The 254,630-nt window shown below is 29.9% G+C and overlaps 28 protein-coding genes, 2 long non-coding RNA genes and 2 other non-coding genes across 46 annotated transcripts; 16 read left to right on the top strand and 16 right to left on the bottom strand.

Annotated features, from left to right (window-relative positions):
• Positions 1–2,417: 2,417 nt before the first annotated feature.
• Positions 2,418–9,757, bottom strand: LOC114193908. Its single transcript, XM_028083895.1, has 8 exons — positions 9,550–9,757; positions 9,365–9,461; positions 7,146–9,220; positions 5,310–6,652; positions 5,000–5,130; positions 4,132–4,877; positions 3,675–3,787; positions 2,418–2,949 (listed from the first exon to the last, which is right to left on the bottom strand). The coding sequence occupies exons 1-8, from the start codon at positions 9,613–9,615 to the stop codon at positions 2,655–2,657; spliced, it is 4,866 nt and encodes a 1,621-aa protein (XP_027939696.1). The 5' UTR covers positions 9,616–9,757; the 3' UTR covers positions 2,418–2,654.
• A 935-nt stretch (positions 9,758–10,692) lies between these two features.
• LOC114193698 (pentatricopeptide repeat-containing protein At5g16860) lies at positions 10,693–13,552 on the top strand. The gene has a single exon (XM_028083588.1). The coding sequence runs from the start codon at positions 10,716–10,718 to the stop codon at positions 13,281–13,283; it is 2,568 nt and encodes an 855-aa protein (XP_027939389.1). The 5' UTR covers positions 10,693–10,715; the 3' UTR covers positions 13,284–13,552.
• Positions 13,553–14,246: 694 nt separating this feature from the next.
• On the bottom strand, positions 14,247–24,053 carry LOC114195167. Its single transcript, XM_028085557.1, has 7 exons — positions 21,698–24,053; positions 20,880–20,969; positions 20,681–20,738; positions 20,038–20,206; positions 15,966–18,438; positions 15,142–15,711; positions 14,247–14,692 (listed from the first exon to the last, which is right to left on the bottom strand). The coding sequence occupies exons 1-5, from the start codon at positions 23,882–23,884 to the stop codon at positions 16,083–16,085; spliced, it is 4,860 nt and encodes a 1,619-aa protein (XP_027941358.1). The 5' UTR covers positions 23,885–24,053; the 3' UTR covers positions 14,247–14,692; positions 15,142–15,711; positions 15,966–16,082.
• Positions 24,054–25,113: 1,060 nt separating this feature from the next.
• LOC114193879 (auxin response factor 6-like) lies at positions 25,114–33,421 on the bottom strand. Its single transcript, XM_028083848.1, has 14 exons — positions 32,889–33,421; positions 32,152–32,264; positions 31,168–31,266; positions 31,011–31,067; positions 30,773–30,931; positions 30,603–30,687; positions 29,867–29,957; positions 29,351–29,515; positions 29,152–29,274; positions 28,144–28,219; positions 27,849–27,996; positions 26,586–27,709; positions 26,001–26,197; positions 25,114–25,575 (listed from the first exon to the last, which is right to left on the bottom strand). Exons 1-14 carry the CDS (start codon positions 32,932–32,934, stop codon positions 25,374–25,376), a joined length of 2,685 nt encoding a protein of 894 aa, XP_027939649.1. The 5' UTR covers positions 32,935–33,421; the 3' UTR covers positions 25,114–25,373.
• A 5,966-nt stretch (positions 33,422–39,387) lies between these two features.
• Positions 39,388–40,003, bottom strand: LOC114193079 (non-specific lipid-transfer protein A-like). The gene is made up of 2 exons (XM_028082776.1): positions 39,643–40,003; positions 39,388–39,546 (listed from the first exon to the last, which is right to left on the bottom strand). The coding sequence occupies exons 1-2, from the start codon at positions 39,960–39,962 to the stop codon at positions 39,537–39,539; spliced, it is 330 nt and encodes a 109-aa protein (XP_027938577.1). The 5' UTR covers positions 39,963–40,003; the 3' UTR covers positions 39,388–39,536.
• A 10,159-nt stretch (positions 40,004–50,162) lies between these two features.
• Positions 50,163–50,810, bottom strand: LOC114195495. Its single transcript, XR_003606502.1, has 2 exons — positions 50,422–50,810; positions 50,163–50,322 (listed from the first exon to the last, which is right to left on the bottom strand). It is a non-coding gene; the product is annotated as an uncharacterized LOC114195495 (long non-coding RNA).
• A 4,176-nt stretch (positions 50,811–54,986) lies between these two features.
• Positions 54,987–55,637, bottom strand: LOC114195501 (non-specific lipid-transfer protein A-like). Its single transcript, XM_028085992.1, has 2 exons — positions 55,230–55,637; positions 54,987–55,134 (listed from the first exon to the last, which is right to left on the bottom strand). Exons 1-2 carry the CDS (start codon positions 55,574–55,576, stop codon positions 55,128–55,130), a joined length of 354 nt encoding a protein of 117 aa, XP_027941793.1. The 5' UTR covers positions 55,577–55,637; the 3' UTR covers positions 54,987–55,127.
• Positions 55,638–58,248: 2,611 nt separating this feature from the next.
• LOC114195551 (non-specific lipid-transfer protein A-like) lies at positions 58,249–58,906 on the top strand. Its single transcript, XM_028086059.1, has 2 exons — positions 58,249–58,663; positions 58,759–58,906. The coding sequence occupies exons 1-2, from the start codon at positions 58,314–58,316 to the stop codon at positions 58,763–58,765; spliced, it is 357 nt and encodes a 118-aa protein (XP_027941860.1). The 5' UTR covers positions 58,249–58,313; the 3' UTR covers positions 58,766–58,906.
• Positions 58,907–61,508: 2,602 nt separating this feature from the next.
• On the bottom strand, positions 61,509–62,115 carry LOC114193180 (non-specific lipid-transfer protein A-like). Its single transcript, XM_028082893.1, has 2 exons — positions 61,730–62,115; positions 61,509–61,641 (listed from the first exon to the last, which is right to left on the bottom strand). Exons 1-2 carry the CDS (start codon positions 62,077–62,079, stop codon positions 61,629–61,631), a joined length of 363 nt encoding a protein of 120 aa, XP_027938694.1. The 5' UTR covers positions 62,080–62,115; the 3' UTR covers positions 61,509–61,628.
• A 1,667-nt stretch (positions 62,116–63,782) lies between these two features.
• On the bottom strand, positions 63,783–64,273 carry LOC114195166 (non-specific lipid-transfer protein A-like). Its single transcript, XM_028085556.1, has 2 exons — positions 63,924–64,273; positions 63,783–63,813 (listed from the first exon to the last, which is right to left on the bottom strand). Exons 1-2 carry the CDS (start codon positions 64,271–64,273, stop codon positions 63,783–63,785), a joined length of 381 nt encoding a protein of 126 aa, XP_027941357.1.
• A 3,962-nt stretch (positions 64,274–68,235) lies between these two features.
• On the bottom strand, positions 68,236–68,589 carry LOC114195165 (non-specific lipid-transfer protein A-like). The gene has a single exon (XM_028085555.1). The coding sequence runs from the start codon at positions 68,587–68,589 to the stop codon at positions 68,236–68,238; it is 354 nt and encodes a 117-aa protein (XP_027941356.1).
• A 4,478-nt stretch (positions 68,590–73,067) lies between these two features.
• LOC114195164 (non-specific lipid-transfer protein 1-like) lies at positions 73,068–83,470 on the bottom strand. Its single transcript, XM_028085554.1, has 2 exons — positions 83,191–83,470; positions 73,068–73,366 (listed from the first exon to the last, which is right to left on the bottom strand). Exons 1-2 carry the CDS (start codon positions 83,468–83,470, stop codon positions 73,068–73,070), a joined length of 579 nt encoding a protein of 192 aa, XP_027941355.1.
• On the top strand, positions 83,469–85,655 carry LOC114195163. Its single transcript, XM_028085552.1, has 4 exons — positions 83,469–83,480; positions 83,797–83,988; positions 84,102–84,164; positions 85,343–85,655. The coding sequence occupies exons 1-4, from the start codon at positions 83,469–83,471 to the stop codon at positions 85,433–85,435; spliced, it is 360 nt and encodes a 119-aa protein (XP_027941353.1). The 3' UTR covers positions 85,436–85,655.
• A 6,962-nt stretch (positions 85,656–92,617) lies between these two features.
• LOC114195528 (proline-rich receptor-like protein kinase PERK8) lies at positions 92,618–93,369 on the top strand. The gene is made up of 2 exons (XM_028086031.1): positions 92,618–92,809; positions 92,924–93,369. Exons 1-2 carry the CDS (start codon positions 92,650–92,652, stop codon positions 93,196–93,198), a joined length of 435 nt encoding a protein of 144 aa, XP_027941832.1. The 5' UTR covers positions 92,618–92,649; the 3' UTR covers positions 93,199–93,369.
• Positions 93,370–102,399: 9,030 nt separating this feature from the next.
• Positions 102,400–107,101, top strand: LOC114193380 (probable polygalacturonase). The gene is made up of 5 exons (XM_028083146.1): positions 102,400–103,030; positions 103,805–103,925; positions 105,301–105,475; positions 105,682–105,752; positions 106,292–107,101. The coding sequence occupies exons 1-5, from the start codon at positions 102,707–102,709 to the stop codon at positions 106,927–106,929; spliced, it is 1,329 nt and encodes a 442-aa protein (XP_027938947.1). The 5' UTR covers positions 102,400–102,706; the 3' UTR covers positions 106,930–107,101.
• A 967-nt stretch (positions 107,102–108,068) lies between these two features.
• Positions 108,069–114,725, top strand: LOC114194492 (uncharacterized protein At3g49140). 3 transcript variants are annotated; one of them, XM_028084752.1, is made up of 12 exons: positions 108,069–108,306; positions 109,049–109,142; positions 109,874–110,099; positions 110,256–110,358; positions 110,511–110,575; positions 111,186–111,314; positions 111,429–111,527; positions 111,665–111,821; positions 112,487–112,587; positions 112,862–113,002; positions 113,380–113,475; positions 114,264–114,725. In XM_028084752.1, the coding sequence occupies exons 1-12, from the start codon at positions 108,261–108,263 to the stop codon at positions 114,366–114,368; spliced, it is 1,362 nt and encodes a 453-aa protein (XP_027940553.1). In that variant the 5' UTR covers positions 108,069–108,260; the 3' UTR covers positions 114,369–114,725. The 3 variants fall into 3 exon arrangements, with proteins under 3 accessions (XP_027940553.1, XP_027940554.1, XP_027940555.1); XM_028084753.1 differs by having other exon boundaries at positions 109,858–110,099; XM_028084754.1 differs by lacking the exons at positions 110,256–110,358; positions 110,511–110,575.
• A 3,658-nt stretch (positions 114,726–118,383) lies between these two features.
• On the top strand, positions 118,384–123,163 carry LOC114194676 (N-acetyl-D-glucosamine kinase). The gene is made up of 7 exons (XM_028085039.1): positions 118,384–119,145; positions 119,958–120,105; positions 120,789–120,980; positions 121,285–121,413; positions 121,681–121,850; positions 122,320–122,453; positions 122,737–123,163. Exons 1-7 carry the CDS (start codon positions 118,866–118,868, stop codon positions 122,836–122,838), a joined length of 1,155 nt encoding a protein of 384 aa, XP_027940840.1. The 5' UTR covers positions 118,384–118,865; the 3' UTR covers positions 122,839–123,163.
• Positions 123,164–124,243: 1,080 nt separating this feature from the next.
• On the bottom strand, positions 124,244–128,528 carry LOC114194459 (DEAD-box ATP-dependent RNA helicase 9-like). Its single transcript, XM_028084687.1, has 7 exons — positions 128,078–128,528; positions 127,805–127,932; positions 127,217–127,628; positions 126,859–126,957; positions 126,149–126,373; positions 125,584–125,745; positions 124,244–125,232 (listed from the first exon to the last, which is right to left on the bottom strand). The coding sequence occupies exons 1-7, from the start codon at positions 128,393–128,395 to the stop codon at positions 124,738–124,740; spliced, it is 1,839 nt and encodes a 612-aa protein (XP_027940488.1). The 5' UTR covers positions 128,396–128,528; the 3' UTR covers positions 124,244–124,737.
• Positions 128,529–136,041: 7,513 nt separating this feature from the next.
• On the top strand, positions 136,042–140,714 carry LOC114195381 (leucine-rich repeat receptor-like serine/threonine-protein kinase BAM3). The gene is made up of 2 exons (XM_028085825.1): positions 136,042–138,908; positions 139,985–140,714. The coding sequence occupies exons 1-2, from the start codon at positions 136,298–136,300 to the stop codon at positions 140,320–140,322; spliced, it is 2,949 nt and encodes a 982-aa protein (XP_027941626.1). The 5' UTR covers positions 136,042–136,297; the 3' UTR covers positions 140,323–140,714.
• A 4,161-nt stretch (positions 140,715–144,875) lies between these two features.
• Positions 144,876–147,882, top strand: LOC114195382 (phosphoribosylglycinamide formyltransferase, chloroplastic-like). The gene is made up of 6 exons (XM_028085826.1): positions 144,876–145,118; positions 145,690–146,248; positions 146,521–146,632; positions 146,861–147,037; positions 147,135–147,261; positions 147,552–147,882. Exons 2-6 carry the CDS (start codon positions 145,843–145,845, stop codon positions 147,663–147,665), a joined length of 936 nt encoding a protein of 311 aa, XP_027941627.1. The 5' UTR covers positions 144,876–145,118; positions 145,690–145,842; the 3' UTR covers positions 147,666–147,882.
• A 4,276-nt stretch (positions 147,883–152,158) lies between these two features.
• On the top strand, positions 152,159–171,649 carry LOC114194593 (protein CHROMATIN REMODELING 5). 2 transcript variants are annotated; one of them, XM_028084927.1, is made up of 31 exons: positions 152,159–152,549; positions 153,445–154,315; positions 154,437–154,495; positions 154,642–155,079; positions 156,826–157,050; positions 157,258–157,341; positions 157,517–157,576; positions 157,662–157,765; positions 157,974–158,025; positions 159,525–159,588; positions 160,440–160,533; positions 160,611–160,698; positions 160,775–160,909; positions 162,892–163,083; positions 163,174–163,241; positions 163,772–163,865; positions 163,962–164,086; positions 164,186–164,249; positions 164,710–164,922; positions 165,842–166,084; positions 166,157–166,267; positions 166,487–166,576; positions 166,787–166,969; positions 167,118–167,198; positions 167,326–167,562; positions 168,461–168,616; positions 168,723–168,882; positions 168,986–169,167; positions 169,949–170,290; positions 170,369–170,462; positions 170,599–171,649. In XM_028084927.1, the coding sequence occupies exons 2-31, from the start codon at positions 153,568–153,570 to the stop codon at positions 171,072–171,074; spliced, it is 5,262 nt and encodes a 1,753-aa protein (XP_027940728.1). In that variant the 5' UTR covers positions 152,159–152,549; positions 153,445–153,567; the 3' UTR covers positions 171,075–171,649. The 2 variants fall into 2 exon arrangements, with proteins under 2 accessions (XP_027940728.1, XP_027940727.1); XM_028084926.1 differs by having other exon boundaries at positions 152,160–152,549; positions 168,723–168,900.
• A 1,756-nt stretch (positions 171,650–173,405) lies between these two features.
• Positions 173,406–178,489, top strand: LOC114193406 (probable magnesium transporter NIPA6). Of its 2 annotated transcripts, XM_028083184.1 has the most exons (9): positions 173,406–173,683; positions 173,785–173,841; positions 174,197–174,287; positions 174,393–174,553; positions 174,632–174,759; positions 175,047–175,184; positions 177,469–177,561; positions 177,668–177,788; positions 177,890–178,489. In XM_028083184.1, the coding sequence occupies exons 1-9, from the start codon at positions 173,554–173,556 to the stop codon at positions 178,018–178,020; spliced, it is 1,050 nt and encodes a 349-aa protein (XP_027938985.1). In that variant the 5' UTR covers positions 173,406–173,553; the 3' UTR covers positions 178,021–178,489. The 2 variants fall into 2 exon arrangements, with proteins under 2 accessions (XP_027938985.1, XP_027938986.1); XM_028083185.1 differs by lacking the exon at positions 173,406–173,683 and having other exon boundaries at positions 174,168–174,287; positions 177,890–178,122.
• A 593-nt stretch (positions 178,490–179,082) lies between these two features.
• On the top strand, positions 179,083–180,869 carry LOC114193407 (mitochondrial fission 1 protein A-like). The gene is made up of 5 exons (XM_028083186.1): positions 179,083–179,352; positions 179,480–179,618; positions 179,723–179,844; positions 180,363–180,426; positions 180,559–180,869. Exons 1-5 carry the CDS (start codon positions 179,251–179,253, stop codon positions 180,642–180,644), a joined length of 513 nt encoding a protein of 170 aa, XP_027938987.1. The 5' UTR covers positions 179,083–179,250; the 3' UTR covers positions 180,645–180,869.
• A 1,612-nt stretch (positions 180,870–182,481) lies between these two features.
• LOC114193791 (protein PATRONUS 2-like) lies at positions 182,482–185,577 on the bottom strand. Of its 4 annotated transcripts, none has more exons than XM_028083727.1 (5): positions 185,515–185,577; positions 184,323–184,436; positions 183,853–184,104; positions 183,015–183,043; positions 182,482–182,831 (listed from the first exon to the last, which is right to left on the bottom strand). In XM_028083727.1, the coding sequence occupies exons 2-5, from the start codon at positions 184,387–184,389 to the stop codon at positions 182,634–182,636; spliced, it is 546 nt and encodes a 181-aa protein (XP_027939528.1). In that variant the 5' UTR covers positions 184,390–184,436; positions 185,515–185,577; the 3' UTR covers positions 182,482–182,633. The 4 variants fall into 4 exon arrangements, with proteins under 4 accessions (XP_027939528.1, XP_027939532.1, XP_027939531.1 ...); XM_028083731.1 differs by having other exon boundaries at positions 185,555–185,575; XM_028083730.1 differs by having other exon boundaries at positions 184,323–184,448; positions 185,515–185,571.
• Positions 185,578–185,836: 259 nt separating this feature from the next.
• On the top strand, positions 185,837–190,365 carry LOC114195249 (GTP-binding protein At3g49725, chloroplastic). Its single transcript, XM_028085651.1, has 12 exons — positions 185,837–186,280; positions 186,354–186,416; positions 186,501–186,590; positions 186,684–186,796; positions 187,575–187,643; positions 188,009–188,153; positions 188,235–188,290; positions 188,398–188,448; positions 188,573–188,627; positions 188,758–188,814; positions 189,291–189,410; positions 189,485–190,365. The coding sequence occupies exons 1-12, from the start codon at positions 185,921–185,923 to the stop codon at positions 189,926–189,928; spliced, it is 1,623 nt and encodes a 540-aa protein (XP_027941452.1). The 5' UTR covers positions 185,837–185,920; the 3' UTR covers positions 189,929–190,365.
• Positions 190,366–190,636: 271 nt separating this feature from the next.
• TRNAE-UUC lies at positions 190,637–190,708 on the bottom strand. The gene has a single exon. It is a non-coding gene; the product is annotated as a tRNA-Glu (tRNA).
• Positions 190,709–191,434: 726 nt separating this feature from the next.
• LOC114195712 lies at positions 191,435–191,595 on the bottom strand. The gene has a single exon (XR_003606545.1). It is a non-coding gene; the product is annotated as a U1 spliceosomal RNA (small nuclear RNA).
• A 1,447-nt stretch (positions 191,596–193,042) lies between these two features.
• On the bottom strand, positions 193,043–201,211 carry LOC114193506 (PH, RCC1 and FYVE domains-containing protein 1-like). Of its 2 annotated transcripts, XM_028083333.1 has the most exons (11): positions 201,134–201,211; positions 200,686–201,010; positions 200,497–200,548; positions 199,532–199,618; positions 198,687–198,776; positions 198,140–198,220; positions 197,804–197,998; positions 195,581–197,713; positions 194,717–194,863; positions 193,934–194,322; positions 193,043–193,604 (listed from the first exon to the last, which is right to left on the bottom strand). In XM_028083333.1, the coding sequence occupies exons 2-11, from the start codon at positions 200,697–200,699 to the stop codon at positions 193,472–193,474; spliced, it is 3,321 nt and encodes a 1,106-aa protein (XP_027939134.1). In that variant the 5' UTR covers positions 200,700–201,010; positions 201,134–201,211; the 3' UTR covers positions 193,043–193,471. The 2 variants fall into 2 exon arrangements, with proteins under 2 accessions (XP_027939134.1, XP_027939135.1); XM_028083334.1 differs by lacking the exons at positions 200,686–201,010; positions 201,134–201,211 and having other exon boundaries at positions 198,140–198,294.
• Positions 201,212–210,946: 9,735 nt separating this feature from the next.
• LOC114194686 (homeobox-DDT domain protein RLT1-like) lies at positions 210,947–216,035 on the bottom strand. Of its 7 annotated transcripts, none has more exons than XR_003606415.1 (9): positions 215,723–216,035; positions 214,728–214,835; positions 213,979–214,638; positions 213,371–213,447; positions 212,106–212,588; positions 211,935–212,012; positions 211,728–211,816; positions 211,428–211,545; positions 210,947–211,296 (listed from the first exon to the last, which is right to left on the bottom strand). XR_003606415.1 is itself a non-coding variant. In XM_028085051.1 (9 exons), the coding sequence occupies exons 1-8, from the start codon at positions 215,727–215,729 to the stop codon at positions 211,539–211,541; spliced, it is 1,509 nt and encodes a 502-aa protein (XP_027940852.1). In that variant the 5' UTR covers positions 215,730–216,035; the 3' UTR covers positions 210,947–211,296; positions 211,523–211,538. The 7 variants fall into 7 exon arrangements, 4 of the variants coding, with proteins under 4 accessions (XP_027940852.1, XP_027940853.1, XP_027940851.1 ...); XR_003606414.1 differs by having other exon boundaries at positions 211,469–211,545; XR_003606416.1 differs by having other exon boundaries at positions 211,469–211,542.
• Positions 216,036–219,474: 3,439 nt separating this feature from the next.
• LOC114193198 (pentatricopeptide repeat-containing protein At5g01110) lies at positions 219,475–221,449 on the top strand. The gene has a single exon (XM_028082917.1). It carries the CDS (start codon positions 219,479–219,481, stop codon positions 221,414–221,416), a length of 1,938 nt encoding a protein of 645 aa, XP_027938718.1. The 5' UTR covers positions 219,475–219,478; the 3' UTR covers positions 221,417–221,449.
• Positions 221,450–221,455: 6 nt separating this feature from the next.
• Positions 221,456–223,341, top strand: LOC114193199. The gene is made up of 3 exons (XR_003606236.1): positions 221,456–221,614; positions 221,786–222,206; positions 223,020–223,341. It is a non-coding gene; the product is annotated as an uncharacterized LOC114193199 (long non-coding RNA).
• Positions 223,342–234,907: 11,566 nt separating this feature from the next.
• Positions 234,908–235,811, top strand: LOC114193869. Its single transcript, XM_028083836.1, has one exon. It carries the CDS (start codon positions 234,972–234,974, stop codon positions 235,605–235,607), a length of 636 nt encoding a protein of 211 aa, XP_027939637.1. The 5' UTR covers positions 234,908–234,971; the 3' UTR covers positions 235,608–235,811.
• The last annotated feature ends 18,819 nt before the right edge of the window (positions 235,812–254,630 follow it).

Here is a 254,630-nt window from a genome sequence, read left to right as displayed (position 1 = left end):
TAATATAAATTAATAAAAACTTAAATTATTTATGGGTCTGAAAATATATTTCAAATTATATAATTTGAAATTATTATTTTTAAAAAATATTTTGTATGGTATAACTTAAAAATATTCTAAATTACACCATCTAAAATGTATTTCAAAAATTAATATATTTTGAATCCTACAGTTCGAAATATACTTCTAAATCTGAGAATATATTTCTTATTTACATGATTCCTGAAGTCAAAGCTCATCTTGAGTTATGTGAACACAATTAAGTTAACAAGATCTTCTAAGAAATGAAACCTAACATTTATATGTTTACTTCTTCCATGAAAGAAAGGATTCTCAGATAGTTGAATAACTATATTATCACACAAAATCATAATATGCTTCTATTCTTTAAAACCTATGGTCTCCAATATTTTCTTGATCTAGATACATCAACATGCACATGATGTTGTAGTTTTGTACTATGCTTATGTTGTAAATAGTGTTATCGCTGGCTGTTTCTTGAAAGACCATGAAATTGCCCCAGATCCTAATGAAAAAACAAATCCAGACATGCTTTTCCAATCATATATTTCTCTGGCAAAATCATTATTTGTATAAGCCACCAATGTTGTGTTTTCTCCTTTCTTGTAAAAAATGTTGAGATCAGTTGTCCCATTTAAGTACCTTAAAATTCTCATGGCTATAAACCAGCGAGTTTCCATGGGATTGGCCATGAATTGGCTAATTAGACTAACTCCATATATTAAGTATGGTCTGGTTGCATTAAGTAAATAAGACTCCCAACCATTTGTTTGAATATAGTAGCATCCATTTTAGGCCATGAATCATTTCTAGACAGCTATGTTTTTGGAACAATTAAATTCTTGAGTGCATTACAATCCATGATGTCAAACTGAGATAAAACCTCCTGAGCATGTTTTCTTTGACACATAAAAATTTCATGTGCATTCTGCAAAGTTTCACCTCCAAGAAAATACCTATCTTTCCAAAATGAGTCTTATATCATGGAGGTTTTAAAGTCATCATACACGATCTCATCATTTCTAGTGTATATTAAATCATTTACATATAGACTCAATCAAAATTTTACCTCTCTCTATTGACTTTGTGAATAATGTATGCTCACAAAAATATCTTTCAAAATCACGTCGCTAGAAATATCCTTCTATTTTGTTGTACCAAGCTCTTGGTTGTTGTACATATATTATTTTCTTAAACTCTCCATAAAGAAATGTGCTTTTCACATCTAGTTGAAATATGACCTAGCCAAACTTACAGCCATTGAAAGTATGACGTGTATGGTTTCCAATTTAGCAATTGGTGAAATAACTTCAATGTAGTCCACCTCATAGTATTGTGCATACCCTTTTTCTATTGGTCTCTTTAAATTTGTCAATTTCTCCATTTTCCTTTGAGTTTAGTTTTGAAAATCCATTGAACTCCAATTGGCTTTACTCCTTTGGGCACATCAATCAATTCCCACGTTTGATTTTTTTCAATTGCCTCCATTTCGTTTACCATTGCATCTATCCACTTTTTGCTTTTTAATCGCTTCTTCAAATGTCACTGATCAATTTTAGTCACTCACATTGCACTTGTAACTGATAAGCTTTCTCTTTCTTCATACTCTGACATCCACACTGGTTTTCTTTCAACTGGAATCTCAAGTCCTGGGATATGAGATTCATTTGTCTCCGATGATATCACTTTTCCTGAAAGTGTTCTCCTTTGGCCGCTTTCTCCTCCTTGCCTTCTGTTTCTAAGAAAATCAAGACGCTTTTGTTTGGACATGATGATGAAACTATTAGTGGGGTGAACAAAAGAATAAGAGAAAACAAAGGTTGCAGGAAGTAATGGCCAAAAACTTGTATTAAGTAGAAACTTAATTGTTATAAAGATTAAATGGGCTTCTAATCTATAACAATATAAGAAAAACAATGTCCACTAAAATGACCAACCACTCTTATTTATCATTTTGACACCTGTCTGTTTCATTTTAAGTTTTTCGTTTTTTTTTTCCGAAATAAATGTGTAAACCTTTTTCTCTTATTCTTTGATGCTTTAATAGTGTGTAAAATTCTTTGAAAACTTTTTTGTTAATTATAAATTTAAACTTTCTCCAATGCAATCTTACACTTTCCAAACAAGACAGAAATGGAATAAAATGTGTAATTAATTTAAATGACTTGCTCTTTTCTATATGAGCCATGAAACCTACAGTCAAAAGAATAAATTATCATCAGATAAAATACTTCATTTAAAGAAAAAACATTAAATTTAATAAATTTAAATTGTTTTATCCAGCAAAACATTGAAGAAAAAAATAATTTAAAATAAAACCATCTAAGGATCATTGTATTTGAATATCCACATAAAATTTCCTGTCCTTACATAAGATAAATCCATTCCGTTCTATGTTTAACATAAGAATCATCAAATTTATAAGATTCATGCTTGCAAGAGGCCAACCAGTTTCACTATAAATATAATGACAAGAAATTTACAAGTTTACAGCTAAAAAGAGAAATTATGTACAACATTTCAGAAACAAGCAGAACGACGACATACAAGCCAAGTTGAAGGCTCTCAAAAATATTGAATCAATTGGCTCGGAAATCCTATTTCAATTCATGTCAAAACTGCTGATAAAATTTTTACTTGTTATATACATCAAATAGCAATTTCTGTTGATCTTTACCCAGCCCAGAGAACCACTTCCTCAGAGTTTCAGCGTTGTCACAAACAGATTTAGAATAAGCTGAAAGATTGATGTTGGCATGAAAAAGGGTTTCAAAATCAAGAGGAAGAAGGCCAAACAGAGCACTGGCAGTGGCAAATTGAAGAGAAAGGTCTGCTTTCATGGAAGAGGCGCGACAAAAATAAGTAAACAAATAACATCTCAAGTTCTTAACACCTTCATCTTCAAATCCACCAACATCAACTCCAGTCCTGAAATTTATAACATTTATCACTTTGTTAAAACACAAACAATAATTATGTGAAAGCACCCTTCTTTGTTAAAGCAAATACGATCAAATAATATTTTAATGTTCAATATCAAGAGAAATCAATTAATTTGTAGCTTAAAGCCTAACATTGTGTATGGACAAGGGATTTTTAAAATTTCAAGAAATTGAAATGCATGCCAATTGAATTCCTTCTGATTGAATTATCTTAGTTTTCTAAATCTTTTGTTTATATAGAGTAATTAAATATCTAGCATTACAATTTCTTTTATTTGGATAAAGTAATTAAAATTTTCTTTTAAGATAAAATTCCATTCAAAAATACTCTCTAAAAATTCCTAAATTTCAATTTTATTTTAATTTCCTATATTACTCCAATGAAATAACAGATTTTACTCCAATGAATTTTAAATTCACCAAATAATGTACATTTACTCTCTTAAATTACTTCATCCAAAACACAATAAGCTGATACCCAGAAAGTGGGATTTAGTGTTCAACAATAAAAAATCATTATTTCGTTTAGACAACTCTAAATTATCTTATTTGTAAGAGGCTCTGTTTAACTTGATAAGCCATGCATATATCCTCTCAATTTCTCACTCTTATGAAACATACATATATCCTCTATTCATACAAAATATGTATCACATTATGCATGAATGATTAGTCACAATAATAATATCAGAGCAAAATTGATCAATTTACCTTCCAAGCTGACCTAGAAGAACAATTATACGAATAGCGAAGTTCTCATCTACACATGAGTCGAGTATATTCAGCAACTGAGGAACAAGTTTCATGTCAGCCCAGTGCCAGCTCTGTATTAGGAAAAGAAACATGAAATCAGGGGGATTGATAATGATGAAATCACCTAAATAATAATATGAGAAGTCGAGAACAGTATAGCTCTCCACCACGCAAAAAATTAGGCCTTGGCAACAAGTCACTTATTTCAGCAAATGATAGTGAATAACATGAGTTACATCACATTCATGAAACATTTTCATGGTCAATTTCACATTGTATAATTCTATTAATTTCAGTATGGCATCAATTCTAAAAGAAGAGATTGTCACTAATTTCAGGAAGGTGAATTTCTCCATAAATTTAGAACTTGATGAAAAAGAATTTATAGATCAAGGGTCAATAATGAGAATAATACCATTTTATTTGCTACCAATTCCACCAGTGAAAGAACATCACTCAGGCAACAACAGTCGACAGTTTTAAGGGTATCAGGTTGAGGTGCAGAAATCAGGCATTTTTCCGAACAGGGCTTGTCAATTGCACATTGAACCGACATGAATCTAGATTCGGACGAATGTACTCGTTTTATCTCTTCCAAGAGCAAGCTTGCAACTGCATCAATGGATTCGGCACCTTCCAAGAATGGGCATTTAGCATCCATACACAATTCAGCATGCAGCTGATTTATTGAAGGAAGACAGGCAGTAGCAACAGATAGGCTCCCATCCTCAAGAAACATAATTAGAGACTTCAAAACAGTCACCATTAAACCAAAATTATTTTTGTTAAAAACCTTCTCTCCACCCAGATAAGAAAAAATATGGAGAATGGTCAACACCATCAGAGAATCCAACTTGCCCGATCGAAGAATATGATAAGAAGCATCACAGATAAATCCAACATAATCAGTTGCAGCACATACTGATGATAATATAATACTTGCTGCCACCAATTGTTCACTTGAAGCTGCATCAGATGATACCTCCTCATTAACACAACTCAGAAAATCAGTGGTTCTCAAATCAGAAGACAGAGTTTCAGCATCTACTCTATTGTTTACTATAACTTTTCCCTCTATAAGAAAATCTTCAATGAGGTGAAGCAGCTCATACAAAGAATAATTCTCTACAAATAGGATTCTTGTCTCTGCATCATTCATAACTGAGGAAAAAGACGTGAACTTCGTCAAATTAAATTCAAGTTTAATGAAGCGCAAATAACATGATATTAATTAATATATTAAAAGATTATTTTAATGTTGATCATAAAATAGATTAGAAAACCTGTGTAAATATGTTCAGAATATGATCGCAAGCACTGGACTGATTTCCCATCCCAGAGTCTCCCAAATGTCTTTGTTGTCGTTGTGGAAAAATTGAACAGCATAAGTGTTAACAGCACTGAAACCCTCTCCCTGAGAAATTAAAAAGTAATAATAAAATTAATATCAACACAACCATTTGTCTACAGTTAAATACTATCATGAACTGATTTTTTTGTCTCAACAAGGAAAGCAAAATAGTGAAACAAAAACTATAGAAGGTGTTCAACAGCATTGACCTCATACTATCAAAAAGAGAACGAGACACTTACTTCTGTGAGAGCTTTTCTTCCATTTTAAGTGCAGTTAATATGTTACTAACCGCCCAGCCTGTTTGAGTAGACAAATTGCACTGAGCTATACAATTTTTTGTAGCAGTAAGTATCCTTGATATGATATTATTGTCCATAACATTTGAAAAGACAACACAAAATTCAGGAAGCTTATTGTTTAAAGATCCAATTCCATCCTCCACCGGAAAAGCAGTCCTTGAATTTTCTGTGGTGAGCACATGTGAATTACAAGTAACTCCACAATCATCATATTTTTGTGCACTAGAAATTAATTCAACATTAATTACATCAGAGGAAGGTGAAATGAACAGGTCTGTTCTTGAACTCAACACGTTCTCTGGAAGAGATTTATATTGAGAGGGAATCATCAAATTATCCTCGTCAAATATTTCATGAAATTCAATTTCAGGAAGGGATGGAGACAAGGGAAAATCCATTGCTTTTCTATAGCATTCTTCACTGAAAGCATTTTCTAATTCTAATAATTTCATATAATTTTCATCAGGCACCTTATCAATATTAATTATGGAATCAAAATTATTTGCAACATCACATATTCTTTCCCCACATGCTTGAGTGGTTTCTAAAGTACGTGGAGGAGGGCAGGAAGTGTGTCTACAGACATTTGCATCATCATAGACCTCACTGTTGGTCTCTGCTATTGTTTTTTTCTCATCACTCTTAATCCAAGGTATCATGTCCACTTTTTCCCTTCGAGATTTCTTTCTCTTCTTGTGGGCCCTTTTATTCTCTTCCTGTACATTATTAGGATTCTGAAGCGCTGCTTTTCTTCCTAAGCATTCACCATGTTTTCTATACAACAAACCATGAAAATCAGCGAGTCTCTCAGAAGACAAATTTGCAATATATTCAACTGTATCATGCATTCTTTTTCTCTTCTTGTGGTGCACATCAATAGATTTATCAGATGGGTTGCACATGTTTTGTTTAGTATTAAAGATCTCCTGAGTCAACTGTCCTGAGGCAATAACCGGAAAAATGCTTGCATCCTGTGAGCCCATCAACTGTCCATCAGAAAAAGATTCTGTACTGGAATTTACAGCAGAACTCTGTAACTTTGTTTGGTTGGATCCTCTAACAAGAGACTCCAATTTAAAACCAATACCTGTGATAGATTCGGAGCAATTTCCACCAGGAGTGAGGCGTGGAGTGCTATTCTTCCTCAATGGATCACTTACATCCACCGTTGTGCAGCAAGGCTCCAGAACCTCACTATCAAATTGGCTACGCATCTCAGACAAATTTTGCTTGCCAATTTGTCTAATGACATTTGAATTCTGCTTGTCTAGTATATTTTCATGCTGCAAAAGTGATATCCAACAAAGATAAAAATAGTTAAGACGGGCATATACAAAAGAAGAAATAGAGTAAAAAAGGGAGCCGACAAAAGAAATTTAAAACAAATACCTAATTATATGAATTCAGACATGTAACCAAGTACCATCCATAACAACTACACAACTATTATCGCTTATATAATATAACAACTCAAATAATTATGTATACTGAAAACCCCCATTTCCCAAAGTTAACCAGTCTGTTAGTGCTACTGTTATATGATCATAAAATCAAAGATTGCAAAATTTAGGGGACAACCAACCAATAAGTTCATAACCAATTGTCCATAACATAAGTAGTCCCACACTTTAATCTGCATATGAGAGTATCCAGTATGAGATCATTGGCTTCAAAAGTGTGCATGATTTCAACCAGTAGATGAGATAAAAATTTGGCAGAAAACAAAAATACTCAAACATTATACATAACCGTAAACAGTTTGTCACTGAAACCAACCTTTGTTTGTTCGCGCCTAGATCCAGCAACAGGTGAAAAGGATGCATCAAGCATATCAACACGATGTAGAAATTGAATGAAATCAATCTTTAGACGGCCTAATTCATTCCGTAAAATGTCATACCGACTTGCTTCTAACTTGTATTTTTGCTTGGTATGCTTTGCTCGTAGCATTTCAAGCTTTAGTTTGTTTTTCAAAAGCTTCATTTTTGTACTTTCAGCTTTAACCTTGTGAGTAGCCATTTCAACAGGCTTTGTCAAGGATGAGAGTTCATGGATCTTCTGTTTGAAATCCTCAATTGTCTTCTTATTCTCTTCTAACTGCTGAGACATCTGATCAGCAAGACATTTCTCTTTCATGAACTTGTTCCAGTTATCCTCAGCAAGTGCCTTCTGCTCCTCCAGTTTAACCATCTCTGCATCTGCACGCCTTTTTTCCTCGTCAACCTTTTGTTTTTCTACCTCTAATATTTCATTTGCTCTTGCCAATGCTGAATCAGCCTTTCTTTTTTCTGCTAATAGTTTGCTCTTATCAGCTTCAAACTTTTTGGTTGCCTCTTTAAACATAGATATCTCAGACACCAACTTTGTTTTTGCGTCATTAACCTGTTTCTCCAATTGTCCAATTTGAGTCCTATACTTCTCCGCCTCAACTCGGGCAATCTCCCCCTTTTCAGCAGCCTTCTTCTTTACTTCTTCTAGTAACTTGCAAGCTGCAGAAGCTTTCTTCTTATCAGAATCAGCCCTTCTCTTCTTCTCCTCTACAAGCTCCTTCAATCTACAGATTTCCTTTTCCATTTCAGCAGTCTTATTTTTCTCTTCTCCAAGTAGCTTGCAAACTTCATTGTCTTTCTTCCTTTCAAAATCATCCCTTCTCTTCTCTGCCTCCATAAACTCCTTCAATTTACCTATTTCCTTTTCCTTTTCAGCAACCTTATTCCTTTCTTCTCCAAGCATCTTGCAAAGTTCATTGTCTTTCTTCCTCGCAGAATCATCCTTTCTCTTCTCTGCCTCGATAAACTCCTTCAATCCACTAATCTCCTTTTCCTTTTCAGCAACCTTATTCTTCTCTTCTCCAAGTAAGTTGCAAACTTCATTGACTTTCTTCCTCTCAGAATCAGCCCTTCTCTCCTTCTCCTCTACAAGCTCCTTCAATCTACAGATTTCCTTTTCCATTTCAGCAATCTTATTTTTCTCTTCTCCAAGTAGCTTGCAAACTTCATTGTCTTTCTTCCTTTCAGAATCGTCCCTTCTCTTCTCTACCTCGATAAACTCCTTCAATTTACCTATTTCCTTTTCCTTTTCAGCAACCTTATTCCTTTCTTCTCCAAGCATCTTGCAAAGTTCATTGTCTTGCTTCCTCGCAGAATCATCCTTTCTCTTCTCTGCCTCAATAAACTCCTTCAATCCACTAATCTCCTTTTCCTTTTCAGCAACCTTATTCTTCTCTTCTTCAAGTAAGTTGCAAACTTCATTGACTTTCTTCCTCTCAGAATCATCCCTTCTCTTCTCTGCCTCAATAAACTCCTTCAATCTACCTATTTCCTTTTCGTTTTCAGCAACCTTATTTGTTTTTTCTTCAAGTAACTTGGAAAGTTCATTTAATTTCTTCCTCTCAGACTCATCCCTTCTCTTCTCTGCCTCGATAAACTCCTTAAATCTACTAATCTCCTTTTCCTTTTCAGAAACCTTATTCTTCTCTTCAGCAGCTTTCTTACTCTCAGAATCAGCCCTTCTCTTCTCCACATCTAAAAGCCCTTTCAACCTACCGATTTCCTTGTCCTTTTCAGCAGCCTTATTCTTTTCATCTTCCAGCAATTTGCAAGCTTCGGCAGCTTTCTTCTTCTCCGAATCAGCCCTTCGCTTTTCCTCCTCTAGCAGCTCCTTCAATCTACCAATTTCCTTTTCCCTATCAGTTTGTAAGATCCCGCTCTCATCCCCACGGCCACTGCACCCCTGCTGTGTTGTGGGAGTATCAATCTGAGGCTCAAAACTGGAAGTTTCACTCCCTAAGGGTACCTTAGCAGGAGTAAATTCCCCCAATTTATCCTCTCTTTCCACTTTGACCCCACATGCTGCAGAGAATAACATCACATCACATTAATACCATATTCAACATTCACTCAAACAAACTAAGCCAATTGCTTATGCATACTAAGCCAATAATAACCAGATAATGCCTGATACCCCAAATCTTAGAAATTTAAAATATTAGTTACCATTGGTACTGCGGGACTGGATTTCCTTTTGCAGAATCTCGACGGCTTGTCGCAGAGCCTTACGCGCTTCTACCCCCTTCAAGTATTTCTCCTTCAACTGCGTATAAAGAGGGAAAGAAAACGTATGGTTAAAATCGAAAGTGTAGCGCTAAAAATTGGACATGCGTTAAAGGAAGAGGTACTACCTTGTAACAACAGGGATTTGTGCAACCAGATTTCAGCGTCTCATCTCGATTCATTGACAATGTCATATTCGCAATGCAGTGAAATGCAATGAACCACGTTAAGAGTCGGTGACGGCGGTGACGGTTGTGACGGTGGTGAAGTAAACCCTAAACCCCATAGCCGAGAGTGTTATACTGCTTCAATATTGAATCTGCAGAGTTGAACTATTCACCCTTATTAATGTGAATTTTTGGGTTTCAATTAAAAATACAAGAAAAAACAAAAAAACAGAGAAATTTACGTTTAAATTTAAATCTTAATAAAGAAAAACAAAAATATTCATTCAGTTTGGGCATTGAACAAAAAATGAATAAAAAAAGCATGTTCAAGAAAATAAATTACAAAATCGATAATTTTAATTCTTCTTTTCTGTTGAACAGGTCTTACTATTTTGTAAGTCTAATAAAATGTGTTTAATATGTTGATTTTAATTTATTTTTTAAAATGTTATCATAATATTAATTTTTGTCATCTATAGAAATTCAACTCACGACTGATCATAAATATCTTTATAATAACTCACTTTATTTTTTTTCAATTAAGTGAATTATTGTCTAATTAATAAATTAGATATTTAAAATTTATCCAATGAAATGGTTGTGACTAAATAAAAAATCATATTTATAATACGATAACAACGAAATTATATTCTTTGTTTGATACTTGTATTGATTATAATGATTAAAAGTTGTGAAAGTTACACCAAATATGATGCATTTGAATAAAATATTAATCGTGCAATTTTGCAGGAAAGGTGAAAAAGAAATATCAAATTTAAACTGAAATAAAATTAAATAATTTTGGGGGATGGAAGATGGTTAAAAAGGAACATTTAAATTCAGAATAGCTTTTATAATTAATTTACTAGAGGATGATTTTTTTTTTTGAGTATGATGTTATGTATATAAAGTAAAATTAAGTATATGATAAGTCATTTCATCTAAATTGTAATTGAAATTGGTAAATAAAAATTTGGTAAAAGATTTCTTATCATTTTTTTGATAATTTTATTTTATATTAATAAATAATTTATCAAAATGAAAAACTTGAATGGTTATTCATATAATACACATGATTCTATGTTTTGTTGGATCTTAGGTTGAGAAGTTTGTGTCGTGAGAGATTCATGTGTAAGCAACCATTGAAGACGAAGGTGTTGCTGTCACTGTCACTGTCACCATTCTCCAACAGCACTCGCTTCTTCTCTTCTGCGGCTTCTTCAACTGCAACCATCACAATCATACCTTCAATCTTGAAACAATGCAACTCCTTAACCCACGCCAAAGTGTGGCATCAGCAGAGCATCGTGCAGGGTCTTCTGCATTTGGTGACGGACCTAATCGGAGCATACATGGCCTGCAATTCCCCTGCCGCCGCCATTCAGCTTCTACAGCGCCTCCCTCCGTCGCCGTCTTCCGTTTTCTGGTGGAACCAACTCATAAGGCGCGCCCTTCATCTCGGAACCCCTCGCCAAGTTTTCGCTCTTTTCCGTCGGATGAAGTCACTGGGGTGGACCCCTGACCACTATACCTTCCCTTTTGTCTTCAAAGCTTGTCCCTTTCTCTCCCTCGGTGCTTCCCTCCATGCTACCGTCGCACGATCTGGCTTTGCCTCCAATGTGTTCGTTTGCAATGCGCTGGTCTCAATGTATGGCAAGTGCGGCGCCGTCACCCACGCACAGCACGTGTTCGATGATTTGTGTCAGCGGGGTGTTCAGGACTTGGTGTCGTGGAATTCTATTGTGTCTGCTTATATGGGGGCGTCCGATTCAAAGACTTCACTTTTGTTGTTTCGTAAAATGACTAGACTGAATTTGATGTCCCCAGACGTGATCAGCCTCGTTAACGTACTTCCTGCTTGTGCTTCCCTGGCTGCCTTGCTGCATGGTAGAGAGGTTCATGGGTTTGCTATCAGAAGCGGGTTGGTGGATGATGTTTTTGTGGGAAATGCTGTGGTTGATATGTATGCTAAGTGTGGGGAGGTGGAGGAGGCCAATAAGGTTTTCCAGAGGATGGTGTTTAAAGATGTTGTTTCTTGGAACGCCATGGTGACTGGGTATTCTCAAGCTGGCAGATTGGAACATGCTCTTTCTTTGTTTGAGAGGATGCGGGAGGAAGACATTGAGCTAGATGTTGTGACATGGACGGCTGTTATCACAGGTTATGCTCAGCGAGGACAGGGTTGTGAAGCTTTGGATGTGTTTAGGCAGATGTGCAGTTGTGGTTCTCGTCCGAATGCGGTCACTCTAGTCTCCTTACTTTCAGCTTGTGCCTCTGTTGGGGCATTGCTCCATGGGAAAGAAACTCATTGTTATGCAATCAAATTTATTCTGGGCTTAGATGGACATGATACTGGGGACGATGATTTGAAGGTGTTTAATGGTCTCATTGACATGTATGCTAAATGCCAAAACACAGAGGTGGCTAGAAAAATGTTTGATTCCGTGTCTTCAAAAGATAGAGATGTGGTTACCTGGACTGTGATGATTGGTGGGTATGCCCAACATGGTGATGCCAATCATGCTCTACAGCTTTTCTCCGAGATGTTTTATGAGTATATAAAGCCTAATGATTTCACTTTATCATGTGGCCTTGTGGCCTGTGCTCGTTTGGCAGCATTGAGGTTTGGAAGGCAAATCCATGCTTATGTGTTGCGCAATTGCTGTGGTTCTGTTATGCTGTTTGTGGCTAATTGTCTTATAGACATGTATTCCAAATGTGGAGATGTGGATACCGCTCAGATGGTTTTTGACAACATGGCACATAGAAATGCTGTCTCTTGGACGTCTTTAATGACTGGATACGGCATGCATGGGCGTGGTGATGATGCTGTCCGGGTTTTTGATGAGATGAGGAAAGTGTCTCTAGTGCCTGACGGCATAACCTTTCTTGTTTTGCTTTATGCTTGTAGTCATTCGGGAATGGTGGATCAGGGTATTGATTTCTTTAATAGAATGAGGAAGGAATTTGGGGTAGAACCTGGACCAGAGCATTATGCTTGCATGGTTGATCTCTGGGGTCGCGCTGGTCGGTTAGGAGAAGCTATGAAGCTCATTGATGAAATGCCAATGGAACCAACCCCAGTAGTGTGGGTGGCCTTGCTCAGTGCCTGTCGGTTACATTCAAATGTGGAAGTTGGGGAACTTGCGGCAAAGCGTTTGTCAGAATTGGAATCAGGGAATGATGGATCATACACGTTGCTTTCAAACATATACGCCAATGCCAGTCGCTGGAAAGACGTAGCTAGGATTAGATATATGATGAAACGAAGTGGAATCAAGAAAAGACCTGGTTGCAGCTGGGTGCAAGGAAGGAAAGGCGTTGCAACCTTTTTTGTGGGAGACAGATCTCACTCACAGTCTCAACAGATATATGAAACACTTGCAGACTTGATTCACCGCATTAAAGCCATTGGGTATGTTCCTCAGACAAGTTTTGCTCTCCATGATGTTGATGATGAAGAAAAGGGTGACCTGCTTTTTGAACATAGTGAGAAGTTGGCTCTTGCCTATGCCGTTCTAACGTTACCACCAGCTGCACCCATTCGAATAACCAAGAATTTACGCATCTGTGGTGATTGCCACACTGCCATAACCTACATATCCAAGATTATTGAAAATGAGATCATACTGAGAGATTCAAGTCGCTTCCATCATTTCAGAAACGGATCCTGCTCATGTAAAGGCTACTGGTGACAACGCAATCAACCCACTCCGTTTTAGTTTATGACATTTTTGCTATGAGAGGTAATTATATTATTTTACTACACTAATGAGAAATGTACAATGATCCGTTATGTAATTAGAATGAAACTATTAGAATCAGTCTAACAGTAGAAAATTTAGTAATTTATATGAATTCTTACATTGTAATTTTATCGTCGCCATTACACACAAAAATCTTTGTATTTCGAGCTTCTTTCCAAGATAAATAACATTAGCCTTTGTGATTTGGATTTTTTGTTTAATACAAGATGTCAGGGTTGTGTATTGAGATGGAAAATTTGATGTAAAGTGAAATATAAGAATATTAAAAAAATCAAAGAAACTAATTTTGTTACAAGATGAATTCAAGAAAGATTGATATAAAGAGAGAAATTAAAATATATAAGGATAAATGTAGAAACACAAAATCAGGAGTGATTTCTGTATTGTAAATGCAATCTGTAAGATTTTCATTCCAATAAATATTGCAACTCATTGTCTGGAATTGATAGTGCGTATATTAACGTGAGAAATAATGGATTTTGTGTTTTTACGGAGGCATTGCCTCTTAAACCCGACCAGCTATCATTATATTGTGTTCCATGAAAAGACTTGTCAGGTGAGTTGAAAAACAAAGAAAACACAAGTAAATGGGGAAAATACAAAAATTAAAATAAATACTCAAACTAAAAAACTATGCGTAGTGAGGTAAAAAAGTACTGCATCTTATATTTGACAACTAAAATAAAATCATTGGAAACGTCCTTTATTACAATAATAAATATCAATGAAATTATTTGGCCATAAGAAATATATTAAAAAATTATTGTTTATCGTTTAGAACTCAAGTTGACGAAAACTTCCCGTTGCCCAGTCTGTCATACGATGGAAATGACTCTGGTGCGGCGTGCGTATACAAGAAAATGGAGCACCAACTAAGCTCCCAAATATGGATTGCAAGAACTAAATAAGAGATGATAATTAATACTTGCTATAAGCAACAAACCATTACAGAAACAAAGTCACCTATTATAATTTACAGTCATTTGCTGTTGATCTATATAAAGACCTTGCAAAATCACTATATCTCAACCATTAATGTGAAGTACAAGATTGCTGGACAAATTCATACACAATAAACTTTGTAGCATAGAATTCTACCACCACAATTTTTCAACTAACATTCCTTACACGGGAGAATGTCCTAGTAGTGAAAAGACTCCATTGATGCCATGCCATTTCTAGAACTTCTCAACTCTTGTTGACTCACATAATTATCACAAGAGTTGCCAGAGGTAGAAAGTTTGTGACCTGGGACAGAAGTAGAAGGACCAACACCTTTCCCAATTTGCACTTCTAGTGGAAATAGTATTTTATGTGCCACACATTGTTCACAACCCCTGCAAAATTATCAAATGTAAATGCTACTGTGCAGAATCAGGAATCAGATAAATCTAAATTGAAGTATTAAACTTTTTAGTCAGGAATCAACTCATTCATTGGCTAAATGTTGATCGAAGTGAAAACATTTCAGTAACAATTTATGCAATTTTCGTTTGCTATAAACAATGTCAAACGTCATACGGATAAGGATCTTCAGGAAGAGTAGAAGAGCCAGAGAGGATAATTTGTATAAAGAAACCTATGCCCTGCTGCCAATGCTACTCCTCCAATTAATGCTTTGCATGATATAAAGAAAGATCACAGATTTGAGTAAGTCGAATATGCAAGACCATCATCAGAGCAGTGTTTCTTTACCAGTAACTATGTGCAACAGCATAAAGTGGACGTAAAAATGTAGATACAGGGACCATCAACATTTTATATTGAAAACTTCACATCAACGAACCTTGAAATATGTGCAAATTTCCATTCATTATCATGAACATCTCTGGCTATTAGTTCTCGAGCAGGAGGCTGCTGTGAGTAATCCTGAGAAACAAATTAAAGAAACATATAACAGACAATATCACTAAGTTAATATGACTTACATAAGGAGGGGAAGACTTTTTCAGAAGCTCTTCGAGGAAAATGCTTTGCATGAGTATCGGTTGGTTGTTTGCCGGGATTGCTCAATTCGGCATGCAGAAACCTTTTGCTCTTGCTACAAAATCAATAATGTCAACATATGCTACAAAAATTAAAAATAAAAATAGATCAAGGTGGCAAATAATAGAAAAGTACAGGACTTAGAGGTTGCAGTCACTTGCACATATACTTCTGCTTCAGCATTAAGATGCATGATTTAAAGGTTCGGAGTGCAAGTCCATAAAAATGTTCCAGATGTAGATTTAATCTGAAGTTCTGAACTATTTATTTTATCCACTGCCACTTATTCAAGCAAACAGATAAGTTGCCGTGGTAAGTTAGAGTAATTAGGAATATGTGCATCTACTTCCCTGTTGGTTGAAGCGGCAACCTGCAAAATCAACATCTACATTTGTCAAATGATTAAAAAAACAAATATAAATGAAATACACGAGAAGCAATCAGTTATTTGGAAATTTTAAATGCAACAATAGTTTAGAAAAGACAACTATTAGGCTGGAATCCCCTCCTCCTCCGCGGGGGAAAAAATATAAACTAAAACTAATCATGAGATGATACACCAGAGTTCTGTCTGTTTGTCACGTTAACTTTTAGCATAGCAACTATACTGGAAGCTCTAAATACCTTTGCAAGTTAGAACTGAGCAGAGGGTCATGAATGATTACTTCCCAAAGATATTATCCATGGGCAGAGTCATGAATGATTACTTTCAAAAGATATTATCTTCAAATCAACAGCTGGTCACCTGGCCCCTTGATGAAGAGAATTCGCAGTTTTGAGTCTTTTCTTGGGTATCTTTTTATCTCTAATACCATCATAGAGTAGTTCGTAAGTGTGATAAGTTATGTGACCCTTTTTCAACAAATCTTCTACAAGAATCTTAGGCGCCGCTACCACCTTTTTATCAGCTTCAAAAATTGTATTTACAGTATTTGGAATGATGCCCTTTTGTAACATACAGTGGATGATACTAACTGCTTCTGGAACCTTGTCCTCTGCACACAGACAATTTAAAACCCGTCCAAATGTTGTCAATGACGGTATAAACCCCTTTTCAATATTTTCCAAAAGAAAATTGTATCCTAGAGAAATATTTCCCATTTTGCAAAAGCCATCTATGATAACCCGATAGGTATAGTTGTCTGGGTCACAGCCATTGCCCTTCATCTTAGAGAAGAGCTTCATGGCCATATTCATGTTGAGTTGTTCAGAAAATGCACTGACTATGATGTTATATGTTGCTGTTGTATGGCAAACATCGTATTGTTTCTCCATCCTTCTAAATAACCTGTAAGCACCATCTAGATCCCCAATCTTACAGAACCCAGTGATCAATGTGCCAAAACTAACAACATCAGGTTTCAAACCCTTGCTTTTCATTTCCCCAAGCAAATCTACAGCTTCAAATACTTTCTTAGCTTTACAAAGGCTCTCTACAATAATGTTATACGTAACTATGTTAGGAGCACATCCCTTCTCCTCCATAGCTTTGAAAATCTCCATTACTTCTTCAGATTTTCCAGCCTTGCAAAGCCCATTCAGCAAAGTGTTGTATGTGATAACATCGGGAGTCATGCCCAGACTCCACATTCTATTTACTACCTCAGTTGCATTGTCTAACTTCATCTGTTTACAATAGCCATCGATCAAAGTATTATAGGTAAATATGTCCGGGAGGCACCCTTTGGCAATAGCATCATCTACAAGATGATTAGCATCAGACACACAACCCATCTTGCACAAGCCATTTATAACTAAATTATAAGTCCATATATTGGGTTGACAACCATTTTCCGACATCTCATTCATCAATTGCAAAGCTGGCAAAATAAGACCCTGCTGAGACAACCCTTTAATCAAGGTATTGTAAACAACAACGCTCGGCCTCAAACCTTTTCCCAGTCCATCCTTAAAGACCGCCATGGCTTGATCAGGATCATCGTCCCGGCAAAACCCATTAATTAGGGAACAATAAGTAAACTCATCAGGTTTAAAACCCCTAAAAATTGCATCCTTCAGTACCCTATTCGCACATTGCACCATCCCCTTCTTGCAGTACCCATCAATAATACTATTATAAGTAAAAGCATCAGGCTCAAATCCATCATTCACCATTTTCCGCAAGTAACCCTCTGCCTCCACAACCCACGAATTCCTACACAGACCACATATCAATATATTATAAGTGACGACATCAAGACTCAATCCCTCCCTCAACACACTATCCAACAACCTAACAGCACGGTCAACAGCCCCTTCCCTACAAAGCCCTTGAACAAAAATATTAAAGGTGAACAAATTAGGACAAACTCCCCTCTTCAAAGCCTTGCCGAGAAGCTGCTCACTTTCAGAAACAAGACCCTTTTTACAAAGCACATGCAAAAGCTTATTAAACGTGACAACATCGGGACACAAACACCGCGCAAGCATTTCATCAAACAGAACACGCGCATGAGCATGGTCACCAGAATCATACAGCCCAGCAACGACAGTGCAGTAGGCGACAGCATTGGAATCACACCCAAGTTCAGGCATGTTACGAAGGAGTCTGAGAGCAGCGTGAGGCCTGGAAGTTCTGCAGAAGGACTTGATCCTTACGGTGTAGGTGTACACATCAGATTCCACCCCTCTGTCCCTCATCCTCATGTACACTTTGTGGGCTTGCTCATGGTAACCGTACTCCACCAGAATGTTCATGATGGCGTTGTAGGAGTGAACGGAGGGGTCGCAGTTGTAGAAGTCCATGCGTTCGAAGGTGTCCACTGCTTCCTGAACCTTCCCCTTCCTACCGTAGTTTTTCATGGCCTCGATGTACGCGCCTTCCAGAAGCGCGTTGTTGACGCACTCTCTCATTTCCGAAAGCACCTTCTCCATCTTCTCGAACTCGCCGTGATGGCCCAGCTTCTGTACCATGCACTTGTACGTTAGCAGCGTGTGCTTGAAGCCAGACTCCTTTTTCGCCGAGTTGAACATTTCCAGCGCTTTCAGAGGGTCCTTTTGGGCTTTCACCACCGCCGCAACGTGCTTCGGAAGCAGTGCACGATTCATCTCAAAATCAAGAAGAAGAAGAAGAAGAAGGGTGCTTCTCACATGGATTCAGGATAATCGATGTTTTCAATGTCTATACAGAGAGAGGGTTTGGTTCTACCATTAAAAGTGGAAAAACTTTATGCCTCTTTGGTTTTCTGTCTATTCTGGCTTTGGCTGTGAGAATGGTACGAGAAAGATGATGAATAAAATATATGGTTTTTAATTGTAAAATAAAAATAATTAATTAAGTTAAAATAAACTTTTGATTAGAGTCAAATCTACTCATAATTAAATTTTTATAGATAAAATAATTAAGTGCCAGTATTAAAATTACTATTATTACTCTTGAATTATTTTCTAAGTGCTTAAATAGGCTTTAAAGTTTCAGTTTAAAAAACTAAGAAATAAGAAGATATTACATTAAAAGAGGAAAAAGTAAAAAAAAAAACGATAAAAAAGTTTATAATTATTTTGTTCCATGTGATAAAATAAAAAAATAAATTAATTGAATAATATAATAAGTTATAAAAATACCTTTTATTAAAATTTAACATATATAAGTTTGAATTAAAATTGAAATATGTTTGATTCTAAAGTAATTACTTTATAAAATTAAAAAAATATTATTAAAGTTTAATTTTAATTTCTTTAAATAATTAATTATAAAGCACGTAACAGAATTTCACATATCAATTTTAAAAAGGTTAAAGTATAATAAAATATTTGTAAACAGAAATGAAAACTTTGATCGATACAAAAGTAAAATAATTTTTTTTACCTAATTACAATCTAATAATAATATATTTACAGGCAATACTTGACAACTTTCATTGTAAATAACTAAAATGAAATAATGACCATAAAGACATTTAATTTTTATTTCCAATTTTAGATAAGGATTAAAAACAAGTATTATATGTGTATTGTGATATATTTATTCATATTTCTTACTTTTTTTTATTACTTAGATCAATGAAATTGACATACTTACCTTTTTATACATTTTAAAAATTGGTAGATATACATTAATTTTGTACTCATATTCAATTAAATATTATGTAAATTATGTTTTTCTTTTTAATAAAGTTCAAGTTGTTTTTAAACATTACTTATAATGGACTTAAATATACTCCAATTGGAGGGTAGATTACTTTATATTTATCTGTCTAGTGTATAGTTCCCATTTTCCTTTTTCAATTTTTTTTTAAATTGGTAGGTGGAAAAATATTTGTCCATGATTCGTAATTAATTATTTACATAAATTAAATTTCAATTGTTAAATAATTTTTTAATATTACTTTTAATTTTATTAAGAAAAATACTCCATAATTAATTATCTTTCAATTTTAATTTATACTTATCCTTATTAAATTTTAATAAGTGTATTTTACTCTTTTGTTCTTTTATTCAACTAATTTAATTTTTTTATTATCACATTAATCAAGTTAACCAACTACAAACTTTTATCTACTTTCTTTCACTTTTGAGTCTCTTCTCCTTAATCTTACTAACCTTACTTTCTACACTTTTTCTCTTCCTCTCTTTCCATTTTCACTCCCTTCTCAAACTAAACAATGTGTAAAATGTTACATCAATCCATATATAAGAAACCTGCAATATGCAACAGAAAATTCTGCCGCCATAACTTTTCATCAAAATTCCTTACAAGGAAGAATGTCCTACTATTGAAAAATCCCCCATTGATGCCATGCTATTTCTGGAACTTCCCAACTCTTCTTGGCTCACATAATTATCGCAGGAATTGCCAGATGTAGAAAGTCTGTGACCACATATTGCTCTCAAACTCCCTGTAAAATTGTCAAATGTAAATGTTTCTGCGCAGAATCAGGAATCAGTTAAGTATATAGCTAGAAGGCACTCCTCTTTAGATTATATATATATATATATATATATATATATATATATATATATATATATATATATATATATATATATATATATATATATATAATTTCTTTGTTGAACATGACATACTTGTTAGGATAAAATTTCTTTGTTGAACATGGCATGCTTGTTTGTAAAGATAAAAGCAATGAGTTCTTTCAAAGAGAAACTAAGATACTGACAGACAAAAGATAAGGAGATACAGAGGAACTCACAGAGTGGTCCTTCTACCGAGCCCTGATGACTGGGTTGATAGCAACTTTTACTTCCTTTATGTCACGGAGCTAACCTTCATCAGTATAAAATCAAACTAATTGTTGATATAATGGTGTGATGTATTGTTACATGGAAGTCTATGTGCTTCATTGTGGAATGTTGTCTTTGTTTTAATCAAAACACCTCACCTTCAACATCTGTTGGTGCTTCATTCTCCTCTGGAAAATCAAATGTCCCAAACTCAAACTTTTGGTAACAGATTATAAGATTTTTCAGCACTCTGACCAAACACCAACCAGTCAGTTGATTTCTTCTTAAGTGAAAGCTTAGTTAAAAATTTCATTTCTTTCAAAAGTCCAACTAAGAGCCTGTGACTGTTCCTTCTACCGCGCCACTTCCCTTGTCCCTATAATTCAAGCTAGTCCATGGGAACAACCAACCACCAACCCTGAAATTCACCCCCACCAGGAAGTGTTCCTACAAGAAAAACACCAATGCTCAAACCAGTTCACTACAACAAGATCTACTAGCCATAGCACAAACTAGAAACAAAAAACACCACTAACCCAAAACCACTGTTAAATCTAAAAGCTAAGTTTCACAATCATATCAATTCAACCAAGTAATCAGAGAAAGGATAAATAAGTTAAATTCGAATAATCAAAGGACAGACAACAAACAGGTCTAGTTTTTTAAAGCAAAAAATATCATATCAATCAATCTGAGGGGAGATAGTTAGACATGTGACAGGGTGTCATGGAAACAATTGGATACTATTGAAAGAATTGCTTGTAATCAGTACACGCACAAGTGTGTCTCTGTTTATAATGAAAAATACATACGATAATAAGAAACACAATCAATAATTAATGAGAAATATCTGCTAACATATTTTCCTATTTGATGTAAAAAGCAAATCATATCTTTAACATATACCTCTTAACCAGCGGAGGAACCAGCCAACTATCTCTCTTTCTACTGATACTTCATAAAAAGTGAATGTTTATGCTTCAGCTACAGAAAACTTCGATATGTTTGATGAGATAACTCAAAATAGTCTTTCCCCATTCTGCACTTGTGCAAACTCAAAAATGCTGGACTCCCAATTTCCCATGAGAGTAGAAAATGGACCAAAATTAAGAGACATCAGAATGCCAAAAGACAAATCAAATGAGATCAATACTCGATACAATATGTTGGCTTCAAGAAGAAGAAGCTCCAAATTCTACCATGTAATCCTTAGAAAGTCTTGCTCCCCGTGGTATTTTTTTTACAAAATAGTTTATCAGTATTGACCAAGTGATTTCATTGGGAATGAACCCATTATCTACACCTCTATATAAAAGCAGACACGCCTCATTAAACATATCCTCATGACAGTGTCTACTGATAAGTGTGTTATATGTAATATCATCAGGACAAATTCCTTCACCTTGTAACCTATTAAAAATGTTTAGTGCCTCTTGAACATGACCCATCTTACAAAGACCATTGATCAGGCAGTTATAACTGACTATATTTGGCGTCAAACCACGATGAATCATATCCCGAAGAAATTTAAGAGCATCATTTACTTTTCCAGTTTTACACAAGGCACTGATCAAAATATTGCAAGTTATAATGGTTGGAAAAATTCCTTTCCCAAGCATTTCTTCAAACAATCCCAATCCTTTTTCAACTGACCCAGTTTTACAGAGAACTTTAATAAGGCCATTATACGTAATACTGTCTAGAGGACACCCTCTAAATAGCATTTCATCAACAAGCTTAAATGCTTGTTGAACTGAATCTCTCATAAGAAGAGCACTAATCAACGTATTGTACGTTACTGTGTTAGCAATGACACCCTCCAAGAACATGTCATGATACAAACTCAAGGCCTGTTCCATCTTATCATTCATGCACAGTCCATGTATTAAAGAATTAAATGTATAAATGTCAGGTTTACATCCTTTGGTTGACATTTCGCAAAACAGTTGCAAAGCTTCTTTAATCTTCCCATCCTTTGACAGTGCACAGATCAAGCAATTGTACCCTACTGTAGTCAGACTCAGACCCTTGGCAGACATGCTATTCAAAATTTCAGCCACTTCCTCTAATCTGCCTTGCTTGCAGAAACCATTTATCAATATGGTGTACGTGATCACATTGGGCTCAAAGCCTTTTGCTACCACCTCAGATAAAAATTCAAGGGCCGAAACCAAATACCCTTTCTTGCATAGTCCATCTATCATTATGTTAAACGTGTAAGCATCAGGTTCATAACCCGCAGTTACCATGCTATTGTACAGAACATCCTTGGCTTCTTCAAACCTTCCACTAGAAACATATCCATTGATTAATGTATTATAGAGCACAGTGTTGGGACTGGGAATTTTGTTCAGTAAGGTCCTTGCTTCATCAACTTGCCCCATTCTGCACAACCCATGCATTAAATATCCATAAGTGAGAGCATCGGCGCCGAAACCTCGAAGAAGCATTCGATCAAGCAACTTTGCTGCCTCGTGAATCCGACCAGCCCTGCAAAGGCCACGGATGACATCATTGAAGGTCTGAACATCAGGCTCACAGCACATCAGAAACATGTCCTCCAAAAGCCGCATCGCTTCACTCACTCTATTGTTTTCACAAAGAGCATGAATCAGGGTCTGATAAATGACCGAATTTGGAACACACCCGTGCTTCGCCATGTCCCTGAGAAGCGAGCAAGCCGAATCAACTTCATTAACCACACACAAGGCTTTCATGACCAAACCAAAGGTATGCACGGTGGGAGAAACACCTCTACTCAACATGTCATAAAAAACATTAGGTGCCACCCTAGGACAATTCCCATCAACAAGAATCTGCAACACAACATTATAGGACTTAAAAGTGGGGTCACAGGAATAAACACCCCACATGTCCAACAAAAGCCTAGTTGCCTGGCCAGGCAACCCTGCCTTCCCATAATGCTTCATGATCAAAATAAAGAGTGATTCCTTAAACACAACTCCTTCATCTTTCATTTGCTTCAACAAGTTTTCAACAATTTTGAAGTCCCCAACAGCCCCAAGCTTATCAATTAAGAGATAGTAGGCATCAAAGGTGTGGCAATACCCCTTTTGGGCACCAGCCCTTTGAAACAGCTCCATTGAAGTGGGAATGTCAAGAGGAAGCACCAGCAATTTACAAAGCTGAAAAGGGCTAATTGGGGCGAGTGACCTTCTAAGCTGTTTGAGGTCAAAGGGTTTGAGCAATCTCTCCCATTCTGTCTCAGCATCACTACTCTCACATTCATTATCATTCAAATTGCTGCCCGGGGCAGTTGTGCAAAGTGGGAAAAAAGGGATTTTGAAGCGAATTAGCGTGACCCTACTCACATTGGTTGGGGATTTGAATGTTTTCAACATGAAGGTGAGAGATTGAAGGGAAGAAACTAACCCCAATGGAGCCACCGCGACGTATAACGATTCTGATGATGCAGCGTTTGTTACGAATCACGGTGAGAGAGATACCGAGAGACAGGGTTTAGTTCCACGTTTAGAAGCAGAAAACGTAACCCTCGCGAATTCAAAAGTTTTTTTCTTTTTTTTATCAATTTGTTTTGAAATTTACAATCGATTACATATATTATATTACTCATTTTTTTTAAAATTATTCATATGAACACAAAAACTAAAATTAAATTTAGGCATAAATTATAAAAAGTAAACAAAAAATAATTGATTTAGAAAATCAATTACATAGGTAAAGATAAAAAAATATGTTGATTTAAGATAGTTGACAAAGAAAACTATAGTTAAAATAATTTTATAAAAATAATTATAAATAAAGTAATTTTAAAATTAAAATTAGTTATTTTATTAGAATAGAAAGTAAAATTAATTGATTAATGTATAAGATTGAGATCAAACATGTGATTATATTAAAATATGAATAACTTCTAAATATGCATTTACTAGCTAATAATTCCTAAAAGCATTTTTTTATTTTTTAAATAATTCTTAATTTTTTATCAAAATAAAAAATTCACATTATAACATAAAAAACTTCTTATATATTTTATTCTTCCAAATATATACTATTAATTTTTTAACAAGCATGAGAAGCTCAGTTTTCTACTTGACGACTTTCTTGTGACTGAAATCCTCTAAAACCATAACCATATCCTTAAAATCGAGTTATCACCCATTCGCTCAAATAAATAGTATTGTGAATTAAAAATTATATTTTCTGAAAAACGTAATCATAGGAAAAAATTAGAATCCATTTTACTTTAAAAAAGTGAATAGAGGGTATAATACACTTAAACAATATTTAAATATTACTTGTAAAAGGAAAAATAAAAAAATTAAAAAACTCCCACAAACAAACATCTAACCGTAAGTTTTACTTTTCAACTAGAAAACATATTGCAGTTAAAATCAACCTTTTACGATAAGCATTGCAAATTATTAGTTAACTTAACTTCAACTGCAAAACCTACGACGAATTGTATCCGACAACTCCAAAAAAAATCATTTTAAATGTTCTTGATTGCATCAATTAATATTGCTTCAATGAAAATATTTCTTCATCAAAATAATTTATCAGAAAATTTTGAAACTCACTTCACAAAATGTTGTCAGAATGTAAAATGAGTGGAAATGACACTATTTCGATTGCAATAACTAAATTAATACTTGCTATAAGCAACTAACCATTACAGAAACAAGGTCACCTATTATAATTTACAGTCATTTGCTGTTGATCTATATAAAAGACCTTGCAAAATCACTACATCTCAACCATTAATGTGAAGTATAAGAATGCTGGACCAATCCATACATAAGAAACTCTGTAACATAGAATTCTGCCACCATAATTTTTGAACTAACATTTCTTACACGGGAGAATGTGCTAGTAGTGAAAAGACCCCATTGATGCCATGCCATTTCTGGAACTTCTCAACTCCTGTTGACTTGCATAATTATCACAAGAGTTGCCAGAGGTAGAAAGTTTGTGACCTGGGGCAGAAGTAGAAGGACTACCACCTTTGCCCATTTGCTGCACTTCTAGTGGAGATAGGATTTTTATGTACCACACATTGTTCACAAACTCCCTGCAAAATTATCAAATGTAAATGTTTCTGTGCAGAATCAGGAATCAACTAAGTCTAAAAATGAAGTGCTTAAGTATTCAACTTTTAATCAACACATTTCTTCTAACGTCCTGCTATTAGGGATTACATGCAAGTAACGAAACACGAATACAATTGTAGTAGTCTCAGAGCATAAACCATGTCCTCAAAGTTAATGATAATAAAAAATTATTACAAGGAACAAGAAAAAATACAGAAAAAGATTATTCAGATCCACAAAAATTAACTTTGCTAATCGTCAACATGTTGAAGTGTCAAATACACAAGAAACATCGCTAACTATACCTATAGCACCTACGGCATTAGCATCAATGAAGGACGTAGCAATTCATAAGATAATATACTATAACTTGAACATAAGTAACAACTGGCATAAAGCAACTTACTGCCAAGGATCATCACCAAGAAGAAGAACATCATTCTCCCGGTCAACAAATACAAGCTGCCAGCCTGATCTCTGAGTCTTAGGGTCCCCTAGTTGGCCTTCAAGGCCAAACATGCGAGCAAGCTCACTACGCAGCTCGTCATAGCTGCTGAACTTAGAAATGTCCAGTGACCTGCCAAAGGACCCTGACTTGTGAACCTGTAAGTTACACCGCATCCACCATAAATAAATTTAGAGTAATATTAGTCCTTGCCAATTGATAACATCCACATACTAATTGTAGAAAATAGAAGTCTTAAAAAACAAGAGGAAACAAAAATAAAAATAGAGCTGCAATATGAAACATTTCTAACAAAACCACAGACTACTGTTTGCATATATAGGGTCCCAATATCACTGTAGAGTAGATCCAATTCAACATTGATCATAAATACATTATATAAATATATTTAACTTGTAATTTGAACCAATACTTCAACTGATAAACTGTTGCTTAATTTTGGTAAATTATAATAAAAAATGGCTGCATATAAAATATATAAACGAAGGCATACCATCTACAAACAAAAAATACATTAGCTATTACCTTAACAAAGGTTCCAGTTGGTGTGTTTGCTTGGTCTACATTTTCAGAAGACTGCAAGAAGCCTGATTCATCCACACAACTTGAAGTTGTCATGTTTGAACTTAAGGGAAAATCAGTGCCTGTGGTACCACCACAATTTGAAGCAGAAAATGGCAATGATAATGCATCATTCACATTGCCCATATTTCTCAGGTTTGACATGCCATTTTGCAGCATAAGAGAAGAGGGATCAATGTTAATCCCAAATAATAGATTGCTCTGAGGATCAGCAGCACCATGGTATGCAGAATGTTCTCTTCCAGGAAAGGGAGGCAAAGCAGCAAGCTCAGACACATTTGATTGTGATGTTCCCAAGTTTTCCACCTGAGGCAACACGCACTGAGCAGCAGCAGAGGGAAGCTGAGGTTCAACTGTCATTTGCTTGGGTAGGATGGATGAAGATATAACGGAATTGGATCCACTCAAGTTAAGTAACTGGGATGCTCCATCCTGGGAGAACGTTCCAAGTAGACTCTGGATAGGGGAAACATCAGAACCAGATATATGATTCCTGATAGGTTCAAGAAAACTCTGCTGCTGGCAATGCGTAGCAAGAGCTTGCATGGGAGGAGATTGAGACTGGGTACCTGATGCAAAATTAGACAAGGGAGATATGACATTTGGTAACTGCTGCTGAACAGGCAAATTTTTAAGTTGCTGCTGCTGTTGCCGCTGATCACCATATGGATGGTAGCGATGCAACTGCTGTTGCAGAAGTTGTGACTGAGCAGGCACTTGGTTTTCTTGAAAATTCTGTAGAAGGGTGCTTTGAGGCTGAGACTGTGGTAATACTTGCCTCTGTACCTCAGAGGTATGAGCACTGGGAACATTTGCAGTCTGCTGAAACTGCAACAGAGATTGGGAAGATTTTGAAGGATCCATTGTCCTCATTTCCTGGAATGCAGAAGAAGCCATTGCTTGGTATAACTCTGGTTGGAGACCTGGCATAGAAGAGTCCAGTTTAGGTTGCATCCATGGTGTAACACCAAGCCCCTGGAAATTTAAAGATTGCATTCCTTGATCCCCAAGTCCACCTTGGAGCCACATGAACGGAGAACCAATGCCCATGTCTCCATCTTTGAGACCTGACTTACACAAATGGAAGACAGAAATAAATTAAAATGAAGATGCTGTGTACATCACAAGACAATAAGATAAAGCATATAGGCAACAGACCCCTGAGAATTACATGAGACAAATTTTATTAACAGAACCACCACATACCATACAAAGAAGGTAGGCCCGTTGGCCAAGGACGCCTCAACCTTAAGGGGAATGGAGATGGATACATGGGGAATGTAGTCAAAGGTTCAATCTCCCACAAGGAAACTCTTGGTTGCCTCTCCCCTGCGGTGGACTCATCCCAGCCAACCTACACCAGTAAACAAAAGTTAAGAAAACAAATTATACTTCATCCGGTTCATCTGTAAACACAATCTCAGATATTTCTATAATAGTGCTAAATTATATCATGACAACAACATATAGTTGCTATATGAATCAAACAATCATGACAAACCTTCACAGAACGCCAGTGTGAATTTGGCCAGCGGACAGGATCTAAATCACTAATACCAGTTATGGTACCCATGTATCTGGACAATAACATGTTACAGTAAGTATAGGTTCAAATGTTTAAGAAAAAAAAACTTAGAAAAGACTGTTGTTCTGAAGAAAAGCAAATATTGTTGTGGCTAATCATTCAAAGCTTTTGTCTTTTGGAAGGATACATGCATATATTGCCACGGCTAATCACTCAACAAAAATTTTGATCTTTATCATATATAGAAGCACATAATAATGCGTCAACAGTCAGGAACAGGAGTGCAGAGCACAGTGTGGCAAGCATCAAATGACATACAGAAAACTACTATTGCAAGAATAATGTCTACAAATCAACAAATCAGTAACATAAAAAGGCAAGATCCGAAATCAAGGAAAGTTAAAGAGAAAAGTGGGCAGTGTTTAATAGGATCAAAAATCCACAGCACATTTGCAACTGACACAATTGTTGAAGTCAAAGTCCCACATAACGGGGTCCAGCTAATAATTTCACTGTTAAAAATGGGGTGGAATCATGTGCAGTTACCTGCAAGGCTGATTGGGAAACTACAGTATTCTGTGAATAGCAGTATATTTGTTCTTTATTCATTACACAGGAGACTGCACACGATCGTAGATGAACCACAAAAAAAGAACATAAATAAAATCGGGAAAGTAAAATTTTAGGCTAAATTACATCATTGGATTCTTATACTTCCTGAGAGAATTCAGATATCCCCTATAGTTTGAAAAAAATAGTCCCGTAATCCACCACCCTACCATTAGAGGGTTATATGAACCATTTTAAAAATTAAACTTTAATTTCAAACTATCAGAGAAAATTTTGAATTTGTCCATAAAGTACATGGACCCAAGAAGTAATTTAGCCAAATAAACTCTCTCGCTTAAGTAGAAAGACAAAAACATAATGTGAACACTATTTTTCACACCGGAGAGGGGAAAATATAAGACAAGAAATACCTACCGACGAACACTTGATTCTTCCGTCTCAAACAGCATCCTAAATCGCATGCCAACAGAAACTCGTGTATGATATACTGCTTTAACATACTTGGCCAAAGGAATGACAAACTCAGATGGGCTTGCCCTATTAACAAAAGAAAAGCAAGTTCAGTATGATTTTTAGGGTAATAATTCTTATCATTTGAATTAAAGTTACATACCTAGGATTATAGAATATAGTAAAGCGGCTGTTTGTAGCAGCTGCGTGAGCTGCAGCAGCAAGAAGACCAATGTGCATGCTATCACTTGACAGAACTGATGACGGCATGATAGTCTGTGGACGATTCGCTCGCCGTATGCCCAAGAGTAATTGATTTTTTTCATTCCTGATAAAAAGTACAGGAAGAATGGTTACAATAATATCTTAATAATTCCTTGTAATAGATTTTGGTCATGTACCCATGATCTATATAAATGCAACTACTGGTGATATTGTTCTACGAGCAGGCTAACAAGATAAACAAATTTACCAGATTATAAAGCTCCCAAAGACGGACATAATTTTAAAATAATGAGGAAAGAATACAAATAAGCATGATTTCTAGTCTAATCTCTCTAATAATTTCCTTTCAGTTTAGAATACATCTATAACTAAAACTGTATTCAAGATGGAGGGAGAGAAGACAAGACGAACCTCCAATTGGATCAGTCATTGGAAATATTAGAATTATACTTACCAGATGAAAAGGACTGAATCACCCGCAACAAGTCTCTTGGCACTGACAAAGACACTCCAACCAGTAGTAAGAAGATGTCGTTTGGGCTGACCTGAAAGTGAAGATATAAAGTAGTTAGAAGTGAAAACATTTAAGAAACAATTTAAGTAATGTTTATGAGCTAATCTTGCCTTGGTTTCACATACACAATTGTCAATTTTGACAAGGAAAAGGATGTTCAGGAGAAGTGGAAGAGCCAGAGAAGATAAGTTGTATATGATCAAGGACTATACACTCAACATTTATAATGATCCTTAACAAACAAAGCCTTCATACTGTTCTTGATAAATACAAAATTAGACTGACCAAGGTTGAGTTAAATTTTAATATTACAAAAAGCAATGTTATTTACAAGTTGTAATGCTAAGCTTAAGACAAGAAACAAATTGGACCAGCAAGCCAAGCAGCCAACCAAATAAGGATGGAATGAGTATGCAATACGACAGAAATAGAAATAGTACAGCTAATTTAGTCATATCATATGCAAATAGATTACTCCTTAGAAACCTATGTCCTGCTTCCAATGCTACTCAAACTATGTTTTTCATAATAAAAAGTAAGATCGCAGATTTGAGTACATTGAATATGCAAGTACATAAGAGCTGTTTACTACCAGTAGTGGAACAGCATAAAGTGGACAGAAAAAAGTAGATCTGGAGACCACATAATTTTATACCAAAAGCTTAAAAAAGTAAACCTCGAAATATGTGTCTAAACTTCCATTCATTATCATGAAGATCTCTGGCAATTAGTTCTTGAGCAGGAGGCTGCTGTGAGTAATCCTGTTCAAGAAACATGATAGTCAGATCAAGAACTGACAAACTAACTACTGAGAATCAAGTATATCACAAAGTTAATATGACTTACAAGAGGAGGGAAGACTTTTTCAGCTGCTCTTCGAGGAACAGAAAATCCTCCATGAGTGCTGGTATCACTTGCAGTTAATGTTTTGCAGAAGTAGTTGGTTGGTTGCTTGCTAGGAGTGCCCAATTCAGCAGGCATAAGATACACCTCCTTTTGCTCTTGCTACAAAATTAATAATGTCAAGATTTGCTATCAAAATATACATACAAAAAAAAAAAGGTAGAAAATAAGAGAAAAGTACTGGACTTAGAGGTTGCAGAGTCATTTGTGCATATACTTCATCTGTTTCAGCATCCGCCTGCAAGATGCATGCTTAAAAGGTTCAGAGTGCAAGCCGATAAATATGCATTCTGAAGTATATTTAACCTGAAGTTCAGAACTATAAATGTTATCCTTACATGCATCGTTACATTGTGAAGCTGACAGATAAGTTGCGGTGGCAAGTTAGGGTAATTAGGAATATGTGCATCTACTTCCCTATTGGTTGAAGCAGCAACCTGTTATATCAACATCTATATTTGTCAAATGACTAAAGAAACAGATATAAATGAAATACATGAACGGCAATCAGTTTTTTGGAAATTTTAAATGCAACAATAGTTTAGAAAAGACAACCTTTTGGCTGGAACCCCTTCCACCTCAGGAAAAAATATAAACTGAAATTAATCATGATGGTACACCAAAGATTTCTCTATCTGTCGGTCACTCATTTTTAGCATAGCAATTATAGAAGAGATTCATACCATAATATTCAGGATAACCAACGTTCAGACTATTCCAGAACTGAAACCATAAATTCAACAAAGCGTTGTTCATTTCAAGAATAAAGAAATATAACATATGTTACGAGGGACTTTGCTTATAAGCTAGAGTGGTAGAAACAACTGAAAGCATGAAATCAAAGGATTAATGAAGGATCTTTTTATTTTCTCATCACTGAATTAGCCCGTCCTCCTCCTTCCAGGCACAATGACTTAAACACTAATCCGTGAAGTCTGATAACATGTAATTCACAGCTTACAGCACTTCATACTTTCACAGTATTACTGAAAAGTTGAGTCCCCAGTCCTATCAGATCAAATACCAATTTTATCTTATTTTAATGTCACAAGCTTGAACCGGCACAAACATAACTGATTTTACCATTCATACACAATAAACAATAAGTTGAAGTCTACTCCACTGACCTCAGAAGATAGATGAAATATTACAACTGCCCTGCTCACTGAGATAGTAAGGACATACTAAGTGAGGTTCTAATTTTCTATACAACTTTATGTACTTTACACGAGCAAAGCAGCTTCACCAAATATTCACAAAATGTAAAATATTGAAGGATAGTTCAATAAATCCAACAAACAGATAGAAGCAGCATTACTGACCTGCTCACTGTGACCTTGGGGAAAGTAGACTACACGACTTCCAACAGGAGGCAGAGAAACCAGAGGGCCAGCACATGCATGCCAAAGCTCAGAATTCAAACATTTTTTCTCCCCTGCAATATCAGGCTAACATGATTACACATGAAGTAAATCATTTCACACGAGTCAGAAAGGACCTATAGTCCAGTCTACAAGTGGCATGTCAGTAATCAACACATTAAGTCCACTGCATATTTACCAAAAAAAAAAAACAACATACCACAATCCAAACTCCAACCGCACAAACAAACAGGCAAACAGAATAACCACACATAAATAGTAACAAAACACAACCTTGTCACCTCAAACTTAAAATCATAAACTGCACACACCAGCAGACTAAGCACCACCGACACTTAAGAGTCGAAACAAATAAACACAAATCAAATCGACATGACACTAAGAAGTTGACCCTGACCTGTACATAAATATTAAAAACAAACAAAAACAGACCACGGCAACTTGTTAAACCTCACTCGATGCCATGTAATAATGACAAACAAAACCTACAAGTAGTGTACTTCTAGTGCATCCCTGTCCTCTCCCTCCAAACCCATGCAAAGACAAAAAGAACCACCCACACAAAAAACACAAAACAAACGTCAAGACAAGAGAAATTCTCAAAAAGTGGTGGACAGCGCAGAACACATACAAAGCAATTTGCACAAAAACGAAAGAATTAAAGAAGCTACCACTACCTTCTTCTTCCCCCGGTTGATTAAATCCAGAAGAAGAAAGCTTCATGCTTGGAGCTATAACAACAGGTGAGGTTCCGAAAACTACTAAAAACCCAAGCACCCCAAGTTGAACAAAATCATCATTATTGTTGTTATTATTATGCACGCAAATTTTGCATGTCCCTGTGAATAAAAAATGGTCCTAAGTCATAGTCCACCCACCCACCCACCAAAAATTAACAGCACCCACAGAACCCCATCACCCGAAGCCACTTCCAATGCAACACCCGAACCTCCTGGTTCTCATAACACGCCCAAATCCAACCCTAATTTGGAAGCTGAAGCTGAAACCCTAGCTTGGCAGATCTCACAAAAAGGAATGTGAACAGTGGAATTAGAGAGAGTGAAGGAGAGAGGCGAGTGAAGTGAGAGTGACATTCATGTGGATTTCAGTAGAAGAAGCAGAGAATGCGATTTGTGTGTGTGAGAGAGAGAGAGAGAGAAAGAGAAAGAGAAACGAGTAATGGCTATGTTGTTACTCAACAACAATAATGCACAGTGACTGGTAATAATTGATCCATGGCTACTATACGAAATGGTAACGACGACGGAAAATACGGAACTTTTCTACGATACGTAGATAGATACTCATTGGATACTACTATCAACCCAGAACTTCCCAAATTTGGTTTTACTTGCAGTTGCCAACACCAACTTCTGTTTTTTACTACCAAAACATGCTTCATTAATTTTTATATTGTTCAGAATTTTTTTAATAAATATTTTTCTTTAATATTATAAAGAAATGTCAGAAGATTATGTTAAACAAATGTTTTAAACTTGAAACGTTTATTAAAATCATGGTTAAATATATTTTGTATCTTAAATTTCCAGTGAATTTTTGAATTAATTTATTTTTAAAATTTTAAACTAGTTTAATTTTTATTTTTTGAAATATGTGTATTTAATCTTTTTTAATTAAATTTTGTTAAGTTTATTGTGTTTTATAATAATATTTGACTTAATATTAAAATAAAAACGTGTCAAATGGTATAAACAACTCAAATACAATCCTGAAATGTGTGTACGAAATATCAAATAAATCTAACAAAATTTGATTAAAAAAACTAAATTCACATATTTCGAAAAATGAGAAATCAAATTGTCAAATTAGTATAAAGTTTCAAAATAGACTAATTTCAAAATTTACTGAAAATTAAGACAAAAAACATATTTATTCTTAAAATTAGATAAAATCTGAATCTTGAAAAAAAAACTTTTGAGAAGTAGTATAATATTTTCAAAACAAAAGTATTATGAGGTTTTGCAAAAGGATAGTCTCGTGATTAAAAAAGTTAAAAATATTTATGTTTTCATGAATTTCAATTTTTTTCTGTGTATTTTTGTAATTTTTATTTTTTTGTTATTATCAATGTTATCAAATGTACTATTCTTTTTCTTACAATTTTTATTCACGGTTGAATATTTTTACTGTCTCTCACTGATTTTGAGTTCTAATAAAAAAATCAGTGTATTTGGCAGAAAAATATAACTAAAAGTTCAGTGTTTTATAAATGGAAGTGAAAAATCATTCAAATTCAATCATAGTGACTTGTACAACTCAGCAATTATGTATTTTTTCTACATAAAATTTGCAAATATGGTTATCTTATTATATTCAATTATGTCTATATATTCATTAATACTTATTTAGCATTTTCTTTTGGAAATAAAGCTTTAAATGAAGATAAACAGTTTTTGTTAATTACAACATTCCTTCAATTTCATCTTCAAAATATTTATAGCACCTTAGTTTTTAAATAGAAAACCAAATCAATAAATGGCATTTCAACAAAGAGAGAAGGACAAAGTTAAGAAACTGAAATCTACTTAAGATTAAATTAAACACACACACACACACACACACACACACACACATATATATATATATATATATATATATATATATATACACATTTATGTGTCAAGAAAAAACTAGGACTCGAATTAAATTTAATTGTTTAAAAAAATTAAAACATTGAATGTAACACATTAAAAATTAAAAATAGTATGTTAACTGTGTTATTAACATAAAAACACATTAAAAATTGTTGGCCTGTTATTAACATGAATGTAACACAATTAAAAATTAAAAATAGTGCGTTAATGAAAACACATAACATTTCACAAATTTATCTTCCATATCTCATATACTTTAAAATCCGACCACCCCTTATTGTAATTGAGGAAGTAGAGAAGATCTTTATCTGATCAAATTTTTAAATAAACTAAGCTTTTATTTATTTTATATATTCTTTCTTATCTTTTGTATAATTTTGTCATCAATCTTAGTAGATAAATTGAAAAAAAAATTATTTTCTCAATTTGTTTTAACAAATACTAAATTTATATTATGTTTGGATGTTTTATTCTAAATCCCTAAGTTGTGAGTAAGTGACTTTATCACTGGATTTTAGTTTATATGCAAGATTGTGATTAATCGAGAAGTTGTTTGAACTTAAATATTATTGAGTTTGTCTGATAAATTATTATTTAAGATGTAATGAATTAAATACTCTTATCAATTGACTATATTATACAGGTGAATTATAAAATTTCTTTGAATTGAGTTTTGCATATGATGTGTGTTACAATGGTATTAACTACTAATTTTATTTTAAATTAAATTCATTTATTGCAAAAGAAAAAATGTTTCAATTATTTATTTTTATTATTTTTAATGGTATGATATGATAATAGAAGAATGAGTTAAAAATAAATAAATAATAATAATTCAAAATATCATTATAATCGAAACAATCATTCTAAAAACTAACCGGAATGACCAATCGAGTAAATATGGTTATGTTCTAGAATGACAATTCGGTGAAATGATTACACATATTTTAAAATCAAAATAATAAAAGAGAAAATGGGATATTATGTAAAGTTTGGGGGTGCAGAAAGAAAAAGACGTGTGGGATGTCGGAAGAACATCAAATGGTGATATAAATTTGGATTAATAAAGTGGATACATGATTCAAAATTAAATTAAATATTATACATATAAATTAGAAAAGAAAATTAATAACTGAAAATAAATAAATTAACACAAATATAAATTAACAGAACCGTAACTGAAAATAAAATAAACTAAATAAGATACATATAAATTAATAAATGAATTAGTATATCACCATAATAAATTAAATAATAAAAAAGTTAAAAGAAAAGAGAATTAAAATAATATGTGGTCCAATATAAATATAAGATTAATAAAATACGTTAAGATTAATATTAATGTAAGTATAAGTTTATTATGACTAATGCAAAAAGTATTGAATTGTATACTCTCTCTTATCCTGGAGAGTGACACACTACAATTAAAATATTTTCTTTAAAGGTTACAAAATTTTCAATTATTTACTTCGATTTTTTTTCTCAGGAACATTAATTGATTTTTATCTCTTCTTATTCCTTTTTATATCTTACATAAAAGAAAAAATTAAAAATATCTTTTAGTTAAATTTGTTAATAATCAATATACATACACACACACACACATATATATATATATATATATATATATATATATTAATATATTTAATTTTTAATTTTTTTAATTATTCTTTTGAATTTGTTTTTTTCTTCTTCTTATTTATTATTATTATTATTATTTTCATTTTACTTTATCATAATCCTTCTTGAAAATTATTTAATTCATATTTGTAATGTTCACGCTCCATTTAGATAAAACACAAAAATATTTTTAAAATATGAATTTAACAAGAAAAGTTAAAACATAATATTTTTCAAGTAAAAGTAGAATAATCTTTTTCATCACCCATATCAATGTTGACCATATAATAACGTAATTTGATCTAACGAATAAACTTTAAAAATAGGTTATTTTACACTCATGCTTATATCAATAAAAAAATTACAAAAATATGTTAATTGATTGTTTAAGAAATTTAAAATGCTTAACGTTTACGGTTTTCTTAAACAACAAATATGAGAAGTTAAAATGCACCATACATGTGATTATACCATATGAATTTGAATGAAATATACAGATAATTTATTTTAACATATATGATGTATCTTCCGGTATATCTAATAAATCTCATATCGATATGAGAGTCGAGATTAAACATATATATATATATATATATATATATGTCAAAACGGGTTGGTTCACCACGAGTTCGGTTGAAAATGAGTGAATCTAACTCGGCTCACTTTATGGTGAGCCAGAAATTTTGTAATCCGGCTCAACCTACCATGGGTTGGTGAGTTAAGTGGGTAACCCACATAAAAAATATATATATTTTTTTTAATATTCAAATATTTAAATAAATTTTTAAGTAATCCATGCGATGACAATTATAATAAAATTAAGAATCAATGTCTTGATCATGCTCACAGCCAATATATGATGAATTATTTCTTATAAAATATCCATATAGTCTAAGAAAACATGACTAATATTACACATTTTCTGTCATGTTATTCAACAAAATATAAATAAATAAATATATATATATATATATATATATATATATATATATATTTTTGTCATGCTAATTTATAAAAAAAAATAAATTATAAGAGGGTTGCTTGAATAATTTACTATAAAGATTATAGTTAAAGATTAAAGTATCAACATATATAATTTGACAATCAAATTAATTAAACATTCAAACTATTTAAATATTATTGAGCAACATTATAACATTTAAAAATATGAAATTGTGAACATATATAATAGGAGTAGTAAATAATTATTAAAAAAATTAAAAAAATGTTAGTGGGTTAAGTGAGCCAACTCACCTTCAACCCGGCTCGAACCCGTGGGTTAAGTAAGCCGGGTTGAGTTCAACCCATCTTTGAAAAAATTAAATTTTTCTCAACCCAACCTGATTTGAACCCGTGATGAGCCGAATTGACTCATGACTTGAAACCTATTTTGACATCTCTAAGCATAGATATCATATTACATAAGAGTTGATATTAAACTCAGTTTAAATATTCATTATTTTTTTCCTCTTTGAGACACCTTCTAGAAATAAAACCGTATATATATATAATAAAAAAAATAGAAATCAACTAATTAATTCACTTATTTCTATTAGAATAGGCATGGACCCGCCCTGAGGAACCCCACCACCTATTAGTTTCGATATCTTTGTTTTGCTTTTATGAATGCGTTAGAATTTAGGTTTGCTTCAAGGATTTAATGATAGTTTGGTGATAATAAATTATATTAAAATAATTATATGTCTTCAAAGCAGACACCTAAGAAATATAAAATAAAACGGTTGTGACATCTATTATTTTTCCGATTTTCATTTTTCATCACATTAAATATATATACATAGGGAAAATAAAAGTTTAATCAATAGAAGAACAATCAATATTTTTCATCTCATTTATTTATATATACATTTTAATTAATTAAATTGTAAAGAATATAAAAAATATACGTCATTAATAAAAAGGATTTTTCTCTTTGATATATAATTTTTTTTCAATTTTATTCTTTAAATAATTACTTTTTAAAAGAATTATCCATAATAAAATTATAAAAAGTATTTAATTTCATAATTATTTGTTTATAAAAATAGTTTTATAGAGTTGATAAAGAATTATTCTCTTGATATTTTTATTTTCAATTTTAATCACTTTTTCAAATTCAAATAGCTACCGTAAGAAAAAAAAATCAGTTACACACTAAAAAAATCCATAATAAACAAATTATTCTCTTAACTATTTTTTTAGTTCTTTACAAATATTTTTATAACAAATATATATATATATATATATATATATATATATATATATATATAACATCTATAATTATATATAGAAGAGATTTTTTATTTCGGTGTTTTAGTTTTTCCATTTTACTCTTAATTTTTTTTTTTAAATTAAAATAACTATTTTACTAATTTTATTTACCAAAATTATCCAGACACAATAGTTAAAGAAATAAAAACGATATTAAGTTTATTTTACATAATGAAATAATAATTTTCCGATTGTGTGGCATGATTTTATCTTCAAAACTTGTTCAAGTTTTGAATGTGTACTTATTTTAGTCTTCTCATTTTTTAATGAGAATCGATTCTGTTTGTATTTTGACCAATTTGTCCTAAGAAAATTAGAGTTTTAATTGAAGTTTTCTTCGCTTATCATGTAAAATATTTTAAATGATTTTGATCCGATTCGATCTAAGTCGTCCGATAACATTTAAAATGTGTAAATTTCTATCATGTTTTTGTTCTGAAAGGATATTTAAGAAGATGGAGGAAAAAAAAATATTTAAACGTTTAACATCGATTTTTAAATAATGTGAGACTTTTTTAATGTTCCGAATCATGTTTCATATATAAAATGCTAGGTTGTTTTCATTGGATTTATTTTAGAATAGGCTCATGAGTGACGAACATTAAACAGAAAGGATTCATTATAGTCGGAAATAAATTCTATAGAAGAAATGAGTAGAAGATACCAGCAACATATATAAACCATATTTATTAATCATCACTTCCAACATAAATGTTTGTTCACGGAAGTTCAACAAACAATCTTATTTTTTATAAAAATAGCAAATTTGAAGCATAATCCACCATTTCCATCACCTTAATTTCTGCTCAAGCCTCTACCTTAAACAACTCTGAAACAAAAAAAAGAAAGGAAAATCAATGTGAAGAAAAGCAAATGAATGAAAACTATTAATATGAATCGTACATGTAGAAAAAAGAAATCTTACAAATCGCAATCAAAGCCATTGAGTTTACAATCTTTGGGAAGATTATTGGCTCTGTCTTTGTCTAGGTTAGGAATATGAGAGGCTGCTTCCTTAAGGCACTTACATGCAGCTTGTTTTTCTTCCTTTGTAGGTGTCGAAGTTATGATTTTGTTCAATCCTTGGCAACAAAGAGGTGAAGGGGCAATAGTTTTCTTTGTCACAAACTCTAAGCATGGTGCCACTAAGGATTGTTCTTGCTCACAGGTTAATGCCTCTGTGGCAACAACTGTGACGACTAACACTGCTACAATAGTGAAGAATGATACGAACCGAGTCTTCATTTTGACACAATGTTTTATTTTAGTGATTCACTATTGTGTGTTTTTGATTTTGGATGGATGAAACACTGAGGGAGATGTTACATTTATAGCCACATGATACTAGGTTTACAGAGGAGAAGGTTCACCAAAGAGATACAATAGTAATGAGATGTGAGTTCAACCACATAAAACATTAACATTATTCTCAACCCAAAATCTTAAGACAATAATTTTATAAATCTTTATCCTTATATGATGTTATATTTATTTATTTTTATCCGATATGGGTCTTATTTCTGTATCGTGTGCATTCTGAGCTTTCGTCGACCATTGTTTATAATAAGGAAAATGATTTTTTGACTACTAAATTTTGACAACTTTCTCTTACAACCTTAGGTGTCATCTACCAAGTGGTTTTCCATTTTTTCTTTTTTCTCATTCTTAATATTCAAAAATCACTTAGAAGATGACACATCATGTTGTAAGAGAAAGTTGTCAAAATTTAATAGTCAAAATATCATTGGACTTATAATAAATAATAATTTTATTATTTACCTTAAAGTGCATGTCTACAAAATAGAATAATGAAGGATGAGTTACATTTTGTTCATTTTTTTACTTGTTTCAACCGTTTTCATGTGTAATGATTTTATTGGGGATATTTAACTTTTTTTTTCTTGGAAGGTGGACCAGATGCTCTCACAAAACAAGATAAACATGGATGTATGTGTGCTTTTTTTTTATCTCATTTTGGTTTTATAATTTATGGTTGTTTTAGTTTTTTAACTTTCCACAGTTATTTTTTAATAAATTTGTAAACGTTATAATAATGAAGTAAAGTGCAATAATAATAGGAAAATATTTAAATTAAAAAAATTTATTAATATGAATATTAACCATTTCTATTAACAGTTAGTTTGGATATGTAACGATCTTGTTGCGAATATTTAATGACTTATTTTTTTCTTTGAGGGTGGTCTAGATGCTTTAACAAAACAATATGAAGTATGAATGTATGTTGCTGTATCTTATTTTGTTTTTTTAAGTTAAAATGTATGGTTGTTTTAATTATTTAACTTCTCATGTTTGGAAAATTTGCCAACGTTGAGCATGGAAAATTTTTTGTTTTTATTTCTAAAACAATAAATTAATGAGTTTTTTTTATAACATTTAATTAAGTTTTAATTTTTTAATAGATATTAGAACTTTCGATTAAGTTATGATTTATTAAATACTCAATGTTAAAAATTGAACTTTATATTTAATTTAATCTATAAATCCAAATTTTAAATTGAGGTTTCAATCCATTTATATATATATATATATATATATATATATATATATATATATATATTTTTTTTTTTCTCTAGTTAATGCGGGATGTTTAACACACAAATTTCCCTGAGTGTCAAACCAAACATTGATGAAATATGCAATAATAATGATAATGAGAGGATAAACCCAATAAACAAATTTTTATAAGTTTAATTATACATATAAAAATAATCTAAAATACATGATTATAACCCCACCCCAATTCGTTTCCATATATCTTTATTTTGCTTTTGTGATTCTGTAACGGTTTGAATTTACTTTAATTTTAAAAGTATTTATTAATCGTTTGATAATATAATAGTTAAAGATATATTAGGAAAATGATTTTTAACAATTAAATAATTAAATTTTGACAATTTTCTCTTATAATCTCATGTGACATTTTTTTAAATGACTTTTCTTTTTTTATTTTCTCATTCTTTATATTCTAAAACCACTTAAAAGATATTATTTCTTCCAGATTGTAAGAAAAAATTGTTAAAATTTAGTTGTCAAAATATTACTATCTATTAAAAAAAAATAATGTCTTAGAGTAGACACCTAAACATGTACACATATATTTAAATTAATTCAGTTATAACGAAAAATAATAATATAAATAATAAAATAATAATCAATATTTTTCATCTTATCTATGATTCACCAATACTTCAACTTGGTTACGTATCCGTGTCCGACACGTATCGTATACGATACTTTAGAATATTTTAACAATGTATACTTATCAATGAAGTATTCAATTTATAAAGTCGTTACAATAAAATCTTTGAATAATGACAATTATAGTGACAAAAAATAATTAGTCACTATATAGTGATCAAATTAACAACTAAAATAGTTCAAAAAATTTATAATTGGTCTCTAAATTGATAATTAAACTAGTTTCAATTATGAATTGATTTTTAAATTCATCACTAATATTAACTACTAGGTTTTGACTACCAAACTAATTAGGAAATTTGGATTCACACATTAACAATCATATATTTATTATGTTTGTAAGAATTATTGTACACTTTTCAATATTCATATATTGTATCTCTATCACATATCGTATCATATTATTTTGAGATTAAATCAACATATCTACGTATCGTATCGGCAGATGGGTGTCGTATCCGATACATGTATCATATATGTGCATCATAACATCTCATTAAATATACATATACATACATTTAAATTAAATAAAATTCAGTTACGTTAGTACTATTAATTTTAAAAAACATTATATATATATATATATATATATATATATATTTATTATATTTACATTTCTCTTGAAATAATTTTTCAAAATAGTTATTCCCCTTTCTTTATAAGAAATTTGAATATCTATATCATTAATAAAAAAGATTTGTCATTTTTGATATATACAATTTTTTTATTTTATTCTTTAAATAATTATTATTTAAAAGAAAATTATTCATAATAAAACTATAAAAAATATTTAATTTTATAATTAATTTTAATAAAAATACTTTTATAAAGTTAATAAAGGCATCATTGTTTTAATTTTATGAATAATTTTTGGATGGTGTGGCATGATTTTATCTCAAAAAGTTATTTAAGTTTTGAGTATGTCTACTTATTTTACTCTTCTCGTTTTTTAACACGTTTGAGAATTGAGTCTACCTGTGTTTTTACCAATTTCCTCTAAGAAAATTAGAGTTTTAATTGAAGTTTTCTTCGATACATAACATAAAAAAGCCTAATTGGTTTCACAGAATGATAGCTTATTTCCATTGGATTTATTTTGGATTATGCTCATGAATCTCCAACATTAAACAAAAATTATTCATGATAATGAAAAAGAAAGAAAAAAAAAATGAATGGAAGATACCAACAACATATATAAAGCATATTCATTAATCATCAATTCCAACATAAATGTTCGTTGAGCGAAGTACACCGAACAATCTTATTCTTTCACAAAAGTAGCAAATTCAATGCATAATCCATCGCTTCTAAAACCACATATCATGCTGAAGCCTCTAGCTTAAACAAACCTGAAAGAAGAAAAGAAAGGAAAAGTAATGTGAAGAAAAGCAAAGGAATGAAAACTATTAACATGAATTGTGTTCCGATCTCAACCCAAGTTCGTTCAGTAATCATAGTTAGAAACAATTATCGTTTTTCTGAGGTATTGTCCGTTTTGGAACGTCCAGCTCCGTCAAAATGTATTTATTAGATGTACCAAAACAAATTGAATATGTAAAAAAAAAAAACCTTACTTTTCGCAATCCAAGTCATTGGAGGGAGAATCGTCATGGGTTTTACAAGTTTTGCTAAGATTATTGGCTCTGTCTTTGTCGAGGTTAGGAATCTGAGAAGCTGCATCCTTAAGGCACTTACATGCAGCATTTTTTTCTTCCTTTTTAGGTGACGATTTTATGATTTTGTGCAATCCTTGGCTGCAAGGAATTGAAGGGGCATTAGATTTTTTGGTGAGAAAATCTAAGCGGGGTGCCACTAAGGTTTTTTCTGGCTTTTTTTTTTTGTATTTTTGGGTCATTTTGACCATAAATTTGTAAAATGAGGTTCGTTGAATTTTTTTTTTTAAATTTGGGTTAAGTCGTCATCGGGAGAGACAACAATAAAAGTGAAATCGTCCTTCCCCAGCCAAATTTTTATTTTTATTTTTATAAAAATAATATCGTCAGGACGGACCACGGTTTCTTCACATATGAAAGTGAAATCGTCGTTTCATATAACGACTTTCACTTTTACTTTGTTTTTTTTTTTTTAATGTTTGTTGCTGTTTTATTTTATTTTTCCAAAATTTTCACTTTTCAATTTTTTTGGTTTGAATCTCCACAGTGGGGCTGAACGTTTTGTTCTCCACCGCGCCCTTTCTCCTCAACTTATCATCCAGTGCAAGCTTTGTCACTGCCTTCATCTGCACCAAGCCCTGCTGCTCCACCACGAATCCAGCCACCTTCGACGACCCCAGACTCAAGTTCCCATCATCGCCCCCGATAGGTCCACCTTGCTCTGCCCGAAGTGCCATGACATCTTCCCCCGGCCAAAAAGTGAAGTTGTCTTTTGGAAAGACAACTTCATTATTCACATGAATAAAAACCGGTCTTATCTATAGCGACTTCGTTTTTTGAAAAAACAATATATGAAATCGGTTAGATGAGGACGACTTTATTTTTAATGTCTACGACTTGATTTTGTTTTACACAAAAAAAATTAGACAGACTTTTTTTACAAATTAGAGTTTAAATCGACCCCCACAACAAAAAAGCCGTTTTTCCTTGCTCACAGGTTAATGGCTGTGCAGCAACAACTGTGACGGCTAACACAACTACAATGGCGAAGAATGATGCAAACACAGTCTTCATTTTGAGACAATGGTTTATCGTAGTGATTCACTCTTCTGTTTTTGATTTTGGATGGATGAAACACCGAGGAGGAAGATGTTACATTTATAGCCGCATACATGGTGCATTCTGAGCTTTCATCACGTGACCATTATATGACTACTAATTATTTTTTGTTGTTTTCCTTTGTCTTGCAGTCTACAAAATAATACAATGAAGTATGAATTACATTTTGTTCACTTGTTCGGACTTGTTAACCGGTCAAAAGATAATTAATATGTATTAAATTTTATAAAAGTTTATATTTAATTGTGATGTTAAAAAAATTTAACATAATAACCATTGATGTAATTTTATTTTATTATATAATTGTGCTTAATATTTTTTTAATATTTATTAATCAAAGTTGAAAAATAATGAAATAATCGTATTGCAATGTTGCTAAAAACTAAAATATAATTAAACATAAAAAAATTTAAATTAGTAGAAAAATCAAGAAAAATAGTGTTAAATATTTAAAAAGTTAAAAAAAAGTAAAATATCAATTTGAAACTTCATTGAATTTTTTTTCTCTAACTTCTCGGTAATCTTTTGTAACATTCCTCTTAACTCGATAAAATCTTTGTGTTAAAGAAATAGACAATATTTCAATATCTAAAATTATTAATTATAAATACATAAACTAGCAATATGTTAAAGAAATATTTTTTATTACTTTATAGTAGAGACCTTAAAAATTTCAAAAAACTTATTTTGCATGATAAAATTATTGTTTACAAATTTTAAAAGATATTTTTGTGTTTATAAAATCTGTTATATATAGCATTTCCATTATTTTAACGAGCGTACACACAGTTGTGTCGTGCCTGTGTGTACGTATTTTTTAAATATGCATGATATTAATAGGTGATGATAAATAGACTGTTATTAAGTTAATATATAGAATGAAATTATATTTATTAAAAATATAGTGAAATATATAAGAAAAAATGAGAGAATAATTATTGATAAATAGAGAAAATTTTTTTGTAAAAATAATGATCAATTTTTAAAAATTTAATAAATAATTATATTTTAAAAAATAAAATTAGTATTTTGAAATGTGAACATAAAAGAAAGAATCCTCTTCATATACTGTTTTATTTATATATATATATATATATATATATATATATATATATATATATATTAAAGTAGTTAATTATTTCAACTTTTGATATGAAAATAATAAAACCAATATATATTAATTATTCTTTTAACAGGTAACCTGTGACATTGAATAACATTCTCCTTTATTTTGATTTGTTTGGACGGTTTTCATATGTTATAATTTTATTGGAAATATATAATGATTTTTTCTTATGTTTCTTGAAAGGTGGTCCAGAGATGCTCCCACAAAATATATAAATATGAATGTATTTTTTTATCTCATTTTGCTTTTATGCTGTTATAATTTATCGTTGTTTTAGTTTTTTAACTTCTCGCATTTATTTGTAATAAATTTGTAAACGTTACCATATAGATATAGTATAAAATTAATAAAACTGTTTTAATTTTAAATTATTGATATATAATAAAATTATAGATATTGAATATATATGACATATGCTATTAATTTATATATATATATATATATATATATATATATATATATATATATGTGTGTGTGTGTGTGTGTGTCTGTGTGAGAGGGAGTTAATAATTTATTAGTAGATGAAAAATTCACCGATTTTTGTGGGATTGAGTTAGATTTAAAGTTTCCCACCTAACATGGTATTAGATTCATGAGTTAAAGTCTATCATAACAAGTTTTGTTGTTTGTTGAGCCTATTATGTTAATCGTTTATTAGGAAATTTGTTGTTCGTTTGGAATAATGTTTCATCCGCTATCGAGTCACTATCAAACCATCCTATAATGTCTAGTCTCACGCACAAGATATGTACATCTCGAAATGAGAAGGTGTATTGGAAGTTTAACATCAACTAGAGATAAGATGAGTTAACATCCTACAAGTAAGTTTTTTTGTGTTGAGTTAGGTGTAAAGTCTTTTTAAAATGGTATCTTAGCCCTTTTTAGAGTATATTCTTGCGAGATTAATTAGACATATTATTTCACCCACTATCGGACCACCTGGTCATGTCTAGTTCAATGCACGAGATGTATATACCACAAAGTGTATGTTGGTAGTCTCACATCAACTAAAAATAATGCAAGTTTATATTATATAAGTGGATGTAAACCGCATAATATAAATTTCTACATTAATAAACACTTTATCCTAAATTTCTTCCCTACTTCATCCTTTTATGCCATTCCATGATGAAAACACCACTTCAAAGTCAAATGTAAATCAATATACACAGTGTTCTAAGGTAGAAGAATAAAGGGTGTGAATGCACATTTATTTGTGGTAGCTCTTAACCAAAGATGAAATTGAAGCATAAAAAATATTGAATTATTTAAATTTATATTATCTTCTTTATTAATTTATATTTATATTATCTAATTTATCTATAATTGATGTATTATTTTAATTTATATTTATACAATTTAATTTAGTTTCAATTATACAGTGACCCTCTCTATTAATCTATACTCATGTCATCATGTAAAAAAGCTTAGTTGATTGGTTTCGTACATAGACTCAGCTTATTTTCATTGGATTTATTTTGGATTAGACTAACGAAGAGTCTAGAATTTTTATTGGTTTTTTTGATATTATCTTCTGTTGAGCATTAAAAATATACTGTATTGGTATTTTAAAACGTCAAAATTAGTGATAATCAATATAGTATAAAAACATGATAGAGAAACAACACAGAAAAATCAGCAGAGAATCCAAATTTATTAATGAATCTGGATCATTAAATGAAAAATTATTCATGATGATGGAGAAAATTTGCAATCTAAGTCATCATCGGAGTTGGGATGATGAACGTTGAATTTACAATCTTTGGAAAGACTGTTGGCTCTGTTCATGTCTAGGTTAGGAACATAAGAGAATGCTTTATTAAGGCAGGTGCATGCAGCTTGTTGTTCTTCCTTTGTAGGTGTCCATAATATGATTTCGTACAATCCTTGGCAACAATAACGTGAAGGATGATCGGTTACCTTGGTCAGAAATTTCAAGCATGGTGACACTAAGAATTGTTCCTGCACACAGGTTAATGCCTGTGTGGGAACAACTGTGACGAGTAACACACTTAGAATACTCAAGAATGATACAAACACACTCTTCATTTCTGACACAATGGTTTATCTTAGTGATTCACTTTTTGTGTTTTTGATTTTCGATTGATGAAAGATCGAGGGAGATATTATATTTATAGCCACATTCATTGTGCATTTTGAGCTTTCATCATGTGACTATTGTTTATGACCATTAATATTTTTTTGTTATTTTCCTTTTTCTAAGAGTATTATGATTCACAAGATAATATGATGAAGTATGAGTTACATTTTGTTTTTTTTTTTTATTTGTTTCAACGGTTTTCATATGTGATGATCTTATCGGAAATATGTAAAGACTTTTTTTGTCTTGGAAAGTGGTCCATATGATCATACCTAATAAGGTAAATATAAATGTATTTCTTTTTATTTTTCTTCGTTACAAGAATTCTTTTAATAATTATCAATTTTAGTAAAAAAATAATTAATTACTACTAATTATAAATGTATTTATAATTAATAATTTCATAAATAAATATGTCTATTTCTTTAATACAAGAAAGAGAAAGAAATTCAATTAAGTCTCAAATTCATATTTTAATTTTTTTTAAACTTTTTAAATGTTTAATATTATTTTTTGTTTAATTTTTTATTAAATTTTTTTATATTTAATTATATTTTAATGTTATTTAGCAACATTAGAATATAATTATTTTATTATTTAAATATTTTTTAAATTTTATTGGTGAACATTAAATAAAATAATAAATACAATTATATAACATTTAAATATTTTTGTTCTTTAATTAAAATAAAACTGCACCAATGATAATTATATCAAATTTCATTTAATATTACAATTAATTATGAAATTTTACTAGATTCAATCCATAATAATTATTCTTTAAGTAGTTTCCTAAGATAAGAGCCAAAGAAAAAAAAAATAATAGTAATTTAGAAAAAGATACATCAAGATATATAAACCATATTCATTGATCATCATTTCCAACATAAATGTCTCAAGACGGAAATTAATTTAGAAAAAGATGATGAAAAAATAAAAAGAAATCGTAAAAGTCTGTGAAAAAATTCATTAATGTGCATGACAAAAACATATAGTAATGAAATATTTAATTAAAATACTTTATTTTTTATTATTTTAATATTTTTATTTGATTAATAAAATAAAAATATACTATAAATATTAATTATATAATTATTTCAATTTATAAATGTATTTACTAATTTATATTTGTAACCAGAGGTATTAAAATCATAATTGATTATAGCTTTTCTATAATTGATTAATATTTATGTTTATATAGATTACAAAAAAATATAATTGAATTACATATCTTTCTTCACGAATTTGCTCGATATAGTGTGGAAAGTATTTTGTATAAAACTAACCTCGTTTTCCATGTGTTTTGATTTCGTTTTTTTTTTTTTTTTGTATTTCTTACATATATGTGTGCTTCAGTAGTATTTCAAAAGATACAAACACAACTTTTTAACGTTTGCAATCATAACTTAAAAATAAAATAGAACAAATTTGACTTGTAAATAAATTTAATTTAAAAAATTGTGAGAAAAAAATGAAGAAAATGTAAGATACAAAGATTATAGAAAATTTTAATTTTCCAAAAGCACGCTTTATTTATAGCATGTCAATCCAATAAGTAAATTAAGAGGAAGTAAAGATAAACAACTCTTATATTAATATTAATAGACATACATTTTATACTTTTAATAGAATTATATATTTTTCATTAATACTTTATTCATTTTGACCCACGTATCGTTCTATTTTGATTATTTTAAAATTCAGATTTTTATACAATATAAATGTGTAATTATGAACCTCTTTATTAATCTATATTATCAAATTTATCAGTCATTAATGTATTATTTTAATTTATATTTCAATAATTTAATTTAATTTCAATTAATTAGTGACTTTTTTTATTAATTTATGTTAATGTCATTGTTAGGAACAACTACTATGTTTACGAGGTATCGTCCGTTTTGGAGTTTGAAATTCTATTATGATTTTGTTTTTAAAATATATTTGAAAGATTAAAAGGAGAAAAAAATATTTAAATTGTATTTGAACTCGATTTCTCAATGATGTAAAATTTATTGGATGTGACGGAACAAACACTCTAACAAAAAATGAGAGGAGTTGTGATTCCCACATATGCCTGCACTATTCCGATCCGATCCAAATCCGTATATCAGGATCCTTAGGAAGAGTTTCATATGTAGAACGATGACTTATTTCCATTGGATTGATTTTGGATTACGCGATGAGTCTCGAACATATTAAACACAGATGACTCATAATTAGATGGAAAGAAATTCTATAAAAGAAAAAAAAAAATACCAACAACATATATAAAACATATTTATTAATCATCAATTCGAACATAATAATGTCCGTTGAGCGAAGGACACGGAACAATCTTATTATTTTACAAAAGTACCAAATTCAATGCATAATCCATCGCTTCTAAAACCACGTATCCCGCTCAAGCCTCCAGATTAATGAAGTCTGAGAAAAAAAGAAAACAGAAAAGAAAAACAGTGTGAAGAAAAGCAAATGAATGAAAACATTATCATGAATTATGAGAAAGAAAAAAAAAAGTGTTACTTTTGGCAACCCAAGTCCGTTGAGCTTTTGCACGTTTGGCAGATATGATTGGCTCTGTCTTTGTCTATGTTAGGAAGAAATTTAGAGGCTGCGTCCTTAAGGCACGAGCATGCAGCTTGTTTTTCTTCCTTTGTGGATGCTGAAGATATGATTTGTTTCAAGCCTTGGCAGCAAGAAGTTGCAGGTGCATCAGTTTTCTTGGTCAGAAAATCAAAGCATGGTGCGAATAAGGATTTTTCCTGGTCACAGGTTAAGCCATTTGATGACTCTTGAGCCGCAGCAAACACAACTAGTAGAGTGAAGAATGTTACAAACACAATCTTCATTTTCATACACAGCTTTATCTCACTGATTCACTCTTGTGTTCTGATTTTGGATGGATGGAACACTGAGGGAGATGTTATATTTATAGTCAGATGCATGCTGCGTTTGGAGGTTTCATCATGTCACCGTTATTTATGACTATTAATCACTTTTTGTTGTTTTCCTTTTTTTTTTCCTTTCTTGGATAATTGCTCATAATATAATACGATGAAGTATGAGTTACTTTTATGTATCTTGCTAACTAATATATTTATGTCACTCATTAAGGATAATTAATATACATTAAATTTTATAAGAAGACATAGTTAACTGTGATATTAAATAAAATATGACCTAATAATCATTAATACAAAAATACTTATAAGTGTGGTATAGTATGTAATATTTTATTGAATGCTCATTAATAAAAATTAAAAAAACAGTTAAATAATAAAATAACTATATTTTAATGTTGCTAAAAATTAAATATAATTAAAGATAATAAAGTTTAAATTAATAGAAAAATCAACAAAAGTATAAGGGTTAAATATGTTTTTGGTCCCTCAAGTTTCAGTGAATTTTAGAATTAGTCCCTCATCAAAACTTTATACCAATTTAGTCATTCATCTTTCAAAATGCGTGAATTTAGTCCTTTTAACCAAATTTTGTTAAGTTTATCTGACGTTTCAAACACATTTCATGATAGTATTTAAGTTAACATTGAAGCAAAAATGTGTCAAACAATGTATAAATAATTTAAATATTATCATGAAATGCGCTTGAAACTTTAGATAAACTTAACAAAATTTGGTTAAAATGACTAAATTCATGCATTTTGAAAGATGAAGGACTAAATTGGTCAAAAATTTTGATGAGGGACTAATTCCAAAATTCGCTGAAACTTGAGGGACCAAAAACATATTTAACTCAAAGTATAATGTTGAACATCTAAAAAAAAATACCAATACAAAAAAACAACTAAAGTATAGATTTTAAAAATTTCAAAGTCCTTGTTTTATATCAAAAAATTATTGTCTAAATTTTTAAAAGGGTATTTTTGTCTTTATAAAATATGTTATATGCATTTATAATATTTTAATTAATGTACTTAATTATTTCAACTTTTAATGTAAAAATGATGAAACTCATGCATATTAATTATTTTTTAGGACATCGATTAACATTCTTTTTTTTATTTGTTTTTTGTTTTTCTTTTTGTTTTCTTAGAAGGTTCTAGATGCTAAGATAAAGTATGAATGTATTATGTTTGTATCTCATTTTGCTTTCTTGATGTTTGAATCTGTGGTTTGTTTTATAATTTATTACTCAAGACTGACCGAAAGGTAAAGCAAATAAAGTTTTCGTTTTAGGTCTTATAAAATTATGTTAAAAAAAACTTCAAATTTTGTCAGTACTTCATTAAATTAGTTATAAAATTATATTTAAAAAAGTCTCAAAAATTATTTTATTACTAGTATAGCTTTATTAAATTAATTATACATTTATGTTTTAAATAAAATTTAATTAAATTATTATTAATGTTTATTAATATTTATTGATATTAAAAATGATAATTAATAATTAATATCTTATTTATTAAATCATAATTTTCTTTACAAAGAAATAATAATTAATTATCTTTATTCGCTTATAATTAATATATTTAAATTCTATTTTCTTCTTTATCTATGTGTAACTTCTCTTATCTGTCATTACTTTCTTCTTTCTCAAAATCAGTTTTTGTTAGGATTTTTACATATTACATTCATTTAATCTTATGTTGTCTGAATATAACACTTTTTTCATCATAGTATGTCTTGTCTTTATATTTGTGTTGTTGTTATTTTTATTCTGCTTTTGATTTGTATTAAAATTAGAATTGCATATCTTTTTCCAGTTTTGTTTTTCGATATATTTTTATTTACGAGTTTATAAATTTTTTTTTTGCATATATATTGACGAGGAATAAAAAATTTTCTACAAAACTATTAATTATATTGTGATTTAATAGATGAGCATGATTTAAAGTTAAATTTTTGTGTAGAAAAATAATTAAAGTTTAGGAAAAAAAAACTTACCCTCGAATTGAAATGAACAATATATATTTTTTAATTATTATTGAGAAGAACAACAATTTTTTACTATTATTAACGATTAATCTTAAAATATACTTTACAGTTTGTTTGTAATAAAGTTGAGACGGGAGACTTTAAAATAAACCAAGTTATATTATTTCAATTCAATCGTTTTATATATATATATATATATATATATATATATATATATATATATATATATATTCTTAATAGTGTTTTATATATTATAATTTTTTATTTCATATAAAAATATGTAGATATGTTAACTAGAAAAACTGAATTAGTTTATTCAAAAATTCAAAACAAAAAAATAACCAATGCTTTAATTGCATCACAAGAAAGAGTTATGAATAAATTTATGAAAGTAGAGAAGAAATTATTTAGAATTAATTATTTGTTGTATATTGTAGATAAAACAATTATCACACATATTTTAGTGTTTTAATTCATTAGTTTAATATAATTATTTTTAGTAGTGTTTTAAATATTACAATTTTTTATTTAAAATAAATAAATATATATATATATATATATATATATATATGTCAACTAGAAAATTTGAATTAGTGTATACAAAAATTTGAATTAATTGTATCACAAAAAAGAGTTATAAATAAAATTATAAAAATAGAGAAAAAAATTATTTAGAATTGATTATTTTTTGTATATTGTAGATAAAACAATTGTCACACTTCAAAGTAGATTTGAATAATTTAAAATATATGAATATATTTTTAGTTTTTTATTTAGTTTAAAAAAATTAAAGTCACTAAATTGTATATTTCTGAAACAAAAATGTTTAAACCTTGAAAAATATTTAAAACATGAGAACGTGTTGGATATTAATGGATCTGATTTATTTTTAGACTTAAATATCTTAAGAAAAAGGATAGGTTTGAAAAATGATAAAGTAATTGACATTCTTAAATATTATTTTCTAGATGTATATATAGTTTATAGAACAACGTTAACCATTCTTGTGGTTTGATTTTGGATGAATGGTACTCTGAGGGAGATGTTACATTTATAGCCACGAGCATGGTGCATTTGGAGCTTTAATCATGTTACCATTATTTATGACTATTAATCACTTCTTGTTGTTTTCCTTTTCTTGGAGTATGGTCCACAAAATAATATGATGAAGTATGAGTTATATTTTCTTCATTTTCTAGGAAAATTATACTATGAATTCCCTTTTTTGACTCTCATTTTTTATTCTCTGACCTGATTTAGTGTGGATTATTGATTATTTCAAAAGAAAATATAGTGGTATATTAATCAATGACCCACACTAAGTCCCATCAAAGAATAAGATATAAGAGTCAAAAAATGAAAGTCATAATATCATTAGTTTTTTTATTTGTTTCAACTTTTTTTTGTTTGTTTTCTTGGAAGGTGTTCTAGATGCTAAGATAAAACAAGATAAAGTATGAGTTACATTTCCTTCATTTTTTTATTTGTTTCAACTTTTTTTTCTGTTTGTTTTCTTGGAAGGTGTTCTAGATGCTAAGATAAAACAAGATAAACAAGGAAAATGATTTTTTGACTACTAAATTTTAACAACTTTCTCTTACAACATAAGGTGACATCTTCTAAGTGATACACAGATTATAGAAAATTTTAATTTTTCAAAAGCACGCTTTATTTGTAGCATGTCAATCCAATAAGTAATTTAAGAGGAAGTAAAGTTAAACATTTCTTATATTAATCTTAATTGACATATATTTTATAATCTTAATAGAATTATAAATTTTTCATTAATACTTTATTCATTTTGACCCACGCATTCTTCTATTTTGATGCCTTCAAAATTCAGTTTATTATACAATATATATTTACATAATAAACTAAATTTAATTCTAAACCTATTTATTAATCTATATTTAAATTATCTAATTTATCAGTGATTAATGTATTATTTTAATTTATATTCCAATAATTTAATTTATTTTCAATTACTTAGTTACCTTACCTTTTTGATTAATTTATACTAATGTCATAATGTAGTAAAGCCTAATTGGTTTCATATATAGAATGATAGCTTATTTCAATTGGATTAATTTTGGATTAGGCTCGTGAATCTCAAATATTAAACACAAATGGTTCATCACAATTAAATGGAAAGAAATTATATATAAAAAAAATGAATAGAAGATACCAAGAACATATATAAAAAGCATATTTATTAATCATCAATTCCAACATAAATGTTTGTTGACAGAAGTTCAACAAACAATCTTATTATTCTGCTACAAAACTAGAAAAATCGAAGCATAATCCACCGTTTCTACCATTGAATGTTGTGGCTTAAAGTCTGAAAGAAGAAAAGAAAGGAAAAGCAATGTGAAGAAAAGCAAATGAATGAAAATATTAAGATGAATTATGTATAGGTGAAAAAAGAAGTCTTACTTTTCGCACTCAAAGTTCTTGGAGAAGAGAAAATCGACAGTGATTTTACAAGTTTTGCAAAGATTATTGGCTCTGTCTTTGTCTAGGTTAGGAACCTGAGATGCTGCTTCCTTAAGGCACTTACATGCAGCTTTTTTCTCTTTCTTTGTAGGTGACGATTCTATGATTTTCTTCAACCCTTCACAGCAAGGAGTTGCAGGGGTATCAGTTTTCTTGGTCAGAAAATCTACGCATGGCGCCACTAAGGTTTTCTCCTGGTCACAGGTTAAGCCCTTCGATGGCTCTTTCGCTGCAACTGTGAAGACTAACACAAGTAAAGTGAAGAATGATACAAACACAGGCTTCATTTTGATACACAGGTTTATCTCACTGATTCACTCTTGTGTTAATGGTTTTGGATGGATGGAACAGTGAGGGAGATGTTACATTTATAGCCACATGCATGGTGCATTTGGAGCTTTCATCACGTCACCTATTTATGACTATTAATCACGTTTTGTTCTTTTCTTTTTCTTGGAGTATGGTCCACAGATGAAGTATGAGTTACGCTTGATCCAAAATTCTTATTTTTTGACTTTTATTTTTTATGTTCTGATGTGATTTAGTGTAAGTCATTGATTAATGTTCGTATTATGATATTTTAACCCCACTTTTTTGACTCATTTTTAACTCACTACTTCAATCACTATTAGATCATCTATTTTGATTATTTGTAATGATGTGATATGATGACCTAATGGTGAGTTAAAAATGAATAAAAAAAATGAATTAAAGTATTATTGTCCTTAATGTATTACTACCATTTTCTTCAAAGAAATCAATGATCCATACTATATTACATCAGAGAATAAAAAATGAGAGTTAAATTATAATTCTCTCTTTTTTATGTTTCAAACTTTTTTGTTTGTTTTCTTGGAAGGAGTTCTAGATGTTCAAAACAAGACAAGACAAGATAATGAATGAATGTATTATGTTTGTATCTCATTTTGCTTTCATGAGGTTAGAATTATTTGTGGTTTTTTATTTTTATTTTTAATTTCTAACATTTATTGTTAATTTATAAAGTGAAAAGAATAACAAAGAAAAGAAATAAATTTTTAAAATATAATTAACAATACAAATATTTATTATTTCTTAATATAAGTATTAAAATTTTAACTAAAAGAATTTTCTAATTTTATCTTCTATGTAAGAGATTTTAAAAATTAAGATATGAGAGAAAACATTTTATTTAGCTTGTTGTAGGATGAATTGAAGAGAGTAAAAATGAGCGGAGAAAGTATGGTTATTTGGATGGAAGGAAAGATGAAGAGAAATAAGAAAATTTTTTGAAAATTTGTAAATGATTTCTTTGACATGATAAAATAAAGTTGTTTTAAAAATTATAAAATTTATTATAAAAAAAGTTATTTTCAAAATAAAAATATATTAAAATTAATTAATTTACAAAATATAATAATTTAATATGATTTTATTATATTTATTATTTTATTGATTTTTAATTATTTATCTTGTTTTGTGGGTACTTCTAGAAGGAGTAGGTGTGGACCACAATCCCCTCAAACTTTGTAAATTATAAATGTTTAATGTTAGTAAATAAACAAAATCAAATATAATAAAGAAAAATATTATTAAGATATTTTTTATTTTCTCTTTTATTATCTTTTAAGTTTTTTACATTTTGTATTCATCTTTCACGTTTAGACACGTGTTTTTGTTACTTTGTTATTGAAAAAAAGAAAAGTTAGACCAAAACTCATTATTTTTTATTCTCATTTTTTATATATTCTTAAAGAAAACAAAAGTAACTCTCTTGTCTCACTTGATAGTGAAATATTTTTTTAATATTTAACATTATTTTTTATCTCATGACCCTTTTTATATTCATTTCTTATGAATATAGAAGAACAAGTAATGTATTATGTGATTTTTTGTAACTGGTTTTTAGTTATAACTTGATTATCATAGTTTTTTTAGTAATTATTTCTATCAATTTTTGATTAGATTATGATAAATTCTTTTTTAAATAGGTATATTGATGAAAAACAAGTGAATAAATTTATTTTTTAAAAATGATAAAAGAGAAATTACCGGTGAAAATGAAAACAAGACAATATGATTGCTCATCGTATAACAATGAAACAAAAGCTTGTGAGAGCTTTTTGAATCTATCTATGCACATTAATAAAAATGGAAGATGAATATGTTGCAGATAATATGGTTATTTACATTGAAAAGAATATAACTGAAAAATTTAATTATGATTCAATTATTAATGAGTTCAAGAATATGAAAAAACGATGTGCAATCCTTTATATATGTGTAATTTCTTTCATAATTATAGTTTACTAAATTATATATTCATTTTTATTAAATTAGTAACAATAATATTAAATATATAAATTTTGAATGTATTATTTTGACTCTTCTATAAATCTTGACGAAGATCCGCCATTGATCTTTACCACATCCAGAGAAAACAAAAGAAAAAGTTAATGACAACAAAATTATTACATGTCAAAACCATTGAAACAAATAAAAAAATTAATAAAATGTCAATAAGTGTAAAATTGATCTTTTAGTTTAATTTTTGTCTCAATTTGATCATGATTTTTTAAAAGTGATTCTATTTGGGTATTGCCATTAGTTGTTCATAAACTATGTTAAAGTCAGTATCACATGTCAATTTGTGATTTTTTAGAATTTAATACCGTTTATGGAAAACTAACCGAAAAAGATCAAATTAAATTTAAAAAATTGAAACCAAATTGAGACAAAAATCAATTGGAGGACCCATTTCATATTTCTTAACAAAATCAAGGACCAAAGTAATACTTTAACCATAAAACAAGTAACAAAACGTAACTCATACTTTGTCATATTATTTTGTGATTTTGTGGACCATATTCCAAGAACAAGAAAGGAAAAGAACAAGAAGTGATTAATAGTCATAAACAATGGTCACGTGATAAAAGCTCAAAATGTACCATGTATGTGACTATAAATATGCAACATCTCCCTCAACGTTTCATCCATCCAAAATCAAAACACGAGTGAATCATTAAGATAATCCTTTGTGTCAAAATGAAGTCTGTGTTTGTATCATTCTTCACTCTACTAGTTGTGTTAGTTTTCACAGTTGCGGCCAAAGAGGCATCGAAGGGCTTAACCTGTGACCAGGAAAAATCCTTAGTGGCGCCATGCTTAGATTTTCTGACCAAGAAAACTGATACTCCTTCAACTCCTTGCTGCCAAGGATTGACCAAACTCATAGAATCGACACCAACAAAGGAAGAAAAAAAAGCTGCATGTAAGTGCCTTAAGGAAGGAGCATCTCAGGTTCCTAACCTAGACAAAGACAGAGTCAATAATCTTTGCAAAACTTGTAAAATCAGTGTCCATTTTCTCTTCTCCAAGGACTTGGAGTGCGAAAAGTAAGACTTCTTTTTTCACCTATACATAGTTCATCTTAATATTTTCATTCATTTGCTTTTCTTCACATTGCTTTTCCTTTCTTTTCTTCTTTCAGACTTTAAGCCACAACATTCAATGGTAGCAACGGTGGATTATGCTTCGATTTTTCTATTTTTGTAACAGAATAATTAGATTGTTTGTTGAACTTCTCTCAACAAACATTTATGTTGGAATTGGTGATTAATAAATGTGCTTTTTATATATGTTCTTGGTATTTTTTATTCAGTTTTTTTATATAATTTATTTCCATTTAATTATGTGAACCATTTCTATTTAATATTCGAGATTCATGTTACAAGTAAGTTTTAAGTATAATTCAATCCCACAAAACTGGTCTTATTTCTAGTCGACTTCCAACACACCCCCCATACGCTAAGGTATATTCATCTCGTGGCGTGAACAAAAAATTAGTGGGTGGTCCATTAGTGGCCCGATATCGGATGAAACAAAATATCCAACAAAACTCGTTATAATAGACTCTAATTTAACTCTAATACCATAATAGAAATAACTTTTAAGTCTAAGTAAGTTAGGCTTAAAACTTACTTCTAATAATTCATGAGCCTAATCCAAATAAATCCAATCTAAATAAACTGTCATTTTATTGATGACTAGTTGGGCTTTATTACATGATTACATTAGTATATATTAATAATACTTTCCACGATATGTCGAGCATATTTGTGAAGAAAAATATGTAATTCAACTATATATTTCTTTTACAATCGATTAAAAAAACATAAATTAATCAATTATATAAAAATCTATAATCAATTATGATTTTTTAATACCTATGGTTACAAATATAAAATGTAAAAAACATTTAATAATTTTAAATTATTATATCACTAATATTTTATTAGTATGTTTTTATATTTTAATAAAATAAAAATATGAAAATAATGAATAAAATCAAGTATTTTAATTTAATATTTCATTATTATATGTTTTCTATTACATAAATAAATAATTAAAATTAAAATACAAAAAGGACAAGTAAATTCATCATATAATCCAAACACAAAACATTTTCTCGTTATCTTAATTTTTCTCATCTCTTACATAAAAGGTAAAATCAGAAAAATCTTTTAGTGAAACTTTTTAACACTTATATTAACAAATAATTAATATTTATATTTTTAATTATTTTTTTCAAAATTATTTACTTTTTTGTTATTATTTTCACTTTACTTCGTCTTCACCACGTTTACAAATTTAATAACAATAAATGTGAGAAGTTAAAAAATTAAAACAATCATAAATTCTAACATTAAAAAAGAAAAATGGGGTTCCTTAATTATAAACAAGTTAGATAATATAAATGTAGATAAATAAAGAAGATCATAAAAATTAACACACACAAAAACACACACACACACATCATATATATATATATATATATATATATATATATATATATGTAATATTTTTTAATTAATTACTTTCTCGTTTTTTAAGCATTTGTGGATATCAAACATTTATTTATTTATTCAAAAAAAAAAGTTGATATAGCTTCACTAATTATATTATTGGTATAAAATATATTAAGTTTTATACTTATAGAGTCATACAACAAAAAGAAAAATACAATTTTTTTTACAAATAAGAAATGAACCGAGTATCCAGTGAGGCTAGGATTAACGACCGACTATTGTACTTTCTATTAATAATTTTGGAAATCCCATATATATTTTGACTTAAATTAGATCGATTTTTTTTAATCTTTATCTCTCCAATTCCATTGACACCCGAGAATATTCTTCTAATTTTTTGTATAAAATTTTATATCCAATCTGAAGTTCTTTTATCTTCTTGTATATTCTCAAAGTATATTGTTGGTTGTAGAAACCAAATAGAATCATGACTTTGAGTTATACTAAGTTTAAAACCAAGCGAATTTATTTTTTGTCCTATAATTTTCCTACATAACATCACAAAGTTCATTGCAAGTAAGTCAACATGTAGCATGTTAAAGCTCTGAGACTAGTGTAATGTACAAGTCCAAGTTATTCTCGACCATGACAACAAGGGACCTTTCCCTAGTCGAATACATGTCAGACTACTAAGCCAACATGAACCCACTCTCTACCTATTCAACCAAGATGACATCGCACTAAATATATTAGTCACAATGATCCATAATCAATTATGATAATTCAAGATTAACAGGAAATTAGGTCACGTGACCTAAACCCATTTAGGTAAGGACCTATGAACAAGAATATAATTAACACATTTTACGAGATATGTTAATTAGTTTATTAATTATCGTACTTACTATTTACTGACGTACTTGACTAACTTTAGCATCAAAATATCTTTTGTAGACACAACTTTTATTTGATTAAGAAAGGACGAATATCCTTGAAGTTGAAGGCTTTGAGTGTTGTAAGTTCTTTTGAAAGTCTTTGTAGGATATAATTCGGTTATTTAAGAATAATTTTTTTAGATCAAAATAACCGATAATCTTTAGTGAAGTTTTTCTTATTAAATTAATTATTTGTATATGAATATTAATGACTTCTTATTTTTCTATTGGAGTGTGGTCCACATATACGTTGCATTTTGTTTTCGGTGGTCTATCTATCAAAGCGGTTAAAAGAATAAAAAGTGGAATTACATCTTTCCGTTGGACTCGTTTTTTATTACCGTTGAAAATCGTTTCGCTTATTTATCTATTAACTAATTTGTCTTAAAAAAATATCAAAACATTAAAATCATACATCATAATTAAATTCAAAGAGACTGGGAAGAAATGGATACCACCAACAACATATATAAATGTATTCAATAATCATTACTTTCAATACAAATGTCTCTTCCACACAAGTTGAGTAAATAATCTTATTTTTTTCATGAAAATAAAAGGAAGTTCCAAGCATAATCCACCATATTCAATGTCTCATTTCATCCTCAAACTCTTACTCAGAGAGAGATGCTGAGAAAAAAAATGTCAGTAAAAACAAATGAATTATGTTGGTGAGTATGTATAAATTAAGAAAATATATAAAAAAAGATATTCTTACTTGGTACAATTGATGTCTTTGGAGATGGGAAAATCCACATTAACTTTACATAGTTTTGGAAGTTGAATGGCTTTATCTTTGTCTAGGTTAGGAATTTCATCAGACGATGCCTTGAGACACTCACATGCCTCACGAAGTTCAGGTTTCGTAGGTGCTGAAACTTTTACATTGCTCACCGCATTACAACAAGCAGTTGAAGGGCTATTTTCATTCAAGGTGAGAAAAGGTAAGCATGTTATCAGTGAGAGTTTTGCCTTCAAACAGCTAAAGCCATTTACTGGCTTCATGGCTCCAACTATGAGAAGTAACACAACTGTCAAACAAAAAACTGATGCAGATACCCTCTTCATTTTCACACTCTGCTTTACCTCTATGATTCACTTCTATTTTTGATTTTGATTTGGATGGATGTAATGCTCTCCAAGATGTTACATTTATAGTAATTTGTGACCTATGTTTACGTTAATAACTGAATTAAATATATATATATATATATATATATATATAATTAATAAATTTATAATTAAAAATAATATTAAAATTAATAAATTATATAAGATTAAATGACTTATGATTCCAAATTTGTTATTAGTATTTCAACTCTTAACTCATGTTCGGATACATCTACTTTAGAAACTTATCATATATATTATCTAAGAGATATTATAAGATGACATTTTTCTTCCTCTAGAATAAGATGATGACTTTTCAACCAAAATCAAACAAATTTTTAAGTAAACTTTATTTAAAATACAATTAATAAAAATAATTGTTTGAAAAAGCTAATTTGTTGAAATTATTTACCAACAAAACTAAGGATGTGTTTTTCAAATCAATAAGATCAATTTATATATTAATTTCTGTAAAAGTTAAAATTTAGATAACTAATATTAGAGACTAAATTAAAATCTAATTCACACAATAATTATATTTGTTTATACATAATACAAACAACTTTAGATATTAATAATTTTTATTTTATAAATTAGTATTTATAATGATCGATTATTTGTAATATCAAAAGTTAGTTGTTATTTAATGTTTTTCTCGTTGATTAGGGTAACACACCAACAATACATTAGATAATTAAAATTTCTTAGAACCTTCCTCTAAATTTTCTTTTGCTCTTTCTCTTTCTCTTACATTTTTTTTCTTTCTCTCTCCCCCTCTCCATCTTTCTCTCTTATTAATTAATTAATTAGTTAATTAATGAATAAGTTAATTAACTAATTAGTTAATTAATAAATAAGTTAATTAATTAATTAGTTAATTAATGAATAAGTTAATTAATTAATTAGTATAGTTATGATTACACTCATTAATTGCAATTTTATCTTATCTGATTTTTTTTTCTTCTTATCTTCAGAAGATACCTTAAAAATACATTTTTTAATATATATATATATATATATTAATATTAGTATTTTTTTAGTCAATTAACTTTTTTGATTAATATATCCTTTTTTAAATTTTGTTTTCTTCTTATTTATGTTTATCATTATTTAATTTTACTTATTCACAATATTTCTTAAAAATTACTCTATTTGCTTTTCAATATTAAGACTTTATCTAGACAAAATACAAAACATTTATTTTGATATATGAATTTAATCACAAAGTTAAAGTCTAATATTTTCTAACTCTTGTTTTGATGAGGTATAGGTAAAATAATATAATTATTTAAAAATAAAAATGTTAGAATTAAAGTTCACTCCTTAAAATAGTATCAAAGTTTCTACAAAATCTATCGAAATTTGTTGTTTGAATAACGTATAAGACCATTGATTAATATTATAGACTTATGCTCAAGATGTATATCATACAACAAATTAGTAAATGTGTTGGAGATATCAAGTGGTAAAACCATAGATCATAATTAAATACCAAGAGACTCTATGAAGAAATGAATACCAACAAAATAAATATCTATTCAATAATCATTTACTTTCGATACAAATGCATCTGTGGAACAAGTTAAGTAAACATTCTTATTTTTTTCCATGAGAAAGAAAGGAAGTTCCAAGCATAAATCCAACATTTTCAATGTCCCATTTCATCCTGAAATTCTTGCTAAAGAAGAGATCCTGAAAAAAGATATAAACAAATATTTATAAATGAATGAGGGCTATGAGTTTGTATAAATTAATAAATAAATATATATATATATATATATATATATATAAAGAATTCTTACTTGCTACAATCAATGTCTTTGGAGATGGAAAAACCCACATCAACGTTACATAATTTAGGAAGTTGAACAGCTTTGTCTTTGTTTAGATTAGGAGTTTCATTGGCGGTTGCCTTAAGACAGTCACATGCCTCACGAAGTTCAGGTTTTGTAGATGCGGAAGCTCTCACATTCCTCACCGCATTACAACAAACACTTGATGGACTTTCTTGATTCGTGGTAAGAAAAGGTAAGCATGTCAGCAATGAGAGTTTTGCCTGCACACAGCTGAACCCACTCACTGGTTTCATGGCTGCAATTGTGACGAGTAGCACAACTGCCAAACCTAAAACTGATGTAGATACTCTCTTCATTTTCACACTCTGTTTTTTTCTCAATGATTCACTGTTGTTTTTGATTTGGAATTGGATGATGAAACACAAGGGAAGATGTTATATTTATAGTGTTGTGAACTCTGTTTACATTACCATTATTCACTCAAATAAATGATTCTCTTAAAAAAAATTATTACTTATAAATTTTTTTAATTAGAAATAATACCCAAATCTCTTATATTCAAGTGACAAGTGATTTCAAATTTATTATTAGTGTCCCAACTCTTACCTCACTCATTCATCCGAATATATCTACTTAACAAACTTACCATATATATTATCTGGGAGATATTATAAGAAAACATTTTCCATAAAAGATGGTTTCTTTAAAATAAAATTACGATTTTTCAAGTGAAATTAATTAGATTTTTAAGTAAAATTTATTTAAAAAATAATTGAACAAAAATAAGCTAATCTTTCGAAATTATTTATCAACAAAACTCAGGATGTATTTTTAAAATATGATATGATATTATGAAATTATAGGACAACCATTTTTTTAAAGATGGTTTCTTTAAAATAAAATTACGATAACAAAATTTATAGATAACATACCAGCAATATTTTAGATAATTAAAATTTCATAAAACCCTTCTTCCAAATTTAGATAAGAATCTTACATTAACGACTGAATTAAACATATAAAGAAACAAAATTAATAAATGATTTTTTTAACATTGTTTAATGAGAGAAATAATTTTTTTAAAAGAAAATTAATTATTTAAAGAAAAAACTCAATAAATTTATTACTTTTAAAAAAAATTAATTAAAAATAATACCAAAATCTCTTATACGAGTGACCTATGATTTAAAATTTATTATTGAAATCTCGACTCTTATCTCATAGGTCATTATACATCACTTTAATAAAATATCTCATTAATAACCCATTTTAGTAATCAAAAGTTGTTACTTACTATAGTGACAAATTTAGATACCAATTTATAAAATTAAAATTATTGGTTATTAAAATAGTTAATATTATAAATAAAAAATTATAATTGGTCACTAAATTAGTCACTAATTAATTAGAGACTAATTTAGTAACTAAGTCATTTTGTTAGCCAAAACCTAGGTAGCTAATGTTTATTAACCAATTTCCTTTAGTAACTAAAACCATGGTAACTAATTTTAAAAACCAATTTAGTGATCGATTATAATATTTATTCATAATAGTAACTATTTTAGTAATCAATAATTTTTACTTTGTAAATTGGTATCTAAATTAGTCATTATAGTAACTGACAACTTTTGGTCACTTAAATTGATTACTAATGAGACATTTTCTTGTAGTACATCTTCTTGAGAAACTTATCATATATATATATATATATATATATATATATATATATATATATATATATATATATGAATTAGAATGTGATAAACCAATATAATAATAAAATATAAATTTAAAGAAAAGATTTGTGCATAGCTTGAGATAAATGAAATAAAATATAAATTTAAAGAAAGGATATGTGCATAAGTAAATGAAATCAAAGAAATAAATAAGTTATATGTAATTAGAGATAAATTAAAGTACTAGTAATTAAAGATAAATTAGTTTTTACTCCTTAAACTTTTATACGAAATTGAAATTCATCTTTATTCATAACTTTCATATATTTTAATTCATAAATTTAAAAGATGAACAAAATACCCCAAGAGTACATAGCCTGAAAGCTAGTGGGATTACACCACTAAGGTACCCCTTAACATACACAACCCATTTGAGTACATGTGAACCCATTAGGATGACACATGCTGATATCATACTAGTACGCCAAGTTAGTATAACCATCATTCAAAAAAAGTAAATCCAAAATTAATTAACTCATTCCAATTAGCAGGTAATTAGGTAAACTGAACCAAAGTCCAACTAGATAAGACCCATGAATCTTAATATAAATAATACACTTTAAGAAATACATGTTACATTTTTTCTTTCTAACATTGATTCTTAATATCTCGGACTCAGTTTGGGATGAGACACTTCCCCTCTTTTATTCTCTTACCTTAATTATTAATATTTAGTTATTTGTAATAAATATCAAAATGACCTACAACATATGTACATGAATACAAAATTAAATAAAGATAAAATAAAAAAAATAGTTAAAAAAAACAAATAAACATAATTATATTTTTAACTAATCAACTAATGTCAGATTGTGTTTGATTAGAATACTTAGCAATGAAACCCCCAGGTGTTAACGGGGTTTCTGAAACACCCAAATCATATTAGGGTTTTGTAAATCCCAAATAAACTGCGCTAGTTCCAAAGTTGTTAGAAATCTCAAATAATATGTTAACCACGATGATTATTTTAGGAAAATTCTTAGGTAAAGTTATTTCTCAGAGTTAAAATTATCAGAAATGCTAAAAATAACTCCGATTAAAAATAATTATGTTTTTTTAGTGTAATTTAGTCGCAACATCAGATTTTAAACATTTACTTTTATGAACTAAGACCGCTTAATCTCTACAATTACATAATTAAATTTAGGAAGTATCGTTTCTAATTCCACAATCATAATCACTTTTTTTTTTTTTAATAAATGACACTTTTTATTTAACTGCTAAAATATATTACAAAACTATACAACAAACTACCTAGTCAAAATTAGTACATATTTTTCACTATTTCTTAACACGAACGAGGAGGTAGCAACGGAACAACATTGAAGTTACACTAGGAAACATTGGATTCTTTCTGATAATATGCACACGATTCACATAAACTCCTGTTATAAAATAATTGTTTGTATAACACATATTTTAAGAAGGACTTTAGCTTTTACAAATAGCATTTACTTTACAAAATCCATGAATTACATCATACTATCAATTTATTCGTCACATCATTAATAACAATCACACTTATTATAAAAGGTTCATATATATATATATATATATATATATATATATATATATATATATATATATATATATATATATATATATATATATATATATATTGTAAAACTCCTTTTAAAATTAAAACAGAATCCCCTCCTCTTGTACACATGCTCAAAACTCTTTTTCCTTGTTCCGGTTCATCTAAATCTCCTTCTTCCAATCTCACCTCTATTTTCATCTCTTATTTGATTAGAGTAAACCTTTGGAGTCATCTCGAAAAGCTATTCCATTCTATCCGATGAACTTCATGAGTAGAGCAAGTTTCCATTCTACCTCTTTTTTCAAGAATTACAACTTGAAAATGGTATTCTTGTAGGTGTAATTAGGTTTTGTAGGAATACGTGGGAAGGTGTGAAAGAACTTTTTTCTTTAAAGTGATGAGAGCTAATTTTAGCTATTTTATGTTGATTTTTGTTTTTAATTTTTGGTTGTGTAATAAATTTGTGTTTTTGAACCTCAAATTGCATTGTTTCTTTAAGTTGAGTGGCTAAGTTGTATAAAACATGTTAATAGTAAAATTTGATAAATTGGTACATTGGGATGACTTGAAATTTGTGAATTTTTCAACTCTGAGTCATCTCGAAAACATTTGAATTCCTGCTTCATTAATCGTTAGATCAAGTTGAAAGTTTTACCGCAGGTCCTCAATATATAATGCATTGTTATTACCGTTATGATCTTTTTTTGAAAGTTGATAAGCCAACTAATTTTGATTATTTTGTTTAGATGGATGAATCTCAAACATTAAAATAATAAGGAATACCAACAAAAGAAATATCTATTCAATAATCATTGCTTTCGATACAAATGCCTTTGTGGAACAAGTTCAGTAAATAATCTTATTTTTCTCATGAAAAAGAAAGTAAGTTCTAAACATAATCCAACATTTTCAATGTCCCATGTCATCCTCAAACTCTTGCTCAAAGAGAGATCCTAAAAAAAATGTGAACAAATATATATATAAATGAATAAGCGATATGAGTATGTATAAATTAAGAAAAAAATATATAAAAAAAGAATTCTTACGTGTTAAAGTCGATGTCCTTGGAAATGGGAAAACCCACATCAACGTTACATAATTTAGGAAGTTGAACAACTTTGTCTTTGTTTAGGTTAGGAGTTTTATTGGCGGTTGCCTTAAGACACTCACATGCCTCACGAAGTTCAGGTTTTGTACGTGCTGAAGCTCTCACAACACTCACCCCATTACAACAAGCACTTGATGGGCTCTGCTGATTCGTGGTGAGAAAAGGTAAGCATGTTAGCAATGAGAGCTTTGCCTGCACACAGCTAAACCCATTCACTGGTTTCATGGCTGCAACTGTCATGAGTAACATAATTGCCAAACCAAAAACTGATGTAGACACTCTCTTCATTGTCACAATGTGTTTTATCTCAATGATTCACTGTTATTTTTGATTTGGATGATGGAACACTTTGAAAGATGTTATATTTATAGTGTTGTGAGCTTTATTCATGATAGTATTGTTCACTAATATAAATTATTCTCTTAAAGAAAAATTAAATATGTAAAGAAACAAATTAATACATTTTTATTTTTTAAAATCTTTAATTAAAAATAATACCAAAATCTCTTATATACAGGTAATTTTTGATTTCAAATTTATTATTAGTATCTCAGCTCTTAACTTATTGGTCGAGTAGATATACTTGAGAAGCTTATCATATATTATCAAAGAGATATTATAAGACAACTTTTTTTCATAAAAATGGTTCCTTTAAAATAAAATTACGATTTTTCAAGTAAAACTAAATAAATTTTAAGTAAAACTTATTTATATTACAATTAAATAAAAAGAATATAAAAAGCTAATTTTTAGAAATTATTTATCAATAAAAGTCAGGATGTATTTTTAAATATGATATTATGAAATTATAAGACAACTATTTTTTTTAAAAAATGATTCTTTAAAATAAAATTACGATAACAAAAATTTATAGATAAAATACCAGCAATACTTTAGATAATTAAAATTTCATAGAACCCTCTACCAAATTTAGATAAGAATCTTACATTAATGACTAAGAATCTTACATTAATGACCGGGTTAAAATATAAAGAAAAAAATTAATAAATGATTTTTTTAACATTGTCATATGAGAGAAATAATTTTTTAAAGAAAAAGCTTAACTACTTTATTACTTTTAAAATATTTTAATTGAAAAGAATACAAAAATCTCTGATATATATATATATATATATATATATATATATATATATATATATATATATATATATATATATATATATATATATATATATATTATCTAAGAGATATTATAAGACAATGTTTTCATAAAAGATGGTTCTTTACAATAAAATTACGATTTTTCAAGTAAAATTAAACAAAATTTTAAGTAAAATTTATTTAAAATATAAATTAAATAAAACCAATATAAAAAAGCTATTTTTTAAAAATTATTTGCCAACAAAACTGAGATGTGTTTTTCAATGATAATTTATATACCACCCAAACAAATATAAAGAGTATAAAATAATACTAAAAAATTAATTTTACTTTATTTTTTTATATTTTATATTTATTTGGATTATAAAAGGACGATGTTAAAAAAAATCAGAGCAAGAATTTTAAAATGATCATATATGAATTAGAATGTTATAATTCAATATAATAATAAAAAGGATTAAATATGTTTTTGTTCCCTTAACTTTTAGTTAATTTTGGAATTAGTTTATTTCGAAACTTTGAACCAATGTAGTCCTTCATTTTTTGAAATACGTGAATTTAGTCATTTTAATCAAATTTTGTTAAGTTTATTTGACATTTCAAGCGCGTTTCAATATAGTATTTGACTTAACATTAAAACAAAAATGTGTCAAACAGTATAAACAACTCAAATACAATCCTGAAATGCGTACGAAACATCAAATAAATATAATGAAATTTGATTAAAAGGACTAAATTTACATATTTCGAAAGATGAAGGACTAAATTGGTCCATAGTTTCGAAATTGACAAATTCCAAAATCCACTGAAAGTTAAGGGACCAAAAACATATTTAGCCCTAATAAAAATGTAAATATCAAGAAAGATTCGTGCGTGCGTGATAAATGAAATAAAATAAATAAATATGAGTTATATTTAATTGGAGATAAATTAAAGTACTATCGAGTAATTTGAGATAAATTATATGAAATAAATAATTACGATGAGTGTGAAAGTAGAGATAAATTGAGTAGGGTTATAAATGTTTTTATTCTTTTAACTTTTGTATGAAATTGAAATTCATTCTTATCCAAAATTTCATATATTTTAATTTCTAAACTTTAAAAATAAATAGATATACACAGACAAATATCCCAAGAGTACACATCTTGAGGGCTAGTGGGGTTACACGACCAAGGTATCCTTTAATATACACAGCCCAACCGAATACATGTCGACCCTGAAGGATGGCACGTATTCGGATCATATCTATATGTCAAGTCAGTATAATCATCATCCCAAAAAAGATAAATTCAAGGTTAATTAACTCAGTCTGATGAGTAGGTAATTAGGTCAATTGAACCAAAGCCCAACTAAGTTAGGCTCATGAACTCTAATATAAAGGACACACTTTATTTACAAATGACACATTACATTCTTTCTGACATTAATTCATAATACCTCATATTGACTTTGGTATTGAAGTGTCTTTTGAAGACATCTTCCCCCTCTTTTGTTCATGACCACCAGACTACTTTGACCTCATAAGAACAATTCTTAAACTTAAAAATAAGAGATATAATTCTTTTAACTCAATTATTAATATTCTTTTATAACAATTCTAAGTGTTATTAATGATGTGATAAATAAATTGATAGTATGATGTAATTGATGGATTTTGTGATGGTCTTTTATAACAAAGTTCAATATCACAAATATTTTTATCAAAGTTTGATCATTGACACCATAAATTTGAAATAGTAGTATTCTAAATTTTCAATGATCAAAGAGAATTAACCCTGAAAATGTCTAAAAACATGTTAGTGAACCAAGAAGGAGTCATAATTAATGAGTTGGGATGATGTTAACATAAAGGTGTTGTGTATGAGAATAGGCAATATTTGGGTTTAAAGTGGCACTCTTAGTTTTCGGTGGTTTATCTATCACAATGGTGTATTCTAGTTAAGAATGATTAATATGCATCGAATTTTATAAAATTATATATTTAAGTGTAATATTAAATAAAATCTGACCTAATAATCATTCATTCATTCAATTTTATTTTATTTTATTTAAAAGAAAAAATGTCCATAAATATTTTACAGTGTGTTTAATGTTTTATTTAATACTCACCAATAAAAATTAAAAAAATAATTAAATAATAAAATAACTATATTTTAATGTTGCTAAAAATTAAATATAATTAAACATAATAAAATTTTAATTAAAAGAAAAATCAGTAAAACAATAGCGTTAAACATCTAAAAATTTACATAAAAAAATAACTAAAGTAGATATATATTTTTTATTTTTTAGTAAAGACCTTAAAAATTTTAAAGTCATTATTTTGTGTCATAAAATTATTGTCTAAAAATTTAAGTATTTTAGTCTTTATAAATTTTGTTATATGTATTTATACTATTTTAATTAATATATTTAATTATTTTCACTTTCAATATAAAAAAAAAATTAAAACACATTAGTTATTCCTTAACCAATATATTAAGGACACCCGTGAGCATTCTCCAAACTAAAATCGGATGTTACCGAGTTAAGTTAAGTTTTGAAGTTATTATTATTTTACGGGTGTACTCACTTTTTATCGGTGTTCTAACTAATTTGTTTTAAGAAAATTAAACCTCTTGATTTTTCTTTCATGATCATTTGTAACCTAATAACATCTTGATAAGCTGATTTCACTTTACCATATATTTATTTAGTTTTTTTTTTTATAATAGATACGTTTCTTTATATTTCATAAAATATATTTTTTATCGGGAATTTGGAATGATTTTAATACTTTGAATTTTTTATATTTTAATCAGTTTTTAAATAATAACAATGATTAATGAATTTTAAACTATTAGCATAGATATTCAAATTCATAATAATAAGTGTGCATTCTCGGCTCAACTTGCATATATTATCACTTGCATACAATAATACACAATTCTTACCGATTTTGAGTGTTTAAGAGTTTGGTATGATTTTTTATATTTTTATTTTTAATGAACTTTAAATTTAAAGCATAATTATTACAATTTATAATAATATTTAATATATACTTAAGTGTAAATAGTTTAATTTCGATTATTTTATTTAGGGGACGAATCTCAAACAACAAAACAGTAAAGAATACTAACAAAAACAATATGTATTCAATAATCATTTACTTTTGATACAAATACCTGTTCCACACAAGTTTAGTAAACAATCTTCCATAAAATATAATTTATATCATGAATTTAGTGTTATTTTTTATATTTTATATTTTTAACCTTACATTTTAAACATAATTATCAAAATCTATAATAATACCTATCATAAACTTAACTGCAAATAGTTTAATTTTGATTGTTTTATTTAGGCGGGGGAATCTCAGACATTAAAACAATGAAGAATACCAACAAAACAAATATCTATTCAATAATCCTTGGTTTCAATACAAAATGCCTGTGTGGAACAAGTTGAGTAAACAATCTTATTTTTTTATGAGAAAAAAAGGAAGTTTCAAGCATAATCCAGCATTTTTAATGTCCCATTTCATCCTCAAACTCTTGCTCAAAGGGAGATCCTGAAAAAAAAAAAGTGCACAAATATATATAAATGAAGGAGGGCTAGGAATATGTATAAATTAACAAAAATATATATGTAAAAAAGAATTCTTACGTGCTACAATCAATGTCCGTGGAGATGGGAAAACCAACATCAACGTTACATAATTTAGAAAGTTGAGCAACTTTATCTTTGTTTAGGTTAGGAATTTCATTGGCAGTTGCCTTAAGACACTCACATGCCTCACGAAGTTCAGGTTTTGTAGGTGCTGAAGCTCTCACATTGCTCACTGCATTACAACAAGTACTTGATGGACTCTCTTGATTCGTGGTGAGAAAAGGTAAGCATGTGAGCAATGAGAGCTTTGCCTGCACACAGCTGAACCCATTCACTGGTTTCATGGCTGCAACTGTGAGGAGTAACACAATTGCCAAACAAAAAACTGATGTAGACACTCTTTTCATCTTCACACTCTGTTTTATCTCAATGATTCGCTGATATTATGATTTGGATGGATAGAACACGTTCAAAGATATTGTATTTATAGTGTTGGAGGCTCTGTTTACATTAGCATTGCTCACTTAGATAAATGATTCTTTTAAAGAAAATTTAAATATACAGAAAAAAAAATTAAGAAATTTATTACATTTTAAAAATTTTAATTTGAAACAATATCCAAATCTCTTATATGCAATTGACAAATGATTTCAAATTTATTATTAGTGTCCCAACTCTTACCTCATTTGTCCGGATATATCTACCTTACAAACTTACCATATATATTATTTGGGAGATATTATAAGAAAACATTTTCCATAAAAAATGGTTTCTTTAAAATAAAATTACGGTTTTTCAAGTAAAATTAATCAGATTTTTAAGAAAAAGTTATATAAAAATAATTGAAAAAAATATATAAAAAAGCTAATTTTTCCAAAATATTTGTCAACAAAACTCAGGATGTATTTTTAAAAAATGATATGATATTATGAACGCATAAGACAACTTTTTTTTTTTTTATTAAAGATGATTTCTTTAAAATAAAATTACGATAACAAAAGTTTATAGATAACATACCAGCAATACTTTAGATAATTAAAATTTCATAGAATCCTTCTTCCAAATTTGGATAAGAATCTTACATTAATGACTGAATTAAATATATAAAGAAAAAAAATTAATAAATGGTTTTTTCAACATTGTCTTATGAGATAAATGATCTTTTCAAAAGAAAAGAAATATATAAAGAAATAACTTAATAAATTTATTACTTTTTAAAAATTTTAATTAAAAATAATTTCAAGATCTATTATTATATAAGTGACTTATGATTTTAAATTTATTATTAGGATCTCAACAATTAACTCGTAGGTTCGGATACATCTACTTGAGGAACTTATTATATATATTATCTTAGAGATATTATAAGGCAATCTTTTTCCATAAAAGTTGGTTCCTTTAAAATAAATTTTTTATTTCTCAAATAAAATTAAATATTTTTGCAAGTAATATTTGTTTAAAACGTAATTAAATAAAGATATATAAAAAAGCTAATTCTTTAAAATTATTTACACATAAAACTGAGGATGTATTTTTCGAGAATCACAAAAATGTGATAACTATCCATACATGTGATTTTTCCTATACAAATAATCTATACACCTCCCAAAGAAATATAAAAATTATAAAATAACAATATAATATATAGTTGACTTTCTTTTATCAAGTCACCCAAAAAAATTACTTTTACTTTACTTCTGTTATTTTTTATATATTTCTTTGAATTATTAAAGAACGATGTTAAAAATAATATAATAAAATAGATGAAAGTAAGAATTTTAAATAAAAAATTAGATTGAATCAGAATGTATATAGATAAATTAAAATATTAATGCGTAATTAAAGATGAATTAAATAAAATAAATCTTCGAGATGTTTGTGGAACTAGAGATAAATTGAATATAGGATTAAATATCTTTTATGTCCTAAAATTTGACATGAAATTGATATTCGATTGTGCATAAAGTTTCATATATTTTGATCTCTACACTTAACAATGAATGAATATAGTTCTCTACACTTTAACAATGAATGAATATAGTTCTTTTAATTCCCTAATAAATATGTATAGTATAATGAGTAGTCAATAAATTTAAGTTTGTTAATTGAATGTCGGTTGTTAACTTCTTTTGATAGATCAATGATGTGATTGTTAAGTAACTGACATGGTTATTATCTTATCATATCAACTTGCTCAATTGTTGTCACATATAATTGTTATTTTAAAATTTTATAAATTATAGTTTATAATTTATTATTTATAATTTTAAAATTTTATATGATTTTATAAAAATATAACGATATGACGATATAACGATATGACGATATAATAATATAAAAATATGACAATATAACAATCAATATGACAATATAATGATATAACAATATGACGATATAATGATATGACATTATAACGATATGACAACATGATTATATAACAATATGATAAAATATCGTTGTGATGATATGACAATATGATATTATGACAATATAATAATATGACGATAACAATATAACAATATGATTAAGGATGACAATAGGACAGGACATGGACCAGTTTCATTATCCTATACTCATCCTCAGAAAAAAAAATCATCTTTATTCTCAAACCCAATGAGTATCAAATTTTTGTCTCATCCTCATCATCACCGAAAAACAGCTATATGTCCGTACTCGTACCCATACTCACTTTCTTATTGTTTCAATATCAATTAATTAATTTTTATAAAATAATAAAGATTACGGTAAAAGAAACATAATATTATTAATATTCAATATTAAAAGAAATGTTTTATTTTAAATATCAAATATTTAGAAACAAATTATAATATAATTATATATATTTCAAATTAGAAAACCAAATTTTTTTTATCAGAATCAAAAAAAATTATTAAAGTTGCAAACATTAATGAAACCTATTTGATAAAATATACAAATATTTTTTAAAAATATAAAAGGAAAGTTAAAATTAAAATTAAAAATTATTTTAAATGTTTATTACTTCAATTTGTTAAATTCTAAAAAAATCACTCTTTTCATACACAAATAAAAATTATATTACATCACTTTATCAAAATCACACAAAAAAGAAGAAGATTGAACTGATAATAATAAAATTTTAACATAAATCTTTCATCTTTTGAATTTTAATATGTGTTGGATGGTGATAAAAAAACTCATGGCGTTTACATTAAATTATTATAATATAATAAATTAAATTTATTTATACAATTATAGTGATAAAATAACACATATGATAATGAGTAGAAAATAAAGTTAATTATATAAAAAATATCAAAATAATATTCTACATTATAAAAATTAACAACAAATAAAAATATTAAAAAAAATGATCAAATGTGTGTTTGAAAAACCATTTGAGAGACCATTGAATGAAACCGCACAAAGGAAAATAATTGTATAATTAAGGGTATACCTTAGAGATCTAAGAAAAATTTTCATATATCAATTTAGTCAATGATTGATTGGTAACGAAATTTGTTTTAACGAAATAAAAAGAGTGTTCCAACTGAAATAACAATTAATAATAATAGAATAAATAAGATAAATGTTCTATATTACCTAGTAAATGAAGGGTTTATGCTATTGAAATCTTAAATTGACAATTTTAAACATTCTTATGTGAAAAAAAAAATATAAAATAAATAAAAATATTAAAAATGAGTAAAAATATTCAAATGTGAGACAAAAAATATTTAATTGACATACATCATTTGAATTGTATACAAGTTGAGATAAGACAGAAAATATGTTGGAGATGCGGATAAATTTCATGACAAATCAAATAATAAGAAGAAATAAAAATTAAAAAGTGTGTAGTAGTAGTAGTAGATATATATGTATATCCCCATCCCTGTACCCAATTGAAAACGCCAGACATTTGTCGTACCTATACTTAGTTAATGCGAGTTTTCCCAATCAAAACGGAAACGGATTTGGACAATACTTACGAGAACGAATTTATTTGTCATCTTTATATATGACGATATAATGATAAAATTGTAAAGTTATAAAATTAAAACAATGAAGAATACCAACACAAGGTATATTTATTCAACAATCATCACTTTCAATACAAATGCCTGTGTGAAATAAGTTGAGTAAACAATCTAAGTTTTTTAAGAAAAAGAAAGAAAGTTTCAAGCATAATCCAGCATTTTCAATGTCTCATTTCATCTTCAAATTCTTGCTCAAAGAGAGATCCTGAAAAAAAAATGTGAACAAATATATATATATATAAATGAAGGAGGGCTATGAGTATGTATAAATTAATAAAAATATAAATGTAAAAAAGAATTCTTACGTATCAATGTCCTTCGAGATGGGAAAACCAACATCAACGTTACATAATTTAGGAAGTTGAACAGCTTTGTCTTTGTTTAGGTTAGGATTTTCATTTGCGGTTGCCTTAAGACATTCACATGCCTCACGAAGTTCAGGTTTTGTAGGTGCTAGCTCTCACAGCACTCACCCCATTACAACAAGCACTTGATGGGCTTTGTTAATTCGTGGTGAGAAAAGGTAAGCATGTTAGCAATGAGAGCTTTGTTTGCACACAACTGAACCCATTCACTGGTTTCATGGTTGGAACTGTAACAAGTAACACAATTGCCAAACCAAAAACTAATGTAGACACTCTCTTCATTTTCACACTCTGTTTTATCTCAATGACTCGCTCCTCTTCTTGATTTGGAGTTGGATGATAGAACACACTAGAAGATGTTATATTTATAGTGTTGTGAGTTTTGTTTACATGAACGTTGTTCACTTAGATAAATTATTCTTTTAAAAAAATTAAATATACAAAGAAAAAAATTAAGGAATTTATTACATTTAAAAAAATTTAATTTGAAAGAATACCCAAATCTCTTATATGCTAGTGACAAATGATTTCATATTTATTATTAGTGTCCCAACTCTTACCTCATTCGTCCGATCTATCTACTTAACAAACTTACCATATATATTATCCGGGAGATATTATAAGAAAACATTTTCCATGAAATATGGTTTCTTTAAAATAAAATTACAAATTTTCAAGTAAAATTAAACAAAATTTTAAGCTAAATTTATTTGAAATTAATTAAATAAAATGAATATAAAATAACTAATTTTTTGAAATTATTTACCAACAAAACTCAGAATGTGTTTTTCAAAAATGATATGATATTATGAATTTATAAGACAATTTTTTTTATAAAAGATGGTTCCTTTAAAATAAAATCACGATAACAAAAGTTTAGAGGGTAACGCAATACTTTAGATAATTAAAATATCATACAATCCTTCTTCCAAATTTCGATAACAATCTTACATTAATGACTAAATTAAACATATAAAGAAAAAATAAATAAATGATTGTTTTTAACCTTGTCTTATGAGATAAATGAGTTTTTTTGAAAAAAAATTAAATATATAAAGAAAAAAAATTATTAATTTTAAAATTTGTTAATTAAAAATAATACCAAGATCTCTTATATTTAAGTGACTTCTGATTTCAAAATTATTAGTATCTCAACTCTTAACATATATAGGTTGCGTAGATCTACTTTGAGAAACTTATCATATATATTTTGAAAAAGAGATCCTAAGACAATCAGTGACGGAACTTGACCAAAAATTCTAGGAGACCCAAATTATATTTGTTATATATAAATTATTTTTTTAATTAAAAAAATAATTTCTTTTAATTAAAAAAATCAATTTCTTTTAATTAAAAAAATCAATTTCTTTACATCATTTTTTTATTCAAAATAAGCACTCATCACAATAGAATCTAAACAATATAACAATGAATAATTTTCTAGACGCATTTGATATGAACCCCATTTTAGATAAGTCATTTGTACATCATCAATTAAATTTGGTGGGTATTGCCAAATTTGAAGACGCTTTCCCGGATCACGTTCTAAAGTATTTTCAAATTCATTATATGTAACTTTAGGAACCTTAGAGAGTTGTTTTTCGTTTTCTTCAATATTTGGATTCTCATGAAGTTTCTCAATTTTAGATGACGTAGATGCATTTTTTTTCATCTTCATCACAACCATTCCTCTTGAAAAAGAATCAATTCTTTTACTCTTTATCATATTTTTTTTAATATAAATTTTTTACCTCTCACCTATTTACAAAAAGATAAAATTATGAATACTCCAAATTAAATCTTAAAAGCAAGACTCAATATTTTAAGAAAACTAATAACTTCTAAATGATTAGCTTCCCTTATCTTAGAGTGGATTCCTAATATTGTTCTTCCCTTACACAACTTCAAAGCCTAAAATAGCTCTATCTACATAAAGAAGAGTTTGATCAACAATTAAAGCATGATTTTATAATCTCTAACAGATAGAGATATGTCTAGAGCGTAGAAAAGTCACATACAATAGAGAAACATATTGCTTCAAAAATAAAAAGGAAAAGATGAACTTACTCAAAAGAAGAAATTGTTCGGTCCAAAATGTTCCTTAACTCTTCAATTTTGTTGTAGTGCAATTTGATTTTGAAAATAATAAAGAATTGATGGTGAAAATTCAAATGAAAATAAAACGGGAGAAAGAGATGAAGGCACGGAAGAGAGAAACTAAATAAAAAAGTTTAAAAAATTATATTAGAAAAAAAACATAATTTTTAAATTTTAAAAAAGATTTTTCAAACTAAATTAATATATAAATAAGTAATAATATATAAATAAAGTAATAATATATAAATAAAGTAATAATATATAAATATATTTTTAAAATATATAAAAATAAAATAAAATAAAAAACAATTAATATAAATAAAATAAAAATTTATAAAAAATATTTTTTAAATACATAGAAAATAAAATTAAAAAAAAATGGTTGGGGGAGCCACGGCTCCCCCCCGTCCCTTCATACTTCCGCCAATGAAGACAACCATTTTTGTTGGAAGTCCCACATCGACTAGAGATAAGGTCAATTCACAATATATAAGTGAGATGCAAACCTCACTTTACAAGTCGGTTTGCTAAGGTTGAGTTAGACTTAAAGCCTACTTCTAACATGGTAGACTTTTGTGGGATTAAGTTAAGCTTAAAATCCACTTCTAACAATTTTGCATAAAAGATGGTTCTTTTAGAATAAAATTACGATTTTTGGAGTAAAATTTATTTAAAATATAATTAAATAAAAAGAATATAAGAAAGTTAATTTTTTTGAAATAATTTACCAACAAAATTGAGGATGTGATTTTCAATAATCATAAAATGTGATGATTATAAATACATGTGATTTTCTTTTATTAATAATTTATACACCACCAAAACAAATATGAAGCTTATAAAATAATAATAGAATATATAGTCAAATTTCTTTTAATTAAGTTCACCGAATAAAAAAAATTACATTTACTTTACTTTTGTTATTTTTTATGTATTTTTTGAATTATAAGAGAACAATGTTTAAAATAAATAAATAAATTAGAGTGAGAACCTTAAATAAAAATTAGGTATGATTAGAATGTCATCGACCAATACAATAATAAAAATATAAATTCAAAGAAAGGACTTCGTGGATAACTAAAGATATATAAAATGAAATAAGAGAATAAAATTTGTGTGCAATTAGAGATAAATTAATTGAAATAAATAATTAGGATGAGTGTGGAACTAAAAATAAAGTGAATAGGGTTAACTATCTTTATACTCCATGAACTTTGATATGGAATCGAAATTTGTCTGCTTTCGAAATTTTGATATGTTTTTAATGTTCAAACTTTAAATTTTAAAAAATAAGTGGATATAGTTTTTTTAACCTAATTATATTACATTTTAATGTCCTTGCTAACATTTGAGTTATTTACATCATTTTTTGCTTCAATATCAATTTAAACGATTACATTCATTCATTTTTAAAATTTAAAAAATAAAACATATCAAAATTTAATGAATTTCAAATTCACGTTAAAATCTAAATAATAAAAAGATACTTAACCCAATCGAGTAATATAAGTGTAAATAAATAAAAAGATAACAATTGATATATATATATATATATATATATATATATATATATATATATATATATATATATATATATATATATATATATATATATATATATATATATATATATATATATATATATAGTACTCGGCAAATTTTAACCTTGACATGAACTGTTTTTATTTAAACTTGTAATTTTGCTTTCATAAGTTTTAATTGTCACTTCTACAATTTGTGTTTGTTTCATGCATTCAAAATAAGCTTATATCGTTATCAACTTTTGCATCTCTATCATGTTATGTTCTTTATCATTACATGAAATTTTATTAATATATATATATATATATATATATATATATATATATATATATATATATAATCAAGTTAAATTAGAAGATTAAGTAAAATAATAATCATTACTTAAAAAGTTAGCTATTCAAATTATTATGTTATTTATCTGAATTATGATACACTTTATAGATCAAATTCATCTTTAAGTAGTGATAACAAAGTATTATATGGAATAAGGAGTAAATACATTGACAAAATTATTTTATATCGTCTTGCTAATAATTTTATCCATTAGATAAAAAAAATAGAAAATGTTTTTTGAAGTTTCCAAAGACCTTATTTGCATTTAGATTTTTTTTTTCATAAAACATTAGAAAACCACAAATAATTATATCTGTGTAATATAACATAACAAGATATAAATCTACCATTTACGTTTATAAAATTTAGATTGAACCGAGAGATTTCTCCTTTTTTTTTTCTTTATCTATTTAGTAGTGAAATTCATAAAAACAAAATTACACTTTACAAAATATAAATAAGCTATATCAATTATTAAAAAAAATCTAAATAAATATATAGAAGTGAAATGAATTTTCATTTCATGAAAATGTTAGGTTAAACTATTTATAAGTCTTATTCTTTTTAAATATACTAGCTTACTATATATTTATTAAAAAAAATTTAAATGTTTATCTTACTTCGTTTTATTTTATATTATTTTAAACACTCTTCTTTTTATAATTTAAAGAAATACATATAAAATAATAAAAACAATAAAGAGAGAAGTAAAAGTAAATATATTTTTAATTCAATAAATTTGGTTAAAATAAAGTTATTCATAAGAAGTATTATTATTTTTATATATGTTTAGATCGGATGTATAAATTATTAAAACAGAACTAAATTGTTTTTAGATTTTCAAAAAAAATAATTTTAAATTTTATTAAAAGTTAAAAAACTAAAAACATATTTAATTCTTACAATAAAAAAATTTAATCCATGAAAATTTCTGAAAACATGTTAATGGAAACGATAGAGCCATAATTAATGAGATCACGTTAACATAAATGTGTTATGAATGAGAAGTAGGCTATATCCGGGTTTAAAGTAGCACTCTAACTTTATCATCACAATGATTAAAAGAATAAAAAGTAAAATTACATATATCCAAGTTAAGTTTTCAATGTATTCTTATTTTGCGGGTATACTCATTTTTTTGTTATTGTTCAAAATCGCCTATCACATTTATTTACTAACTAATTTGTTTTAAGATTTTTTTTTTCTTTCATAATCATGTAACCTAATAACATCTTCATCAGCTGATTTCACATCTTCCCTATATTTCATAATATATAAGTTTCATTATATTTCATAAAATATATATTTTATCATAAGTTTTGTATCATACTTTGAATTTTTATATTTTAATAAAATTTCAAATAATAACTAATGAATAATGAATTTTAAGCTTTCGGCTTAGCTATTAAAACTCACAGTAATACTTAACAAAAACTTATTTAATAAATTTATTGCATATAGTTTTTATTATTTTGTTTGGAATATCTCAAACATTAAAACAACGAAGACTACCATCAATCGATATATTTATTCAGTAATAATTACTTTCAATACAAAAGTCTATTCCACACGAATTGAATAAACAATCTTTTTTTTTTCATGAAAAAGAAAGGAATTTCCAAGCATAATCAACCATTTTCAATGTCCCATTTCATCCTTAAACTTTAGCTCAAAGAGAGATCCTGAAAAAAATAATGTGAACAAATATATATAAATGAAGGAGGGCTATGAGTATGTATAAATTAATATATATATATATATATATATATATATATATATATATATATATATATATATATAAATAAATTCTTACGTGTTACAATCAATGTCTTTGGAGATGGGAAAACCAACATCAACGTTGCATAATTTAGGAAGTTGAACAGCTTTGTCTTTGTTTAGGTTAGGAGTTTCATTGACAGTTGCCTTAAGACACTTACATGCCTCACGGAGTTCAGGTTTTGTAGGTGCTGAAGCTCTCACATTCCTCACCCCATTACAACAAGCACTTGATGGGCTCTCTTGATTCGTAGTGAGAAAAGGTAAGCATGGGAGCAATGAGAGTTTTGCCCGCACACAGCTGAACCCATTCACTGGTTTCATGGCTGCAACTGTGAGGAGTAACACAATTACCAAACCAAAAACTGATGTAGACACTCTCTTCATTTTCACACTTTGTTTTATCTCAATGATTTATTGATATTTTGATTTGGATGGATAAAACACACTAAAAATGTTATATTTATAGTGTTTTTCACTTAGATAATTGATTCTTTTAAAGAAAAATTAAATATACAAAGAAAAAATAATAATAAATTTATTACTTTTTAAAATTTTAAATAGAAATAATACCAAAATCTCTTATATGCAAGTAACTTGTGATTTTAAATTTATTATTAGTTACTGTAAGCCCCTTTTTCAGTATATAGAGTTTGGGCCTGGCCTTTTCGGAGGCCCAAGGCCAGCCCTTCAGTAGGACACCCTACCCTAACAGCCCCTCACAGTTTCACTTCATCTCTGTTTCCGAAAGGCAGCCTTCCCCTCTCAACTTCTCTAAGAAAAGCAGGAGCTCTGCTAGGGCAAAGTCCGTTTCCCCTCAAAGTGAATCGAACCGCTTCCTTGTAAGTACAGATCGAAACTCAAGCTCTTTCGTTGTCCCTTTTAATGCACTAAGTTGGTCTTAAGTTGGTTCTGCCCCTAATCTCGTCCTACGTTTGATCTACGATGTTTACAGTTCCTTATAGCTACTCCGTTCTCTCTTTGTGTGCCCTTTTTCCCTCAGCTCCGTTTACTCGAGGTAAGGGAAGCTAGGTTCTTTTCGCGTTTTTGAAATATGTGGTTTGTTTTCGTTTATGTTTTATGCTTAAATGATTGGAAAATGTTAGTTTTGGTATATTTCTGAGTTAGGGGTTCAAATATTCATGAAACTGTGATGTTTGACGTCTTTTTCGTATTCTGATGCGTCGCACAGTCGCTGGGCGAGTTCCTTGACTCGCTGGGCGACTGGGTATTTTTCTGATATGCGCAGTTTTAGTAAAATTGAATTTTCTGACTCATTAACCGTTGGATTGAGCTCAAATTTTGACATTTGGTTCACAACATGCTATTTTATGGTTTGACCGGTTGGATCGTCAATTAGATATCTGTAGCTTGAGAAATGTGTCACGCATTACTGCAATGATTTTGGTTTTATGATAATAAATTTTCTTTGGAATTTTGGTGTAAGAGTTATGGTTGTGGATTATGCTTGATTGTATGGAATTGCAGGTACTTAAATTTTGGCACACATTTATTTGGGATGAATACTATTTTGTGATATATGTATGTCTTGGTATGCATTTATAAAGTATGAGATGAATGATAGCATGAGTAATGTATGAAGTTGTGTTTGGATGGTTGATAATGAGCATGAGAAATAAATGTTGAGGTTGCAAGTGGTGGTTATGTGATATGAGCCATGAGGTTGGTGTGAAATAGGCATAATTCCATGAGTCTCGTGGGGAGACTTTATGGTGGCGTGTAGTGTATATATTAAGATAAGGATTCAAGTAAGGATTGCATCCCGAAACTCTAAAGGGTCAGTGAGTCTCAAGTAGAGCAAACTGACCCAAGTGGTGAGAGTAGCGGGAGACCCTAGTCTTTGGCAGGATAATGGCCTTAGACGTTTAAAGGCTAACCTTGTGTGTGGTAGGGTGAAACCCATTGGCAATGGCTCTGCAGAGCAGTAGAGGCCACCACAAGTGCAAGCGTCCAGTGAATCCGATCTTAGTATATGTATCCGGATAATAGAGTCATAGTGTCTTGCTTGTTTGCCATAACATGACTTGTATGTCTCTGTGTTGTATGCCTGTGAATGTTTATGCACTTATCCCTTTACAATATGATAAGTTTCAAGTTACACTAGCTTACCCTTGCACTTTATGTATGTTTCCGTTGTGTCTTCTCTTTTGCGATGATCACCGTTGGTGGGAGCAGATGGGAATACTTCTGGAGGTAGGCCTGATGGTGGTAGCAGTGCAGCCTAGTGGGCCCGTTGAGGTGGCTTTCGAAGAAGTTCCATGGCCCTAGTGCCTTGTAATACCATGCTCTTAGAGCATTTCTTTTGCCCAACTGTTAAACTTTAGATTTGTTTCTGTTTATGGTATGGTGGCATGCCTAAATCCGTTTTCGCAGTATTTTTTGGATGACTGTAATAGTTATCTCCCCTACATTGTATGTTCATCTGAATGCTTCTCGTTATTATAACTGTGTGATATTTTATTTAGTAGTTTAATCTATTAAAATGGGACGTCACAGTTACTCAATTCTTAACTCATGAAAACATTTTCTATAAAAAATGGTTTCTTTAAAATAAAATTACGATATAAAAAATTTATAGATAACATACCAGCTCAATACTTTAGATAATTAAAATTCCATAGAACCCTTCTTCCAAATTTAGATAGAATTTTACATTAATGACTGAATTAAACATATAAAGAAAAAATTAATAAATGGTTTTTTTAACATTGTCTTATGAGATGAATGATTTTTTTAAAAGAAAAATAAATTTTAAAGGAAAAACTTAATAAATGTATTACTTTTTAAAATTGTTAACTAAAAATAGATCTATTATATAAGTGACTTATGATTATAAATTTATTATTAGGATCTCAACAATTAACTCATAGGTTCTCAAAAGATGGTAAAAAAAGTTTTACACTTATGGTATGAAATGTGTGAATTAGGAGATTCATTCTATTTTGGACGAGTTTACAAACTGTGGTCAAACTCAACCTATTTTGCAAATATATTAATGTACAAACACATATAATATAACTGAATAATAACTACAATTAGTCTATGGACATTAAATTGTGCAATTAATATACCAATGATTGCTATATATTTTTTTTAAAACTATTTTTCATATTATATACATATCAATTAAAACAATTATTAGTAAAATTAAAAAAAAAACAATATGTAAATAAATTACTAAAATCATTTATTAATAATGTTATAAATATAATTTAAATATTTTAAAATTTAATAAAATAATATTAATAATAGGAAAAAACGTGCGTACGCACAATTTCAAAACCAATTCTTACTAAAATTAATGATTTCAAAATATTAATTCTTACTAAAATAATTTTATTGGATAATTAAGAATCTTACATTAATGACTAAATTAAATATATCAAGAAAGAAATTAATAGATTTATTACTTTCTAAAATTTTAATTAACAATAATACAACTGTTAACAGATAGGTCCGGTTATATTTACTTAATAAACTTGCCATATATATTATATATCGAAGAGATATTATAAAAGACAGTTCTTGTTATGCATTTAGAGATAAATTGAATAATAGAAGTATAAATAAATAAAAAATAAAATTAAACATAAATTAATTGAAAGTAAAAAAATAATATATATTTTAAAATAAAAAACTTTAATAAAACACATACAAATTTATTAAAATTAATATTAGAAGAGTTTAATCTCATTCTCAATTACCTGGTTGATTACTGTAAGATACCCACAATACTTTAGATAAAATTTCTTGGAACCATTCCTCCAAATTTTCTTTCTCTCTTTCTCTTTTTTTTTTCTTTCTTTCTCTCTCCCTTTCTCTATGTTATTAATTAATTAATTAATTATCTTTTAAGTCATGATTAAATTCCTTAAATCAATCTTATCTTATTCTATCTTTTTTTTCTTATCTTCAGAGTATTTTTCAAAAAGAAAAATTAATATATCTATATATAATATATATAATAACCAATATTTTTTTAATTAATATAAGTTTTTTATAATTATTTTTATTTTACTTAATCACAATATTCCATAAATATTACTCGTTTTGTTTTCCAATGTTGAGACTGTATCGAGATAGAATACAAAACATTTCTTTTGATAAATGAATTTGATCATGGAGTTAAATTCTAAGTTTCTTTAAGTCTTAATTTTGTTTAGACAAGAATAAAATAAATAATATAGTTATTTAAAAGTAAAGATTTTATGGTTAGGTCTTCAATATAGTATAAGATTCAAAGTCTATTATAATGATATTTGTCATTTAAAAGACCTATCGGATCATCTATTAATGTTTAATGTTTAATACCACAATCACACTTGAGATGTGTATGTTTTAGCATTAGAAGATGTGTTAGAAATCCAACATCAACTAAAAAAATGAATTTAAAGTATATAAATTAATGTAAATTTTACTTTACAAGTAAATTTTATAAGGTTAAAGTTACATTCAAAGTTCACTATTTAAAAATTAGTAGAATAAATTTTTTTAGCTCTTAATATTTTGTTTCCCACATGCAATTAATGTGTGCGGAGAATATGTAATGATTAAGGTATATAAAATATTTAATAGTTGTTATTTGTAACATCAAACGTTTATTTCATATATATCGCGAAGAATTTAACTATCAAAACATCATTGTTTAGTAATTTATTTCCCTCTTTGCCTTAGCAAGAATTTGTAATCGTAACCTACAAAAATCTTGAATTAGGTGTTTATGAGCTTGTAATGGTTTTAGTTGGTGGATTTGAAGCTACAACAAACCTAGGAGAACCTGAATTTGTAACGGTTTTAGTTGGTGGATTTGAAGCTACAACAAACCTTGGAGAACCTAAACTTGTTACGATTTTAGTTGGTGGATTTGAAGCTACAACAAACCTTGGAGAATCTGAGCTTGTAACGGTTTTAATTGGTGGATTTGAAGCTACAACAAACATTGGAGAACCTGAGTTTGTAATAGTTTTAGTTGGTGGATTTGAAGCTACAACAAACATTGGAGAACCTGAGCTTGTAACGGTTTTAGTTGGTGGATTTGAAGCCACAACAAACCTTGGAGAACCTGAGCTTGTAACAGTTTTAGTTGGTGGATTTGAAGCCACAACAAACCTTGGAGAACCTGAGTTTGTAACGGTTTTAGTTGGTGGATTTGAAGCCACAACAAACCTTGGAGAACCTGAGCTTGTAACGGTTTTAGTTGGTGGATTTGAAGCTACAAAAAACTTTGGAGAACCTGAGCTTGTAACAGTTTTAGTTGGTGGATTTGAAGCTACAACAAACCGTGGAGAACCTGAACTTGTAACAGGTTTAGTTGGTGGATTTGAAGTTATTACTATTGACTTTGGTGGTTTTGAAATTGTATCATCACCCAAGGGTGGCGCTGGCTCGGAAGTTGTAGTTGTAAGGACTAGAAAAATTAAAAGAGCTGCAAAAGCTACAATGACCTTCATTTTTTAAAACTAGTTTTATCTCGAAAGGCTTTTTAGAATGGAAGTGTGTTTTGAGTGTGATAAATGGAACAAAGGTATAAGCTATATATAGTGATAGTTTTGGACCAATTTCAACCTTGATCACATGAATTCTTTTTATTTTAGAGTCATGCTAAACAGTATACTAAGGACATGTGTTAAAGATAATTAATACGCATTGAATTTTTCAAAGTTCATAAATAACTGTGATATTAAATAAAATATGACATAATAACCATTAATGTAGTTTTATTTTTTATTTAAGAGACATAAGTGTCCATAAGTGTTGTACAATTGTGTTTAATATTTTATTTAATACTCACCAATCAAAGTTAAAAAATAATTAAATAATAAAATAACTATATTTTAATATTGCTAAAAATTAAAATATAATTAATTATAAAAAAGTTTAAATTAACATAAAAACCAACAAAAATAGTGTTAAACATCTAAAAAATAAAAATAAAAACAACAATTAAATTATCAATTAAAACAACAATTAAACAATAATTGGTCACTAAATTGGTCTTTAATTAATTATTTAGAGACCAATATAGAAATCAATTCCTTTGGTAACGAAAACCTAGGTAGCCAATGGTAGTGACCAATTTAGAGACCATTTTATAATAGAAACTATTTTATTTACCAATTTAGAAACCAATTATAATTTTTTGAAACTAGTTTAGTTACCAGTAATTTTTAATTTATAAATTAGTATCTAAATTTGTCAGTATAGTGACTAATTATTTTTTGCCATTAATTTTGGTCATTATTTAACGTTTTTCTTGTTGAGAATTTTATTTTGCCATCCACTTGATACATATTTCAGATAAATAAGATTATAATTTGAATATCTAATTTTTTTAATTAATGATTATTACTCTACTTAATCCTCTAAATCTCACATTACATTTATGTATTTTTATTTTTTTTCTTTTAATAAATTTTCATATGATCGACAAATGATTAATGAGTTATGGAATATTGATACAATTGAGATGTCAAATTTTATAATAATACACATGGTAAGTTTTGGAATATTAATATTGTTGAGATGTCAAAATTTATAATAATATTTACGAGTTTGTTTAAAAATAAATGTTACGAAACAAATACAATTGTAATATTGACAATTAACACCTATTCAATGCTTTACCATTTTTTGTGGCAATGAGGAACGCATCCCTAGTAAATTTAAATAAAGAAATATACTAACCAGCTCCATTCGTTAAGAAATAATTAATACATATTAAATTCATTATTTTTAATTGAAAACTGGAATAATTAACGTCATTAATTAAAATAATATAAATGCATATAACAGATTTTATAAAGATAAAAATATCTTTTAAAATTTCTAAATAATAACTCTGATATATAATAAGCATTTTAAAACTTATAAGGTCTGTACTAAAAATTAAGAAAAAATATCTCTCTAATATATAATAAGCATTTTAGAACTTATAAGGTCTCTACTAAAAATTAAGAAAAAATATCTCTCTAACATATTGCTAGTTTTATGTATAATACAAAAGATTTTATTAAACTAAAAGAAATGTTGCAAATGGTTATAGATAAGTCAAAAAAAGGAAACTTAATGAAGTTTCATTGATACTTTAATTGTTGTTGTTTTTCCTTTGGTAAACGTTTTAGATATTTAACATTATTTTTTATTGGTTTTCTATTATTTTAAATTTTTTAAATTTAATTATATTTTAATTTTTAACAAAATTAAAATATAGTTATTTTATTATTTAATTAGTTTTTAACTTTAATTGGTGAACATTAAATAAAATATCAAACATAATTGTATAACACTTATGAGCATTTTTGTCATTGAAATAAAACATAATTGCATTAATGATTATTATGTCAAATTTCATTTAATATCACAATTAATAACTTTAATTGGTGAACATTAAATAAAATATTAAACATAACTGTACAACACTTATGAGCATTTTTGTCATTGAAATAAAATATAATTGCATTAATGGTTATTATGTCAAATTTCATTTAATATCACAATTAATATGTATTATTCAATGACAAAAAGACTCATAAGTGTTGTACAATTGTATTTAATATTTTATTTAATGCTCACCAATAAAATTTAAAAATAATTAAATAATTAAAATAACTATATTTCAATGTTGTTAAAAAAATTGAAAGAGTTTTGCTAACCAGTCTCCTATGGGTACTGGTTAAGGATAATTAATATACATTGGATCCTACAAAAGTACATATGTAAGTGTGATATTAAATAAAATTTGACATAATAATCATTAATGCAACTTTATTTTCTTTAGAGGACAAAAAATGTTCATAAATATTGTACATGTGTATTTAATATTTTATTTAATGTTCATAAATTAAAGTTAAAAATTAATTAAATAATAAAATAACTATATTTTAATGTTGCTAAAATTATATATAGTTAAATATAAGAAAATTTAAATTAACAGAAAAACCAACCAAAAAATAGTGTTAAACATCTAAAAATTCAAAAAAAAAACATAAGAAAGTATAAATTAACAGAAAAACCAACAAAAAAAATTAATGTTAAACATCTAAAAATGTTAAAAAATTAGAGATCTTAAAACTTTTAAAGTCCTTGTTTCGTAATAGTAAGTTATTATCTAAAAATTTAAAAGGATATTTTTATCTTTATAAAATTTATTATGTGCATTTATACTATTTTAATTAATATATTTAATCATTTCAATTTTCAATGTAAAAATAATGATACCAAAGCACATTTATTATTCCTTAACCAGTGGACACTGGTTAGCATTCTCCAAATTGAAATATAATTAATCATAAAAAAATTTAAATTAACATAAAAACCAACAAAAAATAGTGTTAAACATCTAAAAAATTTATAAAAAAAATAATAATTAAAGTATCAATTTGAGACATCATTGAATTTCCTTTCTCTAACTTATTGATAACTTTTTGCAACATTCATGCTAGCTTAACAAAATCCCTTGTATTAAAAAAATAGACAATATTTCAATATTTGAAATTATTAATTGTAAATACATAAATCTAGCAATATAAAAAATGGAATTACTTAAACTTTTAAGTGAAACACTGGATTTAAATTAGCATCTCCAAAAGCATTTTTCATTTTAGTATAGACTTTAGAAATTCCAAAGTACTTATTTTTAATCAAGAGAGCTATTGCTTAGAAATTTTAAAGGAAATTTTTGTCTTTAAAAAAATCTGTTGTATGCATTTATGTTATTTTAATTAATAAAATTAATTATTTCAACTTTCAATATAAACATGATGGAACCAATGTATATTAATTATTTCTTAATCAGTGTCCTAAGGGCACCGATTAGCATCCTCCTACAAATAAAATTGCATTAATGATTATTAGGTCATATTTTATTTAATATCACAATTAACTATGAACTTTTGTAAAATTTAATGTGTATTAATTATCTTTAATCAGTGCCCTTAGGGTACTTGTTAGCAGGACCCTTAAATAAAAAGGGTTAAATATGTGTTTGGTCCCTCAAATTTTAGTAAATTTTGAAACAATCCCTCTTCGAAACTTTATACTCATTTAATACTTCATCTTTAGAAATGCGTGAATTTAGTCCTTCTTACCAAATTTTGTTAAATTTATTTGACATTTTAAACGCATTTTATGATAATATTTGAGTTAACATTGAAGCGAAGATGTGTAAAACGGTGTAAATAATTCAAATACTATAATGAAATGTGCTTGAAATGTCAGATAAACTAAACAAAATTTGGTTAAAATGACTAAATTCATGTATTTTTAGAGATGAAGGACTAAATTGGTTGAAAGTTTTGAAGAGAAACTAATTCCAATTTTCACTGAAACTTGAGGGACCAAAAACATATTTAACCCAAATAAAAACAACTCATGTGATTAAGGTTGAAATTGGTCCAAAACTATCACTATATATAGCTCATACCTTTGTTCCATTTATCATTATCACTCTAAAAAGCCTTTTGAGATAGAACTAGTATTAGAGAATGAAGGTGTTTGTAGCTTTCGCAACTCTCCTAGTTTTTCTGGTCCTTAAACCTACAGCTTCCGAGCCTGCGCCACCCTCAGGTGATGATACAATTTCGAAACCACCAAAGCCAATAGGTATAGCTTCAAATCCACCAACCAAAACCGATACAAGCTTAGGTTCTCCAAGGTTTGTTGTAGCTTCAAATCCACCAACTAAAACTGTTACAACTTCAGGTTCTCCAAGGTTTGTTGTAGCTTCAAATCCACCAACCAAAACCGATACAAGCTCAGGTTCTCCAAGGTTTGTTGTAGCTTCAAATCCACCAACTAAAACTGTTACTCCAAGATTTGTTGTAGCTTCAAATCCACCAACTAAAACTGATACAAGCTCAGGTTCTCCAAGGTTTGTTGTAGTTTCAAATCCACCAACTAAAACTGTTACAAGCTCAGGTTCTTCAAGGTTTGTTGTAGCTTCAAATCCACCAACTAAAACTGTTACAAGCTCAGGTTCTCCAAGATTTGTTGTAGCTTCAAATCCACCAACTAAAACTGTTACAAGCTCATAAACACCTAAATCAAGATTATTTTTGTAGGTTCTGATTACAATTTCTTGTTAAGGCAAAGAGGGAAATAAATTAGTAAACAATGATATTTTGACAGTTAATTTCTTCAAAAATAACTTGTTGACAATATATATGAAATAAACGTTTGATGTTGCAAATAACAACTATTAAATATTTTATGTGCCTTAATCCATACATATTCTCTGTATACATTAATTGCATGTAGAAAAAAAATTATTAAGAGCTAAATTTTTTTATTTCCTCCTAATGTGAGTATGATATTAAATATTAATGGACGATCAAATATGTCCTTCATACAACAAATATCGTTATAATACTTTAACTCTAATATTAATATTAAGGATTGAACTTAACGACAATATGCTTACTTTTAAATAAATATATTTTTTATTTTATTCTTACCTAAAAAATCTTAGATTTTAATTATGTGATTAAATTTATATATAAAAAAATGTTTTGTATTCTATCCAGATAAATTCTAAACATTGGAAAACAAATCGATTAATATTTATGAAATATTGTGATTAAGAAAATAAGTATAAAAAATAAATAAAAGAAAAAACAAATAAAAACATGTATTAATTAAAAAGAATATTGGTTGTTATAGATTATATATAGATATATTGTTTTTCAAGATACGCTACGAAGATAAGAAAAAAGAAAGATAGAATAAGATAACATTTATTTAAGGAATGTAATCATGACTTTAAAGATAATTAATTAATTAATAACATAAAGAAAGGGAGAGAGAAAAAAAGAAGTAGAGAAAGAGAGAAAGAAAATTTGGAGGAATGGTTCCAAGAAATTTTAATTGTCTAAAGTATTGTGGGTATCTTACACTAATCAACCAGATAATAGAGAATGAGATTAAACTCTTTAATATTAATTTTAATAAATTTGTATGTGTTTTATTAATTTTTTTAAATATATATTTTTATTTTTACTTTCAATTAATTTATGTTTAATTTTATTTTTTAATTTATTTATACTTATACTATTCAATTTCTCTCTAAATGCATAACAATAACTGTTTTTTATAATATCTCTTAGATAGATAACATATATGATAAGTTTATTAAGTAAATATAACCGGACCTATTAGTTATAAATTTATTTTTTCTTTCTTGATATATTTAATTTAGTCATTAATGTAAGATTCTTAATTAATCATCGAATAAAATTATTTCTTCGTAACCTTTAAAAAACAACCACCAAGAATATTATAAAAAAGGAAAATCATGTATCTCATGGAACAATGCTTCCGTGGGACAAAGGTCTCAACACTATAAATGTAACATTTTAGAGAGTGTTTCATCTATCCAAATTTAAAACAAAATATCAGTGAATCTTTGAGATAAAGTAAAGTGTGAAAATGAAGAAAGTGTCTACATCAATTTTTAGTTTGGCAATTGTGTTACTCGTCATAGTTGCAGCTATGAAACCAGTGAATGGATTCAGCTGTGTGCAGGCAAAGCTCCAATTGCTTACATGTTTATCTTTTCTCACCACGAATCAAAAGAGCCCATCAAGTGCTTGTTGTAATGGGGTGAGAAATGTGAGAGCTTCAGCACCTACAAAACCTGAACTTCGTGAGGCATGTGTCTGTCTTAAGTCAACCGCCAATGAAACTCTTAACCTAAACAAAAACAAAGCTGTTCAGCTTCCTAAATTATGTAATGTCGATATTGGTTTTCCCATCTCCAAGGACATTGATTGTAACACGTAAGAATTGTTTTTTATATATCTTTTTCTTAATTTATACATACTCATAGCCCTCATATTAATTTATATACATTTGTTCACATTTTTTTTCTTCAGGATCTCTCTTTGAGCAAGAATTTGATGATGAAATGGGACATTGAAAATGTTGGATTATGCTTGAAACTTCTTTTCTTTTTGATGAAAAAATAAGAATGAAAGTAATGAACTTGTTCCACAAAGACATTTGTATTGAAAGTAATGATTATTCAATAGATATATATGTTGTTAGTAACCATTTCTTCACATAGTCTATTCGTATTTAATTATGATGTATAGTTTTAATGTTTGAGATTCATCGGCCTAAACAAAATAATTAAAATTAAACTTAGGTTACATGATTATTAAAAGAAAACTCTAAATATTTAATTTTCTCAAGACAAATTAATTAGTAGATATACAAAACGATTTTCAACGGTAATAGTAAATGAGCATAGTTGGAAAATAAAGAATCCATTCAAAACTTAACTTGGATATAAGTAATTCCACTTTTTTACTTCTTGACCTGTTGTGATACATAAACCACTGAAAACAAAACGTAACGTATATATATGGACCACATTCCAATAAAGACAAGTAAGAAGCCATTAATATTCAAAACAAATCATTAATTTTATTAAGAATTAGTTTTGGAATCGTGCCTACGCACGTTTTTTTTTTTCTGTTATTTATACTATTTTATCAAATTTAAAAATATTTAAATTATATTTATAACATTATTAATAAATGATTTTAATAATTTATTTTACATATTATTTTTTAAATTTTTAATTGATATTTATATAATATGAAAAATAGTTTATATATATATATACCTATGATATATATATATATATATATATATCATAGGTATATTAATTGTACAATTTAATATACATAGACTAATTATTATACAATTATATATATATCTTACTATTAATTGTACATTAATATATATTAATTGTACATTAATATAGGAGTGACAGTTCAAAATGGGATGATTTCAACCGATAACCATTTTGGATCGACCTGTCTTGTTCATCAATTTGATTCGCATAAATAAATGTTTGTACCCTTACAAAAATTGAAAAGTTATTTACATATTTAACTTGACTTTTTCTAAAAATACCAGTACATGAAGTAAAACTAGCACAACCCTTGACTATACTACCAATATTCACCTTAATTCAATTAGCATATTAAATTTTTCATATTACATCCATAAATGGAATCACCTTACTCTCCTTAGTTTGAATATTGAAAAATTTCAACACCAATAAAACAAAGACAATATCATATGCTTCTTAGATTTTTTCTCGACCATATGTCTCTTGAACAATCTTTTTTATTTTATTGGTTCATCATATAAGTGGAATGAAAACTTCTTGATCTTTAGAGTTTTAGTTAAAACATATTAGAATCACGGTCAAATATTTGATCGGTTATAAAACTTGAATTAATTTCTAAATAATTTTTATAATATTACACGTCTTTAAAATATTTTAAAGTGTATATCAACCTTAAAATATGTTATATTAATTATAACTTTTTTTTACTTAATTTTTATTACATATAACGTAACAAAAAGGTTAGAGTCCAACCCAATTTGTTTGATCGGACCAACCTAACCTAATTTGAGTTTGGTCCAATCCCACATTGTCCAATGTTGGTCTAACATTGATGACCATTTTTTCAGCCTAAATTATTATGGCATGATATGAAACTTAATTTGAACATAGATAGGCTCGACTTAACTCAATGTGTCACAACTCGACTTTATCAAAGGTAAGCTCGGGATAACTTAAAAGAGGAAGGACTCAACTTGACTCAACCAAAGATGAATCCACCTGACCTAATCCAAGATGGATCCAAATCAACTTAACCATAGGTGGATCTCATCTAACTTGATCGAAAGTTAACCTAACTTAAGATGAGACGAGATTAATCGAACTTTTGACTCGACTAATATGAATCTTAGTAATAATAGTTATTATTTGTAACATTGAATATTTATTTCATATATATATATATATATATATATTATCAATAAGCTTTTTTATTTTTGGAAGAAATTAACATTCAAACATCATTCTTCACTACATTATTGCTTTAGCAAGAAGTTGTAATCCGGGCCTACAAAACCCTAGAAGTTCTCCCGATTGATTTCTTTGGAGGACGTAAAGGTGAAGTTCTATCTGTTCCTGAATTTAAAATTGTAATTGATGGCTTCGGAGATCCTGAAGCCTTTGGTGGACATGCAGTTTCACCAGATGCTCCAGAAGCCTTTGGTGTTATTGGCTCCGAACCTGTAACTGTGAAGACCAGAACTAGCAGAGCAACAAAAGCTACCAACACCTTCATCTTTCTCAAAACTAGAGTTTTTTTCTTTATCTTTATAATGGAGATGTGTTTTGATGATGATAAATGGAACAAAGATATAAGCTATTTATAGTGATTCTCGTGGACAAATTTCAACCTTCATGACTTAGTTATTTTTACTTCAAGTTACTTCTAATGCGTCACTCATTTTGTCATTTTGCTTCAATAAGTTTGAATTGTTGTCACTATTACAATTTGTGTTTGCTTCATGCATTCACATGTATTTCGTGATGATGAATGTAGTTTTTGTAAAGTGAGATTAGAGGATTAAGTAAAAGAATTATCATTAATTAAAAAATTAGCTATTATTATTATTTATCTGAAACATGATGGACTTTATATCAAATTCTTCTATAAGTAGTGATAACAAAGTATTACATGAAAGAAAATAAAATTATATCATTAAAGTCATAAAAAAGTATACATTTTATATATGGAGTGTGTTCTAAATATTTAGAATTTACGATTTATATATATTTTTAATTAAGTTTCAAAGTTTACGATAAATTTGAATATTCTTAATTGACTTTCTATTAAAAAAAATATTTATTAAATATTTAAAAATTATATATTTTTTTATTAATTTTTTTATCAAATAAGTGTGACATGTTAAAGAGAGTGATGTTATATAATTAATATAATAATAACATTGTGGTTAATATAAAATTATTTATAACTTTTACTGTTTTAATTAAAAATATATTAAACAATGAGATGATCATATTCATCTAACTTTCACATCATCACCTATATTAACTTCAGCAACAGAGCCTACATCTTTTAGCACATAAAAGTAATTATGCACAGGAAAATGTTAATGTGTCTTAAATGTACTATTTAAAATATAATTAACAATAATTAATTTTACTGCATTTATCTTAAAAATTTAAAATAATTAATTTCACTAATTAAAATAATATAAATTTAAAAGTATTGTACAACTGATTTTAATTGATGAAATCTATTTAATTTTTTAAAATGTATAATAGAAACTAGGCTTAAATACTTTTTTGGTCCTCATTTCCGCAGGGTTTGTTGCGAATGGTTCTCATCTTGACAGAATGTTTAAAATGGTCATCATTTATACCGAATGTTTAAAATGGTTCTCATTTTCACAATTAGTGTTTTATTTGGTCATTTTCTGTAACGCCGTTTAAATCATTAAAGGAACATTGTACAGGTGGCACGGTTTGTATTAGGGTGTGTTACGTGTACTGTACATGTGTGGTAATTAGATATTTGGGGTTAAACAAGTGAGCTAGGGTTTTGATAAGGAATGTTTGGGCAGTTGGTGAGTTTTGGCAATCTTGTTCCTCCATTCTCAATTGGTGTTGCTGCAATCTTCTTCTTCATGCAATCCCATTATATAGGTATGTTACGGTTCCAATTTTCTTCCTTTACATCTGGTTGTAATCGTTGGAGGCAACCGTGTTGTATCACTTCGTGCACTGCACTGTTGGTGGTTCAACGAGAGATGGATTAACCCCAATTTGTAGCTGCGGAGAGATGACAACTTTAAGGATGACAAGAACTCCAAATAATATTGGTAGAAAATTTTGGGTACAATCTATTTTTTATTTTTGTGTTAATAATAAATTGGTTTTAATTTTTGATTTATTGATTTATAGAGTGGTGGTTCCAATAAGGTGGGCTGCAACTTTTTCAAATGGTGGTGTTGATGAAAAGATGTCATCATCATGACACAAATGAGACAGATTAATGATTTTAAAGTACAATCTGTTTTGTACTATTGTTAAATGAAGAAATGAATTAGTTTGATTATGTTGATATTAGTCCCAACATGTTCGTTCAAAATGACATATTAATCTGAGCATTGAAGTAAGTGATATTGATCTAAGCTTGGGAAAAATTAAATTGATCTAAGTCTGGAAGAAGTTAAATTCATAACATTAATTCATCATCATCATCAAAATGCACTACATCAATGTTTGTCAAAAGTGAAATTGAACGAATACAATGTTTAACTCTCAACTTCATTCCGAGCTCAAGAAAGACGAAGATAAAGAAATTTTCCTAATTGCAAAATTTACCCTAAATTAAAAAATTAACGTTAATTAGCCACCTGTACAGTACACGTAACAAACCCTGATATAAATTGTGCCACCTGTACAATTCTCCGTTAATGATTTAAACGGCGTTACAGAAAAGGATCAAATAAAACACAAATTACGAGAATGAGGACCATTTTAAACATTCGGTCAAAATGAGGACGATTTTAAACATTCTGGTCAAAATGAAGATCATCCACAACAAACACTACGAAAGTGAGACAAAAAAGTATTTAAGCCTGGAAACTATCATAAAATATGGTCAACGATAACTTTCATTTTGGTCATATCTCTTTATTTGAATGGCGTTGATTGTAAATTTTGGTCATATCTCTTTATTTGAATGGCGTTTATTGTAATGACTGTACTATTTATTATCATTTATGTCTGTTTTAAGTATTTAATTTCTCACATTTATTACGAGAAACATTTGCAGATATCACGAAACTGTTATTTTCGTTTTCAAAACATAAAAAATTACAATAATTTTTTATAACTTTAATGTTGAAATCAAGAATCTATCAAATTTACTGATAATAATAAAATATCGAGAAATTAGACCGCTGATTAATTTTATTTATTAATTAATGTTTTATACTTGTTAATTTGTAAGTTATTCAAACACAGTAATCAAAATTATATAATTTATTATAATCTTTTAACTAAAATAAGTTATATAATTTATTTATTTATCAATTAAGTTATACATGTAATGATCAAATTAATTCAGTTATAATATTAATAGATGGTAATGTGATTCTGTCCATCTTGTTTATATTTCACAGGCATAAATACGTATCTGTATACGATTTTTTAAATATATAAAATAAAATTATATTTGTTAAAATTAAAGTAAAATATATAAAAAGTGAAAAAATTAATAATCAATAAATAAGAAAAAAAAATAGAGATAGACAATTTTATAAAAGATTTACAAAAATAACGGTCAATTTTTAAAAATTTAATAAATAATTATATTTTAAAAAGCAAAATTAAAAATTTAACAAACAAACACGAAAAAAAAAATCTATTTATATATTTTTATAGATTTATTCTGCATTTTGCCAAAAAAAAAAGGTAAACTAATTCCTAGAATCTGCATTGTATAATGTATGATTTACGACTTTGCGAGTAGTATAAGAACCTTAATAATTTTATTTTTATTTAATTAAATTAGTAAAACTAATAATTTTATAAATCTATTTCTTAATAACTTTACTTTTATTTAATTAAATTAGTAAAAATCTTAATTTCTATTAGTCATAGTTAAAGTTATAACTTTAAAATTTGAATCTTATAAGATCGATGCATTTAAAATATGTTAATATGACAATAAATTTAAGATATATAATGTATCATAAATCAGACTTCGGGTTAAAAAAATACAACTTTTCTTTTAAACAATATTTCGTAATAATAAATATTTTTAAGTTAAAATATAATAATATAATTAAACTTTCATTAAAAAAGTAAATAGTAAAAATGATGCGATGTAATAAAATCAACGGTAGGTAAATTAAAAGAAAAATGTTATATATTATAACTCTTATAATAAAAGTGCTTCTAATAACAAACTTCAGTTGGCACCTACTTAAAATTTACAAAGTATTAAAAAGTGACTGACATTTAAAAACTCTCTTTGTATCTGAACATGCACATGAATAAAGCTGATTCTTAGATCAAATGTACCAAGAAATTTATCTTTTCAGTTAACAGACAGCTAATATTCGTAAATATTTATATAAAAACCAACATTTAAATCTCATAGATTAAAATAAACTTGTACATGGATATTTTCTTACAAACAACCTCATAGTTTTTTAAAATATTTTAAGGTTTAATTACACTGAATATTCCTGTTTTTGTTACAAAATTTTAATTAGTTTTTTAACTTCAAAATTATCCCAATTGAATCATATTTTTGAAAATTTATTTTAATTTAGTCCTTTTTGTTAGGACATATTTGATGATGTTAACTGTGTGTCACGCGTCAACTCGTAGTTTATTTTATTTTTTTTGGTTCTTTTTTGTTTTTTTTTAATTTTTTTACTTTTTTTAAAAAATTAGCTGATACATCAAATTAGGATTTTGTCACGTGTTAGCTTGTAATTTTTTAAATTAAAAAAAATTGCCACATGTTAATTATTTTTGTGAAAAATCTCAATTTGGTATCTGTATTTGTCATTTTGTCTCAATTTAGTTATAATTCCTTTTTAAAGTGGAGTGAGTAATTTCGTCCTTTCAAATTGAGACCAGTTTATCTTTTATATTAATATTATAATTATATTTTTATTATAATAGATATTTTTTAACTAAATTAAGTTTATTTAAATTTAAATTTTGTATTGAATTTTGTAACTTATATAAAACTATTTTAAAATTTTACATTTGAATTTATAAAATTGTTTAGAAATTATTAAAAATATTTTTTAAATAAATTTTAATGTAAAATTTAAATTTAAATAAAATTAATTTGGTTAAAAATATCATTATAACATTAATATAAAAATTTGGTCTCAATTTGCACCGGATGAAATTACTTCAGTTGACAAAGGAATTAAGATTAAATTGAGACAAAATAACAAATACAAGACCAAATTAAAATTTTTCAAATAAATAAATGACATGTGACAGAATCATATTTTAACCCGTGATAGTTTCTATTTTTTAAAACTTAAAAATTAAAAAAATCACAAACTCATACGTGCCAAAACTCTAATTTAACACGTGTCAACTGTTTTTTTTAAATAAAAAAATTACGAGACATGTGACACATAGTTAATTTATCAATGATATCTTAACAGAAATGAGCAAATTAAAATAAATTTTCAAAAAATAGAACATTATTGAAATAACTTTAAAATTAAGGACCAATTAAAATTAAGTAAAAAAAATAAGAATCTTCAGTTCCGTGTGATTAAACCATATTTTAATTTAACAAAATAATTCCAACTTAAAAGCAAAGAAAAATACCATATGCAAGTTTGAACTTCTCCTTCAAACCATTAGACAAGTTTTGGCAAAAGAAGAATAATAAGAAGGGAAAGGGAAAGAGAAATGCAATAGGATTTTGAAGGGTTCTGCATCCAATTTCAATTATCACACGCACGAAACATTTACAGCAGAGTAAGAATGGCAGTGATTCTGTGTGTGTGTGTGAGGACAACAGAACCAAACAATTACTTCCACTTTTAATGCTTTCACCAACTACGCACACATAGCAGAACCCATTGTCCTTAACTGCAGAGAGAGCCCTTTTCGTTTCGCTCGTTCTTCGTTTCTCCTCCGAATCTGATCCAGCAAAAATGCGCCTCCGCTTCTTCACTTTGGTGTGTTTGTGTTGTTGTTGGTTCGTCTCGAGCGAGGGCGAAACGGTGTCGTGTTCGAAAATAGTGCCGTTGGGGTTCCGCAGCGGCAACATTTCCATAACGGAATTCGGCGGCGTGGGTGACGGGCGCACCCTCAACACCAAGGCCTTCAGGGAGGCCATATACAGGATTCAGCACTTGCCACGTGTTGGAGGCACGCTCCTTTACGTCCCTCCCGGGGTCTACTTAACGGAACCCTTCAACCTCACCAGCCACATGACGCTCTTCCTCGCTGCCGGTGCCGTTATCATGGCCACGCAGGTACACTACACTACACAATCAAACCATTTTTATTTCTTATGTTTGTGTATTAGTTTTAATTATCAGTTATTAATTTTGTCAATTTTAATATACATTTTACACGATCTTTTTTTTCTGTTAATTTAGACATTTTAAATTTTCCATAAACATGATTGTGTATGCTGCGAAACAATGTGGGGTAGGTCCACCGACTAGGAGGAGAATGCGGAAAGAAAATAAGAGAAGGGAACGTGAAATTGTACATACGATGTGACAATTTAGAAGCATTTCACGTGCATAAAAAAAAAGATGTGAAATACTAATGAAAAGGGTATAGTTATAGTGGATTCAGTCCATAGATGTCGTTGTTTATTCGTATGGTGGGTGGTATGGAGTCCATAGATCGTAATGGAAGGTGGGAAACATTCAATCTCCATGATCATGGTGGGTCCCATATTGAGAGGATAGAAACTAGTGAGTGGTCTCGTCTTCATCAATGCATGCCACTATGTGCATCATCACGTTGTAGCTTTAGCAGCTGGGATTTCTGACAATTACTGTGTCTTCTTTCCTAATCAAGTGGCGGTGGGGTAGAGACTTGTTCTGCTGTTGCCACATGCTTGTGTAATTCCTGTGTTTTAATTAAACATCAATCTGAGACGGTGATTAGTGTAGATTTGTATACTAATTTCATCTGTTATGAATGCACTATGATCTAGCTACATACAAAATTACAATAAACACCTTTCGGCATTTTTTCCTTCCTTACACAGTATTCATTGCTTGATTCATTAGGATTCATCGAATTGGCCTTTGATTGCACCCTTGCCTTCTTATGGAAGAGGAAGGGAGCTGCCTGGAGGAAGGTATATGAGTTTTATGCATGGAAATGGAGTTCAGGATGTGGTAATCACTGGTGGGTATCCAACATTAACTGTTTTTTAGTCCACATAATACCTAAACTATGATCACACTATGATAACACTTAAAAAATATAATTACTTTTTATTTATCTAAATTTTCTTACACATTTTAAATCAATAAGAAATAGTTATTAATATAATGGTAAAGTAATTATTATAAGAATTAAAACTTTTATGTTAATTTGAAAAAAAAGGAACTAGCTACTGCATAGCAGAGTTTTGTATGAGCTTATAGAACACACTTGTATTACTTAATTAATACCCATCCATGGATACTAATATCTGTTTAAGTATTTAACTCCTCCACTTAACCATTTTAGTTTTAAGGTATACTTGACCTCTCTCGTACTTACTTTGTGAATACATGTAAATGTATAATATCTTTGTGATATATTTCGATATAGAATTTTAAGAGTAATTTATTTTTATAAAATACTTAAAATATTTTATAATAAAATATGTTGTTTGGTTAATTTTTTTTTTTAATATTAGAGTTTTCTAAAAGTAATTTCATTATTTAAAATTATAGAATTTCAAATTCTATACCTAAAGTACAGATATTCTTGAATTCATATATTCTCTCTTTATATTCTTTCCTCAACTTAATCATGGTAGGGACACTTTCATTAAGATTATTCTATTTAGGAGGATTATTTTAATTGATGTTGACTAACATTTTTTCATCGATAATGATATGTTAGCACTTTCTTTTAGACTATTATTATTTCTCATTCAATATTAGATAGAGTTTTTTTTTTTTATTAATGCTGGAGATTATTTGTTCTCAGTGATTATTTTTTCTTTCATCATTGCATATATTATTCTTGTCAATAGTGGTTGAAATTTAACTTTTAACTAATACTAATTAAGATTTCTTTGTGAATACAGTAAGTTTTTGTGAATGTCAATTTAAATAATTGTGATCAAATATCAACTTAAAATAATATTGATCTATCGTAATTCAAAAAAATGTTGTCTATATTATAAGTTGAATTTCCTTTTTATAAATTTTGATAGAAAAATAACATCAATAAAAATCAACTAAATAGATCATCTACACTGATATTTTTTAATTATTAAGTATTATTTAATATTTCAATAAATTTTTTTACAAATTCAAATATTTTACTCATATTAAAAATTAAAAATTTAAATTATTTTATTTAAACAAGTATTTAAAAATAAAATAATTTAAAATTAGATGAATTGAAATTTATTGTATTTAAATATTTAAAAATTGTAATATTTTTTCCAAACTAGCATACCAATAATTGGCTGCTGGAAGATTATTTTATGAAGACTAGTGGGTTTCGTGTCCAAACTATATCTGTGTCTCTCACACACGGTCATTTCATATATTTTTCACAGGTGAAAATGGGACAATTGATGGACAAGGAGATGTGTGGTGGAATAAGTGGAGACAGGGATCTCTTCAGTTTACCAGACCAAACCTTGTTGAATTTGTGAATTCTAAAGATATCATTATTTCAAATGTAATCTTCAAGAATTCTCCTTTCTGGAACATACACCCAGTTTACAGCAGGTATAGGTCGAGATAGGTTAGCACTCTTGAGGAATTTAACGTCTGGTGATAGATAGCATTCTTCATGTCTCTTATTTATTATTTTTGTACCAATATTTTACCATGATGTTTGTATGAATTCTTTATAAGTTTTTGTTACTTTGTTTCTAGAAACTAACTGGCTCTCATCCTTAGATCTGATTCCTAATTGTCTGATTTCTTTGCAGCAATGTTGTTATTCGATTTGTCACCATTTTGGCGCCACGAGACTCTCCAAATACTGATGGCATTGATCCAGGTAAGTAGTGGTTGGTTTCTAGACAGAAAAATATTGGCAAAACATTCTTTTAGATATTCAAAGTTTTGTATGAGTGTTACCTTTTAAGTTTCGCATGTAAGTTTATGGTTTAATTAATAATAGAGATTAGGAGAGAATGAGTGATACTGAGCACACATTATGAAAATAGTGAAATTGATACAACAAACAGCTTGCACATACTGTGCTAGGTTACTAACTGGTCTTATTTTATTGTTTGTAGCCAATGCATTTTGGTTTTTGGAATTCTTTCCCTTTTAAACACATCTGTCTTGTTTGATACTGGTCACAAGATGCACTCAAATGTAGTCAGTGTGGCTTGAGATTTGACCAATATCCTCTCAAGTTTTGTATTTATATTGCCTTCCACCAAGTTAACAACACTACAATGCAGTAGTTAATGGCAAAATCCCAGTGGTTATCTGGTGGTTGAAATTTACGGCACCATTTGGTTGGTTAGACAAGTTAAAAAAAAAAAAAAACCATTTCATATCATTCATACAAGTAATTCATTGATGCAGATTCAAGTTCAAATGTATGCATAGAGGATTCATACATATCTACTGGAGATGATCTTGTGGCTGTGAAGAGTGGATGGGATGAATACGGGATTGCTTATGGCCTTCCCAGCTCTAACATCACCATCAGGCGCGTAAGTGGATCATCTCCATTTGCTGGGATTGCTGTTGGCAGTGAAACCTCTGGTGGGGTGGAGAATGTACTTGCTGAACACATCAACCTTTACAAAATGGGAATTGGTATTCACATTAAGACCAACAGTGGCAGGGGTGGATTCATAAAGAATATAACAGTGTCTCATGTGTATATGGAGGAGGCAAGGAAGGGAATAAGGATCTCAGGTGATGTTGGGGGCCACCCAGATGACAAATTTGATCCGAATGCTCTTCCCCTTGTGAAGGGTGTCACAATTAAGAATGTTTGGGGTGTGAAGGTTTTGCAGGCTGGCTTGATACAAGGGGTGAAAAATTCACCTTTCACTGATATTTGCCTTTATGATATCAACCTTCGAGGAGTGACAGGACCTAGAAATCCTCCTTGGAAATGTTCTGATGTGTCTGGGTTTGCTCATCAGGTTAGTCCTTGGCCATGTTCTGAACTTAGCAGCAACCAGCAGGGGTCATGTGCCAATTACTCCTGAGAGGAGCAACCATTGGCTTCTTTTGTTGATTTATCGCAATGGAAGACATTGCAAAATGAAGACTTGTTTGTTTAAATTTTAGTGGAATTGATTTAGACTAATAATTTTAAATTGTTAAATGTAATTGAGATGTATGTCTAAGTTCATTTCAATAATAAAAATTATGTTAAAATATGTCCCAATTAAATGAAGTTTTTTGGGGTTTAAACAAACATGCCCTGAATTTATTAACATATAATGTGTGTTATGTTAAGTAAAAGTAAGGTATTATTTGATGCATTGTAGGGAAAACATAAGTAAATCTAAATAAAAATTATATTTGAAAACTGTAAAGGTTACTCTTTAAAATATATATGCTTTCAGCTATTAGAAAATCAAGGGAATTAATTTAAAAATTTATGCTCTCGTTATTAGTATTCCTGTTAGTATTCCTGTGAAACCGATGTTAATTTCTTAACGATGCATATTTTTCTCTGTTTCTTAAAACAAGAGTTGATATTGGAAAAGTTAAAATAGAAGCATCATGCTGGGACAACCAAATTCTATCTTCAATTTCTGTATCTAGCATTCATCCAAGAATAATATTATAATAGAATATTCTTTGGAGATAAGAACTCATGATACATCATACACAAATTTAGAAATAGGACAAATTTATGATTTTGTAGCCAAGCCCACTTTAAATTAACTCAACGCCATGCCTACGTTTTAAATTAACTTGGTAAAGCTAGTTTGCTATGTATATCTATCAGCTCCAAACATAAAACATTTTGTTTACACAAATCTTTTATAGTGAAAATTAATTGACAAAACCCAAAAATATTTATTATATCATTAATATTAAACTTATTTATTTTTTAATATGTACAAAACTAACTGAAAATAAAATTAATAACCATTGTCGCCAGGTGAAATAATTTAATCAACAACGTTGATAAATGAAACGGAAAAAGTTGAAGGAAACGTGGCTTACGTTGGAAGCGAGGGTAAAGTAGGCAGAGTAATCCTGTGTAGCCAATTTTATATACAGCAAACTTTTAGGTGAACCACAACCGTTGATCATCCATCATACCGAATTTAAACAACGGCGAGAAAGTGACGAGCGCTCCAGATATGTTCTTCATGGATTATGAAGCTGGGGATGCAGGAGAGGATCGAAGGAGTTGAAATGAGGTCATAGCACTCGAGAAGCAGAAGTAGCACTGCACAACAGAAGCACATGCCATCGTCATGTCTCTGCTGGAGTCTTTGTTAGTAATCGCTTTCACTGACACATAAAAAGCGAGAAACGCACACACTCTCCCTCTCTTCTCAAATCGTCGTTGTCTTCCATGGCTATTCGACCTCCTGCTTCTTCTTCACTTTCGTCACCTTCTGGTAAATTTTTCGAACTCTTCTTTCTACGCTATTCAATTTCCGAAATACTATTACTCCGTCAAATAGACAATCCGTTAATTCATTTCGCAACAAAACGATTGGTCCTGGGGAAATCCTTTTGCTCATGCATGCTTATTTAAATCTAGTTAGATTATAATGTTCTCAAGTTATTAGGCTCAATCGAGTTTTTAAGTAGGAGAATGCTTCATTTGCTTTTACAATAATAGAACTGTGGAGTTCGCCGGAGCAAAATCAATAACTTAAATGTTTTTACGGTCTTAAGATTGTCAAGAAGTATAAAAGTTTTAGGGCTAAATGCGGATTTTAGGAATTTGATAACGAGAAGGAGCGCAAAATTTTGATCGAGACTATGTTGTTGTTATGGAGTGATAGAACTTATACGACTTTAGTTATTTTATACATTTTGAGATTTTCTTTTGTTTTATGTGATTTGAGTTACGTACACTACACATGCTAGGAATTTGACTTTGAGAGTTTTGACTTCGAGAGTGAGAGCAAATTTTTTACGGAGACGGGATTTTTTGTTCTCGAATGATAGAACATCTTAGATGATTTATAATTTTTTTACACATTTTTGACATTTCCGTTTCTTTTATGTGTTTTGAGATACTTGCCTACAGTACACTTGTTATCGTCTTTGACTTGAGGATTTATGTTGTGTTCAAATGCTCTCTCTTCTGGATGGTGTTTTCATATTTGTTCAACACTGTGTGTCTTGTAGAAGGGATATGTTACTCTACATCATATGGAATAACAAGCAATTCAATCAAACTTCCTATTGATGGCCGAAGATGGCATGACCTTGCCAGCACAAGGTGCTTATATATTGCATGTTGATGATTATTTACCCTTATTCAGAAAATAGAGTGATCAGTTTGAAAGTCAATTCACCCTTCTCTTGCTTATGGAATTGTAATAGTACTACATGTGGGATTATTCAATTTGTCTCTATTAGAGACAAGGAAATTAGGGAAAGATATTTTATATTTATTTGCATCCAAATTCCGTATCAGTATGGCACTCGACTATTATGAGTGACTTCTTTTCTTTCCTTCCCTTTTTATTTTTTTATAGGCCTTGATATCACTGTTAGATTCTTTTCAGGAGATACATTGGAAAGATACTGCACCAATGAGTCATAAGCAAATCCATATAAGAGATTACGACACCTCTTCAACTTAAAACTTTAAAACAATGAGTTTGTGGGTCTTTATATATTGCTCAACTTTTTTATTTCTACTCAAATGGGATTCAAATTCATACTTAGATTCCTAGCATCTAAAACCCTCAAAACAGTAATGCTATATTTTTAACGGGTTTAACTTTTATTTATGTGAGACCAATATTTTCAGTAGTCTCTTCCTTCTATTGATTCTGCAATCAAATATTCCATTTACTGTGTTAGTTGAAAATTAACAAAAACTGTGATTGCGGAAATTATTTATATGGGCTTGTTCTTGTCACTTGTGAAATCTTGTTTATGTTATTATTCTTCTTGAAAGATCTTAAATGCTTTGTTTCCTGAAACAGTTTTGGTTATCTTTAGGTACAAAAGTTCATGTTTTGGATTGCCACACCTCCTTTGGCCATCCACAGGGCATGATCAGTGCCTTTCAAAGGTTAATGTTGCTGCAGATTATTCAGATTCTATACCCGATTCTTCTGATCACATGGATGAACAAGGTTATCATCCTCTTGAAGAACTGAAAGGTTCTGATGATATAAAGCCAGCTAGACTCTCTCCTCCTGAAATGGCAAAAACAACTGTAGAGGTTTGTGCCTAAATGCATTCGTGAATGTGAAAGGAGTTAATTTGCTATATCTAGAGATGCAGGCTTAGCACACTTAATATGATTTTTCTATTTTGCTTAACGTATTTTGGTGGTATCCATATCCTTTTATCATCATGCCCTGTTTGTTGGCATTAGGCTAATAAAAACGCCTTGCTAGTATTTCCTGGAATGGTACACTGTGAACCACATGAGCAGATTTCATGGGCTGAGTTTCAATACCATATTGATGATTTTGGAGGTTTGTTTTTTTTTTGTTATATATATATATATATATATATATATATTTTGTTTATGATGTGAGAATTATCAATTACCTTAATGAATTCATGATTTAGTATTAAACATTGAGAATTTTAACTTATTGCTTTAATTTGTTTTTCTTTTCTGTAGATATATATTTTGAAATCTTTGATGATGCAAACATTTTGGCAGATCGTGGAGCTAACAATCCTGTGGTAGGAATTTAGTAGCGGTTTACAAAGGGATTTCATTGTTAGTCATGCAAAGAGTTACCGACTATGCTTAGCTGTTGAGATTTCTCTTTTTCTTCTCTACTCTAAGGATTATTCCACACCCTTTTTCTTATATTTCTCTGTCACCCTGTGATGCAAATTATTATTATTATTATTCTCTGTTTAAATTTGAAGTACATGAAAGCTGCATATATGTGTCAGGGAACCGTCTGATGCCTGTGTGTAGTATTTCTAGTTATAAGGTCCAGGCTTCTAATCTCTTCTTCCACTTACTTCTCTCTTGTTTCTTTTCTTTTCTTTATTTCTTTTGACTGATGTATTTGGGACTCCTTGTTAGATTTCATGTTTTCACTCAATAAAAAAGCCAATTTCACATATGAAGTTACTAATTCAGATCATGAGATTATGTACTCATCTTAAAAGTATTATTTTTTTAAGTGATTCAACTTTGTTTTTATTGAACAGCTTGAAGAGCTATATTTGTTGTTTGGACGGTAAAGTGAAGTAGTTTTGGCATGGTCTTTTTGTTTCCCCGTCCTTATCTATAACGTAGAAGTTGTGAAATTGATATTCAGGGTCTCTGTTTCTTCAGAGTGTTTTCATTGGAATGGACATCCCAATATATGATAATAATAGAAGAACTGCTAGTGAGTATGACATTTTCAATAATGGAAAGGATGATGAATTATTCACATTTGATGATGAAGATGATGTTGTTGAGGTTTGCATTTTCAGATGTTTAAATTATGGAATTTAGAAAGTTGTTTTAGTTACCAATTGTTTCTTTTTATGCATGTGAGTAATTTAAATCTGAAGTGTATTCTTCTTCAAACAGGTCTCTGAAATGGAGGAGTTTAACATTTCTGTGAATTGGGGACATCCTGACACTACAAACTCTATTCATCCAATTTATTTCTCGAAGTGTTTAACAAAGGTCCTCCATCCTCCCCAAAAAAGAACACAACAAAAACCGATAGATAGCTAATATCTCAAGTTTCAACATGAAAATGATTTAACAGATTCATAGGTTCTGGGAGAAATAACATTTATCCTTTACGATTTTTCTTCTAGGCGGTCAACAACGTGGAATATATTAAAAGAATGGACCATCCTTCAAATGGTGTTTCTATTATAGGGTTCCTTAGACCCATTTACGATGAAGAAAGGTCTTATCTAAGATGGATGTATCACACTGAAGATGGTACCGTATACATCTCTGGCTTGAGAGGTATCAGTTAACTACAAGATCGATATCCATGATCTACTGATTTCCTTTATACTCATTTAGTATAAAAGCATTAAGTTTTTCTAATAGCATCTAGCGGAGAACCATATACATTCCTAAAATTGAAATTTGTAGAGCATACATTTTCATTGAGGAGGGATGTAAAGTTTCATGTTGGAAGTTCAAGTTAAGGATGCACATGTACACCAATCCAGTTTTAACTTTTATGTCACTTTCATGTTTTTATTTATATGTAGAGCAATTAGTTTATTAATTTGTTGGCCAACTTATGTCTATTTTATGTAATACATTCTTGTTATGGCACAGTTATGAATAAGGGTGTTAAATGGCTCTGAACTTCTTCACAATTCTGTATTGTAGAATGATCTTGTTTAGTTGACTAAAGTTGTGACTCAAACTTGGTGTTAGTTGTTTGGGTTCACTACTATTGTTTGTTGGTTTTTGTCTAGTCAATCTAGTATTTCAATATAACAATCAAGCTTGAAGTTTGTCTTTGCAGTTCTCTGAGAATTTTGCATTTATATAACCTGCAGAGGCAAAGGCTCTTCTTTATCAGTGACATGAAATCTTAGTTTTTACAAAAAAGACTGTAGATTCATTGGTAAATTTTTTTAACTTTGTTCCTTTTCGATGATTGTATGGCGAAGATTCTTACTCAAATAGTATTGATGACCAAGGAAACAGTAATTCGACACTATATAGATTAGAGATCCTGAAAATCAAGCTCTACTCCTTGTATGGAAATCAGGTAGGTGTCACAAAACCGGTTCTTTCTTTCTTTGTCTATCTATCTATCTATATAACAACACCTTGTTATTAAGAGTGTGTGTTAATAATTTATGACTTCATTTTTGAAAAATACACCAAAAGGTGTAGCCTGCTAAAATACCCCTACAAAGCAAATGGGGGTACACTAGCAAATCCACAATATTTTTCTGTAATTTGAAGCATCATTAAGTTTGTTGAGATCTATATTCTAAATTTCAAATTATGAATGTTCTACATGTACACAAAAAATGCAGTCTGAAATTAGTGTGCTGGAGTTTCAAGATGCTGAACCTGATATTCTTGCACACTCTTCTTCGGAAATTCTGGAACGGTTCAACAGATTCTGTCATGATGATCTTAAAGCACTTTGCAAGAAGAAAGGTCTTGATGCTGAGGTAATCCAATTTTTCCCCCGCTTTATTCACTATGTAGATCTTTCAAATAAATCAATTTCACTGGATAATAGGTTATAAAATAATTCCACATTTATTTACATCTTCATTCTTTTCGTTTATGACATCAAATAAATGAAGGAAAGCCTCCCTTGTTTTCCATCGGATATACCAAACAAGGAAATTGATGACTCTTTACTTCTCTCCTTTTCTTTTCTATCTTACTTCCTCCCTCCATGATGATGCCAAGCAAATAAACTGTCGTAGGAAAGGACTTTTATTTGCTTCATTATCTGTTTTATTCTTTGATTTTGTGTCTACTGTTAACAATTGGTTTAAGCCGATTGTTTATTTTACTGTTACTATTACTTGGCTTCCAGGGAGCTTACCTGGTTGGGGTTGACAGCCTGGGCGTGGATGTTAGAGTTTTCTCAGGTGCAGAAGTAAAAACTCATCGCTTTCCATTCAAAATCCAGGTAAGGATTGTGGGTTTCCACAGAATGTACATTATTCGAGATTGATCTTGGACCCTCACCTGAACATCCTAGTCAAACATGCGTATTAGTTATTAAAACAATCTAATTGCTATCAACCTCTTACGGATAAGATAATTTGAGGGTTGACTGTGTAAGCTTATGATTTGTATGCTATCCAGTGTTTGATGCTGGACATTTACATGATAATGTTAAAATAACTCCAGTGGAACAAGGAAAACTATATTTGTATCATAACCCAAAACATATTGATGATTTAGTTTTTATAATATTTTTTGAATTTCTGAGGCTCCTGAATATTTGAAGCAAATCTACAAGTCTGAGGTTCTTAGTGAACCAATGTGCCACGCACATATAACAACATGCCTGCCTAGCACATGGGAAGATTTGAACTGGATTCGCCAGAAATATATATTTTGGTAGAATTTTGGGAAGTGGGCTTCATAATTAACAGTTTAATATCAGAAGATTAAATACAGGAAGGTAAACAAACCTTTGTCTGGGGTAAGGTGATGAACATTTGTGATCAGAAGAGTAGGGAACACTGTTGTGTCTGTGATTGACCAAGTGTGAAAGAAGTCTTTATGGTCCACAACCGTTCATTTAAGGCATTTTAATTTAATGGTTACCAAGAGCCTACAACATAGACTATTTTACTCCATGGACTTGGCTTATATAAGCTTTTGTAACTGATATAAATTTGCTAAAAGAAGAAACCTTCAGCCTGGCATGTTTTCGAATTAATTAATGGATTTTTCTTCACTTTGTAGGCTGCCACCATAAACGCAGCTGCAAAGCAGATTTGGCAACTCCTGTTTCCTCGATCTCAACGCAAGAAGAATATGAAGAAGTGGCGGACCACCACCATGATTTGATAGGTGATTGGTCCTTATTTGTTCACTTTGTCCTTCTCAATCTGTCCCTAGAGTCTGTTCTGGAGCGATTGATGTCTTCATGTATGAATAGTTCTATAATCTGTACATTTTTTCCAGAGTAAATCCTATACAGCATTTTTGGATACATCTTCAAAGTTTAGGAAAAGAGGTAAGGGTTGTGTCACTCTTCAAAGAAGATTAGTGGCTGCAAATAATAAACCCAAGTTTACTTAGGTTGATCTTTACTAATGCACAAAATTGAGAAGCAAGTACTTGTGTGTTTGTTTGCAAATTAAGCTTGTCAAATAGAGAGACACATTCCGATACATAAAACTGAGTAACGAGTATTTTATCTCATTGAGATAATCAACTGGTACGGTGAACCGTAACTTTTATCTAAAGATATCCATGTTGGCTCTATAATTTTATTTAGGTTGAAAAATGGTTGTCTTCTTTTTCCTCCTTTACTCCCTTATAAATTAGAAATGTTAAAATGTTCAGCTTTCTGTTTGGTGAATTATAAGGATAGCATTTATTCATTGTTTGGTGAAGAATAACTGATGCTTAAGGACAGCATTTATTCATAAAACTGTTTCCTCAGGAGATCATATTTTTTTAAATATGCAATTATTCTGTGATTAGTAAATTGTATATATAGTTTGAATTCCAGGATGATCTGTAGCATAGAACATGTTATCCACAAATTATTGTTTAGCTCCCATCCTTTTATAGCACGAGACATATTATTTTGGCAACTGCATAACCTGTATTCTTAGTAAATACTATTAAATATTCATTGCACATCTTTGTGCCGTTGGCCTGTTATTGTTATTTTATTTTCTGGGCGGTAGGAGCTCGAAAGCTATTTTCAAGGTAAAGTGTTTTTCACATTTTCTTACCTTGGAAGCCACTTTTAGTATGAATGTTGCTTAGCATAAAAGGTCTTACGTTTTTAGAATTAACTGTAAACTTACATTTTAGCAAGATAATGTTAGGAACTCATACCATTTGAACTTATGTTTGAAGCTTTTTTTTATAGATTTAGAAGCACGTTTAAAATATTCTATTTCAATTGATAGGCTTTCAATTAAGTTGCAACCATCAGGCTTTGAACATCTTTGATACATAATAATACCAGCGAACCATTGTTCAGTTGTCATTTTAGCTCCAACTAAATAATATATCCTCATCTACTCTATGTTGGTGCTCCTCATAATGCTGAGACCAATGAAAGGTTTGAGCTTTTGCAGGCTGCCACTTGAGCTATGAATGCTCATCTTTGTAGTATTATTAATATTATTAATTATTAATACGAATACATATTTGACATATGATATGTCAATATGCAACATATGCTGTTTTTTAAAATTTCGACACTTGCAAGGATATCATTTTTGACTTCTGCCAAATGGCAACTATCATGGGATGAAGACATCTTGCTCTTACGTCTTTATGACTCCTATGTTGTCACGTCTATTAATTTATGGTTGTTTATTGAAGTTTACCATTTTCTCTTGGCAATAAATTAATAATAACTGTCCTAAGAGATAGTTTGAATTAAGTAAAAAGAAAAGTAATATAAAGAGAAAGAGGAAAAATAGTGAAAGTTGCAAGTGATTTATTTGATATGATAGATTTTTATTTTGTAAATTGATATATTTTAAAAAATTAACGAAATGTTCCTGTGTTAAAAATAATATGTAATTAAATGGTAATAAGTGTTTAAATATTCACCATCTATTTCGAGTTAAATCACTGTCGATGGAAAGGGATAATTTAAAATATATATATAAATTAAGAATTGAAATAAATTTCAAACTAAAATAACTAATAGTCATTATAAAATTTTAGTAAAAGAAAAAGGTATATTTCAAAACAAAATTAAAATAAGCTACTCACCAAAATTCAAATTAGTTATTAGTTATTATTTATTTTATTATTATATACAAAATGTAAGTATTAATAAAATATTATTTATTGAATCAATTGGTTTAAGATATGAACAATGTTTAGTGCGACTAATAAAACAACTAAGCTAATTTGATTACAGAAAAAAAAATGAGTAAGATAGTCACAATAATTTATTCTGAGTTTATAATTTAAAAGTTATAGTTTGCTTTGTAACGTTCTAAATATTAAATAAATTGATTTTAAATTAAGATAATATAATAACATAATATCTTGGAGTTAATGATAATCTATTATATCATAATATATTAGTTGTAATAATATTATAGGTATGTATATAAGCTCCGTAACTCAGAAGTAAGAGATAAATAGTTTGTCGATGTTTGGTGTATCCAAGTTTAGTGAAATGACAGAAATAATATATTTCACTAAAATCTTGATTGACAAAACTTTAATTTAGGGAAAAAAATTTAAACAAAAAAATAGAGTACACTCCGTAGTTTACTCTATCATGTATGCTTAATAAAGTATAGGTCTTTATAAATTTTTGCACTTTTGTTGAATATTATTTAATTTTCTAGGTGCACTATGTAGTGACAATTTTTATCTATTTTTAATTAAGTTTTTTTTTTTAAATTTTTTCATTGATTGAGTTATGTGTTTATTTATCATTTTGCATATTTGTTTCTATATAGGACGATCACATCGATAACCGAGTACAATCTTTTTTAATCATTTTAGTCATCGACCACACTATTCTAACTATATTACCCCATTAATGATAAAATATTAAAACTAAAACCATAAAAACTCATTTAAAAAATATAAAAATTATTAAGAAAACAAAATTAATAATACTGTAACTTAAAATATCTAAATTTTTTTAGTAACTCGAAACTTAATTAAATTTTATTATATAATTTAATATTTTGTGTAGCAAATACAAATTTTATTAATATAATAAAATTATGAAGTTATATTCTTATCCATAATTACTGTTAAATATTTTAATCTAATAAGCTATAAAAAATAAAATATATTTTTAATTTTTAAACTTTGACGTAAATTAAAATTTTATGTTTTAGACTTTTGTTACATTTTTATTTTTAAACTTTGAAAATTATATATATATATATTTCTTTTAATTTAGTTAAGTTAGTTTGTTTTAAATGTTAGACAATTTTAGGATAATATTTAATTTTGAATTAAAAATTATTTTTCCATAATTAATAGCAACAGATTATGCTATTAAAAAGTAATCAAGACTTATATCGAAGGATTATCCATACTTATATATTTCTTCTTGGTGTTACGTATATCTCTTAATTTTACTCTTAAATATTTTTTTAAAATTAAAATAATTATTTTATAAATATTATCTTCTAAATAATCATTTATTTAACTTTATCAATTTTTTATTTGATATTTTTTATCTTAACTAATGAAAACACGTGCTATGTTTTTTATTTTTTAAATTTTGATAAAATTTTGAATTAAAATTAATAAAAAATACATAACTAATATTAAAATAGTTGCTAAACATAAAATTAGAAAAATAAAATATGTAACCAAAAGAAATATTTAAAAATAATTATTAAGAATGTAAAAGATTTTTAAAATAATAGTTGAAGATAAATTATTTATAAAATAATTAATTTTTAAAATACTAATTAAAGTTAAAATTAAAAAATGAAATATTAATATAAAAGAGATATCTCTTATTTATAATATTAACACTTTTATTATTTTTTATTATAATAAACACACATGCTAGGTATGTTTTTACCGGATAAAAGTAAAAATAAAGATTGTCTAAATGTTTGAATTTGACATAAGTAATATAATATTTTATATAAAAAAGATGGTCCATATAAAAGAGGTTCTGACTAGTGGTTATATTTCTTTTTAAACACTTTATCTTCTATATTTTCATTTTATTTTTCTAATTATAATATAAATCAATATTAATGTTAAATAGTTATTTAAATAAAAATTAAATAATTATTATCTTTAAGTAATTATAACATTTATTATATTTTAATTATTATATCTATTTACGTTTCAAACAAGATTTCTAGATCAAAATTTGCTTTCCAACCGATTTTTCGGATTGAATCTGGAAAATAACACGGCCAAAATTTAGGGTTTACGATTGTAGTTTTTTTCTTAAAGTGTGCTGTTTTAAAAGATTAAATGAAGGAGTAGTGTTAAATGTGTGAAAATCTCAAAAGAAGTCTCTATCTCTGTTTTTATCTTCTTCTTTTTTCCTTCTGGTTTGTTTCTCAGAAATAAATTCTGGGTTAATTTTGCGAACAAAAATTCAAGAAAATAAGATATCATGGCTCTGTCTTCTCTCTCTTCTGGACTTGTTTTGCAGAAGAATATGTGAAATTCTGAGAAACGACGAGGTGAGAGCAAATAGTTGTTGCAGTGGCCGTCCAAGGGTGAAACTTTGGCATATTTAAATGAGACCCCATCATTAAAAATTCAGTCTTTGATAGTCCTCTTCTCCTTGTTCTCATTCTCCCATCTTTGTCTGTTCTCTTCGGTCAACGTTGCTTTCTCTCTCCTCGAGTTTTGAAATATTGAATGATGACGCCGGAGAAGGAGAAGGAGAAGGAAAAAGAACAGGATCAGGTGGTGGTTGATGCAGGGATGAAGAGGTACAGGAATGGAGAAATCTGGGAGTTTGAGGATGACTTGGGTGTCTCAGATGGCGACCATGGTGTCTTGTTGGGTGTGGACGGTGGAACTACCTCCACTGTGTGCATTTGTATGCCCATGATTCCTTTTTCTCACTCTCAGCTCCATTCTCTTCCCACCCTTGCAAGGGCCGTTGCTGGATGCTCCAATCACAATAGTGTTGGAGGTAATTCATAATCCCCTCTCTTGTACACTTGGTGTTTGATGATTTCCCTTTGGGGCTTTGTCTCGAAATTTGATTTTCTTTTGTGGGTTTGTTGGAATATTTGCTGCGTGTTTGGGCATTTTGATTGATCTGGTTGTTTACATTAACACACTGTTTGGTTCAGTGTGTGTTGTGTTTCAATTCCCTTATTGGGTTGGGAACTATGGGGAGGATAAGAGAGACCTATTAGTTTGGATATACATTTGTTATGTTTAGGCAATTTGGTTATCAGAAACATTTTGTAATGGGGAAAGTGGCTGTTTGGTTATGAAGCCAAATGACTTGTTGATCTAAGGTAGTCACAAGCAATTATGACCTGCAACTAAACTGTTGAAGATTGATCATTTAGGAAAAGCTGCAATCTTATGTACATTCCTTGGTTTGAGTTGTTTAGGTCTTTTAAAGATTACATTCTTGTTATCGGGTTTTCTATCTGGCATTCTAAAGAAGCTTTGGCTACACTGTTTTTGTGTTTAGATGTGCCTATTTTTAATCTTCATTGTGCTCTCTCCCTTATTTTACAATAATGAAGTTCTTATTTTAACCATCCTGCTCTCCTCCCAAAAAAAATGCTGATATCTTATGGTTGCTGGACAAGTACTCTTGTACCATCTCCATTAGTTCGTTTTTGTGTGTTAAATTTGTGCATAAACAACAGACAAAGTTTCATGCATTCAACAGTTTAAAGAATTATATCTGTCATAATAAAATGAAGATCGAATTCCGGGGGAAATCTTATTATTAGCTGTTACCATTAATCACTTCTTCTGCAGATATTGCTGCAAGGGAAACAATAGAGCAGGTTATGGCAGATGCTCTTTCAAAGTGTGGTTCAAAACGATCTTCAGTCCGAGCTGTTTGTTTGGCTGTATCTGGTGTTAACCATCCAACAGATCAACAAAGAATTCTCAGTTGGCTTAGGTTGCTAAGCTTAATTTAAGTGTATCTTCATTTTTTTTTTTTGTGTGTGTGTTGATAAGAAGGCATATAAATCTATTTTTACTCATGCTATTGGAAGAAACTAACAAAGTTATTTATTTTATTTATCTCCTTAGCTTTTATAAGTAATGAATATACTTTGTTTTTATATCTAATGGCATATATGATCTGTATGTTAGTTTTTGTAATATATTAAATTGTGGTTGAATGTAACTGAGTTTTAAGCTGTTTATCATAATCTAATGGAAGAGAATTGTGTTCCTAAATAAAAAATAGAGACCATAAATGAAATCAGTTAATCGTATCATGAATAACAATGTTACTACTAAACTCAACCTTTATAAAGGAAAGTGATGACAAACATCTGCTATATTAGTTTACCTATATAACAAGTCTACTCCGTTATACCAGTTTTATATAAGATTGAAAGAAACTGACTTTCTTCATTGTTTTTAATTTGCCAAAGCCATATGCGTAAAATAACTAAAGCCAGGACCACAATACAAGTGGGGGACTTATCCATAAAGAATTGAAACTTATTCAATCTGTAGCTTATTTGTACATTCTGCTGGTTCAGTTCTTTAAAGATGATGTGTCATTTAATATCCATCATAGTTTATCTGTTATTCTAAAGACTGAACCATGCTGTGGCCTTATGTAAACAGGGATATATTCCCAAGCCATGTGAGGTTATATGTTCTAAATGATGCTGTGGCTGCTCTGTCAAGTGGAACAGTGGGTAAACTTCATGGATGTGTACTAATTTCTGGCACAGGGAGCATTGCTTATGGATATACTGAAGATGGAAAAGAAGCAAGATCAGCAGGTGCCGGACCGGTCCTAGGTGACTGGGGCAGGTAATCTAACTACTATTTCTTTGTTCATGAGACTTGTTTCATTTCTTCTGTAACACAAACCTTGAAAATTAGCTTAGTAAAAAGTGTAAATATGGAGACTAATAATTTCATTAGCCAGAAAAGGTTTTAACTTTGTAAATTGGTCCAACCTTAATCTTCTTAAAAGCTCTTTCTGTATCATATATATTGACATCACCCATATTATTGACAAAAGATATAAAAAGAGCCATGGGGAACGTCTTTCTCTTGGTGTCCAACTTGATTCCATATATTACTTGTTGAAAGTTTGATTTTTTATTTGCAGTGCATATGGAATAGCTGCAAAGGCACTAACTGCAGTAGTAAGAGCTTATGATGGTCGTGGTCCAAGTACAATGCTTGCCAGTAGTATTTTGCAAAAACTTGGTCTTTCTTCTGCAGAAGAAATAATTGCGTATGCATTATAGTTGTATAATTGTTCATTTATTTTCATTTGTGAAGTAAATAGCTAGTATTTGGAAATCTTACTGTTAGAAATGCAACAAGAGAACCAAAACTTACTACCTAGCCTATCCACAAAGCAAATGCAAACTAAGTTGACTTATATATATATATATATATATATATATATATATATATATATATTTCAAAGATGAGAAATTTTAAGTTGGAAGTAATTTTGTCAACGCAGTGCAATTTAATGTGATCATGTTATGTTCAGATGGACCTATGCAGATCCCTCCTGGGCCCGCATTGCAGCCCTTGTTCCAGCTGTAGTGATCTGTGCAGAGGCTGGTGATGAGGTTGCAAATAATATCTTACTAGAATCTGTCCAAGAGCTAGCTTCAAGTGTCAAAGCTGTTGTAGACAGACTTGGATTGTGTGGTCAAGGTTAGGGTATTTAAATTATTGTCATTTTTAGTGCATAAGTCAGTTTGGATGAGCTTCTCCCTAAGCTCCTCTTAAGGAAAAACAAATGAGATTAGCTTCTCCATAAGCTAAGCTAAAGTTAGCTTATGCATAAGCTAACTTGTAAAAGTTAGTATCTCTATATTTTTGTTTTTAACTTGTGCATAAGCTAATTTTAGCATTGGGAGATGTTAAATTCATTTTTTCCTTGTTTTTATCTCCTATAAGATTTTATGCAGAAGTTCATCCAAACAAACATCTTGAATGTTCTCCTATCTTGAATTGACAGTGTGATTAAAATTTGTACTAGTTGAGTTGGCCTCCAGAATATTCTTGTAAAATATAGTAGTGTTCTTTGGCATGAATGTTTGGATCATTTACATGGATTATTGATCTTTTCTCCTTCTGTAATGAATATTGTGCAATGAGTTGTAGTCTGTAATTTTTGCAGATGGAAAGAGTTCCTTTCCCCTGGTGATGGTTGGTGGTGTTCTGACAGCACATAGGGGGAGCTGGGATATAGGAAAAGAAGTAATCAATTGTATTTCCAAACAGTTTCCTGGGGTAATTCCCATTAGACCTAAGGTATTTCCAAATATTTATCATTTTATTTTGGAGATAATCTTTTATCTTTTTTGAAAACAATTGCACATAAGATAAAATCCCTTTTTGTAAATTGTTTCGAAGTTAGTATTTGACATTTTGAAACTAGAGGAGATACTATTTGGAATATAACAACACTTTCTGTAGAACATCCTTAGAAAACTTTTTAACTAGGAATCAAGTTATGTCCCCAGATATCAATAATCAATGTTCTTTAAATATCCATATTCAATGTTTTTAACATGTATGTTTTATTGCACAACAGGTGGAGCCTGCTGTTGGTGCGGCATGGTTAGCATGGAATTTTATCATGAAAGAATACAAAGAACTGAAAAATGATGAAGTGAATTATGAGAGGAAAATGTAGAAAGAAAAAGAAAAGCGACAACATGGAATTCTTGATGATTAAAAGTGTATATTAGACAAGGATGAAAGTGTGGATACCTATGTTATGCCATGTAGTTTATGTATGATTCAATATCTCTGGTGTGATTATTGTTAGGGTTCATGGCAAATGGTAGGCTTAGTTCCTTGAGTCATGATTACCTTAGCAAAGGTGGTAACTATGCTTGTGTATATAATTTTTAGTGGCATAAACATGGTAGAGAAGTGTCTTCGTTGTCTTGAAGCTGATACTTTTTTATCATGAATTGTTTACAGAATGAAGATGAGCATTTTGGAACAGCCAATGATTACGTATTTGTCTGAATATTGTCTTTTTTTGAGGTATGCCAGACCCGGATGGTTTAACAATTCAAAAATCTGTTAAACTATGTAAAATAGATCAAAATTTAGTTTAGTTAAATGTTCTTGGAACAAGTTTCTATCTTATGTGTATGCATTACTTAGATTTTTTGAAGTTTAATATCACTTTTAAACAATATTTTTCAGAATTATCTAATATGTTTTCTTAATTTTTTTTTGGTTAAGTAGTCTTTATATTTGTTAAAAGTATTCATGAAACGTGTGATTTGCACTATTACGTTATCAATACCAATTTAATAAGAAAATAGATAAGTTACCTCGTAACAAATATGAAAATTATATTAAAAAAAATTAAAGGACCAAATTTAATAATTCCAAAAAATATTAGAAAAAAAGGTAATATTAAAACATATTTTAAAAATACTAGTCCTTAACTTGCTATTAAAATGTGGTTCTCGCAATGATTCTTAGTGACATCAATTTCTGTTGTGGAATCCTGGGTATTATACAGTGGAGTATAAAAATAAGATACTGTATTTAAAAAAGCAAACTTATAAAAAGTTGCTGTTTTATGCTGTATTTTTTTTTTCTTCAACAAAAAGTAGCTTGATTCAGAAATTTCTTAAATGGTATTAAATATATTTAACAGCTTTAAAAGTTTTAAATTCATTATTTGTGTCTCTTAACTTATTTTTATCGGTATTCATATTAAAGATTTAATATTATGATTAAAAAAATCAGGTATAATTTTTTATTAAATAGAGATAGAGAAATATTTAACCAAACAAAAACTTGTAAATTTTCACAATTCACTTTCCTCTTACCAAACTTTTCTCTCCACGTACAAGGTTAATATAATTCTCCTTCCGAATTTTCAGAAAACAAACTTCTAAATTTCTACAGTTCTCCCATCCTAAACTTCTACATTTTAGTTATTCCTGTCACTGTTTTGTTTATTTTTATAAACATGTTACAACTTTGTAGACCCTCTTGGATCAATGGAGCCTGCTTCTGTTTCAGGCCGAAAATTAAAACCAGGAAAGACAGGATCTATCTAATACACATGATTCTAGCATAATAATTTCAGTATAAAATAGAACACCATATCTCCCCATGATTATCTAAAGCACTTTACCTGCCATTTACTACTTTGAGCAACATAAATACAGTAAATAAATTGAATCACCACTTCATACAGCTCCCTCTTCAAAACTTTTCATGCACGCATATTCGTGTGTACACATTTTCAGGATCATTGTGAGATTCAATGTCCATGGATGGAGGTGGAACCCTCGGAATACAGCCTTCCCTTCTCCTTTATAGATGTTTCAAAAAAATAACAGATCTAAGACTGAACCAAAAGTCCCAGAAAAGAAAAATCCTATGCTCGTAGAACTTCTGATTATATATATGACCTTCCCAAATTCTTACTAATTAGTAATACAAAGACTAGCCAAGAAGCCGCCTTTAAGTTTCAGAGAAAGTGACAGATGCAAACTCTACAAGAACTAAACCACCAAGAAATAAGGGTAGCGCAATCTTTTTTTTATATTTTGTAAGGTTAAAAAGGTCTTCTATTGTTCTGATTACTACCACGAGAATCACCAAAGCCACTAGATTGACCCGAACGATCTGAACCACCAAATCCCCCAAAATCATCTGGACGACTAAACCTAGACCCACCAGATGATCGACCAGATCTACTTTCTGATTGACCTGAGCCAAAGCCACCAGATGAGCCAAACCTACCAGTGCTTGGTCCACCATATCTACTCATTTCACCAGATGAATTTCCAGAAAACCCCCCTCCTGATTGACTGAAACCAGACCCACCAAAACGATTATAACTTTGTCCACCAAACCTTTCACCAGAATCCCCAAAGCTAGAGCGGCCAAATCCACTGTTATTGTAGCCGCCAGAACGGCCAGATCCAGGACCACGGCTAAAACCTGTATCACCATAACGACGATCCCTTGTACTTCCAAAAGAACCAAACCGCCCACTGCCCATGCCAACCGTGTCCATGGATGCACTATCCACAGCAATCCTTGGTAGCTGAAAAATATGAATACAGGAATAGAAAGGAATCAATAAATAATTATATAACTAAAAAAGTCCAAACTTCAAAATGTAATTAGCATATTAGGGAGAGCACTGGAAAAAGAAAACGGTAATAACAACTAAGGGAACATTCAGATTGAATTTATCAATTTCCAGGTCAACCTGACTTGCAAGGTTCAGATCCCATTGTGCATTGGCAGGACGGGATTTTAGGCAGCAGGAATATATGCTGCCTTAATAGTGTAGCCTCAATCTCAATGACCAGAAAATTAGTAATTAACAAGGTACAACTACAAGTGCAAAAGATAGACAAAATTCAATAAGATGCATGCAAAAGGAGATCACCTCTGTAAATCTACAGCCCACATCACGCTCAATAAGCCTCACAGCCCTTGATTGATCTTCTGTATACACAAGAATAGCAGTTCCTTTCTTACCAGCACGACCTGTCCGCCCAGATCTATGAACAAATATCTCCGAAGAATTGGGAAGATCATAATGTATTACCTATATCAGGAAAGCAGGTCAAAATTTCGTATCTAAAAATTGCATGACACGATAACAATATTGTTCATAATATATCACAGTATTTACATATGCACATGACATTAAACATTAAAGAAAGGTACATTGAGAAAGACTACAAACACGGAACAATAACAAATCAAACAGAGAAATAAAATCTAAGTGAGGTACAAAATTTACAGAACAGAACTATGAACAGCACAGGCGATGACAGAATACACCTAGAGTGTTGCACGATTAACAAAAATATCAAATACACTGACAAGAAAAAGCAAAACTAATAATCAAGGATATATCATTAAGAAAATGATAGCTTGTCTTCAAATTCGATCAAACACAAGAAAATTTTCCTATGGAAATAAAAAACCAGTAATACAGAACTCACAAGATCAACATTAGGTATATCAAGCCCACGTGAGGCAACATCAGTTGCCACCAAAACGTTAAAATGCCCATTTCTGAAGCCAGCAAGAGTTCTTTCCCTCTGAGCTTGTGATATGTCTCCGTGCAAAGCCTCACACTGAACACTTTTTGCCATGGTATACGATAATCGGTCTGCATCACGTTTTGTTTGAGTGAAAACAATACACTTTCCTCCTTTTGCATGTTCCTAAAAAAGGATATATCTTTAGGAAACAGATATAAAGAAAGAAATCCAGCAACAAGTTTCCTCCGGGTCAAAAGGAACCAACCTTACCCTTGCTCCATGGCTCACCCTCTAGTTACACACACACACATATTTATATTCTAGTAAAAGCTTAAGGAAAAAATGTAATAAAACTCCAGAAACCTATTTGCGATAGAGTAATTTTAGGCTTAGAATTTAGCTTTGGGACCTAACTCAACCCCCCAAAACTTACTTATAAAGTAAGGACTCCTCAACCTTTACAAGCTCTTTTTAATTTTATATCATATCTCTTGTTGAGGGGGGTCTAAGCACCACCCTTGAGGTTGCCGTTGAGGCAGCCCCCTCCTAACACAATGAAACTAAGGCAAGCTAGGATTGACCTCTGTTAAGGTGATTTTCAAACAGATTAACTATCACTAATCAGAACTACCAATCAAATTGGTAAATGATGGTTTCAGAAGGCATACTGTTATTAGCTGTGCAAGAATTCCCGCTTTAACATATAAGTCAGATGCAATGGAGTACAGTGAAATTCCATCTGCTAACTTCTGATCAGAATCTCCAACCTACAGCACCAATAAGTTTCCAGTTAAAAATAACGTGTACTCCCAGACATGCACACAACACATCCAATGTATAGACATTAAAACATGATAAATTTATTACTCAAAGAAGTTCATGCGCCCTACAAGTTAATCTAATAGGTTTATTTTGTACATTATATCCTGCGAGAGGAAGAACAATCAAATCAAATTAAAAGATATCTAAGAATTGCAAATGGTTACAGGCATTCTCCTAGTGCCTAGAAAGGAACTTCAAGCTTACCAGATCAATGGTCAGGGGATCATTCAGGTAATTGCGTGAAATCTGCTTTATCCAAGATGGCATTGTTGCAGAGAACATAAGAGTCTGACGTTTGGGGGGCAACCTTTCCAAGATCTTCTCCACTTCCTCCTGGAAGCCCACTTGAAGCATCTGATCAGCTTCATCAAGAACAACAAATTGAACTTCCTTCAGATTTAGAGCACCTCTGTTGAGAAGGTCAATAATCCGACCAGGTGTTCCCACAGCAATATCAACCCCATAATCGAGCTGCCTCATCTGCTTAGAGATTGGCGTACCCCCATAAACACAAATAGTATCCAAGTTAGGTGCCGACTCATAGAATTCCTTCTCAACCTGCTTAGCAAGCTCCCTAGTTGGAGCCAGAACTAAAGCCAAAGGATCCCTTCCCCGCCTGCCACATCAATCACAAAAATAAAATGTATAGTTAAAGACACAAATAGCATTTCCATGATTCTATCCACACCAACATCAATTACCAAGTCCACCTTCAACTCTAACAGAGAAACAACGGCAAAATTTAGGTAATAACGAAACATAAGTATCACGATAACTAAAATTAGAACCAACCCATGCTTCGCATTAAACTGAATGATCTTATCCATGATGGGTATCCCAAATGCAAGAGTCTTCCCAGTTCCAGTCCTAGCTCGACCAATCATATCACGACCTTGCATAGCAGGTTCCAGCACGGCCCTCTACAATACAACAACCCAATTAACTAAAAAAAAAAAAAACTTAAAGCTACTAAACATCTAAACTACACGTCGTTGATCATTATAAACCACGTATCATGCAATCATGCTATGCATCATCGCATAAACCCTTAGGAGCAAAGCAAACCTGAATGGGGAAGAGCTTGGTGATGCCTTTCTTGGCCAAAGCTGAGACAATATCCTGAGAGATTCCGAGCTTCGCGATCTCGAGTCCCTCGTCGGCGTTCCCTTTAGACCCTTCTTCATAAGGGAATTCGTCAACAGCATATTCAGCGCGGTGATATAAAGAATAACGGAAATTCAAAGGAACCGGTTTGGAGTGAAAGTTTCTGGGAATGAAGGCAGCGGAGAGTGGCCGGAAGTCGTTGCTGGCGGAGATTACGACGGCGGGGAAAGCGCGCCTTGAGAGGGTGGAACAAGTTCTTCTGAGGATTGCGGTTAACATGTTGTAGTATTGTGTGGCAAGAAAATGGAAAATGGAAACCCTAACAGACTTCAATTCAGGGTTTAGGGTTTTATGACAATAGAAAATTGGAAATGAAGAAGAAGATATATCAGTTCAGTTCAGTAAAGGGTGGCACAATCTTCTGTGTGCTTCTTCTTAATGCTCCCTATGACTTCTTTTATTCCACACCATAGATTAAGCAGAATCTTTTTCCCCTCTTTCACCAAAAAATAATCTCATTTTATTTTTTGAAATTAATTTGGTTATTGTAAGAGTAAGATTGATTTATTGCAGGGATGAAAACTTTGTCAGAATTTCGCAAAACAAAATTCCGAAGGGACTTTATGATTTTTTTTTTCTAACGGGGGAGGAAAATTTTGAAAAAATATATAAAATTAAAATTAAGAAAAATAATTAACATATAATTTATACTTTAAATGGAATACTTTTTAATATAAATTTATTTTCTATATTTACTAAAATATAATAATAAATTCTTGTTATAAATAATATTTGAGAAAAAACTTATATAAAGAAAACACATATCTTTTGTATTTAATAAATAAAATCTGAATTTGTTAAAAAAAAATTGAATATTTAATGATAAATAATTAAACTCAATTTATTTGGTAAGGAAAGGTGAAATGAAAGAAAATGCTTTAAACTAAATTGATAATTGTTATTTGAATTTGGTTTGGATAAACATGATTTTTCATGTTGCATACTTCAATGAAGAAATTAAAAACTTTTTTAGTAATTGATAATTTGTGTAATTTACACTCGGTTTTCATAATGTAATTTACACATGAATGGTTGAAATACCAGCTATATGAAATTGTCAAATAGCTTATTAAGAACGTTTAATATCATTGTCAATTATTAAATTTTCCATCTATCTTTCATTCACTTTTTATGCAAATCATTATAATAAGATTAAATTACATTTTTTATCATTATATTTGTTAAGTAGTAGTGTTAAATTGGTTTTTAGATTTTAATTGTTTCAATTTGGTCCTTGTTTTTAAAAAAATTATTCAATTTGATATTTACTGTCAATTTTGACCAAACAGTGTTAAAATCAACGTTACATGTTAATTTGGGATTTTTAAAATTTTTTTTTTTACACATGTCATTTCACAATCGTGCCACGTGTCAAAATGATTCAATTTGGTCCATATATTTATTTTTTGTTTAAATTTAGTCACAATTTTTGAAAAAATGAAGCAATATTATCTCTCATTAAATTGTGACTCAATCTACTTTTGTTATAAATCTTATGATGATATTCTTACTAAAATCTATATTTTTATTAAATATTTTTAAAAATATTTTTAAACAAACATGTAGTTTTTAGTTTTATTATTAAACAAAAATAAATCTCAAATTTAATTTCAATAATTAACCATTTTTGTGATCATATATAAAGACATCAAGTGTACCATATTATACAAACTCAATGAAGATTAAAAATCAAATAACTTATCACCTATAAGTTTATGAACTAAATTTCAAGTTCAAAACAAAATCAGAGTTTAAAGTTTTGTATAAAATTTAAAGTTAATTTAAAAATATTTGTATAAATATTTAATAAAAACGTTAATTTTAATAAAAATGTCACCATACTATTCATACAAAAAGTAATCTGAGTCTCAATTTAAGGAGGGATAATATTGCTCAATTTTTTACATGGTACTAAAAAACAAATATAGGAACTAAATTGAATCTGACACAATTATGAAGTGACACATGTAAAAAATAATAAAAATTAAGAATTAAAAAAAAACAGAAATTGACACGTGACATTGATTTTAACACAGTTTGGTTGTCAAACTAAACATAAAAATCAAATTGAATCAATTTTATAAAAACAAAGACCAAATTGAGACAGAAAAAAATTAAAAACCAAATTGACATTACTTGACAAATATAATAACCAAAGAGTAATTTAACCTTATAATAATAATAAATTTAGCTATATATTATACGAAATCAAAAAACTTTCACCCTTAAATTATTTTTATTTTTTCTTAAAACCAATTAAAATTTAATCTTAACATTTCTAACTATTTATTTTAAATTTTGTTCTCTAATTTTAGTTTATTATTTTTTATCTTTTAAAATTTTTATCTCCTTTTAAAAATAAATCAGAAAATTCTTCCCAAACTTCGTTCTCCAAAAAGTTAAATTTTGATGACATTTTTTACATCAGAAAAAAAAAAAAAACTAATTGAAAATTCAACTTTCCAAAATCCAAAATCTCAAATGCTTTAGTGAACAACTTTATTCAAATAAATAAAGAAAAACATTGATTTGTTTGAAGAACGAGTATTCATCATTAAAAACATTCGAACAACTTTATAATTTTTTTTATACTATCAATCATTTATCGATTCAAAAAGACATGTATATTCAATACATCAATACATATCATAGAAACAAATATCAAATAGTTCAAATTTTAGCCTATAAATAATTTAAGGCCCTATTTTAAATTATCCGGATATTGACATAGTAAATATTTTCCTTGCACGGTCTTTATTTTTCATTCGCATTGTACCTAACTATCAGATTCTTTCTTGATCAATAATTTATACATCCAAACATAAAAAAATAGTATAAAAACAATAATATAATATATAAGTAACTATTTTATTCAAGTTCATTCAATAAATAAAATATTTATTTTGACTTTTATTTTATTATTATTTTATATATATTTATTCCAATTATTAAGGAACAAATTTTAAAACAATACAAAATGAACTTTAATTAAATAACTAAATATAAGTCATAATATAACAGACAAACAAATAACAAAAAGATAAATTAAATAAAATATTCATAAATTGAATAAAAAATAGACATGCATGACTGCAAATAAATTAAATTAATCAATTATAAATAAATAAATGGGATTAATTAAGAAAAATTAATTGATGTAAATAAAATGGATTGATGTGTAATTAAAAATAAATTATACATATAAATATAAATAAACAAATATATGAGTAGTGTGTAATTAAAGATAAAATAAATAACGTACATATAAATAAATCAATATATAAATAAAATAAATTCAATAACATAAGTATAAAAAAATAAACGCTAAAGATAAATTAAATAATAAAAATATAAAAAATTAACTAACATAATATATTTTCAAAATAAATAAAACATACATAACTTTATTAAAATTAATAATGTATTAATATATAATAATATTAATATTAATATTTCTTTTTTTTAGATGATTATATTTTATTTTTAGATCGATGCATATTTTATATATATATATATATATATATATATATATATATATATATATATATATATATATATATATATATATATATATATTAGATGATTAAATTTTTTTAAAACTCATTGTTACGAATTCTTTCTCATTTCCTCTCTTTCTTTATCGTTGTTTTACAAGGTGTGATGTGAATCTTTGTATACACATGGGATAAATAATAACAATAAAATCTGAATTTTGACATTGTATTAAAATATAAGATAAACAAAAGTAAAAACTCTATTTATGATCTTTTAACGGTGCTACAAAAATGTTTTGATCTTGTTTTTTTTTTTTTTGTTAAAAAGTAAAAAAATAATTATAAAAAAATTTATTTAAATTTTAAGCATGCCTTAAAAAATTATATTTTCGTGACTTACCATGTATAATAAAAATGAAAAATAGTAAGAATAAAAGTTTTAAGCTAAAACACAATTTATTCATTCCCATAAATGAAAAAGGTTGCACTAAATTAGTGACAAAACCTATTCATTGATGTAGCAAAGAATAATAAAAAGTAAAAAATAAATAAAAATTATTAAAGTAGCCCCACAATCTGTGCGAAGAAGTGTGGTGAAGGATAAACATCACTTCCATTAAACCAAACCCTATCTTCTCTTATTTTACTATTTAATTATTACTTTTTTAATTGTACCATTCCACGTAATTTACTCACAACTTTTTAATTTTTCTGTATTTTATCACCCATTTTTTTCCTCCACATATTAAGTTAGTTTAGTCATGTTGGAAACAAACCACGTTATTCTAAAATAAAATTATGATAAAATAGCATCTTTTATTTTGTTATATATTTAATAAACGAGAACAATAGGTAAAATTGAAAAATATAAAAGAAAAAGATTAAATGATAAAATTCACAAAATAAAAATAATCAAATAGAAAAATGTACGATTATCACTTTTTAAAATATAGACACAAATTGCTGATAAAATATTTAAAAAATATTTTATTCATACTGATGTTTATACAATAATATAACAATAATGATGATGACGTATAACGAAAATAATATATAATTTACATACTATCATTTTTTTCGATATTTTTTACATCAATAAAGAAATGACAATATTTGTATAATTTTTTATTAAATTATTTAAGGGTTAAATATGTTTTGTCCTCTAATTTTTAGTGAAAATTGAAATTAATCTCTCTTCAAAATTTTATATCAATTTAGTTCCCAATTTTAAAAATTTGTGTATTTAGTCATTTTAACCATATTTTTTTAAGTTTATTTAACATTTTAAACAATTTTCATGATAGTATTTCAGTTATTTACATCATTTGACTCATTTTTACTTTAATGTTAGCTAAAAAACGAGTATAAAACGTTAAATTAACTTAACAAAATTTTATTAAAAAGACTAAATTTATCTAGATTTTAAAGATGGAGGACTAAATTAGTTTAAAATTTCAAAAAAAAACTAATTTTAATTTTCACTAAAAATTAAGAGACAAAAATATATTTAATTCAATATTTAATAATGATGCAGAATTTAGAATATGTGAACAAACATTGTATATTCGGTAATAATAGTAATATAATTTTCTTACCAACGTAACTTATGAGTATTTGAAGGATTCATCTTTCACTGATTTAATTGGGTTAGAATATAAAGAAGTGAAAGATTGTTTTCACCCAAAATGGAAATTGAAGCATACTAAAGAAGATTGAATTTTGGGATTGACATGTGGAATTTATTGATTAGAATAATGTGATTGTGAATTGTAGAGAAGAGCACTTTGGAATTTATTATGCAGAAATAATAATTGAAAACAAGGTTAACCAGTTGGATAAGGACATGCATGGATCTTCCAAAATCTCCAAGTGAAGCACAAAGTGTAACTAAACCACTTATGTTTTAGTGGCTTAATGCCTCCAATGGGTCCTAATTCCACTACCCTAAACACAACAAAACAAACAATTCTTTTTATGGGTCCATAATGTTTTCCCATCACTATCTAATGTCTCCAATATTTCTTTTCTACATTTTTAAAGTAATACAATACATAAATTTTAAATTTATTTTGAAAAAAAGAACTGACATCACATTTCTAGTCCAAGAGTCAAAATTAATTAATAAATTAAAAAAATAAATTTTATTTGTCAAAATTTAGTGAACTCATGGATCGAGCCTTAAGAAACTTTGTTATTGGGTTAGCCATACACTTTACATGTTTCTAGCGATTCCCGTGACATTTTCAAATGATACAAGTTTTGGATAAGAATTTACAACACACTATAATGACCTTGTTGACGATCATTTACTCCGACAACATTTAGGGTTCCCTGAACAATATAATATCTCACATCGGGTAACTCTTTAACCCTCCCCCTCTTACTAAGACTACGTAATGTTCTTGTAAATTACGGTCAATATCAGATATATTAGCAGTAATTTCAAATCCAGACATACTTCATCCATTTTGTCATTTTTAAAATAAAAGTAAAACGGTTTCACATGAAACAATCATGAATATTTTTAGAAAAATAATCAAACACCAATAAAAATAAAAGATGAGTCTGATAAAAAAATCTAAGCCTATGAATTTTTAAATATCCAAAGAGATATAATTTTAGACCTACACTTGTATTCACAAGGGAGAGGCATTAAAAGATCAGCATGATGGATCCAACACTGTCTCAAAAGAAGAATCGATGGCTTTGCCTTTTCTTTTTCACGTTACGGTGTAAAGCGAAAGGGTTAAAAAACAACCACTGACCCTCCTTGTACAACACTGTTCTTCCCTTTCAATTTTTTAGTTTTATGTCTGTAATACAATTTTCTTTTTACGTATCATGATTATATTTAAACAAATATAAAATATCACTCTTCTCACTATATTTTCATAAATAACAGTATTTTTTGTTATACTTCCATGTATGTGACAAAGGTAAATACAAAGAAAGAAAGAAAAGTGTGGAGGGGACCAATGGTTGGAGTTTATGAGCTGACCAAGGTTACTTTCTTGCATCCTCATATCCTCATTATTCAGTCATCAACATTGTCTCTTGCATTCTATGAGTTGGCTACCACTCACTTCATATACAAAAAACCATTTTTTTTTTCTTCCAAGTTTCATTTTTTGAGGGAGGAGCTGACAGGGATTGGGAAGTGGAAACTAAGATTCACTTTCTCAAAACCCCAGAAAAAGAAAATTCAACATAAGTTTCTAAGATTTGCTTTCTCAATTCAGCAATTGGGTCTCTCATACCATGATGTATTGATTGGTGAATTGATGACCTGATTGCTACATCATAGCAAGTTCTTAAAAGTTGGATTTTTAATGTAGCCAGATCAACCCCATCACACGCTTTAATTTTCATTCCCTTTTCCTTTTTTTTTGTGTCTTTTTTTAGATCACTCGTGACGTAATTTGTGCAGAAGAACCAACCACCCCCCATCTGTTTGAAAGATGATTCCTAACTTCATCTTCTGATTCAGCATAACTGTACTGAAAATAGCTTTTCTTTTTTTCTTTCCTTGACTTAAATGAATGATGCTCTAAATAAGCAAACTTTTGGACATGCCAAAGTGAACACGTGCTGCTACAATGTGTTGTTCTGATTGCTAACATCAATTGAACTGTGTTTTCAAGCACCAATGGATCGAATTGCCTAAAAATAGGTTGCTCAGAAATTTCTTTCTCCGTTTGTGCAACATGTTAGTCACATCTAGTGCTATATTCATACATGCCATGTTATTTTTTCATTGTTTTCGTCACATCAGTTAATTCATCTCACTATGAACACAAAGAAGTTACATAAGTACAATTCCTGTGAGTGTCTAAGAGATGTGCCTTTTTTCTGCAAAATCATTCAGGTGTCCTTATTCAATAATTTAGCCCTATGAAATAGATGGTGTATGACACAGTACAGTGGCTTCTATGGCTATATATATAGGGCTTAATCGTGGTTATTTGTCTCTCTTTTTTATAATAGAAATTAAGTTCCATTCATGACACCCCACCACATTCTCTTTTTCAAAATCCAGAAAATAAAAAAAAAATGAAGGTACACTCAGCATGCACATTGTATCAATTTATTCTTGCCCATGATTGGTATCTATAATTTGGTCTAAGATTACATCCTATCATCCAAATCTGATTCATCAGCAGCTCTGGTGGACTTGGTTTATGAATAAACAAAACAACAAAGAAAAAGCTAAAGGCAATGGAGCTACTAGGCTCAAAAACCGACAGAACACAAACAAAAGGGAAAAAAAAAAATTAACTGGGTTGTGAAACGGTCCATGGTTATAAGCATTTTCTATCCAAACACTGCTTTTACTTTTGCTTTTTAAAAGCTAAAGATGACACCAAAGTAGTGTGTATGTATGTATGCTTGTGTGGGAGAAAAGAAGAGAGGGGAAAGAGAAGAGAAGAGGACATAGGATGCTGCTACACTGTTACCTCTGAGCTCTTAACATTACAACACATAACACTTCTCACACGCACTCTTTCTCTTTCTCTCTCTCTCTCTCTCTTTCTCTCTCACCATCTGCTACTTCATATTCAGCACAACTCTATGATATTGCTATTATTCCAACTGCACTTCCTTAACTTGTAAGCCAGTTATCCCAAAAATGGGAACTTCAACTCTTGGCCTTGTACTTGTACCACTCCTTTTGTGCTTTGCTTCTGTTTTCTCTCTTCCCATGTCTCTGAGAAGGCAAGCCTCTATCTTGGTCTCCCTCAAACAAGATTTTGAGGCAAACACTGATTCTCTCAGAAGCTGGGACATGACTAATAGTGTGTCCCTTTGCACTTGGGAGGGCATTGAGTGTGACCAAAAGAATAGGTCAGTGGTGTCATTGGACATAACCAACTTCAACCTTTCTGGCACACTTTCACCTTCCATCACAGGACTCAGGAGCCTTGAGAGTGTTTCACTTGCTGGGAATGGCTTCTCAGGAGGGTTCCCTAGTGATATTCACAAGCTGGCGGGGCTGAGATTCCTCAACATATCTGCCAATAAGTTCAGTGGAGACATGAATTGGGAGTTCTCTATGTTGAAAGAGCTTGAGGTGCTTGATGCTTATGACAACGAGTTCAACTGCTCCCTCCCTCTTGGTGTCAGTCAGCTCCCCAAGCTCAATACCTTGAATTTTGGCGGGAATTTTTTCTATGGTGAGATCCCTCCAAGCTATGGAGACATGGTTCAGCTCAACTTTCTGTCTCTTGCCGGAAATGATTTGAGGGGTGTCATACCATCTGAGCTTGGGAATCTCACTAACCTGACACAGCTTTTCTTGGGATACTACAATCAGTTTGATGGTGGAATCCCTCCTGAGTTTGGTAAGTTGGTTAATTTGACTCATCTTGACCTTGCAAGCTGTGGTTTGACAGGTCCAATTCCGGCTGAGTTGGGAAATCTCAGCAAATTAGACACTCTGTATTTGCAAACTAACCAGCTCAGTGGCTCAATCCCTCCCCAACTAGGCAACATGAGTGGCATGAAGTGTCTTGATCTGTCAAACAATGAGCTAACAGGAGACATCCCCAATGAGTTTTCAGGCCTTCACCAACTCACCCTCTTGAACTTGTTCATCAACAGGTTGCATGGTGAAATTCCACCTTTCATTGCCGAGCTACCTAACTTGGAAGTGCTGAAGCTTTGGCAGAACAACTTCACAGGGGCAATTCCCCCAAGCCTTGGCCAAAATGGTAAACTGGTTGAGCTTGACCTGTCAACAAACAAGCTCACTGGATTGGTGCCTAAATCTCTTTGCCTTGGGAGGAGGCTGAGGATTTTGATCCTGCTCAACAATTTTCTCTTTGGATCTTTGCCGGCTGATATTGGCCAATGCTACACACTACAGAGAGTTCGTTTGGGACAGAACTATTTGACAGGGTCAATACCAAATGGTTTTCTGCACTTGCCTGAGTTAGATCTTTTAGAATTGCAGAACAATTACCTCAGTGGTTGGCTTCCACAAGAGACAAACACTGCACCCTCTAAACTTGGACAGTTGAATCTATCAAACAATCGCCTAAGTGGGTCTCTACCAACCTCTATTGGAAACTTTCCCAACTTGCAAATTCTACTGCTTCACGGAAATAGACTCTCAGGAGAAATCCCTCCAGATATAGGGAGATTAAAAAATATCCTCAAGTTGGATTTAAGTGTCAACAACTTCTCAGGCACCATTCCTCCAGAGATAGGTAACTGTTTGTTGCTCACCTATTTAGATTTGAGCCAAAACCAACTATCAGGCCCTATCCCAGTTCAGCTTTCTCAGATTCACATAATGAACTATCTCAATGTCTCATGGAACCACCTAAACCAAAATCTTCCCAAGGAACTTGGGGCCATGAAGGGCTTGACTTCAGCAGATTTTTCTCACAATGACTTCTCTGGTTCAATACCTGAGGAGGGGCAATTTTCAGTGTTTAACTCTACATCCTTTATTGGGAATCCTCGACTCTGTGGATATGAGGCCAATCCATGTAAACATTCTTCAAGTTCTATATTGGAGTCCCAAGACAGTAGCAGCGCTAAGCCTGGTGTTCCTGGGAAGTATAAGCTTGTTTTTGCAGTGGCACTGTTGGCCTGTTCGTTAGCATTTGCAACCTTGGCCTTTATCAAGAGCAGGAAGCAAAGGAGGCACTCCAATTCATGGAAACTCACAACATTTCAGAAACTGGAATATGGGAGTGAAGACATCATAGGATGCATAAAGGAAAGCAATGTCATAGGAAGAGGTGGAGCTGGTGTTGTGTACCATGGAACCATGCCAAATGGAGAGCAAGTAGCTGTGAAGAAGCTGTTGGGAATCAACAAAGGATGTTCTCGTGATAATGGTCTCTCTGCAGAAATAAGGACACTAGGCAGAATCAGGCACAGGTACATTGTGAGGTTGCTGGCATTTTGCTCAAATAGAGAGACCAATTTGCTTGTTTATGAGTACATGCCAAATGGAAGCTTGGGAGAGGTCTTGCATGGGAAAAGAGGAGAGTTTCTCAAGTGGGATACCAGGCTGAAAATAGCAACAGAAGCTGCAAAAGGACTTTGCTATTTGCACCATGATTGTTCCCCTCTAATAATCCACAGAGATGTGAAGTCAAACAACATATTATTGAACTCTGAATTTGAGGCTCATGTTGCAGATTTTGGACTTGCCAAGTTCTTGCAAGATACTGGGACATCAGAGTGCATGTCATCTATTGCTGGTTCTTATGGTTACATAGCTCCAGGTACTTAATTTTAACATTCAAACATATTAATCATTTAGTCTGCAAAATCATATCTACTTCAAGTATATTCACATTGGCTACTCAAATACTACACAGTAAATTCAAGTTTATGAGACACTGTTGCTCATAATCTTCCCAGAAAAGGTTAGGGACAGAGGATATCATTGTTTAGATCATTGATTTGACCAAGTGGAATGATTAAGATCAAGATATTCTTTTTATATACAACATCTTGAACTTAGAACTGCGTGTGAATTATTTAAACTTCTCAATGCTAGGAAGACCGTTAATGAGGTGAATGGACATCAACAAAGATGATTATATAACAATCAAATAAATATTCATAGGAAAACAAGTCAAAGAAAATGGAATTACCATAATTTTCTGTTTGTTTTTTTAAGCACAAAAAATGTTTTATCTCTTTTACTGTTTTATGACTTTAGCATTTACTTGCTACTTTCTGGGACCACCATGTCCCACTTGTACGTGAATTTCTAGATTGGCCGAAGGCTCCACTAATACAAAGGGAGATTCTTTCAATCTTTAATCTTTTGCTTTCTTTCTCACCTTAACTGGGTTTGTGCTTTTGCATGCATTGAAACCATAAACCAGGATTCAAACCAAAGCAAATCACAGCCATTCTTTTTTTACTAACACCCTTTTATAATATCTATAACAGCCACCAAAAATGCACATTAACCAAAAGCATATGTCTCGTTCATCAAGGCTCCAGATTGAGATCAAAGATTTACTTTCTCAAGACCCCAGAAAAAGAAATTTGAACAATTTACCTTGTGTTCCCACAGATTTAATTTGTTAACTCGAAATTGAAAGTATATAGTTCTTCCCTAGTTTGACTCCAAAACTGTTAATGAGCCTGTCTTTTTCATCATCATCATAACCATTATCATTACCCTCATCATGAGCATCATTATGGCCCATTACATACTGCTACACTTTTTCCCCAGTCTGACATTTATTGTACTGTCATACATAGGCATGGCCACTTTAACTTTTGAGTTAAAAATGTGGAAAAAGAAACTATTTTGGTGTACTGATTTTGATTTACATGACAGAATATGCGTACACGTTGAAAGTTGATGAGAAAAGTGATGTGTACAGCTTTGGAGTGGTGTTGCTAGAACTACTAACTGGTAGAAAGCCAGTAGGGAATTTTGGAGAAGAAGGAGTAGACATTGTTCAATGGACCAAGTTGCAAACAAATTGGAGCAAAGAGAAAGTGGTGAAGATTGTTGATGAAAGGCTATGTCACATTCCCTTAGAAGAAGCAAAGCAGGTATACTTTGTGGCCATGTTATGTGTTCAGGAACAAAGCGTGGAGCGACCAACCATGAGAGAAGTGGTTGAAATGCTTGCACAAGCAAAGCAACCAAACACATTCCAAAAGCAGTGATCTACTACTACCAAAGAAGCAAAGCAAAAGTTAAAGAAGAAATAAAGAAAAAGCTGAGTCTATGCATGTGTCTTGCATGTGTTAATGCTGTCGGTTGGTGGTGATGTCAATTTTCCTAACTAGTTTGTGATTTCAGTTTTAAAGGTTCTTTTTTTTTTCTTCTTCTCTTAATTAACACTTAGTTGTGGGAACATGGGACTTGCAAATGTTGTAGGAATACTGCAGAATTTAGTATAGTTGGAGAATGATGGTAAAGGGGAAAGAGAAGCAATGTTGATAATGTGACAGGAGTATGTACAATACATGGGGATTGGAGTTAGGGTTCTTGCATCTCTTTTGCTACTTACTTCCTTATAATATTCCATCAATTATCTATCATCTGCATAACCAAACCTAGGAGATGTCAAATCAAAGTACATTTTGCTTTCTCCTCTGTTTCTCTGTTTCTGGTGGGGTATGCTCACCCACACAAATACAATTTTCTTACAATTTTATACTTCTTTCTATAAAATTACTATAAATTACTATGTTTATGTTTAAATTTGAAGGCAAAATTACTGAGAAATATCTTTTATACATGAAAAAAAAAATAGAAATTACGATCTCAGAGCACCTTTTAAAACCTGGAATCATTGCGCTTTTTTAATTAAGAAATGTATGTGAGAGTTGTCTGGTTTTAATTGATAATCTGAGTGCAAAGTGGTCATAGGAATAAAAAATGTTCTATACGTGATGATTAAGAGCATACGTAATCATTTGTAGTGAGTAGTTAAAGTTAGTTATTCTGATAATCACTCTCTTTTCTCTCTCTCTCTTTCATTACTGCTCCATGGTTCAGGTTGCTTTGGTGTGCTTTAATGGCGGTCTGCCACTGATTCTGACAAATCTTCATCGCCATCACACTCTTCACTAGAACAAGAATTTTCTATTAGTAATAAAACAATATAATATTAGTTTTATAATCAATACTTTCAATAACTAAATGACTTTTTAATTCACTATATGATTAAAGAGAAAGTAAATAGTATTGAATCAGTGTGGATGAAGCTTTAAAATAAACATTGTGGGTAAAAAATATTATCCATAACAACTTTTAAAACTGGTCAAACATGGATAAATTGTTAGTATATTATAAAATAGTTTAGTGATTTTATATATGTATACTTAATTATTTTCATAACAAATGTTTAATTATAAATAGATTTTTATCACAAAATGTTTATGTATAAATAAATTTTTATTAAAATGTTCAATTCTAAATAGATATTTTATATTAAATTTTATTTTACAAAAATTATCCTTTTTATGATATTTTTCTAAAGTATTTTCTTGCCTTTTCTCTATAAACTCACATGACATATATTTTCATTTATAATCTATTGTACATCTATATACAGAAAGAAACACAGAAAGAATTCTCTTGTGTCCCAGATTTATTTTTTTTAAATTTAATTCTTTAATTTTTTTAAATTAAAATAATCATTTTGTCGATATTAATGTAAATACAAATACACGATAATCTCAATTTCATGTATAGACATTTTTTAAATATATATAATTTTATATTATTAGATGATGATATTGAATTATGTACAAATTAAAACTATATTTATTAAAAATAAAGTAAAATGAAAACAGATAAAAAAGAAAAATAATTGTTAATGAATGAAAAAAAATATATTATTAAAATAATTTGATAGAAAACATGTAATAGTAATTATTATTTTTAAAAAATAAATAAACATTGTAAATGGTAAAATAAGAATAATAAAAATAAAAATTTATAGGTAATTATAAAAAAAGAGAATCTTTATAAATTATATTTTAAATAACTATTTATTTAATTTTAATCATATTTTTTAAAGAAAAAATAAAGAAAATTATAAAATTAATTTATATTTAATTTTATAATCATAATCTATAACAATATATCTATAACAATATATAAAGGGAATTCTCCTTTTTGTGTCCACATTTTAAAATACCAATTTTACCCTTTAAATATACTAATTTATTAAATTTTTAAAAATTGATCGTTACTCTTACAAGCTTTTTATAAATTTGGCTATCTATGCTTCTTCTTTTCTTCTTTATTTATCAATGGTTATTCTTTCATTTATTCTGATATATTTCAATCTATTTTAAATAAATATAATTTTAGTTTATATAACAACTTAATAATATTACAATATTATCACCTACTAATATAATATCACATATTTAAAAAATCATACACACAGCGATAACGCCTGTTTATGCTAGTAACAATAAAGGGGATTCATCTTTTTGTGTCCACATTTCATAATATCCGTTTTACCCATAGTTATTTTTCTATAACAATAAAGGAGATTTCTCTTTTTGTGTCCACATTTCATAATACCCGTTTTACCCTTAGTTATTTTAAAAAATAATTATTTTATAAATAATTTACTTTTAATCATTTTTCTACAAATCTTTCTTTTTACATATCTTATTTTTTTAATTTTATATTTAACAATTATTTTAAAAATTATATATTTGTTATTGATCTTAAATCTCTTTAAAATTAAAAAATGCGAATACACAAACGCGACAACGCCTATCTGTTCACTAGTGATAAAAATAATAATATTTTTTATTTTTATTATCATAAAAGAAATAAACACATGTACATGAAAGACATATATTTTAATAATAATCTATAACTATACATAAAGAGATATCCTCTTTTGTGTTCATTTTTTTTTCCAGTTTTATCCTTAATTATTATTTTAAAAATTAATTATTTTATAAATAATTTATCTTTTACCATTATTCTAAACACCTATTTTGTCTTTATCAATTATTTTAAAAAAAGTATGTACATATTTTATTTTTCTAATAACTTATTATTTTAAAAATAATAATTTTATAAATAATTTACCTTCAACTATTATCCTAAAAATCTCTTTTTTTTAACAATTATTTTATTTAATAATTATTTTAACAATTAATTACATATTCTGAAAATAAAAATTATTAATTTGAACTCAAATTTTTATAAAAATTAAACACACAATATTAATAATAACAAATAGATTTATATATTTAGTAGTTTACTGAATTGGTTATTATTACTTAAAATTAAATTAAAATTATTCTAAAACAATATAAAAAATTTTGATGCCAATAGAAAACAATAACAATTTAATTTAATAATTCTTAAAACATTTAAATTTAAATTAAAAATGTTTGTTGTAATATTTTTTGGTGAAAAAAATAAAGATTGAATATTTATGCTTAAAATATGTAATGATTTTATAAATAAAAAATAAAAGGGAATAATTACGAAAGTCTAATTATTAATATTAAATAATTAGTATATGCTGATTTACCTTCTACTCAATCAACAAGTAATATCATTGAGACGTGAAATTCTGTGATTGTTTATGAGGTCAGATTAAAAGATTAAAAAAAACGTAAATCTATAATTATATTATATTAATAGGTAATAGTATTGTAATATTATTAAGAATAACCATTGATAAATAAAGAAGAAAAGAAGAAGTAGAGATAATCTAATTTATAAAAAACTTTTAAGAATAACGGTCAATTTTTAAATTTTAATAAATTATTATATTTAAAGGGTAAAATTGATATTTTGAAATGTGGAGAAAACTTTTAAGAATAACGGTCAATTTTTTAAAATTTAATAAATTATTATATTTAAAGGGTAAAATTGATATTTTGAAATGTAGACACAAAAGAGAGAATCTTTTTATATATTGTTATAGATTTAAAGGGTAAAATTGATATTTTGAAATGTGGAATTTTTTTTTAAGAATAACAGTCAATTTTTAAAAATTTAATAAATTATTATATTTAAAGGGTAAAATTAATATTTTGAAATGTAGACACAAAAAATAGAATCCCCTTTATATATTGTTATAGATTTAAAGGGTAAAATTGATATTTTGAATTGTGGAAATGTTTTTTAAGAATAATGGTCAATTTTTAAAAATTTAATAAATTATTATATTTAAAAGGTAAAATTGATATTTTGAAATGTGAACACAAAAAAAATTTAATAAATTATTATATTTAAGAATCCCCTTTATATATTGTTATAGATAATAAAAAAAATTCTATCTTATATTTTCACATTTAATTTTTTTCAATTTTACATTTAGAATCTATTTTTAAATTAATTATATATTCTGAAAATATATATCATTGATTTTAACTTAAATTTTTATAAAAAAAATCAAACACACATATATTATTTTTGCTAATACATAAAAAATTTATTAATTACTTTTCATTAGTTTACTATTTACATTATAATTATTTATTTATCTTTTAAAAATTAACAATTCTTTTACATATTTTTTATGAAACTACTTTTATAATTTTTTTACTTTATTTTTAATAAATATAAATTTATTTTGTATATTATCTTAGTAATATCATAAAATATAATATTATATATATATATATATTAAAAAAAGCGTATACACGTCCGCTTACGCTGGTAAATAAAAGTTTTACAACTTTTTCCCACACATTATTATTGATATAATATTTTTTTTCCTTGTGTCTCTTCGAAGTAGTAAAAAACTGCTAACAAAAATATTCTCTCGTCTTTCGTCTGCACACAATAGTTAAAACCCAGTCGATTTGTAGTATTAGTCGAGATCGGAAGTTACCACCCGCCATCAACGCCGCCCCGGCGAAGCTCTCCGCCGCCGCTCCATCATTCCGTTTCCGGCGTGTCCTTATCGGAGGAGGAGTGCGCACTGTCACTCGTCTCGGCCCCTTCCGCTCTACCACGTGGAAAGGTGAGAGGTGCTTTCTCTTGCTTGCATCATCGACGCATGGATTCGCTCATTTTATAGTGATTGGGTTTCCGAATAAGTATCGGGGAGTGAAAATTTGCAGTGTCGTGCGAATTTACGATCTTACTCGCAATTTTAACAACATTGCAAGCGACACTCCTCTGCATAATACCAAAAGGTTTTTTAACTGCCCACAGACAGTTGTTGCTTCTGATTTTGGATGGTGTATTTCATATTTGAAACTGTGCTTGTGATTTTAGATTCTGTTTATATTTTTTGGGTTTGTCCTTCTGATACAAATGCTGCTATTGATTTTTAGACTAGGCTTCTGATTTTGGTTTTCCACAATTGAAATTTTGTACTTTTGTTATCTCGATTTTCTTGTCTTGGTTATATTTTTTATATTCAGAAGAACTTGTTTTTATAAGCAAACGCATTGGAGTTATTCTAAAAGGGATTCTTATTTTGGAGTTATTCTATAAAACCGCGGATAACTTTTGTTTTATTTTAACTTTTGCTTTCTTATTGCCCATAGTTACTAATTGATGTGAGTTTGTTTGTGATGCATATTTAGGCAAAGTTCTTGATACATAGAGCTGTCGTGAAGATTGTAATTTTGTTGTTTCATTCGACCCCAATCAGCTTTGCCTGTTCCTGACCTCAACTTTTCAACCTCGCCAACAGTATCAACTACTATAATAGATTTCTGTTTACATTTAGTTTTTCCATGGAAGCTCAACGGATTATTTCCATATTTTGTCCAAAATCATCACTAACTCCATCAATTCCAATGGTGAAGCAACCGTTCTCTTTAAATTTCGCTCCTCTAGACTCTTTATCGTCATACCCTTTTCTCCGGTCTCAGACCTTTGGCTTCCCTACTGAAGCTTTACATGCTACCAGCTTTGTGCACAAAGAAGTCTATTCTAGTTCTTGGAGAATATTGGGTAGTAAGAGTAGTAGTACTGTAGAACTAGAGGAGGACCGTGGGGTGAGGGCTCGGGTCACAGTGAGAAGGAAAAAGCTAGCAGTTTTCGTGTCTGGCGGAGGATCCAACTTTAGATCAATTCACGAGGCCTCTAAAAGGGGGTCTCTTCATGGAGATGTTACTGTATTGGTCACAGATAAAAGTGGTAATTCTCTATCTTAATATCATTTTACTATCATTTTTGCCCTTTTTGTGTCATCGTTCAGCTTCGCTAAATTCCTTGTTTTCTTAGAAGCGTATCTATCTCCTTCAATCTTTGCTTATAATAATCACTGGATAATTGGATTAGGATTGCGTGGCTGCTAAACTTCCTTGTCTTGTATGGGATGTTAGTTTGGATTTGGACTATTTTTTGATATCCCTTTTATTTTGAGCCTTGGTCTACTAAAATTTGTTTCTTGTGTCATATATTACCAGAGTGTGGAGGTGCAGAGTATGCAAAAAATAATGGTATCCCAGTTATATTGTTCCCTAAAGCAAAGGATGAACCTAAACGATTATCTCCAAGTGACCTTGTTGATACACTAAGGTCTGATGCTTCTTTAATTGGTTTCCTGCAATTGTATTTAACTTTTAGACTTCAGGGTCTTTATTGTTTTAATGAATCTGATGTGAGGATTCTTTGCAAAGCTGAAACACAAATAAAGAAACCAGTATAACTCAAATATGGCAAAATCTGTGAAAGGAGACAAAGGATGACTTTCAATCTGCCTCATGGAGTGGTTACATTGTTAACATATAATACATTTTTAACCAGGAAATTTGAGGTAGATTTTGTTCTTTTAGCTGGATACCTCAAACTGATACCAGTGGAATTGATCCGAGCTTATGAAAGATCTATATTCAACATTCATCCATCACTTCTTCCAGCTTTTGGAGGCAAGGGCTACTATGGCATGAAGGTTCATAAAGCAGTAATTGCTTCTGGAGCAAGGTATACTTCTCATGAAATATCTCAAGCACTTAAGTGAAACATTATTGTACCTGGTTCTTAATACTATTTCTGTGCTTCATTTTTCTGTGGTGGTCAGGTTTTCAGGTCCTACCATTCATTTTGTTGACGAACACTATGACACAGGGCGTATCCTTGCACAGCGTGTGGTCCCTGTGCTTGCTAATGATACTGCAGAAGAGTTGGCTGCAAGGGTTCTCAAAGAGGTAATGGCAGACTATATCATGTTAGACATAATATTCATAATATTTAGTTTATGTTTTAATTCGCTAAAACGAGATTATGCACTTGTAGGGTCATCATTTAGTTGATATTGTCTCTTTGTTTGTATAAGTGTCTTCCCCTCACCTATCAAAGGAATGAGAAATATCAATGTTTAGGTTTATCTTCTTTATAGCTTTCATTACTAGATTTTGGACTAGTTTAGTTATTTGCCTCCTATCAGTCAAGATGGACTCAATTGATTACTGTTTACTTACTTATTTTTTAAATCTAGGAGCATCAATTATATGTTGAGGTGGTGGAGGCTTTATGTGAAGATCGTATCATTTGGAGGGAAGATGGTGTTCCTCTCATCCAAAGCAGAGAAAACCCCAATGAGTTTCACTGATTATCATTTATATTGTATATGATACTCTTTTACATTTCTTTGAGTGCTGTAAAAGGTTTTTGTATGCTTAATCTTTGAGGAGGCTGAGCATTTTGATCCTGCTCAACAATTTTCTGTTTGGATCTTTGCCGGCTGATATTGGCCAATGCTACACACTACAGAGAGTTCGTTTGGAACAGAACTATTTGACAGGGTCAATACCAAATGGTTTTCTGCACTCACTTGCCTGAGTTAGATCTTTTAGAATTGCAGAACAATTACCTCAGTGGTTGGCTTCCACAAGAGACAAACACTGCACCCTCTAAACTTGGACAGTTGAATCTATCAAACAATCGCCTAAGTGGGTCTCTACCAACCTCTATTGGAAACTTTCCCAACTTGCAAATTCTACTGCTTCACGGAAATAGACTCTCAGGAGAAATCCCTCCAGATATAGGGAGATTAAAAAATATCCTCAAGTTGGATTTAAGTGTCAACAACTTCTCAGGCACCATTCCTCCAGAGATAGGTAACTGTTTGTTGCTCACCTATTTAGATTTGAGCCAAAACCAACTATCAGGCCCTATCCCAGTTCAGCTTTCTCAGATTCACATAATGAACTATCTCAATGTCTCATGGAACCACCTAAACCAAAATCTTCCCAAGGAACTTGGGGCCATGAAGGGCTTGACTTCAGCAGATTTTTCTCACAATGACTTCTCTGGTTCAATACCTGAGGAGGGGCAATTTTCAGTGTTTAACTCTACATCCTTTATTGGGAATCCTCGACTCTGTGGATATGAGGCCAATCCATGTAAACATTCTTTATATAAATTAAGATACAGGAAAAAATTAATGAAGAATTTTACATCGTTTAAATACTATTTTAGTGTGTAATTATTTATGGGATGGACTCGCTTTAACCAATTCAATAAAGTTTTATAGATAAAGTATACTTAAATCTGAGATGATATTATTTAGTAAAACATGTTTAATAAATATCTTTTTGAAAAACTTCTATTCAAAAAGCAATTAAGATAGAAAAAAGTAAATAAATAGGCAAACTCAATACTTTTTTGTTTCACATGTTCGTGTATTTATTCGGATAAGTATTTTTCTATTAAAATTATATGAAATACATATTTGTTTTAGTAATCCTCTCCATCTTTTATATGCAGTTGATATAAAAGTCTTACAATTAGTATATAAATAAATAAAACCGAAGCTTTTTATCTCTAATTATTATTAAATGAACTTTTAAATTGAATATTGTTATATAAGTAAGATCATTGGAGGATAAATTATAATTATCATGCTTTGACTAATTGATTTATGTTGTAATCATTTATATTGTAAAACAATTAATATATTTAGTGATATTTTTAGTTTATATATATCGGCTAAGACTAAATTAAAAATACATTTTGAAGAATATAAAATATTTCATGACATTATGAAAACACTTTTTAGTGTCCGCATAAGTTATTTGCCCAGTGATATATATTTACATATTTTTATAAAGGTTTAAATAGTATTTTGGTTCAGTTTGTTCAATTTTATCTTTTTCTTTTTTTTGCATTTAATTTGATCTCTATTTTGCAAATTTGTGTTCAATTTGGTCATTTTTCTTTACACTGTTTAAACTGATAACACTGGAGATGTTGTATAAGGTGACATTATTTGTCTTACTTTGATAGTTTATGGATACATGAATGACACAATAACATCAACAATGTCATTACTCATAAATCTTTCAGTTACAAAATAAATATGCTATATTAATCTAATTTTCTAGTTAAGACAACTCCAAAATTGTCTACCAACATTATTTGAAGTTCTTGTCATTCTTAACATTGTCATCTCTCCATAAGTATAAATGGGGTTAATCTCATTCTCCTTGAACTACCACCATGTGAAGAACGACACATTTGTTGTCCCCCCAACTATTATAGCCTGACGATGAAGATTGGTAACTAGCCATACCTAACAAAATTTAACCAACAAACACAATCACTTCAAATATTGTTTCATCTTTTATCTTCAATTTGATTTCAAAATACAATAAAGGTTCCAACAATTACATTCATTAACGGGTCACGGTGTCAACCTGTATAATATTCCGTTATCAATTTACAAGAAAATGACCAAATTAAACATAATTTTGCAAAATATAAACAAAATTGAATGCGAAAAAAAATAGACCAAATTAAATTAAACAAAAAAACAGGAGGAAAATAATATTTAACCTATTATAAATAACGTGAAAGAAATAACATGGGATAATACAATCATTTACTCTTTTTATGTCTTATTATCCAACCTTAAAAATAAGAATGGAAGAATAACCAGAAAGAATAACATTAAGTTTTATTTGTTTTTTTTTTTCAAATATAAGGCCATATTGAATCAGATGCAAAGAAAATAAAAATATTAAATTATTGCTACAATTTTAATAATAAAAAATGTTAGTAAACTTTGTTTTAAATTTCTTAATAAGATTCAACTTGACTGAGTGTTATTAAATAGTTAATAATTATTTGATCAAAATATTTAAATATTTCACTCATTGCATTTGCCCCGAAAATTTCCTATTTTTTCTACATGAAATCATTTACGAATAATTAAATTAATTTTGTAATAATTAAAAATTATGTGCACTGTCAATGTCAACTTTGCACCTTAATACTTTTATGGACTAAGTGAAATGAATTCTAGAACACTATCATTAATTTGATCAATTGTTATAATAGTTTTAGATTACAAAATATACATCATTCTTGTATTTGTGCATAAAATTAATACATATATGGTTTTCATACTTTGTTATTAAAAGGTTTTGTAGAATATGAATAGAAAGTGACTATACTTTTTACCATTCTGTGTATGCAAAGTATATATTTTGGAAATTCATTCAACTTTTGCACTTACATATTTAAACAAGTGAAATTGAGATATATGCTTTCAAAAATGACAATTATATGATCTTCAAATATTGTTATTATAAAAATTTGTATACAATAGAAAGTAGTTATGATATTTTACCATTTTGAATAATAAAAGATCTATTTTGAAAATTCATTCAACTTGGTTGCACTTATATATATCTAAACAAACACATTATTTTGTGATAGTTAATATAGTTAACAATAATACCAAATATATGGTGCATTAGTTATTACATGAATAATCTCAAAACTACTTCCTCTTAAATTAATTAGTTGATTTTTGTGTGAAATCTTCTTAGAAAAAGTCTCTATCTAAAAATGGAATAAATATTATGATATTATGATTTAGCTTTACAATATACTTCATCACTATGATATATCTTTTAATATTAGTGTGTGTGTGTGTGATATTTTAGGAAATAAACTCAAAACGAAAAATTATTGTAAATTTACAAAATTAGTATTTACTATAAAGGTCAACATTTTTATTTGTAAGATATACATTTATTCTTATATAATTAAATGATGCAACAAATAATCTAAATTATACTATAATTAATTTTTTAAAATTATTAATTTTCCTTGATATTTATATCAATGTTTTTTACAATAATATAATGATGTTTTTATTTATTGATATATTATTTTAAATAACATTAAATTTATTTAGATCTAAGAAAAATAACAAACAAAAAAGAGTACATAACTTTTAAAGAATAAAATATTAAGAAAATATAGGAATAAGCAAAAAATATATTGATTTTTAATGATTAGAAAATAATTGTTTAGATTGATTTTATTAAAATTATTAAACAATAAATGATAATGGTGACTATTAGTTCAATTGATTTATATTATAATAATAACTACCGAAAGCACGTTGAAAACACATGCATTATCTGATTTCTTTTGTGATAATAAATAGTAATAAAATATTATTATTGAATATTAATAATTTTTATAAATATAAATAGTTTTTATTTATTTTTCAAGTAATTTTATATATAAAAAATTAAACTTAAAATATTATAAAATTAAAAATTTAAAGGGATAAAATTAATAAATAATTATTTTAATTTAAAAAATTTATTTTAAATGAAAAAATAAAAAATAAACATTGATAGCAAAAAAGTCTATAGATAATAATAATATATTGTGAATTGGTTTTTTATTTAGTAATATTTTGACCTAAAACTAAATTAAAAATATTTATAAAGGAATATAAATCTTATTTTATGAGACTTATAACAATTTAATAATTCTTAAAAATATTGTTGTAATTTTTTTGGTGATACATTCTTATTAGAATAAAAATTTATTCTTTAGAATATTTCATGATTTTATATATAAAAGTAAAAAGAGAATTATTAATTTAAAATAAACAGTGTAGGCTTATTTACCTCAACCGTTACCTTCAATCAATAAGCCATGCTATTGACACATGGAATAATATGATTGGCTGAATACCATGAAGTCAAATTAAAATAAAAAGCGTAAATAAATAATAAAAATATTACAAATTTTTCCCTCACATTATTATTAATATATCCTTTTCTTTTCTCCGTGTGTCTCTCTCTTAGAGGAAAAAAAAGGGCTAACAAAAAGACTCTCTCGTCTTTCATCTGCACACCATCGTCGTTTAATCCCAATCGCTTTGTCGTTTTACTCTCTAAATCGGAAGTTACCACCCGCCGCCGACGCCGCCCCCGGCGAATCCCTCCGCCGCCGCTCCATCAATCGAATCTCGCTCTGTCGCGATTCCTCCAACACCAACCGATTCCCTTGTTCTTTTTCTTTTGTTTCTTTTCCTTTGATATTCGAAGCCGGCGATTCCGTTTCCGGCGTGTCCTTATCGGAGGAGGAGTGCGCACGATTATTAACCTGCGCAGTGTCGCTCGTCGCGGTTCCTTCCGCTCGAACCAAATTGCCGGAACTCCCTTCCGCTCTACCAGGTGGAAAGGTGAGAGTCGCTTGCTCTTGCTTGCATCATCGACGAATGGATTCGGTCATTGTATAGTGATTGGGTTTCGGAATAAGGGTTCCGATTTCGGATTTAGGTAGTTTTTTGTTTATGAGGTTGCGTTCTCCAAGCCTTAAGGGTTTTAGCGACGAGCTTCGTGGAGTTTGCTTCTCGATCCGTAGCTTTCCCCCTTTCGATTCGGTTATGCCGTTTCTTTTTGGAGATTAACTTGTTTTTGATTCTGTGATGATCATTTTGTGCATTGAACGGTGTTGAAATTCGATTCTGGCAAAATACGAGTCTTAACGGTATTCAGTTTTGACCGTTACACTAGACACTCATTTTGAAGCAGTGCTTTCACTCCTTGATCAATGTGGTTCGTCCGCGAACTTATAATAATGCATATAGGACTGTTTTTAACCTAGAATTTGAAGTTTGAATCGAATTTACCTCACCTGGGTCAAGTTCCACTTGAATTCAACCCGAAACGAGGTTTTCTTTTTCATTTCAATTTGCCCATCACTTGATTGCTAGAAAATCTGTGGAACTATTGACATGTGAATTTTAACTCGCTAGTTAACGAGTGTTCTGTGAAGGAATTGCAACTCTATGGAGTCACCCCTGGATGAACACCTGAACCTAACTTGACTACTTAAGAGCTAAAGCATGCTTGGTGTTTCTATCAGCATGTATTTGTAAAAGTCTTTTAGAAGATGTAAACTGGTCCTACTATTTTCCTCTACGTCCTTTTTTTTATCATGTTGGATTGTTGTAATACGGGCTTTCTATTTTGTTATTATTTCAACTTGCATTCTTCCGTAGTATATTTATATTATGCCTTCGCAGACCATCATTAGGTTCCTTCTGACCATAAATCGTTTTCTCTGTTGTGCAGGTTTTGTGGAGTCAGAAGATAACTGAAGGAGCACGTGTTATTCTTTTTTTTTATTATGATTAATCACACTTACAGTGAGGAGACTGAAGTACAGATAATTGTAGGTTAGTCATATGTTATAGGATGGCTTTCTTCAGGAACTTTACAAATGATACAGTCTCACATGGTGTCTTGGAAGATAAAACCCAAGGACAGAATGCAAATAGAACTCATAGATCAGTAGGTAATGAGTGTACCGATGCAACTTCTAGTGAGAAAGAATTTGATATGAACATGGAGGCACAGTATGAGAGTGAGGGCGAACCTAATGGTTCCGGGAGACTGCAAACTGAGGCAACAACTGATGACGGAGATGCTGTGAAAGACTCAAATTTGCAGACTGCTGGTAGTAAAACAGCTACAATGGGAAGGTGGGGTTCAACATTTTGGAAGGACTGTGGGCAAATGGGCCCTCAAAATGGTTCTGAATCTGGGCAGGAATCAAAAAGTGGATCAGATTATAGAAATGCTGATGGGTCTGAAGATAATTCATTGGATGGAAGAGCAGAAAGATTAGACTCAGATGATGATGATGGACAAAAGGAGGCAGGAAAAGGGCCAAGAGGTCTCTCAGATGTTCCTGCTGAAGAGATGTTGTCAGATGAGTATTATGAGCAGGATGGGGAAGAGCAAAGTGATTCACTGCACTATGGTGGTATCAAAAAGCCCTCTGAATCAAATTCATGGCCACAACGGATGTCAACCACTGCAAATAGAACTTTGCATAGGAATTCAAGGTTTTCAGATGATGCTGAAGATGATGACGATGATGATGGAGATAATGATAACGATGGTGATGATGCTGATTATGAAGAGGAGGATGAAGCAGATGGTGTGTTAAACATTCTCTTCAGTGTGGAATACTATTTTAAATTAGCCAATTTATGGCTCTTGTTATCTAGTTCTAATCAGTGATGAACTTCTGTGATTTTTTTAATGTTAACATCTTGCAGAAGATGACCCTGATGATGCAGACTTTGAGCCTGCCACAACTGGTCATGCTGGAAATAAGGTAATTTATGTGTGGTTGTTGTTGCAATTTATGTAGTAAGGGGTTGCATAAGTCTATTAGAAGCTAAATTTTTCTTTACTGTTAGTTTTGAAGTTAATGTGTCTGGTGGATGTTTCTGAATATCAAATGCTTTAACTGTTACACAGGATAAAGATTGGGAAGGTGAAGGCTCGGATGAAGATGATGACAGTGATGAAAATATAGCTGTCTCAGATGATGATGAATCTTTCTATGCAAAAAGGCCTAAAGGAAGGCAACGAGGTAAGATTGGACAAAACATAAAATCTACCAGAGATCGCAAAGCGTATGCTGCATCTGGTCGGCAAAGAAGACTTAAATCATCTTTTGAGGACAATGAGTCAACAACAGAGGACTCTGACAATAACAGTGATGAGGATTTCAAAAGCTCAAAAAAGCGGGGTGTTCATGCTCGTAAAAATAATGGTCGTTCTTCTTCAGCTACTGGTCTTTCCATGCGCAACAGTGAGGTTCGGACATCTAGTAGGACTGTTAGAAAGGTATCATATGTGGAAAGTGAAGAAAGTGAAGAAGTCGATGAAGGGAAAAAGAAAAAGACCCAAAAGGTACAATCTTTACTATACACATCTGAGCATGGTTTCTATCTCCTTCTCTTGGGGTGTCTGTAGTTTGGTGTAAATGCCTTGGGGTTTATTTATGTACTAAAATTCCGTTAATGTTGATTGTTACATATGTAAGACTCAGATAATCTTGTCACTTCGTATACTGTAAATTTCAAGGGCTGTTTTACTTGCATAGCAAATGACTACTGATTAGACACATTTTTTCTGATTTGAGTAAATAATTTTGGCTGCGTATTCTGAGGACGTTGTGGGTTTATTTAACAAGGATATGTTTTACATATATCTGACGACAAAACAAGATTTATTAGAAAGAAGACATGGAAATTACAGCTCCTTTAAACAACCATTTAGTAGATGTAGATCTAAGTAATCTATAGAGGAGCCAAAAGCACAATCCTAAATGAAATTAAGCTGCAAAGTAGTGAAACACCACTAAAGTTGCAAGTGTACATCAGTACATGAATGGGTTGCATAACCTGTACAGTCCCGCAGAATTTTCTCCTACTTTTAACCTTTCTCATTTTGAACCTGACTAAATAGAACTGTTCCAAATTAGGAAAGATCAACAACAACAAAACCTTATTCACTAGGCAAGTTTGGCTACAGATGGATACATAAACAACTACAAAAAAGTTATCCCAATAATTTTCGTATCTGTTACAAATATCTTCTGTCCACTTGCTCAGCCCTTGTCAGATGTTTGTTTTATCATTTTGGAGGGCTGGTGGCATTGCATTGTTCAGATTCATATGTTTTGAAGGAAGTTGAAGGTCTGATTGAATGCTGTTGAAATCAGAAAATAATGTATTTCTATTCATCAGTTTCAGTGTGATATGGAATGGAGTTAGGAAATGGAATTACATGTGTGATGAACTGGTGATTATGAATTTATCTCTTATTTTCCGTTTCTTTTAGTTTTCATTATTTTGGAATGAAATATCGTGCATAAGAGGTAGGATTATTTTATAAGGTGTTTTACTAAGGAAAATTGGTGCAAATCCAATGCTTGTTTTAAGTTGGCATTCAAAAAAAATTGTGAATTTTTAAGGATATAAGTAAGGAAGTGATATTTCTAAGTGGGGAATTGGAGAATGTATACTGGCTTGAAATATTGTGCATAAGAGGTAGGATTATTAAATTTATAGGGTGTTTTACTAAGGAGAATTGGTGCAAACCCTAAGCTTGTTTTAATTTGGCATTCAGAAAAATTGATGATTTTTTAAGGATATAGGTAAGGAAGTGAAACTTTTAAGTGGGGAATCAGAGAAGAATACTGGCTTGAAGAAAGCTTGTGAATTTGGATATTTTGTCTAAATAGAGTGGTATACAACCACTTACTTGGTGGAAGATCATTGGTGTTTGTTAGTAATTTGTGTCAGCTGTTTTATTCCTTACATTTGGTGTGGTGGTTGTGGAGAGACCTGAGGTATGAGGTTTTCCGATTGCTTGACAGGGTTTATTCCCAAGCGCAAAGATGGTAATTTCAGTAGCATTTGTTTTGACATTTGAGATTTCTCCAACCTCTCTTCTTCAAGGATAATAGTTTTGTTTGAGTATAGAATAGAGATATGCTGGATCTGTGTGATTTAATCTAGAAATGAGGATTTTTATTTATATGGGAAAGGCTTGTTTGGTGGGATTTTATTTAGTTTTGTTATTATGATACCTCCTATTGACTTAGCATGTGCTTATATTGTTTTTACTGATGTGATTCTTTGTGTTCTTCAGGAAGAAATTGATGAGGAAGATACTGATTCCATTGAAAAGGTGCTTTGGCATCAACCAAAGGGCACAGCTGAAGATGCCGAAAGGAATAACCGATCAACAGAGCCTGTTTTAATGAGTCACTTGTTTGATTCGGAAATTGATTGGAATGAGATGGAATTTTTGATAAAATGGAAAGGGCAATCACATTTGCACTGTCAATGGAAATCTTTTGCGGAGCTGCAAAACGTATGATATTTATTGTTATCGTTTATTATGAATTATATGAGTTATGCTGTCATTACTGTCTTTCTCTCTGTCTCTGTTTTTATCACAACAATCCTGCTTCCTATCATTTGATTATTTTAGTCTTCCATGTATTTTTGAGTTTTTTTTTTTTTTTTAATTTCTTTCTGGCTGAAATGTAATACATCCTGTCTATACGAGAGATTGCAGCTCAGTGGTTTTAAGAAGGTTTTGAATTATACAAAGAAAATAATGGAAGACATGAGGTACAGGAGGTCAATTTCAAGAGAGGAGGTAAATATTTTAGTTCAGCTAGTAAATTTAAATTCTCTGATTCATTTAATAGGGCTGCAGGCTATAAATACTGCAGAACTGGAAATTTGTTTTGAGTAAATGGTTTATCTGTTAACGAACATGAATATTATTTGTGTTTTTCAATAATTTCTTGTTCGTCTGGTCCTTTATGCAGATTGAGGTCAATGATGTTAGTAAGGAGATGGATTTAGATATTATAAAACAGAACAGTCAGGTTGGCTTTCATTCATTGTAATATTTTCATTACTCTGTTCTTGATTGTGTGTTGTATTGTTAATTGGATTGTTATTGCATTTTAGGTGGAAAGGATAATTGCAGATAGAATCAGTAAAGATAATTCTGGCGATGTTATTCCAGAATACTTGGTCAAGTGGCATGGACTATCTTATGCTGAAGCAACTTGGTACATTTCTCTTTAGCAATGGTGTACCTTATTTTTTATGAATTGTTTTGCTTCATGTTAGAAGCAGGGTGGATTGATCTATATGAATTGTTTTACACTGTTTTAAACTTTTAGATCTTATATAACAAGCATGACTTTGTTTTCACTGTTAATAGACATCTATTGTTTTATTGATACTATGTAAATTGTCACTCTTATTGTACTCTAGGGAAAAGGACACTGATATTGCTTTTGCCCAAAATGCTATTGACGAGTATAAGGTAAGTCTCCTTTTCACTCTATTCCCGTTATCATATCAGTTTTGAAAAATTCATTATTTGGGTTTAGTAATTCTTGTGGAAGTTATCATCCAACTATCCGTCTTGTATTTGGGCTTGTGCAAATTAAGATGGCATGGCTAAAGAGAGATTTTTTGTTGAACGTGAGTATACCTGTAATTTAGGTATGATACAAAATGGATACGAGGATGTGATTGATTTACAAAAATGGGATAGTATGTGGTACAGTAAACATCCGTTTAAGTCCGCACTCATTTAAGTTCGCATCACGTCTAATTCCATATTTTGAAAGGAAAAATTCTTGGATCAATAGATTTTATTTTCGGGAAAAAATTATGTAAAGTCATTTGACTTTGTATTCTATTACATTTTGTCATATATATAGAGTATAAGAATAAAATAAAATAACAAGTTTCTCCTGTAGTATATCTGTTATATCTATTATATATCTTATATTTCTCATATTTTCACAATCCCTAAAAATCCTCCACACTCATAATATTCTATACTGTAATTATATGACCCCTAATATTCTATATTGTAATATGACTCTTAAAATTCCATAAGTCCGTATCCTAATTAAGTCTGCATCAAACTCTCAAGATCAAAATGTGGACTTAAGCGAATGTTTACGATAAGGATACAACAAGTGAAGAATTAGATGCTCTTGGTGTTTTTTTATGCCTTGGATATCGGATTTGACTGTTTTTTTTTATGGTCTAGTCATTTGCCATTACTGAGCCAAGTTAAACTATTTTAGCATGGCATTGTCCAAAATAAGGAGCTTCATAAATACAGGGCACATTAACTGTACAACTAGAAAACATTTGTATGTGCTGGCTTTGCTTAAGTGTCCATGCTTCTTTATATTGAACACTTAATGGCACATCATATTGAAATGAATAGATAATTTTCTTAAAACATAGGATAATGTAGCAAAATTTAGTTGGATTCGGATCACTATAGATGTTCCCTTTGTTTCATTTGATCGAAACTTTCCGTTTTCCTTCTTTGACCTCTGTTGTTGGATTTTCCTTTCAATGTTCCTGTCGAATGTTGAAATGAATAGATAATTTGCTTAAAACGTAGGACACTGTAGCAAAATTTAGTTGGATTCGGATCACTATAGATGTTCCCTTTGTTTCATTTGATCGAAACTTTCCGTTATTCCTTCTTTGACCTCTGATGTTTAATTTTCCTTTCAATGTTCCCGTTGAATGTGCATTTTTTCTCCTGTATTTCTGCTTTCAGTTGGATTAAACTTGTGGTTTTGTGCATGCTTGAGTTTTAGACTTGCAGTAGCCTTCCGAGTTTCACATCTGAACCCACTAGAAACAGGACTAGGCTTTATTGTTGCATCTGTGTTTATTATAAGTGCTGGGCAATGCATGCACGTGGATATTATTTATATACATTGTTATATGATAATTTGGATACTATCTTTTTATCTTACTAAAACCTTTTTGTTCTGGCATAAACAGGCTCGTGAGGCTGCTATGGCAGTGCAAGGAAAGATGGTGGATTCTCAGCGTAAGAAAAGTAAAGGTTGGTAGACTCAATGAAATCCAGAAGATTTCCACAAATTCTGTGTATGCACTTGACATGGTTGCTGGTGTGGTAGATTTATGTTATTGTCATTTATCCACCATTATTTTCTATGTTCTAGGCATTTGTAATTTAAATTGCAAATCAAAAGACCTACTATATTTTGAACAATTTTACCAATTTGTGATGTATATAATTTGTTCGGTGTTCCAGAAGTGAATGACAGTTTTGGTAATATGATTTAGTAGAATGTCCTCTCTGTTCTTCTCTATTAAACATGGGAATGGGCTGGGACATGGTTGTGGGGAAAGTCATTACTTTTTTGCTTTTTCTTCTACTTAGTATATTATTAGCATACTTTTAAATATGCAAAACCTCACTTTTTTCTTGGTTACGTTAAGATAAACTGTATAGTCAGGAAAATCTTCGAGATGTACGTCTTTTTTTTTAACTGTTTTATGTGTCACTATTTATTTTACATATATTCTTAATATGTAATTTTAACATTATATTATATTTGCTTAGAGAATTTAACTATTTTTTTTTTGGCATTTATTTTCTGTTTCTGGGAAGAACTTATATGGTGTCTGTAGTTTTAACAATAATCAGAAGATCTTTTTGCACTTTATCACTACATAAGCTTAAATTATAGAAAGTTGGTTAAAGGGGGTTATTTGATTGTTTACACTTTTTTGTATTTCCTCACTTCTGAAGCCTATTTCCTTTTATTAGTTCTTTGGTTATTTTAATGGCATACATAGAATGTTTTTGTTCTTTATGTCATTTACAGAATAGCATATGCTATATTATCTACGCAAATTCTGATTTTAATATTTGGTTCTGATGCTTAGCAAGTTTGCGGAAGCTTGAGGAACAACCTGAGTGGTTGAAGGGTGGTAAGCTCCGTGATTATCAACTTGAGGGTCTGAATTTTCTTGTTAACAGGTATGCATGCTTGTATTTGTTTGTCACATTTTGTTTTAAATTTTTGATGTTCTAAATCCGTCTCTTGCATTTTGCAGTTGGAGAAATGATACAAATGTCATTTTAGCTGATGAAATGGGCCTTGGAAAAACTGTTCAGTCAGTCTCGATGCTTGGTTTTCTACAGGTGTAATATCAGTTGTCAATTTGATTACAATTGCCTTTGCAATTTAATAATACACGCTTTTTTATTCCTTACACAGAATGCCCAGCAAATCTATGGTCCTTTTCTTGTAGTTGTTCCGCTCTCCACTTTATCAAATTGGGCCAAAGAATTCAGGAAGTGGCTTCCTGATATGAATATTATCATATATGTTGGTACTCGAGCTAGTCGAGAGGTGAGTCAGATTGGTTCATGTGCAAATGAAGCTATAAAATCTGTTAATATGTACGAGTACATTTTCAGTGGATTGGCTTACTAGATTGCAGATATGTATGCTGAGTGATATAAATGCCGGATGTAGTCCGTAATTAGTTACTGCATTAATGCTTAAAATGTTGACTCAGCTTATATGCACTCTTCTCTATGATTTTTTTGTGCTGATGGTAACATGGTTCTTTTCCATTTTTCAAGAACATGTATTGTACCATACAATTAGGTGAATAAAATGAATTAGTAAAGCACGTAGAGGGGTAGTTTAGCCTGGGTTTGTGCTGTGGAAAGCTCTAACTGAATTTTATTTGTTCTATGTTATTTGCTTGTTTTGCTGTGATGATTTTATAATGGTAGAGGGTTTGGTTAATACTTCTTTGGAACATCGTTGTTCTTTCTGGTAGTGGAGTGACCTAACCTATAATTGGGATAGCGGGATGGCTTCTGTTCTAATCCTAGTCACCATTAATATTAATAACTGAGTACTTGAACAGATATAAAGTTATAGTCAAGTAAACAAAGTGTTCATGGCCTTGATTCTGCTAGTTAGAATATAGAAGTGTAAAATAAGAGAGTTCATATTGCTGGAGCCAGTGATGAAGGAGAATAGGGAAAACTAAGGGGGCAAAAGATCAAAGAAAGGGGATCATAAAATATATAAATAGGCTATAAATATAAAGGTTGAGACTTCATTTTCAAAATAAAGGAAAAATGAAGAAAGGCTGATAATAAGAAAAGAAGAAAAAGTGATTTTGGCTGGTTGCTGGAAAATGAAGATCACTGGTGAAGAAAGGAAGAAGGTGGAATTGTTGGTTGGGCAGTTGGGGAATAGGAGAAGTTGTGTTTGTGTTCTGTGGGGAGAGAACCTGTTTCACAATCTAATTAAAGCCAAAATATAAGAAACTATGCAATCCAAAATTACCCTCACTAAGTGAAATAGCAAGGCCGTTTTTGGGGTTTCCACTGAATTGCAGATTGTGAACCCTAAACCACTCCAGAAGTGCGATCATACCACTCCACTTGGATGGGAGAGCGACTGTGATGGCCATGATTTCAAAGTGACTCAATAATGTCACTTCCGTGCTATATTGTCTCCATGATGACTATTGACAACCTAGGTTTTGAATATGGACATTAATTCATGGTTGCCCTTGCCCTTTTTCTTCATCTTTGTTATTGTGATCGTTATGAGTTGCTGTCAACTGGGATGATGACTATATTTGTTTTTCATTATTGTAACTGTTTTTAATGTTGAATCACCTTTGCTCTTGATGGATATAGAAGTTTTTGTCATGCTCCTTCTCAATTTTTTGGTATATGTTCATGGTTAACTTTCTTCAGGAAATGCTATTTTTTCAATTTTGTTAGGCACATTTTATTATTTTGTCTTGTATATATTGAAATTACAACTTGTTTGGTTGAAGGATATCCCTAAGAAATAGCGATTTTATGTTTAATCATGAACAATTAATGGTTGTTATTTTGCTAAAGCTTTCAAGCGTTTTGAATTACTTTTTTCAATGCTTAATTATGTATTAACATATGCATCCATTTTTTAGCACCTTTTTAACTTTGATGCTCAATTATTCCGATTTTTCTTTGAAAACAGAGTACAACCTCGATTTTGATTTATGAATTTTGTCTAGTCTTGCATGATTCAATTTTTTTCATCCCAGCATTTAATTACTTTTTTTTTTTGCTTCACTATGGATGTTTACATGTCTTTGTTTTGCTCGGTTATTTCTTGTGAAGCTGAGTACATAGTGTATGTGGTTTTGATAGTTTTCTTTAAATTCAAATTAACTGTTTTAAAAAGCCTAGACACGAATAGTTCTGTATGGTAAGCTACCTGCAAACGGTGTAACACTCATTAATGTTGATAACTTCAAGCTTTTAGTTTTATTTATTTTACATATGATTTTTTCCTGTTTTACATTTTTGTGACAGGTTTGTCAACAGTATGAATTTTATAATGAAAAAAGACCAGGGAAGCCCATAAAATTCAATGCACTTTTGACGACATATGAAGTAGTTTTGAAGGATAAGGCCGTTCTGTCCAAAATCAAATGGAGTTACCTGATGGTGGATGAGGCTCATAGGCTAAAAAATAGTGAGGCACAGTTGTATACAACACTTTCAGTATGTAACATTTCTCTTAATCTATTTTTGTGCAATTATTTATGATAAGTGTTTTAATTTTTATGGTTTGTTTTTGTGCTAACCTCTTAGGAATTTAGCACCAAGAACAAGTTGTTTATCACTGGTACTCCTCTACAGAACAGTGTGGAAGAACTATGGTATCATTCACATTTTCCTTTCATATTTGACTTGTGAAAAAGGAAATTTGTATCTTTTCTGGATATGTTGGATTTCTTAATATTATTGCATGTACAAGTGGTAATAAATTTTACCGTAGAAGATTCCTCCTATCTATTGGTGAAGGTTCCCAGGAAATTCTTGTAAAGATATACTTAGCTGCTCGATGCATGATGTAGTGAATGATATGTATTTCATTGATGTTAACCATTTAAAGTACATTTTACAACATTATGTTCCCCCAGTCTTGATGGTGCGCTTCTTGTCTTGTTTTTTTGGCTGTCATTAACGTATGATTTGTATGTATATGCATTCTTACAAATACATTTTTTTTGGGAAACATCCCTGATTGATTGTTTCTTTTCACATAGAATTTCTGGATGTCTGCATCACATGTCCAATAAATTATTTCTATTTAGGTTATGTGTATATTGTCTGTTATTTTATTTGCTTTATTTTTCCTGGTTTGTTTGACAAGTCCCCTACCCCATCCTTACCCCCTGTTTTGTAGGGCCTTGCTTCATTTCCTTGATCCTGATAAGTTCAGGAGCAAAGATGAATTTGTTCAAAACTATAAGAATCTGAGTTCTTTTAATGAAAATGAGGTATAAGTTTTTATTGATACCCTCTCCTTTTTTCTCTAATAATTGATTTTTTTTTTCTGAACTGTAAGTTGAAGTGCATAAATTATTCTTTGTTAGCTTGCAAATCTTCACACAGAATTGAGACCTCACATACTTCGAAGAGTTATCAAAGATGTGGAGAAATCATTACCTCCCAAAATTGAGCGTATCCTTCGGGTTGAAATGTCTCCTCTTCAGAAACAGTAAGTGCAATTTTAGTTTCTGAAGTATTTTTCTTTTGAAAAAATGCTGTGCTTGCAAGTTCACTTTCTTAATTCCTGTTAATGTATTCCATCATGTAGGTATTATAAGTGGATTTTGGAACGTAATTTTCACAATTTGAACAAAGGAGTTCGTGGGAATCAGGTTAAATTTCTATCCTGTGTTCCTAACAATCATTTTTGATAAATACATGGATTGCAAGCTTTCTTCATCACGATTATTTAAATAGAAATGCCAATACTTGGCTATGATACTTGGTTTCTTCCCACCCCACAAACTAAACTTCTTGTTTGTCAAGAGTAGGAAGAAGCCAGAGATAGTGTGGTTTGTTGTTGGTATTTAAGATTTAATTATTTTTTATTTAGGGGAAAAAATACATTATGAGGTAAATTTATGTGCATATCATGAAAAGCAGAGTTGCATTTCTTTTTCGATTCGGTGTGACATTAAATTAGAGGGAAGGTATTAATTGGAAATGTTGTGTCTGTTGAATATCGCCTGGACTTACAATTTTGAGAAGCTTGATTTCATAATGTATATTTCTACATCCTTTTGAGTTTTCTTTCAAAATATGATCACTAATCATTTTGTGCTAATTTTTCAGGTTTCTCTTCTAAATATTGTGGTGGAATTAAAGAAGTGCTGCAACCATCCCTTCTTGTTTGAAAGTGCTGATCATGGCTATGGTGGAGACTCGGGGAGTAGTGATAACAGTAAACTAGAGAGAATTGTTTTTAGCAGCGGCAAGCTTGTCATACTTGATAAGCTGCTTGTTAGATTGCATGAAACCAAGCATCGGGTTTTGATTTTCTCTCAGGTTTGTGCTTGAAAATTAAAATTGATATTCTAAATTTGCTTCTTAGTATTTCTTAGCATAATTGGAAGCTTTTAATCACACTTTTTTCTTGAGTAGTGTTTTTTCTTGTTTTGACTCATCCTTGTACATGTTTCTATTTAGGGCCTATAGCTTTTAAAAATAAAGTTTACCTTTTGGTTTAAATATTATTCTCTTAAACGTAATGTGTTCTTTAGTTGTTTTAAATATTATTCACTTAAATTTATGAATTTTAGTAGACTAGATAATGTAGACTCAGTTTTTGGTCTCTTGGTGTTATTGGGCATACTCATTTAGCTGGTATTGTTAGCATGGTCATATTTCAATTTTCAACAACCCAAATCCCCCAACTAATTGACAAGAACTAATAATAGATTTTATGGTTCTTCCCGGTCACCAGATACGCATTAAATATGATCAGGCTTGGATGAGCATGTGTTAGGTACTTTCTTTTTATTTAATGAAGTATGGATTTTTTGAGATGAAGATTGAAAAGTAGTGTGGAAAAAAACATTTTAAAACAGCCAAGTAATTTTTTACAATAATTAAAGAAAACATGAACAACATTTTGATCAGTATTTCCCTTTTAGACCTCAATTCCCTTTAAGAATCTATGAACTGAAACAAAAAATTCGTTTAATCGATTAGGATAAAATTACTGCTCATGAAAATACTGATTGATCTTTACTGGTTTCTGGTTAACAAAGATGATTGCTGATCTCTTTAAAGTCTTAAATTAGGACTGTGCTTCTTGCACAAAGTTCATAAACAGGTGGATGTTAAGATCATAAATAGCTTATTGTTGTTGCTTGTGTAAGCATCCTAGTCTGCTTTTATTTTTGTTTAAATGTAATATGCTGTAAGGATTAGTTTATGATATACTAACTTAGGTGTATTGCAGATGGTTAGGATGTTGGATATACTGGGAGAATATATGTCACTTCGAGGATTTCAATTTCAGAGGCTCGATGGCAGTACAAAAGCTGAGCTGCGACAGCAGGCAATGGATCATTTCAATGCACCTGGTAGTGATGATTTTTGCTTCCTTCTTTCAACACGGGCAGGAGGTTTGGGTATCAACCTTGCCACAGCCGACACTGTTATAATATTTGATTCTGATTGGAATCCTCAAAATGATCTGCAGGTATTATGCTGATTTAATTTTACCATTAATCAACAAAATATTTGGTACTTATTGTTACTTCTATGTTTTTAGGCAATGAGTAGAGCTCACAGAATTGGGCAACAAGAAGTTGTTAACATATATAGATTTGTGACAAGTAAAAGTGTTGAGGAAGATATTCTGGAACGTGCTAAGAAAAAAATGGTATGTTAGAAGTCACTGGATATCCAGTGGCTGTTTTTGTTTCATTCCTTTCTCTCTCTAACTTTGGTCCAATATTTTGTATGTATGTTATATGTGTGTATGTGTGTATATATATATATATATATATTATATAATATTCCTAATAGACCTTCAATTTCTTAATGACTTGGCTTGAGGTCAATAATTTTTTGTCCTTTTTCATGTGAGTGTGTTCCATAGGTTCTGGACCACTTGGTGATTCAAAAATTGAATGCAGAGGGTAGACTGGAGAAGAAAGAAGCCAAAAAAGGAGGCAGTTATTTTGACAAAGTAAGGACATTTCTAAGAGTGTATACTCATTAGTTTACTTTCATCATACTGTATCATGTCTTTGTAGATACTAAAACTCCAATCTAATGAGGTGATGTCTTCTGTTTTGTATTTTTGTGGACTGCATCAAATCGATTTAGGTTCTGCATACTTGACTTTTTTAACTTAATTGCACAATTACTAACTAATAATTTGCTTCTGAAATGACAGAATGAGCTGTCTGCAATCTTACGATTTGGAGCCGAGGAGCTTTTTAAGGAAGAAAGAAATGATGAAGAAAGCAAGAAAAGACTCTTAAGTATGGATATAGATGAAATTCTTGAAAGAGCAGAGAAGGTTGAAGAGAAGGAAGCTGATGGGGAACAGGGAAATGAGTTATTAAGTGCCTTTAAGGTAAGATTGTGCAGATTACCATGAATTTGGTTGTTTACGTTTTTAATCTGCTTTTTTGGTAATGTTATTTTTATTTTGGGTTGGGTAAGATATAGTTTTGGATATGATGAGGAAATGCTAATAATTCTCTTTACCTTTTAAACTGTAGGTTGCCAATTTTTGCAATGATGAAGATGATGGGAGTTTTTGGAGCCGATGGATAAAGCCTGATTCTGTATTCCAAGCAGAGGTTTGAACCTGTACTTTATAGATATATTCTTAAATAATTTTCTCTAATGCTGTTGAGTTTCTAAGAATTATGTGTATGTAATATCGTTTTAATTGATGCTTTACCTGGCTTATCTTGGTTCTTTCAGGAAGCTCTTGCTCCTCGTTCTGCTAGAAATATTAAAAGCTATGCAGAAGTTGATCCATCAGAAAGAACTAATAAAAGAAAAAAGAAGGAACCTGAACCACCTGAACGAGTTCAGAAACGTCGGAAACCAGAGTATTCTGCTCCTGCAGTACCAATGATTGAAGGAGCATGTGTTCAAGTGAGAAGTTGGTCATATGGAAATTTATCAAAAAGAGACGCACTTCGTTTTTCTCGTTCGGTAAGATTCCTTTACTTTCTATACTGGAAACTTTCTAAGGATTTCCTAGATCAGTATATTGTTAGTCTTCATCCCAATCATTCTCATGGTATTTCTCACTTCCATTCCTGAAAAGTTTAGCTAACTAGGTGATATAGGATCTGTATTTTAACTTTTAGAGGTTTGTATTGTAAAAATTGTGAATCTAAGCTAGGACCATAAAGTTGTAGTTGGGCAGAAATAAAACAAAGTAGTTAAACATTCATATTGTACTTAGTTTATTGTATAGGGTAAATTTTTCGTTTATACATGGACGAATGAAGCCGTGAAATTGAGGTGACACCAAATTACTAACTGATTTTAAAGTTTCTTTTTTATCATTTACAATTTAATATCAAATTATAATTTGTTTCCACATGACTAAAGCAATTAATATTTTTGCATTCTTCAACAACTGTATAAAGCCTAATATGGGCATTTGTGTGCACATTATGGTTTCGGGCTTAAGCTTCACTATGAACTAAAGCTGGCTCAAAATGGATATCTTGTGGTCTGGAAAGTGTTTGCGTTATGAAATTTTTCTTTTTTTGTTTTAACAATGACATACTTTTATGGTTTTTTATTTTCTATTGAAGTAGGGAGTGATCTACTCCTTACCAGCATCTAAGATCTCTTCCTTGCTCCTTTTGTTGGATAAAGTTAATTGTTGTACTTCACGTGGGGTCGTAATAGTAAATGGGTGTGTAAAAGCTGCATTTTCGTCTCTTTTGAGTTCATGTATTACCTATTCTTTTTATTTTTGTTCTTTGGACTTTTCTAGTATTATGCCTTGTCAGTTTGTGTTTGGTGTTTGTGCAATGTGTCTTATGTATGCTTCATTTTGTTATTCTATTTGGTAGTAATTAATTTTCTTTACCAGGTTATGAAATATGGCAATGAGAGCCAGGTTGACTTAATTGCTGCCGAGGTGGGTGGTGCGGTTGGTGCAGCTCCAACTGGAGCACAGGTTGAACTTTTCAATGCTCTTATTGATGGCTGTACAGAGGCAGTGGAACTTGGTAATTTAGATGTGAAGGTTGGTATAACATTAAGTTCCCTAGAATAAGGGTTGAAATGGTTATTAGTATTTTTTTTTCCCCTTAGAATCCTTAGAAGCTTTTCACATGTAATATTGCATCCAGGGGCCTCTGCTGGACTTTTTTGGTGTCCCTGTGAAGGCAAATGATCTACTTACCCGTGTCCAGCAACTTCAACTTCTGGCAAAGCGTATTGATCGATATGAAGATCCTATTGCTCAATTTCGTGTTCTGTCATATCTCAAACCATCAAACTGGTCTAAAGGTTGTGGATGGAATCAAAGTAGGTTTATCCTCTTGTATAGTTTTTGTTATATATTCCTTTTACTTAATTTCTGCTTTTCTAATTGTATTTTACTTTTTTACAGTTGATGATGCTAGATTGCTTCTTGGCATATATTTCCATGGTTTTGGTAATTGGGAAAAGATAAGATTAGATGAAAGACTTGGCCTCACGAAAAAAATTGCACCGGTAGAACTTCAACACCATGAAACTTTCTTACCACGGGCTCCAAATTTAAAAGACCGTGCTAATGCCCTTTTGGAGCAAGTATGCAATTACTTAAATTTTAATTTTATTATGCCCTCTTGTTTCTTCTGTATTTACAATTTACATATCTACTAATGAATCTTTAATCCCTTCCTTTTCCTCTGTTTTTTTTAGTGGTTTTACATGCTACCTATTCTTCTACAATTTGTTAATTACCCTTCATGAGTTTGTTTGTTATTGAATGTTACACACTTATATCCCCAATTACCAAGGTTTTTACTAGCAAGAAGAGAAGAAGAGTTGGACAAGTTACCGTAGTAGTTGGGTGGTCATAATGTGAGCTGAGGGTAACATACATGCTTATAGTCTGTAGCAGAACAAGATATTGAGTTGACAGAATTATGGGAGAAGGTAGTTTTGTTAAGTGAATGAACAAGGGTGTAATCTCAGACTGATGTAAATTGTAGATTTATGAATTGTTGGCTTTATTTGTTTCATTTTTTAAAATCCCTCTGGGACTTTGCATTCCACACCAATATTGTCCTTCACTGCTCTGATTTTTGTTTTAGACTTACATTCACGGTGTCCATATTTCGGGGGCATGCTCCGTGATGTATGTTGGCATCTTTTTTAACAATAATTTTTGTGTATTCCAGTGGTTTAAGATTATTTGAATTTTGAAGTAATGCCCTGATCCTTTTCATGTTCATGTTAAAATCCCCCCTACAGCAATTTAAGATCTACTTCGTGCTAAACTTTTTTTAACTCTGGGACCCTTCATTTGTTGAATCTATTTTCACTATTTGTCACTTACCATGGTGTATTGATTTTTGTTGTGTAGGAACTTGCGGTTCTTGGTGTGAAAAATACCAATAGCAAAGTCGGACGGAAGCCTTCAAAGAAAGAGAGAGATAATGTCATCTCATTGGTACGTGGGCAGGAGAAAAAGAAAAAATCAGGTTCTGTTAATGTCCAAATGAGAAAGGATAGATTTCAGAAACCCCAGAAGGTTGAATCTATAGTAAAGGAAGAGGGTGAAATGTCTGACAACGAGGAAGTATATGAACAGTTTAAGGAGGTGAAATGGATGGAATGGTGTCAAGATGTAATGGTTGAAGAAATGAAGACATTGAAACGTCTTCACAGGTTGCAGCAAACTAGTGCCAATCTTCCCAAGGAGAAGGTATGTCTTTTGGCTTTTTTCCTTGTAGTTTGTCTTTTTATTTTCATGGTTGCATTGTTTATATTCCTCCCTGCTCAGGTGCTTTCAAAAATACGCAACTATTTGCAACTTCTTGGGCGAAGGATAGATCAAATTGTGTTGGAACATGAAGAGGAGCCCTATAAGCAAGATAGTAAGTTTTCATTCTTTTGTTTTTGTTGTTTGGTCTCATTTTCTTAAAAGGATATGTCAACATTTATTTTGGTTAATCATTTTTAGGATACTCTAGCCTCTAGTTATATTGATTTATTTTGTTTGCTTATTTACAGGAATGACAGTGCGACTGTGGAAATACGTCTCCACTTTTTCCCATCTTTCAGGGGAACGGCTTCATCAAATATATTCCAAACTTAGACAGGAGCAAGATGAGGCAGGTGTTGGCCCCTCTCACGGCAATGGATCAGTATCTGCTTCATTTACCAGAAATGGGAACCTATTCCGTCGCCATATGGAGAGGCAAAGAGGATTAAAAAATATGAGTACCTATCAAACGCCAGAACCAGTTGATAATAGTGGAAAATCTGAGGCATGGAAGCGAAGAAGAAGAGCTGAAAGTGATAATCAATTCCAGGGTCAGCCGCCAGCTCAAAGGAGCGGAAGTAATGGAGTCCGGATAACTGATCCTAACTCACTCGGGATCCTTGGTGCTGGGCCGTCGGACAAACGGTTTGGTAATGAGAAACCTTACAGGACACAACCTGGTGGGTTTCCTTCAAGACAAGGCTTCTCTTCAGGTATAAAGTAACCAGGTTGGTGGAATTTGAGTGGCTGATTATAAGTGTTGGTGGATGGATTTCCCTCTGCTCTGCATTTATACAGCTTCAGCTATTGTACATTCTGTGGAATTTTTTTCTTCCACCCATGGGAATAAGATCTTGCGGATCCCTTTTTGGTGTCTTTTGGCGGATATGAGAAATAGCCCTACACTGGGATTCACATCCTTGAACAAAATGGCTGAAGCCGAAAAGATCTATAATGCAAGATGAAAAGCTAGTCTTGCCAATTGTTTCTTTTTCCCTTTTGATTTCAACCCCTTTCTTTGGAGATGACCAAGAAAAGTGACAAGCCTAAAATCTTGAAAAGCGAAGAGTTTTACCCACTTGCTATAGACATACTTAGGAAACTGTACATTGTCAATTCTGCAATTTTATTGGATTTTACTGCTCACTCCATAAAGTATGTTAGCTGATGTAGACAAATGTATTTGATTTTTTGTGGTAATTATAGCTATAATTTCCAAGATTTTGTAGCTCCTTCAACTCAGTTTCATTAGTGAATAGTGAAGTGAATGCAAAGCGATTTCTCGCTTTCTTGCCCAAAGTTTCTCTTTCATTTGGTTTAAGTTTTATGCGTTTCCAGTAATTCATAAAATGTATATACTTTCTATTTTAATTAGGCGTTTCAACTAATGCATTTTCCATTTGGATTTTTAATTGTTCCTTACCTTTATATTTTAAGGTTAAATATTTGATTCTAGTGATTCATGTATGACTTATGTTCTGCCTTTGATGCGTGGGTTATTGTCTTGCAAGTTTGGGGTGTTGTGCTGTAGTTAGTCGGATTTTTTCTTCTTAAAGTTTGAAGTTATTTTCGTAAATTATGATTTTGTATTTGTAAGTAAACCTAATCTACCAAAATAATTATATTTTTAATAAGTTAAGGTTATTGTAAAAAAATTATTATTATTTGTTACTTCTTTCCTAATCTTGCTTCTATATGAATGCTATTTTCCCGGATTTAAATATATTTCTCCATTTTCAACTCTTTTGTTTGGAAATACAATCGAAAGCTTTATCTGGGTATCAGTAACTTTAACTGAGTTTAGTTTAATCTGGTTCAATTTTAAGATTCAATCAGTTAAATTAGATTGAATTGAACCTAACCTGAAATTATTCGATTTTAATTGTATTAGTTCAGGCAATTCCAAAAACTGTTGAAAAAAAAAAGAAAAAGAAGAAAAGGGGAGAAGATCATGGGAAAGTGAAGCCTGAGGTAAAAAAAGCAAGTGTATAATAACTTCTAAAACTTAAACTCCTTTTATTTTCAAATTGATTTAAAGTGGTGTGAAATTCATTTCAAACCATTTAAACAATATTCTTTTTTCGAATACATCAATATTTCTTTTCTTACTAAAATCTTAATTACACGTTGATCTCACTTTTTCCAATTTCATTTCACCTTAATTAAAAAAAAAATTGTTGTTAAAATTAAAATTATTGGATTTCACTTCCTTAATTGGTTGCCGACATTGTGCTACGATGTGCGACGTTAGAGGGTGTAATGCGTTTAGAAGAAATCCTCACCCACCACCCAAAACCAAACACGTGTCCACACTATTCAAAACGTTGACCCTACCTTCCATTTGGATACATTCATACACTCACATGTGCCTCTTCAACCTTGGCCACCTCACAACTCAACACGTGTACTCTTCTTTCGATTCCATGCACCCCTCCTCACGCTCGCTTCATGTACACCACTGTTGCACCCGTTGAACTCAACCCCCAAGAAAATTCAACACGCGCTACTATTTATATTTTTTAACCCATTTTTCTATAAATAAATGCCACGACTTGTAATTTTTTAAAACATAGTTATATTTTAATGATGACGTGTACCACCACAAACTTGTACCAGGTTGTAAGGGTCCCACTTGTTTTTCAACCTTTTTCACTGGCATTAATCATTGAACTAAAACTTTGATTCGAGTGAAAATATTTAAGCTGTACAAAATACTATTACGAAAACAGTTTCATCACAATTAATTTCATAAAGAAAGCATTATTTATTATTTTTCGTTAAATAGTAAAGATTAGAAGTTTTAAACAATTTACCAATGAAGTAATATTACAATATGTATTTAAGAAAAAGTATAGTAAAATATATACTTAATATTTTGGAATTAGTTTATATGGTTAACTAAATGACTTGAATTGACGGAAGGAGAATTGAAAGTCAGAAATTGTAAGCGTTATTGTCCGCAATAGATGCGTAAACAGAGAAAAGGGTTAAAAATAACAAGTGGGGCCCTCACGGTGGTGTAGGATAATAAGTTTGAGGTAGTTCGCACTCTATCTTTTCCTGCTTTCCATGCCACAATCATGAAACAGGTAATGATGATGATCTGAGGAACCGTGTTTGTCTCGTGTCTCATCCATGAAGAGAAGAAGAAGACGAAGACGAATAAGAGATTCAAAATCTGAAGAGAATCACGATTTTTCGTGATGGGTCTGTCCAAGGAGAATCTGAAAGGTCTCATACTGGCTTTGGTGTCAAGTGGGTTCATTGGGGCAAGTTTCATCATTAAGAAGCAAGGTCTCAGAAGAGCTGCAGCTGCTTCTGGTGTCAGGGCTGGTGAGGGAATTTCTCATTTTTTTTTTCTGTAACAATTAGAATTTCTATTTGGAAGCTTGTGTTTGGTTATGCATGATTTTGTTTTCTCTGTCATTTTGTAGGTTTTGGTGGGTATTATTATCTCTTGGAGCCACTCTGGTGGGTGGGAATGATCACAAGTAAGCTTTCAGTGTTGTTTTAATTTTGGTTTTTAATGCTTAAAGCTTTGTTTTTTAACATGGCGGGACGGGGGTGCTAGAATCTAGATTTTCTTGTACCTTAATGGGTTTTGTCTTGTATTAATAATTGGTTTGCTTTTATCAATTAATTGTCTGGAGTTAATTGGATTTTATTTTTAATGAAATTTTTGAATCTGGTAAGTTACGATAACTTGTTTTACATTGTATAGTGGAACCTGGATTTCATGTTTTACATGCTTTATTGTTAGCTAGATGTAAATATTTGTTTGTCTTGGTCATTTTTTTATTTATCTGATTTCTTGCAGAATCTGTTTCTGTATGGTTTATTGTACAGTGATTGTAGGAGAGGTTGCAAATTTTGTTGCATATGCGTTTGCCCCGGCGGTTCTAGTTACCCCTCTTGGCGCATTAAGTATTATTGTGAGGTATTCCCCTTTGTTTTCTTTCTCAACTGGGAGTTAAGGAGATTTTAACTTCTATCATTGGCAACATGGTTGCTTCTTCAATGATCTTTGCATGGTATTCTCCAGTGCTGTGTTGGCTGACATTATTCTGAAAGAGAAGCTACACCATCTTGGGATATTGGGCTGTGTAATGTGCATTGCTGGTAGTATCATTATTGTTATTCATGCCCCTAGGGAATCACCCATTAATTCAGTTCTGCAAATATGGGATATGGCTACTCAACCTGGTTAGAATGCACTTTCTTTTTTTAATAATGTTATTCATATTAGCTCCTTGATTACGAAGGTCTTCTCCGTGCTTGCAGCTTTTCTGGCATATGTGGGCTCAGTAATAGTATTGGTTTTCATTCTGGTCTTCCATTTTGCACCAAAATGTGGGCATACAAATGTGCTAGTTTTTACTGGCATTTGTTCGTTGATGGGTTCCCTCTCTGTAAGTAAATTCAATGTTTTCTCTCCTGCTAGGTTTTATGTTTCATGATTGATCTACACTTCATAGTATAGAGTCCGAGGAACACGATTTCATGCATATTCACTACCGTGTTCTAATAATGAATTTCATAAATAGACTTTCTGCTTCCATATGATTTTTTATATATTTTTTACTTGCATAATTATTTCTATAATCGCGGTTGAAGATATTTACTGAAAACTTTATGCGTTGTATAACACTACAATAATACTGAGGCTGATCTACATTGGATTGCTATAATTTTGCAGGTGATGAGTGTTAAGGCCCTCGGGACTTCTTTGAAGTTAACTTTTGAAGGGAAAAATCAGTTGATCTACCCAGAGACATGGTTTTTTATGTTAGTTGTGGCTATATGTGTCATCATGCAAATGAATTATCTTAATAAGGTTTGTTACTTAATGTCTCAAAATTGTCATGCTGGCCTTGTCGTACACATATTTTTATCAATAACCTGTTGGTGGTAGTTCAAACCTTTGATAAATTCTTAAGCTGGAATATAATACCTTCTCGTTGTAATATGTTAATATATGAGGAAAAGTGATCTCTTCTCTATTTTTTGTGTTGCATCTATGATGTCTTGATCCATATGTATTCCACAAGAACGGCTCCTTTCTCGAAGGGGTGGGTAAAAGAAAGATTTATTAAGTGTTAAATTTATTATTTGAAAAGATAAAACATATTATAGATTGATTATTACTTTGACAAAGACAAAGTGATTTTCATTCACAAAATATTTTCTAGCTTTTGTCATTATTTTCTTAGCTTCCACAAACAGCGGACTAACTAGTTTACTAAATCTCTTGAAGGATTTCACATTAATGATATTTGTAACAAGCTTGTCTCATGATTTATATGTCTATGATTTGATATGTTACATAAATTATTTAATTACAATCAATAAGGATATATGATATGATTTGATAGGGAAATATCTTACCAATTATTTTTCTATTATTTTCGTTCCTTTTTTGTTTATAATTAAAAAGAATATTTATGTGTATACATGATACAAGGAATTCATTATATTCCTTCTGGGAATCCTTCTTCTCAACATGGTACCAGGTGTGAGGTACCAGGTATGAGGTACCATCCTCCGTGACCTATTTTGTCACTAATCCTTTCAACAGAAAACATGGGGAAACATTACTATGGAGGAGGATATCATTGGGCCTAAGTTTCAAAAATGAAGAATGCAGCGAAGTTGTATTTTGTTTTTATATATGAAGGAAAACGCCTTACAAACTATATATAGGGGTATGGTAGTCGCAAGGATGTGAAATTAGGCTCATGAACATGGTTCTGAGAGATTATGGAAGAATAAATAAACATGTTGCACAGGAGGCAGAAGAGGGGAGGAATGAAACATGGGGGTGTGGTTGAAGGAGAGAGAGAAAGAATAGCAGAAAATTTCAAGTGGCAAGAGGATAGAGGGTGGAGAGTGGGAAGGATTATATGACGCGTGTTGGAATTGAATGGTATCAATATTAGGTAGCCTGGGTGAGGAAGCTGGTTCTTCCTCAGGAAAGGGGTTCTCTAATTTCTGCTATTTGCTTGTTTTCTATTGTTTCATCTTGTAAGGAGGTAGTCTTCAGCCATTACCTAGCTTTATTTTTCATTTTCTTGGGTTAGGTTTATATATCTGATATAGCAGTAATGGAATATCAATATTAGTTTATATCTAGTGTTTCTGAAAGAAAGTTGGATTGTTGGAGTGAGAACTACAAGTTGGTTAAATGAATCAAAAGGCAGCAAAATAAAGCATCATAAATATTGATTCATGTCTATGGAAAATATTGATTGATGTCTATGGACAAATCATTGACCTCTCAATCATTTTTATTGGTTTCATATGTAGTAGTATAGTTTTTCTTGGTGTCTTGCGGTTAAGGATAAAGTTATTGTAATAACTATTAGGGATAGTGTGACAGAAACTTGCCTATGTTGGTTTGCTCTTGTGTCATCAGACTTATAGAAGATCCAAAGTGAAAATAGTTAAGAGAAGTGTATTAAAAACCAATAAGAAAATTATTCTTCTAAAAGATTGTACTGAAAACTTAGTTTTTAATAGAGCCTAGAGACGTTGATTGATTCATGTAATGTAACTAATGGTATGAGGCTTCACTACCATTTTAGGCATCAATTCCAATAGACACGAGGTTTCAAATTTTAGAAAAGGTCAGGAATTAGGCATCTATTTTATTATGGATCTCTTCTGAGTTCTGAGTTTTAGTATTGAATACTATATGATTTCATATACAAAAGAGATGGATACAGAAGAACATTAGGCTGATTAAGGCGGCTTTGTTTCTGTATTTTTACTTTTGTTAGCTTCTTAATCAGTTTGACTGAGCTGTTTCTTGATGTAATGATACGATCTTTTAGAAGTTAGAAATGAAACAAATATTTAACTGTTGAAAATCTGGCATTCACTTTATTAAACTACTGGTATTGAGAACTCCTTCCAGTGACATAGTGATCAATTACATATTTTACATTTTCTATTCTCATTTCTTAATTAAATTTATTTCAAAATGATGTCCAGCTAAACTTCAATTGAAAAAGAAAGCAATTACAGATAATTCAAATTTGCTCTGTGCATTGTATATGAAGTTCTTAATTTGAAAATATGAATCGACTATATGCATCACTGACATGATTGTAATGTTCCAGGCTCTTGACACCTTCAACACAGCAGTTGTATCTCCTATATACTATGTCATGTTCACAACACTTACAATACTAGCCAGTGTAATAATGTTTAAGGTATAATCAACTAGTTTTGGCTTTTAATGCTGAATGCAGTATAAGATGATTCCGTTGTCTATGAATTGTACAAGAACCTATTTACATTCAAAAGTAATGCTTACAGGATTGGGACGGCCAAAGTGGTGGAACTATAGTATCAGAAATTTGTGGCTTCATCGTTGTGCTCTCTGGAACAGTATTGTTGCATACAACCAAGGACTTTGAGAGATGCCCTTCTTTTAGAGGTGTGTGGTAAATTTGATCACACAGCTGAATTCTGCTGCCACTAGACTAACCAGATGAATGATAATCTTTCATATTTGCATTTGTGTTGAAACAATTGCAGGTGCTGGCCCTTCCTCGCCTACGCTCTCTACCCGGCTTTATACTGGAAATGCAGACTTTTTACTTAAGCAAGATGAGGAAAGTGGATCACTTGACAGTAATTTATGCTCAAGAAGGCAAGAATCCTATTAGATTGTTAAAGATCTTAATTCATTTAGGTGTAGGGTGAAGGGTGAAGGGTGAAGGGTGAAGGGTGAAGGGTGAAGAATCTGAATGAGAAGAACATCAGGTACCAATGAAAGCATAGAATGATGGGGGATTTGTGAAGCCATTCTTTTATCCTCATAGATTTTAGTTTTGTGAAGCCTTGCAGGGTACATAATGTACATCTTGTGTCATGAATGGTTTGGTTTTGTTCACTTCTTCCAAGTTACTAATCTGCTACAAGTAGTCATTAGATTCATATCAGTAGTTTATGTGAGACTCTCTTTACACGAACCAAGAAAGTGAGTGGGGATAGAGATAGGTTGTGAAAATCTATGTATGGAGATTTTTTATTTGATTTATTTATTTTGTATGACAATTTGGCTTACACTCTGGTTGTTATTTGTGGCTTGTAAGTAAAGAAAATGTACAGGGAGCTAAACATTTTTCTTCAGAATTGTAGTTTGTCATGAACAAACATGAACATGTTTGTGAAAACTCTCAACTCAATCTTTTACTTGCATAAGTGGAGTGTTAATAACACATTCTTCATAACCAGCACTTATTAATCCAAATTTTCGATCCAAAAAAGAATTTTCAGGAAATAGTGTTTCTAACATTTTTATTAAGGTTTAAACTTGTTCGAAGAAGCCAAGAAGTGAAGCTCACCTTGCAATTTCCCAAGTCGACTCTTTAGTCCTTGTCTTGTGCGTGTAAAATAAATAATTATGATAATAAACATTATCTTTTCTAGAAGGTAAACGCAAAACCTTAATGTACATCTTTAAAAGAAAAATCTAGATCGAAGAAAAAAAGAATTAATAATAACAATAATAGATGAAGTAGTGAAGTTGGATTCATGCGTTAATGTGTGAAGAGGTTTGAAATTGTAGCAAGTGGGCTGTTTTCTGGACCCACAAGACACGTGTCTGACAATATCCAGACTTCGTTCTTAAGTTTTCAAGACGCGACAATAAAAAATACATTATTGTAGAATGCATGTATAACAATTGGTTTAATTAAAAGAAATATTTATTATTAATATTATAATAAATAATAATAATAATATATTTATGCGAGTAACATAGTACTATCAAGGAGGCGGTGTTCGCGTGAAATCTAAATGGTCTGGTCTGAGTTTATCTGAAGAGGGAGCGAGTTTTTGGAAGTCAAATAGAGTGAGTTGAATTGGGTTGGACTCGGTGGTCGTTGAATTCGATGGCGAAGATTGAAGCGAAGCTAGGGATGATCATGGATTCGGTGGGTCAGTTCTTCTCCGGCAAAGACCATCTACCCTATTGCGATTCTGACATCGTCTCTGTATGTATTTCTTAGGGTTTCCATTCCGAATCTCAAACTTGTTCATCAATTATTCATTCAATTTGTTACCGATCACACATGTATATGTTTCTGTGTGTTGAGTGTTTGAGATTGCATGCATTTGCAGGGGTGTGAAAAGGAGGTATTGGAGGCAGAGAAACTATCTTCTGATGAACAGATGCAAGATTGTCTATTGCGTTTATCATGGGCTCTTGTGCACTCCAAACATCCCCAAGATGTGCACCGTGGGATAGCCATGCTTGAAGGTATGCAATGCAATTATAAACCTATGTATGTATGTATTGATTGATAGTAAATAACATGTATGTATCTATGTATTTATGCACGTGTGTGTACATGGAAACGGCAGCATCTTTGCCTTCTACAAAGGAGCCATTGCAGCAAAGGGAGAAGCTTTATCTTCTGGCTGTTGGATACTTTAGAAATGGTGACTATTCAAGGAGTAGGGATCTTGTTGACAGGTGCCTCACGGTATGTGTCTGTCCATCCATTTATTTATGTTTGTCTCTGTGTTATTTTGGATTTGGCCTCTCTAAAGCAAGTATGAATAAAGTAAGGAATCTAAATCTTCACATTTTAATCTCCTCTGTAATTTCTTATGCATCAGTTTCACATATCTTTGCACATATTAGAGGAGTTAAATTATAATTATTCAGCATAATGATTTAACCTTTTTTTGTGTGGAGAACAAGTGTCACTGGCCTGGGAGAGAGGTTGTGTGTCGTTTTACATCTGAAGGAGGTTGTTTTTGGCTTGTGTCCGTAGCATAACACCTAACCATGTTTTCTAATATTGTTTTACCACTTGCAATTTTTAAGTTTTGGGTGTTTTTTGCCATCTCTCTCCAAATCCAACAACAGATTCCAAGCAAGGACAAAGCGCATCATCAAATTTTTTTATATATGATATGACTGATGATGATGCAGCACATGTTTGCATCTATATAGTTTAATGTGACATCGTGATAATTTGTTGTGTTTTCTCCTTAGATTGCACCCGACTGGAGGCAGGCAGTGACACTGAAGAAGGCAATCGAGGATAAGATCACAAAAGGTCACCCTCAATCGTTCATGATTTACTTAATAATTTTGTGCTGCATTTTTTTTTTTTCAATGCAAGAGGAAATCAGATTGATCTTGACACTGATGAAACCATGACACTTTTTTTTTTTTTTTCTCATTGCAGATGGTGTAATTGGCTTAGGCATTGCTGCTACTGCTGTGGGACTTATAGCAGGTGGGATTGCAGCAGCTGTGTCTAGAAAAAAGTGACAGAATACTTTCTCTCAAACACATAATCTGATATGTAAGAGGCAAACATATATCATACTGGGAATTTGCTGCATCTTACTACTTTTATGAAAAAGAACATGTGAACAATAATGTGTACAAAGCGGTGGATATGATATCTAAGTGCTAGATGAGATTTTGAGAGATTTATTGCATGTTTTGGCATTGAAAAAATATTGTCATGGTTATAATTTACTCTTTTTTTTATATGTTTTCGTTTCTGTCCATACCCTCTCCCTTATAATGCAGTCCTGCACGTTGAATCATTCTTTAGATAATGTATATCCATAATTTGATGTTCCTTGTTGAAGGCTTCACTCATTCAACTAGATAAAGAATGACCAGAATGAAAGCAAGTTTTGTGCAACAATTCGATCTAAAGTTAGTTAGCTAAGTCAACATTAGTGAATACTTTGCTAAAATTGATTATAAATATAGTTCTAAGGGCATTCAGGATAGATAAGGCGTGTTTGACCATCTTTTCAATTTTTTTTAATGCATTTTGTCTTCAAAGTATTGCTTTATTTTTTTTTGTCTCTGAAAAATTGTTTTGATCTTTTGTAAAATTTATTTTTATGGTTTTAATTTTTTTTTTGTCTATAAAATGTTCGTCATTTTGTTTTTAATCTGTGTTTATTTAAATTTGTTCCAAAAAAAAAAAAAACAATCGACAGGTCTAAAAGCAAATGTTTTACAAATTTTTTGAACAAGAACAAGAATGCAATGTTATAAGGACTAAAATAAAATAATATGAAAGTGGTAAGAACCAAAAAGAGGATATTTTACAGGATTAAAAACATTTTAATTTTCTTAGTTTTTAAAATTATTCCACAATAGTTTCTTGGAAATTATTTTTTAAACAATTAAGAATAAATGTATCATGTATCTATTTATAGTTTCGAATATTGCTTTGAATGGGCAAGTATTTTGAAATGCAAAAAGTTAAAATTAGCTAGAAAAAATATTTTCATCTTCTGAATTTATCATGTTTTAGCTTTCCTTTTATAATATTGTTACATCTTTGGTCTAATAGTCTAAGTCTACTATTTAAGTTATTTTCAACACTATCCCATTATTTTTTAAAGTTTTAATTAGGTTGCATTTTACAAAAACGAAATAACCTAGTCGATTTTATCGAACATGATTAAAAAGGTGAAACAAATGTATTATTGATATGTTAATGTAGGTTGGTGATGTGTTACATGATTAAAAGGACACATCAACAAGATAATTAGACTAAATTATTACATTTTTTTTAAAAAAAAGTGACCTAATTGATAATTTTAAAAACAAAGAAACAAAATACAGTATGAAGTATTTATTTATTTTCTGAAATATATACAAAATTTAACCAACGTTTTCTTATAATTTTTTTCTTTAATATTTTGATTTTATTAATGTGATCATCGTTGTGTCGTGTTTTTTGTTTTAGATGGAAAATTTTGTATGCAGTTAATTTTCTTGATACAAGGTTACCTAATTTTCTTATTATAAAAATTGTAGGATAAGTCTTGCACCACCTTTTACTGAATGGACATAATTCAATAGTGTCTGGAGAAAAACTTGTAACTCAAACAAAATAAACTATATGGGAGAAACTTATGGGCAACTTCCTATCCGGACAAGGTAATTCAATGAAGGAAGATTCCCAGCAACTTCCTCCTCACAGGAAACAACTATTTCATATTTGGTTGTGTTTAATTATAAAGAGTTTCATTCTTAAGTGAAATAATAAATAAAAATAAGCATTAGTCTATGCTTTTACTTAATTTTGATAGGCCATGGTATTCTTTGTTTTCTATTCAGCACCAAAATCAGGTAACTAAGAATTGGCTTGATCTTTGTTTTTTTCCTCACTTGTCGAACAAAACTTCTTAAACTGATTTTTCTCCAAGGTTGAGGAGAGAATTAAAAAATATGAGGTTTAAACGGTGGGGTTCCATTTGTTGTATTACATGAAGAGATATTAGGTTACACGCAGGCATCAATTTCTTCCTTCAGAACAAATTCAAATGCTTTGTTTTGCCATGCAAGGGGTGATGGTGGAGAGTCCCATGCTAATGGAGATGATGGAGGAGAGCTCCACTGCATCGAATAGTCCAACCAATCAGAAAAATCAGACATTGGCAATTCTACTGGTTCCGGGTAGCATCGAGGGGATTCAGGAACCTAAAGATAACAGTAAAGTGTAATCAAACAAATGCGTAAATTTATATAAACTTCTAGTGATAGATTACTAACTGCTGTGTGTGTGTGTGTGACAGTGAAGTAGTTCTCAAAGTATCCTTTCAGCTTATCTATGTAACCAAAACAGACCTAAAAGTAAAATGGGTGAAAGAAAGATAGTCATACCTTTATCTGCTCTAGAATAAACATGGAATCTGCAGACATAAAATTCGGTTAGGAAATTTATAAATATAATCTCATGACAATAATAACCATCAATATGATAGACTGGGAGGGGCATCCAAATTTAATTCACCAAAAGTTTGAGTAGGAATCTATTCGGATATATCTTAAGGGAACTCAATTTACAAGAAATATTTTTTGTCAAAAGTTCCTCGTGCCAACCCTATCTTCATTGTATTTCTCATAGTGTATGGGTTGAAAGTTGCAGAACATGGCAAAAAGCCGATAATTTGCTATATCATACAGTGGATAGTAGGCATACAGTGGAAATCACATAATAGTCTAAATATACGTTTAAAAAGTTACGTTGTTACGCAAATAAAATACATAAAAACTGGGGCATAATGTGAACTTGAAAGTTCAATTGGTGGAGGCTCGTCAGAGATGACAAGAGGATGCAAAACACATGCTGCAACTTTAATAACGACAATGGTCACAATAGACGAAGGAACTGCAGATCTGAGAAATTCCACTATGTAGTGCCAAAGGGCTTCTATGGTGGCCATTCAACTATTCTGGTATTCTCTAATACAAGAGAGCTAGAAAATATTTACTTCACTTAAGAACGTACTGATGCCAATATATCGCACATACAATCTCATCCTAAAACTCAAGACAACAGTTTACTTGTAAGTTTAAAGTTAAAACCAAAGACATTGATGTAGTTGATATCAAAATTAGAAGGTAACTGAAAATAAAAAGTAAAAAATTCTGAATTCTAAAAGGACAACATACATTCACCCATTGAATGCTGAAGTAAAATCAAGGTATGAAGGATTACCATCTTTTGGAAGAACTGTCTCCAGATCGAAATTTCTCATTGCAGCTTTTTGAGCCTCAATGCATTTCTTGTGATCATGCAAAAACATTTCCTCCTTTACATTAATATCTTCCTTATGTAAATTATTTTTCTTAATTGAGGTTTCAGGGTGAAATGATGCTTTGTTTGTTATATCATTTAAAGCTTTTCGGCTTGCAATCCCTGAACCACCTTTCTTTCCACCTGTCTTAGAATTCTTCGAGTTGACAATCTCTACCCAAGCAAACAAAGAATAAACAAAACCAATATAGTAAGAGAAGAGTGTAATAAAAGATAAATGTTTCACCAATAATGTTACAGAATGTAAAGACAAATTCTAAACTAGTTGATTCGTTGAAAACTTTTTCATCAGTAATCAAGTAATAATGACAATCAATAGAATCCACTCTACTTGTTGGGAATTGTTGTTACAAGCAACATAAAAGGCTTACTTTTGGAATGAATTCCCAAGTTTTCATCTTTGATCATCAAGTTTCCAGGAGCAACAAATTTAGCCATTACCCTGATTCACCTCTTTTAGAAAGCAAAGACTTTGTTACTGGACACTGCAACACAAACTTAAAAAATAAAGTTCATAAAGTATGAACGCATGAGAGTGAACAATGCAATATCGCACATAAGGAGTAAAGAATTAGCCATAAGAATCTAAAAGGAATGAGTTGTGAAAATCTCTTTTAATTGAATAGGGTAAGAAAGTCTTTTGACTCAAGCAAGCACTGACTAGTTAGATCGATGTCACCAACATCAAATTCGAATAACTTTTTCAAATGAAACCAGGGATAAAATATCAGTAGCAGTAGCAGAGATTTGCATAACGTAGGAAGATTGCCCCAATGGTTACAGATTGACCTATATACAAATTTCAAATTGAAATAAGTGCAGGGGTTCTTTGGTGAAATGAGAACAAAACAAGAATTCGAAAAAAGAGATGTTGAATAAACCATATTTCCTGAGAATGACTTTTAGTCAAATTTCCCACCAAAACATTCCAATGGAGGAGGCAGAAATCTGACTTTTCTGAGTTTAAAAGAAAAAAAAAAGTATTAAAAAATACCATATTACTCTTACTAAATCATTTAATGTGGTGAAAAAAAAAATAACGATTTTAGTATAAATAATACATCACTCCCAAGGAACATAATACCTATACCACTGCTAATACTTTCTTTCCCATAGTCAACACCATAAGGTTTCTAGGTTTACTTGTATGGTTTGAAATTCCATGTATGAATCAAGTACACTAACTCAAGCAACATAAATTCAAATTCAAAATCATTAAAGAACTTGAATACAAAAACATTAAAGAAATTAAAGAAATTAAATTCAAAATATAAAGAAGGAGAGCGGAAGCGATAGCACTAGCCCAAAATCGCAGGAAGAATGGTGAATGAGATCCTGCGGCATCAATTGCGAATAAATTTGAGAAACCAGCGACCAAAAGCAAAAGCGACAATTAGTGAGATCGATAGCAACACCAAAAGCCACAAATTAAAAGCAACGAACGCGATGATGCAATCGAAGTGAAAAACGCAGTAATGAAAAGTGATCAATATTTGCAATTAGGTTTACTAATTATTCAGTTAAATGAAGAAAAATAAATAAAAATATGTAACACAACAGTACCTGAGAGAATGGAGAGGAAGAAGAAGAAAAGCAACCTCACCTATTGTTTTTGAAGTTCTTGTTAGAGCGCGCTACAGTATATATATATATATATATATATTGTGTAACTAGTATTGTGTAGTGGAAAAATTAAATACACTTTTAAAATATTTATTTGTCTAATTTCACGTTATAATGATAAAAAATTATTTACATAGACAAATTACACTTTCACAACTAAATGCTTTATCTTCTACCGAAATATGAATTATGAATTTAATAAAATAAAAAAACCGCCAAATTATTTTCTTCTACAAACATCATAATTTTAGTTAACTCTATGAAGGGCACTAAGGTAGTTTCACATACCAAAAACCCTTCCTGGTTAAGCCAATGTTGAAGAACAAGTTCAGACGGAGAGACAAAGATGTTGAGAAGCTTCTCTTCTGCACTGCGGGGATGTTCTAGAAAGTTCCAAACCCCACTCTCTTGCAAGAAGCTGTACACGAGCGAAGGCGAGGGTGCACGTGCGAGGCTTCCGAAGCTTCTGGTGGTTCAGCCGCGCGTGCGGCCGGAGAAGCTGTTGCAGGCGAAGCTGAACGAAGCTCTGTGCCTGGCAAACTCCCTCGAGGACCAGCGCGATGGCTATTTCCACACCGATTTCTTCGACAAGCCGTTGCCACCTCACGTGCTCGTTCAGAACCGCGTCCCACGCGCCGACTCCTATTTCGGCCACGGAACGGTCGATAACATCAAGTGTCACGTGAATGCTGCTGCGGAGTCTAAGGTTGTCTTGTCTGTTTCGTGTGACTGTTATTCGATCTCAAAATACTGTGAAGTGTGTAACTCGTGTGTTACAGGATGAGGTGGATGCAGTTTTTGTAAATGCGATACTGTCTGGGATTCAGCAACGGAATCTTGAGGTAAGTATGTATTGCTTGGTTTGACGTGATTTTGTAGGCATTTTGTTGCATTGAAATGGTGATTGAGGTTTTCGTATATGGCAGAGAGCTTGGGGGAAACCCGTGCTGGACCGTGTGGGACTTATCATTGAGATTTTCAATGCCCATGCGTTTACCAAGGAAGCGAAACTTCAGGTAGGTTATCTTTGATGTGCTCTTCTTGAGTTGAAAAGGATTGATTGTTTTGTTGCATTGTTACTGTTTGTTGTTTGGCATCTGTGAGTGCAGGCTGAACTCGCTGCTCTGTCCTACAAGAAGACCAGACTTGTTCGTGTTCGCGGCCCTGATGGTCGCTACACGTTTGGTGCTTCTGGAGAAGCTGAAGTTGTTAGCGCTCGAGGGTGAGTTTGTTTCTTTATTTTCTGCTGTAAGGAGTGCTGCCAATGCTCTCTAACACACTCGATTGTTGCTTAACATTTATTAAGAACTACAAAATGATGAGAGATGCTTATCAAATAAGAGATGAGACCTACACAAACTTGTGATTTTCAACGAATTCCAACCAATTTTATGGAGTTTGTTCGAAAGAACGTGTTACAGATATGCTCCTAGGATTTCTCGCTATGCTCTTTGAGAACGATGATATACTTTGAATTGGACCGTTTTTTTTTTTCTTCATGCATAAGTGATTATAGAAATTTGGGGCCTGGCAGAATTTTTACGTATTTCATAAGTGTGATGTTGGCTATGGACAACACTTCCTCAAATTTGGTGAAGTTGTCTGTGGTCCCTTCAGAGGGTTATCCAACAACAATAATCAGGCACAGGCACATATTACTTCAGTTAAACATGACTCATTCTTGCATATTATTATATGATGACTTGACTTTTTAAAACTTAAATTGTTCACGGGAATCTATCTTTTTCTATTTTACATGTTGTTTAGATCTCCAATTTTTTCCACTCATGCCTATTTAATTTTTTATATGCCTTGCTGTTACGAAGTATGAACAAGGTTGAAACTGAATTTAGTTTTTCTTTCCACTAATTTATGAACATATACTTGTATGCACTTGTTCACTGAATTTGTGTATCCTTTGGCCTAGTCTATTGTATTATTGTAGTAGTAAATTGATAGTTAGAGTAACATTTTCTAAATTCAATTCTTGTCAATTTCAGGAGAGGTAGTGGGGGACAAGGTTTTATGAGTGGTGCTGGAGAAACTGAACTTCAGCTTCAGCGACGAAGGTATGACTGTCATATTAATTTTTTTGCATACTATATTCTTAAGGATGTATTTCTTGTTTTCCCAGTAAATCTCATGGTTTCCTGGTGTTATTTGCATGGTTATTTTTCAATTTCTCATTGCATTACGCCATTGCAAATTGTTGCTGTATTTTCTTGATCCAAATATTTCAAAGGGGTGAATTATGTGACTTTAACCTTGCATTGAATTAAAGTTCAATTCTGCTGACCACACTCGCGCTGAGTGTCATTAGATATATAAATCACGAGTATGGAATATGATCTGTTTGTTGATGTGAAATCTAACAGTTTATATGATGATTTTATGTTGTTCATAATTGAATCACTAAAGTGTAAAATACCTTTAGAATCCTGGAGAGGAGAAATTATTTATTATCTCAAATTGAAGAGGTTCGCCGCACCCGAGCTTTGCAGCGAGCTGGTCGCAGGAGGCGTGGAGGTTCATCTGGACAAGGCTTAGCCACTGTTGCTGTTGTTGGGTATACAAATGCTGTAAGTGGTCTCGATATTTGTATTAGGTACTTATTTTAACTAGAATCATAATTTCTATACCTTTCTACATGTTTTTATCAGGGAAAATCTACATTAGTAAGTAAGTTATCAGACAGTGATCTGTATAGCGACTGTAGGTAAAATCACCTTCATACCCTTGTGCACTTAAATCGTCTAATTCTAATATAATTTTTAGCGCTATTATTTTCACTTTAAATACTTAACAGCATTACATGAATTGCAGATTGTTTGCCACAGTTGATCCAAGAGTAAGAAGTGCAGTTCTTCCTTCAGGGTAATTTGACCTGCAATTTACCATTTCTTTCTAATCTTGGCTGCAGTACCCTCCATTTTTACATTGGCCGGTCGTGTTGAATACACATGCTTCACTATCCTAAATTCTTAATTTCTTCTTTCAGAAAAAAAGTGCTTTTCAGTGACACAGTGGGATTCATATCTGACTTGCCTGTACAGGTAATTTTGAAACATGAGCAAATTGTCGTATCAGCGAAACTGTTCCCTGATTATTTTTATCAATAATATTCTTCGACATTCTTCTGTGACAATATTCTAATTTAACCTTTTCTCTCTTTTAATTTTGTAGTTGGTGGAAGCATTTCATGCAACTCTAGAAGAAGTGGTGGAAGCAGACCTGCTTGTGGTATGATTTTTCAATTCCTTTTAGTTTCTTGAGATGAAAACAGAAGTGGTATTTTAGAGTGTTTTGCATCTCGCCTGATTTTATTTCTGATACCAGTCTCAAAATTTCACAAATTTCTTCTTTTATCCCTTAATTAAAATTGGAGAAAAATAAAAGGCAAACATTAAAAATGAACGGTAATAAAAAGCTGGTGATTGCATCGAAGATTTTCATATTATGAGTTTTTATTCTACAAATATCCTTATGGTCGATTTATGCTTGTAGTGCAGATTGTATTTTTGCCTTCATACTTCTGGCTGTTCTTTATTTTTCATGGACTGTTACTTTCTGTACAGTATGAATGAGTGTGCATTTTATAGTCATTTTTTGTCTTTATAGCAACTATTGCTCTGAAAATTACAAAAGTCAACTGTTTAGAATTTAGTATTTTATTTAGTAATTGACAGGTCAACTGTTAAATTTATTGTTCCTTGAAGCATGTTGTAGATTCGAGTGCTCCCAATCTAGATGAGCATCGAACAACAGTGTTACAAGTTCTTCGACAAATAGGAGTGTCAGAAGAGAAGCTTCAGAATATGATTGAAGTTTGGAACAAGGTGATACAAGTATATAACTCATTTACAAAATTGCAAGAAACAACTGTTGACTGTATATCTCTGAAAATGTTCAGATTGATATGGAAGAAGAATGCATGGACGTTGATGAATATCTTGATGGTGAAGATGAAGACAACTTCAAGGTAGAAGAAGATGATGTAAAATCTGAGTTATTAGCAGAAAATGAAGGCATGAAGGAGGTTGGTTTTGAGACCATGGAAGAAAAAGACTATTCTGATGGTTGGTTATATGATGATTTAGTCGATGAAGGTGACCGACAAAATGAGTCGATTGAAAAGCACAGTGATCTGGACAAAGATAACTCAATTGGACCATCTGGTCCACATGTGAAAACATCTGCTATCACAGGAGTTGGGTTGCAAGAATTGCTCGAATTGATAGATCAGAAACTTAGTGTTCTGAATAATAAGGGTGCACAGGTGGTTGAAAGAAGCATCTATGAACGAAAATGGAGGCCCCCCCAAAATCAGGAGTCTGGCATAGCAGTTGAACAGTAGATAGGACAGTCTTTCCTTGCTTCCTTGCCATGTCCAAGTTTCATCATCAAAAAGTAGTGAATTGTGATCAAGGGACACAGTATTGCCTCTACAATCCAGATGAAGTACTTCGAAGCTGCTCATGTTAATGTGGACTTCTTCTGCCGCTATCTGCCATTAATGAGCTTTCCATGGATGATAATTTAATACTTCAAAATTAAATAAAGTTGATGTAATGAGTTACATATGTTATACACTTCCTGCCAAAAAAGAAAATAGGTGCATAATTGAAGTAATAATAGCAGAATAGTGGTGTACACAAATAACTACATAGTTTCATTCATTTGTTTTAAAAGTAGATTTTATTTGAAAGGATTGTTGCACTACAATTTTGTGTACACAACAGAATCACGGATGTAAACGTCATTGCTTATCACCGTTTGGTTAGCTCGATGTCATTATTGTCTCTGCTGAAAATTCAATTATACGTATATTTGAAGCAATAATATCAGAATGATGGAACAAGAAAAAAGAAAGTGAGATATCAATAAAGTTTATTTTTTCATGAAATTAGTATATATGCTGTAAATTGTGGTGTAAAAGAGGAATTGACACTACAAAAGAACCAAAAATATAATTAAAACTCAATTATAGGATTATTTTAAGCAAAAATAACAATGATGGAATAAGGAGAAAAAAAAATGTCAAAAATGAAAATATAAAACAATTTTCCATTGCCGGGAATCGAACCCGGGTCTCCTGGGTGAAAGCCAGATATCCTAACCGCTGGACGACAATGGAATTTTGTTATAATTTTGACTATTAATTTACTTGATAGTTAAACATACAGATATTCAGGATCAAGTTATTTGACGATAAAAATCATCAATACGCTGATGCGTTCATTAAATTAATTGACATTAAAATAACCGATAATCTTAGAATTATATACAAATGAGCTAACAGCCCAACTACATACTGAGTATAATGTTAAACCGAATCTCTCCTAATTTAATGTCACAAAATTTAATACTCTAGTAGGGCTAGTAGTATATGAACACAAGTTATCAGCAGCATATCAAGACAAATTTCAACATTTAATGAAATTATCAAGCAGTATATGAACACAAAAGTAAATGAAAATATAAGAAACAGCATTTAACGTTCAACGATTTCAACAAAACAATTGAAAATACAACATGTAACAAAACAACTGAAAATACATCATGTACAGTGTATACGAAATAAAATTCATAATAGATAGATGCATGTACAGTATTAATTTCATCAATGGGTACAAAACAACGAAACAAACATAGAATATCAACACTCAAAACATCACTTCAGAAAGCACAAAATACTAATTTTAAACTATGTAAATAACCAGTAAACTATTAAAAGCAGTTAACTTCACTGGTAGCATAAGCAGACTAGTAACATATAACATATCAAAAAATTAAAAAATATTTTAACTGCACTAGATTTATAATAAACCAGCACCATGTAAGAAAACTTTAAACTTAAATGGAAGGGGCCGCGCGAACGCAGGCCCCCACTGCCACAAATTATGACGTAGGCTCTGCCACTTGAGCAGACCTTAGGCAAGCACCCTTCCTAAGTGCAATGGAAGTCACATGCCTAGGCCATAGACCTTCTTGATCATCCATTGACCCCGTCCAGGTAAGTATGTTGCTACTTCCCATATGCCTTTCTTTTATAACCCATCACTTCCACTACTTCAATACAATCTATCGATGTGGGACTATTTCTTCTCACGATAACACCCTTAACTATCGTATTACCAGCCAAAACCAAACAGCATTTTAGCAATCATATCAGAATAGCTGAAGTTTTCATTTCATTCTTCTACATCCGATGCATCAAAAAGTTTTCATTTAGCATTAATAACATGAAGAATACGAACTCAATTCAAGATTACTATTGAAGCCCGAAGAGAGACTGAGAGAAACAAGTTGGAGGAATTAAAACAGTAATCATCAGTGCATACTTATTGTGTAGTTCATTATGTTGGTAAGTAGTTATTTCCTTCTCCTCTTTCGAACTTTTATGCTGTGTAATACAAAGTGCATTGGTACAAAACTTTAGGCTGTGTAAACTATTTGGTGATATGGGCAGTGAGATCAACTCAGAAAGTGCTTCTGCTGCACACAAGAAAAGGAAGCAAGGAGGGAGAATTTGACCCTGACATGATCCTGTATGTGGAGTAAACTCTTTACACAGTTGACAGTTCTGAAATATAGAAAAAGAGACCATAATTAAACATCTTATTATTAAACGAATCCATATAGAAAAAGAGACCCTTATTTTATTTTTTTTCTCTGTAATGGAAACATCTGCAATAAGACTGTTATGAACGAAAGCACTTAGTGTCTCTTTCACCTTAGAAAGAGGGGACTTCTTTAGCCTATTTGCTGTATACACACTGTGGCTTGGTTTAAGATCATATTGCACAACATAATTATCTTCCTTTGATTTCTGACATGTTTTCCTATGGAAAAGTTTGGTGTTATTATCTGTTGTACTTGGCCAACCCATTACCCTGTGCCTAGAATATTTCTTCTGTCTCACTATTCTGAGCCTCATTTATACAATAAGAATGTAGATTGAAAATGAAGAACAACAAATCGTTTGTTTACATCAATGAATAACAAGCTTACACATTGACCAAGATATTTCGTATCAATGATTACTTACCAAATATTTTACAGAAAATTTACTATTATATACACTGAGTGATGGAGAGAGGAATCAAGTTACTGGACATATTTCATAAACAATTCTTCTGAAGTGAAATAAATTCTTATTAAATAGATCAATTCCCCGAACTTCTATATACTAAAAAATTAAAGAACGCTCCATTGCGCTTCTTTAGTGTGACATGTCATGTGAAATTAAAAATATAGACAAATTTGTACTGTTGATTACATGTCTGCAAAAGCCTGGACTATTTAAATTCTTATATTCATCGAGAGAAATTGACAATTAAATTTATAAATACAGAATTTGGCTTCTGATGGGAGCTGATAATACACACACATGATTAAAAATTGATGAATAAAAAAGAGGTGCAAGTGTGTCCGACTTGGAATAACTGCAAGAGGAGGATAAAAAAAGTAGGGAAATGGCATGGCCATGTAAATATATTTAGGTAATTAGTGGCGTTGTTCCCATGGCTTAAGGAATTTATATCCCTGTAGAAGAAAAATTTGCAAATGCATTCGCTTATGAAATTTACACTGCAGCTCCTTTCAAGCAGAGCCTGCAACCTACTAAGAATTTACATTTCTCACCCTCAACCCCCACACAAGGTACATATAGGGAAAAAATGGAAAAAGTGAAATCAAAGAGGAAAAGATGAAGAAGAAGAAAACGAAGAGGAATTACAAATCACAATCAATCCCTATTCTCTCTCCTACTATGCCAAACCCCAGCTTCCCTCGTCGTTTTATATTAGAAGATGGAAGCCAAATGAAATTGATCAGTGTGGTCTTGCTCTAATCCCAACCAAAATCATGAAAAACATCTCATTTACAGGTTTTCGTGTCAATGAGCCAGCTCCTCACCCCCAACTCCCACAGAAGACTTGTCAATCATCAGCACATCGTACTGTTCATATACTCTTGCACGATTCTCAGCCCACCATTGCTCTGCTTGCTTCTCACTGAACCTCTTCCGACTACATTCACCAATGTAAAGGATAAAAATCAGCTTTTAAAATTGCTAATCATGAAATGATGTACAGTTATCTGAGTAAATCAGAGAAAATATGTAATTGATCAAAACATGAAACACAGGAATATGTAACTAAATTACCATTAGAATGGAAGTGTCACTGACATATGAATAATGCTCGTCAAGGCTTTTTCTTTTATAAATTACCATGTATATTATATCCTACTTTTTCTTTTATAAAAGTATATCATATTTAATATTAACAAATTTCGCACTTGATGTTATGTAAAACGTAAAATGGCGGAAAAACAATGTCTACAAAACACTGCATACCTGAAGCGAACTCTCTTAAGCTCTATTTTACCTCCTGGAAGGGAGGTGAGCGTAATATAAACACCAGGTTCATCTTGCTCGACCCATTCACTTTCACTACGGGATTCACAGTCTTTTGTTCTGCTCCCATTTCTATTTGTTGAATCAGACTGGCTCTGTTTATTGTGACCTGCACTTCGGTTGCTAGCAGTGCCTGATCCATTTGAAAGAATCTGGTTGTTTGATGCAGTTAAATCTGCCTCTGGACTTAATGCTTGAATATTTAATCGGTCAATGGAAGCATAGTTAACATCATTGGAACAAGGATTAGAACCAAAAGAAGAAGCAAGAGACGGTGATTTCACATTCCTAGCAGGTCCTACAGGTAGCCTCTCAGCCATGTCCTTCAACTGCTCAGGACAACAAACAAATAAATATTGGATCAATTAGCCTTGCTATGATACATCCAGTGCAAAACTAGAACAGAGCTATACAAGCTTAAAGATTTTAAAAAATTCGCTATGTCTGGGCATAAAATTGATTAAGGATTGACTGTAACTCTGTAAATGTCACATGTCATGGCTTTACAATTTTATTTTAGGGTCAGTTATAGTTAATTCAGACAATCTCGAATATATTGCTTTGGCTAATAAAAAAAATCCTGGACATAACCGCTGATTTGTTTCATAAAGAAAAATAAAAGGCTTCCACCCATTAAACGTAAAGATTCTTTTTTCGCTATCTTCATGAGTAAGTTTTTCACGGTAACAGTCTAATTTATAATTCAAGAGTTAAAGTTTCAACCTGAGCAGTGAGTGACTTTATTACTTCCTTTGCTGCTTTGCATTTGGCAGTTTCTTCCCCAGCAATTGCTATTGCATCTTTTAGCTGTTTAGTTGTTCTTTCCAGTTCAACTTCTTGGAGTTGGGCCTTCCGAGTCAGGTTTTCCACCTACAAAGGAAAAAAATCATTAGGCACAAACAGAACCAAGTGATTTAAACATTGGAAGTTTAGAAAAGTAAAGGGGAGAAAGGAATGTAGAAAGAATCAGTTGAAGACAACCAAAGTATGTTAAGAGAGATCAGGTATCCTCTATATCAAACAGTCAACCACTTATGAAAGAATAATACTAGATAGGTGATAAGAAACTCTATAATTGATTCATTGAATCCTCCAAAACACAAAATGGGAAAGAAAAGAAAAATATCTACTGACTGTTAACCTTTCTGTTAGATAGAAGTATCACAAACCCTGACTACTTTCAGCTGTGAATTGCTACATGTTCTGCATTGGAATAATACATTAAAACTTACATGGAAATGCTTCATATCTAGCACACACGGAAATCTTATGATCTCCTAGATTTCAAATTGCAATTCATTTCTAGATTATTATAATTAAATACAGCAAGTAACTCACTGATTTGCAATGAATATGCATCTTTCTACATGCGTCCAGGCATAATACTATAATATCACAATAGCATATAACTTCATTCTTGTCTTCATTATCACACATGTTTAGCTCATTTCATCAGACAAATTCACAAAAATTAGCATCAAAACAAATGACCAGTTGTAATACAGATACAGAGCCATTTAAATCCATTTTATCACAATTCTATTAAATTTAAGTGAATATTGACAGTGAGTGCATAAAGCAAGGTACCTGTGATCTTAATTTAATAACCTCCTGACTGAGGCTATCATTAGTCCTCTTAGCATCATCCACAACTATCTTTGGTGATGTAAGACCTCCTAGGGTTGGGGTCGGTGTGGTTGAGCGAGGTGGACTAGGTCGTCTAGATATCGGGGATGTTGCTCGGGAAACAATTCTAGATCCAGGAACAGAAGCAGAGAAAAATTTCTTTGATGATCCAAAAACAGGATTAAAAGATTTAGAAATATTCAATGCTCCCCATTGTGAACCCCCATTTGGAACAGGTGAGACACGGCTGCTGTTGAATTCCAATTTCTTGTTTTTCTTTGAAGATCTGCTTTCCACTTGTTTGAAGGATTCAATTGAAGAAAACCTTGCAAGTTGATTTCGAGATCTAGAATCTAATTTATCATCCTTATCGATTAACTCCAGCGACCCATGATTGACACTTCCTCTTCTGCTCACAGAAGAATGAGACGAAGAATCAGTTTCTACTGTTTTCCTAAGTTTATTAAAACAATTATCACACACACGATACGGTTTGTTGGGGTTTGGTGCCATCGAAGCCTTAAGAGACTTCTTACTGCTACATGAATGGCAAAAAACAAGTCCACAATTATAACAATTGTGGCGTTTTCTTTTGAAATTAAATGGCATACGACAGCCCGAACACATAGACTGGTCAACACCAGAAACCCACTTATGCAGACATATAGCTGCAGTGAAATTAGTTCCACAAGCAATACTTTTGACATCTTTGTCCTTCAGAGCTTCAACTAATGTCGGGGAATTTCTATCATCTGTATCCCCATGGCCTAAACGGCCATTTGCACCCTTTCCCCAGGTGTAAACTTCAGTCCTTGAAGTTAAAACTGCAACGTGATACGCACCACAAGCTATCTCCTCCACAAAACTTTTTGACAATTTCCCTTCAACACGTATTGGTAGCTTCCCATCAGCCTGAGGATTGCCTAATTGGCCATAGACAGGACTGCCCATTGTATAGACATGGCCAGAGGTGGTAAGTGCAACAGTAAGACTATGTCCACAAGCGACCTGACAAAAATTGTGTTCAATGAGGGCAACACAGGTAGGAACAAGTTTTTCTTCCTTACTACCATGCCCAAGTCGCCCTTTGTCTCCATCACCCCAAGTAAACAGCTTCCCTGAAGAGCAGTTGCTAGAACTTGAATTTCCAACCATGACTTCCACGACTGCAGCTGTATGCCAAACACCACACGCAGCCCGCACAGTACGAAGACCCTTGAGGGATTCTACTTCCCTTGGTAATGAAACACTTTTTCGGTCTCCATGACCCAAAGCACCAAATGTTCCATCACCAAAAGTAAATAATTGACCAGCAGATGTCACAACAGCAGTGTGCCATGGTCCACAAGAAATATATGAAACATGTATGCCTTCCAAGGGGCCATTTACTCTCTTTGGTACCCAGTGGCTCACTTGATTTCCATGTCCCAGAAGGCCATAATTGTATGCACCATTACCCCACGTATAAAGATCACCAGAAAGCGTCACAGCACATGTGTGATATTCCCCACAAGCTACAAGTTCAATATTTGTATTACTTAGAGCATCTATAAGCTTTGGATGGAGAACATCAGAGTCAACACCATGCCCAAGTCTGCCACCTGATTCCTCTCCCCAAGAGAAAATTTCACCTTGTTTGGTCACTAGGGCCGCATGTCGTCCACCGCAAGCAATATTCTGCACATCAAGAACTACTGCAGATTCCAAGGCTTTCGGAAATAGAGAATCCATTTTCACACCCAAACAACTCCCAACTCGTTGATTCCCACCACCCAGAACACCATCACCTGTGCCTTCCCCCCAAATAAAAACATCCCCTAGAGCATCACCATCATCATGACCAGAACCTTGGCTAGAGGTGCTAACGGCACTTGATAGACTAACTCTAAAAGCATCCATACCCATTGTCTTCATGTGACCATGCATGCTGTCTGATCCTCCAGACGACACAGAATGTACTGAAGCACTGGCAGAATCTGGAGGATAGAAAGCCTTTTGAGGGACAGCATACAAAACCACATCCAATGCTTTATCCAAACCATTCTTAGGGGGACTCTCATATGGGCTATGAAGGCGTAGGTGATCCCCACTATCCTGAATAGAACAAACAAATATTCTCTTAATAAACATTTTCAACTGCCATTGAGAGGGTGAAAAAATAGGAGAGAGACGATATGTTAATACCTTTTTCAGGCTTTCATTACTGCCAAAGGGAGAATTTAACGGAGAACTTCTTCTTGTGTAGGTTCGAGGACTATTAGCCTCAGACGGAATACCTTCACTTCTTGACTCTGTTCTCCACTTCCGGTGATGGCTACGGGAAATCAATGCTTTCAAACCACTGAACCAGACTTCAGCTTCATCTTTATCCTTGCATATCTAGTAGAAAATGATCAAACCATCAGACTGCTAAAAAAACTTATTGATACTGTTCACAAAATCAATAACATCTGTACAAGTAAAACAACAGGACTACTGCAGAAAAAAAATCCAAAGGGAGAAGAATGAAGAAATTCGTACCAAGTCCAGTGACCTATCATTGTAGATAAGAGAGAATGACTGGTATTCTTTCTCAGGTCGTGGATATCTTTGAAAGATAGGCTGAAAAGAGTAGGGCCATCTTTTATCAATCATAACAGAGAACCTTATCACTTGAAAAGAATTCACGGTAGATGCTGAAAGTTAAAAAGGCATGAGTAATGTCTTTGGATTTAAATGCCAACTTATTAGAATAGGACACTGAAACAGCAAACATCATGTTCCTTAAAGCAAAACACAATCTAATAGTTACCACAAACAAGTATATTGTAAACTATTCATGACACTAAAGAAACAAAACCTTTTACTGTAGATGGATAATGAAATAGATCATATTTAGAAATCTTGGTGGTCACACTCACATCACAAGTGCATATAGATATAGGTGACATAAACTGTATTAGTCATACAAACATCAAATTGAACAGAACTATCTTATAACTGGCTATCTCAACATGGTAAGGCACTGTTGGCTAAATCTAAAGAAGCAAAACGATGTAATGATTTTCATTTCAACTTAAAAACTTACTGTGCGTTGTCCAGATATAATTCTAGAGACATGACTCAGTTTGAGGTGTTTCTCTTCTTTCCCTGAGAACCATATCAAAACAGATTCATCCTGAAAAAAAAAATAGAGGAATCAAATTTTAACTTTTGGTTACTGGAAAACATCTAAAAAAATAACATAAGTAAACCACAAACAAGATTATGGGAATAACAAAGTCGTACATACTTTCAAACCATGAAATGGCATGAAAGTGATTCCGTAAATGGCACAAGAGTTTGATATGGCATGGTGGTCAATAAGGTACCATGGATGCTTACGTTCAAACTCTAGACATGTGGATTAGAGTGCTTGCTTTAACAAGATTTGGCATGTTTTTGAAGGTCACCCTCCAATTTTTTGAAGTCAAATATTGGCACAATGATGTCATAAGCAAATAAAATTAATTTCGTGTGGAACAGAAGTTGTATCCCACTATACACTAATAAATGCATGTTAAGCTCAATGCCATAATCGTTGTGACTTTATCAAAACTTCGTAACATTACTGCAAACCCGCTGAGAAACCTAATCTTAAGCTAAACTAATTAATGTGAGCAGTTGATTGATCTTTCTTTAATATTTGTAATTTTTCTAGTAGTCCATGAAGTATTCGGATCTCTTAATTTTCACTGTCTAGTCTGTTTCAAGGTCCCCTACAATCACTTCGAATAAATATTTTCACCACTATTTAACAATAAATAAATACAAAATAAAAGGTAGAAGACCAAGGATTTTATATATGCCAAATACAATTCTTTGAAGAAAAGAATTGTTGACACACTTTAACAAGGATTCGTTTTAATTTACAAAATAAGAGTACAAACTCACATTGGAAAGACGAAAGGGACAAAACTTGGGTTTTCCCCTTCTTCCATACTTGAGCAAGCAAGCCCCTTTCTTTAAAGCAGTAATGGCCTGCCAATCAGATCAATAAAGGATTTCAGCCAGCGTTATAGAATATCTGAAGATACAAGAAGACTTATAACATAGAGAAATCACTAAGCATAGCACATGGAAATCATTACTGAAAAGCACCAAGAGCAGCCAGCTAAAGTCCAAAACTCAACATAAAGAGCAACGACTGACTGAATGCTATCGCAAAATTTACTACAACGAGGCCGTATAAAAGAGCACATCCAACTCTTTTGTCATTTAGTCAATATAATAGTCAAACATCATATTTTAGAGCCATATAAAACAGCATTTACCTTGTCTTCCTATGGCAGAACATGGTAACAAACACCCAAATAATCCATAAAAGTTAACAATGATCAATTGGAAAGCCCCATAAATAGTAATATTAGTGAAACAAATTCAAGAAATAACTAATCTAATAATCACATAGTCAAATATATAATTATTTAGCCCGCAAAAATAAGTAATCAAATCTTTGAACACGACACACTCGTTACTCTCAAATTTGAATTAAAAGAAGCAAACTCAAAGTAACAGATCAAAACCACCAAGATTTTTCACTACCAATTATAAACTAGCTTGACCTGATGATACAGTCCTAGCTGGCAGTCAACCAAGCGAACCATAGACATTCATCAACATTAGCCGTAATTCTAAGTTCCTAGCGAAATGAAGCTAATTATCTATTCCCTCCCTCACCCTAAAGTTCCAATGCCACCACAAACAGAAAATAAGAACATTGCCACCACTGTACAACGCACGCACAGCACAGATTAACAAAATCTAAAAGCAAACAGTACTCCAAAATAAAATTCAAAGCACAACGTTACAGAGAAAAGTTTCCAAGGAAATGGACAAAAAAAAAACATATTATATACCTGCTCAATGTCTCTTTCCACAGGGCCGGTTCTGCTAAGATCCGAAGCCATTCTGCCAGTCCGCGAAATCACGCAAAAACAAAACCAAAAAACGCAAAAGAAAAAAAAAACACAAACAGCACTAATTAGAAACTTTCACTTTCTCCTCAAATCCAAACACTAATCTTTTACATTCACCAGTTCTCGTACCCGAACCCTTCCATTCATCAATTCACACACTAAAACCCTCGCTCCAACAGCTCCGAGCCTCCTCCAGGACGCGAATCCACCATAATTACAGCTCCATCTCGCACTCACTCAATTGAAGCTTTGCTCCGCAGCTGCGTGCGGCGCAGGACCCACTCTAGCGTTCTCTGACGCGGCGATTGCACCGGGGCAAGGCACTAGGTTGCACCGGAAGACGCCGATCGAGGAACTACGGCGACTCTCGGCGGATTCCGGTGACGGTGAGGTCGGCGAGCTCGCGGCAAGGAAGTGCGCGTAAACGGAATGGGAGAATCTAGGGAAGTATGATCTGCAAAATCAGTTGCAGATGAGAGAGAGAGAAGTGAGAGGGAGCTAGAGAGAGAACCTGAGGTTTTAGAGAGAGAAAGCGAAGGAGAATTATAAAAAGCATAGAAAAAGAAACACAGTGTACGTCTATGGCTGAGGAATGAGTGAGTGTGTGTGTGTGTGAGAGAGAGAGAGAGAGAGCTCAAAACTGAAGCAAGCTACATTCATTTTTTTAAAAATTGAAAAAACTAAAAAAGTTAAAGGGATTAAAAATCACCCTAAATTTAGCCATAATTTACGACTTTGCCATTACGCTACGCTTTTTCTTTTCGGGAAATGCTTTAAAAATTAATAATAATTTGTTTGGTTCATTTCCATGTCAAGAATATAAACTAAAATAGAAACCGAAAATAATTTTGAATCATTAATTAATATTTTAAGAAATATATATATGGTCCTGGTTGAGTCAATATTGTGTGCATGAGTACTTAAAAAGATAATTTTAAATAATTAAATAAATAAAAAGGTAGCTTAGAAAAGGTGATTTTAATACAATACATGTGAATATAATTGCAGTGCCGAAAATGCCGGAATGACTTTGTCCTGTTTGGGTGGAATATGATTAATCTTGTAATAATAATATTATTCTTTTATTATGTATTTGGATAACATAACACTCACTGTAATACTGTATTTTTATTTAGTGTCTGTGTTTATATTTAATGATTAACATGAGATCACAATAATTTTTTTTATTTATCATAAAAGAATTTATTTATTTTTATGACGCGTGTTATCAATAATAGTAGTAAATAAAAGAATAAAAAAAACATCAAATTTATGAAGAAAAAAAACTGAGAAATCAAATAAATTACATGTTAATATAATTTAATTGTTAGTAAAAAAATAAATAAATAAGATATTATATGACAATTTACGATATTTTACTGTATTAATTGTTGTTTCTATTAATGAGTAAAATTGTAACCAACCTACTAGAATTGTCATGTCAAAAATAATGGCCAACCTACTAGAATTATATGCGCATGTACTCCTAACCAAAGTTTATACCACGATGCAAATAAAAACATGTGTGTACGAATACAAGTTGAAAATATATATTTTCAAAGCATGGATAATAGATTGGTCAAATTGTCATATTTTGTGCTAAGGTATGTTTCAAAACACATAAAATAATCTAAGATAATAATAATAATAAAGTTATGAATATAGTTAATTTGAACAAAATATTTAATTCATGTTCATTGTTATCAAATGCACTAAAGTTCATATAATCTTCTGTAAAATTCAACAACTTAATAAAGTTATATCAACTTTAAACATGTAAAATTAAAATTTTATATAAATATATTCTAATATATACTTTGTTATCAAATTATTGAGTGCATATATTGATGTAATTTATGTATCTTTTAATAGACTAATTTATGAAAAGATTTTCTATTAATTCTTCATCACCACAATAGTCTCATTTATACCATCTAAGTTATAATAAACTATTAACAAATACTTTTTTTATATTTTATGATTAAATATTTAAGTTATACTCAATACAAATTATCTTACTTAATATTTTATGATTAATTAACTTTTAAATGATAGTTTAATTGAAATGTCAAAGTTCATGATTATATTTATATGAATAGTATTATGATGTACTACACAACAATATAACATTTAAATATATACCAAAAGAAAACACTCCTGAAAATAAATAAATATAAAGGATTTTCCTCATTAATTGTCATGACTAATTCAATTTTTTTTGTCCAAAACGTTACTTAAGTAAGATCACTTTGAAGCTTGAAATAGAACTCAAAAGTTTGAAATAATTATTTTAAGCGGAGTATCTCTTCACATAAAATAGATTACTTAAGTCACAATTTATTAAAATTAATGAATTTCTTGTAAATTACTCATATTTTATTTTATAATATCTTACAATTTATTACTTATTTGAGTAAAATCCATATGTAAATATATCGATAAATAAATAATATTCTTCTGATAAAGGGTTTCATGACATATTGTCGTCGTATTAGATATAAATAATTTAAAAAAAAGAGATATATTAATTTATTACCCATACAAATCAATTTATCAAAATAAAAATATATATTGTATTAAAATATATATAATAAATGCAAAGAATCAACATAAAGAGTCCATATAAATTCTAATGTTGTTTATGATGAATTAATTAGTAGTATTGACTAAACATATTTAATACAAATATTTTAAAAGATATTGATTATAATTAACTATTTTAATTTTAATATTATAAGATACATAATTAAATATCTTTGTAATATTTGATCGTGAATATGATCCAATTTATTATTGAGAACACTGATGATTTTAAATGGTTTTACAACAAATAAATATGGAACATATTTTTATATATAATAAGAATTATGATTTGTTTATTTATACAATAACACGTAATGTGGTGAAAGATAACACATTATACCCTCGTTAGATTTAAACCTCACTTACTTAAGATTTAAATTTTAAATTAAAAATGAAAACAACCAATGATATTAGAAAAAAAATACAAATATCATAATAAAAGAATAAAAAAAAGTATTAAATATAGTAGCAGCAATGTTGAATGAGGAATTTATAAATAAATATACTCATTGTGTGAAGTTCGCAGCTTAACGTAAAAAAATAAAAAAACAAATAATTTCTAAAAACGTTCTCCTTAATTTCTAAAAACAAATTATCCTTTTAGAATAAATATATTCAAAACTATAAGATGAAAATAAATGAAAAATACTTGATTAAAACATGGACAATCAAGACAACATCACATAATAATCATGGAAAATAAAAACAAAGTACAACTAAACCTATTAAAATCAAGGTTGAATATAATGATAAATTCAAATAATAATTTAAAAATAGAAAAATATATTTTTATTTTCAAAATTATTGTTGTTATTATTAGTATTATTGTATATTTAATATTTTAAAATTGAAAAAAAAAAGAGTTTGATTTTGGGATACTAATAATTAAAAAAATTGTACATTTTCAATTAATTAAAAATTACCATACACACGATTTTTAAAATAATTATTATACAAATTAATAATACATTTTAATTGAATTTCCATTTAATTTAAATTTAACTTAAGATTTAAAATTTTTGATACAATTGAAAATACTAATTATTTGTTTAAGTTTGAAAATTGTAAAATGCATAAATACTCTATAATTATATGTACTGAAAAGTTATCACCGTAAATTATTATTTGTGTTCATCCTTCCTTTACCATGTTCCGGAATTTATTTATTTTTTCTTTCTCTGAAAAAATGTGTGAAGAAAATGCATGTACAATGAATCAGTAACACATTAACACTTGAAACATTGAAACATCATCGTCTAACAAGTAGAGCTATCAGAGATGCAACTATCAATTCCAATTTTCATGTCTCACTTTTGGTGTGACAAACCAAACTTACTAAAATTTATGAATTTTAAATATTTGAAAATTTTAAGGTTGTTGTATTTGAATATTTTTCATCCTTATCGTGACAGTGCTCTAATATTTTTTTTATTATTTAAACAATTAAGTCTACATCTAGATGATTCCACTTACTTGATTTTGATTTAGATAAAAAAAAGTAGTGAAATTATTGTGAAGTTATTTTTTACTTTTTTAATAAATTTTATCATACAAAGTTAAAAATCAATTTTTACATGCTGATGTAGAGGCTAGAGTTTTAAATTTAAATTGAATATTATAATATTTATTTTCATGAAAAACAAAATACTGGTATATAATTCTACATTTATATTTAAGTAAAAAAAATTAATTTTTATCCGCATACTTGTTAAATACACAAGTACTCGTATTCTATACTGATTATTCAAGCTTTACGTACACGTAAAGTTAATAATTTAATTAAGTGATATCACTAAATTAAAAATATATCGTTAGATCGTCAAGACAAGATTTTGAGAAGCGTTATTGAAACATAATATGAATTATATTCAAACATAGGTTATAATCAAATAACATTAAAAATTTAATAATTTTACAAAATCATTTTCAGAAGTAACGTTTAATATTTGACTTTTTAACGACGTCGGAGTAAATAAATAATAGGTTTAAATATCTTTTTGGTACTCATTTTCGTAGTGTTTGTTGTGGATGGTCCTTATTTTGACAAAATGTTTAAAATGATCCTCATTCTTACCGAATATTTCAAATGGTCCTCATTTTCGCAATTCGTGTTTTATTTAATTTTTTTCTGTAATGTCGTTTAAAACATTAACGAAACATTGTATAGTTAGCGCGGTTTGTACAGGTGGCACGGTTATGTACAATACACATAACACACCTTAATACAAACCGTGCTAACTATACAATGTTTCGTTAATGATTTAAACGACGTTACAGAAAAAGATCAAATAAAACACGAATTGCGAAAATGATGATCATTTTAAACATTCGGTGAAAATGATGATCATTTTAAACATTCTATCAAAATGAAGATCATCCGCAACAAACACTACGAAAATAATGATCAAAACGGTATTTAAACCTAAATAATATAATATTTTAAAACAACTTTTCCAGCACAAATATTGTATTCTGAATTGAAACCATGTTCACATGTCCTTAACACTTCACATGCATTTTTTAATATTTAATAAAAATATACACTTTTTAATATTATGTGTTATTTGTTTTTACATGCAAATAGTTTTTAAGTTTGAACAATTCATTTGTTGGTTTTTAAAAGCTTCATTAATAAAACACAACCTTATTAAACTACTGTTCTGTGATTATACTTTATGTGATAAATATGATGAGTTGACACAGTTAATTCATAAAAGAGGCAAGTTAGATAATTCAAAAAATTTAGACACTAATCTCATATGAACTAAAGTGATTAACATGTTTCTTTTATATATATATATATATATATATATATATATATATATATATATATATTAACTTTTATATGCGGGAATCTATGATTAAAAATACAAATTTTAATGAAATTTATTTAGAGACGAGTTAGTTTTATTTATTTTTTTAATTATTTAGGTTGTACGCTAAATGTAGTAAGCATAAAATGTTTTAGTTTACTTTAGATCAGAAATTTATATTTTTAACTCGGTATATTTTGTTAACTATCAACTTAATAAACAAGACATATAATTCGCCATTAAGGATGTGTAATATTTTCAGTATAAAAATTATATTTAAACAAATAAATTTAAAATAATTATTTTTGTAAAATATGTTTATTGAAATACGTTGACATGGTACAAAATTTACAATTTTGAATTCTAAAAAAATCTTTAAATTATAAAAATAAGAAAATATTTCTAAAATATTAAAAATATTAAGATTTAAATAAGACTAATAAAGTGTGAATTCTATAAAACTATTTTATTAAACAATAATAATATTAACATCAAGTGAAACAATAAACATGAGATGTGTGTATTGGAAACAAAATATATAATGTGATATAATGAAAGTAACATAAAATAAAGTGTGACCTTGAGCTTATATAAAGAGTGAAAGCACAATGAGAGGTTGTTATCATAAATCTCACCTTGGTCCCATTACTTTTTTGAATTAATTAAGTTGGGTTGCTTTCACCATTCTTTCATGAGATGAGCTTCATGTGTGTCAAGTTATTTATCTCCACACACATCACAAGCAAGCAACTAAAGTGAAGAAACTAAGAAAATATGAAAAATCTTGCAGTGGAAACATTTAGAAACCACCAATGACATTGAGGGAAGAAATGAGTAACTACCAAAACTAAGTAAAAAAAATTCTATTTTTTTTTTAATATTATTCTTCTGCTAACATTTTAAATTGTTATGGTACACTGTATTACTTATACATAGACAAGAACAATTTAAGAGTTTAGAATACCTAAAACAACCTGTATAATGAATTTTTTTATCATAATTTTATTTTTTTGGATTTTTTTTCTTAAAGACCAGTAATTAGTACTAAAAAAATTAGACTTTTATTCTTGAAGGCCTAAAATAATTAATACTAAGGAAAATATGAGACATTTTTTTTTCTTGAAGGCCTAAAGCAATTAATATAAATTGTTTTTTAAAGCCTATTTTTTTAGACCTAAAACAAGTATTTCGTATATTTCGTTCATTTCGATCGTGAGCCGGTTTTATTTAAATATTAAGACGAATAACAGATTAAATATATGTTTATCTCTTTAATCATTTTAAAATAAAAATATTTTAAATTTTAAAATAAACAATACTTCAAATACAATAATTAATCATAACAATATTATCTCGATCGATAAAAAACCAATCGATAAAAAATTGTATGATATCCTTGGCAATGGCACTTGTCCCTCCAACCCTTGTGAGTGATTGAGACCAACACAAGTGTCCACTCCTCTCCTACACTTTTTTGGAAAAGTTGCCCTTAGCCACAACTCAAACTTCATGGTCCCCTATACCTACCTCAAGTGCTTCTAATTGTCCACACTTCATTCATATATATCAGTTTTTTCATCCATTTAATATTCTCCTATCAACACTTTTTCAACCTAATTTTCTCTATCAAAAATATTATATTTATAGATATTTATGACAAAACTTCTCCATCGATAGAACAAAATGAAACCACCTATTCGATAAACTAAATCTTACTTTGTTTATATGTAAGTTTATTTTATATGAATTCCAATAGAAGTAAAGATTTGTTACTTTTGAAATTAAAAAAAAAAAAAAAACTTTTAAGCTTTTCTCAAGTTTGAATAAAATTACAACAGGCTTGGACCATCTTGCCTTTAACCCACATGAACAAAAAGGTTTGGTCACGAAATCTATTATTATGTTGAAAGGATATTGCGTATAGAATTTGGAATGTTTTAATTAGTATATAAGACCAAATTTAAATAATTTTAAATTTATCTTTAAATGATTTGATATTGTTAATAACTTTGGTGTTATTCTCTATTTTTTTTCTTTCTATTGAACATTAAAATGCACTATATTAGTATTTTAAATATTTTTTAAATATATTTTAAAATATTAAAATTAGTGATAATTAATATATATTATGAAGGTACAGTAGAGGAATAACACATAAAAACTCAATAAAAAATTCAAATTCAACTTTGGTTCGAATTTCACAAGCTAAATCACGGTCACTTATTAGTGTATTAAGAACCATAATTAGTAGTATTAATCAGCAAGATATTATAAAAAAATATTAAAAAGTTGAAAAGCAATTAGAAATGATTTCTTTTGCAGATTTTTTATATCTATTTATTTTGAACTATTTGATTTTGATTAATTAATAGTCGAAGTCGAGCTGAACTACTAACTATATTTGAATATAACACTATAAATTTAAAATGAACTAATAGCCAATAAATATGTTTTGTAAAAGCTTTTTGTGTGATGTATATATATTTTACTTGTAATATTTTTGTATTTATTAAAATAAGAACAAGAATAAATATTTGTAATTTTTAACCATAAAATTGAGTACCACCCTCTGTAAAAAGTTACATGTATGACCTGTTGAAGAGATTTGGACATTATTAATTTATTAAAATTTAATTATATATGCATGTAATGATTAATGAAACATAAGTTGAATCATGCTATTGCTTTATACCCTAATAGTATAATACCTTGCACATTATATAGTTTACAAATTCGATTAAAGTCATTTTAACCTAATACTAATTCAACTTAAGATGGGTATGCATTACTTCAATTGTATAACTAATCTAATAATAGTAAACTCAATTAGTACAATCTATTTGATTATGATGTATAACACTACCCACTAATATTTTTATACATTTTTCCTTCTATAATGAATAAAAAGTATTAAGATTTATATGATTATATAAATTTGAAATTGAATGTTTTGAGTTTTGAATTATTTTGTGATGTGGACCAAAGCTTTAAAAAGGTTATTTATCAAATTTGACCTATATGGGAGAGAGAACCTAACATTGATCCAATGTTTGAATTATATATATGGTGCTCTTCTTTTAAGCACAACTATTATAAGGGTTTATTCTGCATGCCTAACAGTGGTCCTTGCACACCAATTATTAAAGAGAAACTATCTTTTAGTATACTTTCATGTTCCAGCCTCACATTCATAGTACCTTGCAATTTTTAAACTTATATTTAATTTCAATAAATGACTTTATATGGTAAATTCAATTTCATTAAATTTGTTTATAAAGTAATATAAAACATTCATGCATCAAATTAAACTCAAATATATGATACTACCTCTGTTGAGTTTGTCACTCTAATAAAATTATATTTTTTTTATCAACACTCTAATAAAGTTATATAATAGGAACTCAGTCTATTTATATATGACATAATAATTCTTGTTACTTAATTTATGAACTTAATTTAGCAAATTAGATTTAAGAAGGTGTAATAATAGTGTACACGAAATCTTTGTTTGATGTGCAAACATCGTAGTGGAAAAGAAAACGCAGGTTTGTTAAAATTGATGAAACCCTCTTCACATGCTACCTTTCTTACGTGTTGTATTCTCATGGTATTTATTGGTGTCTTAATGGCTAAAATAAAGAACGTGCAAGTACACTACTTAAAAACACACATCATTAAAATGTTTCTTAGCCATGTTTCCATGGTACTAGGTTTTGGTCACAGCTGCAAAGAAAATCCAAAGGGTGAGAACCAATTCACACAAAACAACATACACATTTGTACATTGGAAGATGCACCACACCTTTTCTAATTTTCATTGTTTTTTCTCTCTCTAGTACTAAATTGATGGGTATTTTCAGTACCAAATTTATTGGAGTGGTACAATATTAATAATATTAATAAGATACGAACTCAATTCATATATATAAGTGATTTACATTTTTTTCTTAATTCGTAACTTTTATAGATTTTCTTTCTTGTATTTTTTATTTATATTCAATGTGAAAGTTAGATTTACAGTTATATTCTTAACATAATATATAATGAATTAATGACACAAATGTACCTGAGTTTTATCCATCATTTATCGTATATGTTTGGTCCCGTGGATATATTCCAAAGTTCATTTCTGGTAATCATTCTAAAATGTTATCGAAAATTAGAAAATATGTTATGTATTCAATGATACATTTACTTTTAAAATTAACTTTGATTTTGTCTGAGAACCTCAGTGATTAAAAGATATTTCACTTAAATGAATTTTATGAAAAAAAAAAAACCTAGAATGCGCAGTCAGATAATAGATTAATAGTTTATAATTGTTTGGTTAGATAGATATTTTTTTCTTTTATAATATTAATAATGAAAAATCGTATGAAAAAAATTTATAATTGTAAATGTTTGGTTATATTTGAATTAATTTTTTATGATAACAAATAATGTAAAGTGATTTGCATAGAGTGCAGGAAGAAAATAATATTTGAGTTATGATTTTATTGTTTATGTCAGACCAAGAACACTACTAATTCACAAACGAAAAGCCCAAAATAAAAAAGACTAACAAAATCATCTCCCAACTTGAAATGGAATGGTTTTTCTGAATATTATCCACCAAAAAAAAAGTATTTACGAATAAAAAGGATAAAAACTATTTACAAGTCAAAAAACAACAAAAGTATTCAGGAAAGTAAATAATAACATATGTTTATAAAATATGCATACCAAAATTTATAATTAAAATAATATATATACACACACGTTTACAAGTTGACTCTACCCCATTTAAAGTCATCACAGACTAACCCAAGACCCATTAATTACAAAAAACTAACAAAATCAATAACTAAATTACATCATTTTAAATTAATACAGAACTAATGAAACACAGATTGTTAAAGCAAAAAGTAGAAGTTGGCATTTTTAAACTACCAATCAATGGATCAAATTAGCATATCAAACGCACTACCATCATAATTAAACCAGTAAAACACAAATAACAAATGTATCAGCTGGAATTTAATCAACCACAAGGAGCTTTCAGAAAATGAGATTTTACATGAAAAAAATAACATGGGGGGCGTAATTCATTTTTCATTTTTTTTTACAAAGGCAAAATAGGCGAGCACAAAGAACAATAAATGGAGTCACTGCTATTGCTGTCAGAAACAGTGGTTTCCATGTTAAAGGAAAACGTATGTGTCGTTTTAGAATGTACATACCCAATGGCTTAAGACAAAAACCCTCACACTTGTTACCATCTATGAACAGCATCTAATAATCTAGTGAGGAACTGGTTTCAGCAGTTTCATCCTCACTAAAGCTAGAAGGCATCTCTGCAGCAGATCTGCATATTCATACACAATGCCATTAGAAAAAGGCTACTTTTGTGTTTAAAAGCCTTTCTTTCTACAAAGTTATTTTAGGCCTAACCTTTTAAAAAAGAGAAACTCAAAAAAGGTTTAAGACAAACACTACCTAAACAAACATGCACATGATCTAAACAAAATATTGAGGACCTGGGTGATCATATATTGTCATGGGAGAGAAAAACAAGAGTTCAGATTCTTTACTCGGCTTTTGGTGCTGTCATCTGCTGAACATTAAAATATACTGCTGTTGGTATTTAAAAAAAATATATATATATATATATATATATATTTTTAAACATCAAAATTAGTGTAAATTAGTGTATTTTGAAAACACAGCAGAGGAACAGTATAGAAAAATCCAACAGAGAATCTAAATTCCAAAAACAAAACATGATGAAATACCCACCTGTGAATTTTCCTTTGCTCCATCTCAGCAACAGGTGATGGTTTCACATGGTATTGTTGAAGCATGTCAACTTTAGCTCTCTTTGCAACCTATACACACAGTAAAGCAAAACATCAGATACATGCATGGAAGGAAGAAGGGGAGTGAACTCATTAGGAAATCAAATAATCACATTCCAGAAGGAAAGTTCAGACATCTAAAACTAACCAGGATTTCATTTGAAAGCCTCCCATCTACATCGCGGTATGTGTTCTTTGCTTTCTGGTCCAGCTTAAACATCTCTTCCTGCATAAAATATTAGCCTTTTAAACCATCTGTAAGCAGGATAAATTGATCATTACAAATATACACAGAGAAAGTGCAAATATGTTGATGAACCTTTGCCATCCTAGCAGATAATCCCCTTTCTTCAGTATCCATGGGAACACGGGAGTTACGGATTGAACTAGAAGGTTTAGATTTAACATGTCCACTCTTTTGTATTCTCTTTGGATTGATCTTATCATAACCATGCAGCATCAAGTCTTTCGGCTTAATCGCAAGCTTCTCCTCAAAGTGATCACTGTGGTTAGAAGCAGAATCAGATCGCATCCCCTCAACCCCATGCTTAGTGCTCATTCTATGATTCTTAGCACTGTTATAGCCAGATGCTTCTCCAGTAGAATCTTCATACAAATCAGGGAAAGGGTTCCTTCCAGAAACATGGGTGTTGTAACCGTGGTAAGGTTGCCTTTGTTTTATATTCTGACGGGCTTTCTTATCTTGTTTATCCTGGAAATCAGATTCATGCAAGGAGCCAAAGTCAGCTCCTTCCATATGCAAATCTTGGGAATTAAATTTAGTATAATGCGAATCATATCTCTGCAAATGCCCAGGTAAAAAAGAGAGTAAGAAAGCAGGGATATATGTATCACATAACGAATGCTATGTTTAAATCCAAGATCATTTTTGTCAGTAAGCTATTCTATTAGTTCCATTTTGGTCTCACACTACAACAAACACCAAATGACTAGTTTACTGGTAAAGGGAATAAGCACTCCAATCCATTAGATTTAACTTGTTATTGTAACTACTAAGATATATTTTCTGGTTTATTGTAACTATTTAGAATTCTATTGTGAAAGGTGATATTACAGGGAAACTGTAACAAATTTGTTTTGGTAGTGTGAATTATATAAATCTTAACTCTCAATTGAGATTTTCGTCAAGTTGATTAAATATATCAGAGATGCTGCCGTATCATATATTTTGGACATTACTTGTGTTCTGGAGCCCCTATCCATGTTGGAGCCATTAAAGCCTAAACCATTCCATTTTCCCAGCCACTTTTGAAGAATTCCAAAATGTTAAAAAGAGAGAGATTAAACAGAAAATTCTGGTCAGGAGTTGGTGACAGGATGCAAGACTTGGCAACAAGAGGCACTTATGGCTATCAAATATTGGTTATATGGGTATAAATACAACTGTAAGTAATTGTTTCAAAGAGAGATGGTTTTGAATAATGTCATAAATTTCAATAGTCAAAAAGTCAGAACACAAATAATTATGTCACTGTCTAATTTTTCAAAGATGAATTGAATGATTTAAAGAAAAATTATTAATTACTAAACTCATAAAATAAATGCATTAGAAAGGTCACTTACAGAGCTAAGATTGGGTTTTTTTGCAGCAGAGATTTCTGGAGAATTCAGAACCGGAGCATTTGCTACACAAAATGGTTCTGCCATAACACCCAATAGATTGTAAGGTAGGAATCAATCTATTCTTAAAATGACTCAATGCATTTAGAAAATGGTCAAGAAGTAACGAGAGAAATAAAACCTCACACCGTAGCTAAGATGGAATATTTCTACTAAAGCATCCAAAGGAGCAAAAAGAAACTATCTTGACCTAAACAAGCAAATAGCACACCGCACACATATTAACATACAAAGGCCATGTGTTATGAATATTGAAATGCAGCACCAATCTTTAGGAACAAGCTTTCCAATTTTCAAATTATTTACTGTTGCAGAAAAATCCATCCCCTACACACCCAACTCTATCTTCAAGCATTCAATGCCAATGACAAAAAAATAATGCTTCATGCTCCATTTTTTTTTCACGATTTGATTTGTAACAGACAATAACACATTCCTTTAACCCAAAATGGAAAATTGCATTGTTTTAGTTTCAACACCATCAATCTTACAAAATTAACTGATGATACATCACTTAAAAAATGGGGAGAATAGAACATGGTGCAACATACCATTAGCTGGATCTTCAGTTTGGCACTCAAAGGCCCCCGGAGGAGGCGGATCAAATTCTATACCGAGTAGCGGACCATCTTCCTCATAATGCCTTCCTAGTTGTTTCTTAACAGCAGTGATAGCTGCATGTTCTATCTCACCCTTCAATTTCAAATATCCTGATGGTTTGTATCCAAGGTTAACTGCACCTTTGGGATTCAGGGGTGGAAGAGCTCCGTTAGGTGTAAGATGTCTAGAAGGGTCCATATCATATGGATCCTGACCTTGAGCAAAAGCCCTTTCTTGCAAGAAAGAGCTGCTCTCAGATGATGTGTCATCCACTCCACTAACATTTTCAAGGTAATGGTTCCTTCGTCTTTGTGTCATGTCTGCAACAGATATTTCGTTGTTGTAGAAGCCATGGCTCTCAACCTCCTTAGCATCCAGATACCTGTAATCAGCATGTTTACTGCTTCCACAAGAATCTTGCCCAAGTCCACTGCCGCGATCCTGGATGACACCACTTGAACGATCTTGTCGTCCATTAGCAACCGCTTCGTCTTTCATCAATCTTTTATCCTTTAACCTTCTGTGGCAAAACCATCCAGATATTTGCTTTTCTGTCAATCCTAACTCCTCAGCAAGCTCTACTTTCATTTCCTCTGTGGGGTACTTGTGCTCTGAAACAAAAGTAAAAAAGGAAATTCCTCAAAAACTACCACTTTGCAAAATGCATTAACGTATATGTATGACAAGAGAGTATTCTTACCATCATAAAATTTCTCCAAGGCCGTAAGTTGGGCTGGTGTTTTCAGCTTTCTTTTCTTATTTTTCTCATTGGAGACTTTATTTTCTTCTGATTGCAGTTCACTTGATTCTGAACACCAACAGAAATTCGGGAAGTTTAGTACATGTGTTGTGTTGGAAGGAAAAATGTAACTACAACAATATATGCCAGACAAAACAATCAAGAAGCATCTTATGCAATATTAACTGCTCAAATTGATTCACAAATGTCATGGAATTCAAACATACAACTATATTATACTGAAGTGCCGAACAGTTATGACAGCATGGAAAAGGATGCATACAGTGGAATTGAAGTTAAGTTACTCGTGTGAAATGTTGATAAGATTATAAGAACCAAAAGGTTTCTTTTCTTTCCTAAAAAATTGAACCAAGAAGTGACTCAAAACTGGCCAGTTACCTGCTCCTCATTCTTTCAAAGTTTTCCAAACTTTAATAAATTTCAACCAAATTTATAATCTCAAAGGTCTTTTACAGAGAACCCACGATTTGTGCCAATCAAGACCAAGTGCAAGTGAAAGAAGAAAAAGAAGATCAAGAACAACAACAACAAAGCCTAACTCCAAACGTTCCTCACGGAAAGTAGATCCAACAGTAGACACCAATTCATGGTCATCGAAAGAGAAAAGTAAAACTTCCCCAATCCATACAAAAAGAAAACATGGAAGAGAATAATGTATGAAGACATCAAGTACTAAATTTCAACTGTGATCAAAATCAATCAAACCCCATTTGAACCCTTCAGTTTGACTCACTTTTCCAGACCCCAAATACCCCAAATTGAAGAGCTTGGAGGCACACCCACCATTACAACAACCTAATGCAAACAACCCGAGTTCCGGGTCCCAACAATCAATTTCCAAAGCATGGAAATTGGAGTAATCTGAGAAAAATGAAGCACAAAATCGAAGACCCAAATCTGTGATAAGGCGCCAAAGTATAACAGAAACACAATACCTTCCATTGGGGTGAGGAATTGCGTTGAAGAATGATCCTCTGTTAAAGTTTAGGGGCGGATTTTGTTGAGTGGCTTGTGAGAAAAGCGAGGACCCGCTTGCGGGAAAGGAAAAGAGAATGCAAGGACATTAACAAAAACAAAAACAAAAACAAAAAACAAAAACTTATGTTGTTTGTAACTGGATACGTTTTCAATTTGACCCCCTAACTCCGCTTAGGAACAGAGAAAGGAGCTTCTGGTGAAGGTGGAAAGACAAAGCGAGAAGAAACAAATTCAATTCGTCTTATGTCGGATTTTCTTTGCTTGCTTCTTCTAACAATCTTTGCATTCTTACGAAATAAATAATCAAATCAATAAATAAATCAGATTTACCTCACTATATAAAGTAAAATGCATTTCAAACAATTATAAAGCATGTTCTTTTAATCATATAAACAATTAAAATTACATACATTTGTTGCTTGTAAGTATAGATATCACAACATTAATGCTAAAAAAAAATTATGATATTTATTTATTTAGATCAACTCCATCGATATGAAAGTAAAAAAAAAGTTATATAAATTATGAAAGTAAAAAGAGACTAAATGCAATGATAATGGATCATCTGTGATTCATAAACTTAATCAACAGAACCAGTTTAGTGATATATTCTTCTTACTACTAATTTTTTATATGAATTTTTATGGTTTTTTTCAGTTTTGTTAATATTTAGTTGGTGTAACTTAATTAAACTATGAAATGTTGTTTTTCTAACATTGAAATTATCTACGGATTTGTAGGATAAATTATGTATTTTTATGATTTTGTAATATGGATACATAACTGGGTCAAATCATTTTAATCCAATTAATCTGTTCACATAATTAATTTCAACTTTGAAGTTTGATTTTTTATTATTATTATTATTTTTTTCGGAAATGAATTCAAACTGATGATGAAAATTGAAAGGTTAAAATTACCTTTCTCTAAAATTCGATTTGAATACGTTGGTGAACCTCATTCCATCGAGGAAGATTAATAGAAAAAAGAAAGCATAATTGTTAATGTATAGTGAAAGAGTCAACTAGATTAATAAAATGTGAAAATTATACTAAGATTTATTTTACTATTGTGATATTGTGATGGATTATTGTTGTAAATGAATATAAAGCTTGAATTTAAATTGTGTATAAAAATATTTCATTATTTAATGCAAAATGGTTAGTACGCGAATGCTACATGCATTTAACAATAGAAATGTATATTTCTACATGTTTTGCAAACTTAACACATGACATAGATATAGTAAAAATATAGAGATAAAATAAAAATTAGATGCAATTATTTATTTATTTATTTCTTTACGAAAGTGTTGCGTTGTTTTATTTTTTACGTTATACTTGTGAGAAACATTAGATTCTTTCAATTTTCATCTGTTTTTTTAATAAAAAACGTATTAAAAACATGTTTACAGTTTTATTATTACAAAGTGTAAATAAATATAAAGCAAAGTAAAAACTAATATTAAGTGTGTGTATGGAACAAGATAACCTAATAATTGTTTTTCACCTTTTCAGTATTTAATCTATTTAGAACATAAATCGTTATTAAAAATCATGAAATGGAAATTAGTAGGAATATAGAAGTAGATGTTACATCTAACCACCATCATTTAATTTGTACCAAACTAAAAAAAGATGCAAGAACATAACATTAACATCAAACTAAAAAACATTGTTGGGCTATGAAATTTGTTGCACTTCACATACTTATGAAGTTTTTTTTTTTTTTCTTTTAAGAAAGAAGTTAGAGAGTCTTTATATCTATAAATTTAAAAATCTGAGAGATTAATAAGTATTTTCATGAAATATTATGGTAATATGTTTATGCATCATTTTATTTATTTAAATATTTTTTATTTTATTGAAATTTATTTATGAGATTTTGAATTTATTGTTATAATTTTTTTAATAAATTTAATTAAGTTTTTGTAGTTTATCGAGTTTTATTTTTTTTAAATAAATTTTTGTGTTAACTAGGTGAGATAATGATTAAGTGAATGAAGTGACTTTTACCTTCTCCCACCGGTTTAGTTAGTTTTTTTACTAATTTACTAATTTCATAATTTTATAAGTTTTTTATAAATTTATATTTTTATAATTGATAGTTTTATAATTTTGCAATGTGAATATGTAGTTTTATAATTTTATAATTCAATAATTTTGTAATTGTTTTATTATTTAAAAAAAAAAACTTATCCTATAAAACATAAATGTAGTGCTCATCTTTCTTATGGAGTCTCCTCCCTTTAGTCTCAGTCTTTTCTTTTAGAGAATTTACATAAATTTCGTATTCTCTTTGATCAGAGACTACCTTTGCAATCACTGTGAAGAACATTGCAAAGCACACCTATTGAAATCGTGAGTAGAGAAAGTTTCCATTTTACCTCTTATTCTATTGTCAAAGCTAAAATTTTTGATTTGCCTTGGGTTGTATGAGTTGCATGTGATCCAACTCCAACCCAAATTTGTCCTTCACGTTGGTGCGTGATGGTGTTTTTAGTGTTGTCCTCAAATAATTGATTTGGTCTTCGTGTATAGGTATAGTTAGGTTTATGGGAGTTGAAGACGTGGGAAGGTGTATGGTTTTCTTTGAGGTAAGGGAAATTGATTTTAGCTCTTATATGTTGCGTTTCATTTTATTTCTTAGTTGTAATTTGGGTATTGTGAAAATTTGAAGTTTGAATCATTGCTTATTGTGGTTTGTGATATTGATTGTTAAATATACTAAGTGTAGTGAATTTTACATTTTTGTTGTGATAAGCATGGAAACAATTGTTTTATTGTGGCTAGGAATACCCTGTGAGATATTTGAATTGAATGGATTTGACACTCTCTAAGTTAAGAACATGAACTTTAAAAGTATTGTGATGTTTGTTAAGTAGGGATTAACATAAGAAGTGTCAAATTACTTAATCAAAACTCAAAAAGAGAGTTTAAAATTCTAATACACTGTCAGGCGTCATTGCAGTTGCGTCAGGTGCCACTTAGACAATGGTCACTAACTTGGGAGGGTTGGATGCCACTTAGATAGTGGTCACTGACTTGAGAGCATTATGCACCACTTTTGGACCACAGACGCACTTAAATCAATGGGTTATAGGGGGTTGCAACGCCGAACACCACTTTCCTAGCATCAGACGTCACCCTATTTTCTTGATATGACTCATACTGGGAAAATGAGATTCCCATTTCGTTAACCGTCAAATCAAGTTGAAATTTTGACAATAAATCCTATACATTTGATTCTTCATTTTAACCGTTGAGATTTTTATTAGAGATACATGATTAGAGCAATTTTTAATGTAAGATTCCAGTAGTTTAGGTTGTTGACACTTTGTAGGTTGTAGATCACGAAGTTGCAATTAAATGAAAAGTTGGTTGTGTGAAAGCACTTGAAGTTTGATTCTAATTGTGAAAGGAAGAAGTATGAGAGATTTGCATGAGAAGTTTACTAATGAAGAGAAGTCTTGTTAAAGAAATATAGGAAGTTAAAAATAATAAGTTGTTGAGATTTTTTATTTTAGAAATTGTAAAATTATAAAATTGGATAAGATGAAAATTAAGTAAAATAAAAACTCAATTATTTTTTATTTTTTTTTAATTTTTAATGACTTAATAAATCATAAAAATTCAATAAAAACTTTTCAAATTTATCATAATTTAAAACTTTAATACAATAAAAATATTCCGTGACGTTCCCAATTTGCATCAATGGCGAAGACAGTGTTCACGCAGAAGCTACTCGCGCGCATTCTCAGACCTTCAGCGTTCGCAGTTGTTCAATGCCATCGCAACTTCATCCACGCGGGTACCAATCCCACGCTCCACCACCTCCTTCGCACCGGGAACCTTCCAGAAGCTCAGGCTCTCCTTCTCCGAATGATCAGAAAACGCGGCGTTTCACGTCCCCACCTCATCGATTCCCTTCTCGCCCCTTCTTCTCACTCTCACACAAACACCACCGTTTTCGATTTACTCATAAGAACCTACGTCCAGGCACGGAAGCTTCGAGAAGCTTCCGAAGCCTTCCGCTTGCTGAGGCAGCGCGGCTTCGCCGTCTCCATCAACGCCTCCAACGCGCTACTCGGCGCGTTGGTGAAAGTGGGATGGGTCGATTTGGCGTGGGCGGTGTACGAGGATGTCGTCGCAAGTGGCACAACGGTTAATGCCTTCACTCTCAACATTATGGTCAATGCTTTTTGTAAAGAGGGTAGGTTCGACGAGGTTAAGGTTTTCTTGTCCCAAATGGAGGGTAGAGGTGTTTTGTCTGATGTTGTCACGTATAATACTCTCATCAACGCGCATTGTCGTCAGGGAAATGTGTGTGAGGCTTTCGAGTTGTTGAACTCAATGTGGGGTGTGGGGTTGAAGCCTGGGGTTTTTACTTATAATGCTATTATCAATGGTTTGTGTAAGAAGGGGGATTATGAGAGAGCGAGGAGTGTTTTGGATGAGATGTTGGGGATGGGTTTGAGTCCTGATGCTGCCTCGTTCAATCCCTTGCTTGTGGAAAGTTGTAGGAAGGATGATATTCGTGAGGTTGAGAAGGTGTTTGATGAAATGTTGAGGTGTGGGATTGTTCCTGATTTGATTAGTTTTGGTTCTGTGATTGGGGTGTTCTCTAGAAATGGGTGTTTTGATAAGGCTTTGGACTATTTTAGGAAGATGAAGGATACTGGGTTGGTTGCTGATACTGTGATTTATACTATTCTAATTGATGGATATTGCAGAAATGGCAATGTGGCTGAGGCGTTGAACGTGCGGAACGAGATGGTTGCGCGGGGTTGTGTGATGGATGTAGTTACTTATAATACTCTGTTGAATGGGTTGTGCAAAGGGAAGATGCTCGGTGATGCTGATGAGTTGTTTAAGGAGATGGTGGAGAGGGGAGTTTTTCCGGATTATTACACTCTCACCACTCTCATTCATGGGTATTGTAAGGATGGAAACATGAGTAGGGCACTTGATTTGTTTGAGACGATGACTGAAAGGAGCCTTAAGCCGGATGTTGTGACGTATAATACCTTGATGGATGGCTTTTGCAGGATTGGTGAAATGGAGAGGGCTAAGGAGTTGTGGTGTGATATGGTGAGTAGGGGGATATTGCCCAACCATGTGTCGTTTAGCATTTTGATAAATGGGTTTTGCAGTTTAGGAATTATGGGTGAGGCATTCAGGGTGTGGGATGAAATGGTAGAAAAAGGTGTTAAACCTACTTTGGTTACTTGCAACACTGTTATTAAGGGTTATTTGCGGACTGGCAATATGTCGAAGGCGAATGACTTCTTCAACAAGATGGTTTTAGAAGGAGTTTCTCCTGATTGCATTACATATAATACTCTTATAAATGGTTTTGTAAAGGAAGAGAGCTTTGACAGAGCTTTTGTCTTGCTTAATAACATGGAAGAACATGGGCTTTTGCCTGATGTTATCACATATAATGCAATTCTTAGTGGATATTGTAGGCAAGGCAGAATGCGGGAGGCTGAGATGGTATTACGCAAGATGATTGACAGTGGTATAAGTCCCGATAGATCAACGTACACATCATTGATAAATGGGCATGTGTCTCTAGACAATCTGAAAGAGGCATTCCGTTTCCATGATGAAATGCTGCAAAGGGGTTTTGTGCCAGATGACAAATTCTAAGATTTCTACCGTTGCAACTCTTGTTATCTAAAGGTTGGACTTTCTATCATGGGAAAATTTCGCTTCATTTTGTTGTAAGCATTGATTTACGGACCATGCTTATGTTTTTCTTTGGTCCTGGTTCGGCATATCAGAAGAAATGCAACCCTGATGGATGCCTTGTGTGCTCTAACATATAACATTAACGTTCTCACTCTGGTTTGTAACATAGTAAAGAAACACTTGTCTTTATTATTGATAAGTGTCAATTTTAATTAAATGTGAATGAGTTTATACACTTATCTGGATTAGAATGATTTCATTTCTCTCAAGATACAGATATAAATATAACTTCTGATGCTATATTTCTTAAACTTTTTTTTTTTGCAGAAAATAAAAGAATTGAAAGGTGAGAAAGTTTTCGCTTGAGTGCGAGAAACCAAGCTTAAGAAAAGAGAAGCCTTCTGTCTCTACATGTTGGTCATTGAAATAGTGAGCTAGCGCTTGAGCGATGTACACCAGCGCTCGAGCCATGTATAACAAATTTAAACGTGTTTTGGAGAGAGCAAGTACATTTCTTGAGCCACAACACAATGCTTAAGTTTAAGAGAGGAACCAAAATTTAATTCAAATTTTAGTGACAACTCTCTTTGCTGAAAACAACGCTCAAACGAGACGAGGAAAGCAACCTTCAGAGCCCAACAAGCAGGTTTCTTAGGCATCCTCAAGTGACATTGTTGTTTGAGCGTTGCACGAATATCAAAGAAGGAAGTAGCAGATGACTTCAGACACGACTCCTCTACTTATCCTGGTAATTTTATTTTACCATGAGTTCCTCTTTTGGGATCGAATAGTCTTTTTTCTTGGTTAATTATTACTGTAGCTTAATGTGATCTTATATTTGATGTTGGTGATTTAATCTGGTGTTAATGTTTGCATATGTGTGATGGATCCATAATTGATCTGAAATTTCCAAGGAAAAAAATATGAAAAGTGTTTTTTAGAATTGGATTTAATTAAGATTATTTCAGTAGAGTCCATAGATTAGAGCATGACTTAAAATCCTAAGGAGAGTTCTGAAAAATGATTCTTAGGATTAGATTTGATTAATTTCACTCAGCATGTTACGATACATGGAATAAATTTTGGATATGTTAATTGCTTATAACATGGCTGCATAATGAAGAAATATTTATGCAATATACAAGGAATTCATATTTGATAAATATTCTTTTAGACCTTATAAGCAATGAACTGTTATAAGAAAACTTTAGAATTATGTTGCAAGAATATTAATTAGAAGATACGTTAGGTGAAACCATAGATAATTTAGATTAAGTTGTTTTCAGTTCCATATTGGTAGATTATTCAGTCTTTTTTGGCTTCAAACACAGTCTATTAACACAACACAATAATTACAACTATTGAATTGGAAGTTTACAATTAATGGAATCTGACCAGTAATTCCCTCTGTATATGATACTCTTTTACATATTCTTTTGAAAACTATAAGACTTTGATAACTTGCCTAGTAAAATGATTATTTAGACCAAAATTTCCTCAATTACTATACATTATGAATTTGTAGTTTCCGTTTCATTGAAGCCTTGAAGTCATTGTGCAGCGTAGAATGCGAAGAGTTGATGCAATTTTTTTTATAGCTCTCAAGTAGGCATGGGACTGGTCACTGCTCACCACCGAAGGTATGTTTGAAGTTTATTAAGTGCAACAATCACATACCAATGTTTATTTGACAGATATACGCAGAAATGGTATGGAATTGGTCGAGGCAGGTTAGCCCATTAGAAAGCAAACAGCAAATTATAGAATTTATTTGTTAATTTTGAAGATGTCTTTTATAAAGTATTTTTGATTAGGTGTCAATGTAGGCAAAATTGTACCTATAATAATTGTCTACAATAAACTACGCAATTTAAAACCTAAATCACAATAAAAAATTGTATATATATATATATATATATATATATATATACATATATATATATATATATATAACTTTGTAAGGTGAAACACCTCATCTACAGTTTTAATGTAAACCATCAAAATTATTGGTTGTAGTTATTTACTTTTATCCGTGTCAGTAAAGTATTTATTGCTTAAAATTAAATAAATTCTTGAATAGAATTGGACTGGTTTGACAAGTCCAGAAAGATATTTTGGGTTTGAATTATGGGCTGAAGTAGAAATGAATGCATTAAGTGGAGGGACTTAGTAAGAGTGAGGCTGCAAATAGAAAGTAGAAGAACTCCTTCATTATTCTTTCCTTCTCTTACAATTCTTCTCAAACCCAAAATCAAACTCTTTTCTCCATCCCTTAATCATTTTTATTTTTAGTCTACAATCTAATTAAGAGAAAATTTAAAGCATCAATTTATATAACAAGGACCAACATTAGGGATTTCTAATTTCTTGGATTGATGCATCTTTGGTAGTCCACTTAGATGGGTTTTTGTTCATGCATATAATTTAATTTTATTACAGTAATACTATTGAGATTCTATTACAGTATTTCAATTGATTATAAATTTTTTTAAATTTCTTGTAAATGAGAAAAAGGTGGATGAATTTGACTCCACAATCAATAAATTAAGTTGAGTAAAAAATCTTAATTTGTGAAAAACTAGAACCAAAATTGCATTTCTACTCCTAATAAGTCATATGTAAGAAAATAATATGCTTTTTGTTGGCTTTTAATTCCTTTTTTCTGCATTCCATTACAAGTTCATGTTGAAGATGGATTATGCATATATAATTTTTGGTAGTAAAGTAATGACCAAATCTTGTTTTAAAGAATGGATCAATTCAGCTTTGCCTTCCTCTTGAAGTCTAAACAATCCAAAACCATATTCCATTTTACACAACACACTATCGCAGACAACCAAGTTTCTATTATTAATCAAATTAAGATGCGAAGATGAATGTCAGTTTTTCATCATTATGTCCCTTTGAATACTGAGATTCTTAAACAAATCACGCTTCTGATTATATATATATATATATATATATATATATATATATATATATATATATATATATATATATATATATATATGCACCTGCAGTTTCTTTAGTGGGATGATATCATGATGATTCAAGTCTTCAATAAGCCTTCAAATTAGAAGAAACCACAATATCAAAATGGTTTATGACCAAATAAATCATGTCATCAATTCAGCTTAATGTACTTACTTTTCGATGGTGTAAACAGTGTCATTTGTCTTTTAAATATTTAATTATATATATATATATATATATATATATATATATTTTGTTTAGAATATCAATTATTCGAGAAAATATTAAGAGGTTCACTTTACTTAAAAGCTGAGATTAAGAGTAATTTAAATATATATTTTTCTTTTAACCCTTAACAGATTTAAGATGATTGGAACAATATATGTATTTTTTAAAATTTAAAATAATGAATATATTATTTATAGTTTAATAGTTTGATTTAATTACTAAATCTAAAGAAGATATCTATATCAGCAATTACATTAACATATTATACAAAATATATTAGAAAAACACAAAGCATTATGCTAATCAAACCCAAAATATATATGAAACAAAATGTTCAAACACAATCCACCCCCTTTGACCCATCCACGAAAAAATGTTTTATGTGATGAAAGGATCCTCCATTGTCATGAAGAAGGTGCTAAGAACAATCCATTGTTTGGGTACAGGGATTTTAGTCTTTCAATCCAACGACATCATTATTGCAATGTCTAAATATGGCATACTAAATCAAGAAAATTGTTTCTAATTGACTTGTATTTGGCATTGGAAACATTGAATGGGGACCCAATTAAGAAGAATTTCAATCCACCAAATTGCTCAATAAGACAAATTCAATTTTGCCCAAGCAAGTGAAAAGTTTAATCACATATATATAAAATTCAACCCACAAGCCACTTTTTTTTTCTTCCATAAATATGTTACAAGATAACCAGAAACTGCGGCTGCACATGATGTTTACAATAACGGCTGAGAGGTTTAAGACTAATGATGAAATTGACAATGATGTTAATGATGTTCATTGGATGAACATTTTGAGACTTTCAAACTTTTTCAATTAAAGGGGAAAATGTCAATAGCTTGATGATGGTGAAGAACTATTACACACACAAACATATATATAAAGATATATATACACTGTGGAAATGGATAGACATGTATCTAGTCACACTAAGTTATTGTCTTTAATTTTTTTCATTAATTTCCCTATCTTTGACTCGATATTTTATCTATTCAAGTTGATCATATAAAAAGTTAAAAACCACTCTAAAAAAGCTGACAAAACATATATATGACATGTTTTACCATTCTTAGCATTTAAAAATAAATATTTGCAGCAACAATTATTGTGGCTTGGACAACAACTACTGGTATTGAATTTTGTTCATATTATGTGTTTTGACCATTGCTTTTAGCAAAGAGTTGTTACCTAAGAAAGTTGAAAAGTGGCAACAACTGCTACATTTGACAACAAAACCAGACAGCATGAGAAGTGCCTCGTTGTTGATAGTTACAAGAATGCAAGAACAATATCTTAAGTATGTTGTCATTTCACCAAAACATTAATTATTAGAGTTTTCATTCATTATCCATATATTATTATTGAAGTTAAAATGACAGTATATAATATATATAATATGATAACATGTTCTTTTATTTCTTTTTTCTTCCATTTGACTAATGCAGATTGTTTATAACTCCCTGCTTCTTTCAAGCTGTTAATTTTAAATGACACACTTCAACTAATGCATAACCAAAAATTCCGAAAAACAAAAGTATATTAATCTACCAATGACATAGATCATATCATTGATTTGGATAACAAAAGCTCTACCATTTATATTAAGTAAAATTGAATTCAAAAGAAGATAAAATACAATAATTGTCATTACCTAAAAATCAATATTATATATGAACTTGATTTTATCATAACTTTTTTTAATCACTCATTTTTTTAGTAAGCATTATAAATGTATCTCTTAAAATGGTCAAATCTATATTATATATAAAGTTTAATATTTTAGTGTTTGAAAAAGAAGAATCATAAGATTAATATACAATTTTTAAGAGATGAATTTTAAGTCTAACTACATCCACTTACATACTTTTTATTCGTCTTATCTTTGGTCTATGCAAGATTTTAAACAAACATCTTCACGTCATATATATATATATATATATATATATATATATATATATATATATATATATATATATATATATATATATATATATATATATTGAATATAGAACTAAATATTAATAAATAGTTCAATAGTCGGTGACACAATATAAATTCAACAAATAACAAATTTTGATATAATAGATTTTTGATAACTCTAATATACCATCTTAATGGATTTTCAATATAACAACCAGATGTTTATGAAAGTTTGATGAGTTTTAGCTGTAGCCACAGTGGTTGAGAGTAGTATATATGTTGGTGTCAGCTCAACTATTTTTTTGTTTGGTTTTGTTTGGGAATTTCTTGTCTTTTGAGTTTTGATGAGAAATCTTATGCATATAATCATATTAAGATTAGATATAGTCTAGTTTGAAGTTACGTCACTGATTTGATTTGATTAATTCCACCGACTGAAGAGGAAATTAAGTAGGCATCACAATCAACTACCAAAGTGTATAGTTCAGGAAATTGCGCAAAGCAAAATTTTCAATAGTTTTTTGAAGACCAAAATCTATGTCCATCTTCAGTTTTTCGTTGATTAAGTATTAAAAGAGACTTTGTTTTTTATAAATATGGTTGATTATCGCAAATGCTAGAGGTCACAATTGCAGGGTTTTCTTTTCTCTTACATTTTCTTAATCATGGTGACATGATCACAAAGACTATTGTAGTTTGGAGGATAAAAAACAACATTGATATTAGTAAATTACACTAATAACGTTTTCTTTGAGAGCAAAATTTTATTGCAACTAGTTCAGAAATCTAGAAACAGAAAGAAGCTTTAAACAGTGATGAAAAGGCAATTCAAGAATGGTGCAACTAACCTCAACACTTTGATTACTTTCTTTATAAGATATCTACTAGAAGAATATATACTCTCTTTTCAAAACTACTTAGAATTTATCATTCCTTTATGGTCAACGCAAGGCAGATCCAATTGATTTTGGAAACTATTGATCAACTAATTCATTTTTCACAAACACAATTACAAAATTACATTTTTTAATATTATTAATCTTAATTAAAAAATTTGATTAGTCACTTCTAATATCGTTGGAGTGCTACGTCGACTAGAGATAAAAAAGACCAATTTAAAATATATATGTGGATGCAAAACTCACCTTATAAGTTAGTTTTGTGAGATTGAGTTAGATTTAAAGTTGACTTCTTAATATGATATCAAAGTTATTATTAGAGCTTATCCTAGTTAAATTTGTTGTTTACTGGACATATTGTTTTACAGGCCACTATCAGACCTCTCATTAGTGTTTAGTCCCACACTTGAAATGTCCTTAACGTGAAGGGATGTGTTGGAAGTCTCACATCGATTTGAGATAGAAAACTTATAGTATATAAGTGGATACAAATCTCATCTTACAAATCATAATCATGGTTTAGTGTCTTCTTTCTTAACAATTGTTTTCCCTTAATCATGTTTTATTACAGTAAATATATGTTGAAGTTAGAAATTCAGGTATGTGATATGGAAAGTTAAATAAAAATGTCAATCTCTACTGTATTTTTTTTAATATATATATATATATATATAGCGAAGGAAATGTTTTTAATTATATAGTTTCAAAAATACTTTTACGAACTTCTATACATAATTGTGAATTTTAGTACAGAAATAAAGGAAGAAAATATTTATTTGTAAAGGTAAATATGTTTAAGAAAAATTTAGTTTCAATATAAACATGCATTTGATATTATTTGGGGAATACAAAACAATCTATGTATCAGTAAGAAAACAGTGATTAAAATAATCAGCATGGTGTTCTAAACGTTTTCCAACATGCATTTACTAATATTTATTAGAAATGTCAAAACTAAAATCACATACAATTTGATAATAAACAAATACCAAAAATGAACTAGTCAAGCTCGAATGATAGTTCCATAAACACGAACAGTTTTTTTTTTTAATCTCATCATTTATGATGTTTAAAAACATGAACTTGGTTTATTGTTTAGTGAAAAGTATTCTGATATTTAAAATCTAAGAGGTGTAATATTATATAATAATCAATTTGTATTTTCGTTCTATAACATAATGTTAAATTAAGATTTTAAAATTAAAAAATAAATTACATTGATATTTTCTAAATGTTTTTCAAATCATTATTGCATTGTTTTTATATTACAATGATTTTTAAATGGGCATTGGTAAGTAAAAAGGAGATGCGCCCAGTGGGTTTAAAATTTGAAGAGTTGTTTGTGTGGTAAAAGAAAAAAAAGGAAATAATGTAATGTTTTTAAAACAAAAAAGAGTAATTGTAGAATTTTAAAAAATCTGGAATGTCGGTATAAGTTGAAAATGTTATAGAAAAGTAATAATTCTTTTTCAATATTTTAATAATTAATTGATTTTAATGTTACATATACAAATGCGATACAAAAAATTAAATATGGTATTTTTTTTTTTTTTATTCGTCATACTTGAAAATTTTGTTTAAGGAAAATCACTTGATTAAAATTGAGGTCAGATTATATAATATATAAATAAGAGGCAATCTTTTCTTTTTAAATTGAGTTAGATGTAAATTTATCTACTAAAATATTAATATACTTTTTCACTTAAAATAATTTATTTAAATTAAAATATAAAGGCAACTAAATATATATATAAATTTGGTTTGAGTATATAAGATATTGAGATTATTTACTTTACTTTAAAACTATGTTTCTTGTATACATATATGTAAATGCAAGTCTGTTAAATCATGTTTGAATATTTTTTTAATATAAATACTTACATAAACATGAAAAGAGTAGTTGGATTTTCATTTCTTACAACAAAAATTATATTAAATAAAAATTTGAGATATTTCAACTACTGTACATAAAAAATAAATAAATAAATAAATATATATATATATATATATATATATATATATATATAAAAGTTAATATAGCTCCATAACTAAATATATGGTTTATACAAATTATAGCCTTCGATTAACTTTTACTTCTTCCATAAACCGATTTTAATATATGTACAATTTTAACTAATGAAAACTTTAAGATTTATGTAAGTACCGAGATACAACATCGATAAAACCTGAGCTCAATTACATAAGATATTGACACTATTTTTGACTCAAAATCTTAAGACAATGAATTTATAATTTTTATTTTTATATAATATTCTACTTTTTCATTTTTAACCAATGTGAGACTTAGATTTACACTTGAATTCCTAACGATTACAATAAACATTTAAAATTAAGGGTATATGAACACATTCGAGACTTTCTGAAATTATACTCAAGTTTTCTACCTTTAGGTTTCAAGTGATTTTCTCTATTAGGCACATGATATAATATTTCTGAAACAGGTAAAACCGATTAATATAATATATGACGAATGTGAATGTAATTATTTTAATGATTAAAAAACGACTAGTTATATGTTTTTATTAAAAATAAAAAACAATTAAAAACATTGGGTACACTCCATTATATATAGATACAAATTTGAATTGGCTGCTTGTATGTGTGAAGATGGCTAAAAATATAATAACTGCGTAAGTATGAATGTTCATACATTTAACCTAGTTTACGAGATAACTATAATTAGAATGATCTTTTAAATTTATTTAAAAAATCCAACTATACAACAACTATATTAGTATTATGTTTAACATATATATTTATGTTTTTAGGAAAAACTTAGAGAATTTTTTTTCTTTACCTTTTCATTTTCCATATAACATATTACAAAATGGTATTAGCAAGTAATTAACCTCATTTGTGATGCAATCTTAAAATAAAAATGGAAAATTCCGTAGTTGAATATAAATAATGTTATTTATGATACACAACTACCTAAAAAAAAAGTATAAACTGGAAAAGGGAGTCAAAGGATAGATTTGTCCTGAAAAAGGGTTTTGAAGTTTGATGGAATGAATATTCAAGTATTTAAGAACAATGATTAATGGTCAACAAAATAAATTTATCATGTGTCGAAATCATGAATTGAAAAATAGAAAAAAAAAATGAAAAAGAAAAGGCCACCACCACTACAACTAGTCTTCACTCGTCACCTGTCTTAATAAAATAATAAAGTTTCCAACTGCTACATGTTAGTAGTCACATGCCCTACTACTAATCTGCATCAAAAACCACACTATTATTGTAATTTTTTTCGAATAATTACTACTAAAAATTTTATATTTTTTGTTAATTTTATTTTAAAAAAAATTCTAAAAAATATTTATAAATTTTGTTATGACAAAAATTTTGCAAAAAATGACTGTATTTGCAAAATATTTTGGGTAAAATATTTTTCGCAACAAATTTTATAAGAAATATTTATACTTGTCAATTAAAATTTTTTTAAAAAAAGAAAAAAAAAATTTTCTTGTAAATTTTCTTAATAATTATCAGAAAATTCTCAAGTAATATAAAAATTTTTAATAATGAATTAACATTTTATGAACATATATTATATGTGAAATTTTTAGAAACAATTTTAGAAATATGTTACAACTTTTTTAATCCATAGTAATGATAAAACAAAAATTTTCACCTTTCATATATACAATTACACATTTAAATCACTTTTTAAAATTTTGATTATTCTCGTTTAAACGATGGTATATATATTCATAGTTTTTTTTTTCTTTTTATTTTATTTAGCTTTGGAACTATTTTCTTTTCTCTTCTTCTTATTGGTACCATTCTTATGGGTATGAATTGTCTCAATATAGTTTTTTCTAACCCTGATTCTCCCTTATGAAAATTTCAACAAATCAAAACTTTTTTCATATATATATATATATATATATTTAAATACTTTAACTTTTATTGAGAATTAAAAATGTATACATTAAATTAAATTAAACAAGTTTAAGTTTAATATATGGTTAAATATATTTTTAATCCATAAACTTTGATATAAAATTGAAATTCGTCAATGTCTCAAACTTTGATATATTTTGACTTATAAATTTACAAAATGAATAAATATAAATCCTCATAATCCAATTCCATTTTTTTATGTGTCAAACATGTTACATATAGGATGACATATATATTGTTTGCACCATTTTGACATGTTGCAGTTCAAATATCAGTTTGAAACACAGTTAACAAATCCAAAAAAAAATAGTGTCATTAAGCTAAAAAGATTATATATCTATTATTTTTAAATTTTGAAGATCAAAATATGTTAAAATTTTGAAGAAAAGATGAATTTAAATTTAATAACTAAAAACATATTTAATCCTTTAATATTTAATATATAACATATTTTTCCATATATATATATATATATATATATATATATATATATATATATATAATCAAATTATTTTTCTTTGTCATTCATTAAAATTTCATTAACTTATAAGATGACACGGAATAATGATGATGTGATAACTTAGTTACATTTTTATTCCTTCATTGTACTTAAGGACCAAGTTAAATTAAGACACCAATAAATGTGTCACACATAATATTACTATATCTATATTAATATGTCATATGTTAAATAGTGAATAATTGATAAAGAGGCCAAAAATTTTGCAATACTAGAATATACCAATTTAAAACTTGAGCCATTAACATTTTTCATCCTAGGTTAAAATTACAACGTTACAATAAAAACAAAAATATAACAAAGCATTTTACTTTTATTTTTGGCTTAATTTTCTTAGGAAATGGTCATGTTCACGAAGGAGAGGAAAAGAAGAAAGAGTATCCATTAATATGGCTTCTCTTGACCTATTATACTTTTCTCATATCACCAATAACCAATGAAATTCATTTTAGTGTCTTTATCTAATTGCTAAGTACTCCTTTTTATCTTTTCTCTTCTTAAACATGGAATTTTATTTCTTCTTCCCTCCTACAAGTTATAGTCAATGAAGAAAGAAGATGATACATATGAATGTGTTAACATAAGAACATCAATTTCTTCTGTAAAACCATTGTTTTTACCTATTGACAATGTAAAAGTCAGAGCCTTCAAGATAACCTAATTAGATGTGTATCACATGCAATTTTTGAACATTTCTCCTTATTAACTTGTTCCCATTTTACTTTTTATTACTTCAAACAACAAAACTATTTCAAAATTCATAATCACATGCGTATATTACATGTTCTCCTTTCTTTAAGTATACAAAATTATCTGAGAATTTATTGTTAAGAATCCAAGTGTGAGTCTAAGTTTCACATTGGTTAGAAATGAGAGAGTAGAACACTATATAAGAATAAAGACTCATAAATTTATAGCCTTAAGATTTTAAGTTGAAAATGATATCAATGTTTTATATAGTTGGACTTAAGTCTCACTGCGTTCGTTTTTCTCAACAAATCTCCTTCCGTAAATCTAATAAGTGATATCAGAATCAAATTAAAATTAAAACGTGTAACTCATCGGTGTTTGTTAACTCCGATGAATATCTCCGTAAATATAACATTTATTAACATGGATTTCTGACAGAAACAATCGCATGATCTAAAAACGATGAAATTATGTTTTTCCTTAGCAGATTTTGAAACTAATAGTATTACATTTACGGAAGACACAATTATATGAGATCGTACACGAATCACGAATAATATTTGACTTTCAATGTAATAAAAAAAAGCAGCAAATCGACACGTGAAAGTCACAAGAATGGTCATAAACCGACAACTAGGTTTGGGTTGGATTAATACGAGGGGAAGTTGTGGCTTTGAGTGACTTACACTATTTTCCAGAAAAAATAAACCAAACCAATTTGAAATATTAGTCACTCTTTTAAAGTTATGAATATTAAATGAATTGGTTGGGTTAATACATCAAATCAATAATAAATATTTAATTCGGGTTAGATAGAATCAAAAAATTCAAACTTAGGTGCCTCGTGGACGATTTCGATTCGGTCGGTTCATATTAGGTGCTTAATTTTATACAAAATAAATAAAAAATTGCTGACTGGAGCTTACTTGGTCGTTGGTAATCATTAAATTTCTATACAATGTTACGTGTTACTTTAGTTTTAAGTAGTGAGATAAAGAAGAATATTTAGGTTTTTTTTTATTATTTAATTAAACTGCTTTACTTATCAACTAATATTTTAATTAGTTTGTGGATTGCAAATGATCAATATTGTTTTTTATAATAAAAACAATAAAAATACATGATTTTTTTTTTGTTGACAAAAACAATACACGTCTTTTACACACTAATCTTCAAATTACGAAAATTATTAGTCTTTAACTGTGTAAAGTACTCTGCCCCCCGCGCTGGACCGTAAGTACACAATATTCAAACGCATTTAATTACATAAAAGCGAGATTTTTTTTCTTGTACTTATTTTAGGTCTTTATTAGGAGAAATTGTTATAGCCTTACACTAAACTATATTCTTTATAAATATCTATATAATACGGCATTAAGCATAATCAATTTTCCGTAAACACTGTTTAAAACTATATCTTTTTTAGAGTTAAATATATTTTTATCACTCAAGTTTAAGTGAATTTTAGAATTAGTTCATTTTCAAAATTTTACACTAATTTAGTCATTCATCTTTAGAAATACATAAATTTAGTCATTTTTATCAAATTTTGTTAAGTTTATTTGACATTTAAAGCATATTTTATGATAATATTTGAGTTAGCATTGAAGCGAAAATGTGTCAAAACGAAACAATTCAAATATTATCATGAAATGCATTTGAAACGTCATATAAACTTAATAAAAATTTGGTTAAAAGTACTAAGTTTATACATTTTTAAAGATGAAGGACTAAATTGGTCAAAATTTATTTTTGAAGAGAAACTAGTTCTAAATTTCCTTGAAATTTGAGAGACAAAAATATATTTAATTTTTTTTAATAATAATTTAGCTTTGATCACTCACTCAACATTTTGATTAAAAAAAAATCAAAGTACGTGACCTAATGTTCACGCCAAAAGGGGTAAAACCCTAAATACTCCATGTTACGATATTGATGGATGAAGAAAAAGGTAAGCAACTTTAGGTTTGAATCTAACAGTAGTACCAAGAAGTGACAGAAGAAGGTCAAGGGTTAATTAAGGTTGTGAAGTTCGTGTATACATTCACACATAAACAAAACAAGAGTATGTGTGTGTGTCCTTAAAGCGCCCCACATCGATCACGCTGGAAAGTGAATTTTTCAAAGCCGGCATGGCTGACCAGACCTTCGACCCCATCAAAAAAATTTTAGTTCTTCCAAAAACATTAAACTAAATAAAGAAAGGACCACATTATTTTATCCAAAGTCAACATAATCAATTTCTCTATATATAATCAACCTCACCACGCAACCTTCTTCTTCTCTAAGCACCAACCACTTCTCTTGATCTTGATCTTTCTCTCTTTCTGTGTTCATATGGGAAACGCAATGAAAACCCCATGCTTTCACCCCAACAATGGTTCGTCGAAGAAGCTGGTGAAACTGGTATTCTGGGAGGGCACATCGAGATCTCTGAAGGGAAAACACATAGCCGGTGAGATCATGTTTGAGTTCCCTGAAATGATGGTGTGCCATGCAGAGTCTTTCTTCATCGGACACCCTATCCCTGTTCTCTCCATCGATGACGAACTGATGCAAGGCGAAACCTACTTTGTTCTTCCCATCGATCGTTTTGCGTGCAGCACTCTCTCTGTGGCCTCGATTTCGGCCTTTGGATCTTGCCCTAACAAGTCCCCGATCAAGTTTGGGGCGTGCCCTTTTCAGTACTTGAAGGGTTCTGATGGAAGGATCGTGATCAAGGTGATGCCCGAGTTCATCACCAGGCTCATAACTGGTGGTGATGGTGCAGAGAAAGAGAGTGTTGTTGGTCCTTCCAGTTTCCTCTGCAGCACTCCTGAGTTGCAGAAACACTATGAACAGCTTGTGAAGTCGAAGGATCAGGTGTGGTCTCCTAAGCTTGAAACCATTTCAGAATACAGGATTAGGTTTTCACCATGCAGATTCATCGAGTGGAAGGAAAAAGAAAAGCCTGCGCAAATTCTTACTAGATAGATTCATAGATAGATATACTTCATTCTTCTTGATTAATTGCAACCACACATAACATCAATTTGTACACTCGTAATATATACACATTACTTATCTTTCTGCTCTTCATTTCTAATTTTAGAATTTTGAGATCGATACTATTTTAGTATGAACCAGACGATCTGAAGAACAAATCTCGATATTATAGAAATCAACACTTTCTTTCCACTTTTTCTAGAGTTCTCAAGTACTTTTCTTCGTTAATTATGTGTATAAAAGGATCAAAAGAAAATGTGTCCATTACTGATTACTGGTGTGAGTGGAAGCAACAAGGTAAAACATGAATGTGTGCGCCTAATGTGTTAGCAATTAAAGAAGCAACACATAGGAAGAAAAAGTCTCTTTTTTTGTAAAATTTAAAGGCTTTAAGTAGCAGTCTATCTTAGAATTGGGACCAAAAATAATAAATATCTGAAAGGAACTTGTGCATTAAAAGAACTTTTAGATATTTTCCCTTTAATTAACCATTGTTACAGGGTAACAAAGAGGTGCTGAATAATGTATGTAAAAGGGTCTCATAGTTTGGTTCTTAATTAGTACTGTTGTCTTCTTCATTTTGGCCTTTTACAGTTAAAGTTTGTAATGTTAAGTTTAGGCCACTGCTATTCTTCTCAATACTATCTTCCTTTGCTTATCATAAACAAGGAAAACATAAACCTATTCCTTTATCATCCATGAAATACCCTTAATTTTGATTTCACTTAAATTGGTTACTAGTTGCTGGTTGTAATAATAACAAATAGGTGGACTTTGAAACTTGGATTAAACATTTAATTTATTAAGTGTACAGTTATACAATATCCTTAATTTTTTCACATCAATTGAATGATTTTTAAATTAAATAGTCATCTTTATTAAAAATAAAATTTGATTCCATTCAAATTTACACTTATAGTTAAACTAAATTAATGTTTGTAGTTTAATTTGGATAAATTTTACCATTTTTCGTTATTATAAAATTGTTATTTAAAAAAATTATGAAACATTTTCTCTCAATAAATTATTAAACATTTAATAATGCGAATTTGAGAAATAGAGAAATATGTTGCAAATTATTGTCATCATATTCATAATTTTAATTTTATTATATTTATAAATAAATGATATAGTTAAAATTATTATACAACTTAACTATTTTTTTCTCAAAAGTATGAAATTAAGGTAAATAAATTAAACCATAAAACAATTTTTGAAAGATATACTCAGGTGTGAATGGTTATAATTAACTCTAAATATATAATATTATATTGAAACATAACAAGTAATAATATTTCTTTTGTTGTTGGTTTTTAACCTAAAATTTAAGTCAAATTAATTAATTCAAATGAAAATAAATTGAAAAAAATAAAGAAAATTTGGAATTTAAGATTGTTTAATAACTTTTACTCTTTTGGTACGGAATGTATGGATTAGACAAATTTGATTTGGTTGAATGTTGTTTTATTAGCTAAAACTTTAATTCATTGAAAACTGTTTGTGATTGTTTACCTATTGATTTAGAGATTCAAAAAATGAGTGTAATTTTATGTTCTGTGTTCTTTGTATGGGAATAATGTTGATTCTCTCATTTGTTCTTTTATTTTATTGCAATGCAGGTATGAGAATGGTTAAAAAAAGTTTTCCATAATTTGTAATTTTTTCTTTGAATTTGATTGTTCAATTTATGAAGTTATCATTGTAGTTCTTTACTTAAAGTGATTAAAATTATTGTCATTACTGCAATTATCTAAATGATTTGAAGGATGAGAAACGTATTTCATTTTAAGTTCCAATTATTTGTACTTCTGTTGTTTTTCAAATTAAGAAGTTGATTCGTATGACTATAAATAAATCTAAAAAGCATATGAGAATTACTTTTTTTTTAATTTTTTGTGCTGAAATTTTTCAATATTCAAATTAGAAAAGGTAAGGTGGTTTCATTTAAGGATGTAATATGACAAGTTTCATATGCTAATTGGCTTGAGGTGAATATTATGGTGCAAATAGGGATTGTCTTAGTTTAACTACATGGTGGAAGTCAGGTGAATTTGTGGGTAGGTTTTCGATTTTTTTAAGTATGCAAATATCTATTTATGCTTTGGAACATGTTTTTGGAGGAAGGGATTTTAGAAGCTTTGGTTAAAGAGTGATTCTAGTCTAGTTCATGAGTTGTTCCTTGGAGTCTTAGAGGTTGTGCATGCATTTTTTAAGTATATGTAATTCAAAATTTCTCACGTTTTTCATGAGAGAAATTATTGTATTGATAAATTAGTTAATTTGGCTTTTATTCACCAAGAATATTGTAAGTAGTTTAATATATTACTTCCATGTATTTATTTAGATTTTTTTTTCATGTGATAACAAATGATTGATGCACTTTTGAGAATATTAATATAATTGAGATATCAAACCTCAGTAGCATAAATTTATTTGGAATAAATTTCTAATAAAGCTTTTATCATATTTGAACACCCCATACACACATCTATGCAAGTTTAAGTTCATATTTAAATTTTTTAAGGCCAAAAATATAATATTGTGATATCATAAAGTTGTTTTTTCTTCAAAAAAAAATTAGAGTGAAAGGGATTTTCAAAAGAACTCGGTTGATAACCAGCTCTAATATTATATAGTGTGTATTTATAAAATATCTAAGATATTTAAATTTCATAATTATAAAATAAAAACAGAAAAACTCCTGCTTCAAATTTACCATAAGGATGTAAACCAGAAAAAATGTTTATAACTTGTATTTAAATATAATCAAACAATAGAAGAGTTATATATGTTATATTAAGACTCCAATTCAGTTCATAAGTTACAAAAGATAGTTGATAACATATTTTGTCTTTCTATTGGTTAAATAGGTCAAATATATTGTTTTTATGTTGTTTTATTTTTTAAAATATTTCAAACAGAGAATGAAGAAGAAATAACCTGAACGATAATGTAATACTGTTCTATACCAATATTGCAAAAAAGTAATTATTTTCTTATATAAAAATGCCTTATAATTATAACAAAGACAGATATCTATTGGAACTTCTAATAATTATATACTGTGAAATAATATTCAGTGAACAACTAAATTTGCATTATCCTACAAATTATTTTGTACTTTCCACATATTTTCATTGTGTATAAAGTGTAGTGTTTTGCATGTATAAAAGCTTTAAATATTTTTTACGAATTCTGAGAAGAGGGATAATGAAATTAAGTAAAATAAAAATTATGAGCAAGAAAAGTGAAAGCTCATAATACATTGATCGAAGCTCATTTCAGTTTTTTTTTTAACACCATTTGATTTTGCAAATTGGACTAAAGGGCCCAACTTGTAGTCTGTTAAGAAAAGCAACTCAATTTAATCAAAGCAACTCAATTTAATCAAAGCCCAATTAAGTTATCAGTCTAACAAAAAAAAGTGGTGTAATAATGAAAATATGCAACTTTGTATGGAGGAAAAACTCAACTGTTATGTAAGATGTACTTTTAGTTCAGTCTTAGAGTTTCCCATCACGAAAACGTCCAAAAAAAATTGAAGTACAAATGACACTGTCAATTTTACCATCATTAAAAAAGGTTTTTTAATGATGAACTGAGGAGAAAAATAGAACTGAAAAAGGTTTTTATTTTTCAGAATTTAGGATGAGACAACCTTTTTCCTTGTCTTTATTTTAGTTTTAGAGAAATAATAAATTTTAAATGTTGCATGATAAGAAATGACGAAGAGCTAAAGGAATCATTGAAATTTAAGATTAGGTTAAACTAAATTCCAAAATGTAATTAGTAATATGAGATATATATTGTTCTCGTAACTTAAGATTTTATATTTTGAGAGCATGTTGTTTACGTGACTCAGTAATGATATAATAAACTTAATTAGAATATTATAGTAAATTTTGATATCACAATGTTTGAGAATAAAATATATATAAAAAAAAAAGATTGAGAAGATATTAAGAATGACAGTGAAATTACATAAGAGAAGGGAGGGGTGTGCAGTGAAGGAAACAAGGACAGGCTTTTTGTGTTAGGGACCACTCTAAGAACAGTTGATAGAGCAGAGCAGTGTAGAGTCATTAATGCATAACAATTCTCTTTCATTCTTCTATTGCACCATTCATAGCCCAACCACATCTTCTGTTTCCCCAACAAAACAACCTTATATCAATAATCTAATTCTTTATTCTTTCATTTTGCTTTCCTTTCCACTCAATTTCTTCAAGTCTTTCTGTCTTTCCTTTGCTTTTAAATACTAATGTGCCTTTCTAAAAATGTTAATATCTTCAATTATCATTGTTTTTATTTATTCTTTATTATTTCTTTCACTTTTTTAAATTTCTTATTAGAAATACTTTCGATACAAGAAATTATCACACATAGGATTCTTCACATGGAAGAAACAATACTAATGAGTATGAGTCTAATTCATATAAGATATTCACACCACTTATAACTCAAGACTTTAAGATAATAAGCTTATGGGTCATTTTCTTTATATGGTGCTCAATTTTTTCATATCTATAATATGAGACATAGATTTTCACTTCGATTTTCAACAAGTTTATGGGTTCATAACATGCAAACTTCTAAATAAGTTCTCTTAGACCTTGGATGGTCTTGTATTAATTTAATTGGTCTAAATTTCAAGGTAGATTCCATTAAACACTTAGATGAGACAAACATGTTTCACTTATATTTATGCAAGTTTTATATTTTCCTAGCGTATCTAACCACATTATCAAACTCTCCATGCAAGCTTTATTTTTTCAAACTTAATTCTTTTGATTAAGTGATGAAGTTCACAACTTCATTAGATGAAGTTTTCTTATAATTTGTTTTTCTTTTTTTATAAAAATGCATAAGATAGTGTTTCAAGTTCGTCTATCTTTTAGAATTCGTTAAATAATGAATTAGAATTAATTATTGTATTTATAGTATTGTCTGTTTTGAAATTCAGACTTTCTTCGCAATTTTGTCTTTAAAAAGTGTCTCAGAAAAAGAAAAAAGATAATATTGCAAATCTTTCCACAAGAAGATAAATAACTACTTAAGTAATATTTATGTATTTCAAACTTGTATTTAACTATTTAGCTGTTATTTTTAAAATATCATGGAAACAATATTGTGTTTTATTAATATTTTGGTGTTAAAAATGTGAATCTTATATAAGTATGCATCGAGTAATGTGTTGATATACTTAAATAAAAAATGGTTTATCTATAAAACGATAGTTTAGTTAAGTATTTTGTGATACTAAATATTAGAGTTATTTCGAAGGTTATAATACTAGGGTGGAGGATATTGTTGGATAAAGTGACAACACATGACAAGTTAGTAGACACAGGTGAACAGTTAGATAATAATCTTCATAAGTTGTGAATGCACATAAAGTGAGGAGAATGTCAATCATCTTTTATTTTCCTATAAAGTAGCCCAAAGTGTATGAAAAATGTGTGAAGGTGGGTCAGATTGAATGCACTGCATCATAACCATTATATAGTTAACTTCCAACACTTTCACCTAATGCAATTAAAAGACAAATAAAATCAAATTGGAAAGGAATATGGGTAGCTATTATCTGAAAAATTTGGAAACATAAAAATGAAGCAATGTTTAAGGGAAGGTAGACCCAAAGGAAATTTCTTTTGGGTCAAATGCATGAATGGACATGGATGAAACATAAATTATCCAACATAACATTCTCATATAGCAATTAGTACGAATACTCAATTAGTAAAGTCACTCTAAGTTAAGCCTGTTGTTTCTCTTGGAGTTAACCTAAGATATTTATATACCTACAGATAGCAGACAAGTGTTATTCTAGCTTGTAGGAACCGTATTTGTGACAAAATCATCTTTCCTCAACTTTAATTTATAAGATGGGCACCACAACACAACAAAGTAGTGGATTGATGTTGATTGAGACCGGAATAAATATATCAATAACATGTGCAACAATCAATATGAAGTTACGCCGACAAAACACCGAGGAATACAAGAAAAGGAAGGATGCATATAGTATTTACATTGAGAGGGACTATAAATGTGAAGATGTAAAAACTTTATGAAAAGAACATTTGGAGTGTTTTGATTTATTTTTTGACCCTCATGATTTTTTCTTTTTTGTACTTTTATAAATAGTCTTGTAAAAGGATTATAGCACTCTAATCATATTTATATATTAGATAAAGAAAAATAAAAAATTATAATTATTAATAATTACAAAAATATTATTATACTAAATGTTGTAAAAATGAAGAAGTCTGTTACTGTATTTGTAATTTTAGTATAAATATCTGATTATACAGTGTACATGTTCATAATTGTACTGTGATTCCTTGAATTAATGTTAATGTACTTTTATATATTATTTTATGATTAATAACTTTTATGATAGGTTTAATTCATATCGATATGTTTATCATTTATATATTTGTAGTGAAAAAGGTTACGTATAAATAACAATTTGATATTTTAGATTAATAGAAAAACTAATAATTCAAGAGAATTAAGAACAAGATTAGAGCTATCTTTGGTGGTATTCACATGTAAAAGAAATACAAAAAGAACATGCACACACATGAACAATGAAAGACAACAGAAGTAAAAATTACAAATTAGACCCAAATATAGTATCTTTCAATTTGTCATGAACACATATCATAATAAAATCCAAAAGAAAATATAACTTGCAAAATCAAAGGGAATTAACTCTTAAAAGATAAAAGTTACTGTTTTTACATACATAAGTAATGAACATCACTTATAAAATATATATATTGTTTTCATAATTATCAACATTGCAATCAGTGAGAGCTCTGTATCATGATCAAGACTATTTATTGATTCATTGTTTAGGCTTAGTAGAGAAAGGTATCCAAGGTTAAGATTGGTTAAACCTAGATAAATTTTTTGTTTCCCCTACTTGATTACTCTGATTTCAAGGAGAATGTACTGCAATGGTAAGAAATTTGAATCCCAAGAGTTAAACAATATTCCCAGATCTTGAAGGAAGGAAGAAAAGATTGATTGCATCTGCATGCATTCCATGGAAGAACAGACCAATGCACAAAGAAAGAGACAGCTGTTCAAACTTTCTACCATGTGCATGTGTATCTTACCAGTAGTAGTATTATATTAATTAATTATTATTTTAATAGAATATTATAATAATAATAAATAAAAAATGATTAATGTTGTAAAGGGAAGGAGCAGTGAGTAGACAAGTGTAAGGGTAGGAAAGAAAAGAGAGACGAAGGAGACACACGCGCGGCGTGAGTGTGGTGTGTATAAATAGGTATGCATGGCGTGACTGAGGGAATGAGAAGTGGGACCCGCAGGGAATGAAAAGAGGAACAAAAGCGCGTGAGGAGATGAAAAACACGACAAGAACAAGAACAGTAAGAGGAACATAGAACAAGAAGTACCCAGATTGTGATTTCGATTGAATTGTGAGTAGTGTGTGTGACCTTTGCAGGGCTCGAGGCAGCGTTGTCTGTGTTACCTATCCTTTTCTTTTCTCCACTAAACATTTATTTATTTATTAATTTATTAAATACCTATTCTATTCTATTCTGTTCACTGTTTAACCTACTCTATCCTACCCTACTCTACTCCTTCTTTACCTTAGCTTAGGTGGTTTCCACTACACACCTCCATCACCATTACCATAACTAACTCATTAAACCTAACTAAAAAAATATCAACTCTATATTTCTTTTTTTTGTTATTATGTTTTCAATATCAATATTTTATTGACAATACATTCTTGTTCAAAATCTTGTCTAAATTTACTCAATTTCATTTCAATCAACTATTAATTGTTAATGGGATATATGCACATTTATAGCAAAAACAAATTTTAATTTTAGTTTTCTTTAATTATTTATGTGTAATTTATATTTTATTTTATTTTATTTTTTTGTTTTATGTGATAGAGAGGAGAAGAGGAGGAGAGAAGTGACTAATATAAAAAAATTATAAGTTTGGATGAGATGATTTGAAATGATTTGTGATGAAATATATGCAGGTCTCATTCATATTCATTAATTTTCTTCACTGGTAGGACAAGTAAAAGATGTGGTGATGCGAGAAATAGTAAAGAAAAAAAAAGAGAGAAAAGGATCGTTATATGTAGACTAAGTTTTGGTATGCATTATAATAATAAGTTATGTGTAGCCCATAACTAATTATTAAAGTATTTTTCAAAATTAGTTTTAACTTGAATATAATCTTCTTGTATTTCATGTGTTTTATACTTGTTAATTGTTTAATGATTTTTTCATTTGTTATTTTTTGAATTGTAAAATTGTTTAATGATCTTTTCATTTGTTATTTTTTGAATTGTAAAGATGATATATCTTTTTTATTTTACACTTTTAACTTATTAGTAATGGGGAAATTTTTTATAATAAAAAATGAATAAAAGTTTTTTATTATGCCATATGTTAAATACTTAGAAAATTAAAAGAACAATTATTATTTTATATTCAAAGTTAAATATTTTATTATAAAAATATAAAGTTTATTAATAGAAGATTTGTTTAGTTGATTTTCATTTTATAAGCTCCCTAAAATTATTATTATTTTTTTTCTAACTTTTTCATTTTCATGTTTATTTTTCTTTATCAAAGATCTTATAAATATTTTGGAATAGAGTAAAAGAATTCTAATCGATTAGAATTTTTTTTAGTAACTTCATACTTTAAATTTTAGAAGTTTTTGTATGTTTTTATATCTGTACAATATGGCCATAGATCAAAAGGAACAAAAAATAATCAAAAGAAATCTCTACTTATTTAAAATCGGTATATAAAACGTTCAGATTGTTTATTAGAGTTTTCTACGTACAACTGCGTTATTATATTAGAACTAAAGTTCTTGAAGGTTAGTTAAGTCAAATCTTAGTTTAACCAAGAGAATCTAGTTTATTTTCACTAATATTATAAATTGACTTATTTGATTGTAAAAATGTTTTAGTCAGAAAAAAAAAATCAATTAAATGAAAAATATGATGAAGAAAAACTAAAAAAGATGTATTTAGCATAACACTAATTAATCGAGGAAATGAAAGACAATACATTGTTTTACTATTTATAAAACATTGTTTCAAAGTTAGGTCATCACATCCATAATTTTTTTCATGTCTTTTTCACTTCTTTATTTTCACGGCTTCCTTTACCTTCTTTATTAAATATTTAATAGGGTTAAATATATTTATACAATAAACATTGACGTGAAATAAAAATTTCTTTTTTCTAAAATTTTGATACATTTTTGTCTTAAACTTTAAAAAATGAATGAATATAAACTTTTTAATCCTATTAAATTAAAGTTTTTTATGCGTCAAACACGTTTCATTCTAGAAATTGAATTGTTTACACCGTTTAACACATTTACACTTCCACATCAGCTAGAAAATACGTTCGACAGGTAGAAAAAAAAACCGTAATTGGATGAAATGGACTATATCAATTCATTTTTTAAATTTTGATACCAAAATACATCAAAAATTTAGATAGAGACGAATTTCAATTTCACATCAAATTTGAGAGAATAAAAACATATTTAACCATTCTTAATATTATTCCTTCTAAATTCAAATATAAAAAGTAATTATAATTTTAATCAGTTAAATATATTTTTAATTTAAAACTTTTGCATAAAATTAAAATTCATTAATGTCCTAAATTTTAATATAGGTTAGTCCTAAAGTTTAAAAATAAATAAACATAATTCTTTTAAATAAGTTATTTTATCCTTTTACCTGTCCTCTTAAAAAACGATGATGGAATAGTAATAAGTATTTTCATGATATAAGTTAAAAAAATAACATGTGTTATATTGATTAAATAATATATTTTTTAGATTTTTGAATTTTTAAATACTTATAAGTTTTGTTTAATATCCGTGTTTCCTTTATACATATCTTAAAAATATATTAAGAAGAAAAAAATATTAGTGCAAGGTAAAGCAAAATCGTATAATGGTGTAGAAAAATATTAGGAGCATGATAATATTGAAAAAAATTGTGCACTATATGTTTCAACTATTTTCTGACGGGTTATTAAGAAACAGGGCCCAAATTTTCTAATGAGTAAACGGGCCGAAGCCCATTCGGCTCGAACTTAGAAAATCTTAGTAATGCAATATTTTTTTTTTTCTGTATCATTCTTCATACATGTGTGCCTAAAAATCATCTAAAAGATGAAAATCAAATAAAAAGTAACTTTTCTTACTGCAAAGCCATAAACATAAGAACAATTCAACATCTACACATTCATCATCATCATCACAAACATCAAATTTATTTCTATAAAATAACATTTTAATTCTATAAGTGCAACTTATATAATTCACTAACACATGTTTAAATTCAAACAGTTCAATCATTCAAATTTCTAGTTCAAGTTTAGACTATTTTGTTTATGAAAAATATTAGCATCAACAATATTTATTTCCAATTTATGCTTAAAACTCCTACTATTGAATTTACTAGACATACTCTAACTTTGATTTAGTATCATGAAATTGTCTTAATTTGGTGGAATGTAACACTTAATGAGATAATACTTTATAACTTGGATGAGAAAAAACAATAAAAAACGAACGGTATTTATATTTAGATAGGGAAAATATTTTTGTATGACATTTATTATGCATCAATATCAGTTAAAAAACAATTTTTTTACAAACATTAATATCTGTCTAAAAAATTAATTTACAAACATATGAAAAAAAAAAAACAAAATTGGGTGTTCACTTAAATTGAAAAGTACTAACTTCATAGAAATAGGAGTAAAAAACTTAATTTGTTTAAAATTTTGAAATACACTCAAAGGAACAATTCTTTCTTAAGGGATATAAAATAATAGCTATTACGCGAGATGAGATTATAAAGCTAAAACAATATCTCATACAAATTTAATTTCTTATTTAATATTATATGATTATGAATGAAAAAGGGTTTTGTCAGATGTTGATGAATTAATGTGGGAAAGTGGCATGTTAACTAATCATGAATATGATAGGATGAAAGGTGATTATTAGAGTGTAATTAACCTAATTAAAAGTATAGAAGCATTAAGTGATACAATATATGGATAAGATATATATAAAAAAAAAATCAATGATAACTCAATATATAAATGAAAGTACCAAATAATAAAGAGTCGGAGAAAATTCATGTCATTTATTGAGAATTAAGAATCTTCACAACTCAATAAATATTCAAGAGATTAGTGTAACACATTAGTATCGAATAAGTCAATTTGCAAAATAATTACTTTATTTTCATATAAACATTTTGATGGTTATATGTAATAAGAAAAATGTAGTAAATATTAATGTTACATATTTACACTCAGTATTATTTTTGAAATGCTCAAAATATTTATATAATGTTTGGTGCCGTTTAGTTCATAATGGATGTGCATGAGTTATATCATAAAATATATATATTAATTATATTGTAGATTACAAATTTGTTTATTTTATTGCTATTATACCTTATTATTTGTGATTTTTGTTAAAAAAAAAGTTAAAAATTGAACTTTTCTAAAATAAATAAAATGACCTCTAAAAGTTTAGTTTTAAAATTGTAAAAGTGAGACAAATTATACTATAAATTATTAGTTGTACTATTTTTAGTTAAACAAATGTTATTTTCAATATTTTTAAAATTGTTAAATTTCAAGAGTTAAGAAACAAAAAGTTGCAATTAAACTTTCAATTAATCATGAATTGGACCGATAACTAAATTTTAAAAATAAATATATTAATACGAAGGAAACTTTAAATTTAACTTAGGTCTACAAAATTGGTTAATAAAGTGAGATTTGTACTCACTTATATATTATATATTATAAAATTATTTTATCTTAAATTATAAGATGAAGATTTACCTATATATTATAAATTTTTTTTATCTTTAATCGATGTGAGACTTCGAACATAAATATTAAATCTACTCAAGGAATTTGAAAAGGAAACATTTTATAAAATTCTATTAATATGCAGAGATACCTCACTGTAACTTCTCTGTAATTTTTAGTGAAGAAACATTCAGAATTTTTTTCATGGATGGGTTAAAGTATTAGTTAGAAGGTCCACCCGTATATATATTATACATATAAAAGTAGAGTAGTTTTGTTTTGAAGTGGCATATGATATTATATTATATGATATGAATGTGTACAAATCATGAATAATAATTGACATTGTGCCTTAACAAGTGCAAGTTGCATAAAGCTTCATCTTTTTCTTTACTTTGAGATTTGGCATCAATAATATAATCCATTTTCTAAATCCTCACATGCATCAGAGTCATACATTTTCATTATTACTACGTTCTTTAAGAATCTTCTTGAGCTCATAACCATGTCCAAATCATGTTCCATTTTCGAACACAAAAAAACACACTCCGCCGTTCAAATATTCTTTTTAATTCCATTTTCCCACTTAATTAATACACCCCTAATATTATTCTATCATAACATTGTCACTTAAAAATCTCATAATTAACATTTGCCAAAAAGTATAGTATTATTATCATTACTATTTTTACCACCACTCTTAATCTCGTATTTGTTCAAGTCTATCCAAAACAAACTATAAATAGTAATTATAAATGTTTTGATATACTCGATAAGTCTCTTATCACTTAAGAATCGAGGTCAAATGTAATTTAAATATTTCTTTCTTCCTTCATCTTTTGAGACATCTTTTAAAGATCAAATCACCTCCAAAACAGACAATACCTTAGGAACACATTAGTTATTTTTAACGATGTTGTCTCATATGTCCTATAATAACAATTTTTAAACTATTTTTCCCACATATCATGAGTAAAAATTCGCAATTTACTAAAGTTGTAACAATTTTACATTTTAAAAAAAAACTATAGAAAAAGCTATTAGGTTAAAAATATGAGAGTTTACGAAAGTGATTTTATCAAATAAAGTATAATTTTAGTATTTGGTATTGCTATGATTCTCTCGATTCAAAGCCACCCACACAACATAGGCAAAGGCAAAGGAAAAACATTATTTTTGTGACGAAAATCAAATCATATGAAGTAAGGTTTAAATTTAAAGTTTGTCGTGACCTTGACTTTTGATACGAAGACGAAAAGTTTTGATCAAAACATTGACATCAAGTTGTTAATGTCTATGGTTTGGTAGTGAAGACAAAAAGTCATATTAATGCACAACGCAAACGTGGATGAGAGGAATAGACAAGAAAGTTAGGGCATGCACGCTAGGGAATTATAAAGGGCAAAAAAAAAAAAAATAATGATTTTAAAGTGAGAATGCGTGGACACAATTCTTTAATCTAGGGTTAATTCAATCCCATGTGATTGAGTTGACAATACACACTCAATTTATTGCAAAAAGATAAATTTTCTTTAACTCTTCATATATCATGTTCAATTTTGAAGAGAAAAAAAAAGGATTTTTAAGAGTACATAAATTTGAAATTAAATATTAGTCTCTTCGCATCTAAAAGCTTGTTAAATCTCACGAGGTATCATTAAAAAAGAAAATCACAAAACCCTAACTACAATTATTCAAAAGAGGATTAGAAATTTGTTAAACCAAAAAAAATATATGAAAATTAAACTTTCTTCTTTATATATAAGATAGAGAAACATAGAGAAGACATTTTTCCTCGCAAGAGTCAAACAAGAAAATTTTCCTTTCTCGATGATCAATAGGAGGATGTTCGGCGATTTTTCTTTTTTGGATTTTAAATATTTTAATGTAAAAGTATAGAAATAATGAATAATGTTACGTTAGAAAAAAAAACAAGATAGCAAAAAAATTAAATTGAATATCTTTTCAACATAACTAATTTATTTTCATTAATTGTTTTACGTATTTAGCAGAGAGAACTTTTTTTGCTTTTGTTTCTCATTTTTTCCCCATCCAAACATCTAAAACATCCTTTGTTTATATATATATATATATATATATATATATATATAAATTAGAGTATATATTTTGACACCATTAACTAATAGCGAATTAAACAAGTCAAAATTCAATCTAACTCATCTAGAATTATACAGTGAATTGGACTTCTGAACTGAACCGTTAATTATAATATATGTTTTAATTGTATCATAAAGATAAAAAATTGAAGCACTATGTTATGAGTACAAAAATCTAGATTTTTCAAAAATACAAAGACAGATAGTATGATTAGGTAGTCTAATTCGTTATTTCATAAAACAAAAGAGAAACAAACAGAGAAATTTTTGTATATATTAATTAATTGTTGTTAATTTAAAAAGTAATATTTATGAGTTTGGGGAGTGAAAATGACAAGTGCATGCAAAATTTAGGGTTAGTTGAGAAGTTTGGAAAACTACATGTGTAGGCATGTAGAGTGAAAGCATAGGGAGGATCTGTGTTTGTAGCAGTCAACAAGTTTTGAACAGAGATATGAGTTTGTACTTTGCAGGAGAAGAATGATGAACAACATAGCAAGATTTCATAATTAAGCACTGATAAAAGAGGTGGAACTTTCCTTTTTTTCAGATGTATACTACACACACCATAGCATATATAGCATGCATGCATGCATGGATTCCCATAAAGTCCCAGCCACATGTTCATGTTTATCTTTAAGCAAAACTATTTTTAAACTAATCAAAAAAGTTATGTGAATATGATGTTTTCTCGAAATCCACAAAAATACATGTGTTCAGAAGAACAATTACATGTAGCTGGATTCCTTCACCACCATCATCCAAACACACCATGACATGCTCGTTAGGTGGAGACAGACCTACAAACCCTAAATCGACAAATATTATTCATCATGCAAATTAACATTTTAATATTAAACGAAAAACTTTATACTAAATCTGCATGAAAATGGTGAAAAAAACAAAACTTATGGAAATGGATTCACTTTTAAAAGATCGTGTGCTTGAAAGTACAGTTTTAAGATGACAAAAATGGTATTCGGTGAATGAGAGAACTCAGAAATCAAAGAAGAATGAGAATTTTCAGCATCACTTAAAATTTTGGAAATTCTATTGTGTTGCAGAAGTTATTAATGTGATGCACATGTGAGCTTCTTTACGCATAATAAGTGATTGTCCTTCATGTTATTAGCTTTAAGCATTTAATTTGTTTTTCTTCAAGTGTTGTGAATGTGTACTTGAATATTAAGCCACATTTTTATCAGCAAGTTTTAGAATATTATATTTAAAGAAAACGTAATTTTTATGTTTAATATACATGGTGTGAACAAACTTTCTTTTTTCTTATTATTATATTGTACCATTTTTATTTTGCAGGTAAATAAACGATATGAAACAACTAGATTTTTTTAATCTTCAACAACATCGGTTTATGAGTTTGTTTTCGGTGATTGATTCAACCATATAGAATTAGAGGTTGAAACTTCCTTCTTTATATATATATATATATATATATATATATATATATATATATATATATATATATATATATATATATATATATATATATATATATATTTTGAAATATTATTTCGAGTCACTAACACAAAAAAATGTCTATAACGTCATCCAGTTAATGTCAACTAAAGAGAACACAGACATCAAAAATGACCGGTGACATTTTCACAAATAAAACGTCAATGTTGACGTCTGTCCACGTAAGTTCCAACATTCCTTAACGTCTGTTCTCTGCACGCTCGACGTCACGCCACTAGTGAAATTACACGGAAAACACTATAAATTCTAGTCCTCGTAAAAATTATGGTTACCATACCAAATAATGTAATGTATGTGTTTGAGTTGAAAAATTAATTTAATGAGTTGAAAATTTTATAATTGGTAAAAGTGAATAGAAAAGATATGTAACAACAATATTTCAAAATCTATTTGTTTTAACATTGATTTAAAATATTATGATCAAATCAAAATATTGATTTTTGTAAAATTATATGATAATTTTATAATTTTTTACAAGTATATATAGTATCAAGGCTTTGTTAAAAAGTTCACATTGTCTATTTACAAAAAAAATTATTTCACAAAATTTATGTTTATGAGATAAATATACTTTATTAAAGAATTACGAATACCATTAAGTTAATGCCGGATAAACATTCACTAATATGGGTAAGCTGTAAAGATTGCCACATGTTAGTAATTTTAAACTCAATATTTAATCCTCCAACTTTGTTTACCTCATTTTTATTATTTATTTCTTTATGTCTTTTAACGTTTTTATCTTCCATTTGATTTTTCATAATTTATATTTTTATTTCAATATACACCATAAAAGAATCACATTATAGCACACACCAGTAATCAACTTAAATATTCGCATACAATATATATGAACAAGTATATCATAGAAGGGCATGAATATTTATCTCAAACTTCAAATTCCACCTAAGATCTTTATCCAATTATAACAAAATTCTACCTAAATCTAACCTATAGAGCAGTTTATTTAATATTAACTGAACAGATTTTAACTTGATTAACCTCCATTAAGTACTATTTTCTTATTAATATAATGTGTTGTGGAAACATTTAACTGCTAATTTTAGAATTATAGAGAAATTTTAGAGAGAATATAAAACAAATATCTTACTCACTTGTCCTAAAATAAAAAATTGAATTGTTATATATTTATTTTTAATCTATTTGAATATAACAAAACTTCATATGTTAAAAAAATAAGGTATAATTATTGATTTGGTCTCCCAATTTTTTGAATTTGTTCAATTTAATTCCAAGTTTTTGTAATGTTTAATTTGATATCCTTCTTTTTTATTAAGGTGGATCAGTTTAGTATCTTCTCTGTTATATTGCAGTTAATGTCATTTGTATAGTGGTAAGTTGTCACTGTGCAACAAATCAAACAACTAATCTTATAATATCATACTGAATACACTTGATGAAGGAAAAATCAACAAAGAGACCAAAATGATATTAACCACACCTAACAAATAAACCAACCCAATTAACAACTTCATCTACGTTTCTATTGCATAATGATAGTTGACCAGTGTACAAATGATTTAACTGAAATATTATGGGAAATACTAAACTGAACTACCCATTATAAAAACTAAAGGTACCAAATTAAATCTTCCAAAAATTCAAAGATCAAATTAAACTTTCTAAAAACTCAAAAATTAAATTAAATCAACTCGAAAAATTGAAAAATCAAATCAATAATTATACTAAAAAATAAATATATATACATAGAAGAAAATGTTGAGGATTTCATGGTTCTTGTATTGAAGAAGTTGAATGATGGAGAATTATGTTGAACATTGAGCCCACATTCTGACCTTCCTCTCACCTTCTCAGACACCAAAATCTTCAAAAAATTTCATTTACAACGTTAGGACAAAAACCTAGATTCTGCAACTTTCTTCCAATAACCCCTATTATGCCTTCTACATAACCATCACAGTATTGCTTTATTATAACAATCATGGTGATTACCATAACAGAAATACAGGGTTTTTATCCTTTTGGGTAATTTATTTCTTCATTTAAATAAAAAACACATTTCAAAGAATGTCGAGAAACACAATAATTTGTTTTTTTATTTGATTCATGAAAATGTGTCGTAGCAGTTCCAGGAATTTAGGTGAATTTGTCCTTCCTTCCATAATTTTGTTAATTGAAATTTGTGGGATTTATTATCGTTGGGATTGTACTGCTACTTTTTCTGATTCATTCGTAATTTGTGGCACACTGTTTAGGGGTCAACGGTGCGTATGGGATTGGACGGTGATGCGACTTTTGTTGACATTTTTGGACTTTACTTTTGATGTGACTCACCTATCTGTCTTCCATTCTCCCTTTTCTTCTCTTTAGGGACAAATCTATTTTTATTTCTTTACAAAAAAATTAATATGTTTTTATGTTTTAGTTTATGAATTATCCCAATAAATACTTTGTGACAGATTCAAATTAAACTCTATGATTGTAATTGTGCAATTGACAAATCGATATTGCACAGTTGAATGATGGCAGTTATGATGAAAATGACAATCATTAATTGTTGAAATCGTATCAGGAATCATGGGAATGGTGCGATTTAGCTTGGGATAGCAGAAAACTTACTTTAATCATGTATATTACTATATACTATGTCCTATGTGGGGAATAAACTAGTTTATGTTGGAAACTTCATTATTCTAAAACAATTTGTGTTTTAAGTTTTCCAATTTTCTCCAAACTTTTAAAAATCTACTGTATTTTTTTTATTAGATTGGAGATTTTAGTCAACAATAGAATAAATTTATTAAATCAAAATTTCATTTATGCTTATATTATTGAGTTAGTTTTGGAGATTTTTACGAATAAGGAGTTACAAGTTTTGCATGTGATCCTTTTATGACAAAAATGAATTTATATTAATCTAAAGTATTGTAGTTTATGTGTAAAAGTTTAGCTTTTCTTTGAAGGTAGTAGAATTGGGAGCTTAACTTAAGTTTGAGTAGAATAATCTTAAAAATACGGGAAGTTCTTATGGTTTTTATAATCCTTAGGGTAGAAAATCTTAACTGGATATGATTTTGTCACAATAGTATATATTTTATTTAGAAATGTTATTTGATAAGAGTTTTTGAAAATTATATCCTTTAGAAATGTGAAGATATGAGATTTGGATAGTTTGTTAATTAGATTTTAATTTTGATGCTATAAAAGTTATTGAATGAAGCTGTTGTTATGAATTGTTTAAAGTTTAGATAGATGAGAAAGTTGCTGATCAACTTGTTTGTTTTGAATTTATATTTGAGTTTTAAAGTTTTGTGTGTGTGTTTTTTTTATTATTTATTTATGTGAATGTATGTTATATTTCTTAGCAATTTAAAACTATGGTAATCTTTTGAGTTGTACAAAACTTGCAAAATGTTATCTTGATGTGAATAAAGACTTTGAAAGTTTTTTTTTTTTTTAAATTTGATAGGTATGCTAATGGAGACTGATATTTTTAATAGTTTCATTCAAGAAAAAGATTTTCGTTAAATAAAAAT

Source organism: Vigna unguiculata, chromosome 8, assembly GCF_004118075.2.
Source record: "Vigna unguiculata cultivar IT97K-499-35 chromosome 8, ASM411807v1, whole genome shotgun sequence".
Taxonomy (NCBI): domain Eukaryota; kingdom Viridiplantae; phylum Streptophyta; class Magnoliopsida; order Fabales; family Fabaceae; genus Vigna; species Vigna unguiculata.
Note: the sequence above shows the minus strand (reverse complement) of the source record. Positions and strands in the feature narration are given on the sequence as shown.

Excerpts from the sequence above, each read along its gene's own strand:
- LOC114195249 (XM_028085651.1), top strand. The coding sequence starts at position 185,921 with ATGTTGAGAAGCTTCTCTTCTGCACTGCGGGGATGTTCTAGAAAGTTC. Across the intron at positions 187,644-188,008 it reads CTTCAGCTTCAGCGACGAAG|AATCCTGGAGAGGAGAAATT; the intron begins GTATGACTGTCA and ends AAATACCTTTAG. Across the intron at positions 189,411-189,484 it reads TGATTGAAGTTTGGAACAAG|ATTGATATGGAAGAAGAATG; the intron begins GTGATACAAGTA and ends GAAAATGTTCAG.
- LOC114193791 (XM_028083727.1), bottom strand. The coding sequence starts at position 184,389 with ATGGCTAAATTTGTTGCTCCTGGAAACTTGATGATCAAAGATGAAAAC. Across the intron at positions 184,105-184,322 it reads CTTGGGAATTCATTCCAAAA|AGATTGTCAACTCGAAGAAT; the intron begins GTAAGCCTTTTA and ends TTGCTTGGGTAG. Across the intron at positions 182,832-183,014 it reads TTATTCTAGAGCAGATAAAG|GTTCCTGAATCCCCTCGATG; the intron begins GTATGACTATCT and ends TGTTATCTTTAG.
- LOC114193698 (XM_028083588.1), top strand. The coding sequence starts at position 10,716 with ATGTGTAAGCAACCATTGAAGACGAAGGTGTTGCTGTCACTGTCACTG.
- LOC114194593 (XM_028084926.1), top strand. The coding sequence starts at position 153,568 with ATGGCTTTCTTCAGGAACTTTACAAATGATACAGTCTCACATGGTGTC. Across the intron at positions 166,970-167,117 it reads AGTTATTAAGTGCCTTTAAG|GTTGCCAATTTTTGCAATGA; the intron begins GTAAGATTGTGC and ends TTTAAACTGTAG. Across the intron at positions 168,901-168,985 it reads AGGTTGTGGATGGAATCAAA|TTGATGATGCTAGATTGCTT; the intron begins GTAGGTTTATCC and ends ACTTTTTTACAG.
- LOC114195381 (XM_028085825.1), top strand. The coding sequence starts at position 136,298 with ATGGGAACTTCAACTCTTGGCCTTGTACTTGTACCACTCCTTTTGTGC. Across the intron at positions 138,909-139,984 it reads TTATGGTTACATAGCTCCAG|AATATGCGTACACGTTGAAA; the intron begins GTACTTAATTTT and ends TTTACATGACAG.
- LOC114193908 (XM_028083895.1), bottom strand. The coding sequence starts at position 9,615 with ATGACATTGTCAATGAATCGAGATGAGACGCTGAAATCTGGTTGCACA. Across the intron at positions 9,462-9,549 it reads CAAATCCCTGTTGTTACAAG|TTGAAGGAGAAATACTTGAA; the intron begins GTAGTACCTCTT and ends CTTTATACGCAG. Across the intron at positions 3,788-4,131 it reads AATTGGTAGCAAATAAAATG|AGCTGGCACTGGGCTGACAT; the intron begins GTATTATTCTCA and ends TTCCTAATACAG.
- LOC114194686 (XM_028085050.1), bottom strand. Across the intron at positions 212,589-213,370 it reads AAAAACCCAATCTTAGCTCT|AGATATGATTCGCATTATAC; the intron begins GTAAGTGACCTT and ends GGGCATTTGCAG. Across the intron at positions 211,817-211,934 it reads GGCTTTCAAATGAAATCCTG|GTTGCAAAGAGAGCTAAAGT; the intron begins GTTAGTTTTAGA and ends CTGTGTGTATAG.
- LOC114193506 (XM_028083333.1), bottom strand. Across the intron at positions 194,864-195,580 it reads TTATTAAATTAAGATCACAG|GTGGAAAACCTGACTCGGAA; the intron begins GTACCTTGCTTT and ends TTTCCTTTGTAG. Across the intron at positions 193,605-193,933 it reads CTTAAGAGAGTTCGCTTCAG|TCGGAAGAGGTTCAGTGAGA; the intron begins GTATGCAGTGTT and ends TGGTGAATGTAG.
- LOC114195164 (XM_028085554.1), bottom strand. The coding sequence starts at position 83,470 with ATGAAACCAGTGAATGGGTTCAGCTGTGTGCGGGCAAAACTCTCATTG. Across the intron at positions 73,367-83,190 it reads CATCTCCAAAGACATTGATT|TTGCAGCCATGAAACCAGTG; the intron begins GTAACACGTAAG and ends TACTCCTCACAG.
- LOC114193079 (XM_028082776.1), bottom strand. The coding sequence starts at position 39,962 with ATGAAGACTCGGTTCGTATCATTCTTCACTATTGTAGCAGTGTTAGTC.
- LOC114195382 (XM_028085826.1), top strand. The coding sequence starts at position 145,843 with ATGGAAGCTCAACGGATTATTTCCATATTTTGTCCAAAATCATCACTA. Across the intron at positions 146,249-146,520 it reads ATTGGTCACAGATAAAAGTG|AGTGTGGAGGTGCAGAGTAT; the intron begins GTAATTCTCTAT and ends ATATATTACCAG. Across the intron at positions 147,262-147,551 it reads CTGCAAGGGTTCTCAAAGAG|GAGCATCAATTATATGTTGA; the intron begins GTAATGGCAGAC and ends TTTTAAATCTAG.
- LOC114193198 (XM_028082917.1), top strand. The coding sequence starts at position 219,479 with ATGGCGAAGACAGTGTTCACGCAGAAGCTACTCGCGCGCATTCTCAGA.
- LOC114193406 (XM_028083184.1), top strand. The coding sequence starts at position 173,554 with ATGGGTCTGTCCAAGGAGAATCTGAAAGGTCTCATACTGGCTTTGGTG. Across the intron at positions 173,684-173,784 it reads TGCTTCTGGTGTCAGGGCTG|GTTTTGGTGGGTATTATTAT; the intron begins GTGAGGGAATTT and ends GTCATTTTGTAG. Across the intron at positions 177,789-177,889 it reads GAGATGCCCTTCTTTTAGAG|GTGCTGGCCCTTCCTCGCCT; the intron begins GTGTGTGGTAAA and ends AAACAATTGCAG.
- LOC114195163 (XM_028085552.1), top strand. Across the intron at positions 83,989-84,101 it reads GTGAATCGAACCGCTTCCTT|TTCCTTATAGCTACTCCGTT; the intron begins GTAAGTACAGAT and ends CGATGTTTACAG. Across the intron at positions 84,165-85,342 it reads CTCAGCTCCGTTTACTCGAG|ATGGGAATACTTCTGGAGGT; the intron begins GTAAGGGAAGCT and ends TGGTGGGAGCAG.
- LOC114193407 (XM_028083186.1), top strand. The coding sequence starts at position 179,251 with ATGGCGAAGATTGAAGCGAAGCTAGGGATGATCATGGATTCGGTGGGT. Across the intron at positions 179,353-179,479 it reads GCGATTCTGACATCGTCTCT|GGGTGTGAAAAGGAGGTATT; the intron begins GTATGTATTTCT and ends ATGCATTTGCAG. Across the intron at positions 179,619-179,722 it reads TGGGATAGCCATGCTTGAAG|CATCTTTGCCTTCTACAAAG; the intron begins GTATGCAATGCA and ends TGGAAACGGCAG.
- LOC114193879 (XM_028083848.1), bottom strand. The coding sequence starts at position 32,934 with ATGAAGCTTTCTTCTTCTGGATTTAATCAACCGGGGGAAGAAGAAG. Across the intron at positions 28,220-29,151 it reads GAAGAATCAAGTGTTCGTCG|ATACATGGGTACCATAACTG; the intron begins GTAGGTATTTCT and ends GTTATTGTCCAG. Across the intron at positions 27,997-28,143 it reads CACACTGGCGTTCTGTGAAG|GTTGGCTGGGATGAGTCCAC; the intron begins GTTTGTCATGAT and ends TTACTGGTGTAG.
- LOC114195501 (XM_028085992.1), bottom strand. The coding sequence starts at position 55,576 with ATGAAGCCTGTGTTTGTATCATTCTTCACTTTACTTGTGTTAGTCTTC.
- LOC114194459 (XM_028084687.1), bottom strand. The coding sequence starts at position 128,395 with ATGTTAACCGCAATCCTCAGAAGAACTTGTTCCACCCTCTCAAGGCGC. Across the intron at positions 126,374-126,858 it reads TTCTTGCACAGCTAATAACA|GAACATGCAAAAGGAGGAAA; the intron begins GTATGCCTTCTG and ends ATCCTTTTTTAG. Across the intron at positions 125,233-125,583 it reads TGGGCTGTAGATTTACAGAG|CTACCAAGGATTGCTGTGGA; the intron begins GTGATCTCCTTT and ends CATATTTTTCAG.
- LOC114195551 (XM_028086059.1), top strand. The coding sequence starts at position 58,314 with ATGAAGTCTGTGTTTGTATCATTCTTCACTCTACTAGTTGTGTTAGTT.
- LOC114195166 (XM_028085556.1), bottom strand. The coding sequence starts at position 64,273 with ATGAAGAGAGTATCTACATCAGTTTTAGGTTTGGCAGTTGTGCTACTC. Across the intron at positions 63,814-63,923 it reads AAAGACATTGATTGTAGCAA|GATCTCTTCTTTAGCAAGAA; the intron begins GTAAGAATTCTT and ends ATCTTTTTTCAG.
- LOC114193380 (XM_028083146.1), top strand. The coding sequence starts at position 102,707 with ATGCGCCTCCGCTTCTTCACTTTGGTGTGTTTGTGTTGTTGTTGGTTC. Across the intron at positions 103,926-105,300 it reads TCAGGATGTGGTAATCACTG|GTGAAAATGGGACAATTGAT; the intron begins GTGGGTATCCAA and ends TATTTTTCACAG. Across the intron at positions 105,753-106,291 it reads TACTGATGGCATTGATCCAG|ATTCAAGTTCAAATGTATGC; the intron begins GTAAGTAGTGGT and ends TCATTGATGCAG.
- LOC114194492 (XM_028084752.1), top strand. The coding sequence starts at position 108,261 with ATGGCTATTCGACCTCCTGCTTCTTCTTCACTTTCGTCACCTTCTG. Across the intron at positions 111,822-112,486 it reads ATACATCTCTGGCTTGAGAG|ATTCTTACTCAAATAGTATT; the intron begins GTATCAGTTAAC and ends TGTATGGCGAAG. Across the intron at positions 112,588-112,861 it reads ACTCCTTGTATGGAAATCAG|TCTGAAATTAGTGTGCTGGA; the intron begins GTAGGTGTCACA and ends CAAAAAATGCAG.
- LOC114195165 (XM_028085555.1), bottom strand. The coding sequence starts at position 68,589 with ATGAAGAGAGTGTCTACATCAGTTTTTGGTTTGGCAATTATGTTACTC.
- LOC114194676 (XM_028085039.1), top strand. The coding sequence starts at position 118,866 with ATGATGACGCCGGAGAAGGAGAAGGAGAAGGAAAAAGAACAGGATCAG. Across the intron at positions 121,414-121,680 it reads TCTGCAGAAGAAATAATTGC|ATGGACCTATGCAGATCCCT; the intron begins GTATGCATTATA and ends TGTTATGTTCAG. Across the intron at positions 121,851-122,319 it reads ACTTGGATTGTGTGGTCAAG|ATGGAAAGAGTTCCTTTCCC; the intron begins GTTAGGGTATTT and ends TAATTTTTGCAG.
- LOC114193180 (XM_028082893.1), bottom strand. The coding sequence starts at position 62,079 with ATGAAGAGGGTATCTGCATCAGTTTTTTGTTTGACAGTTGTGTTACTT.
- LOC114195528 (XM_028086031.1), top strand. The coding sequence starts at position 92,650 with ATGAAGGTGTTTGTAGCTTTCGCAACTCTCCTAGTTTTTCTGGTCCTT. Across the intron at positions 92,810-92,923 it reads CAAAACCGATACAAGCTTAG|GTTCTCCAAGGTTTGTTGTA; the intron begins GTTCTCCAAGGT and ends ATACAAGCTCAG.
- LOC114193869 (XM_028083836.1), top strand. The coding sequence starts at position 234,972 with ATGGGAAACGCAATGAAAACCCCATGCTTTCACCCCAACAATGGTTCG.
- LOC114195167 (XM_028085557.1), bottom strand. The coding sequence starts at position 23,884 with ATGTTGAAAACATTCAAATCCCCAACCAATGTGAGTAGGGTCACGCTA. Across the intron at positions 20,739-20,879 it reads GGGACAAGGGAAGTGGCGCG|TTTGAGTTTGGGACATTTGA; the intron begins GTAGAAGGAACA and ends TGTTACCAAAAG. Across the intron at positions 18,439-20,037 it reads ATAGTAGGACATTCTTCCTT|AATCCATGTGAGAAGCACCC; the intron begins GTAAGGAATTTT and ends TCGATTATCCTG.